At 41.6% G+C, this 288,358-nt stretch overlaps 5 protein-coding genes and 2 long non-coding RNA genes across 8 annotated transcripts in view; 4 read left to right on the forward strand and 3 right to left on the reverse strand.

The window, feature by feature from the left end:
* Positions 1-31,038, reverse strand: part of csmd2 (CUB and Sushi multiple domains 2) — a 277,838-nt gene extending 246,800 nt beyond the window's left edge. The window contains exons 1-2 of the mRNA XM_030063504.1: positions 30,255-31,038; positions 6,589-6,805 (exon numbers count right to left, since the gene is read on the reverse strand). Of these exons, the coding sequence (XP_029919364.1) occupies positions 6,589-6,805; positions 30,255-30,429 (392 nt within the window). The 5' untranslated portion in view covers positions 30,430-31,038. The remainder of the gene's footprint in view (positions 1-6,588; positions 6,806-30,254) is intronic.
* An 8,657-nt stretch (positions 31,039-39,695) lies between these two features.
* On the forward strand, positions 39,696-57,271 carry LOC115367368 (uncharacterized). Its single transcript, XR_003928903.1, has 3 exons — positions 39,696-39,814; positions 52,288-52,333; positions 57,155-57,271. It is a non-coding gene; the product is annotated as an uncharacterized LOC115367368 (long non-coding RNA).
* A 49,849-nt stretch (positions 57,272-107,120) lies between these two features.
* Positions 107,121-220,867, reverse strand: LOC115367259 (uncharacterized). The gene is made up of 4 exons (XR_003928898.1): positions 220,410-220,867; positions 217,085-217,161; positions 216,885-216,966; positions 107,121-109,520 (listed from the first exon to the last, which is right to left on the reverse strand). It is a non-coding gene; the product is annotated as an uncharacterized LOC115367259 (long non-coding RNA).
* Positions 220,868-244,954: 24,087 nt separating this feature from the next.
* Positions 244,955-250,817, forward strand: gjb9b (gap junction protein beta 9b). Its single transcript, XM_030064013.1, has 3 exons — positions 244,955-245,029; positions 248,966-249,472; positions 249,979-250,817. Exons 2-3 carry the CDS (start codon positions 249,083-249,085, stop codon positions 250,411-250,413), a joined length of 825 nt encoding a protein of 274 aa, XP_029919873.1. The 5' UTR covers positions 244,955-245,029; positions 248,966-249,082; the 3' UTR covers positions 250,414-250,817.
* A 1,256-nt stretch (positions 250,818-252,073) lies between these two features.
* pef1 (penta-EF-hand domain containing 1) lies at positions 252,074-258,754 on the forward strand. The gene is made up of 5 exons (XM_030064014.1): positions 252,074-252,164; positions 253,043-253,298; positions 255,586-255,741; positions 256,375-256,518; positions 257,403-258,754. Exons 1-5 carry the CDS (start codon positions 252,144-252,146, stop codon positions 257,630-257,632), a joined length of 807 nt encoding a protein of 268 aa, XP_029919874.1. The 5' UTR covers positions 252,074-252,143; the 3' UTR covers positions 257,633-258,754.
* A 4,208-nt stretch (positions 258,755-262,962) lies between these two features.
* Positions 262,963-265,289, forward strand: smim12 (small integral membrane protein 12). Of its 2 annotated transcripts, none has more exons than XM_030064439.1 (2): positions 262,963-263,037; positions 263,987-265,289. In XM_030064439.1, exon 2 carries the CDS (start codon positions 264,015-264,017, stop codon positions 264,288-264,290), a length of 276 nt encoding a protein of 91 aa, XP_029920299.1. In that variant the 5' UTR covers positions 262,963-263,037; positions 263,987-264,014; the 3' UTR covers positions 264,291-265,289. The 2 variants fall into 2 exon arrangements, with proteins under 2 accessions (XP_029920299.1, XP_029920298.1); XM_030064438.1 differs by lacking the exon at positions 262,963-263,037 and adding an exon at positions 263,102-263,123.
* Positions 265,290-272,179: 6,890 nt separating this feature from the next.
* Positions 272,180-276,798, reverse strand: gja4 (gap junction protein alpha 4). Its single transcript, XM_030062919.1, has 2 exons — positions 276,704-276,798; positions 272,180-274,327 (listed from the first exon to the last, which is right to left on the reverse strand). Exon 2 carries the CDS (start codon positions 274,316-274,318, stop codon positions 273,161-273,163), a length of 1,158 nt encoding a protein of 385 aa, XP_029918779.1. The 5' UTR covers positions 274,319-274,327; positions 276,704-276,798; the 3' UTR covers positions 272,180-273,160.
* Positions 276,799-288,358: the final 11,560 nt, after the last annotated feature.

Here is a 288,358-nt window from a genome sequence, read left to right on the forward strand (position 1 = left end):
TGCATGCTTAAATAACAGCATGTAGCACCAAAGCTCAAAGTTCTCATCACTTACTGAAGATGACCAATGGGATAGAGTCTCCAATATTTTGTGAATTCCCTTCACAGAATTGTGCCAAACTAGACACACAGAGGTGTTAACAATGTATAAGTGATCATCATTACATAAAGATTGTTTTTAATTTCTAGCCATTACTGAAGCAGCCCATGTATCCCAAGGAACAAACTTGATAGGATTGAGCATGGGGAAGTGTCGATAGCAACACACACAATGAGTGATACAGGATATAAATTCACAGCCATCTCGTTGATTATTTCTCTAATCTGGGTTTATAGGGCCTAATAATTCTGCTTCAGGGGTGAGCCGATGCCATAAATCTCAGCATCGTTTCACTTTTTCCCAGTGCGAGATGATGAAAAACAAACTATCACTCTTCCTCCTGTTTTTAGCAGTCTGCCGTTAAAGCTGGCGCTGATAAGTGGCAGTCTCTCCATTAACAGCTCAGGCTCAAAGGAACTATAAATCCAAGGTGTCTGTGTGTGTGTGTGTGTGTGTGTGTGTGTGTGTGTGTGTGTGTGTGTGTGTGTGTGTGTGTGTCTGCGTGTGCGTGTGTGTGTGTGCGTGTGTGTGTGTGTGTGTGTGTGTGTGTGTGTGTGTGTGTGTGTGTGTGTGTGCGTGTGCATGTGCATGTGTTTGGTTGTGTGTATGAATGCCTCTATGTGCATGCATGTAGCCCCCTGTGTGTTTGTGTTCATGCATCTGTGTATGTGTGTGTGGGTGTGTGAGAGCATGTGTGTGCACACTGATGAATAACAGACTCAATCACAACCACCATGTATAAATAAAATTGTAGAGGTGAAGCCATATTTCTAGCATTCATGTCCCTGACACTCACACTCTAACACATACACACACACACACACACACACACACACACACACACACACACAGTCACAGACTTCCTCTTCACCTCCTACTTTGAATGTCACAAGAGTTTACACATAGGCACGTGCGGCTCAGTATTAACAAAACAGGAACATGTGTACGAGCACACACACTCGGCACGTGAGAGCGACGTCGTCCATGTACCGAAGTCATTACCCAAAGTACGTGTTGTGAGAGATTGATGGCCAAGGCCTTCACTGGGAAAGACTTACAGCCATGGCGTCACCAGCTCTCATCCTGAATCACAGACAATGGTTCTTTACAAGCTTCACCCACTGAGTGACACAGTGTGCATCCACACTTAGGACGCGACACACACAAACACACCAAATGCTGGGAGAGGACGCAGGAGACACACATAATTCAAGTTTTCAGAGATCTATGCTCACACTTTAGCATATACCATTATAAGTATAGGATAGCAGGCAAGTGCTATCATTAGCTCCAAGGTGAGAAAATTTGTGCTTATAGTGGCTAAATGCTGAGTATGTGATATATATCTTTCTCTAGCAGTTTTGTGTAGAAGACTGGTCAAATGTGCAAGAAATATAACCAAAAATTTGATTAGAATTGGCATTGTATTATTGAACCGATTACATAACTTTATTGATACTTTGATTGTGGCAAAACAAGCATCTAATGGTTGGTACACAAAGTAATTAAAAAAATCATTGCAAGCCATCTCAGGCTAACATTAATATGAGCTAATTAGATTGTTTTTTAGCTAATTACAATTAGCTGTGTTGCTGTTCATTGCGTTATTGAATAACACTGGCAACGCCATCAACAATCTACCAGGTAACGCTCAACTACTGTATTATTTTTATATGAATCAAAATCTACAGTCACAAGGTTATTTTCAGAGCGGGGAGCTGTGAGATGATTTGTGAGGTGGAAGAAGAATAATGCACAAATGCTATTTTACCTTTTATGCTATTTTCATTTATTTCATGTTTTTGGCTTTTGTAAGCCCCCTGTGATAATTAATCAAAATAAACTGCTGAAAATTATTAATTGGATGAACTGTTCTGTACTCTGCACGAACAGCCTGTGAGGGGGGTCATAAGAAAGGACTGGTTTGTTTTAGGGGTCAATAAGCTCTGAAAAGAATGAGAAATTATGATTTAAAGCAAATTGAAGCCAATTTCCATGAAAAGCATAACCATTTCTGAAACAATATGACAAATATAGAAAGATGGATTTTTATTAGTAGTATGAGTAGTAGTAGTAGTATTATGTGTGTGTGCACATGTGCATAGGTGCATATGCATGTAATGTTATCATTTTATGTGAATATCAGTAAACCTTGATTTTGTTGACACTGAATCAGCTTGCTGAGATGGACTGCACACTAACCTAGTTCCTTCTTTGTAAGCACACAGGCTGTGCACACACAAGCCTTCTGTCTCTCTTTCTCACACACACAAGCTCACACTGTGACACCCTATCCTCACAGCTCTGAGAAGCGAGTGTGGTGTTAATGCCACTCCCAGCACCATGCTCCAGTGCTCCTTATTTAGGTCTTATCTAGCCCGCAGGCTGAAAATCTGTGCCTTCCACGCCTCCTACCCTCCCTCTCTTCCCCGCCCCTGCCAGACTGCCAGGCCTTAAGTCTCTCTCTGCTCCTCTGTTCCGTCACTCCATCACTTCCTTCACTGAGAGAGGAAAGCATATGGAGAGAGATGCCTTAACACACCTGAACAGGTTTCCTCTCTGTGTTCAAATGTGCACTCAGACTGGCAGTTACAAGGTAAAATGTGACTCTTTTACATCAATTAATTTGGAGTGACTGCAGAGTTCCAGTAATAAGTGCAAAGAAGAAGAAAGATAATTCAAAGTGAGTGAGCAGGTAGAGGCTCAGTGTCTTCAGTGTCTTGCTCGAGGGCACATTAGCTATTACTGCAATTAAAACTCGGACGTTTAGTTATGGGATGGCCTTTCTGACCAGGAGAACGTCAAATCACAGGACTTGGAATCCAGGACAGTAGGAAAGATTTAATCTATCTAGTCATTTTATTACATCTTGCAGTCGATTTATTTCATTCAAATTTATATTTTTAGTTGTTAACTATGATATGCTGTACCTAACATGAACTGCGAACTTTTATTTGTTTAATTATTTATTTATTATAGTTGATTTATGCTTTAAATTGCTTTTGCTATGCAAGTCAGTAGTTACAAAAGTTTGTTTTTTCTTTATTTTAATGTTAGATAAAATAAAAGAAAGCCTGACCTTGCTTGCATACATTCCTATGCTGAGCCCAGAGAATTTTTTTTTCTTTTTTTTACATTTATTAGTGCACATTTAGATGTCTGTCAAGCAGCTCTCAGTGTTTCCTTTTTCTTTTCTGTATTATTTATTTATTTTTTATTTTTTTTACACATCCTTATCAGTGGATATGACTCTGCATAACACTGCTGATGGACTGTGGATATGATATGTTTCTTAAAGCAGGTAAAACTAATTTTTAAAAGCAATTTGAGTCAACAAATCCATTTTCTGCTTGAGGTGCTGCACTCCAACTTCTTCCAATCCGAAGTAACTAGTAGCTTGTAAAATGAGACTTTCAAAGTAGTTTCCCCAAAACTGAGGGCCCCTGCGCGCTCCCGCAGGAAGACCTTCTCACCTCTACACCATCTCTGGAAGCTGCTGCTCAGCCCCTTTCGCAGCAATTAAGAAACAACCAGCAGCTTGTGTTTACCGACGAGGACATATCACTGTATACTATAAGTTCCTCCGTGTGAAAATTTAATTGTATTGTACTACAAGTGAGTTGAGCTGAGTTTTCTCTCTCCTTCCCAGATGTCAGTCGGAACTGGCAAGTTTAATGAAATGCGGCAGCAACAGACTGACTCATATGCATTTCCTAAGGAGTGAATCTGCCTCCTCCAGCTCACTGTGACTCATAAAGCAACTGCTGTAGGAGTAGACACACAAGCTCACCTGCAGTACACACACACACACACGCACACTCGCACAGTGACACATACTTAAGAACATATGCACACTTACCTACAGACAACATTTACATAGCCCAGCTGATTTCCAAGCAAACATTCACTTGATAGGAATGTTTACCTTGCCCTACTATGACAGTAATGCATAAATGAATGAATAAATAAACAACACAAAAAAAAGTTACTGGTTTCAAAGGCAAATCAAAGGTGATCACTTGAGTCACGTCGGCGGCAAAATAAGGGAAAATACTAAAATATTCATTTTCGATGACTATGTGAGATTAAAGGGAATATCCCCAAAGCTATACAACTTATATTATCGCTGAGAAGATTGATCAGATTCTGCAAATACTGCATAGGACACAAAATGAAGAACAGGCAGAAAAAGATAAGATATTAAAAAAAAAAAAAAAGGTGAGGAGGAAATGAGCAAAGTGAGAAAGAAATTGGAGGAAGAGGAGCGAGAGAGATGGAGAGAAAATTACTTTTGACATGAGTGGGAGATGAGAGCAAAGGGAGGGCTGAATTATCAAATGTGAATCTTTGTGTGTGTGTGTGTGTGTGTGTGCATAAAAAGGACAGTGTTTAAGTGTGTGTCGTGTACGTGGGCCCTCTTTGAGCATGTAAGTGTGAATGTATACATGAATGTTGTGTTGTTCCTTGAAGCAAGAGCTGGTTCTGGCTTATTACTACCATTTTCCTGCTGACTCCTGGATAAAGCTGGAAGACACACACTTTTACAAAACACCTCCTCCGAGAAGCAAGAATCTCTGGTCAAACACAAGCAGAAACAAACAGACAAAATCTACAGAGGCTCTGTGTTCACCACAAAAAAAAACAAAACTTGAACACCCTGCCACGACAACATCTTTATCTCACTCTCTCACTTTTTTTCTCTGATGTTTTCAGGCTCTACCCTTCACCTCGTTTTTGCGTTTCTTCTTCTGTCTCTCTGTCTTTTAATTCTCTTTCTCTCCCTCGCTTGTTATTTTCAAAGCATTTAGACACAGAGTGAGTGGAACGCTTCCCCCGTCCCGCTGGAGCATCAATATACAACAGCGCCCAGAGGTCCAAACAGGAGAAAGGGTGCGGAGAGCGGCACAACACCGATCCATAATGGATTTTCCTCTCTTTTGCATTCCCTTTCTGCAGGGAGATGCAGAGAGGGCACCACTGGCACAGAATAAGAGAAAACAGGCAGAGAGGGGGAGGAGGCAAGGCGAGAGCAAGCGATATCAACAGGGAGAGAGAGAGAGAGGCTGACAGAAGACTCAAAACAGTCTTGATAACAAAAGCCCCTAAGAATATTTATCTCATCTGTCCTCTGATGCTTGTGCACCATATGCATTTGCCAGGCCTCAAACAAGGGAGGCTTATTTCTTAAGCCAACAGCGAGGCAGCTTTGGTGTGACTAAATCTGATGAGGCAATTTTTAATGTTTCTAATGTAGCTATAACCCTTATAATGATACGAGATGGACTGCCATGATCTCTGCACACCACACTAAAAGGTTTAATATCCTGACATTCATAATTGCGTCAAACACTTTGAGGGACGTTGTCAATCTGTGACAATCCATGTTACAACACGTTTACAGTTTTGCACAGCTGAAAATTTGTAAGTTGAAGCGAAATTCATGAGGATGGAAAAAACAGCCTCCTTAAACGCTGCATACCAGACAGCCAATATCCCAGTTTGTGATGCTATCACACAGTGCTTTCTGAAGCTGTTCAATTGGCACTTGTATAGTACGGTAGACTGAGTTTGTTGACTGAGAGGATTGTTTGTTTGAGCTGTTACACCCAAGTGAGCTTCATTTCATTTTGCTAGCAGCTACAAAGCATAAAATGTGCCCACATTCCCAGTGAATGACCTTGGGTACAGTCACAGCGTTCACAAAGTCAAAAGTCTCTCGTGAAGATGCCACTGGTTACAGTTTGGGGCCTTTTCTAAGTCTTTTTATCTATGGAAGGGATAACCTATGTCATTCATTCATTTTCCAAACTGCTTATCCTCATAAGGGTTGCGGCGGGTGCTGGAGCCTATCCCAGCGCTCATTAGGCGGAAGGCGGGGGAATCACCCTGGACAGGTCGCCGGTCAATCACAGGGCAGACAGACAAGCACAGTCCCACCTAGGGGCAATTTAGTATGTCCAATTCACCTATCGCGCATGTCTTTGGACTATGGGAGGAAACCGGAGCTCCCGGTGGAAACCCATGCAGACACGGGGAGAACATGCAAACTTCACACAGAAAGGACCAGCCAGGAATTGAACCCAGGACTTTCTTGCTGTGAGGCGACAGTGCTAACCAGTGCACCAGCGTGCTGCCGGACCTTGTATCATCATAAACAAAATGTTCATATATAGGAAGAATGTATCTATCCATTTTCATGTGAACTTTTACGACATGATGAAGCTGAAAAGGTTGACCTCAAAAACGCTTCAACAGAGACACTGAGAGTACACTTTGTAAATGACCAAGACCTTGCATACCTCAGCAGTGATCCACCAGGAATCTGTGCAAGCACTTTGGGTTGTGAACAGGATCCACAGCCTCTAAGATCTTGCTCAGCTCATACAGAAATATGTCGATATTCAAGTCAAGTAAAACCTTGGACGTCACAACAACTGAAGTTATAAGGCACCAGTAACAGAAAACCAATAAGATGCAGGATTTTTTTACCGTGTCCGCAGGTTCCCAGGACTGGGCGGCCCATCATACACAGACAAGATGTCAAAATCCTCCTCCAGGGCGAAGCCTTGAAACACCAGCTGTATTCGGTTGTGTTCTGCTGCCACGATCACCCATGTACAGTTGGCATAGTTGGGGTACCCATAAGGATAGCCGGGGCTCTCTATCGTCCCATTGGGATTGTGTAGTGTGTAACTGCAGTTCTGAGCTGTAAAGAGGGAGAACGAGAAATGGGTGAGTATAAAAACAGCGTAAAAATTTTAAGGCATTAGGACAGGATGGTTCACAGAGTGTAGAAATTCAGACCCATTATACAGCATTAGACCTAGTAAAAGGGCACTCTTCTCTGTCCAAGTATGCAAATGCATACCAGTGGATGCACACACTACACACATGCACACACAGACACACATACGGTTATATGCACACCCACAGTCCAACAGTTTGCACCAAGGTCTGCAACATCCATTATCACCTACAGCGTGCAGCAGAAGTCATTAAACGAGCAGTGCTAAATGGCTCACCCTCTCAAAGCCTCCCCCACCTCCATTGTCACACACTTGTTCACTCACTGGCGCTTTCACCACATTAGTAATAAGCTCCCATGTTAACACATGAAATAGGAGTGGAGAAGAAAGGAAAAAGGGTGGTGGGACTACAGTAGGAGGAGAGGAGAGGAGAGGAGAGGAGAGGAGAGGAGAGGAATTTTTCCAAATCCTTGCCATTGGCTGCTCAGCACACAAACACACATGCACACAGACACACACTTGCTACCACATAACTTGCACTCCTCTTTTGTATTTTTGTCAGTAGCCACTTGTAAAGTACTGCACTCAATCTGAAATTTTAATAACTGTGCGTTGCTGTCCATTAGTACAAAGGATTGTGTGTCTGTGTGTGTATGTGTGTGTGCGTGTCTGTAGGGGAGGGGGTCCCAGACTAAATGACTTGTCTTGGGCTGATTGGAGGTCAGCCAGGACTTTTTAATCAATGGCAGAGATTGTTCCCTAAGTAATCTAAAATGTGGTGTGATTTGTGACTTCACTTCTATTTTGTGTAACAGGCTATTCTATGGAGGACATCTTTGAGTGGGTGTGCTTGTGTATTCATTGTTCATGTACACACAAGCATGTGTGTGTGTGTGTACTTCTGGCTGCCTGCATGGATATCTGCATGTCGTATCTGCGTGTTGCAACCCTGTTGCTAATGAAGCGCTCATCTGATTAAAGAAATCCACGGGTGGTGGCGGTGATGTCCTCTGATCCGCTGTCTCCCTCATCACACGCACAGCAAGGTTAATGTCAAAGTTAATTTTTTCCAAAGAACACCAGCTCCCCAGACAGATACACGTGAGCAGTCACCTGTCTGTCTGCCGCTGACAGATGATACTTGATCTGATGATAGACAGATCTGAAGCATGATCACATTTTGGGAATGCACGCACACCCACCCACACCCACCCACACACACACACACACACACACACACACACACACACACGCATGCAAAGCCAGCATGCATGTGGCATGATCTAAATACCCAAATTAATTTTCCTTTGCAAAAGCAACATAGCATTTGCGGAGCTGTGGTCACACAATAGAAGCTTGGAGAAAAATATCCTCATAGGGCGAGTAAATGAGAACGTCATGCAAGAGTACATGCTATTTATAAAAATGTGGTGCATTTTCCCTCTGTTTGCTTCCGCCTCAGACCTGAATTACAATGCAGACTGATTAAAATGCAATTAGGAGAGTATAATTGGAGGACATCTGTTATCAGCATAACCCACATTATTCAAAAACGTAAACAATGCAACACATGCAGTGTAGATATGACTTTTTTTGTATTCATTAACCACATCCATATAAACACATAAATACCAGAGATATATCAATGTATGGAACCAAGCTGTAATCGCTGTGGGCATTAAAACCAGGACATTAAAAAAAAAAAAAAAAGTTTGCAGCAAACACATTACAGGTTTGAAGCTTATAAAAGACTCTCTTGGAAAATCCTTCTAGGGAAATGTGTAATCTTTAGTGAAAGCTTTTGAGACATACTGATTGTATGCTGTGTGTGTTCCCTTACATGTATTACAATCCCGAAGCTAAAAACCCATCCAAATTTTAACTCCCACAAGGGCCTTGTGCCCACAAGCCAGTGGGGATTTACAGGTAATCAGGCACCCAACATGAAAGCAAGACAAGAAAAGGAAGCAGGGGGAAAAAATAAATAAATAAATAAATAATTCCTGAGGCAATATTCATTCCTATAGCTCACTCACTACCAAAATAAACATTTCATGAAGCTCCATTTTTGTTGTTGTTGTTTTTCAAGAAAGAACAAAGAGAAACAGAAAAAAAATGATATATGTAGCATGGACAGGATAATCCTTGATTAGCCAGGAGAGAGAACACTGCATTCATTTTCAGAGCAATAATGGAGCCTGAGTGTTTAAGAATATGGGGGGCGTGTGCCACATGAGGGTGTTTATGAGTGCTTACTTGCCGCTGGAAAAAAGACTAGCTGGCACAGTCACACTCACAAACACACATACACACACACACACACAAACGAGAGCCAATATTAGCTTTCTGTTCCAGGTAACACAGCAAAACGGAACTGTGATTGGGCAACGGGGGAAAATCAAGAGGGGAGATTGTGTCAGGGGAGAAAGAAGACAGGCTGGACGGTGGCATCACTAGCAGAAGGATAATAGCATCTCCAGCCACAGTGTATCCATCACGCCACTGTTGACTCCCCAGGGCCTGCCTTGTCGAAAACAAGCCTGGGCCTCTCCGCCATCACTTTTCAGCCCTTCACGTGCTCTTGACCTCCTCAAAAAGATGCTAATGTGTGCACACTTGAACCCCTGGCCACTTGAACTCACTCTGGTTAGTGCATAATATTGTATCCGGCGAGAGTTCAGCTCTCCGTTCGCTTTGGAGATGTATAAGTGCTGTCATGAATTCTTAGAAAAGACCAGGCAGTAATATGAATAAAATAGTGCAAAATGAGATCCGCTAAACACCTACATCCTCTATGCTGTATTGCAAAGAGATATGAGATGAGCAAATCTCATGCAGTTGATCATCAGTCCTCATCCTCACCAGTCCCTTTTTGGGTAATATGACAGGAGAGAGGAACGAGGTGGATCCAAGCGGGAACGTTCTCGATCTAATTTTTCATTAAAGCCTTTAGATGGGCCCAGCAAGTGTGCAGCCACCCCCTGTTTCCATCGGGTCAATACTAATATCCAGGTAAAACCTCCACATCCACCTCTCCTAGCTAATTTCCATAGACAGAGCCTAGTCAATAATCTCCTCATCATCCCCTTCATTACGGGCCTCTATCAGACAAACGCCAATCAATGGCTTACACAACAGCCGGATAGCAGAGCGTGATAGGGGTCAGGGTGGACTGTGAACCTCTTGTACATAGACAATGAGTTGGGGGAGGGGGATGTATTACACAGCACCACCAGGGAGGTTGAGGAAATTGAATTATGAAGTCAATGTCAGGTTTAAATTGAAATGCTAGAAGATATAAGTGATTCGGATACTGCACAGACAAATCTATAAAGTTAGGAGCCCAGATGATTAGTCTATAATCACCTTCATCAGGGCTACAAGTTAAACGCAAAGAAATACTGAAGGACACAAAAGTAGTGAGGTTTTTTTTTTTTATAACTGGGTAAAACTGTCAATCTGCTCCAAGCGGATGGAGCATGCCATATCTATTAAGACACTATATGCGAACAACCAGGCAGGCATGCAGGCGAGGTGTTTTATGGGTAAAATTAACTGAAGCACAAAAATCTATGACAGAGAGTAAGTCCACGGAGCCTGGCAGAGAGCTGCTGATTGCTATTTTCAAGTTCTAGCACCTGTGCCAAGCAACCAACTCTTAAATCGATAATGACACACACAATCTGGGATAAAAGAGTACGACAGTGCTTTTAGGAGGTTTTTTTTTTTGTTTTTTTTTTTTTTGAGGGAGGGTGGCAGCTGACAACATTTTATCCGTACTGAAAAATAGATGGTCAAAATCAAATGGGAGAAAAATGCATATCAAAGTTCACTTGAAAATCCCTTTCTGTGGGCATTAAGGGCCACTTTACAATATCATCAACTTTGATTTGCATTGTAGTGATGGGAAGGATTTTAACTAGGCGTTTTTGCTGTACCATGCTGTTGTTACACACAGGAAATAGAGATGCGGGGTGGAGTGGAGTTTGTGTGACTGGGCTTCTCACTGCTGCATGGACAAACTTTGCCCAGACAAACACAACTTCAATTTAAATTGCAGTGGAGATCCCAAGGTTTCCAAAGATACCAAATATGTCCTGCTGAATTACAGGGAAATGTATATAAAATGATGCACAAGACACCTAGCTATTTTCTGTTTGATGTACAGATGCAACCATAAAACAATCACATGAATATTTCATTCATTTTAAGTGTAATGCTAAAAAAAAGACTCATATTGGAGAAAAATGGATGTGTCATTTACAAAAAGTAAAAATATTAGCTTCATTTAACAAATGGAAACTATTCAAATGTTATAACTGTTATTCAAATACACATTTTTGCTAACATTGTTATATCATATTTACATTATAATTCTTGACTTTCTTTGAAAATATCTGTGACCGCCACCTGCTGCATCAACTGATGAGGAACAGCCAGCTGAGCTTCCTCAGGCGAGTGCAATGTGTCAATATGTTCCTGATGATGAATAATTGACTGAAAAAAACACCACAATATGCTGTGCCATGTTTAACTGTGTCAATATATTTGCTTTCGTGTGTTCTCCATTAAATGTGTAGGCCCAGAACCTTTTGAAGGAACTTCAGAAAAGCTATCCATATCGAACCACTGATTCCACAGGTTCCACCCTTACATTATTTTAAGGTATGTGCTGCATTAATGTAAAGGTTTTTAGCTATAAGCTGCAGGTAATAAGTAACACCCAGAATCTTATTTCCAAGGAGAGATGATGGGAGAAGTTGCCACCCACAACATCTTCAGCAGGACCTTAGTAAATATCAAAAGGATCAAAAGACGTTGGCTGACATATTCCAGAAAGATTTAGTTTTGTTTTTGCTGAAAACTTCTCTGGAAAACAAACTCATTTCACATATGAAGAACTGTCTGATGGGGAAAAATAGAAGTGAACACCTGAAAAATTTGGCATCATGGAGAAATTTCAAATAAAAGAAGATACAACCATAGGCAAACAAGAGCAGGCTCTCCTTGACGCAGAGCTGAGCTGGTGGAGAGCAGTGTTGACACAAGTAGTTGCTTTTGTACGGTCTCTCACAGAGTGAAATATGCCATTGAGAGGAAAGACTCCACTCTCCTTCAAATAGAAACTTTTTGAAAGGTTTTAGCACAGTTCGATCCGGTGATGAAAGACTACGTCCACAAGATTGAACCTCAAACATCACATTTCAAGTATTTGGGCAAAACCATTCAGAATGAGTTGACTAAATGCATCAGTGGAAAGATTCTTTCGGCAACTGTACAAGCAACAAAGAAATGCAAGTATGTTTCCCTCTTTTAAGACTGCACCCTGGACGTTAGCCACCCTGTACAGCTGTCAATACAGTGATTATAACTGTCACTGGAAGAAGATTTCCAAGTCAAAGAGCAGTTCATGGGATTCCTAGTGGCAGGAGTGCACTGGTGAAACTTTGTCCACCCTGATTTTGAGGAGGTTGAAGTATTTGCAGATTGCCTTTGATGACTGCAGTGGACAGTCTTACAACAACAGCTCAAATATGAGAGAGAAGAAAAAGGGAGTACAGGCCAGGCTACTGCAATTGAACCCAAGAGCATTCACTCAGTCTGGTACTTTGTGATGCTGCCAAAAGCTCCAGAGATGCTATATCATATTTTGGTATTGTGCAGAAGCTACACTGCCTGTTTTCTGCCTCTACAAAGAGATGGGCCATCCTCAAAAAACACGTCAAAGCAGAGTGAAATCTATAGCTAACAGCGATAGGTTTTCCACTCTTGAAGGTGTGGGAGACAAGTTTGACATGCCAGCAGAGGCACTTGCACACACCTTAAGCCATGGAGGGCAATCTTATTTGCCATCAAAGAGCATGACAATTCTTGAATTGTTGAAATTCATTCCTATAAAGCAGTGTATCGCTCTGTGGATCAGTGCAACTCTACCAGTAACAGTGGCTTCAACTGAGAGGAGTTTTCCGAAGTTAAAATTCATAAAAATATACCTGAGGTTAAACATGGCTCAAGAGCGACTCAGAGGCCTGGTTGTAATTAGCATTCATTCATGGATTTCATAAGCTGATGTCAGCTTTTCACCTTGCAGAAAGGCCAGAAGGGCTACACAGTAAACCCAAAGCAGTAGAGGTAACGTGTGATGATAGCGAGTGTAATGTAAATAGTTCCTGAGGCAAAGAGAATCTGTACTTTTTATTTATTTTGCATATTAGATTTTAATTATGAAACATATTTTTACTTGAAAGAAAATTTGCACATATCCTCTTAAAAGTTATTGTTTGGTATTGACAAAGTGAATTTTTTTAAAATTTATTTTACATATAATATTTTGATTTGTCTGTTAGCCAAATTGTTTATTTGATTTTTCATCAGCTCTTGTCCTTGCCTGTAATAAGTAAACATGCAGTACTTTACTGTGGGGCTGTCAATAAGTTTTGATTGTAAAATTTGATTTTTTTTTTTTTTTTTTTTTTTTTTTTTTTTTTTTAGCGGGTGGGGGCAGGGGAAGCTTGCCTGGAGCACTAAATGTGGTAGGTGGCTGGCGACATAGGATATGAAACTGAAATAAATAAATAAATAAGAATCACATCAATATATTGAGTACATGATTTATAGCTTACTTTACTCATATAGCATTCAGGATATTGTCCCTGGATCTCTTGCAAGATGGCACAAGGTGAGAAATCATCACAATTTAATGTGCAAAATAAAGCCAGCAGAAGAAGCAAGTGAGGATGAGGTAAACAGAGGTAAGTCCACTCCTTCTGTTTCTTTGACACACTGAGCCTTTGATTAAGTAGGTCCTCTGCTTGGGGCTTGGTTGAATTATTTAAGCCATAACTCGCCTCTCTCACAGTGCATTATGAAATTAGTTGCTGGGAGCCAGTGACCTGCTCTGAGGCCCCGCAGTGTAAATCTGCAGGGGAGAGCCCATCCTCTTGCTGACTCCACCACAACACGCCATAAAAGACCCCATACACAGCCTGCTGGCCCCGGTGTTTAAGCCTTGCTCTGGAAAGACCACTGCCAAACCCCCATTGAACGTAGAAGGTCCCATTTGAATAGCAGGTGGATAAAGAAGATTATTAAGGAATGGAAGCAAAACACAGGTTCTGTAATGAGGAGAAATTGTTGCCTTGTTCTGCTAGTTAGCCAATTCTGCGTGCGGCTTATGTTCAGCAGATTTATAGCATGTTTATGGGAACGATGTGGGTTGGCTTGTATTGGAATGTTAACTATGCTTGTAGCCGATGTCGGTAAATGTTCAATGAGCGGCTGTGTTGTCCACGGCTTACCCTGCTGTGCCAATGGCAGCATCCACTTGGCACTGGCCTTCTCCTGTATGAATACCGCCAAACGGGTGCACTGGGAAAGGTGTGACCTTGCTGGGACTGTGTTCCAGGGTCTAATTGTTTGTGTGTAGGTGTGTGCGTGCGTGTGCTTGTGTACAGCAGCTATTGTTTGCTCTGCCAGGACAGTTGTTCAGCGGCGGGCATACAGAACGGCGGCAGCATGCTGTGACACTGATGAATCGATGGTCGCTATGCTGTAGTCCAGAGGGACAGCAGCCCCTCAGAGTGGAGAGAGACAGACAGAAAGGTGGGGAGGTTGGAGGAGAGGAGGCACAGCAAGACACAGATAATAAGAGAGTGGGTGCACTGTCCGGATACAAGAAAACAAATAGATTTGGAACACGTAACGCGAGCAATATAAAAAGCAGAGGTGAGATGAGGGACAAACAGGTGGAATAAAAAATAGCAACAGAAAAAGACAGTCACAAACGAAAGTTAGAGGGTGTCGCGGGGTCAATGAGAGAGGTAAAGCGACAGCCTACGAGAGTAAATGAGTTGGAAAGACAGAGGGGAAGTGTAGGGGGAGAGATTTTTTTTTACCTATTTTCTGCCTCTCATTGCCCTTCCCTGCTGAGGTCACAGACACCCAGTGTGACATTCACAGCAAGAAGCGCTAAATCTGCACTGTTTGCGAATCCTAGAGGTCTGTTTGGAGGCATACTTCAGCGGTGTGTGCGCATGTGTGTGTCTGTGTGGCTATATGGATGTGTGACTGTCGTCTACACATCTATGTGTGTAATCCCCTCAGAGAAGCACATGCACTGGGACACCTTGACTGAGTCGGCTGTATACTGTCAGATCTCTGCATGCACAGTGCCACCACTGAGACCCTGTACACAATTACACTTGCTTTACAGTGGCTCTTAATGGGGAAAATTACATCTCCATGAACACAATCCCAACATGACATTCAAATAATACCACACAGCCGCCAACAATACTAGAAACACAGAAGAACAAATCTCTTCTCTTGAGTGCATCTTTCTCTTTCAATTTCTCAGACCCCCACTTCTTTCTGTTTTCTTAACCTTCAATCCAAGTTTACTTTTAGAACACTCTGTTCTTGTTCTCAAGAATAGAAGATGCCACACTGCTTCCTTTATGCATGATGAATCTCACTCAAGATGATTTGTCAAGGCACATTCTGTCTGCCTTGCTTATTTGGTTTCATTCATCTGAACCCTTTTATTTCTTTAGCTGCTTGGCAGGTGAGAGCGATGCCATTTGAACTCAGGCGTGCACCTACAAAAGCACTGCGGCTCTTACAAAACAAGGGTCTTTCAAGTGGGCTAAGGTGCATTTACCCAACATGGACCAACCACAGGATGTCTCTAGACACAGTCTTAAATTATGCTTGACTATTAGCATTTATCTCTGATCTTTTAGCTGCTCAGACCACTACACAGGATACAGAAATCCTCTTAGTCCCTGCAGTTTAGCACAGCATGACTTACCAGTGTAAGTCATCAGAATAAGCTTTGTTTGACTTTCCCTCACACCAAAATCTCCTGCTACCCCCAACTCCATGCCATCACAAAGTCATGAAGGTGTAGAGGAACTCTCTGCATAAAGTATTCAGCATTGAGACACTGCAGAGCCAACCATGTGATGTGCTCTGAGCTTAAAACATTCCTGCAAAAACAGCACCTCTGGTTTGTTTTTCTACTCAGGTAGTGACAGGTCTCCTTCGTTAGTTTAACTACACTGATAATATAAATGATATAGCTTCCTGAGCTGCGAACATCTGGGCTCTCGTGGGGGGGCTATAGCAGCCGCTGCATCTCTTGGAAACTTTGCCTTTTTGTTTGCTTTTTGAAGAATGAAGGATTTAGTTGTGTCCATCTCACCAGCACTTCTACGGTGGGCTATTTTATTAGCTAGTCGCAACAGTAAGCAAATTTGTTGTTGTTAGTAGAACAATACACAGGTGAGCACCGGTGCTAAGCTCTATCCTAATGTTATTGTTCTGAAGCTGTCTGAAGTGTGATGACAGCCTGCAGCATCTCCACCCTTTGCTAAATAACTGTTCTGCTTGATTTTCTCCTGATTTCCATCAGTGAGATGGGAGTGCGGCTACACAAGATGAGTCCAGTTGTAATAGGGAAGTGTGAACCGTAAATGAAACAGATGTAAAGTGCAACAGTGACTCTTTTTCTAGCATGTTTCAGACTGAAGAAGACAAATTGCAGGTGTATATGTCTCTGGCCCTGATTGTTTAACAATGATTGGAAACTAGCAAGATGTCAAGAAATTACAGAGGCGCAATTGCTGTAATTATGCAACCACAGGAATGGAAAGTTTAAGTAGAGACTGGAGCATGGAGCCATAGCATGCCTTTATGCCATTTTCCACATGCAGTACTTACAGACCGAAAAAATATCTGGTGCTTAAAGATATTAAAAATATGGAAGGGCTTCCCAGTGTATTTGCATGTGATGTAAAGCATGCAACTGTGTGTACACCTATGTACAACAGACTGGGGTAAACACATGCTAGCATCATGTAGGTAAAATGCACCGCTTATGACTGTTGCTCACTCTCAAGAGGAATGATAAAACCTTCATACATGAATGCAGTCATTGAGGGATTATATTTATACAAAATGGGGGTCCCGCTGAAGCAAACAGGGGATCATTTGGAACCAAATAAGCACCTCCCTGAGGGTTCCCTAAGTAACAAAGCTATCCACTGTCGCATGTAGCCTTCCCCATGAGAGTAAACTTCAAACAAACAGCAAGGTTTCTCTGTGTGTGTGTGTGTGTGTGTGTGTGCGCGTGTGTGTGCATGCACATTTGTGTGCCAGTAACTGCCTCCCCAGTGGGAAGATAAACCCTTCCGCCCCATAGATCCTCTCATCACCACTATTTGTCTCTCAATGTGTCAGCGTATATGCACGCCTTGACCGCATCATCTCCAAATTAACCTCAAGATGGCCACCATTAAAATGGAAATGGTTGAGCTCAGCGATCCTGCTTGCCTCCATACATTAGGCTAATGCCTGGACCAGGGCGACACAGTCTGCCATTACAGACAAGGCAAATGCAGTGGAAGGTATTAGCAACGGACCTGCCCACACTCAACCGCCCCCACGTGTTGTTTTCCGCTGGAGTGAATGGTAAATATTCCTCCAAGAGAAAGGGCAGAAAAATGCAGCTTCGGCGCACAAGATGCATAGAGAAAAGCACAAATCCAAAGCATGGAATTACTTCGTATGATCACACGAACTAAAGGACACGCCAATTGAACTGGCAAGCGCTGGGGGGTGTGCCCATCGTGTTTGTCAACCCTGACAGAAGAAAAATAGGGAGATTTTCACAAGTGGTGGACAGACATCTCAGAGGAGGGTTTGAGAAGGGCGGTACACACACAAACATCACACTTGCACACATTCATCAATATCAGCTTGCATGCACAATACAGGGAACACGTGCTTCCACAGCGTGCTGGCAGCCCCGACACGTTTCTACAAAAATAGACAGTGTCGCCCCAGCACTGGTCCTACAGAAAGCCATTCACATCCCAAGATCTGGCACTTCTATGTGCTGTTGAAGCTGCAAGGATCTGTTGACGCCCATGGCAACCCACAATTGATATACACGCACGCAAATGCAGTGTCACAGTAGCATCGCTTGGAGGTGTAAATGCGTGGGGTGAGAAAAACACCACCCACATGCGAAAATATAACCAAAGAGTATCAACTATCGATCAACACGCACACACACACAAAAACATGCATACCTAAATAAATGTACTTGCTTGCACTTGCCCTCTGTCTCTCTCTCTCTCTCACACACACACACACACCATGTCTGTTATTAGGGCTGGGGCTAAGCAGGCACAATGGAGCATGTGTTCTCTCAGACAGAGAGGAAGAGGAGGGGAGAGGAAGGCAGTTCCTTCCAGCTGGGTCATATTTAACCAACCGCATTATCAAGCCAGCCAAAAGGGCCTGTAACCTAACCACCCACCCCAATAAACCACCCACACACTCTCACACAGGCCTTTAGCCCACCACTCGACCTGCAGAGGCATCCTATCCACTGACTGAATGGAGAAGCCCAGACCCACTGCAGATTATTTTGTTTGTTTGTGCTTCATTATTTCATCATATTTACTCATTCCTTCCTCTTTTTTCAACACATTTCGATGGCCTTAACACCTTGGAGTTGGCGTCACTGCTCAGCCCCCCACACACCGAGGCTTCAAGCTGATCGATAGAATAAAGTCCATTCAGAGTCTCAGGCATGTAATAGTAAAGGTTCTTTCCTTTCCTTTCAGAGACCCCTGTCTTTGTGGGGGAGTTTATTCAGCAACGATACAAATGGACCACCCACACAACACACATTGTGAGGCTGGTTGCCTGCAGAGATGCGAGTGCTTGTCCACGTGTGTATGCATACCATGTGTGCATATGCAAGTTAATCAACCATGGGTTAAAGTGAAGGATAACAGTGGGAGAGAAATGGGGGTACTAAAAGAGAGAGAGGCAAATGTGGACTTCAAGGAGGCCCATTCACTGTTCCTAGAGTGGAGGCTTGTCGGAAGCTACATGTTGTTCCCATGACAACAAGAAAAAAGCAAATATGAAGACTAATCTCTCTTTTCAATTATTTATTATAGCTTGAGTCCTCCCCATCACATAATCACACACAAAGGTACGCACATAAATCCACTGGCACACGTCAACATTCAAAGGCGCACACACACAAATACACACTCACACACAATACACACTCACATGCCTCAGACAATTTCAGAGGCGTGTCTTTTGGTCTCCTCGGTGCCTTAGAGAAAAAGCACAGCTATGTGTGAAGGTAATGTGTTAAAGAGTGAAAGTCAATTATCACCTCATTTTCTTTCTCTCCACGACTGACAGCTAGGCTCTATGAGGCACTTTAGGCCCAGCCCATGATAGAGTGTTCATCTTTGTCACATCTTGTCGTATACCTCCACTCAAATCGCATCTTTTTCAGACACCAAATGTCTCTATATTACAACAATAACTTTCTGAATTGATAGCATCAGCAGGTTCATGTTTAATGTCATAATGGATGTGTTAATCATGTGAGATGACAAATATATTGATTTGTGTATGTGTGTGTGTATCCATGTTCATTTGTGAATAATGTATATTACAGTAAACCCCAGAGTGCGCTCTGATCCAAAGGTCAGGTCAGCACCGTCCCAACAGGACAATTCAATCTATCACTGAGAGACAGGCTATTGCAGATGAGCAGCAGATGATCAGTCAGCCAGACTTCTACCTGATACCTCCCCTTGTGTAATTTGACCTTTAGATTCAAGCCCCCTTGACACCACCCCCCTTCCCCCAAAGGCTGAAGTGTCAGTCTGAGGCCAGGATCACAATTAATGCATTTAATAACTTACTGTCAGATGGAGGTTCATTAATTTCAAATGACAGGATTCATTGCTGCCTCATCACTGCAGTGCAGATAATTAATGTTGCAGCAAATACTCTGGATTTTTTCCACATATGCATTGATAATGCATGTATAAGGTGCACTATGCAAAATTGCAGAGGGTCCCCTGAACTGAGGGTGTTTTGACCAAAAAAAAAAAGAAGCATGGGATAAGCACACGAATTGGCTTGGTGATAAGCACCATGTAGACTCAACTACCAAAGAAAATTTTCACTCCATTTTTTGCCTGTTGAATCTAAATGGTCCTCACTTCAGTCAACCCTCAGCAAGTTGGTATAGTGCACCTTTGTCCTTTTTTGCATACTTCCTGTTAAACTTGTGATTAAAACATTTCTGCAGCATTAAACTTACAAATAAAGTTATGTAATGTTACAAATGACAGCCAAGTCCTGTCATTTTCTTCTGTATAAGGTTAAGCCAAAAGATCCTTTGCAATGAAGAGGTAATTCAATACATTTACTCCCATTATGCCATTGAATAAGTCAGTAATTTTACTTTTAAGTACACTGCAGTATTACACTATTGTAGGGCCCTATAATTTCCGCGATCACGGAATCGCAGACGGAATCGTGGAATTAGCCAAATACAATGGAATCTACTTTTAACACTGAATATCGTGGAATTTGACATAATTTGAATGAAATGCTGTTTTTGTGTGGAATATAAACGTATGTCTGGGGAAAATTACATGGAGGAAAGCAGTCGTTTCACCTGCACCTGCACCACCAAGAAAAAACATTGCAACAACTGCACCGGCACCGTACGAGTCCAAAAGCAAAGAAACTTTCCAGGCTACAGCAGCGCACTGACATAGATTGTGTAACAAAGTGAAGAGTTGCCACTCCGCGCTATTTTCACTGGCTAACAGCAGCACACTGGCTTAGCTTGTCTATTCAGAGAAGCGGTATCACTTCGGCTTATTTTTCAATCTATGTTATCACAGGCATACTACTGCTCATTCATTGGTAGCTGAATTGTTAGGTCTGTTTGATAAGTAATTTACATTTTTAAAACAAATAATAATTTAACATATTGTTCAATCATTAATAACATACACCTTTTTATTGCTATAACAACGTAATTGTTAAATAAATAAATAAAGTGTTGTTTATTTGTTACCTCAATTTAAGGTAATTTCTATTTCATTTGTGTGCATTTTAGTCATTAACATTTAAAACACACTCTTTTTTGGTAGTAAAATAAGAGTAAAAGGTAAAAAACAGAATTTCCCAAAATTAAAACGCGGAATTTGACATAATTTGAATGAAATGCTGTTTTTGTGTGGAATATGAATGTATATCTGGGAAAAATTACATGGAGGGAAGCAAATCTGGATGGCACAACCCCTCCAGTCGTTTCACCTGCACCTGCACCACCAAGAAAAAACATTGCAACAACTGAATTTGGGAAAAAATAAAACGGACTTTATAGGGCCCTACTATTGCAGCTACATATTGTTCACATTAATTACAGAGTACAGATTTTGTAAGCATCAGAAACTGAATTGGTGTAAATAGGCATATTACTCTGGTTTTACATTCTTTGTGCATTTTATTTTGTAATGTGCAATTTCTTCAACTGGAGGGCACACCGCTAGCTCACCATGTACAATACATACCACATCAGACCAAGGTTAAGATGCTGCCGCCTGGGTTCAAATTCAGCCCACACCCTTTGCTGCATGTCACCCCCTCTCTCTGCCCTGTCTTCCCTGCCTCTCTTCACTGCGACTGTCTAATAACTGCTCAAAAAATAATCTTCACTTTCTTGAATTACGTGAATTGAGTTTGGCCACTTTCATCCTTTTAGAAATGTTTTCTTTCGAAAATTAAGAGCTACTTTTTACTTTTACAGAGGCAGATTTTTTTACACCAGTGCTTTTAATTCTGCTTGAATAAAATATCAACAAATTAACAGTGCTTGTACTTGAGTAAAGCATTAAAGCACTCTTTTCACTGTCAGTAAGGTGTTCCAGCCTTTCGGGAAATGCAGTAGACTATAATATGTGGGCTTAACACAAAATCACAATACATTCATGTACATACAAGTGCACCCACATACACATACAGCTGTATCATAATTGTTCGCAAGAAATCATATTTCTTTCTTCACTATGTCCTTAGGCCTTAAATCAATACAACTATAAGAAAACAAGACATACACAGACCACCTTTCTTCACACCATGACTACGCCTCTTTCCCTAAAAACCACTCCTGACAGATTGCCTGTACAGTGGAGAGAGAGAGAGAGAGAGAGAGAGAGAGAGAGAGAGAGAGAGAGAAGAGAGGGGGGGGGGGGGGGGGGGGGGGGGGGGGGGGGGGGGGTGATACAGACAAGGGAGAGGACAAGGACAAGGACAAGGTACCTCCTGCCTGGGATCTAATCTTCAATCTCTGGGATCAATGATATGTGATAAGAACAGTGTAAATCAGAAAGCTAAAGAAACCCTGACGGCACTTTCTGTCTATAAAAGATTGATAGGGCATCTACCTTGGTCTCAATTGGAAGGGATTTACAATCACAGGGGCAAATTCCCAGGTCTGATAGGAACAAGAAAAGAGGAATTTCATCTGGGTGTCAAGATTAGGACTTTTTTTCTGGTGATATATGTATGTATGTACACCTTATCTATCCAGGAAAGACTGACCACTTTACTGGGCAGTTGGTGACAGTAAGAGTGGATAAACTTAGCAGCTTCCAAGTATGAATAGATTGTAAAGTGTAAATGTGAACCTCATGTTTAGTCAGTGTTCCCTGGGTAAGTAAAAGTTAAAATAAAACAATAAAATGCCTTGATCAAGGGCACAGTGACTGTAATTATAAAGGGCTGTTATAGTTTTTCTCATTCATTCGCTAGATTTTCTTTGCTGATCTGGGTTTGACCTGGTGACCTTCCCATCTGAAACAACCACCCGTGTGTGTGTTCAAATCAGAGATTGGCAGAGTAAGCAAAAACAGCACGCAAGTAAATGTATGGGTATTTTATAGCAATAATGACTCAAGTAGAAATAAAAATATTCAGCAAAATAACAACTTCGGAGGGGAAAAAATATCACATAAAAGACTGGAGTAGTGAGTAACCTCATACAATCCCAGGGACGGACAGGGACTATAAATTGCACCGGGCCAATTAGCCAGCAGCCCCTCATACTAGTGGCCTCGCTATAGTGTTGATAAAATGCACTTGAGGCAAAAAGTACTCGAAATAAACTTCAGAAATGCATTGCAGAGATGTGCTTACTCATGACCATATAGGCAACAGAGATGAACTGGGACAAAAAGTCCCAGTGCAAGTTATCCACGGCTCCCCACCTCAGCACCATCACACTGCCCCTAACACCACCACCTGTCTGCCTCACAGCAAATGCTCACTAATGTACCAGCTTACTGAACCAAATAAGGCCCAGTGAGGCCTGCTATTTTTTAACATAAAGCAGACGAAAGACACGAATGAGCACTCCGTTTTCCCTAATGAACAATGTTGCATCATCATGTGCCTTCATACTTTAGATGAACAGCCCAGCCTGTGATCCAAAAATAAACAAATGAGTAACCCAACCAGCAGCAATCATGAATGGAGACATATTTTCATATTTAACTGGTTGATTTACTGAGCTCTTAATGCAAGGAATAAAAGTAGACAACATGTAAAAACGAATTGTTTGCAATACTTTGGCACTGTGACAGATTTGTTTACATTTGTAATGTCTACAAACAATGAAGTAAATAAAGCAATATTTCCATTTATTATTTATATGATAAAAACAATCACAGACTGGGTCAGTAGGCCTAATTATTATTTTTGCATTAAGAAGAAGAAAAAATAACTTCTTAACTTAAATGCTGCATTTAAATTATATTGCTCTCTTTTTCATGTCATTTTAGGTTGGTTTGTTTGTTTATTTGTTTTTTGTTTTTCAGCATTAACATTACCCATTTCTAAATAATATTAACAGATAATGTTTAGAATGGTATATTTTGTGACTTAAACCTAAATTTCTGGTGCTTGGCTAGCAGACGCGGTTTGCTGGACCAGCACTTCGTTCTCTTATTGAAATGTCTCACTTACTGTCGCTACCACTTGTGTTGCACTGACCTTTTGGCAGCTCGGGTCAGGTGGCTGAGGGGGGTCAACAGTGTAAACTGAACCTGTGTAGGGGCTGTCGCTCTGTAATCCTGTCCACAGCCTCTTCAACAGGCAAGCTGTGGCAGTAGAGGTCGGTCTGCATTCGGCTGCAGATGTCTCGAGAGTGGTTTTCCCCCTTCCTGTTCCATGTTTTCTCTTTTCATTTTGCTTGTTCATTATCTTTAGCTTTTTTTTTTTTTTTTGCAATGGCGTTGCTGACTGACTTGCCAATCTGGAGTCGCGCGGGTTGCCTGCTCGACCGCACTGACTGACCAAAAAAAAAAAAAAGAAAACTAATTACCGGTAGACTAAATAACTTCCGATGGCTAATCTGTTCCTGGAAAACGACGTTTGATTGTGAGGCCAGGGATGTTGAGCCTCATCCGAATCACTCGCCGCTGCTTCCGCCATCTAACTTTCTACTGACTGCTGGTGAAATAGAGCCAGGAGGGTGTGGCTACCTGACAACAGACAGAGCCAGAGCCGTCAGCCTCTTGGAATGTGCGCTGAATAAAAACACATAGATAAATAAATAATATAAAAGTAACGAGAATTGTGTAGTTTAATGTAAACGTAGAGAGAAAAGTATATATTTGTCTTTGTAAATGTACTGGAGGAAGTATGTCAGTAAGTAAAAGTATGCTGCAATACTGGCAAACTACTCGGAGAATTGATTCCAAAAGGTTACTCAAGTACATGTAACGCACTGCTACCCAGCTCTGGTTCAAATACCACATACTCCATGGTTCTGATGCGCGTTATTCAATGCCAACCAAGCGCTGGCTGATGGTGAATGACTGACCTATAATTCCATCCACCTAAAATGCAATTAAGTGTTTACGAAAGAAAAAAGCAAAGGAAGCAATTGTATTTCACTGAAAATTAATTGGATGCCCCTGATCGCCTCATTTAGGCCACTTGAATCAAGCAACTCTACAAATGTGCTTCAGGCTGTGACTTCATAAGGACTTGATGGTCCAGTCTGTCGCTGGATTTGTGCTGTTATGTGTGTGTATGTATGTGTGTGTGCACCTAAGTAAATATGTTTGTTTATTTATATACATATATAAATATATATACATATATATATATATATATATCTTCATGTGTGTTTTGCAGGCGTCAGTGAATCTTGAATAAGCACAGTTATGTATGAATCTCTGTGTGCCTCCATTTGTGTGTGAATGCGCTGGTGTATGTGTATTCGTGTGTGTGTGTGTGTGTGTGTGTGTGTGTGTCGGGTGTGTGGCTGTGATCAGCGTGACGAAGCCCAGTGACAGAGCTCTGGCCATCTGGAGACAGATGACAGTGTGAATCACCAGAGAGGAGGAAGGAATAAGGGGACGGGGGGTGGAAGGAGGACAGAAGGGGGGAAAGAAAGATAGAGGAAAAGAGAGAGGGAGAGAGAAGAGAGAAGCGGGGTGACATATCAGCCAGTGGGTGGGGGAATGAGTGAGCTCATAAGGACAAACCATTTGCATCATCTGAAAGCGTTGTGCAGGCAAACAAAACACACATCACACACACACACATACACACACACACACACACACACACACACTCACAAACACATACACCTTGCATCTCTCTGTGACCCTTTTTGAACAGGCTAATGACCTGCTTGTCAACACTTTACTCTAATCATTCTAGTGTGTATGGAAGTGGAAACTCTCTCTCTCTCACACACACACACACACACATACACATGCACAGACATGCACACAAGCTGACTTAACAGGCTGTTAGTTCTTGAAATAGGAGTCTGCTTGATGCCTGATAAGAAAATGAGCCTCCAAACAGATCATTTACTACAGAGAAGAAAATCACCCCAGCTCTGAAACAACATAGAAATAGACACAGGGCCCAGATTATCACACAGCTGGTGTGTCCTTATCGCCATTTCTGTCCCCACACTTTTTTCTCCCCTTGATGCCTCTCCTTATTTCCCATGTCACTCAAATTCACTGTCTACCACTCTGTCTCAAATACCATCGTAGTTCTATCATGTGTCTCTCATTTTTTTCATTCCCTCCTACCTCTCCATCCTGACCATAACTCTCCCACCCCTCGGCTCGTCCTCCCTCCCCTCCCTCTCTTAAGTAGGAAGAAGAGCGATGTTGCATGGAAGACTTATACATCTACTCTGCTTTCCACAAGATTCTCAGTTTTGAGCAAATGGATGATGTATTTTCCATTCCTCAGCCCCGAGTCCCTCCTCCGCCGCTCAACGGTGAATGTGGAGAGCAGATGGGAGATGCTAAGCAACAGAGCATGCAGATAGTGGAGAATTTGAGATTCAGAGTGGTGAGCAAACAGAGAGGGGAGGGAGGAGAGGTGAGAAACAAATGGGAAGTGAGAGGTCTATATGAGCATGAAGAGGAAACACAGGGAGTCAATGGAAATCCAAATATGTGTGTGGGTGCATGTTGGGGATGGGGTGGTGGGGGGGCTTGATAGGAGTTCAGGATTCAGCATTCCTGTCTTTGTAATGAAGTGGCTTCATAATACCACTATGGTCATTATTGAGAGCATCCTCAAGGCAGCTTTCAGTTTCCTGCTTAAAGGCCCCCTCCAGTAAATTCATTACCTCAGATGTTTTTTCAAAACCCTTCCTGAAACTTTTAATCTCAAAAATTGATGTATGATTATCTCACCAATGGCAGTGAGCTTTACATATGCAGCAGGTTAATCATGGCCTGAACTGGTTGTGCCAGCTGTCTGTAATTAGCTGTTAATCCCATTTTGCCAAAAATTTACTTGCAAGGTCTGTTTGAAATCATTGGATGGGGTGTGGTTACACATGTTGCACATGTGAAACTCATTCTGATTGACATTGTCATTGGTAGAGATAATCATACATCACTGAGCTGGAAGAGCTTTGAAGAGGCCTGAGATTGTGAAATCACTGTAGGGAGCTTCAACAAATAGGGAGTACAGTGTCTCAATTGAGTTCCAGGAGGTCGCAGTAAAAACAAGAAATATTTAACTTTTACTCCAATTTGTTCAAACTGGTCTCAATCAGGTAATGTGTAATAATGAATATACCAATTTAAGGTATCCTCTCATTACTATTAGTCTATTACTAGATATTATTATCCCCCACCTACAGTGTAGACAGTTATACAACTGAGTACAAAATTAACTGCACAAACCATCACTGTAGCAAAATCTTATCAAATGCAGTTGGGTCTAATTTCGGGGTCTGTGCTGGAGAACTCCTGCTCTATTATGAAGCCAGCGACTCTTGACACAGCATTAGCTGAGGCCGCTGGTTACGGGAGCTGTCAGTGGTGCTGAAACGACTCGGCTGCGGTCAAAGCTGCGACAGTCGCTGTCCGGGGTGCTGAAATGTCACTGCGGTATACCCTGCTCGAGGGCGCGTGGTGGAACTTTATATGAGGGGGAACTGAGCATGGCGATGGGTTCCAAAGTGTGTTTGAAATTTGGAGACATACGCATGTCACACTTATTGACATAGATGACCTCCAAACCGGCAAGGGTCATCGCCCCAATTATGTACAGGCTCTATGTTCAAGTGTTAAGAAACGCAATGGCTTGATATCGAAGCAATGCTTGGTGCATTATGTATATCGCTTGAAAACGCGCGCACGCACACACGGACGCACGCACTAAAGGAGCCCCATGACTAAGTGAGAAGAGCCAAACGTCCTGACTTAAAAAGATAAAAAGGAATGGGGCATCAAGTCTTCCAGTCCTCATAACGTTACTCCAAGTTGCATCATGAGCATTCTGACACCGCAGCTTACGGACATAAATAAAAGATGGCTTGATAAACGAGAGCGCGGTTGCGGTAAATTCAGACGATGAAGAGGACGACGAAACGTGATCCTGCGTGAAAGCGGACATACTGACTGACTGTCTCACGCACCACTGACGACTGGTGATCAGCTGGAGTCCTCTGGTTTTGTGTCGAATGTTACAGCAGAACCACGCACAAGATAGGAAAGAAACGTCATTTTCAATCTGACATCTCTTGCTCTTCTCTTCCTTGCTGGCCATCAGGTTCTTTCCTCTGTGCGATTAAATGAGTGGAGGTCGATTACCGCTTATTGAGCGCTGAGTCCACTGGGACTGCTGGTTTTGATTCCAGGGAGACAGCGTACTGCTCTCGACTCAATATCCCTTAGTCAGAAACCATTCACACATCTCTATCCCTGTTTTCCCCGTGGGAACGAGAATCAGGACAGGAGATGGGCTGAAAATTGTTACGAGTAAAACCAGTTGACAAATGAAGAGAGCCTTGGCCATCGAAAAATAAGCATCTTTCTTTTCTTATGATGATTATGCAAAACAGCCTACACAGCCTTGCGTTTGAAGTCCATACATTGCCATGCACTTGCATTATTAGACACTGCCGGTCATTGGATGGCAAGTCCTGTCTCGTTGTTGGTAGTATGAGGGAACCAGGATAATACAGTATGTGGGCAGTGAAGTGCTGTGAACCCCACGTCGCTCCTCTCCCCTCCTCTCCTCTCCTCTTAGCAGTAGTGTGAGGCTCTGGTGCCGCTCAATGGGAGGATGGGGCAACTGCTGGTGGCTGCAACACCGAGGGGACGCGCCAGGCCACCTCAACGCCAATGTAGGACTAAATACTTAGTGGTGTGAACGTATTTATTTGACATGGTGTACGGTAAACGTGATTGTGAAGGGTGAATCGATTCAGTCCGTCCTGGCCTACACTTAGTAAATGTGTGCAATAACTGCCCAAGTTAGAGTCACGCTTTACTGGCGCCAATGGGAGACTCAAATGGCACGAGATGGAGCAATAAAATTGGTCCCTGGACGCGAATGAAAAAAAAAAAAAAAAAAAAAAAAACTCCCTCGAATATCGCGGCAATGGGATTCTCTCCAAAAGGCAGGACATGGAGGTTTTTCTGTGTCAAAACGGCCTCATACATTGGGAAAATACAGTCAGCTTTGAAAACCTAAACCTCATCGATAAAGAAAACCCTGGCATGAATGTATTCTTGGCGGTGGATGACGTGAGTTTGGTGACTACGTGGAAGTGATAAGGCGGGGGTGTGCGGGGTAACGTTTCTGTAAAAAGCAGTGAAGTTGAAGTCATCGTCAGGATCAAACCACGGTTTATACAGCATGGTCTTCATGATACGACCTACAGTAAACTGGTGATGCTGAAAATGCGCCCATTTCCCACTCACTTGTGATTTTTATGCTGTCCAACCAAAGGTATGAGTGGGCGAACACAGAGCCATGACTCACTGTCAAATTCATATTGTGGCCGTGGCAGTATTCTTGGCTTTTGCTAAAAATAGTCCCCATTCTGTGGTGTGGAGCCAAGACAGTGATAAAACGGTTGGCGTTCTTGCCAAAGGACCTGCTCTGGATGGCACAAATCATTGCGGCTCTTCACCAAAAAGTCTATGCTCTAAATAATGCCATGAATGTCCATGGAAATCGAAAATCAAAGATCAATCACCGAGTCCATCTTTTCAGATATAGATTAAGTTGTAAAAACATGAAAATAAAAATAGTACTGATAATGATAATCTGTTGAATGTCCAGCTCAAGTTGCAACATTTGCATTTGCAATTAATCAGACAGAAAACCCAGTCAGTTAATTACCGCGCATGCAGGCGCGCACGCACACAGATCACACTCAAACACACTTGCACGCACACACACACACACACACACACACACACACACACACAGAGAGAGAGAGAGAGAGAGAGAGAGAGAGAGAGATGGGGGAGAAAGAAGAGAGAGGTGTTCACAAATACTGTTGAGAGATATGTGACAATTTAAAAATATTGTGTACAGAGGGAAACTGTAGAAGAGAACGATTAACAGAAAACAGAAGAGTGTTAGACAACAAACAGGTGAGAGATCGCACGCACATACAAAGGCTCTAGCCTTTTTGAACATAAAAGCATAACAGCTGAATATGGAGTTAAGCATAACAGCATAACAATCAGAGATCTCCTGACCATCTTAACTGATTTCCTTATGAGAGCAGCCTATGCCACAAATGACTTTTATGTCATTTTAATATCTGAGGAATCTCCCTTCTATGGCACAGGATTCAAAATATTGTATGTCTCCCTGCCACTTATTCAGTCCACCTTATTTCCTTAACAAAACACTACTGTCGTTTCATGAAACGCATCAACAGAACCAATGATCGACCGACGCTCAGCGGGTCCGACTTGCAATTCCTCAGGATCCGGTGTCGCCAAAATAGCCACCCAAACAACCCCCCTCCTCCTAATAATAACTTTGGGTGCTATATTGGCGACATTAGAGCAAGCTGTAGCATAATTTCGGGCTATGTGTGTGCATGCGTGTGTGCGTGTGTGTGTATGTGCGTGTGTGTGTGTATGTGTGTAGGCTATGTGTTGGATGCTGATTTGCATTCAGCCAGGGATCTGGAAGGGTGGAGGGTGTAGGGGGGGGTTAGCCTGCTGCATTTTGCATGTCTTTAGCTGTACAGAGGGGGGGACTTACCCTTTGCCGAGGCAGCCAGTAGCCCCATATATAAGAACAGCACCCGGCTCCAATGGTGCGCCTGTACTCCCGCCTTCATTAGCGCAAAAATTCGTATTCCGTCCCCTCTCCTGCATGCGCATTCCGGTCTCCTCGCAAGTCCCGTTGCTCCGTCCCGGTTTGAGGCGGTGGTCATGGCAGGGGTTTTTCTTTTTTCCGGCAGGCACGGTAGTTCTCAGATGGTCTGAAAAGGGAGATTCACTCGGTGTCGGCGCTGAGAAAAATCCCAATGCATCGAGGAGGCTCGGATCTCGCAGCTGGACTGAACCATGTCATGCGGGGACCGAGGGGTTCAACGAGTCTGTCTGTGAAGAAGATTTCACAGCTAAAGGGGAGAAAGGAGGGAAGGCAAACCAAAGGGGAGATGCAGTACAAGTGGTCACTCAACTACCCCACACGCATCAAAATTCACGCAAATCCCTCGTCCACTCCAGATATGTCATTGATATTACCAGAACACGTCAGAAACCTGGAGATCCCTCCTTCAGTTTATCCCGCAGCATTGATCTATCTTGCTCTTTTATTTACTTCCAAATAACAACAGCATTTGCCGTGCCGATAATCCACATTTAACTCGTCATTAAACCTATTAAAATTAACGAAGGACGATGGAGACCCAAATCGGTTATCCGGATCCAAGAAAAACGCGCTCGTTTCTGAAGTTCTCGACCAATGTTGTAGACAGAGATCTTGTTATTTTGAGAGAAATGATAGTGTGTATTCCCAGTATCGCAGCCCTGAACAACGTTGGCTACAGCATCGTCTCGGGTCTGTGCGACGCCAAGATTCAGACTGCAGACCTGCTCCTCTTACTCTGCGCCTCTCTCTCTCTCTCTCTCTCTCTCTCTCTCTCTCTCTCTCTCTCTCTCTCTCTCTCCCCCCTGTCGCTCATTTTCATTCTCTCTCTCTCCTCTCCAATGAGATATTCCCACATTTCAAAGACCGTTTTGACAATAGGCTACCAAACTTATTACATCCACAAGAGATAAAAATAAACTCATTATAATGACTCTAAATGAGTATGTTAGTTATAGGGCCAATATACGCCCTCTATATTAAATTGAAATCCTTATTACTCTAGAGCATTTTTCATTGATGACGATGGCTAATAATAATAATAATGATAATGATAATAATGATAATAATAGCCATGAAATCAGCTGTGGTAGTATTTGTTATGGTAAGACATAGGAGCATCCAACAGGGATAGGCCATTGGCTCCATCCATTAAGACCCATCACCGGACTGGACTGCAGTTTAACATAGGCGAGATGTCCACTTCTTGCTCACTGAACGTGAAATTGATGCGTAATAGGCCGGAACTCGCCCGTAAATTTGAATGTCATTTCCACTTTTGCTTATGGCCGGTAATTAGTTATCTAATATGCATCCTGTGTGGAAACAGTCGGGAAAAAAGAAACGCGCGCCTGATTAAAATGATAAACAATTTAACTACAATATTCAAGTGGTGTTTACAGAACACGACTGTTAGACACATGTCCGTCCTGATGTGAATTATGCAAAAACAAGACGCCACATAATGATTTATTTGTAGCCTATTGGTAGCCTAAATTATTGTTTAAAAAAAAAAAAAAAAAAAAAAAAAAAAAAAAGGTCATTTATAGCATATTCTGTAGAATCAATGCACATATTAATTGATTCATTGACTGTAAACTGATTTCTGGATGGACAACATAATTCTGAATTCTTATTGTATGGGAATGCCATCACCGGTTGCTATGGCTGCCTTCCAAGATTTCCTTTAAAAAAACACACACACACACACACACACACGCACAATTCAAGCAAAACATTTGGATGCTGTAAGAGGATTGACAAATGTATGGACTGAAAGGAAAATAATGTCTCAAGAGGATCCTTTCAGGCCACGACGGACTCCAAAGCCATCCTGGGATGCAGTGGCGCCCTTTCCACGCTGTATTTGGATTCATCCCAATGTCCCGGAGGACGACTTTGACCATATTTGCCAAAATATATGGAAGAAGGCAAGGACGGCCATGGGGATTTTGTGGTCGGACATATGTAGGGAGCGGTCCGCTGATGAGGCAGCGGGGCAGGAGGAGCGTGGCAGAGGTCACAGTTTTCTCGAGGGACCCTTGAGCAAACACTGTTGTCCTACCGCACCAGTCCACAGCCAAAAGGCTCGGTAAGGCTGTCCAACTAGTGTTAGCAATAGTTAGTTAGCCACAGACAATATGCACTCATGTAGCCTATGCACTGTATTGGACGGTATAATTCACTGCTACGTGTTGAATGATGTCTGTATATGCATATATGTTAACTACAGTCAACGAGAAGCTATGAACCCTGACAAGAAATCGCTATAACACTTAACGCTATAGCTATATGCTATAAATTAGCATAATCCTACTGGGACTCAAAGTGTGTCTATGCCCATAATAGTACTTTTAGAGTAACCTTGTTCTGTGGAAGAGTCGTTTTTCTTTTCTTTTCTTTCTTTCTGTCTTTCTTGCTTTCTCTTTCAAATTCCCCCCACCCTCAGGCTATCACTGACATTCCTAGAGGGACTGTATAAGCTACTAAATAGTGAGTTTAGACACTTAATGTTTTTCTTTTTCTTTTTTTTTTTAGTTACATCCTATGGCTCAAATATTCCTATGGAGGTTTATGGAAGCCTATTATTTTTGTCTAGGCGAATAATTACCTAACTATCAATAATGGACCGCTTGCTAGGCCTAATTAAATGGTATTTTTAATAACTTTTGGTATCACTACATTGCAGTTTCTATGTCACACTGTGCTGTTATATTCTATTTTATAGCGTTGTGGTCTCCTGATTTTCTTTCAGTCATAGGCATTTCTGCATAATTTTTGAGCTACAAGAGATTTTAAAGTTTTGGATTCATATTTATGTTTTGTTTTTGTTTTTTTATTTTATTACAATGTGTAATAGGTTAACAGAACGGAATGCAAGGTCACCCGTTTAAGGGCTGTAGGTAGGCGTAATGCATGCATGTTTATTTTCAAAAGGGTTACTGGGGAAATCAAACGGCCAAACTTTGCACCTGAGCAGAGCGGCTTCTTTAAGTTGGTGTAGCAGATAGATCAGGTGGACTGCTTATGGTCACAGACTCACGGTAACGGTAATGCGGCCATCTGCTCACCGGCCGCCAGCAGCGCGGTGGCGTCTCCGTTTTCAGGGCCATCAAGCGACCCGGGTCTCACCGGACCGTCTGTTCCGCATCGCGGCGTGACAGTCGACAAGCCGGTGACTAAAAAGTAGCCTCATTAAAAAGTCATGCATTGAAGCTGGTGCCGGGCCAGGAACAGACCACCGACCAAAAGACTCATTTTGCACGCAGAATGTTGTGTTGAGCTCCAAATGAAGGGGGAGGGGGAGATCCTGTCAAATGAAATGAAATATGAAATATGAATTGGCTGATGTGTAATGATGCAGATGATGGTAGCCTAATCAGGATGATGCAAGTAGATGATGATGGATTTAATCTACCATTTTGCCTTTTTTTTCTTGAAGGGGAAAGTTTTAGTAACAAGCATTTCACTGAAAGCTGTTTGAAGACAAGTAATTAGTGATCTTGTTATGATAATAGACAGGTAATCAGCATTTTTTTATGAGCTATTGCTACTTATTTTTCAAAATACATCCTGAAACAAGTGAAACTCCATGAAAACGAAATTGTCCCACTGCCTTATCAGATATTTCACAGGTTTAAAGAGTAAATTTTTTAAGTGAATATGAAATGGCATGAGCATGTAAAGCTTGCAGTGTGGTGATGACAATGATGAGGATGTGATTCATTCAAAAGAGGAGTGTGCTAACAATCCTCCGGCACACACACACACACTTACCCACACACAATCTTTGTCTCTCTGTTTAGGACTGAGGGGCAGCAGAATGAGACAGATCATTTGGGCCTGAGCTCACAGAGTGAGGAGGACAAGGAAATCTACTACACTGACCTCACTCTTCCTTGCCCTTATCTTGCACGCCACAGACATCTGCGCTGTGCCAAGCATGTAGAGACACTAAGCGCTGTGATGGAGACAGAGATGGAAAGAAATGAGGAAAATGCAGACAAAATAAAACTGGTAAGCATGATGCTATTCTATTCTACTATTATATTACATGTGTGATATGTCCTGCCTCTTCTTTCACATAACTCAGAATCCCAAAACCCTGTTAATTAAGTGACAGTTATATCTCCTCTAAATGTGAACCATTCATTCTCTCATGTAGGATAGGGATCTGGAGTTGACAAATATGTGCACTGAATATTATCTTAAGAAGATTCACATCCCAGAATCCAGCAGCAGCTTGAGGAACAAAGAGAGCTCTGGCCTGGTGCGACCCTTCACTGCAGGAAAACCCCTTGATCCTTTGCCCCTAGCAACCACACAGACACCCTGTCTCATACCTTGCCCAAATCGCAGGGAGAGTTCCACCGTCCCTCATCGCACCCACCCCAACTCTGAGGGCCGCGTCTTCCACCTGTTGAGCAAGAATGAATTCCCTCCTCTACCCTCTCACATGGTTTTCCGCCCATTTGACTGTGAGAGTGAGGATGAGCTGGACAGCATCTTGAACTGCCATTCCAACGATGAGGATGGTGATGATGATGATGACATTGCTTCCCTGCCTGGTGTGCGTAGTTTAGCCACTGACAGCAGTGATGATGACCTCTCCACTGATGATGGCTTGGCTGAGGAACATGCCTTTCGGGCATGTGTGCAGAGTGCGGCTTGCCATGTCAGTGAGGATGAACTGCTTGCAAAGAGTCCTGTCCATGAGCTAGACTCCTCCTGTCTGTCCCACACTGCCATCAACAAAATGTGCCAAATGCCAAACAGTAAGGCGGCCTTGACACTGCTTCCCAAGACTGTTCCTCTGGCCATCAAAAATGAAGTCCCCCCCTCTCTGCCCAAACAGATGCCTATCACTGCACCCTCTGTGCCCAGTAAGCCGCTCAATATTACTGTCACTGAGGCAGACATTCCAATCCCTGGACTAAGCTCTGACAGCAAGCAGGATTTTCTAGCTCTTAGCAGCGAGAAGGACTTTCCTCCAGTCGTTCCCAACAATACAGGCCTTCTCAATCTTCCCATGGCCGCGTCAGCCCCAGGGAAGAAGTGCACCCAGTGGGAGCACCTTCAGTGCAACCCACTTGTCACCCCCGCTGCTCCCTTGAAGCACAACACAACCGCCCCAACCCCTGCACAGGCTTCAGTCCAAGGCAAAGCACCAGTACCCCAGGCAACGTCAAAAGCAAAGGGTCCATCCCTAATTCCCTCTCCTTCGCCACCAAAGCAAGAGGCCTATGACCTTCTGGCTGACTTTCCAGCTCTCGAGCCCAAGAGAAAACCTCCCTCTTTGAGTTTATTTGCCAACAGGGCTCCCAGGGTCCAAGACACAGGCGGGGGAACAGGGCTTGCACACTCACTCAAGCAAAGCCAGCAGTGTGGGGTCTCACACCATAGAGGGATGGAGAACATTCCCCAGGAGGTTTTGTCTGTCTGTGCAGGAGATCAGAAGTCTGTGCATGCCCAGGCACCGCAAACATCCATCTGGGAAAACCGACTCAAAGCTTCCAAAATCAACCATGAGGTGCTGAAGGCCAACAACCAGCCACCTAGTGGAGGTAACAGATCTGCCCTTTGTCTGTAGTGTCTTTCTGTCTGTCCACCCCTGTCTGTACCACCCCTTTTAGGTTTAGACTTGCTCGTGATTTGTTGTCAATGCCTTCACTCAGCAATTATGTACAGGCTTGAATTTGTTGGCCACTACATATTCAATATTTATAACCAATAATACACAAGAGGGAGTGCTATAGCATGTGATATCAGCCAAATGTTGTAGATCAGCACTCAACACTGCGTGTAAAAGCCCAACCTCAAGTGTATTGTTGCTATAGTACAGTTTCATAATTAATTCATTTTTGATTTGTGTTATGATTAGCTGGGAAATAAATTCAGACAAGAGAAATAGCTCTGTCATCCTGTATATCAGTTGCTATAGTTCGATAGGTCAACTACCGCTTTATCTCAGCTTAATTAAAGGTATGAAAGGTAAACAAGGCATAGTGATACATACACAGAAATGTAGCCAAAGTGGCAATAATGGGAGATATTGGCACAGTGGAGTAACTGACATCTAGTAAGACTCAGGAATATTTAGATTTCATGTGAAAGAGCCTGTCTGAGGTCCAGGAAGGGACAGTGTGACACATAGAGGGCATACACACACACACACACACACACACACACACACACACACACACACGCACGCACACACACATGCACACACACACGCAGAAACACAAAATACAAATTCACCCACACGTGTCCCTGTCTGGGAATCTATTATTGATATTAATGACACCGTCACCCTCAACTAATTAAAAGCAGGAGTGAGGCAGCACCTGGCCTGGCCAGAACTGGGGTGGAGTCACACCCTCACACAGTCTGGCTAATTAATCACCAACACACGTATAGACAAACACACATGCACATGGGTACACTCTCTCTCTCTCTCTCTCTCTCACACACACACACACACACACACACACATGCACAGGTAGACACCTGCTGGCTCCCAGAACTACATTTTGAAATAGCCCAGCTTATAAACTTTTATTGTTTTTGTTCATTCATTTAATGATGTTTTTTTGTTTCTTCCATAAGCAGACGGCTTAAGCTTCACTATTTTGTTTTCTGCAAACTTGAGACCTATTCGATGATGCGACGGCACATCAATAGCAAAACAACCAAATCAAAACAGCATTATCAATCAGAGGATATGCTCTATGCCACTTGTAATCCCCACCAAGTCTACACACACACACACACACACACACACACACACACACACACACACACACACACACACACACACACACAACACACACACACACACACATACATATATGCACACATACACTAATAATCATGCATACACATGCACACACACAGACATACATACACACAGCTCCTCTCCATGTGGAGGTATTAGCACACTGTGACTCTGCATCTCCGTTGCAGAGAAGTACTTCCTCAGTTGGATGACTCAGTGGGAAAATGTTTTCATAATGAGGGGATTACTGTGCAATGGCAAAGTGAATTACACGGTGAGCCTTCCATACTGGCTGCTGGTGCAGAACAGAACAGTGGACACAGATATGAATTAAGTCAACAAAACCACAAGCGTGCGGTATAAAGTTTCATAGGAAAGGTACAAGTGTACAGTCCTGACAGTACCACCTACACACATTGCCATGGAGTCAGGTTGTAAGTGCATGAGTTCATCCGATTTTAATAATTCATCAGGATGCATCCATATGTAGCTTAGACATCATGGAATAATACAGTATAGTATTCTGCGTTTTTCCATCCTGTCTGATTCTGTGTTATTTCTTAACAAGTGTTCTATTGTAGTTGAAAGCAGCTCAATAAATGTGTTCATGTGATGCATACTGTATTGCTGGCCCCCTTCCAGTGGTTTGCAGCCAGTGCTGATATGATAGAATGTACTCTCTAATAGCATAGTCCTGTTGATTCAATAGCACTTTGTCGATCCCCTCGGGGGCTGCTGAAAATTTCTTTGCAGTGGAAAGGAAAACAGTTCCATTAAGCCTATACCTGCCACATCACACGTAACATGACACAAGCTAGACAATACAATATGCATGTGAAATGTGTATAGTGCTAATCCTTGCCCTCTTGCTCTGCATATTGCAGTTACAGGTGCAGATGGTGCTGGTGTAAGTGCCAGTACTTGGGCTAGTGCTGTCAAAGTGGGCATGAAGAGAGCAGCTGCCCCTCAGGAGAATGCCAGACCTTCTACCACAGAGCAGGTAGCTGCCATGACCAAAGCCCATGGTAAGTTTATACCTTGGCATCTTGGTTCCGCATGTGTGTGTGTGTGTAGTGGGGAGTGTTACGTTTCATGGTGGGCTACATGAAGAATTCATCATGATTATCACTGGTTGAATGCATTTATTTTGCAACTCTAGCTAAGTTGAAGGTTACTGCATGCCATTTTGCAGTCTACTGTATCCCACTGTACTTTAAAGGATGCTGCTTGGACCATTTTAAATATCATTACTATTGTTAAATTCATTCATTTGATACAACTGCCATAAACAAACCACCACCGTAGTTTGATGATTGGTACATGATTGGTAGCCTCTGTCTCACCCCATTCTCATAGTTTGTGGTGGTGGCACTAATTGTGACAAATTGTAATCTGTGACTTATTGATTTCTATTGGTAGCCAAGGAATGGCAATAAGTCTCAAGGCACAGCTTAATGTGGTTTATTATTGACATAAATAACAAATTGACATTTTACCAACAAAGATGAGCAAGCTTGCTAATGAGCGCAGAGATGCAGCGAAAATGTACAGTGAGGAAGTGATACAACTGTAATAGTAATAATGTTACTGTATCATTAGTTTTTTTTTTTTTTTTTTAAACAAAATAAGTGACAATGCTGGCCAGCCATTGATAGCACTATTTAGCAAATCAAAATGCTGGGAGGGGAGGTTTGTTTTGCTGTAAAGGGTGTTTTTGAAAGCCAGGAATCTCAGCACTTGGTGAAGTCATTGTTGAATCATTGGTATTGATCAGCAACTCTTATCAACCCCCAACACAGATATGTCATTGTCACTTTGTGCTATAGGACCATAAAAATCTTACTTATGGCACCCTCTTAAGTTCCCTCTTAAATCACAATGCTAGTGGCAACAATATACTTGGTGTTGTAGACTGTATAGTGTATACAGTACAGAGGTGAGTGTGGTGGTAGCCTTAAGTGAAATGATAACTCTTCCCTCTCATAAACAAAAACTACCTGATAAGTAGAGTTGTTCAGTGGCCAACAGAAGAAGATCAAGGTTTTATTGAGCAGTTCCCGAGTGTGAATGTCTCTCACTGTATGAATGTGAAACAGGGTGCTGCTAAACATAAGATAGATGACGGCTGCCCATGACCCGTGGCTAAAATCACTATTTACAAATCATTTAAAAACAAATTTTACAGTTATGACAAATATCTCAGTGTAAAGGTCACACAGGTAAGTAACTTGGGAATTTTTCTGACAATGAGTAAAGAGGGCTGGGGAATATTCATGGGCAACTGTAACTGAAATACTTTGTCAGAGCAGTGAAAATAGATTAAACTACACGAGATGTTATGAACTTTTCACTTTGGGAAGTTAACCTCTTTATTTATCAAACTTTGATGGGACGTTGACTTCATTCAGTCAGTTATATTCTTATTCCAAACTAGTTTGTAGAGCACTGTGTTAAGATGGCAAGTGCCATCTTATTTATTTATTTATTTATTTATTTATTAAATTTTTCTTCCTGTTCCTGTCCCACAGTCACAACTCCGGGTGCTAAGACTCCTCGCAGGGGAACCCCCTCCCATCAGGGCGTGAGATCGACGACAGCCGCTCGGCGTCGTGGCCCCCGACCTCAGAAAACACACTGCAACATTAAGCCTGGTTACACTCAGCAACTTCAGGTGAATATATTATTCTGAATTTAAAGTGATAGATAAATATATGATCCAGTCATCCAGCTAATGTTCAGCTTCACATTGTAGCGTTGGCCATCAACGTGTCACACAGCATTTCAAGAAGCCTTCCACTGTTTAACTAAATTCTCATTTGTATATCGCTGACATGTGCTCAATCAAACTTGAAAACCAGTAAACCTCCTGGCATTTCATTTGCGCTGATGTGGGAGTAAAAAATTGCCAGCTAATTCAGTACTGAAACACTCTACTGATCAACAGGGTCAGTTTGCACCTGCTAGGCATAAATAAGTTGGGTGTAGCTGCTAAATTAGGCTCAGCTACAGATTTTTTTTTTTTTTGATAAGTTTTTCACCTGTTGCAGCAACTGAAGGTAGAACTTTTCATGAGCAAGTCCAGTATGTTCATGCATGTTTAGGTGTTCTGTTGCAGCGATGGTTCTGCATGTTGGGTCTCAAGGTTATTGGTGTATGCAGCTACATGTTGCTTGGTAAACATATATGGCTGAGGCAATCAGTTGTTCACTATTAATACCGCTTGTATGGTGGCCAACATGTCAGTCCGCTGGTAATATTCATATTTATAAATGTATTTATAAATTTAAAAGTATTGACATAAAATGCATTTGACAGGAGAATCTTGAGCATGAAGAATTTCTTGAGTTTGGAAGAGCGTAAACTCTGTATTCTGAAACCTTACCACACACCTTTCTCTCTATTTGTTGTTTTCCACTCTCACATCTATGAAGACGTAGCAAACATTTTCATTAGAGAAGGCTTTGGGAGTTTACTCGGAGCCATCACTCTTGAGCGCTCTTCTCGTTCCACTGGGCAAGTAGATATGACAAATAAACGAACAGATTAAAAACTAGGCTTAGGAGGGAGTTTACAAATACTGGAATATTTTCTTTCCTCCATGTAAAAAAGGATCACATGCTTCAACATATCTCTTCCACTTTCAATCCCTCCCTGTCCTTCCTTTTCCATATGTGGCCCATTTAACTCTGGATTCCATTTTTTTATGTGTGGTGGTGACAGCAAGGCTTACTGCACTCTGGGAGGTTTGCCCTTCTGACCTCAGCACTTCCAATCCAGCAGGATAATTACTGAAGCTGGAATGCAAATTCCCCCTGGGTGGAAGTGGCAATATAGGGACCTCCTGATGTCCGTAAAGAAATGAGATGCATGGAGGTGAGAGTGAGAGAGGGTTGTGTGTGATGGTGGTGGCGGTGGGAGGGACTGTAAAATGTATGATGGTGATGAAGGGAGACATTATAAAAGTTTTATTTTTGGCAGTGGAACAGCTGATGCAAGGATGCAAGTAAATGTTTATAGAAAGTGTGAAAAAGTTATAAGTATCCCAGACACTGCTGCAATTTAAAACCATCCCCCCTTCTCTCTCTCTCTCTCTCTCTCTCTCTCTCTCTCTCTCTCTCTCCCTCTCCCTCTAAAACACACACACGCACACACTTTTATGTGTTCTTGTTCTGTTCGTCAGTGCTGGCCATAACCTGAATATTCTACCACTGAAGTTTTACAAGAATAAGAAAAAATGGAGAAAAAAGAGAATGATAGAAGAGATAAGGCAAGAGCTTTTTATCCAGTGCGCAGCAAAGTCTGGGATAAATTTGTTGCGTTGGCAATGACTTTGTCCGTTGGCTTCCCGAATGCCAGGGAGGTGGTACCAAAACCCCAGACATGCCTACTTTTTACACATTCGGAGTGTTTTTTTTTTTTTCTCCTCCCATGCCTGTATTCAGCCACTGCCTCAGCCTCCTTTCCTTTTTTTTAAGCATTGATTTAAACCTCCTCTCTGTCTTAGTAATCAAATCCAAGATATTAGATTTTGTCTCTAAGAGGGAGCAATTAAGTGAAATTCCTTTTATTGTGTTGGGGAGGCGGCATACCTTGGCTGGTGGTCTGATGCCACAGCATCCAAGCTAAAAACAGTGCAACAAATAGACAATTAAAAATGTTTCACTCCTGGCAGACAGAGAAAAAGAACCAAGCGGCCAAATAGCTTGGTTTAGCAGCGTGATCGATGCGCTGCTGCAAATTTGGAATGATCAGAAACGAAGCACTTTTGGAGGGATGTTAGGGGAGGAGGCTTGCATCTTTAAAGTGCCTACGTGCATCTGTATACATACATGCATGTGCATGTGCGTGTGTGTGTTTGTGGTCTGTGTCTGAGCACTTGAGCTAGTGCACAGTCCGTGAGTGGCAGAGACATGGTGGGCCAAAGTTTTCCCTCTTGCATTCTTCTCTCTCTTCCAGCTAATAAGCCCGTCTCTGAGCTGTTGCTAGGCTACATAGGTCTGTTGTTATTCTCTGGCAGTTGGCCTTTTTCTTCTTCAAGTCTCTGTATGTGTATGTGTGTGCATGTGTGTGATGTAGAGCGAGACAGAGAGGTAGAGAGAGAGACACACACACACACACAGAGAGAGAGAGAGAGACAAGGGAAAGGTGAAACGAATTTTATGAAAGCTAGAAAGACCAAGAAGTTACAGCAGCGCAATCTGCCAACCTCACTGTTAAAAACATGTTATCTTGCTTTTTTTGCCTTTGGCCAATGACGTGTTGATGAGCAGAGAGTGATCCTCTGACCCATATAGCCATATAGTTTTTAAGGTGTGTGTGTGTGTGTGTGTGTGTGTTTCATGGAGACCTAATTTGGCTGAAGGTGATCAGTCAGGAGGACTTGCTTAATTTATTACCCAGTCTTTTCTTTGTGTGTGTGGGTGTGTGTGGGTGTGTCTGTATGTGTGTGGGTGTGGGTGTGTCAGTGTGAGTGTGTGTGGGTGCGCGCATTAATGTTAGTGTGTGTTGTCATGCAGATGTTAAAGTTACATTTGAACATTGTGCGTGTGTGTCTTCAGTCAGCTGAAACACTCACAAAAGTAAGGAGATGGAAAAATCTTGTAACTAGGCAACAAAAAGAGGTTGTGTGTGTCATGATATCTGCACTCCAGGAAAATACTTCAAAGCCCCTAAGGATTCTCCTCCAGCTGACTTTTTTATGGGGGTGGAAAGGGAGCCACCACAGAAGAAACTTAATGATCCCTTGGAAATCAATAGATTGGTTTTGAGGTGGGCATGGGCTCTGCCAATCAATATGTTTGCTCATAATCAGGAAATCTGAGCTCTGTGTTTGTTTTCTGCAGACTCCATCTTAATCCCTCATTCCCCGGGAACTGATGAAAGATTTCATAAAACTATAGTTTGAGCTTCTGTGTTGTCTATAAAACATTTTTAATCGAAGAAAAAAATATATAAATAAAACCAGGAACCATACAACAGTTAAAGGAACAAAAGTAATTTTTTTTTTTTCTGTACCACAGCACAAAATGACCACAATATATGTGCGGGGGTTGAATAGGGTTGTTGATCAATACCAATGACTCAACAATTACTTTGCCAAGTGCTGTGAATTCTGGCTTTCAAATCTCACTTACCAGTCCGTACTCTGTTTTGGAACAAACTGCCTGCCCACCTACACTGGCATTTTCAGCAGCTCAACAATGGAGGATGGTGCTAAGAGGGAGAGCATGATGTCACAAGACATTTCATTCTTAATCATTCTCCCTCAGTGCCCACAGCTGATGTGCCCTTGAGCAAGGCATTTAACCCCCAGCCAGCTGCTCCTGTGGAGCTGCTCAGTGGCCAGCAGTGCAGACTGTGGTTGTACTTGGCAGCTGCTAGGTGTGAATGTGTAACGGGGCATTGCTCAGCACACTACCCCAAGTAAATAAAACTAAATAATAATAAATAAGCAGAGCTCCTCTGTTTTCCACTAAGATTTATCCATTGCTTCGGGTAGAAGACAGTTTTGTTCTGCAAAACTCAATTAAAAATTTAAAACAAATTAAAAGGGTGCTCTAAGCATCTGAATTTTCTTTATATTCTTCTTTTTGTTTCAATCAGAATTCTATACCATGCCAATATGACCAAGCCTTTACTAACTGGAAGAATGGCTTTATAGTTGCTAATTGGAGAACCCCAAAATGCTGAGAGGGTGTTGCTACATCAAACATTGAGTAAAGTTACTTTATATACAAAAAAAATAAAAAATAAAAAATGCAAAACTAGACCTACACATCATTCTACCGTCACGCAGCATGTAGGGCTACAGCATGTGACTGATGCTGTAAGCATTCATCAACCAAATTGTTACCAAATAGTTGCTGGTTGCAGAAATTCAGCATGAGCTATGGTAAGATAGCCAACATGCCCCTCCAGGATTTTCTGTTTTAACTTCTAATGTTTGACTTGTAAACTTATTTTGCAATAAAAGAAATCAAATGTTTAATTCATTCAGTTTACTAGTGGGAGGAAATAATTGTCTTTTGCTGAATGCACATGAATGCACCCCGCTGTGACATAGTAATATTGCATTGCTGCTGAAATGTCAGTTAGAAAATAACTCGTTACTGTTTAACACGGTAAGTCACTGATTATTTTTATTCTAATGCTGCTTGTGAACACTGATAAAACGTGATGCTATTAAGTGATCTTTGCATATTTTAACTATTTCAGCAGGGTTGTCAAAGTGCCTGTGTGTTTGTCTGTGTGTGTGTGTGTGTGTGTGTAACTTACTTTAATTTTACTGTATAAACGGGTCTATGACGGTGCGCTTAGTTTCCAAGGCAGATCTGTCTGCACTATATCATCGGCCATTTATATTAAAAATATGAAATTTGCCATTTGAATTGGCGCCCCCTAGCTCAAACGCCACACTGCACCTATGTCAGGAAAGATAAAGGTCTGACAAGTATAGTAGACTTGTACATAAATACCTCTTTGCATTTTATATAGACTTGAAACAAATTTCCTCCCGTTCTCAAGCTATTTTTTTATTTTATTTACAAGTTAGACATTTTGTTAAAAAATTAAAAAAAAAACAAAAAAAAAAAACAGTCACAACGGTGACAGTTCTTTTCAATTCCAGCGATTGAGATCAAACTGGCTGCCACTCTGACTGTCCTGCTATGCTGAGGTGAATGGAAAGTCTGTTCTCCTCCCATTCCATTTCTATGGAAGCAGCATGCATGGCTTTCTTTAAAGGCTTAAGAGTACCTGGGGCCCAGCAGACATCTGAACTCCCCTGGTTCTTTGCTCTGTTGCATGATATGTAGTGTTGGTGCTCTTTGCCAGATGTTTTAAATAGACTGATATTGGCTGAAACACGGTTGTATTTATCTCTCTGTAGTCTGACTTTGTTCTTTTTTTTCCTTCTTTTTTTTTCTTTTTGTGGTTGTCATCTTTGATTTTTGTTCTGTTTTTTAAATGTGATTTTTTGTATATATACACACACACATCTCTCTCTCTCTCTCTCTCTCTCTCTCTATACATATATATATATATATATGTGTATATATATATATATATATATATATATATGTGTATATATATATACATATATTTATATACATCACACGCAAGCTGAGCTGTAGTATTATTATTAAATCGCTTTTAATTATGGCTTCTTAGCAAGATGTTTCTGTTGGATCTCTGCTCTGTTTAGTTAGCTCATCTCCATTGTGAAAATGTGAGCTTATTATTATGTGAATTTCAGCCCTCTGTAAGGAGGAATGACATTTAATAATTGTGTAATATTACACTCATTCAGAACTGTCTTATTTCACCTAAGTCCAGTGAAATCTCAAAATATTTGAGGCAAGAAGTAGGTCATGCAGCTGCTGAATCTTGATTCATTTTAGATCTACATCAGCAAGTATAAACATTTGTTTGTGAGATTCAGGTGTTTGTACTTGTAGTGTGTCATGTTGGCCGGTCCATATTTGCATAAAGTAGAAGTCAGGTCTACAATATGCTCATTAGGGGAATTCAGTGTGATGCCTCTAAAAACTTGCTGTTTTGCATTTCATGGCTGCTTACATCAAAATTAATGACAAGGAAACGATGCACCTTGCTGGATTTCCCACACGGAAATCCAGATATAAGGTACAAAAGTTTAATTCTTGGGTAAGCCTGGGATGTGCAAGGCCTATTGGTGAGGCTTGTCTCTGACAATGGCCACTCATAGCCCTGTGAAGGTGCATGGTCTCCACAGGGACTGAAATAGCTGCTCTTCATGTCAGATTTATTTCTTTCCCTGCTTCCTCTCTCCTCTTATCCCAGTCCCACAGTGGAAGTGGGCGAGACACTTTGAGCACTAGTGAGGACCGTATGGAATCTTTTTCTGTCAGCCTCGAAGGTGCCTCACATGGAAGGTGCCTCAAGGAGTTTATGGTTAACAAGAAAAATCTGGAGGCATGAGACCCGTATTGGATCTTTGCTCCATGGAAGAGTACATTGTGTGTAGGGCTTACAGTCGAAAAGGTACTGAACTTGTGGCAAGAGTTGATCACATCAGTACCTCCGATGGGACATGTATTTCCGTGTTCTGATTCTTCCCCAACACAGTAAACACTATGCTTTGCCTGTGGGTTCAGAAGCTTCCCCTCCGTGCCACTCACCGTCTCTTCACACCTTGGCCAAATGTGTGGAGACAGCGGAAGAGCCACTGAGTTGCCACTGAAGTGGGCTGTGAGAATCCTGACATAGTAAGACGACTGGCTGTTTTCAGCAACCTCACACCTACAGTGCCGCTCACACAACACATTTGGTGCCTGGGTTTTGCCATAAACATTTGGAAGAGCACTCTGAAGGCCCCACTGTACTTGGCAAGAAGTAGAACGTCTTGCAAGGTGTCTTGCAGTGCAGAGGAAACATTCGTTCTTTTCAAGTCCTTTTGGTGTTTTGTGTTATATCTTTTTTTTTTTTTTTTTTTTTTTTTTTTTACTTGTTTGACCTCGCCCTGCCCACAACCAGCCCAAATTCTGTTGAATTTTCTTGTTCAGAGTTTCATTTTTATATATTATTCGGTTCTCAGTCTTGATTGATTGGCAAATCTGATTCGTTTTTTATTAGGGCTGAAGCAGCGCCTCAAGGGGAATAGCAAATAGAAAAGAAGTGGAATAACTTCCCAGTAACTATTCCTTATCCTCTCATTACAGAGGTGTGTTATCACCAGTTCTCACCAGTTTTAAAAGCAGTAAGCCAGCTGAGACTGTGCTTTACAGTGATTTTAGAACAGGTATAAGAGATGTTTGTTGGGCATGAAACAAAACAAAGGTTGTGTAATTTTATTTTAAAGGAAGCAGCATATAGAGTCAAAAGGTAATGGCTGCTTGGATTTATTTCCCAGCTAAAATCACTTCAGCTACTGTTTGTTCAAATCACTGCTATTTGAATAAACATTGGCAGTTCCATTTGGGAGTTTCTACTGGACACAAATACAGAAGTGATGATTTTCTGTTGTTTGCAGCCGGTTACATAAATGAACCAAACTGTCGCCATCGCTGCATAAAAATGGATCTTTGTAGTCGTGCATTATTCTGTATGAAATTGTTAAAGGGTTGTCTTGGTTCTGCTGCGACTCTCTGTGTATCTGTCAAAGCACAGAGGTTACATTTAATGGTGGCGGAGTGGTCTAAACATCCACCCCCAATAACAGTTTGATTTCTCTGGGCTCAGCTCAAACTCCAATTAAATCTATCTTTCCTATGAGGCTTTCTGCTGTACTAAAAAGCTTGGTTGAGGATGTAACAGTATTTTACTATGTAAGTATATATGTATTTTCAGGTGTAGATCTTTTGGTCTTGCTCTTCTGAGAATACCACTGCATTTTTTCCCATTAACCTTTGCTCCATCGTATTTTTGAGATATTAGACACAGAGAGCTCTTCACTTATTCATTCAGTTTGCCAAGGCAAAGCTGCCCAACCTGGTGAGACTTTTTTTTTTTTCGGAGGAATACCTCAGACCTGCTTTTCATTGGCACTTTCTTGGCTTTCAGACTAGTTTAACATTGATTCCTTCATTCTCACCCCCTCCAACTTTAAGCATATTTTTTCTGTCTTTTCCTCCGTTTTTTTTTTCTCTTTTCCTCTCTCGGTCCCTTGTTTATGTTCTTCTAAAGACTTCGTTTCATCTCCTCTTATTTCTTCCTCCAGCATTTTGTAGTCCAGGCAATTTTCGCAAACTGTCGTCGAGGATTCAGACTTTTCCGTTTTTCTTCCCAACAGGTGAGGCCACTAGTGACCTGAGTCACTCATGTCCCCCAAGTTTTAAGCCAATGCTAATCTGTCCCGCCAAACTTTCGTCCAACTTTAATTTGTGTAGGTGTCTGTGCAGCTGCGACACAGCTCTCTTGCCGAGTCTTCTTTTATTTCATGAAATTGTCAGCTTACATTACACACAAAACGCTGCTGTTGTGCGATTAATCTTCCTCAGCAGAGATTCGACGGTGTTCTGCGAGAATGATGCAAAATATAAGTCACAAGAGATTGGAATACGCTGCACACATGTGAATCAGAAGTGAAAATGATGTGTGCCTGCCCATCAGTAAGGGTTTGTGCATGTGTGCCTTTGTTTGCTGGGTTACAAGTGCATGTGTGTGTGTGTATGTACACATTTGTGTGTTAAAGCTTGACTTGTGCTATATAATTGAATATGGGGAAAAAAGAGGGTTTTATTTGTCCGGTGTCACATCTGATGGATGCCCCTCATAAGACAACCACAATCAGGGATCATTCCTCATCTTTCCTCCCACTCCTTACCCTTCCTCTCCATCATATTTTATTCCCTTACCCCTCCTCCCTCCCCCACTTCCTCTTTATTATTTTTTTCTCCCTCTATATTGGTAATGTTGGGACAGATAGCTTGTGGTGTCACAGACAATTTCATGCCGGCACATGTCGTGTCTGTTCTGGTCTAATTGTGAGGAAGGCAGGCTGGATTCGAAAACATGTCTTATGACCATTTCCCAGAAGGTGATGCAGAATGACTACACGATCGAAAGCACTGCTCTTCACCATCACATATACGTTACCTACTCCTAAGCGTCCGATGTGGTCACATAGGGTCCATTTTTCATCGTTCTTCGAGCTCTTGCTTTTCCAGTTGCCAGCAACGCTCGCAGTTGCACTTTGTGTTCGGGCAGGAGAAAAACACACCCAGTGTGGCCGTGGCCTCAAGTGAACTAATCTTCTAGTTTGCTTGTGTTGTCCCGTGCTTTCCAAAAGACTGCCCTCATTTTTGCATTTTTACTAATGCGTATCAGCGATGGTAAATTCAGCCATTTATTCACAGCAGTAAAAAATTCACCACTTTATCGTAATTAATGTCTCAGCCCAAATTGTGTGTGCATCTTTATATTAGTTTATTTCCCACAGAGTCCAGTGTGTGTGTGTGTGTGTGTGTGTGTGTGTGTGTGTGTGTGCGCAGCCTGTGGCTTCAAGGCGATGGCATGCTGATTCTGGACCCACGGTCATTTATATTCATAATTTGTAATCACCATGTGTTAAAAAGACTCAAAAGTTGATTGATAGTTGGTTTTGTCTTCATAAACCTCAAATTTTGTTTGCATGTGTGGGTTTGCAAGTGTGTCTGCATACTGACAGGGGAATATATTTCTTGCTGAATACTGTATAAGTTAAAACGAACTCTAAACCTGGCCTGGTTCACCTTGCATGGTGAACAGCAGTAGCCTGAGGGGCCCATTTCTCTGTTATCTTCAAACAGATAGTCTAATAGCTGCTCAAAGGACACCTGGCCTCACACGGTCTCCTTTTTTCCTCTCCTGTCTTTTCAGTGAGCGAGAAATATGTCTTGTTGTGGCGAAATGAGTAAAGATTTGACTGAGTCGATGAAGCTCACGATTAATATTTAACCAGGCTGTTTAAACTTACATGGCGCCATTGCCTAGTTGAACCAGAAGAGAGCAGGAGAAACAACAGAAAGGTAAATGAGTGGGGAAAAAAAAGAGGGATGAAAAGAACAGATCTTTCTGGAGATGCTTGCAGTTCTCCGGCTGCGAGACAGCCGCAGTTTCAAAACTCGTGAGGAAGAGGTTGAATTTTGCTTTCTAAAGCACTCTGGAGTCATTTAGCTTGATGCTGTACTCGTCACTATTCAATAAATAAAGCATATGTAGGGGATGGTGTCACGCAGTTCTTCATTGGATTAAAGGGTCCCTTTCATGTCATCACTTAGACAGAAAACAGGTGACAGTTATCTTCTTCATGTCTTGACATACTAAATGAGTAAACATGCACCCTGCCATGCATAGAGGTGCAAGGAGGATGGGCAAAACTCGCAAAAGCATGGAACCCTCATCTACCTCATCAGTCTCTACTACTGTATCTTTCATCTCCTCCTCGTCCTTCTCTCCCCGTTCCTAATAGGATGAACAAATGAAGGGGCAGGGGGAGGGGGTAAGAAAAGAGAAAGAATGGGCTGGGTGGCTTTATTCACTAGATTATTCCAAAACTTTCTCTGTGTTTATCTGATGCCAGGATTTGGTTCATCTCCAGCAGAGCAGCCGCAGTCTGCATTTTAAAAAGAGGGGTACCAAGTACCAATGCGGAACTACGTTGCTTGCCTAACATTTATTCACATTTATTCATTACCTAACCTTTATATTCGCTTTTTCTTTCATTTTCCCACCCCTGTTCTCCTCTGATGATCAGATGGGCTCCCAGTTCTACAGAGGCGTGGCCCCTAGAATGATGTGTCACCCTAACACCGGGCCTGCTAATGGCTCCCAGCAGCCCCGTCCTAACTTAATCAGGCACTGACCACTGAACACAAAAGACCTCATAAGTGATGTAATAAATTCTGATATAGCTGTGTCCTTACGGTTACATGGGCGATTTCTGGATGGGGAAAATGAAAAGGTTTTCACATGGTCTTTGTTAAACATAGGCAATTGAAAAAGAAAACATTTTAACTTAAGTATATCTGGGTTGTTTCTGTATGTAACTTTAAGTGTAAGCAGTTATTTAGCTAATGGCAAGCTAAACACTTTGGCCCAGATAACATACGGAGGCAGACTTTCTGAGTTAGCTGTACAGCGACATTGTAATCTTCTCCCAACTTAGCATTTCACCACACTCCAGCAGCCTTACAGCTCTTCTGTCATCATATTATTGCCACAATATTTGTTGGCTGGTTTGGACCGTGACTGAATCTGCTCTTGTTGAAAGACAGAAGGGTCAGAGTGCTGCAGGCGAGTGGGTGTTTGGCTTGCCTTTAGCAACCTGTTAGCAACCAGCAGCTTTAACTCGGAAAAAAAAAGCTTGAAAATGCTTACATAAATAGAATTGTCTTGTGACTATAAAGAGATACATACATATGAAGGTAAAAACAAAGTGTTTGAAGAGCCTGTGATAAACCGAGAATGTGACAGAGACAATGAAATGCCATTCTCATACAGAAATATTGAGAACTTTCTCCATTCATTCAAAAAACAAAATGAAAAGCAGTACTTTTTATATTCAGAATGATTCCTCCAAGGATAGATATGCACACACACCTGTGCCCAGATGCATAAAGCATCTTGCATCTTTAGATAAATATTTCCCATGTCAGTTTGCTCAGGTTGTACTATAATGTATTTATTAAATACATTAAATAGATAAGGTCTTATCATTAAGTGCACCTCAGAGCACTAAAGAATTCAGTTGTCTGTTGCATGAACGTCCTCAGTGATGGAAATAAGAAAAACTACTTAAGATAGCTTCGGCTTAGTCGCAAATACAAAGCATGCCTAGCCTTTTTTTTCCTTGAAGACGTATATCATAATGTACATTAATGGGAGCCTCTCTTTCACTGCGTTCCTACACTTATGCTTTTAGTGGGTGGTGAAAAAATCCACCATGGCTACCTAACATTTAATCCTGCAGCCTTGCCAAAAAACAGCAAGATTGTGGTATTTTTACAGTTGTGTTTCGCCATTAGCTCCACAGTTATCTGCTAGGATGGCTGGCCAGTGTTTACATTCTGAGACAGGTAAGTACAGCAACTATGCCATATTTCTGCTAACAAAAATAAAAAAAAAATGCATTTTACTTTTCCTCAGGAAATCACTTGAGATGGTTGTTCCACAAAAATATGACCTTAAGTGAAATCTGAAGCAGAAAAACTTAGATGCTTCATGCAGTCAGGCACAGGTGTTAAGTGTAAATGTAAAAGGTTTTATGAATTGGGTATAGGTTGAGTCACCGTTGTGTTAACTGGTGATCAGTAGTACATAGCAAAATGGACATTTATTTATTTTAAAATGTCATAGATTACTATTTTAGTGGCTGGGAGGCAAATAAGAAACTGAGGTTTGTTCTTGAACAGTAGCTTTCATGTCATGAAAAAATGAGCCAAAAGAATCAAATCTGTTTTCTATCATTAGGCAACTTGCCATGCGTATCCAAGCCTTATAACACATGTAGGGATTTGAAGGTACTTTCAGTGGCATCAAAGGAAGAGAACAAAAAACTTTTGTGAAATGAAATATTGCCACCTTCTTTCTTCATCCTTTTCATCAACAGTTTCTCGGTGACACTGTATTTTCTCCCAGTTGCTAATGTCATTTCTTCCCTCTCTGCTTCCTTTTGTGTGCCTCTAGTGAGCGTGAGTGGCGGGCGTTGCTAACAAGAAATCCACGGTAAACGGTAAGGGTTCCTAGCGGCATTGTTCTGTCGCAGCCTGGTCTGCATCAGAGACAAGGCAAGGTGAGAGGTGACTGCTGCAGTATTTTACGGTTCAGCACCGCCATTTTGGGAAGAGAGAAAGGAAGAAAGAAAATGAAAAGAGGGAGACATTTTTTATAGCCATTAGAACCTTTCTTTCCATTCTCACCCTCTTCATGTGCTTCTCTTGTCCACCACCTTTTCTTTATTTTGCTCACCTTGGTTCACCTCCCTTTTCATTCCGCACCACACGTTCCCAACACCTCCACACTCCTTTCACTTCAGTAGCACAATTTGTGTCTGTTTGTTGGCATGCATGCATATGGATTTGTCTGTCTGTGCATGTGCATATGTGTGGTGTGTATGCACGTTTCGCCTCTGATAACCTGCTAATGCACACAAAGGGTGCACTTCATGATTTGCAGCAACAGACCAATACGCTCGACCTTGCCGTTAAACAAATGCACATACAGTAGGCGAGGTTTAAATTAATAAAAAGGGGACCAATCTAGAAAGTTGACTTGATAATTAGATTTTCGATTGCCTGCATTTGTTTGAGAAAGCTCATTACTTTTGGAGCAAGAGATGGAGAAATGCAGTTTGTTTTTTCTGTCTGTGAGGGATAGAGCAAAAAAAAAAAAAAAAAAAAACGAGAGGGATTTTTTTTTTTTTTTTTTTTTTTTTACTATCAAAGTTACGGCATAAAAAGCATATCACTGCCAGTCCGACATTTTTCTGTCATCTGAACAGCATCCAAATATTATCCTAGCCTTGATATTTTTTTATTTGAATTTCATCGTTTGGACTTGGGTGAAGACACACACACACACACACTCACACACACACACACACACACACATACATATTTATGAGATCATGCTCTCTCCCTCGCTGTCACACACACAGAGAAACTTGCACACCCATACACAGACACCAATGACCCTCTCACAAACACATGCACACACCACTAATAACTTCACACACACACACACACACACACACACGCATGCATGCATGCACAAACACACCACCACCACAGCAGCAACAGTGGCAACAGTGCAATTTGGCATCAGTGAGGACTATCAATCAATAATCCAGCATCTTCTGACAGGGCCCAGATCTTCTTCCCCTTGCCCTCTAGTGTCTTAAATATTTAGACCGTTTGACATCAAATGCATGCATGAATATCAATGAGACATATCTCTGCTCCTTAATCGCGCATACACACACATTCATGCGCGCACACACACACACACCCAGAAAAGAGTGGGTACAAAAAGGAAACAACTCATCTCTGAAACCCTAGAGTAGAGCAGAGCCCTTTGTAGTCGTAGGTTGAGCTTCATTTTGGATTGCAAATGGGTACTGCAGAGACTGAGAGCGATCATCTGATTGTTACTTGAGACACCAGTCTCTCTCGTCTGACACAAAGAAGAAAAAGTATCCTTTTATGGTGGCTCCATATTGTACTTGAACATGTCAGACGGGCATGTCTGAAACCACAAATAAGCCAGCCCGATCACAATGTTCTGAGAGTTAACGTCTATATCCATCACTCCTCAGTTTCTCTTAGTCTGCTGCTCATTAAGCCCATCTTTTTTATTTTTTCTTCTTTTGGGGGGGCTGGATATGGAGCAAACATCCATCTAGTTGATATTTCTGATGTCACTGTGAAGCAGAGATCAGTGTGTGGCCCTCATGCACAGCGATGCAACAGTCTGTTGCTGTGGTCAAAATGTAACATCTGTCCCTACTAACTGACACTACAAAAATCTCTATCTTAACACTGCTATATTGAATGTTAAAATCTTTTTTTTTCTTTTTTTCTCAAAACAAGTGAAAAAAATCTGCCTGTGGGATGAGGTAATTGCACTTTCACTTGTTTCAGGGGTTTGTTCTGAGAACAAGTATAAATATGTTGAAGCAAGGCAGAATAAGGCACATCAGCCCACTAGGATCAAGAAAATGACACTTGATTCAAGAACATTTTGGTTATTAGTGTTGGAAACAAAAGGGGTTATCTCATTCCACTGGCAGATTTTGTCACTTCTTTGGGGAAAAACAAGATCATAAAACTGAAGATGAGACTGACTTTAATGACTTTATATGATGGAGATTGTTTTTCGGCGTATTTGAAACTTGCTCGCTTTCTTTACTTGAGTGCTGTGAGGGGAGACACAGCCATAACAATAGGTGTAACTCCATCCATAACCTTGTGCACAAGTCAGGCTACTTGTCAATTTAAGCTTTTAAGTCCATTGGCAAGGCACCAAAAGTATACTTTTCTTGAATAAAAGTTTATTAAATGTGTGAACTGCTCAGTTTTTAGAACAAATCTGTTCAGTTATATAATAGCGGCTTCTGCCACAGGATTGATGTTTGCATCTGGGCTGTATGATTACGTCATTACCACGGCCCTGCTGACAAACTGATGATCCAGAAATGCTACATCCACATGTTGTGGTCGCCTTCCTATGCACTGCAAAAAATCTTAATCTTAACAAGTAATTTGTCTCATATTCAGTATTAAAGTCTTGTTATTTCTTCAGACAAGTAAAAATCTGCCAGTGGGATGAGATAATCCCACTCGTTTCCCATGCAGTTTCACTTGTTTCAGGAATTTTCCTGAAATATGTTAAAACAGGACAGATTAAGGCAGATCAGCCCATTAGTATCAAGAAAACGCTTGATTTAAGAAAATTACCTCTTCCCGCTGGCATATTTCTGTTTGAAGAAAAACACTTGAACACTGATTATGAGACTAAATGTCTTGTTAAGATTGAGGTTTTTGCAGTGAAAGAGGAGACATACCTACAAAGCATCAAAAAATAACAAATATCATAGGCATGGTTAACAAGCAAAAATCACAAAGCTTAACCGTGACCTGACAAATGATGCTGAATTGCCTCAGAGTATACAATATAGGGAGGTGGTTTAAAGCCCAAACCGTTACTTGTTATGTTGTTCTGTTATTTTATTTTGTGTGTATTTACGTGCTAGCAGAAAATAACGTAGCCAAAGTCAGTACTGTATATGTTGTCATGGAGCTCTTGTGCTTATGAAAGTGTTTGTGTCAAAAATCGTTCAGACTGTAACGCACATACACATCCACACATTTTGAACCCACTGTTTCCCCTCAACAGGCAGTGTAAATAGTTCTGACACATCCACTCTAATACATTTCTAGCCATTTTGAACAGCTTCTCAGTTTGCAAAATTGTTTTTTTTTTACGTTAGGAGTCACTTACTGTCTCTCACATATTCCCGTATAGCACATTACAGTGTTTGTACAGTGCATCTCAGTGTATGTTCACAGAGTGACACACCATATAATCATACCTGCAGAAAATAGCAGCAGTCCAGGGAAAATGTCACCTTGCCAGCCCACTCACAGTCGGTTGTAGTTGGCGACTTGGATGCTCCAGACATCTCCAGCAACCCCAGACACTGAACTCTTTTATCTGGGGGTGATGCAGAGTTTAAACCAGGTAGTGAAGAGTCACCCTCGTAAAACATTGAGTAGTGCATTTTAGGAAACTGGTCCAGCCCTTTTAAGGACACATGCCCAAAGTAGACGTGCTCCATCACGTTAGATTCCTCCACACATATTGCCTTGGTGAAAGTTTTTGTTTGGGACACTTTATTGTTTGCACTGCTCAGAGTTAAACACTGAACTGGGCGTCCAAGTCCATAGCAAATGAGTCACAAAGCAAACTTGTCAACTGAATACACTGGAGCTGGTGCCTCTCAGTGGCAGCTGCTTGGTTTGATGCAATTACTTTTCACTCCTGCTTATACAGTAAGTGTTTGATGCAAATTTCAGCACTGCAAGAAAGTGCAGCATCCTTACTTTGGAGCATTTGCTTCAGGATGTAAACTGGAAAATTATCAGCTTGTCAGCGAGTCCAACAGACCTGTTTCACAGTAGTCTTTTTTTGACATTAAAGAGGTAAACACAGATGTTTCTAATAACATTAATTAAAGCTCCCTTTGATTTAAATGGAGCAGAGTCAAAGACGATTCAGGTGGAGGCAAGAGGTGGAACTCAGGTCAAAACGAATTAGAGGCAATGTCCACAACAAATTATCAGCTGCACATAGAAAACCATGTGAAAAGTTTTCTATGAGCCTAAGGTGCCTAAGGTGATGTTAGCTATTCATATTGTGGGCAGAAAATATAAACCGGCAAGGTTATATACATACTGTACTGTACCTCGGTATAGTAAAGGCCAATACATCTCTTTCATATGTGACACAGAGGGAAGTTTTTCACCAACTCTGCTAGGCCCATAACTTGTTGAAAAGCTCCCCCCACCCCCCAAAGACAAAAATGCCACTTTGTTGCTGAGGTCAGACGTATTTCAAATATGTTGCTTAAACAGATTGCTCTTGTGTACTTTTTGGCACTGCCTGTATTTGCCCTCATATTCTTGTCAAAATGCGCACTGTGAAAAGGGTCTATTTTTCTTCATTTTCTTTCTTCTCAACTGTGTGTTGGACCAGAATCTCTAAACAATGTCAGTTCACGAAGCAACTATTTTAATACATTCTTTTGCCTTGTGAAATAAGGATAAATGAAAAAAATAAAAATAAATATATAAAAAAAAAAATGAAAGAGACACAATTTACATGTGGATGCAGGGACATTATACTCGCAGAAGCCCCCACTCAGTGTTTGCATCATCTTAAAAAACAAAACAAAGCAGAAAAAAAAAAACACTTATGTCAAAGTGAAGGCATTTCTTGTGTATTGATCTCTCTCTCTTTCTCTCTCTCTCTCACTCTCTCTCCCCGTCTTTTTCAGGCCGGAGACGACCCATCCAAACACAGCCCTCCTCGACTGCAGCCGTTTGATGCATTGTGATAGTAATTTTCGTGTTTCTGCTGAGTATCCATTACCTTTCACTGTTTTATTTGTTAGCAGCCCAATAAATATTTGTTTCATACAGCTTAAGTTAACTTTTATTAGTGTACTGCTTTTCTTTTGGGACTAATCCACAATGAGATACATCAAATGAGGGAGAAGCAAGGGACACATCCAAGTCATTGCTTTAGCTCATTAGCGAGCATCTGTATGCTCTGCACACACAAGTTGGGTCCTCAATACAAAATGCAAACTGTATGCAGTTTCCAAATGAATTGAGTAATGCGTAGTAATAACAAAATCTCCTTCCGCTGTGGTGATAGTGAAATGGCGATTATTCAACAGTGTAGTGTCATTTTCGCCAGCGGACCTTCTCATACATAATGCATCCAAATCATTGCATTTTTCCTCCATTCTGGGCTACAATGTATATTTCATCAAGTGAGTGAAATATTAAGCACTCTTATGATTTGATATTCTCTTCCAAGGGAGGATTTCAGTTTATATGTTTTCTTTTTTTCTTCTTCATATCACTCCTGTATCCACTGAGACCCTGGATAGCTTTATCTGGTGTGTTTGTTTACCTGATGGGTGTTTGATTGGCTAATTCTGGGCTAATGATCAGTGAGGAAACCAATTCAAGAGATCAGTAAGGCTCAGAGGCCATTGATCCATAAAAGGGTCCAGCACTGCACGACAGTTTGGGCTTATTCCAGCTCATTCGGAAGAAATTAGAGAGGCTCCCACTGTATGCCTTCCCTTTCTCACCCCCAAGTGCCAAATGTCAACCATGTTATTCAGGTGAGAGAGCTTGATGAGTAATTAGCAAGAAAGGAAGGGGAATAAAGGGGAAAAAAAGAATGGACAAAGCGGGAGGGGGAGGGCAAGGGCACCCATTCAGAAACAGCTCTGCCTTCCTTCCTCTTTAACCTCAAGTGTCAATGAACAGACGTGATAATTCAGTGCTTTCACAGTATTTTTGGAAACACCAGCCTCCCGCCCGCACAGCTCATGGTAGATAATACCCTCTTCTGCTTTGTTGTTGCAAATGTGTCATACTGTAATTTACAGTGCTACTGATACATTCAAACAAAAAAAAGAAAAAGAAAACTATTTTCATCACTCTAGAGAAATGTCAAATGTTGTTTGTGCCTCAAAAAGGGATCTCTCAAAAGTCTCAGAAACTGTGGGGGCAAAGCTGACGTGTGTCAGGAACAACTTTGACAGTGATAAAGAATGCTCTTTCTCGCAGATGAGCTGGTGATGTCCCTTCCAGTGACTTTTCTTTTTATTTATGGTGTGGGTTTGACATGTCTCAAGCAAGCAATAAAATGTAGAATGACAGAGGAGCATTAAAAATGAAGGCAACAGTCATGTTGGGGCAAATCTTGTAAAATTATGTTACTCAGTGCTTGTATCGCAAGTTCTTTGCCTGTGCATTAATTTGTGTGCTGTCACATCATATCCCATAGACTGCAGATCAGCCAATCAGCATAATGCTTTAAGTGGCAGAACACAGCACAGAAATGCATCATCCCTCCAGGTTTTGTCAGGATTGAACCAGTGTCTGAGATAAATGTTCAAATTTCACATTTTGCCCTTTAATCATATCATCCTTGTCACGCCAGTTGGATGCTAAGATGCATCATCATTATGACTTTAGTCAAAATCAGACCAGTGGTGTCTGAGAGATATAAAATTTGATGGCCAGAAGGATGGAGCCCAACTTATTTGATAATTTGGGGACAATTAACCTTTTACATGAAAGTCAGTTTATTCAATTAATCGGCATATCTTCTCTACTTTGCATCAGCGAATGCGAGTGTGAGTGTATTTTGATACCTCAGTAGTGATGGATGTGGATTGCGGCATATTCAGCTCCCATACCCAGACCCTCCACTGCAGAGTATCAGGATGATCTGATGTGTAGGCCATGATATTTACGCCTGGTGCTATATTTCAGAGATTCATACATATTGTATGAGCAATTACATGCATTTTTTTTTCCCAATCTGGATTTCCAGAGGAAATCCATAACAGGTTTTGTCAGGATTAACTGTTAGGGTACATTTATGAAAATATTGCTCTACAAGTGTGACATATTCTTGTAAGCCCTCAGGTGTTTCTGATAGGATTACAGGGTTATTGGCACAGAACAAACATGCACGAGACCAGGAGCTGTACATCCTTTCAGTGTTGTTTCATGATTGTTTGAGGAGCCTGAAAATTGAGGAGCTTGAACAAGATTCCGACCTCACTTTACCATGCAGCCTTGGAAAAAGAACCAGTCCTCTAATTTCTGTCTTCACCCAGTTCTTGTTTTGTATATACAAAGTTTGGAGAACATCATTTTCTTTCCCTTCAATGCCACTTTTAAGTACTTTCTGCTGCAGTCCATTGTGTTATACAGAATGAAATGCTACAATAATACTATAATACCAGAAAACATTTTGGGAACATTTTGTATTGTCACATACATGTCAAAAGCACCTTTCACAACCAGTGCATAATTTCATATAATTAGCACATACTGGTAAAATGTGTTTTCAAGACAGAATTGTATAATCTATACAGTGTCAGAAAAAAAAGTTACACAAATCCACTGAGTCCCTGCTGAACAAAGGTCTGACATTTTCTGAGTGACCCCTTTGTGTCAGTTAGGTTTTAAACCAATCTCCATAATAAAATGTGCACTTTCTGAGTTAGCGCCTGGCAAATTGTCTTCCATCTTGGCAATATCCATTTCATTACAGTGACACTCATATTTGAATACCAACAAGACACAACACGGGTTGCCAGCGTGGCAGGTGTTCAAACTGATAATATTGGCCCAGGTGCAGCTAATTTGGATAACAACAAGAAACGGTGTAAGCGAGAGGATGGTTCACCCTCTTCTCCATTCGGAGCATTCCCACCGTAATGACAGAGGTGAATACGAATGGACACGCATAAATGAATTCTCAGTTACCCAAAATGGACACTGAAATTAACTTTTCCCATTTATGCTCCCTTAAAGGGCAAGAATCTATGTGTGTTGTTGTCACTAAAAATCTGTAGTACTTTCATTAGTTGTGTGTTGAAATGCCTGTGTCTGAAATGCCTGCAGCAGCAGCCATTAAAGACCAGCTGGTGGCTTGGAAGTTACCGGTCCTGCTGTGGCTATTTTTCACTGCAGTTGCATTGGATGATTGCTTTTTCCACTTTGCATTTTTCTACAACTGAGATCGCTGGAAAAAGTGTTTCTTAACCGGTAGATTAATTTCATGTTGCTTGGTCCCCTAATGAGTTACATCACCTCACAGCATTAGACTGTTTAAAGTAAGATTTGCTTGATTGTTGTTTCTCAATATAACTGGACTTTCACTGTTGAGTATGTGACATTACCATAGTTATGTCACACTCTCAACAGTTCAATTAAATTATCGGTATATCGTCTAAGTGTATCCCAGCAGTAATATTAACTGTTAAAGTAATGAGCTGCCATTGACACTATGGGATATTCAAGGTTTTTGCCATCTAGGGGATAGCTCATGACTACAACAGAGGACCTTTCGGCTATAGCATGGCCTCTTGCACCATCTCATCATCTCTCATCAGTGTATGCATGTATGTGGGTACTCTTTTATCTAAACAATGTCATTATCAAGTCGTGGTGAAAGCATTTCCCACACATACCAAGTGGTTCTCCAAAATTGGAAGGAGACAGTATCCCAACTGTGCTAGCAAGCAATATTTCTGGGAATAAAGCCTGACTCCATGCGCCTGTTGAGTCTCATGTACTGAGCTCAACCAGAGCCTCCACTGCTGCTTTTGCAGATGCCTGCAGTCATGGTTTGCCAGGCTATGTTTAGACCAAGATGGCACAGAATTTCACCCTGTGACCACAATGGTGGCCTATAGTTACAGACAGGGTGGGATTCATTCTGCAGTTCTGGTGACGGTGGAAGGCAACCTGTAATGATGGACCACAGTGAATCTTCAGTTTCTGAAAGTGCTGTATGTCCCAGGCCAAGCAGACCCCATGTTGAGAGGTGGGCAACTGGAGGATGAGTGTCGACTACACCTTGACATTGTTGGTCTCATATTGACCTGGTTCAGGAATGTGGATCTTTTCGCCTCAAGGCATAACACCCAACTGTTACGGTTCTCTCGGACGCCCCGGGACATGTTTACACATATGCTATAGCCAGAAAAGCTGCTGTATGCTCTTTTTCTCCACCGTCTCATTCTTCCGCTGTTGGTGAAAGTGAGAGAGGAGAGGCTGACAATCATCCCAGTTGCCCAGGATTGCACATTGTGGAAGCAGAGATGACTCAGCTGTTGGCAGCATTGCAACGGACAGTTCTCCAGTACTGGGGAGCAACGTTGCAAGCGAGTGGGGCAACAGGCCCAATCTGGGTCAGCCTTGCAAGGTTTGATTTCTGAGAAGGACAGGGATCCCAAAATGACTCATTGTGAACATTACACATCATGTAGTGCACGATGGCTGTGTCAGGCTCCATTTCCACTCTTTACAGTGGAATGTAAGGACTGTGTGGACAATGTTAGCTGACAGTGCAACAGTCAGACACACTTGTGATACAGCATGTTGTTGTACTATCAGTGTCATGGCAGGGCGTATAGTCATTGGGCTTCAGCCCCTAAGCCCATAGAGCCCCATCACAGGGTGAAGCTTCATGGAAGAGACAAACAGCACATGCTTATGAAAACTCTATTTCTATGATCACACGTAGAGCCGTCTAAAAGTTAGGATTCCCTGAGGAATTAATGGATGAGGACTGGATAGATTTGAGTTGGCTGAGTACATGTCTATAAATTTTAGTATGCTGAAATGTGCATATGAATGATTAAACCTGTAGAGCCCCATTAGGAGGCTCAACCTATAACTAGAGTTACCATATGTACATACACATTAAGTGCACATATTGAATTGCCAATGTTAGAGGTCCTTAATTTTCAATGGTAAAAAAATCAAAAGTAGGAGAATGTCACTGGGTGTTTTGTTTCATTTTATTTTGCAGAACCAAATGGATTCTATTGCACTCCCTGCACCCCCAATGCTTTTCATTTTTCAGTCTTATGGGGTAGTTGGAGAACAGCTGAAACTGGGGGTACCATCACCCTTTACCACTGTTTTGGGAGAACTAGTTCTGTATTTTCAGCCCCTCAGCAGCCCTGATTGCCGGGGCCGCTGACAGGGGGAAACACCAGGTCAGTTGCACAGGGCCAGTGTCAAAAGGGCCCTCTAACCTTTAAATAATCTGCTGGGGGGGGGGGACTTTGGAGATCATCATGTCCTGGGCACGAGCAAGACACATGGCAGCCTTGCTGACAATGCTTTGTTCTGTTACACACCAACAGTCACTGGGTGCATGCAGAAAAGAGCAGTCAGTGCAATGTAGTAAACAATAAGGCACATATTGGACTTTTTAGATCCATAGTGTAATTATTACACCGCAAAATCCTTGGATTATGCTGCCCACTGCACCGCTGCAGTGCTGCACTGCTGTTTGGGGGGATAAAACATCTTCAACTGCTCACTGCAATGACTTGTGTTTGGTGGTCAAGCAAAAATCAGTGGAGATACTCGGTAATTATATTTCCATTTTGGGATAAACCGTTCCGTTAACATGTCCATTTGTGGCCAGAGGTTCTCAGCAATTGACAACAATGGCCTCACACAGTTGATCACATTTTTGAATATATATTTTAGCCATCTGAGCAGTATGGGATAGACTTGGTAATAAAATTTCTTTTTGCTGCTTTTGACTTTAGATGACTCATTCGTTCCTGACAATTCTGCCCAGTTTTGTTTATAATATTGATTTAAACATCACATCAGCTAACCTATCCCTTTTTTTGTCATCATATCTGCTTTGCTCCAAAGCATCTAATACTAAATTGCATTTCCATTTAGCTGGCTGACAAGTGGCTAACAGAGAAAAACATTTTAAGTTAACTGATATGACCCTAATACAAATTCTGAAAAAAGTAAATAAAATAAGTAGATGTGTGGCTTGCTGATTTTGACAAATTAGTGTGCCTGCATGGTCACTAAATCCAGAGTCAAAGTCACCAAATTGTCAGCAGTGCTCAAAAGGAGATTTGTTACACAACTGCAAAACCAATATATTCATACATCCATCCCCCCTACACATCCATCTATCATTTTAAATGTCCATCTACATACTGTGCGTCCATTTTTTTCTCCATCATCCAATCCTGCCACCCAGTTGCTGATCTATCTGTGCAATCATCCATCCCCTGATCCATCCATCAGTCCATAATTTCTATATTGTGTTTATATAGGTGATTTGCAGTCGCTTTGTTCTCCATCATGTGCATCAGTCATATGCTGAGCCCCGCAGCGGTGGTTGTGATGGTGATGGTGGTGATGGTGATTGCACAGGAAGAAGATTCACAGCCTGGTCGCTCTGTGGCCTGCTATCAATAGGATGACTCACTGAGGGGAAGAGAGAGACAGAGATAGGGAGAAAGAGCAAATGAAATAAATATCAGAGTAAAAACAAAAGAAAGTGAAACATCAAAGAAGAAATCAAGTAAGAAACAAAGGGGGAAAAAAAAGAGAGAGAAGAGCCAGTTTGAGGTGATGTAAAGCAGTGCAGTAATATCACTGCAGTGAAGCACTCAGCCATGGCTGCTTGCTGGCAGTATGTGTGTCTTTGTCTCTGTGCGTGTGTTGAAATCTAGTGAAATATACTATAGAATACCTAATGAGGGCCGTGCCTTATAAAGCTTGGCATTTCATGGATTTGAAAGCACAGCACCAGCTCCCCACCATTCACATGAACTCTGATGACTTTCAAGAGTTTTTTCCACAGAAAAGGATGTAGCCAACAAGATGAAAGAGAAGAGCTCAGCATTTTAGTTGCACAGTGACTCTAGTGGCCTCTCTTCTCCCCCCCTTCACATCTCTTCAGCATGTGCATATGTGTGAGTGCGCATGCATTTTCTGTGCACGCATGTGTGTGTCACTATTTCTGGTGCACAGCCCCAGAGGCCTCATAAGAAGTGTGAGATGTGAAAGAACCTCTATTCATTATCCATCAGTGTCCTGCCTTGCAAACATGAGCAAGAGAGCGAAGGAGGGGCAAGGAGAAGGGGATGATGGGACTGGGGGAGGAAAGGGGAAGAGGGGAGCGGAGCGCAGAACATGAGAGTGTAGAAAGCATTCAATTAAGACATGAACTGCAGGGTTCATTAAGCATGAGCAGGCCAATGAAAATGACCATCCATCAAAGGAGAGTGCTGTGGCAGGACTGGAATGTATGGGCACACAAACACACACACAGACGCAGACACACAGCACTTTCAATTTTATGTTCTGACTTGATTTATTTAGCATGTATATGTAGGGAATCATCGCTGAGAAATACTAATCCTCGCATGTTTAAAACATGTAAAACTCAGCTGAACTGCTCTGATGTGCATCTTATTTCCGGCCTTTGAGATTCTGCAGCTGTGCTGTAAAAAAAATGTCAAGTGTCAAGTCGTGACAAACTGTTTAGTCTCATGTTCACACATTTTATTACAACAAAAATTGTCCCAGCAGGGTGAGATAAATTCACTTGTGACCTACTCAGTTTTTCCTGCTTCACATTCACACACAAAAATCACACTAGATTAAAGAAATTATGCATGGAAACAAGTTGGTCTGGACTGAGAGAAAAAGGAAAATGATGTCACCCCATCATTTCTCAATCGCTTTAACAAATACAATTCTTAAGATTAGGTCAAATTACTTGCTTAGATGGATACAACTGTAAAATATTATATTAATATTATAATCTGGGAATAAACAATAGGCTGTGATTTCTTAAAAGCGCAGAAAAAAGCAACATCAGCGGTGAAATGAGAATCTGCTTATGCATTTCTAACTGACTCACATAGTCAACTGCTACATCACCAGACATATGCGATGTATGCAGCATGTAGACATGTTGGCCTAGGGACATGCAATATGGAACATGATATACACTGGCAAAGACACACGCCATATCCTGTCAGACGAAAAAAGATGTTCCTGCGGGTATTTGACTCTGGAAAAAGTGTGATGTAGAGCATTTAAATGCGTGTGTGTGGGCGGGGACATGCATGTGGCAGATTCTGGCACTCCCGCCCGCTCATGTCAGTGGGCTTTGCATCACTTCGGTCTGCCTGGCTTTCTCAGCAACCAAGGGCACACCAGCTTACATCTGGGAGACCGCAGTCCTGTGATGAGCGCTCTGCCCTTTTGCAATCTTTTTTTATGCATTCAAAGCGTTGCTTTCCCTTTGGCACTATCTAGAATGCACATGGGGGCACATAGGATGCAAGCAGGTATGTTCTCTTGAGATACAAAGCGCAGTAAATGCCGAGCATGAATAGCTATACTGCTTTCTGAGGTAATCAGTTTCCATAATATGTGTGTCACATCTTTTAAAGGGCTGCAGGCTCTTTCTTCCCAGTGAGGAATCAAAAATCTATTTATACAAAAGCTGTTTGTATGTGACCTTGCCCTCACAACAACTCTGCTTTGCTCTCACTCTTTTCACTCTGCTCTACTGTATCTGAATACGCTCTGTGGGCTTACAGCTGGCTGCAAGTACCAGATATTTTCTCTTCAGCCGTGATGTGTCCCAGTTGGACAGTACATTTTTGTGAAGCGGGTTGAGTTGTGGGCGGTAAGAAGTGCAGGACACAAAAACTGTCTCCTCAGTGTAGTGAGGATGAAGTTTAAAGATGATGGCAAAGGAGGAAGTGGATGTCGTGGTCCCAGGTCAGAACATCAGTAAAATGCCAGAGATATTCACACATCACAACCATGAGGGAGCTTAAAAAAGATGTGGTATCTATAGATCCTTGTGTTATGAATTTCAGTTTGAGAGACTCTCAGGTCTCCGGCGATTGGTGCTTTCACGAGGTGGAAAGTGTTTGCAAATGCATGTGAATATAATGGTATGTTTATGAACACACATTTGCATATCCTTGCACATGGTATTTTGTGCTTCCATGTGCATGTGTGTATTTGTGTAAGAAACACAGCCCTGCAGTCGTTGGGAGAAGAGTGCATGTTTTTATAAACTATCATCCTGAGTGCTCTGAAAATAATTGAAATGAATGTGCTTCACCAGGAGCCCTTATTTGCCATTACTTCCCTAGGCCTAGTCAGGGATCATGTGGCTTTTAACAAATAAACAACCCCTCCATTTGCTTAGTCTGCTTAATAGACATAGCCACCGTGATGAAAAAATAAAAAATAAAAACAGTTTCTTTTTCTGGGGACAAACATCTTCAGGCTAAGCGTCAGATCTTGCAGAGGAATGCACTTTATAGATATCATACAGCATACAGAAATAGGTCCAGTGCAGCGGATGTAAGATATTAATAAAGTATTTCTCTACCTGATTTGGAGCAGGGAGAGAATGACTGCAGTGATATAGCATCCTTTTTTTATACCAACCACAGGGACAGGCAACCATGAGCCGTGGAGGAATATGCACATTTTAATTCCAGCTTAACACCACAGCAGATGATATTACTAATACAGTATCAGCCAGAGAGGGCAAATCACCCAATATAAACCTGAGGCCATGGTCCATGGTTGTCTATCCCTGCCTTACACTGGTTTATTGATTTAAAAAACGCCTCCATATCTCACCTACGAGAGAGTCCACCCACACTGCTATTCTAGCAACTGTCAAAATTCAGTCCTTGTAACACAAAAAAGTGGCAGTCCAGAAATGTAGTATTGATAATTTTGAACTACTCATTGAATAGGTTAGAATATTGATAATCATGTCAATAAAATAAAATTATAATCATAATAAATTGTAAACAACAGCCCGGTGGCTACCCAGTGTTTTCCATTAAGTCTGTGGTATTTACAATTTAATTGGCTGGCAGACCTAATGATAAAAGAGTGTAGTTTATCCACCAAATATGTCTAGAACCCAGGCAAAGCAATTAGTATTCTCTAAATGTCACGTCTTTGCATCTGACTCCATAATACACATTATTTATTCGTCAATCTGTGGTCCCACAAAAAGGCTGTTACACAATGAAGCCACACTTTCAGTACCTGTGCTCTACCGCAGCTTCTTGAATTGTACTGATATATCACTTCAAGCAAAAACCAACAATCCCAAATGTGTCTGTTTCCACAGACTAAATATTCCCACAGGGAGTCTGAAAAGTGCATAAGCATCATCTCTTCTTCTTCTTCTTTTTTTTTTTTTTTTTTAGCCTGGCAATTTTTTTATGCTCTTTCACCCAAAGAAAGGGGGATAACTAGAGCTAGGCAGAAAGCACAATGGTGGCAGCATTTCCCTAAAAGGCTCTGACATTATTGACAGAAAAGGAAGAGCTGTAAAATCGTTCATACATTATCTATTTGCGAAAGAAAAAAAAAACCCAACATCATTATTAATGGAAAAGTCAAACAAGTTTAAAGACTCTGTGAAGGATTTGCTCACATTTACTCAGGATTTACTCATGGAGGCATTGATGTGAAATTAGTTGTGATGGCACATTCCAGGGCTAAGGGAAAAGGCATAAATTATTAAAAAGGCAACTGTCATAATTACAAACATTAGCTCTGATCTGCTCAATGCATTTATTCGATCAACCTTGGGAGTTCTTGGCCTCAGTTCCCTGCAAATTAATTCTTGATAAACGGGGCATTATACATCAAAGTGGGCAGAGTGTGGAAATAATGAAAACTAAAAAATGCCTCTCAGGGACTATAGAGTTCAGCATAGGTGGTCGTTACATCCAAGTCATCTGACAATGATGTATTGACAGAAAACCCTAAATGTGTTACCTTTAAATGCTATTTTAGAGTCTATTATTAGCTCATTTATTGCAATTCCAACACTTGAAGGGGAGGTAAACAAGATCAGAGTGTCATGAGTTTAAATAACACTCCCAGTCATCCCAGAGGTAATTACATAGAGGTCAATGAGCAGAAGATGACCCAAAAAAATAAATGGGCTTCAGCAATCAATATGTCACGCTTATACACACACACTCACACTCACACACTCTCTTTCTCACGCAGACACACACACACTTGCACACATTGTCCCTGCCAGGGAATCAGTGGCTAATCTGTGTACTCCTCCGCTCTGCTCAAACAGAACACAAGGCCCAAATGACATTTTAATGGCCTTTCTCTCTTATTAGCACCACAGTCTTTGAACACAAAAAGAAAATGAAGCTTTCAACCTTTCCCTTTTCCGTGTCATCTTGTCTGACGTAATCAAGGCTCTCTGTTGATGCACCTGATATTATACATCTGGCCAAAAGATAATCTTCCCTGGCCGAATGTGGACTCAAAAACTCCCCAAAAGAAGGTTATCTAATGGCTGATGTTCTTGACTGAAATGTGCTTTGGCTCTCTCTCAAGCTAAGATACCAAACACAGTCCTTTGTGCCTGGCTGCTTTTAATGCTCCATGACATTTTTGCGATGCTGATGCTTTGGTACAGCAAAGAGGTGAAATCTGGGATGAGCCAAAAAATATATATATATATTCTGCTACTCGTTTTATTTTTGTTCTTTTTTCCCCCCACTTCAGTTTTCCAAGTGTTTTCATTTTTATCATTCCCTTATCTTTATTCCTTTTCTGGACTTTCTCAGTTTGCATTTACCTTCCATAATTTTCTCGCTTCTCCTGGGATCCACCAGCCAAACCTATATATGCCATTTATGCCTTACATACCTCTATATCACCGCTCCTCCTCACAGGATTTATACACTCTATATAAGGACAATAACAGTGCCATTCTTGCACACACACACACACACACACACACACTCACACACAGCTCTCTCGCCACTTGCTGTTCCAATACCCCACCACTAAGCCTTTGGTTCCCACTGTGCTTGGTATTAACTCAGAGAGAGTATGTCCGCTAAATATGATCAGAGACTTCAAGTCAGCTAAAGAATATCGAAAAGCCGCACTGCTTTAAAAAAGTTGAGTTCATAGAAAACAGTGCAGTATTAAAGGGTATTCTCTCTTTTGCTCTGGGTGCCCAATAAATAAATACATACAAAAATAAAAACGCTCAAACACTACTGAGATCGTGCAATTTTTGGTCTTATTGGGAATGACATTTTTCTTTCCTATTAATACATAAACAGCTTTTTTGTTCAGAATCTTTTAGAATTTTTATTTATTTATTTTTAACACAACAGTGACTCATACAGTATTAGGAGTTATTGAGGCTGGGGCTACAGGGTTGCATTATCTGCTTCCTATGTAGGAGGACAAGTTAAAAAAAAAAAAAAAAAAGAAAACAATATAATGAATGGGTAAAGGGCTGGGTGCAAATGATCAACGATCCACCAGATCTGTTGTACTTAACTGCACCCAATAAACCAATGAAATTGATTTGTTTAACCTTTCACCTATGATTCAACCTTTTACATGCTCCATATTGAAATAATTCTTTCAAGTCATGCACCCCCACTTAGGCCTTGTTCAGACTGCCAGCCCAAATCTGGTTTCTGGCATATCCAGATTGTGTTAAAAAACACATTGAATGGGATTTTTGCAAATTGGATCCAGACCACATCTGGAGGTGGTTTGAAATGCAATTTCATTTGTATTTCTACAGATGTGTCTCATCCCGGATGCTCTGACTGCTCAAATCATATTTCAAACTGTTTTTCACGTCACTTGCAATGCGACACACAGCAACAACGTCAAATCCAGAGTGATGGCAGTGCATCCGAGCGGGTGAGCAGAATCCATGCTGCTGCTAGCAGAGTGGTATGGAGGATAACACAGAGAACAACAGTCTGTGGATAGATGCTGAAATAAATTGTCTGCTGGAACTTTAGGGGGAGGCCTCTGTGCATTTCTCCTGTTTCCATGATGGAAAAAAAAAAAAATCACGTCATCAGCATATATAGTTACTCACACCTACATTGTTATAACAGCAACCCATGCAGATGGGCTGGTGATGTCTGGACACACAAATCTGATCTGATCACTTCCAAATAACAGACAGACAATAGCAGACAGTCTGCCATTGTCAGAGCAGATCTGATATGAGAAACAATTCTGATTTGCCTGCAGTCTGAACCAAGCCTTACTTTAAGTTGCACATCATCTTTCCTGACTTGGCTTTTAAAATGCACAAGGATGTTTGACTTTGGTACACCATTTTAGAATATGATGAGTTTTGTTACTATAATTAGGCAGTCACTGTTCTTTAAAATTTTTACATTTTAAGACCCTAATTTATAGTTTTAGTTATAATTCTTACAAAAATACAAAACTATACTGAACCTTGCTATGCCAAATAGTTTACTACTTTCTCTCATTACTGATAACTGCTACTGTAAAAAAATATATTTTCCCTCCACTTCAGTTATTGTTCCAGCTTCCAGCTCAGTCCAACTGTGTGCTGTGACACTTTTTATTCTCACATGACTCTGTCTTTCTTTTGCTTCTTCGCAGTCTCTCTACTTTTATTTCCAACCCCCAAAATTTCTGCTGAGTGGTCCTGTTTTGTGTGTGAAAATTATACCTTACCCACCTCGCTGAGTGCCAGTATAATCTGTAGCCTTCCGCAAACAAGACAGACAAGGAGAGTGATGGGAGACAGGAGGAAGAGGAGGGAGTGCAAACACAAAGAAGAGAAGTGCTCGGGATTACGAATGTCCTCTTGCGATCGTTTCATTTGCTCCTCAGACTCTGTTCCCATGTCACTGCCATGCCTGGTGTTGAAGACAGGCAGAAGCGCTTATTATCCTGGGAGGAATATTCTCACCTGCTCTGTCACCAGCAATCAGTGTGGAGAGAAGAGGGCCATAATCAAAGAGCTGCTTGACTGCGCAGAGCTTGTCCTCTAATGATTCAACCTGTTTCTGATGCTGAGATAGGTAGATAGGCTTGGCATTTTAATGGAGAAGTTTACCCCACCAGGCAGGAGTGAATGTCAGGGACTGTGAGTGTTTTTCAAAGGCTGCATCTGCACCCACAGCTGGGTCACAGGAATATTAAAATGGGCTATTAAATTACTGTGGGAAAAAAAAGCGCCTTCAATTAGTTTTGTACTGTGGTTACTTCTCATGGTGAATGAAGCTGCTGGTTGGAAGCTTTTATTCCATGCTGGCATGCTGTTTCCAACTCCCCACAATATTATGAAGCTGGGGAAAAAAGATGTCTGGTAATGTAGGAATAAAAAATGGCTTTTTTTAAGTTTTAAGCTGCATGTTACATTTGTGTTTGTGTGTGTGTGGGTAGGTAGGTGAGTGGGTGGGGGGTAGAGAGCTGCAAAACAGCAAACAACTGCACTGTCATGACTGCAGATTAAAAGGAAAACCATGCAATGTAATAATGCAACAAGTCCTCCAATCCAAACCACCACATAGGCTGTATGTTCCAACCCTCTAATACAACCAACAGGAGTGTTTCCAAAATTAGTAGTGCTGCGGCCCACAGGAACGTCCCTGAGGGCTCATTTATGCTTAACAATAAATGTGGATACACGTATGTACGGAGCCTTCTGTCCATATACTGCGTTCATTTCATCTATATTTGTGTACGTTTTCATAAAGCTTATGGACTGAATGGAGCAGCACCACCAGAAATCACAGGGGCAGTGTAGCCAATAATTCAAGTCAGACCAGTCTATGAGTGAGACACAAAGAAGAAACTTAATAAAATAATAATATTAGAGAAAGAGAATTCCCCGTCTTCATGTAATGATGTATTTAATGACCTCCACCATCACCGTCATGTTTGTTGCTGTCAGAAACTTTTGACTCTGAGCTGCCCTCAAGTGGATATATTGCTGGACATCCATGCCAACATAAAGGCGGCATGGGCAGTGACAGTTACAGTAAAGTGTACAGAAAAGGTTATTGTTAAGGTTAGGAAAGGTTTGTCATAATGGTCAGGGTTAAGGTTACAAAACATCTAATGTTCATCAACGTTCACAAATATTACCTAGTTAATGTTAGCTACCTAAAAAGCACACTGCTGTAGTTTGGATTTGAATTTGGGTTGGCAGAGTGAAAGGCATGTTGACTGACCCATAAACAACCCCACCAACCTTATTATGTAATCTCTGTCTCTCCCTACATCACAGCGTTGTTATTTACAGGGCCGCTAGAGGTTGCTTAAGTTTAAAATGTAACTGTAACTAACAACAATCTGCTGTACAAATGATTTATGGGGTTAGTTTTTGTTGTTTTTTGACAGTCTCTATTAATGTTTTATGACTGGTAAAGCAATATGCAATGACTATGCCATAATGTGACATGATGATGTGTTTTTTTTTTTTTTCTACCTATGAATAAACACCATATTATCTGTCAACAGAAGAGAGGATGCTTTCAAAAATGTATGGTAAATTTGATCGATCACAAAATTGCCCTTGTTATCAACAGTATTTTCAAGAGGCTCAGACCCTAGCTGTTGTCGATGCAATGAAGTTCTTCCCAAGCAAAAGCTCTCTGAAATATTGGTATACAAAGCTGGCAGTAAAAGAAACCTCGGGGCAAGGATCAGCTCAGCCAAATCCTCAGCTCAACCACTCCATAAAATATCTCCAATCAGTGGCAGTGGACTGTCCCTAGTGAGAAAGCATGCCACAGGAAAAAGTTAGCCAACGTCTCTGAATGATTTCGGTGTAATTCAAACAAGCTTAGCAAGCGATAGGCTAAATCCTCTGATATGACAATGGACTCCTGGCAGATAACTCACAAACAGCAGCGCAGGAGACAATCCCCATGCAGTTTATGAGGAGGCTCCTGGTTCTTTCTTTAGACGTGAAAATACAGAGGGTTAAGAAGTCGGAGAAAGAAAGTGAGGGAAGTAAAGGAAGTGGCAGCGAGTTGAGACGAGAAAGGGTGAGGGAGGCAGCGAGAGGACAGGCGAGAGGATTTGTAGGAGTGACAGAGTGTGAGGGGGAGGGACGGTGCAGGGCAAGGTGGATTAAAGGTGAATCAACCCTGCTTCATGATCTGGCAACGCACAGCCCTGTGTTGCTTGGTGGCTCTGCACAATAACATACATCTCGCCCGGCACAGTTGATTTTGGTTCTGTTGACTTTGGATTCAGACCTTGTGGAAAAGGTGTGGCAGCAATGGGTGTTTGCAAAAATACATAGCAAGAGACTGGATCCACCATGTGTCTATCACTGGCTAACTCGTGATGATTCCTTCTGTTTTAGTAAGGAAAACCCATATGTTTACATCCTGCTGTCTCAGTTTTCCAACTCAGTGCACTATAACTTCATATCATCGTCATCACCTAAGAAATTTGGTTTTGTGGTTTCTAATAACACTTTGGTTGGAGTGAGGCCAGATGATTTCATAAGTCAAAAAAAAAAAAAAAAAAAAAAGAACTCACAAAATCAGCTGGTTGTGCCAGGTTAGGTAATGCACATGAGAGAAAATAGCAGGCAAACTGAGCAGTATTTTATTTTCATTTCTGTTATTCAGGGAAACTTATTCTGATACTTTCATTTGTGAGTTAGCCTGCGTGTCCAGTGTGAGGATGGCTGGGATTTTTTTAATTGACTTATTTTATAATTGTACTTCATTACATTTTATAGTTCTATATACACATAAAGACCCTCAATCCTACACCCATACAGGCCTATAAATCTCAAGAAAAGTTAGATATGATGGCTTGGACCTTTGCTGGGGGAGAACTTTGAGTAACCGGACTTCCTAAAATTTTAATTGAATATCCCTGAACTAAGCAGTGTCAGCTGAAACTGTGGTCGAAACTACACAGCTGCCAAGTACAGGACTTTGCCTAAGGACATTCAGGAAGTATACTGTATCTGGATGCTTAAATTAGTGAAGGATGATGGCAGAAAACCACCTTCTGCCACGTAAACATTTTGTCTGAGACATCAGAGGAGCTCAGAGGGGAGCAGATGGGAAATGTTGTCTCATCTGGATATTTTCTTAATTTCATGGCCAACCCATTCCGAACCATGGACGAACAAAATCATTTCCAAAAGCACAGCTGTACCAGTTTGGTCTGCAAAAACCATTAGAAGTACATTATTATGTCTTAGAGTGTGAAGATGTATACCCTCAATCTATCTATCTATCTATCTATCTATCTATATTCTTATATTCATCATTCATGGAGGTGGATGATTGTATCAGAATTGTTAGATCCTTTAAAGGAGCAGAGTGCATCAAAACAGCAGCACTTACTCTTCTTGTGGTAGCAATTCCAGAAATTTTCCATCTGACAGCACATTAGCGCCACCCACTGCCATCAGCCACCTGCAAAAGAAAAATGCGTTTGTGGCAAAATGTGTTTTGGGTTGGTTTGTCCTGTCTGAGCCACTGTAGAAACATGTCACATGTCAAACCAGGACCCACACTTATTTTGATAAATAAAAGGCTTATTCTAACTTTATGAAGACACTCTGATTCTTCATTTCTACTTGTTCTACACTAATAAAAAAAAAAAAAAAAAAAAAAAAAAAACATGTTTATGAGCATTATATCCCAGTATTATATTCTGTCTTCAACTCAATTAAAACACTACATGCTGTTCCTTTAAATGGTATATTTCAAAGTGTACATTTTATTTACAGTTATTTTTTAATATGTATGGCTGCTCTTACTTTCTTACAATAATTTTATGGTCATAGGTTTTCTGCAGCCCCATAATTTCTCCATCTTGGCCTCTTTTTCAGTTTTGTGTTAGGCATTTGTGATTTACTAAGAAAACCTTGCCAGTGTAGAGATTACTCAGTGCTTACCACAACTGAATGCAGAACAATAGGAGTCTAGTTCGCATGCTAATAACGTTTACAGTATTGACTAAATGTGATTCAGTACCTTCTTTTAGGGGTCTGCGAAAATCGAAAGATAAAGATTGTGATGGAGATGAAGAAGAAGGATAAATATTTAGAGGGATGATAATGTATTAGTTGAAAAAAAAAAAGAAAAATACTTTTCTTTTGTGTTTTAAATACACAAGAGAAAAGTATTTTTCTTTTTTTTTCTTTTTTTCTTGAGTAACTGGTGGACCAGCAGGCTATAAAAATAAAAATACCTATTATTGCTGAAGCTCCCCATGAATGCTTTCTGTTTGATTCTCCATTTGTTTGATGAAAAAAAAAATAAAGAAAAAAAAAATCAAGAGTGCAGTACACCCTTTTGGTCATCAGGGGGCAGTGCTGAGCACTTGTGAAACACTACATGGTGGTTAATAGGGCGAAATGCTACAAAATGATTTCTACATTTGATTCCAAATATTTACAAGTTACTGCACTATTACTATCATTGTTACATTGCCCAGTATTTATTGTACAATGGAGGTATAATCTCATGTGAAATCAGTGGTTGCAAAATTATGGAAAATTATGGCGTGTTTCCACCAGCATTGAGGCTTTGTGGTGTTTACTGTTTGCATGGCTCCAGATTTCATTCATCTAAGCACACAGGAATATGCTCAGCCAGGTGTAAATATACAGAATCGGGAAGCAGGACTGGGACAGTTGTTTCCTAATACCATTACCAATACCAACAGCCAATTACCAACCTCTCAAATGGCTTGCATATTCAAAATACAAGTTATGATAGTGTGCCATATTAAATATTAGAGATGCATGATATTGGAGTTTTTGCCGATTTCTTATATACTGATATTTTCCAAGTCTCTTAGCCATACCGCTGCCGATACCGATACTGATATACACGCAAACTTTTTCCACCTAATTGCAGAGAACATCAAGTCTCTCTTGTAGTAACATTTTATTATGCCTGCTCTTATTGTGAAGGCTCACTGGCAGATTCAGACATTAAATATATTGCTTTTCAAAATACACACATTCCACTGGGCAAAATAAGAAAACTGCTACAACTTAAGTTATTTAAAACATGCCATATTTATTTTTATATAACATTTTCATTCAAACAAAACTGTAAAATTCATCTTGCTGAAAGAGGCTTGGATGATGCACTGCCTGCTAAAATCCTGACAACAGCCACAACCAGGGCTATTTTGACCTAATCTACATATTGCATGTTATATTGGCAGAAATATTTCATTATTATAAAATATCATGATGAACAAAACAGTTGCAGTATATTATGCATTTTATTAATACCATGGCTTTTTTTTTTTTTTTTTTTTAATTTTTAATAATATGATATTTAGGATTTTTAGAAAAATCTCGGAAGGGAAAACACAATGGTCACTAACTTGTTAATGTTTAAACACTGGTATAAAACACATACTTATTCATACAGTTACAACTGAAAAAATATGTAAGAACTAAGGCTGTCAAAGTTAATTCGCATCATGCTGCTAGCACCGTGCCACTGATGACTGATAATAGACAAAATGAATGAGAAGACAACCTGTGGCCCACTGGGTGGAAAGTTTTCTCTCAAGAAGCTTCCCGATGGATCCCAGACGCAATTGCTAAATGGACTGTAGAGCCATTAGTGTTGTTGAAGACAACAGGCTGAAAAACATCATACAGATTGCACTGGGAATCCATCATATAAACCCCTTGTAGAAGGATTGTTTCCAAAATATGCTATACAACAATGAAAGCATAAGCAAGCAAGAATTTAACATCTTTTAAAATTTGTGATTGATAATAATTAATCCAAGGCTACATTGTGATTAATGCGATTTTAAAAAATTAATCATTTGACAGGCCTAATACGTAGCATGGCTCGGAGTGAAGAGATTTAGCCACAGCTGCAGCAGGGGGAGACAAAGAGAAACCGGGAACAAGGACGAGTGGTGTTAAGTTTAGTAACCAGTAGTCAAAAAAGGATTAAAACAAAAAGCTCTTTGAACATATGTTTGCCAGCATAGGGCCGTTATTTTACCTGATGGATCCCAAACATACTTATCAAATAAGTAAAACATAAGAACGAAAAAAAAAAAAAAAAAAAACACAGTATGACAGCATGAACCTTGTGTCTTTTTCAAAGAAAAGTAGTTTAACTCACTAAACCTGCATCTGTCTGGGGTGTTTAACAAAGGAATGATCTGAAATAAGCAACAATGCATAGGATAACATTCTTGAATTGACTCTGGAAGAAGAGATTACATAAAACCTTGAAAACTGAGCTCTGCTCCACAAAGGCTTTTATTAATATGAATAAATAAACCAGGCACAAAAATGAATACAAATGCAGACAAAAAGGACCAACTGAGACAGCATTGTGACAGTCAGTTTCTTGCTATACGTGCTCATTCCTCAATCGATACTATACAATTATTTCAGTCAATACAGTAATAAAACCATTGGAATGACCCAGAGCTCAGCTGGAGGGTTGATCCTGCTTCCACTGCGCTGCAATTCCGACTTCCATTCCACTGATTGCACATATGTATTCTGAACAATGCATTTTGGCCCTGAAGTACACCCCCTCCTCATCCTCCACCACTAATCGATGAGGGACAGCTCTGCAATTGTTTAACCTGCCTGCTTCTCTCGGCTCCCCTTCTTCAGTGTGGAACAGGTGACACATCACATTAATAAATAAATAAGCAGGGGGAGTGGAGCTCTCATCACGGCGCCAATGATGAGACAATTATCTCATGGCAAACAATGCTCTGCCATCGCCAGCCGAGATCGATGGAATCAATAGGGCTTGGAGGGGAGATGGAAAGGGGAGGGATAGTGGGAGGGACTGGATGGTAGATGGAGGGGACAGAAAACAGAACAGATATATGAACGAGACAGAAACATGAGTGAGAGGAGGAAAGCAGATAGAAGGACACGGCTCAAATGCCTGCCTCTGGCTGCACTGGAAGCCCACAGTTCTTGGTGATCAAAGGCCTTGATTGTAGATCTAAACTCATAAACAGAACTGATAATCCATGCTTGTTAGCTAGATAACCCTATTATTGTGTTGTTATTTGCTAGAGATACAGCACAAATTAGAGTTTTTAGTCAACGGTTGCATGTTAACACTAACACTGGATGATTTGGGATGCAGTTCTTGCTAACACAGCATCCTGGCTGGCTGGCATGTTATCAGCCAAAAGCAACTCTTTTGGGTTAGCTCAGCTTTTCTCAAGCTTCAAAATGTGATGTTTCAGAGAAGAGGGTCGGGCTAATGATGCATTACACAAGGAACTTAGAAGGAAAGGACGTAATGCCACTGCGCAGTGGATGAACGTTTATCACAGCAGCCATTTTGAAATGAATTAGCAGGGTAAACACAGGTGTTACTAATGACATAAATTAGGATTTCACTCCATTTAGGTCTATAACAGAGCCAAGGCATGCTGGCTCACTGGAGAGACTCCATACTTAAGTTTAACCTCAGTGGCACTTAATGTAATTAGCACCACCAGTGTTTACCCTGCTATTTCATGTGGCCACTGTGAAAAGGGTCTATTGGTTATGTCTTGAAAATGAATAACAGGTGACTGGCCCTCTGTTTATTTGCCAGTTGAACAGGCTGTTATGCCAGCCAGATGTTGGAATTATTGGCAATTTGTTATATCGTTAACAAGCTCATATTTAATATATTAGTTTATATAAATAGACTTTTGGATGTGGCTGACGTTAACATTGTGTTGTTACCGTTAGCTAGCATGTTAGACCATGTGCAGCTTCTGATCAGATTTCTGCTGTTTTGTGACCAAAAACAAAGACCACTAATGGGCACACTAGATGATAAACCAACAATCTGCATTATGTAAAGTGTGTTTTTCATATAGTTAAATATCTGTCCTGTCAAAGTTAAAATGATGGATTATAGTGGGATGTTTTATGCCCCTTCCATTCACTTTAATACTGGCGGCACCAAAGTTGTGGCAACAATTTTGACGTTTGACATTGCTCGGTATTACGGAAATCTAAATTTGGAAACATCTAAGCATCTATCTATTATGCAGTCAGGCTTTTTCAGACACTTTTACTCACAGTGTCAGTCAGCTGACCTACATCCATGGAGCAACAATAATTTTTTAAGTATCTTTTTATGTGTTTAGTCAATGTTTGTGCACAACATTTGCACCTCAATGACAGGGCCAGGCATGGTTGCCGACAGATTAGTGACACAATAGTAAAGCCTTTACACATGTAGCACATAACACAGAAAGATTTACAACCAGCGGATGCGACAGAGAAAGAAATGCATGAGAGTGGGAGAAAGAAATACATTTAAAGACAGCGGGACACATAAAGACAGATTCTGCGATTGAAGGCTGAGAGAGTGACAAAGTAGGAAAGTGAGCGTGTCTGCTTAGCATTGTGTGCGCCATAATCCATAATCTTCTCTGTAGGTGTTGAGCGCCTATAGTCATAGACAGACATATAATCCAATTTGACGAAGGTGGAGGGATAGTTTAAACAGACAAGGTTTCTATTTGTTGTAAATGGCTTAAAACAGGGGAAAATGCACAGCAGCATTCCATAAGGGGTCAGCTTGTGTGTAAGCGGCATGGAGTGAATCTCTCTCCCTTTCTCCCTTATCCTTTAAGCCTAGGAACATGCAAATTTGGGATGAAAGGGGAAAAATGGAATGATGGTAATGTTGTCCTCATTTGCTATTAGTACAAGTGGATGTTCATGGGTGAACAAAGCTGTTTTTAATAGCCATTGGGTAAAGTAGTACACCTATTTAATAGTCATTTGGTAAAGTAGTACAACTATCAAAGTACATATTTAAATTATTTTTGGGGGGTGTGCATGTGTATGCTCAGATAAAATTCTCTAAGTACATAAATGCTAGCATCTTTTGAGGAGATGCCTGAGAGGGACTGAAAGTATTTTTACTTGAGGCTTGTATTCTCATCAAGAAAAAAGGCCTTAACTTGTTCTTACTTCCCATATAGTGGCCATCCTTGACTGATGCGAGCTCCAAACCCAAACTGATACAGAGTGAGTCATTGACAATGTTAATTTTACCAGCACCCGACTTGGAATTTAAATTTCGGAGACCTCATAGTTGTCAGCGTGCTATTTTGTTAATGTGATGTTGATAAAGGCTTAAATTGAGACTGCAGACTCGGCACTTGAGTTTGCCTTCTCAAAGTCAGCCTGATGAGCCGTGAGGACTTGTCATTGTAATGAGCGAGCCTCATTATGAACCAAATCACCCTGTTCTCTTAGGAATTCAGCATGAAGAGCACTCTTTTAGGTAATTAATCCAACACCCTGGTTTATAAATGCTGCCACTGCTATCGATACATGCACATTACCGGACAGGGTTCCAATTGCTCATTACTTCGGTCGAGGGTCAGGGATAAGGTTAAACAGCCAGCTCATTTTATGTTAGTATTCTTTTCAATAATAAAGACCATTTCAAACCTGAAGGAAGTTTTTCCTATTGAAATGTCTTCTATTTAATGCTACTCAGTGCAGTTTGTGACCACTCGTGATGCAATAGTGCACACTAGAAAACCCTGGTCCCTGTTTTGTTCACATAACATGTTCTTCCAGTATGCCATGAGCCCGGTGGAGACACATGACATACGCCAATGTAAGCAATGCAACGTCCAACATATACCAAAATAAGGCTTTGCAAATGTTTTTTGAGGAAGGAAATGCATTCACTGTGTTTATTCAGCTTCAAGGACACACACAATATGTTTTGATGAGAATTTTTGCATGTTAAGAAAACCAAGTGTGCTTACAAGCAAAATGGCATCCAAGTACTTACATGTGGGGAAAAAAAAAAAAAAAAAACAACAACAACCCTTCAGTTTCATAAGAAGATATCCTTGACAAAAAGAGGAACAAGGAACAATGATTGCTGAGAGAAAGCCACAAAAAACCAAAACATATGTCTCCCAGGAAGAATGCACCATATTTATTAAGTGTCAAGTGAGAGAATTGTCACTTTCCAAACATCCACTTTAACTTCTCCCATGGGAGACCAATTCAGAGTATCATTCAAGCTGTCTTGTTTTGTTTACTCCTCCAATGCTTGCCAGTTCAAGTGACAAAACAAGTGATATGCTGAAAAAGGAGAGCCCGAGAAAATCTCAGCTCTGGGAAAGCTGTCATCCAGAGCTCTGATGTGAAAGCAATGCAGGACAGAGGGGATTGTTACATGTTACAACAGAAGAAACGGCTAATCCCAGCACCAATGTTTTATGTGTCAGAGCGGCGGCCGCTTTGCCTCCACTTTAAATTTAATTATTAACGGAAGAGCATCTCTGACACTGTCATTTCAGACGTGAGGAGGAAAAGACAGACATAGAAGAAGGCGTAGAAAGAGGAAAAATAGGAAAACTAAGAAGATGTATTCTGAAGCCACAGCTTGGCAGTCGTGCAATCGCTTGCGTCTGATGATTCGTTTGTGTGCATGTGTGTGTGTGGTGATGGACACACACCAGAGTGTGTTTAGATGGGGGAGATGACTGTGCTTGATGTGGTGGCATCTCTGCACCTGTGCTACCATCTGTGCCCCTCCACCCCCCGTGACCGCCATGCCACCTGGCACACAACAAGTGGCGCACAGAAACCTTGATGAACACATCGCACTCTCCCGCCCTCTGCAAGAACGAAACAAAGACTTTGCTTTTTTGTTCTTCTTTAATGAGACACAGAGGCAAAAACTGAAACACCTTAAAAACTTAGCAACACACGCACACACATACACACTCCCACACACACGCACAAACACACACAAATAAATGCACAAATAAGCAGAACACCCACAGGCACAATAAATAACAGGACCTGAATATCTCAAAATTGTGAGAAAAAAAAAAAGTGTTGCCCACACACAGGTACACTCTAGATTTACCTTGAAAAAGTGAAAGAAATACACAAATAAATGAGTAAATAAATAAAGACAGAAAGAAAGGAAAAAAGAAATGTCATGGTTTATTTGAGGATATTCTCTCTAAAAGAGGTAAACCCCTACCTTGATTCAAAAACAGAAAAAGAAAGTATAATTAATGAGACATTCACACTGCATTTCCCCTCAAACACACAAACACACAAACACACACACACACACTGCTGCCACATTAGCATCTTGCAAACTCACAGACACACAGCTCCCTGACCCCTCCACCCGCCCCTCTCTTGCTGGCCGGTTCTCTTGCCACTAGCAGTGCTGTTGGCCTAGGCTATGTTCAGCCAACGTGCCGCGGTGTCTTCCATGAGTGTCCCGCAGAGCGCGGCACTCGAAGCTGGCAAGGCCGGCGCGCTCGGTGCACCGCTCGCGTCCACAGTAGCGGAGAGAGCAGCCAAGAGAAGGCTGCCACCCCCCGAGGGGCAAAATGTACCTCCTAAGTAGATCGCTCTGCGTTGTCACAACGTTTTCACAAAGCCCAGTGGGACGGGGCTGTGCGTTCCTTTCATCACGGACAAACACAAATGAGCTGTGTCAGGCTCGCTAATGCATGCTGGTGGCTCTGCAACTTCCACTGGCGGTCTGTATGTGGATGTGTGTGTGTGTGTGTGTGTGTGTGTGTGTGTACGTGGGCGCCTTGTGCAATTAGTGCAGGGCTACTTATATGCGAAGCCCCACACATGTCCATATGGCATATGTAGCGCTCACCTTCATGTACAGTGCCTACGCATGATGTGAGGTCATCCTTAGCGCCCCGTGTTCCCCCCGCTGTTTGTTTGCCGTGTGGTTCACAGTGTGGTCAGGGCTGGTCAAGGGCAGAGCTGGACACTAACTCAGCAGGTCAGCGGCTATAATTGCTACTGGTTATGGCTTAAGTGTCCCCCTGTTATCCTCTCGCACCGAGCGGGGACATTATAATGATGAGGGAGACGGGAAGGAGAGGGTGGACGATGGGATCGAGGAGGAGGAAAAGTCAGAGTGAAGTGAGGAGGCTGAAGTGAGAGAGAGGAGGAGGAGCGGGCAGGGAATACAAAAGAGTGCAAGGTTAATCATGGATGCACTGGGAGCTATAAGTCATCATACCAGAGTGAGAGCAGAGATGATGCTGATGATTAGTGTTGACAAATAAGGCTTTTGAAAGTAACTTTTTACATTACACTATGGCCATTAAAAGTAACTTTTCACATTGCAGCATTACCTGCTGAGAGTAGTTTTGTGTGAGGAACCCATTTGTGATGCATTGCACATACTGTTTATTTTTCTTTACTATTTCTTCACACTGTTGTCAGTGTATTGCATAACTGCTTGTGGCCTATAAGTAACTCCTGCAACCTTGTCCTTTTCACCCACAGTTTCAGAGCAGCTGAAATATTTCCATGTTAAGGCTGTCTTCATCTCTGCCATTAGAATTCGCTGGCTGAGCAAAACATCGGTGAAGTTCACAGAAAACCTACATGCAGAAACAACTGTTGGGGATTTTATTATATCCCTGAAGCGACAGGTCATGATATTATGGATTTATCCTTGCTGCCACTGTCTCCGCCACCACAGATCCTGGCTGTGAATGTGATAACTCAGTTACCTTTTATTTGGATCAATTCAAATTTGCTGTGCAAATTCACATTTCTTACAGAAAGAACCCTGATTTTGGTGACCCTGTGCCTTTCCTGCGGGGTCACCATTTGGCAAACTTTTCAGTTTGTGATTAATATAACTCCAATAGCTTTTAGTCAAATCTTTTCAAAACTGCTGTGTAGGCACATGGTCACAAGGTGTCACTGAGGATTCAGATAATTTCGGGTATGTACCCTACCATTGGCGCTTGTCTAGCTTTTATTTGTTTTTACATCAACCAAAAAAAAAACAGCATAAATAATAAAATAAGGTAACATCATGTTTATTGGCAGATACTTAGTTGGACGGAAGACCTAGAAACTGGAATGTCACAAATTGATTTATTGATTTTTTTTTTTCAGAGTTTACCCCCTGGCGCCTCCTAGAGGTGGCAGCTAAACATTGCAGTCTGTTCTAGTATGAAAAAGTAACAAAATAAATTCCTACTTGAATTAAACAACACATTGTTATGAATTACCACAAAAGATAATATAGCATATTTCTTTGTAACATGTTACCCCCGACTGTACAGATGATCTGAGAGATGACAGTAGTGATGACAATAACAGGGATGATAGGTGACCTGGTGGCCCGGTGGTCTGAGCTATTAGGAAAACACCGTGTCCCCAACTATTATGAACAACAGCATCAATTAAATGCTTGAAATGTAAAACATGAGGTTAAGATAGGTAGGAAAAGGATTTGGATGCTGGTAATTATGAAGGCTGATAATGAGGGCTATAAAGTGATGGAGACAGTAATAGAGATGGTGCATATTACAGGTTTACTCATGATACTAACAATGACTGCAATCATGAAGGCACAGTAGCTGTGATGCTTTTACTATTACCTTGGCAGCATTTTCTCCCTGAAGGGTTTGGATCTCCAGGCTTTAAGGTTTCCTGAGGTTAACACAAATCTCCTTGATCGAGTGCATTACTCTCCAGCAGCTTCACATTATACCACCTTTTATATTCTAATCTGTGGCCTCATTACAATATGAATGTGTTAAAATAAGCCATTGTGACTCTGCTGCGACGTCAATCTCTTCAATAGGTGCTAAAGAAACAGAAGCGGGGGGAGAGTGGAAGAAAGGCAGCAGGGGAGGAGGGGAGAAGTTACAGCAACAGCGCAGGGATAATTAGGGATAATGTCACGGCTTTGATGTCTTGTACCTGGGCCTGAGATGCCCCATCTAAAATGCACCAAAAATCCCCAAACACTGTGTTTATATATGCTATCTCAGCCATTATGTGTAATCGTATGGTAAACTATGCAAAATAAATTACATGTAATTTTGCCTGTGGACTTACAGCAAATGCCTGCAGTTTCTTGTCATAGCCTCCTCTTTTCATCTATTTCAATACACACTTTCCCTTGGTTTATCCTCCCCCCTTTCTATTCAAAAATATCCCTCCCTCCACTCGTGTTCTTTTCCCTCTCTCATTCCCTCTCTCTCTCTCTCTCTCCGCTTTTCCTCACTCTCTCAGATCGATGTGTATCTTTGAAGGCTCTCTCCTGGTAGGCGGTGAGACGTTAATCCCCCTGGCGTCTGGGTCTGATCGCTCCCACCGCACTGCGCCCACGACCCCTCAGCACATGCATGCATCCTACACACACCCGTACACACACACACACACACACACACACACACATTGACAAGTTACTCATTCTTCAAACTGACTTGTTTCACTTTCAAAATGTCTTTTTCCCATATTTATCCTTTTTGTGTACTTAAACCTAACCTAATTTCTGCTAATGTCCCTTATCTTTCTCTTTTCTTGTTGCTGATTACATTTTCATGGCCCTTAAAATACCTTAAAAGTACCTTTGAGTGAACTTAAAGTGAAATCGGAAGAAGGGACTATGAATCGGTGTGTGCCTGTTCGTTTGTTCATTCGTCTGTTCTTCTGTTCATCACACAGTGGTATAGCTTCCAAACAGACGCTTGGATTTCCAATATTTGGTGGGAAGATGGTTCATGGATCAAGGAAGTCTAGCTAGTGCTGTTTTGCATGCCCACTTCAATTTTTTGCAATTTCTTTTTCACAATGCAGTGAACATCCAGCCTCAGATTAACAGGATTAGTAACACAATACGCATCATATCTGTAACTGAACTTCATGTTCCCTAACAATACATGTTTTATTGTCCTTTTTTTTAAAATCCTGTCCTTTTACAGTTTCAGAAGTGTTCAGTCACAAACTGTTTTTGCCAGCTTTGCCTCTTTATTAAACTCGACTTTTTTTCCATGTAGCATTAAAAAGGTCTTAAAGACTTAAATTGGTTTTTCTGAAACCTGCAGATATCCTGTTTTTTGGAGTTGTTGAAACTGTTACAGTGATTTGCCAGTGCGAGCTTTTAATGAACCTGATGTTACGCTTGATGTTCAAACTGTAATGCAGGCACAAATCATCTTTTATTATGCTGTTATGTTACAGCAAAGCCAATTAAAGCAACACACTAGTACATCTGCATCAAAACAAACATTTTTCTGGGCTGTAAAGCCAGCATTATGCACCTTTTTCTGTCTTAAACCTGCAATTTCAGAGCCTATTATTGTGGAGACTTGCAGACATGTGATGCTATAAACCAATGCCAATGGACGAGCCATATCAATATTTTCAGCCCTTTATTTATCTGAACTTTATTGCCAAAATCTTGCCTTTCCTCTTTTCTTGCTTCCCCTACTGTTTAAAAAGAGCTCCATACCCCTCCCATTCCTGAAAATCCACAGTGATGTAATCCATCAAGTCAGGCAAGTGGTGTCACCAAGCCGACGGGGCCATGTTCTGAGTCAGAAATGAAACGTAACAAAATACAAATCAGTATAAGACTAGTAAAAGATGCAAGATGTATCGCTTTACTGGTTGGTTTTGCCTAGCCTTTAGCCTGCACACACAGAGCTTAGAAAAGTTTGTCCCACGCAGGCCTCCATACTGCCATGGTGCATGCTTTTGGATGGAGGGAGAGACAGGGGGGAGTGGCTTTGCGAAGAGTTTGCATACAAACGTGTTGCTGCTCTCAGTACCATCTAGTGGTCAGATGGAAACACACAGAGCGTGTTTAAGATTGAAAAATTATACTCAACAGATGACCCCCTCCCCACCCCCCACCCGGCATTTCAGGGGTGTCTAGGTGGGCTACTGTAACTCCAAATCAACGTCTAGTTAAATTTGCCCTGTTCTTTTTCCCACCACAACATGTCCTCAGCTTTCACCGTTAGCAGTCAGACCTTCAGTCTGATGTGGGGGACACCATCTGGTGGGACAGAATCACCATCATCATAGAACGTCCCTCAATCTGCAACCATTCTTTTTGCCGCCACCCCCCAACACCCCTGCCCCCCCCCCCCCCACACACACACTCACACACACAAACACAAACATACACACTCAGCGGAGGACGGTCAACCTTGGCGAGAGCAGCAGCATAAGGACGAGGAGGAACAAAACAGAGACAGCCAATCCAGCATCAGAACTGGTGCGGATCTAAATATAGAACAAACATCTCTGTTTACAATGACTTTAACTTTCACAAACAGGACACCCACCACTTTCAGGGATTGTGTGTGTGTGTGTGTACAGATAGAGGTAATGCATTACTTATTTGTGTGCCTGTGCATGTGTGTTTGAGACAAAGAGATGATGTATTACTTGGGTGGACATGGACAAAAGTGTGTAAGTGTGTGCATGTGCAAAGAGAAAGACAGAGGTGTAAAGTGATGGCTAATAGCACCATAGTGTCATTCAAAAGGAAACACAGCATGCCACAGATGATTTATGGTGCTTCATGTATGGAATGCATATGTATTAAAGGCAAAATCACATGCGACCGCATACATTTACAATGCCAATTTTATATGCCATGTCCAAGTCTTGTCTGAAGATATACATAAATTCGCCACTAAAGACCATTCTCCACGCTTCACCACCCACATACAGTGTTTTAATCTCTTTTTTTGATATTGAAGATTGTATTGGACCATTGAAGATTGTATCCAACACTTCTGACACACATACATGCACAGAAATGCGCAGGCAAAGATGAAAAGCAGTGGGTTTAAAATTATAATAGGCAGGTACAGAATCAGAGATATCGTCACACAGCTTGTGTAAGTCCATAACTAGGCCGTGCTTGACTCGGCTCCTTGGTGTGCACACGCGCACATACACACACACATGCATGCACACACACACACACAAATACAGACAGCCAGAGTGGGTAATTTCAGCAAACAAAAGAACTCAGCTCTGCATCGACTACTATCTTAATGCACTCTGACACAAATGAGCGGTTTTGACACAATGCCTTTCGATCACAATGTGTGTTTGCGTTAGTGCTGCCACTTCAATCAAAGCCCCTTTGTCTGAGTCTTGCCACTTTGGTAGCTTTTAGGGAAGCTCCATCATAGAACAGTGGGACAGGCAGAGTAATAGCTTGAGATCTTTGATGGATAAAGATCAGAGAAAAAGAATGACTGACTTTAAGTGCAAAAAAAATGTCCTAAAACTTTAACTAAACTCAGTGCACTGTCTGCACTGTGTCCACTGTATCTTCATTTGCAAACAGTCAAATGCATACACAAGTGCACAAACACACAGACACATACACAAGCATGCATAAACAAAAGCACACATACACATACACACAGGCTGTGTGGATGCTTGGCATCTGACAAACTGCTTACACACCTCTCTGAGTGCCAGTGCCTTGAGTCAAATTATCCAACACTTCTCATACAGGGAGCACTTATACAACTCTTTCCCCACAGGGGCTGCATTGAAGGTGTCCTTTTGCTAACAACAGTATCATGCACACACCCCTGCACATGCACGCTCATGCAGACACACACCTACGCACACACCGATGGAGTAATTAGAGACATTTTAATCACTGAACTCTACTCCTGTGGGGCAGAGCAGACAGAGAAGTGAGAGTGGGTAGAAGTAGAGGCCCTTGACTGATTTCAACCTTGGCTTAATGATCATTGTTTGAGCCTGATTACTTTGCTGCAACTACTGCAGATGCCACTTTCTCTCAGCGAGCAGAGAAAGAATTGAGAAATACTCTGGAATGGCTTGTTGCTGTGTGCAAAATGGATTTGAACAAAAAAAAACTCAGACTTTTTCCATTTTTCAACGCTCCATCACTGGGTTTGTCCTTACAAAAGCATACTGTGTGACTAAGCATTGTTCAAACCCACAGAATTTTATTTCAAATTTCAGTGCAGATCCCAAGGTTTCCCAAGATACCAAATATGTGAAAACAGAAATGACTAACATGGATCAAACTAGCAGTCTGGCTAGTTCACATGAGGTGAAAACATGGCTAGGGATACTGGGATCCCAAGCACTTTGATTTATATTTTAAAGGGGGGCCTGTCAGATTTTTATTTTAAACATGGCCAAAGTTTCAAATAATGAGGTAAACGTCTGGAAAAGTAAAACCCATGGGAAAAAGCTCAGGCCTCATGCTGCTCTGAACGCTAGGTTTCCAACTTTTTAATTTTTTTTTTTTTTTTTTTTTTTATAAAAGTTAAAGATGTTTTTAATTATACCACATTCATTTATTCATAAACAGTTTTGTGTTCTACCCATTACTGTAAATAATTTCTTGTCATGTAGTGTAAAAAGGGGTTATCATTAACAAAAGTAATTAACAGTAAAATGATGAATAATTTTCTTCATTTTGAGTATTTGATCAATTAATAATGATTATTTTAGACGTGTTAACTGTAGACAGTAGAGTGACAGTGTTTAAATCAGTTTTGCGATCTGTAACTATTTAATAAAATAAAGTAGAATCACAAAAGTGTTAAAAGTGTTCCTGGTCTCCTCTAATTGTTGTCAATTTCAAAAAACATTTCTTAACCTGCAAGGTTTGCTTTAAGTCTTTGACATGATGACAAACTTCCAAGACTTAATTAAGAGAAATGAAAAGAAAGAAATGGAACACTTTCTTTGACTAATAAAGCCTGTATATTGTTCGGAAAAAAAAAAATAAATAAATAAATAAAATAAAGAACTGCATTGCATTGTTTACCTCTTGTTACACGTGGGATTTTGCACTAAAATAGCTTAATCCACCTAAACCAACCTCCAGCTTTAAGTAACTTGCAGGTAATTCTGGATAGCAGTGTACAAACACAAATCAAGAGACGCTGTCCGGTTGGAGAAATAGGACAATTAATTGTGGTACTTTGTTCCACAATATTCAGGCATTGCTTTGAGGGAAAAAAAATATACTAAAAAAAAAAAAAGAGAGCAGAAAGACTCACACTGCACGCATCCTCTCTCACACTGAATACGGCTCGAACTTTTCACAGTTCCCTTATCGGAGGTGGCATGCAGTAGTATGAGAAACAACAGCGCTGGGTTCCAGGGATCATATCACCTGTGTTTTGTTCCACGTTGGTGGAGGTAAAGGAGGAGGAGGATGGGTAAACAAACCAGGCAGCATGTTTTAGATGGCTGGGCTGAGCTCCCTGAGAGGACAAGGCCTCTCCTTGACCCCCCCTGTGCCTTGCAGTTCAGTAGATTAGCCGGAGCACAACAGAGGCCAGTGCTATCGCCAGCTTGCAGCCTCCTCAGCCCCACTGGCCACACAAGATATGGCTCACGCACACACACACAAGTGCATACACACACACAGTGCCTACACACACACATACACACACACACACACACACACTTACGCGCACTACTTGTGGCTATGCATGAGCATAGCCCCACACACTCACACACACTCACACACAATGTGTTTGGCCCTGGTTCCTGTCACTGAGCCTGAAGGTTCATTAGTGACACTGAGGCCACTTCAATAGGAGCAGCACTTTCAGAGGAGCACACACACACACATACACACGCTGCTCAACACATTAAAGGGACACACTTTGCTGTTGCTAAATATAGGTCTGCACATCTTCATGTCTGTGTATGTGCCTTTGAGTTAACATGTGTACAAGCATAAAAGATTATATGTCTCTTGACCCCTTTCCATACTGAGTGCATGTGACTTCATGTAATACAACTCTTACATAGCATTAAAGGAGTACTTCATGCTGTAAAACTGGTGTCAGGATCAACAATGCAGTGCCTAATTACTTCAAGGTCAATTACAACAGTACTTGGCTTTGAAGTTTTGCAATAGAACATCAAAGGTGTTTTTTCTTCCTTTTTTCCCCTCACCTCAGGATTTCAAAGCAGCGAGATGCCGTAGAGTAATACAGCAAAAAGGGACGGATGTGAAAATGAGGGTAGGCATTCTGGTTACATGATTCCAATGCATGGATAGTGTGGGAGAGAAACAGAGATGGAAATGGAGAACATTTGTCATATTTCTTTTATGAGGCGTTGCATGAGGCTTCTCATCGCAGACAAAAGAAAAGTGCAGCATGTGTCAGTCCCATGGTTGCTGGCATATTTTCTCTCACTGTCTCTCTGCGTTTGCCTTTTTTCTGTTAGTTCCATGTATCCGCACACACAACATACCCCCCCCCCACCCAGACACCTGTACACCAGTCATCTTTCTCTCGCTGTTCCTCTGGCCACGTCTCCCTGCATTGTTCATCATCCCATCCAATCATCTGCTTTCCTACCTGTTCAGTTACACACCTGTTGCCTGTTACGTCAGGAGCCCAATAGTAGTCTCACCAGAAACAGTTCAGAAAGGAGATGGTTCATTAAGGTCGCTCCTGAATCTGTGTCACATCACTGTCCCGCTCCTTTGGGAAACTAGCAGCCACCCTGAGTCTATTTACCCCAATCGGAGAAGTGAATGTGACCACAGACTATAGCCAAATCTTTCGCCCCATAGCCACCGCAGTAAATATTGGACACATTCTCCACAAGCCACATATCCTCTGAACCTTCTGATCCTAAAATGGCATTTTTCAGACAAACAAATCAAGCGAAAATTAACTTTGTTCTCGATCTGTGTCTGTCTCAGCGACACACTGTTGTGAGATCTGGCAACACAGATATCTCCTCTCTCTGTTGGTGCTGAATCGCCTCTGGTTTCACTGCAGTGCTGCCAATGCCTCTTTCCAAGTGGATAAACAGAAATTTAAAGGGATTTATGCCTGAGACCATGAATTAATGGTTAAAACTGAAACAGAGGTTGCGTTTCTTTGCTTAATAACAGTATTATATTGATTTAATAGTTTTTGGAGGTGGAGAAGATTATTCCTGATGTGAACTTGGGTTGACATCAGATATTGAGCTAGGAGCTAAAAATGAGCAGCAAAATAAGGTGCACACATTCAGTTTGTACTGTTTGTATTGTTTTACATGGACAAACTGTCAGCCACTTTCCTTTTTTTTTTTTTTTTTTTTTTTGGTAGTGAGTCCTGAGCTGGAGCCCATTATCACTCTGCTATAGGGGAAAACAACTCTCTGGCTTGTGTACATGTCTTTAAACCAATCCCAGTCATTTTGGGCGGTGCTGAGCCTTCATGTTAACACACAGATAGCAGAAAGGGAGGAGATTTTCACCTAAAATATATGGCCAATGGCAGACTTATATCCACAGTCTACATCCTGTGAGTCAGGCCAGTCCAGCATTATTTGTACCAGCCAGTGTCCTTTGTTCTTTGTCTGACTGTTGACTCTGCTCACCCGAGCCGGTCCTGTATGTATTCTTGCCTTTTGCTCAGTCACTTGTTTATCTGTTTGCCGGTTTATTTCCTCGGTTTCCACTTTGTTGCCTGCCGGTCTCACCTGTACATCTGCAACTTCATCTGTTGTCTGCAAGTAAGACTTTCATTATATCACCCGCCTCTGCTCTCTGGATTTCCGCCTGCACCGCTGTGACAGTATGTCCTCATGTCGGCCATACATGATGCATAAAGAACATGTCATGCTCATCTACATCCCTCCCACATCAGCCCTTGAGAGCCATTTGTTCTACAGCCAAAATCAACAATGGTGTAGGATCTTTTAATTGTGAATCCTGCTGTGATCAAATATAATACTCTTGTTCTGTCTAATAATCATCGCTCTCTGCTTTTGTTCCTTATATTTGGCACTATTCAGGGAAGTCTTGCTATTGACTTTGAAAAGGACAAGCAGAACCTCACAATTTAGAATAATTTTGAATAACACCTCATTACTGAACCGTGTAAATTACAGTAATTTGGAATAAGAAATCATTACCAAAGAACTATTACAAGCCTGGATTTGTTGAAGTGTTTGACTTTGGACATTTCTGCAATTATTTAAGATTGTAATATAATTTGTCAAATTATTCGTTTAAGTGGCCATGCTCAGACTGATCTTTATTCAAACATGGTGCTAATTCTATGAGATTTTCTAGCTCAGCCTGTGCTGGGCCCAGCCACATTTTAGTAATGTATGCTGTGCACAAGCCTCCACAGTACTGCGAGTTTAGATAAAGACTGAGGCATGAGAAAACTCACATGGCCTTCATCTGAGGAAACACAGGGCTCCATGCTTGCATATTTAACTTAAATTTGAGTCCTGGTCGTGTGTGCACAGGGCCCAGAGGTAATGGCAACAGCGCTGACATTTGTGCACTTGTGACATTTCAACAGCTTGTTTCGAATGAGTTTATCTGCCAAGGCTCATGAAAAATGCTCACTTTATGTAAGTAAATTGCTAGTGGTGGAGCCACATGGAGCAAGTGCTTTAGTTTTTTCTCCCAAGAGGCTGCAAACAGAAATGACTGATGATGTGATTGTATGGTACATTTTTTTACTGCAGTGTATGACATGGATTAAAAAGAGACAACACAAATAAACATACAGATTTCTTTTTTTTTTTTTTGTCATTCCTTATACTGCACAGTGCCAATCTAAAATCAAAATGTCTTCAGTTCTATAAATGTTAGTGCATTGCTTTGCTAATTGGAGGGGAGTGGAGAAATGATGTTGAGTCATCTGCCAACACCTCTGTGGAACCTGTCTGTGCTACAGTAGGTTTTAAATGGGGTTGCTCCTCGTCATTTTTGTGTGGCCTCTAATGAAGTCTGAAGGCTGAAACTGTTCTGTTCGGGGGGGAAAAAAGAAAAAAATAATAACTCAAGAGGCATAAAGATTTGAGTGTGACCTCATTTAATACATTGTGATCTACTGCCTTGAATAACACACCACAAGTCAGTGCACAGTTGCCATAAGTAGATTTCACTCTTAAATGAATTGCAGTGCAGCTCCAAGAAGAAAATCTAGAGCATTTCACTTCTCTTTTGAGCAATGAGGGAATAATCCGACAGATCAGAGTTTAATATTATTATCTGCCTGGTTGTTTTTGCTGACATCTTTGTTTGCTGGCTGATCAGTGCTGCGCGGTGCTTCTGCTCTGCACTTCCCAGAGTCACCTGTCAATCAAACAGGCCGGTACTGTGATATCTTTTTAACTGGATTCTCTGCAGATGAAGTCTGAGGTTGTGTAGGGGATTGTAAACATGTCAAATGCTGGAAGATTTTATTATTTTTTTGGCCAAAAAAAGATCTCACAGATATTTGTGAGCTGAGTGTAGGTCCAATCTCATGCTGAAATATCAATCTGTGAAAGGGGTAACAAAACGGGTATTTACACATATGAAACTGTTGAATGGAGTGCTGTAATAGCTAATAGGGTTGGGCTGAATTATTGGTTTATATAGGGCTAATATTGGTTAACAATGTGTCCATCTGTATCTTCCTTCTCCCTTATGAAAGAGGTTATTCTCTCGATCTTTGTTTAAATGATTTTTAATATTGTTTGACAGTGTGTCTCTCATATTTTTAATCTGCATTTGCAATATTCTGTTTTTCCTTTCCTGTTGTAATTTTTCATACATACACAGTTTTCCTGCTTGCACTGTCATTTTCAAATTAGAGATATTGAATAGTAGCACAAACTGTCAGCTTTAGTTGGCATGAAAAAGCACTGGAATCAGTATTGGTCTTAAAAAAAAAAACAAAAACAAACAAACAAAAAAAACCTGCAGTGGTCTAAGCTGGCTACAGCAGTTGAAGTGGAAGGCAGATACAGGGGAGACATATGACAGACAATTTCTACAGTGACTACCACTGTCAGTTACAGCTCATTGCTGTAAAAGTGATACATACACACTCCATCCATCCCCTCTTCCATGCCAAGCCCGTCTCCACCTCCTAACTTCCCAACTTCCAGAATCCACTAATCACATAGCTGTTTACCCCCTCATTGGGCTGATGACAGTCAATGTCACTGCTCTGGGCGACTGTGTGTGTGTGTGTGTATGTGTGTGCATGTGTGAGTGCATGTGTATCTACGTGTGTGTGGGGGAGAGAAACAGACAGAGAGAGAGTATGATGAATCCATCTCCCTGCACCTCCCTGCATTAGCATTGCTAATGTGAGTAAGTGGTTTAGGAGTGGTGCCATGAGGAATAACAAGTCAATCTGGCCACCAGTGAAATGTGTAGGGGTGTAGTTAGATGGCTTCACACTCACACACACACACACACACACACACACACTACCCTGAATGTCAATGAAGAACTCCCAACAAGCCCCCGACTCCCTCATCAGGGGTCACAGAGAGAGAGTGAGGGAGAGTGCAAGCTGTGGGTGTTTCTGTGTTCATGTGCAAGTATGCATGCACATATGTACATACTGCACTGACAAGTTCTTGTGCCTGTGTGTGTATATGTGTATGTGTGTGCAAGATATAACAGTGTGTTCCAGTGCTGTTTTTGGTAGGCGGATGCTAAATAAACCTGGTGGGCTGTAGCATCCTTTTTAGGGAAGGGTACAGAGAGAGGAGACAACAGGGGAACCGGCAGTGCTGAGTTGACATCCCCCCTTCGCCCTTGAGGGGGAACTCAGTACTTCTGTCCCTACACCTTCACAACACGTCTCCTCAGCCCGTGCCATCTTACCCGGGGCTGAGCGGTGACACGGTCCCAAAAAGCGCAGATTGTCACAGCTCCTTTCTGACAGCCCGGGAGTTACTCGGCATCCATCACCCCTGACCCCCCCACTGGTACTGCAAAGCACCTTCCTGCACTGCGCCGGGGCAAGATGAATGAGCCCATGTCGCACACGCTATAGGGTGGCTGACAATCCCATGAGCCTCCGCACTTAGGCTGAGGAACTTCCATGGTCTAAAACTTCTGAAGTGATGTATGGGATCTAAATGGTGTGCGTGTGTGTGTGTTGTGTATGATGGTAAGTTGCAGCCATAAACCTTCTGTAGGCATATACTGCAAAAAAAAAAACCAAAAAACCAAAAACAAAAACAAGCCATTCAGTCCTAATTTCTTTTTTAAGGAGTGGAAAATGAGTTGTAAAAATCATTTGCTGTTGCTACTTATTTGTTTGCACCTAAGTAAAACATGTCCACACTTATTTTTTTTTTTAAAATATATTGCTTTTTGGGATTTTATGAGTTCTATCTACATTGCCCTGTTAAAGTGTAAAAAAGTCAGAATGGTAAACATTTAAATGTTTTATTTGATGAAGAGAAGTTAAACATTCTTGTTTTCCCTGGTCATTTCTATTGTAGATGCTGTTTTTTTAAAACTGATTTTATCATTTCTATCAGTGTGTAGGCCTATCCCACAACCTACAGTTCTACCAGTCCAGATTAGCAAGTGAATAGCAACCACATAGTAACATAAAATCAAATGTAATGTAATGTTTTTTATTTTTATTTTTAAAAACATGTTTTCTAAAACAAAAGTTCATTTGAATCACTTGATCAACTAGTATCAGGTATCAAAGTGGTACCAAACCATGTTGATTAGCAAGTGGGAGTATCTCATATCATTGGCAGACTTTTTTAACAGTGGATTTGAGACTAAAGGACCGTTGAGATTGAGATTTTTTGCAGTGTACAGTATTTGTTTATTTATTTATTTTTGCGTATTCTTTCATGTTGGGCAAGCTCCATAACCCAAATTTCACAAAAGCATAAAAAAAAAAAATCATCAAATCATGTTCTCTCTCTCCTCTTTTGGAGAATCGAAGGCTTTCATGAGGTAGCAGTGCAGCGTGCAGCATGATGTTCCACGATAAAGAGCGCTGATACGTGTGAACTGTCTGCGAGAAGAAAAAGCCTTTTGTGCACAGCGATCCCATGGGAGATGAAGTGCCATACAGCTCAATAGGTGTGTTCTATATATACATGCTGTCTAAATTGCAGAGCAGGCATGTTTCAACATTCATTCAAAATGAAATGGAAATTTGGGCCATGTTCAACTACATGATTATGGTAATGCCGAAGATAAAACATATAAAGGCAGTAAAAGCTTGTTCGGGTCTGACAGCTTCTCTCTGGTGAGAGCTATCCAAGTTGTAATCACCCCTCCATTCTCCCTAAGGAGAGAGAGAGAGAGAGAGAGAGAGAGAGAGAGAGAGAGATCGTGTGTGTGAGATTGAGAGAAAGAGGAGCGGCTGCCTTCACTTCTCAGAGGTAATGTTTAATGTTTCTTGACATGGTGCTCTCTCTGTCTCAGAGAGAAGAAAGTGGGTGAACTGCTCTTACCTTTTCAATTCTGTATGAACTATCACAGGTCAAAGAGGCTGGGTTCACACACTGCATACCTACACAAAGCCTGTCTCTCTTTATCAGGCCTTTTTCAGGATGGTATGGACCTGCACTGAAGCTGGATCTCAACTTATATGCCCGGCTACACCGTGTATCTTCACATTTACATGTCTCCTGCCATATACAGTACACTGACCTTCTCCCACCATGGAGAGTGTAAGTACATGTGATAGCCAGATATAGGCGGCATGGTTGTCAGACAGAGTCAGGGAGGTCACCGGTCTGCATGCATTATTTAACAGACAGGGGCGGAGAGGTGGACAGCAGGTCACGACCTCATGACAGAAGACCTGACGCTCCACCAAGCCGGGGCTCCGTGCCGCCGGTCGCCTTCCTCTGGGGGGAATCAGAAATGTCGGTGTTGCTGCAGGGAGTCGTTTACTTTTTATTTTTTTTCCTCTCTAAAAAGTAGCTTTTCTCATATTAAGAATAAAAGCATGGAGCTGTAGTCTTCAAGAGCCAAATCCAGCTGGAAGTGAAACTCTTTGATGCTCTAACAAAGTCACAATTAAGTTTATATTTAACCTTTTCAGCATCGTATGCATGAAATGAAGTAAAAGTTGTATTACTGCATAACTGAAATGGACCTATAAATCCTCACATTTTTTGTTTTAGATTTTCATCCATCATAACTGGTTTCATAATGCAAATAAGTTTTGATATTATCACAAATCAGGAAAATACAATAAAAGTTGTTCATTAATCAGTTTGCATGCGCTGCTGTGATGAATGCAAATATATTTTGCAATAAATCACATTGCTGTAAATGCTTTCCTTCTAAAACAGACCAAAAATTTTCTATCTTAAAAAAAAGCAGGCTTTTCAGAAATGAAGAATAAAACCATGGTGCGTTTGCCATGTTGCAATCATCTTCAAGAGCCAAATTCAGCTGGAATTGAAAGTCTTCACTCATCAGTATAAAAATAATTTGGTACATATTTGAGTTTTTACTCTTTTTTATAACCTTGTTTTATTCATCTGTTAGTTTGCAGGGGCTGCTTTGATACTGTGAGATACTATCAAATTCGTCTCATTATTATTTTTTTTAATCAAAGCACGTACACTGTATAATAAATCTATACACACATATAATGTGTCATGAGCTGTGTTTGCTAACATGACAGCATTCTCCATCGAACAAATGGAGGCAGCTCATTTGCTAAGCAGGTAGGAAACTGAGGTCACATTGAAATAAGCTGATAATTAATTAAGTCTGTAAGTCGTCTCAACGATTGTGCCTTAGGTCTGCACAGAATCCGTACTTGCTGAAATTACTGAATGTGCTTTTAATGGGATAAAAGGAGTCTATTGCCTCAGCGCACAGAAGCCCATGTAACTTCTCAGCTCAACTGAAGAAATGAGCAATATGCTGCAATTGGAGTTCTGAGGTTTCCAGTAGAAATATTAACCACATGGAAATGGAGGGGAAAGCCAGCTCTGTGCGGCTGCCAATGAATGACACATTGCCATATGACGGTAAAGAGAGAGAGAGAGATGAGATCACAAATCAAGGCAAAGTGCAAGTGTTACGGATGGATAAGATATAAAAGGGGGAGGAGAGGAGGCATAAGAGGGACAGAGGGCGGAACCACAAATGAAGACGTACGAGAAAAACTGGACAGTGGCAGCAATGCAAGACAGAAGTAGCAGGGGAGTGTAAAGAGGAGCTAACGTGGAGAGGGAAAGGAGTAGGGGAGAGAAAAAGAGAAAGCATGGAAGAGTTGAAAGGGAGAAAGGGTGGAGGATTTCTAGGGCCTCAGGGGTTGTTAGTTTTAATTGGGCCTCAGGCTGCGGGACATGCTGCGACAACATCAAAGGTCAGATATACATCAAGCACTGCTGGGAAATGTCGACCTACATGGGGAGGGGCCGCAGGGCAGAGGGAAACAGAGGAAGAAGGAGGGAGATAGAGGGAAAGTGAGAAAGGCCACCAATAGATTAATTTTAGAAGAAAAAGGAGGAACTGTTGAGATTTTTTAGATGCGTGGACGCTCTGCAGCGGGGAGATGAGGGTGACGTCGGCAAGTTTTGAAAGTCTACTACAAGGACTATCCGCGCAACCAAAAGTCTTCAAATTGACACAAAAGGAGGAAGTGTAACCTAAATACCACAGAGAAACTCCAGGGAAACGCTATCATGCCAGCTGCATTGTAATGACGGCTGAGCGTTCGGCCTCGGGCCATCATTAGAGCATGGTGAACAATGTGCAACACTCGATAAGACATCTCTGGTGATCCCCACCCGGGCGGAGACACTGAGTACATTAACCCATGTAACCAATCATATCATCGCCTTGGAAGTCATCAGTTCTTCCCAGTTATCAGGTTAAACTGCCGACTTGCACAACCAGCTAACCAGAAGTGATGACTTAAGAGACGACGCTGCGATTAATTAGTTGTCTTGTTCTGTATAGATTAAAGCCCCATTCATGTGGTGCTGGGTTTATCATATAATCCCAGCAGAAAGTGCACATGAGAGCCGTATCAAATCACAGTCAGATAAAACAGGATTCTAATGTTGCGCCTCAAGCCGCCCCCTTACCCCCTAACTCTTGATATTGAGTGACACTCAATTTTGAGCGCAGAGCCGATCAGATCCAGACTTTAGGCACACATGTAGCAGGAGACTGTCCATGTCAGTCTCATTCAAACCTACAGGAAACAATCTGTATGGTTTTAGCGAGGGGTGGCAGCTGGGATTTTGAGCACACTGCGGTGTGTAAGAGTGAGGTTTTTGAATATTTTTTGTGGTATTTGTTTTTGGTGTTGCACTTTTCAGATCGTCTCTGTGCACTCACAGCTGGCTGGACGTAAAGACTGGTGTTAATTATCGTCCAGCTCGGAGGGCGGCTTGTTTTGGGGAAAATTGGGCTGTAGCTCGTTGCCTGCCTTATTATGGTAGGAAAGAGTTGTTGTCTGTGTTTCAACAACATCCCGCATATGAGTCATTGATCCGGGAAGTTCAAATCTGTGAATATATTTCGAACTTTACCGAAATGCGCCACGGTAGAGCGTGCAGGAGGCAGGACACACACCCATTCGCTCGCTGTGCCTGCTCTGCACCTGTGCCTGCTTTATTCACACATGGGATCACCACCATGCTCCTCTGACTAACGCTGGTGTAACATGTCGTGTCCAGCGCATGTGTGAAAGAGGATCAAGTGAAACGGCAGCGAGGGACATTAGAGGGTGAAGGGTCCGAGCAGGAGGGCAGATAAATTGCGCCACCTTTGGGCCACAATTGGCTTCCAGTTCCTGTGGATATGACACGCCATCGCCAGCGATCATCTGTTGCATTTGCAGCATTTCAATTTCACCTGCTTCGAAATCCGCCGACATTAGAAAGAACTGGCAGTGATGTTCTCTACTCACTCCTGGCACTGTTTTGCAGCAAATCATTTTTTTTTTTTTTTTTTTTTTGTAAAGAGCTCATTTTCTTTTATCAAAGCCTTTGTCCCTGAAAATAAATAAATAAATACAGTTCAACAACAGAGGCAATATTAAAACAGCTACAAAAGAATGGTTTAGTTATAATTCAGCGAGTGGGTTTTAAAACTATTACAGGCTACACAGCTCAATAGCATAATCACTATAGGTTGTTGACACTAAAATACAGCAGCAACAAAACAAGGCTTACTCACATTTGGAATTTGATGATTCATCATCCACCATCTCTGTTGCAGAAAGGCTTTTTTCTTTTATTTTAAATTCAAAAACAAAATGCGAAATAGCCTGTGGGATTCATAACATGGCACTTTAGAAGTACAGCAGAGAGGAATTTCTAGTCACAATTTTAAATACAAGTACCAAAATGAAGGCATAAGCCCAAAGTATTGATTTCTTTCTTATTTATTGAGTAAAAAAATGTTTTCAAGTACTGTTTGATGAAAAAAATTCAGAAACAAGTGTTTTTGGCTGGAGTATTTGAATGAATATGGAATTTGGCCAACAATATGATGAGGTTAATCATATAATACTCACTTGTTTTGTGAGCCAAACAATTCTTGTTCAAACATAAAGAAAAAATCACTTTAAATATGTCTTTGTTTTGTTCTGAGTGGTGTGTGTTCCTGTGGGTAAACTCTATTCTGTTTTGAGGGCCCTTACTTGGTTTGGCCCAGTTGTGGCTTTTCAAAATAGATGCCCACAGCACATTTTATTTTTTTGTGGATGATAAGAAATTTCATCTGATAACGGCTCAGTTGGCCGTAGCTGAAATTTTAAAACATAAAGTCAAATGCAATACATTCAGAGCCCAGACGCTTTGCTCTGCGCTGTGATTGTTTTTGTGAACCAGTGAAAAAACTAACACTTGTTGGCTGAAGCTAACCTTGTTGTCCCCTCATACACTATCCTGCTCTCAAATTCAGACAGAGCCATTGTCTCAGTTGCACCACACAGCATTCTGCAGTATCTGTTTGTTAGTGTATAACCCCAAATCTCCACTAATCATAAATCATAAACCCGTCCGGGAATCAGCCTCGTCTGTGTTTCCTTCACGACCCCTGGACCTCTCCCTGCTGTGTTAACTAATTTAGTAATCCTATGGAGCTAAATAGTAGACAGCAACAGGGAGTGTGTATGTGTGTGTGTGTGTGTGTGTGTGCGTGTGTTTGCACATGCCCGTGTGTATGTCAGCAGGAGTAATGAAGCGGAGGATGAGACTGACATGAAGTCTATCAGAATGTGTCAGTTTGGGTTAATCCTGATGTAATCCTGTCTGTATACACCATGCATCAAAAACTCTCTCTCTCTCTCTCTCTCTCTCTCTCTCTCTCTCTCTCTCTCTCTCTCTCTCTCTCTCTCACACGCGCACACACACACACACACAGCAGACAGATTCACACTAAATGATACAAATATGAATGTGCCAAGCTGACATGCTCGTGAATACAGCTAAATGTGCACACACACACACACACACACACACACACACACACACACACACACACACACACACACACAGATCTTGCAAGTTTGACATCAGAGTAATTGAGGAGGCCATTGTCAATTAACACTGTTCCACTATCTGCCTGAGAGGAAGTAACCTTTTAGTAGTTTCATCATTACACCTGCAACAGAGTTAATCATGACTCCAGTACCATGCAAACTTTATTTTATTCTCTCAGGAAATGGGTATTTGAGGTGTTTTGCATAGTTGTTGGGGATATATAATGGTTCTGAAAACAACACCATCTGTGTCACTTCAAAAAAAAAAAAAAAAAATTAAGATACTTCATTACTGTCAGGTACCCATGACAAAATTGCTAATTAAAGGGGATTTTTATTTTTTCCTTTTATTGGCATAATACTGACCTAAGCCTCAGGCTTGACTCCATTCCAAAGCCCTGAATATAATTTAGTGGTTTTAAAATTCACATTAAAGCCAAAAAGAGGCTCCATGCAAACAGTGCTATGCCATACACCGCACGTTAACGACTGCTGCGCTCTGGGCCTCAGGCCATCAGCAGACCACAGTGAACACTGTGCCAGACACAGGATAACACACACCACACAGGTGGAGACAGTGAGGACATTCATGTGATTAACCAATCACATCATCATCCTGTGAGTCAGTTCTGGTTCACAAATGGCTTCTACTAAACCAACACAACCATGTAAGTGAAGTGATGCTGAGTTCACATCCTCATCAGAGCCTCTGGACAGTTTGGAAGTTCTGCATTTGCAAAGTTAGATGTAAGAAATCCAATTTCATCCATGCGCTTCGGAACATGGAAGCAGAAACCTAGTGTCTAGCTTGTTAAAGTAATAAATCATGACATTTAAATTGGTGTATAAACTGTGACAAGTATTTCACTTCTCTGATACAGGTGGAGTTCATGAAACCTTTTAAAACTGCTGTTCTGAACTCTTGAGAAACATGCTCTGGTGCACAGGAAGTGACGTTTTACACGTTTGCAGCAGCAACAACAGTTCTTTTCCAAATAAATAATGTAGAAGAAGAGCTGGATAGTTTGCCTGAGCAGTGATAGCTACCATGGCTGAACAGATGCAGAGGAGAGCGCCACCTACAGAAACTCAAACCTCATCAACAGAAAATTTAACCAAAAGATGACACAGTGCAGTGGACACCATTTGACTGACAGGTGACGTGTGGGAGATGCAGTGCAAAAACACCACAGCAATGAATGTTGAGCCCCAAAGATGACAAAATGAAAAACAAATAAATGAATTTAAAATAAATAAATAAATAAGGCAATACTGTGCATTACCACAGTTTACTGAACAAGTGAACTTTTTACAACAACAGAACTTTAACTTCCTTATATCGATGCATATTGCTTGATAAACAGAAAACATGATTATCTCAAGTGCTGTAAACTGTGCTGAAGTTTGATAGCCCAAAGGTATAGAGGAGTGAAGTGTCTCAGCCCTGACTGACTGACCTAAATTTACTTCTCGATGCCTCCCGGCATCATGATGATAGCACCAGGGGAAAAAAAAGACAGCAACCCATTTTATTTAGAGGGTTTTTTTCCTCTGCAGAGTGAAAGTGCCTGGAAAAGGGATATTTTATTTTTCAATAAGAACTTTTTTTTCACCTCTATATGGGAAGACACCAATGCAAATACACACACACACACACACACACACACACACGCACACGCACAGATGGCATGCAGGTTATTTACATTAATAGTGAAGAAGCAACACTTAATTAAAGCCAATATATGCCTAAGATACAATTTTCTCAAGGGAGCAGATCTCTAATATTTTACTGTCACTGTGTAAAATACTATGAACCCTGAAAATATGTAAGAATTTAACATAATCTTTACAGTATTATGTGTTATCGCTTTTCTTTCCAATGTTATGAATAAAATTACATCATGGCAGCCGTTTCACAACCAGTAAGAAAATATGAATATACTTATAACCTATTTATGTGAAGTAACTCCTAAAAATTAGAGAATTATTACTGCTACCATCTACAAAAAAAGAGCATTTTGGTGTGAAAAGCAATCTTTATAATTAAACAACGTATTCACTAAAATGTAGTCGGTAAACGAGTTTTATTCTCATTTTTCTCATTCTCAGTTCTAGGTTTGCAGGGTGACACCTTACTAGGGGTAGGCAAGCCACCACAACCCCTGATCTCTCTCTCTCTCTCTCTCTCACACACACACACACACACACACACACACACACATACACACAGAGTCAGTCTTTCTAAACTTAAAACACATTGTTTTCTGTCTATAATGAACACAAGTACTTCCTAAATATATTGTATGAGTTAGAATTATATACTTTTGTTTCCAGTGACTTTTGGGGAGTGAACACCACCCCACCACCCCCCAGCCCCGGGATTTCTGCCTATGCTGCCAAGAAGAAAAAGCACATACATATGGACTCATGATGAAAAGAAGGCTAAATATTACACACTGGTCAAATCAAATTGCAGAGTACAGTGCATACACAGGTAATATGAAGATGCAAGTCAGAATCGGACAGTAAAACAAGTGGGAAAAGAGAAAACATATCTGTGAGAGAAATAGAAGAGAGAGGTGTTGGATGTGAGAAAACTTCTTTAGGAGAATACTTTGCCTCTGTAACTCCAGGGCATGACCCCTAAATACATGGAGCTACAGCTGCAGTGTGTATACAGTGTGTGTGCATAAACTTGTGCAAAGCCTGACGTATATAAGCACACAAATTTGTGTGCATGTTGAATGCAGCACTCCAGTAAATCAACCTTAAACAAACAGAATTGCACAGATCTGGGAAGATGTGACAGTATCTAAAGTGGATAAGATGTAAGATCTCTAAAACTGCAAATGCTGATGCAAATGATATTATCAAGTTTGATGGTGTTTTTACATCAAAAGTGGGGAGCACTTCTCCACATGGTGCTGTTTTCCCTGGGGCAGGATGATATTCATATCCTTTTCCGCGTTGAGCAGGCGCAGAGAGGCCATAGGTCGGTGCAGGGATTTTCCCAGCAGGCACACAGATGAACACAGCAGTGAGCGAACTTTCATTGTGCATTACATGATAAATATGTAATGAAATATGATTTCATGTTGTGTATGAACTGATCTTACATCAAGTTGTTGTGAGCACTTAAGCTGGCAAGCTATGGTAGTTGAATCTTTTATTCGCCAGCAAACAAAAATGGCCTCTAGCTAGGATCGAGTCATCGAGCCCTACGAGCCCTCAGTGTTTTCAAACACCATAATGTTCAGTAATGTCAATAAAAAGTGTGTCTGAAGAAGAGTATCTTTGGAAGCAGCTAGACCATAAACATCATTTCAGATAATTTATTTACTGAATGCATGCAGTGAGATCATGCATTATATACTAGATATATCAATTAAGGGAACGTAAGCTTGAGAAACATGGAGCTGTTTAAAAAAAATAGCATTAAGTTTCAAAAAATTACACTGACGTACAGGATCCTGGGAGCAATTTGTGCCCCAAGAGGGTTGACCACCTCGGATCAGTTTCTAAATTAGACTACCAAGCTAAATAGTTTGCATGCCAAGTTATAATAAAATGTGTAATCATGCATTCTGCATTTAGTCTCTAGATATGTATGATTGGCTAGCTCTAACAGCTTAGCCATGTCCATATAACAGCTATCTAATAATGCAGTACATATGGCTGTGACTATGCAGACATACATTTGATGGAAAGTGCACCTGTCTGTCCTGCTGTTTAGGAATTCCTTTGGCATAATCCAGTGAAAATGCACCAACATGAATAGCTAAAAAAAAAAAAAAAAAAAAAAAAATCTAATTCCATTGACTAAGCAAATTTCAGTTGGGATAAAACCATTTGTTTTAACTTGGTGGTATGGCTCTACTCCTGTGAGGCTGCAGATCAAATCTGTGCCACCATGACACAGCTTGTATGAGCTTACAATCCCCCCTGGCAGAGCCGCGGAGATACATCCATTAAAAGATCATGACAATAAAACAAGACACAAAGAATCCACATACATAACCCACATAGAGGAATCTTAGATGTAACACAGAAGGAGGCCGGGGCGGGGGAGGAATTTTAAATCGCAGACTGTGGTGCAGCAGGCAGACTTGCAACGCTGAGGAGCAGTGGGCACCAAGTCTGTTTAAACGGACCACCCAGCTGATCAGTCAGGGCTGCGCTCGTGTCTGATTGCAGGGTCAGTGACAATGCGACTCAGTGACTGCTGTGCCTGCCACTGCAACTACTGCAATGCTCTGAAATGATGTCTGTTCCAAAAAGTTCAGCCTTTTTGTCATTTTGTTTGTCAGAGCCAACACAAATGCAGCAGAGACAAACATATCATCAAGACACCGACATTCTTTATTAAAAAAAAAAAAAAAAAAACAATTAAAAATGAATGTTGACCGACAGACACAACAGATCAGTGTGGCCATAGCCTCACTGTACGAAGTCCAGCACAGACATTATAGAACTGGCCGGGGGCCTCTGTGCTTTTTCTTTTTTCCATTGTCTGAACAGCTGATCAACATGCTGTGGCTGTATGCTCTGACTGCTTTATTTTTTTTAGGTGTATTAAGTTTTACAGATATTGGAGTTGTGCTAAATATAAATTCCTGGGATGATTTTTGCTCCTAGTCCGACCCTGCTCTGTAGGAACAGGCATTGCCAAGTGCACAATGGTGGCAATCAAATCATCCATCTGTGTGTGTGTGTGTGTGTGTGTGTGTGTGTGTGTGTGTGTGTGTGTGTGTGTGTGTGTGTGCATTTACGTGTGATATTAGCATGCAATCTTGCATACACATTGTTTACATGTACAATACATTGCATTGAGTAGGGAACCTATTTCCATCTTACCTGTTGACCTTTTCAGGTTTATTCACATGAGCTTTTTGCTAAGAAACAACAGGACCAAGTGAGAGTGTACCTTTAGCAGAAAATCAAATAAAAATGATCTGTGCAGTGTAAATTTAAATGTAGTATAAAATGTGTCTGGTGGTGGCTGGTCAACTGAGGGCCCCAGGGTACTGCCATACCAGTGCTTTTATTGAAACAAAAGGTTAATGTAGAATTTACAATACATTATTTCTGCAATAAAAATGCAGACAGATATTTTTCAAACATTTGCTGCTCTAGTCTGGCCACAGAACCATTCCGCTGAGTATGGGTGGTTTGAAATGGCTCCATTAGTTCACACTCTATGTGCATCCATGTGAACATGGTGCAAAAGAACTGAAAGAATAGCAGCTTGAGAGGAAATCTTCCCAAGGCATCTTAGACTTCCTTTTGCTAGATGACTGAACCCTGAACACTGCCAAACATTAGATGTAATAGTGAGTGAAAGATCAGCACGTGGCATCAGTCTGTCAGGGTGAAAAACACAGTCAGAGCTACTAGTGGCAAACACTAGAGCCACGTTTCCACTATGGTACCGGCTCAGCTCGACTCCACTTGCTTTTGGTACCAGATATTTCTCTGGATTTCATTTACCACTGCAGACAGTACTCCCTCGCTCAATCCTCGAACAATGGAGGATATTTCAATTTAGGATACCTCCTCAAAACGAGTAGCCCAGTGAATTTCTAAAAATTACTGCCACTATAGCATCTTGGCTATTTAAAAATGGCTGGTTTATGCAGCGTATCACACATCGCACAATGGTGACGCAGTGAGGCAGTGACACAGCTAGCGATCAATCTCTCTGACCAGTCAGTGGTCTGCAGTGTTTCCATGTCACCTTTTAGTGTTGGCTCAGCTCGTTTGGAAGGCAGAGGTGATATAAAAAAGCACCAGGTACTGCAGAGCTTTGGCCTGATGGAAAACCAAAAGAGTAGAGTAGAATCAAGTGGAGCCATACCATACGGTGGAAAAGTGGCCAGAATGATTGCAGACTTGATTTGTAGGCTAAATGTGCAGCAGTGCTGTGTTGTTCAGCCGAGCAGTGAGGTAGCCTCATTAGTAGGCCTGCAAAATGATACAACATAAAATTATGCTTAATAATTCCTCAAACTGCTTCACATTCGACTGCTGTCACATATTTGTAGTGGTTTTCTACTGCAATTGGCGCTGCCTCAGCTGGAGAGAATGGCCACCACTTTTACCCCGAGGCAATAACACCAAACTAACACAGAATTCCTGAGAGGTGCATCTTGAGTTTCCGTATAAAGCAGTGCTGTGTTATTGTTGTAATAAGCAATGGTTGTATCATATCGTTAGGAAATGTTCCTGTGGATTGAAATTTTTACGAGTGGTGTGCAATCGATTTAATTAAACCTAATCAATCAGAATTCCGCTGCATTTCACAACAAAGTTGGACTTTTAGAGAGTCATTTCTTTCTGTGAGGATTCTAGACTAACAAGAAAAGAGTTTCATTGCTTCCTTTTCACAGATCAGTCATCATTACGTGGTTCAGACAGTCCACTGCCTGATGACCTCAATCCCCAGACCTGGCATAAAGCCCAAATGATTTAAAAAAAAAAAAAAAGAGATAAGAGTCTATAGAGGAATAGGATATATTAAAAAGATACAGTTGTTTTTAAAAATGTCTTTCCTACAAAGGCTTGTGGGGTGTTTGGACTTCACCAGGGAGTGGTCACACACTGGCTCTTTCAGACTGTGATCTGCAGGTCTTCCTCCCTCTACCATCTTCCTCTCCACCAGGCTGACGTCCTGCGGGGTGGCAGTGGCCACTTTGCGATTGGAGGGCCTGGCCAGCACTGCCTGTGCCAGCTGGCTTGCGACGGTTGTGGAGCCTTCCAAATGCACTATGGGCCATCTGGGGACATGGGAACTAGTGCAACCAGTTTTACTTTGGGGGCTCCATGCAGCTAACCTTGCACAGCCAGCTGATCTCGCAAGTTAATTTTCGTTTGACTCGTGAAACCATCTGGCCACGCTCCCGCAGAAGTGTTACTGGAAGCCAAAAAAGTGGCCAAATCAATCAGTGTCCCTTGAGGTCCTTTGGGGCCCTTTGAGGTGTGGCTTAGGCGACGACAGTGAGAAGCTACACAGCACCGAACAACAACAACAGGATATCGATGTAGATTTTCCTTATAAAACTGCTAAGTATCTGGTACCAGCATGCTATTAAGCTAACAATATGTTTACCGATATGCTTGCTTGCTTTCCCCATCACAGTTGCTGTTTGTTTAGCTTGAGCGCTCTCATACTGCGTTATATGGGCTGTTTGTCTGATTGGACTTAGCTGGCAGACAGATACTGTAGATGATCCAATCACCTGCGATGTATTTTTGTCAATGCCCATTGCTACTGCCCCTTTTACAATAGATTTAAATCTTACAGAGCCCAGACACTGTTTGTGAAGTAAAGAATGGAAATGAAATCAGAGTACGGCTGTGCCAGGCTACCATGAAATCACCAGCAAAGGGGAGGATGGGTGTTCCAGTCTCCAGTGAAGCTGCAGCAGCCTGCAGAGGAAAAAGAGAGGAGGGGAAGATCTGAGCTGTAAAAACATATCTGGTGGTGATTATGATTTTATGTTGTACGGGTAGAGCAAAGAAAAGAGGAGCGAAGACCTGCATTGAAACATGTTGCGAGGATGAATCCACAGACGAGGACATTAATGTTATCATGTATCAGCTTAAAAGGCCAAGGAAGAGGAGGAGAGAAGCTTCAACTCCCCATCGAGGATTAGACCACAAATAGGGACAACGTTAATACTGTCATGCCTCGGTGCAAAAAGCAGAGGACAGCCGCACCACTAGGAGCTTGAAGTGATCCAACTGAAACTGAAGCCAAAATGCAGGAGCACTGAATCCCAATTTAAGAGGAAGATGAGGTAGAAAAAGATTTTTTTTTTCCTGACTTACTGTAACACTTTAGATCTTGATAGAATGTGAAGTCTTGAATCAGCGAGCCCTCACATTTATTTGATGTGTCATGCTGGTTCGCAGCTCCAACAAAAGACAGAATATGCACACAGATGCCCCAAACACTCACACACACAAGCATCCATGTACCCATACACCTACTCTCCCACCCACACACACACACACACACACACACAAAACCTTGGCTATGCTGGCCATCGTGGGGGGAGAGAATCTCAGTCGGCTGCTCCCAGAGCACCCGGCCTGTGTACTGTAGGTACAGAGAGGTAGCGGGCGAAATAAAGTCGAAGCCGGTCGCAGCTCAAACACAACCTCTCTGCCTCACAGTTTCTTTTAAGGTCGGATTTGGGGAAGATTTAGGACTTAGGGGGATTGCAGAGAGGGCAGTGAAAGAGCTCACTGTCCGCGGGGTTTGTTTGAAGAATGCTTTCTTCCAGGGACATCTGGCACTGGTCTGTTTTGGTTCACCGTTTTTATATTTTTCGCTTGTCTCCTCTCCCCTGCCTCCTTCACTGGTTTTCTCCCCCTCTCCCCTTGCTCTTTCCACTGACTTCTCCTGTCAAAAATGGTCCACAGGATTTCACTCTGCCCCTCTTTCTTACGTCACCCATGATCAGTGTTGTGCATGAACGTGTTCACTGTTCACTGAACGTGTTTTTGGTGAACGGCAAACATGCGTCCGGTTGCAACTAATGACCGTGAATGTGAGCGTTGTTAATTCTCGCGAGAGTTAACATTGCTCGTGCACTGTAGTATGGCACCAGAGGCTGACGAACAAATCTTTAGAGATTACAAGAGAAAATAATCTCACATTTTTGTTAAAATTGTGCTCACTGGGTCTGAAAAAATAAGTCACTGGGTCTGAAAAAAATATGACATATTGTTTAAGTGGTAAAACATGTACTCATTGTTTTTTCTTGGCTTTTAAAAGAAATGATTCTGTAGTGGGCCACGTGGGTGGTGGCAGTGATTGGGGGCTGGGGGAGGAGGTTCTACTGTTAAGAACACCTCAAAAAACAAAAAACAAAAAAAAAAAACAGCATAAATGAATGTGAGCAAATTCATTTTTGGGACTATGAACGTAGCTGAAAATTCAAGTATGAATGAGTTCATTTTAATCTGTGTGGACTGAACTTTGAGCAAGTTCTTCTCAAGTGTGAACTTGCACAGCACTGTCAATGATCGCCTTCCCTTTCCTCTGCTTTCTGCATATTACTCTGCTTTGCTCTTTTTTTTAATTTTCTGTCATTCCTTCCACAGCTCTCTGGTGCTTTCCTTTCTACTGATCCTCTTTCCCATTTCACCCATCACTCTTCATTGCTCATGTCTGTGGAAGGTCAGTTGATCTGGTCTGGGACTGTGGGAAATGTTTCAACTGATTGTGCATGACACACACACACACACACACACATTGGGTCCTTCACTTTATCAAGGGAGGAAGACAAACAACTGTGGATAGGGTGAGAGACAAGGTGGGGATGTTAAATGTGCTGCTCTAAATGTCTTCACACATCGCCTGTTAACTGATGCTGAATAAGGGCATCTGTCCTTCTCAGGAAATCCTGAGGTGTGTGTGTGTGTGTGTGTGTGTATACCTGTGTGCACACGCCACAGCGTGCACTAGTGGATCTCTCTCAGTGCATGTGTGACCTTTGAAGACTTGCTGTGTTTGCAGTCCTTTTCTTAGCATGCCACACAATCGACCGATTAATTAAGGGGTCAATTACTCAGTGTACTGCAGTAACAAAATATGTTTGATCTGAGTTAGAACAATAACTTGCACACACTGCGCTGCATTCAAGCAAGACGGTCAAACAACACAGTAAAATCTGAAGCATGGTAAATGTAACAAGTAAAATGCCTCTGTGCCTTATGGCCTCCATGCAAAAATTTATACAAAATGCCACAGAGAGGAGGTAAAACTAGATAGCGAGCTGTTTTAATATTTAGTCAGTAGCGGTAATGGCAACTGCAGCTTTTTGATTAGTAGGAATTCCAAGCCAACATATCCATAATGTAATTTTGACCAGTAATAATTCTAAGTAAAGATGTGTACAATTAATTTCTCACTAGTCAAAATACTGATTCTTGATAGCAACGATTAATTGTAGATATCTGTAACTAAATTACAACCAGTCAACTTTTACCATTGACTTCCATTCAAAATCCATGACAGATATTTACAATTCAATTTTTGACATGTTATAATTCCAAGTTGACATATCTGTAATGTAATTCTGACTAATTGCAATTCTGATTAATTATATCTACTTAATTCTCACTGGTCAAAATATGAATTATTCATATAATAATTCAATTCTAAGCAGTGGCTATGTTCACTGTAGATACCTAGGTGTCCTTATGACAGATATCAAATCTAAAATTCAATCCTGACTAGTCAAAATTAAATTACTGATATGTTGGTTTGAAATTGTAACTAGTAATAATATCTAGAATTGCATTTCCGATATAAATTGCATTTCAGAAATCTAAAACACAATTGTAACTAGTGAAAATTATATTTGCACCAGTAACAATTACATTTGAAATATCTACAACTCCCTTTATAACTGGCCAGAATTTAATTTTACATATCCAAGAAGGAATTTCCACTAGTCAAAATGTCCTGCTGATTAAATGTTAAAAGGGCTTTCCTTAGCAAGCGAATGGATATTAATATGCTAATTAGGCTACATATCTGAAATGCAGTTGTTGATACTGTATGTCTGACATACCTGAAATGGATATGCTAATTAGGCAAAATATACACAAATCTGTCAACATATTCAAAATGAATATGCTAATTAGGCTACATATCTAAAATACAATTGTTGATATATCAGACATATTCTAAATTAAATTGTTCAATTGATATCTGAAATTACATTTACATACGTGACAATCCTTTTTCGACATCTGGGAATTCAATATGTAATCGTTAGTCTTGCTACTGAAAAAGAAAATACTGATATCCATAATTAAGTTAAAGATACCTGTAAATTAGTTTTGACAAGTCAAAATGTAATGTCTGCATGTCAAAAGATATTTAACATGTCAAAAGTGTGTTACAGATATCTAAAATTTACATTTTGGCATGTAAAAATGTAATTTTGACACAAATAAATTACAAATATATTTAACATATTTTCCGCATGTTTTCAACATGTTAAATTTCTCTCTGTACTGCAACCAATCCATGTTGCCATTAAATTGTTTTGTATTTGTTGTAAATTGTATTTTGATATTTAATTAAAATCTATCAAATATAGCTCTCTTTAATTACACATATTCATTAACCCGTTCAAGCCTGCTGATCTCATCAGTGGGTTCTTCATTACAAACGTTTTGCTGCACAGCAGAGCTTTTTGAAGACCCACAGAGTTTTATTACTAAACTCTAGATACCAAAAGATACCAAAGATACCAGATATCCTGCTGAATTACAGGGAAATGTGTAGAAAATGATGCACAACACATCAATATATTATCTGTTATGTTATGCTGCAGCCATGTAACAACGGCAGCTTGGTTTTGAATATTTCACTTCCATTATTGTACAACATGGATAAAAAAAAAAAAAAAAAAAAAAAAAAAAAATCTAGCTCTGAGGCTACTTAAAGGGAAATTTGAAGAGTTAATTCCAAAACAATGATTTATCAATAATTTGTAAAGAGTAGCAATATCATAACTTGCTGTTTTCATGCAACAGTAATACTAATGGTAATAGCAGTCATTGTAGTAGCCGCTGTGGGGGATCAGCTGTTGTATAAAGCAGCAGTGCTAGTGGTAGTAAATATGGTGGTAACAGTTGTTGTTTTGTTGTCAAACTGCTGCAGTTCACTTCCTGTGTCCTCTATATGACATTGGGTGTTTGGCTGTAGAGAGGCAGAGAGGAGGAAGGAGGAGGAGGAGGAGGCAGGGGAGGTGAAACTAAAAAGAAAAAAAAAATGACAGAGGGGTCAGAGACAGGAAGAGAAAAAGAGATCTGAATGTAGAGAAAGAGAAGGAGGGTTAGGGATGAGCAAGGACAGAGAGAATACTGAGGGCTAGTGTGTGTGTGTGTGTGTGTGTGTGTGTGTGTGTGTGTGTTTGTAACTCAGTTTCTCTGTACATTAAAAGAGTTGGCTGGATTCAAGGTGACCTCTGTCACACATTTGGAGAAAGAGAGAGAGAAAGATATAGATGGATGGTTTCATGGCCTTTGCTGTACACTTTGCCTGCGGTCCTGGCCAAGTCATTTCCTGGTGCTACAGAGAGATGGGACGGAGGACGTGAGCGCTGGCCTGCCCGGGGGGAAACGGCACCATGTGGAGGACGGCAGAGAGAGCACATCAAATCCTCCCAGCCTTATCGTCTGTGACTCCCCATCATCCGCTCATCAATTGATTCTAAGATCTATACTTTTGTAGTTTATACACGTAGCAGAGTGCATATGCATGTGCACTGTACATTAATACACACATAGTATAAGCTACAGCACACACACACATGCACACGCTGCTATGACTGCTAGATATTGAAATTTAATCGAAAGAAAAACCTACTGAGGCCTGCACTGCTCACGACCAAGGAACTATTCTCCTGAGAACTCACATTTTGCACATTGCACATCTCTCTCTATCTCTCTATCTTCCTGTCCTCATTTCACCCTTTCTCTCCCTACAGTCCAACAATGGACATTCAAAACCTCATCACACAGACATTTTCCCCTCCCGTCCACCCCTCCATCCATCGCCAGGCACCAGATAACGATCCAGAGGTGCAGCGCTCGCCGGATTTCACGTCAGACATGGGTGAATTTTTTTTCCACCGTCCTTTTCTCTGCTATTCTCTCTCTATCTTGCTCTGCCCACACCTGTCTCTCCTCCCTGTGCCCTATCTCCCTTCAGTTTGCTCTACCCCTGCTCACTTCTCAATGCAAAGAAACAACCACAAAAGCAATTTCGCTCAGTATCAGCATCATACCTTAAATTCATCCGTGCCCTTTAACATCTGTGGCCGCGGACGGGCCTCGAAACGCAACAGGAAACGGACTGACCGCAAATCCACATGAGAGCATGAGGTGAATGGCTGAGAGAGGATGAAAGGGCCTGTAGTATCCAATGTGATTGCACAATATTATTCCCTCTTCACTCGACTTCTTCTCCTTCCTAACGCTCACTCTTGTTATACCATGCATTATTCATCTATCTCCAAAACTTCCTCTGAGGACCTAGGAGGAAGAAAAGAGGAAGAGAAGACGAGGAGGATTTGAGAGAATGAGAAACAAGTGCCCGGCGAGTATTTCAGCCCATCAGCTGGATTAAAGAAAGGGATTTAAACGATGCCGAAGTGGAGGTGGAGGGCGATCGGCTGTTTTTTTTTTTCTCTCTTTCATTTTAAATGTTTTTGACTCTTTGAGACTTGAGTAGCCTCAACAAAGGCTGGAGTCTCATGCTGTGGTGCATCTCTGGCCGCTTTGGCTAATACAGCAAGCAAGCACACACAGATAGATGATGGATGGATGGATGATTGGCAAACAAGCACACAGTTTTTATTATTTGATATGGCATGAAAAGAGTTCATATTCAACATATAAAACACATGCATTGACTAAAAACCCTTTCAGGTAGTGGTGTTGGGCTTAAGCCCCCTTAATTATCATGAGGAAACTGAACTACTCCTCTACTCACAAATCACAAAATTAAAACCTTCACCTTTATTATGTCGATAATTTGATCCTCTCCACACATTGGGATAATCACTGATTGACCTCACATGTGAGCACTAGAGGAGATGTGATATTTGAGTTTTAGGGGTTAAGAGGGCGGCAAGTAGGTCTAGACAGAAATCAAGTATAAAAAGTCACCATAAATTTATAACACAAATGTGATCCATAAAAAATATGTGTCTCATTAGCCGGCAGTGTGATAACTTCATGGTCCATACACTGAGAATGAATATCATACGCCTATACTGTAGGTTATCAACAGCATTATAGGAATTACTTTAACAGACTAATACACTTTGATAGACATCATTAGAAAAACATAGCTGGGCCAAATTCATCTTTCAACCCATGATGAATGATGAGCTTTTGGTTCATATTCAAACAAACCTATTTTGGACCAGCATCAAAAAAAATATTGGCGTTCCCGTTTCACAGAGTGATGCAGGTTCTGTAGCAGTGTTTCCACTTTCACATTAATATACACAGACTTTCAATACTGGTGCAGGCCGTCGTACCAACATCCATAAAACATCAGTGTTTGCGGGGCTAGATGGATAGATAGGAAGAAAGAGAAGAAAGAGGCGGAGAGAGACACAGAGGCTGAAGAAGGATGAGGAGAACAAAAGGGCAAAAGAGAGCGAGAGAGAGATGGTAAGAACAAAAGAAAGAGCAGGGTGCAGGGTATGCTTCCACATACAGCCTTAGTGGTGTAAAATGAGCGGATGAATGAGTGGATACAGCTGTGAGTTTTGCATGTGTTCCCGCTCTCCCTCAGCTTATGGTTTACACAGGCTTTTCTAATGCATCAGCGGCCACCGTCTGTCATAGCTTAGCCATGTGCTTGCCCTTAAATGTATGAAAATCTGCTCTCTTCAAGCGTAAAAATCAGCATTTACGGAGCGCACACAAGCAGACACAGCCACATACAAACACCATCGCCCGCGTTGCAACCATGCAGGGATGCACATCCACGCACGCACACACACACTTTGAAAGTCACATTGCGTTGGCTTGAACTGCCTTTTATGTAGATTGGGTACAAGCCTTCAGCCGATCAGAATCAAGCCTTGAATTTGATATGAGACTGAAGGGAGCAATGTCATTCCAGCTGCGCAGGAGCGCCTGTCAGCCCACACAGATGCCACTTCAACTAATGCCTCAACCACTTGACTTTCACTCCTGCCTCAGCATGGTAGGAACTCTGCATGGACCTAGCATGCGTGTGTGTGTTCTTGTTTTTCAAATGTCCTCACAAGTACTGAAAGATGAGGAAATCCTCCAGTGTGAGAAAATTGGGCAGATCTTGTAAGGACATATTTTTTGGGTTAGGATTAGATTTAAGATTAAGGTTTTAGATTTGGGTTAGGGTTAATGTCAGGTGTATAGTAATTACTATTAGAGCTACAGAATGAATCAAGTAAATAAAATCCTCACAAGTATAGTAAAACAAACATGCGTGTGTGTGTGTGTGTGTGTGTGTGTGGGTCGAAGGATGTGCCAAATATATGTATGTGTTCACCTTCCAGTGAGAGATGAGATTTGCTCCATGCTAAATTTCGTCCCACAGCAACAGATGTTGCAGGCATATGTGGTGGAGCACCACACACTCACACCTGCGCACACACACTCGCATGCACCCACAAACACATGGGGGCATGTAAAACCGCGCGATGACACGGCTTACACAGCAATATGCAGCTAACTCCTATGTAAGACCCTCTTTGATATTCTGCGCGTGAACGCCGGCTATAGTTAGCAAGCAGATCACATCTATTACCTTACTAATTCTCCAGCTTTGCCTTCGCATTATAAGAAGCATTTACTTTGAGGGAGAGTGAGAGAGAAAGTGGGGTGAGGGTAAGTAATCAAAACATGTTGGCAATGACTTAATGAGTGGCAATGACTTAATGAGTGAACCTAGCCATTGTAACACTGGCCTCAGATGGTAATTGGGTTAATGAAAGTGTTTTTCACTGCTTTGACTCCTGTCTAATGGCAGATTTTATGTTTCCTCCCATTTGCAACATCCATCACTGATACTCTGGGATCCACTGAGCTGCTCTTTCTTGACATCTGACTTGGTGTTCTTATCCATTTTCTCTCTTCCTTGCTAGTGTATATGAACAGACACACTCTTCCCAATATAATCCATAATTACCTACATGTGCACAACTGTATGCACACACACACATATACATATCCATTGCTCTCCATTGCTGTTGTGCACTGAAGTGTTTACTTGAGAAAAAATGCAGGTGCAGATTTACAGTATAATAAGCACTGGGTTACCGCTGACATAATTACTGTAGGTAGTCAGCAAAGTAGTCGCTGCCAAGGACAATAAATCCGCCACACACTATCAAATGATGATAAAGAGGTGTAGAGAAGAGTGGCATGAATGAGCAAAGTTTACTACTGCTCCTTTTGCAGCCCTTTCCCCCCTCACACTTCAGTTTGTGAGGTTTTACAAAACAAGAGCGAAACTTTTGTGAAAGCACACCAGGGGTCACTTTTAAGGGCACTTCTGGTGGAGTGGGCCGAGTCTGGGCTCTACCAAACAATTTCAACAAGTAGAAATGGAGAGGCAGACGGTGGTAAAAGCAGGGACAAAGAACCGGCGCATCATCCATGTTGAAAGGAATAAGAGTCTTGTTGAACTGAGCGCGGCTGCTGAGCTGGAAAACTCGAACACTGCACCTTTTTATTGACGGGAAAGACGGGGGTGAGGGGGGGACTTGCCAAAAAACCTGACAAATGTGAAAGAAGAAACAGCCATGAAGGGGAGAGTGAATGAAATCCAAATGAGGTAATGTCAGCCACAGTTCATCAGTATCTCAGAGGTTATATAAGTAAGTAGCCAGCCATGTAGGAGCACTGCAATGCTGGTCTGAAAGGAGTTTGCACAAAGCAGGCAAAAGGGGATGTTGGTATTATTGTGATGCGAAGCCTTGACACCCGCTGGCTCGCCTCAGTTGTGTGCATGATACATTCTGCATGATGAAACCTTGGAGAAAAAACTTTGGGAGCAAATGAAAATTTCATGGCCCAATGCCTCCACAGCAGGCCGGGTTAGCTCCTCTATTTCGAGTGCGTCCGCAACAATCCCTCCCCCCTTTGGAAAAAAAAAAAAAATCATGTTCTTTAGGAGGAAAAGGTTTGGTAACATTTTCTCTCTCCCTCTTTCTCTCACTCTCATTCCATCTCTTCAGCTCTCACACACTCACACACTCATCACAAAGCTATTCAAATGTATTAGAGTTCTGTTTCTCTCTCAGAAAGGCCTCAACTCTACTATCCATGGATACATTTCTAAAGCATACAAAGAAAAATAAAGTCTACTTTATTTTCAGTATCTGAATAGCTGTGTGAAACCAGTTGTGATACTCGAGACTGTTGAGGGAGCAGCGCAGTACTGTCTGTTTTTTTAAAGCGACATATTGTTGTTAAAAGCCACGACGATGTGTCATCACACTGGAACGGAGACAGACCATACAAAATCACAGACCGGCATAAAAGTCTGAGTGAGCTGACAGCAGGATGGTTAAAGAAAGACAGAGGCAAAGATAAAGAGGCAGAGAAGAAGGGGAGAAAGGAAGAAACAGAGAAATGGACATTTCAAGGAACAAGCGGAAAACGGGAGGGTTTCTGAGATGGGTGGGGAATTCTGTGAAAATGTCCTGAGAATTAGGAGAGAATGTATTTTACTGTAGGGGAGATTGGGGTAAGTTGAGCCAAAGGATAAGTTGAGCCACCCCCTGTTGCTAGGAAACGATAAAAAATATTGATCATGTGACCAAATATTTAGGAGGAAGGCATCATTTCATGGAGTCTGTGAAGGTAAGAACCACATGGGTAAAGTGGTTAGACATTTATTTCCAAAAAAACATTTTTTACTCTTAAAAGTGAATTTAGTCTATCATCAGGTTCATGAGAATTGTGTTAAGACCAAAACAGATCATTTTAAATTTGTTTTATACATCAATTGTGGTATCTATGAGCTACAACATGAGGTCATGAACCTAGCATAAAAGTGCACCATTTTACCTGTGGGGACTAAAAAAGTCAAAATGGTAGCTTTGGGGTAAGTTGAGCCATTTGGCCAGGGGTAAGTTGAGCCGGAGGCCTATACACTTAATAAGTGTATTTTGGCTGTATACGGCTCAACTTACCCCGCTTCTATGCTCAACTTACCCCATACACGTGGTAAGTTGTGCCACAAGACCACTTTTTTTGGACATACTATATTATGGAAACAGTTATGTTTACACTCATTCTGTTTGTTTGAAGAGATGCACAACAACCTGAAATATATGCAGATATGTTAGTTAGCGACAAAACTATGATTGCCTTGATGTAGTGATAAATATGAAAAATGGCTCATCTTACCCCAGTCTCCCCTACTAATGGAGCTAATTCTGAGGACACAGGTTTCCCTGGCAGGATACTATATGACTCATATCTCTACTCACATCTCTACAGCAATTACTTTCAAAAGTGTGTGTCAAAAATAAGACAGAAGTAGAAGAACAACAACACACACACACACACACACACACACACACACACACACACACACACACAGACACGGTACATGATCTGTTGGAATAAATTGTGCTCATGAATCATGATCATGAATTTCTAAAGTGTTGTGTTGAGCAGAAAAATAACAATAACTGCCTTTGTAGAATGTTCACTTAAACATTCTAAAATACCTTTAAAAAATGTGACATCATCATGTTGTTTTTTTGTTTGTTTGCTCCACTAAAGTGCTCCACTAATATGTTTGTATTGTGGAGTATGTATGAGCACATACAAACTAAAAATACACATCAAATGCCATCAAGAGCCAGAAGGAGACCTTTATAAAACACAAAATACATCCTCATTGGTCTCTAATGTTGTTTTGCTGCCAGTTGCAGAATGCAATCAGGTCTGTGAAATAAAAGAAAACAGGACTGAGAACATAATACAAAAGGACATACGTGAAATATATAAACAGCGATCAAACAGGCTACTGATTAACCCAATCAGTACCTTGCACATGCAAAGAGAAACTGCACCACTTGGCCGACCAGTGGTGTAACTTCATCACTCAGCCAGTGATGGACATTTGTGTTTGTAGGGCTAGCCCCACTGTTACGGTCCAGCCAAAAACATCAGTCAAAATGAACTATGGGAAATTGAATTCTTGAATTTTAGCTCTACTTTTAATTGGCTGTCTTAAATCTGTTTACACAGTGCAATCAGTTGAGTTGCGATGAAGTCAGGAATTTGTCCTTGACTTATCGACGGAGGCTGTCTGATTCCAAGCAATCTTTTGCTGTTATTGATTATATTGATCTGTAGCGCACCTCTTTTACCTTGCTGACCTGTTGAGAGTTTATTCTGAGCCTCCTGTCTGTGTCTGTAACTGCCTCTGTGCCAGAAAAGCGGCCAGCCAGCAGCAGCCATTAATAGCTGCAGAGTTCTTGCAGAAGTCATAGGAATCCTACAACGCCACAGTTTTGGCCGCCTCTCATTTTTATGCTCCTGTTCTTCTAATTAAAGAGAAGAGGAAAATAAAACAGACACGGAGAGACGAGACGAGGAGAGTCCAGACGAGACGATACAAGTGATGACAAAAGAAGACAAGAGCTGACAACAGAGGAGAAGAGCAGCGCACAAATTGAGAGAATGAGAGAGAGCAGAGACCCTGTCCGGTAGATAAACTCAATTCAGATCTCCTCGCAGTTTCTTGCAGTGCAAAAAAAGGAGCTAAATTCCTACAAGCGAGTCCAGCAAGGGACATCGGGGAGACAGACACACTGATCCGCTCAGCCTGAAAATGACCAGCAAGACAGGCCTGACAGAACCAGTGAAATATGATAGCTAAGACTCTATATGGGTCTAAATGTATGACTGACAGTCTAGAGAGAGTGAAATGTACAACAGTGAGTAACCTCTCTCTCTCTCTCTCTCTCTCTCTCTCTCTCTCTCTCTTCCTAACTTTACCACGCGCCACACAGTTTTCTCCCCCAGCCTTCCTAGTCTAGACATCCGGCTTTATTTATATAAACAGTTAATTAGTTTCAATATCTAATGGAGACCGACTAACAGTGAGTCAGCATTAAGTATATTATTAATGCTGATGTCGCAATAGATGTGAGTGTGTGCGTGTAAGTGAGAGAAAGGGACTCCACTTTATGTAGGACACAAGTAACACTTAACGAAAAGGTATATACACAACAAGTTTTCATAAGGAAGCTTACAAAGCAAATGGAAGCTAATGGGTTTTTCTAATAGATATACAAATTCAGTGCATTGAAATGACAGCAGTAACAGGTGGCTGAGCGACAGTAGTGAAAGATAGCGACGGATTGTTAAGATGTGTTTTAAAAGAAACACCTGACACATAAAACGTGATGGTAATAACACTCCATTTTCTTTTTACATGCCTGTGCCACTGCTAAACCATGTGCTAATGATAAAGGTATAGGGCTTGTCATACTTGAGCCTAGTTGTACTTTTTATCCTTAGATTGCAGAGCAGCAAACCAGCAAAATTCAACCACACCCTGACAGACGTGCCTTTAGTCAATTACTTGTCAGCTGTCAACTCTTAAAAATGTTGTCTCCCTCTCTTCTGTTGTACGGATGTCATTTTCAACACGGCGCCCGTTTCATGACCGACCTCCACCCCTTCACCACCTGTTGTGTGGATGTCTGGGTCTTCTCCAGTCAAACGCTCAGATCAGATGTTCCTTCTCATGAAGATGTCTCGCCATCGAGCTCTCCTTCCCTCACCACCACCTCCGGTGTCTAAGCTCCAAGAAGGAAAAATTCCTTCATATATTGAATCTCTTAATTAATGGAGTCTAAGCATCAAAGACTATTTCCCTCTATTCACAATAAACTGAATCTATTTCAAATTCCTCATGTTCACAATGACTTTAATCTTACTTCATTTTCTTTCATTCTCATTCTCTTTCATTTCTATTGTAAGTCTCTCCTGATTGAAATAATTTACTATAGTAACCAAGTAAGCGAAAATGCTGTTTTTATGACCATGGACACTAGTGCAACAGTGTGGCACGTGCAGTGCGGTTGTTAAAGGAGGAATAAATAATGAGCACATGTGGTAGAGGCTGGCGTCAATCACAGCTAATCAAATGAGCTCATCTAATTTAAAAAGAAGAGAGCTCCCCACCATGGTGCACTGACAGTTTCATAATAGATGACAAGAGTCCAGACAGGCTGGTAGACACCTTTCCCAAGAGGAAACTAATGTCCTTGTCCAAGACGTGCAGAGTTACAAGGTATGAATACACGGCACCTCAGAATGTAACACAAAGGGCAGATGATGCCACATTCTATATTCGGTGGATGTTTCTGGAGATATTGTGCCACTCATTCTTTCATAAAGTCACAAAGCTCCATAATAAACCTGCATACATGACTGTATACCAAAATACATAGTTTCCCAAAAGTAGCACTGCTGGAAAAAATACTGGGTTTCAATGGCGGCAAGTCCACTGATGTAGACTGGAGACAGTATTGTTCGAAAGTATCAACAAATTGATACCATACAATACTGATTCATCCTTTACCCTGTTAATGAAAGCTTATAGATTTGCTTTTTTATGATGCGATCTCTACTGTGTCTCCACTGTGCAGGCAATGATGTGTGTATATTTACAGAAGTCACGACAGTGGTTGTTTGGAATAAATATAAGACGGTAACAGTATGAAGCCACAGTGTGCACTGAGTGCCTTTATTGCTTCAATATGTTGGACTAGTGCCTAGACTGAGTGCAGATCATGGAGTCAACAAATGGTGTCTCTAAAAAAAAAAAAATCCTGTGGATTATCACTTTAAAATACTCTGGAAATCTCTCATGGAGCTATGTTAACTACTGTGTCCAATGCATCCCCAGGATGTCACCATCTGTGCTTCTGCATCCCTGATGCTGAGCGTGGCAACTGCACCGTATTAAACTTGGAAGCGATGCAGAATACTGAGTTATAGCCAGAAAGCACCATTAAGGAGTTTGTAGTGGTTGTGTGGTGCAAGATTTATCCAGGGAACACACAGTGGATGTGGTATGTACAATTGTGTGGCACTATGAGAATGCACACCACATCTCAAACTGTAGGCTGCATGTAGAATACACTCCTGCCAATTCAGATTACTATTCTGAATTTGTCAACCTAAAAAGGATGGCCCTCAAATGCTCTGCAAGCAGGAGACAGAGATTGGAAACACTAGCGTTGAGGAAATCAGTTACATTACTAGTTAAATTACTTTCCATTACTGTCCTGACACAAAAGACATAATCTAAGCAGCTCAACAGTATTAGCCTGGTTTTGCTTCCCAGTTACAGTCTAACCCTATTGCCGTTTCATTTAAACCATTAGTCTAATACCAAAATCTCTAACAGCTATGTGAAATGATGGATGCACATCTTAAATCAATCCCCTTTACTGAAAGAAGAAAAAAGAGGAGCTTCTGCACTGGCGGTTCTGGGGAGTGGCCAACAGGGGCCAGTGCCCCCGTAACACTGAGTCTGGACCCCGCTGTGGCCCCCCCCCCCTCCGAATGAAGATTATAAATTGTGAAGCGGCTTTCCCATAGCGCTTGGTTTGGGCCACGCTCTGCGCTGGGTACAGCACAGACTTGCGCAGAGCAGCGCGCACACGCGTGCAGAGTAGGGCGCGCATGCGCGGCATGCACGTATGTGGCGCTGGTTGCTACGCGACCGAAACACACGCTAGGAAGTAGTTTTCCGTTCTGGTGCACCTCTTCTTTGGCGGACAATATAGCAGCTTCAGATGAACCATGTAAAGAGGCAAATACATTCTTTAATTTATGAATTAGCTAAACTAATGCTTCTTAATAAATTATGTTATATGAACGAAGGCTGTATTTTTTTTCCTGCCTGTTAGCTGTTGTGTGTGTGATTTCACATGGAATTTTATAATAAATGTATGACTATACTGCATTGTCTTTGCAAGAATAGTGCGTATGTCATGATGTCAATCATCTAGATTTCTAAATATAAATGCAGACTGGTGCGCTCCGCAATCACATACACAATGAATGGCTGCGCTGGCCGAGGTGAAAGCCGCTTTAGAGCGTTGCACCGCTGGAAATGGGAGTCAGTTTTGTTGATCTACGGTGAAAACGGCGAGCTCGAAAAGTTACCAACCACCCGACGAGAGGCAAGATTTTAGAAGCAGGAGTTTGTACTAAGTGAGGAGTTTGTCTGTACTAAGGTTACACTGATAAAAAGGATGTCTCCATTGTTTCTGTCTCTTATACCTGTGTCTCAAATGTGATATTCTGAACCATTCAATTTGGTTACAATGGGTAATCACTAGTTTTATGGAAAAAAAAATCAGATATAATTTCGAATCTTTGTCTTTTTTGCCCCGGGCTGAATGTGCCCCTCTGACAAAACCCCTGGCCCCAGCCAGGCCCCTTCAGTAAAATTGGCCTAGAACCGCCACTGAGCTTCTGGCCACATCAGAACTAACACATGCCAGTAGTAAAGTTCAAAGTACTTTAACTATGTACATATAAAACATTACCTGCTCATATTAAACCAGAGGAAATTAAAAAACAATGAAGGGTGAGAAATGAAAAGGTGGTGTAATAAGTACTACAGTGGCTTATACAATTCTGGGAATAGTAACAAAAGTATCAAAAGTAATCACATTACGATCAAGTGTTGAGCATTAAAAAGCATCTATCGCGGGCATAAAAAAAATCAAAACTCTGTATGACACTGCAAGAATACTTATTTCACTAAATAGCATTATCATGTTGGTATGATATTACCAGAGTAGGGTCTGCCTTACTCACGGTAATGCCATATTACATAATTAAAGAGGGTTAGTGTGACAGTGGACAGGTCTATGTGCGTTTGCACTTTGCCAACTGAAACCATAAAGGTAGCACAAAATGCCAGCGCTCACACTTGAACTGTGCTGTCTGATTTGTATTGACACTGCCCTCTAGTTTGCTCCACTGCCCATTTTCACTCAAGCGATGTCATAGTCAGCCATGAAACTTTCGAACAGGCACACGCACAAAAAAAAAAAAAAAAAAAAAAAAAAAAAAAAAAGCTTATGCCCAACCTATTTTTCTCAGCTCAATCTGTTCTGGCACAAAACAAGAGCTGGTACCAAAACTGTGGACGTTAAAACTTGATGACTTCGGCAACAACCAGGGGCTCTTACAATAACGGTAATGTTTTCCATCACTGTCAGAAAAGACAACTCGCCACTTGCCCCACCCCCCACTTCAAAAAGACAAATATGTACTGTCATTGCATAAAAATAGCCTATGTCATAGTACAACCTGAGCAATGGAATGAATTTCCCACGACACAAGAGGTGTTTATCAGGGGCCATAATCACGTATTCTCTCGCCTCATAATGTGTGCTGCTTGTTTGCAACCTGTTATAATCTCGTCAAGCAATGCAGCTCCAGTGACAAATCATGTATATTTTTTCTCACAAGTACTGTAATTTCAACTACACTGAGCTAGGAAAGTGTTTTGTGCAACAGTGGAGTGATGTTTGTCTGTCTATTGCTAACAAAATGCTGTCCCTCATCTTATTTAGTGATGCCTGCTCACTCGAGTTACAGTCACTCAGTGTGTGTGTTGTAATATGAATGCATGATCTTTTTTTTCTCTTTTTTGTTCAGCAAATATTTTACTGAGCTAACAAAGCAGTATGTTATGATACTAAAAACAGCTAACCCACCAGAGCATGCCAGTATAGCTCAGTGTATTCTGTTCTTCTTGGCAATCCACTGGGTGAATGATGTATTTATCCTGATTATTTCAGGCTGCAGTGATTTAAATTGTAGCAGGAGTAATTGCTGCACACCTAGCTAGGCGCTGCGTGACTGGCATGTACACCATGTATTTGTTTGCCTTGCCTGAGAGCAGTTCGCTTATCGTGCACAAATTGTACCTGGTGACATGCAGAGAAGCAACACGTACAATGAACCAATTTTCAAGGCCACGGTCTGGCTAATATTTCATTATCAAAATTAATTTGAAAGTGACATATTGGAATATTAGTAGGGGCTTTAATTTTAAAGCCCCTACTAATATACTTTGTGTACTTTCGGGGCACTTGAAATTGAGTGGGTTTGGAAGTTTTGGTGGTAATGGCATTAACCTAACCCTTAGGGTTTAATTAATGATAAACCTGTGCTAAATTGATAAAGAAGAAGGAACTGTTTGGAAAACTTTGCTCGATGGAGGGAGGGGATTTTTACAAAGGCAACCAGCCACCGTGTCATTACAACACAAAAGCGAGAGTCTTGTTAAAGGTTTCCGCCTATGCCATGCCTCACTTCATGCTCCTTCACCCATCCTCCCAACGCCAACCTGCTGGGCTGGTAAATTCCCCTTTAATTATAATGCAAATACCATTAATAAGGTTAACGCACCACAATGTGTTGTTCCTGCAATCAAGGCATGGAATGGGACGAAGTGATCTCCAGGAATTGGGCTGGAGTTGCGGTTAAAAAATGTCACGGACTGTCGGACAGAGGAGGTGAAGGTGTGTGTGTCCCTCTCTTAGTGGTCATTGTCTACAATCTGCTGTAATGTGTTCTTTCTACAGATAAAGGTTAGTGAGCGACAGATATAGAGATAAAGAGAGAGAGGGAGGGAGGGAAGGAGGGCCGACAGAGAATTAGACAGATAAAGAGCAAGAGAAAGGGAGATTCTCCTTTATCATCGGTCTTGAGTCGTGGCTATAAAACCAATCCGGGCCCATCAGTATTAAAATATCGCCCGAAGGAAGGTTATGCTGATTTTCCTCTGTGCCCGTGCCACTGTGTGTATGAGTGTGTCCTTGTGTTTGAGGATACTGTAACGCTCAATCTAATACTGTTGACTTCTTCTTTTTTTTTTTTTTTTTTTTTCCCAGAAGATGAACACTCATCAGGCTCTTGAAGTGCCATAGGATGTCATTTTAACATAAGTTAAAATGTTTTGGTGCAGACGGAGGAGCGGCTCATAGGCTAGATGAAGAGCGCATGAGGGAAGGCGAGGAGAGGAGCGAAAGATTAAAGTGATGTTGCGGAACCGATTAAGGACCGTTTGATGACAGATATATGAGGAGTTCAAGTCGTAGAGGAATCCGGTGACGGGCTAAATGCTGTTTATAAGACCAGGGGCTCTTGTACGATTCAAAGAGCAACAATAGCAAAGCAAATTGCTGAGGCAGAGCACACGACTTCACAAGGTTGGCTTCACCTTCATGCAAGTTTAAGGAGGCATCAATGTTTAAATATGAATTTTATAGCAAGCGCTCGGCCCTAAATATAATGCAAAGCTTTGTCCGCCAAGCAAATGTTGCGTCAATCAAAGCTAACGTCGTCACGTTGGCAGAGTCTTTCCCTCCTTACCCTCCTCTCCGGTTGACATTTTTAACAGATTGATGCGTGTTGCAAGGTAATATCTTTTAATCGTGGGTCAAAAATACAACCCAGTGTGGATCTTTTTTTTTTTGGATATCCTTGTCATGATTGATAGATATCATAAAAATTAAAGGCTCAACTTTGAGGTCAGGAAGAGTGATTCGCTGTCAGCGTTTCTTTAGTAGTGAGAGGGGAGCCGCTGAGTCGTTTCTCTTTGGGGACAGTTGGAGGAGGAAGAGGAGGAGGAGGAGGGTGAAAGGATGGGAGGGATAAGGGGAGGATGAGAGAGGCGGCGGAGAACATCGGTTGTTATAGGAGGTTATTAGGTTTTAATCAATATGGTATGTGGCCAGAGGATGATTGGAAAACAAAGCTAATCTGAGAAGCAATACACCTTTCATTCGTCTCCCAGTCTCTAGTGTCTGACTCTTGCCACCTTTTTCATCCAATATATATCACAGCAGTTGTTGACCTCCTGTATGTAATAAACACACATGAAACAACAAACAAAAATGCGCACATACACAGACAAACATCGACAAAACACACCTACCCAATGGAAAATTTCTAGCAAACTTCACAAGTGACGTAAATTTGTGTCTTGTGGATTTTTTTGTAATAAACCTTAAGTACTTGAAATGCTACAGCACCTCCCACAGGGGGCCTCTTTGCAACACTGCACAGGATATGGGGTACAGCAAAAGTCTGGGGAGTCCCGCTCTGTGACAAGAGGGTGATGTTTGTCATTCCTCTGGACTCACCGGACTGCGATGCCCAATATACACTGCAGCGGTTTGCAACTGACTGTGACGCCCTCGAGATGAGGATCAGCATGGCCACCGTTTGAGGCCACACTCCTCTCCTGGAAAAATGTGGCTTGATCTATCCAGGTGATGGGTGAGCAGCCATCCAAAAAAGAGAGAGTTAAAGTATGTTGGAGTTTTATTGCACAGCTCTGGAATACTCAATTCTCGAGTCAAAAGCAGCGTTCTGCGGTCCAATATTTCTGAGTAACGGCCGCAGTTATGAATAACCGACTGTTTCCATGGATGGTCACTTCAACCGAGTTTGATGTATGTGTCTGTGCGGAAAGTCTCCTTCATTTACTATCGTTAATCAAACTTTCTAGGGATGCCCGCTGGAGCCAAAAAGTTAGAACAGGAAATTACAACATAAAGTGTTTGATTCATGGTTGGAGGCTGAACTATCACCAGAAAAGGAAAGAAATCCAGAAGAGAACAAAGATGACGATGATGACGATGAAGGTGGACCATGATGTGTTAATAGGCAAGCTAAAAGTTTCCAAACGTATCCAGTTATCCAACACTCAAAATAGGTCCAATATTAGCTGTTAGGGAAGCAAATAGAAATTACTGACTATGGATTTGTTTGACACCATTTAGCAGAGCCTTGACGGCCAATAAATTAATTTGAAACTTCATATTTTGTGCCCAATTATTGCTGTCTTTCACAAGTAGCTGCGTAATAAGTGGAATAAGGGATAATGTAAACCCCTTCAGAGCAATGAGAGACCCCTCCACTTTACTTTGGGGTTGTGATCACACAGTCAGGATTTTTTTTTTTTTTTTTTTTCCCAGTAACAACCAGTCATCCCTGTTTTGACACTGAACTTAAGAAGAATTGTGACTTTGACGATCAGTTAGTTGCATCACCTGAACTAATGGCGTTGTCATGGCGTTGTTCATTTTTCATTCATTTTTTTTTATTCCTTTCATGAAAATGCACAATAATGAAATTAGTACAAAAAAAATTCACAACACATATTTCAAATTGATGCTTTTCATGATTAGAAAGGAGCAGAGAGAAGAATATAATTCTTATTTTTTGTCTGCCCCTTACTTGAACACAAGGAATCCTAGATTGTCCGTCATCTCCAGTTACCTACCCTTTGCTCATCATTGACTGCACCCTTGATTACAACAACTTAAAGCAAAATAACCCATTAAGTAATAATTTACAATCTCAAAACAAATAAAGATGAACATCCAATTAAATTTCAGATGCACATTTCCTAGTTTGTCTCTCTTTATACATTTTTTAAACTGCACAATATCTGTACAACCCTTTAAGTCATTCTGTTGAGAGTTCCAAAGTTTTACATCGGCAACAGAAATACAAATTTGTTTTAAAGTGGTCCGAGTAACTTGATGCTTAAAATCAAATCTCCTTCTGTGATTTTCATCTTCTGAGGTAAACACAAAAAGTTGTCATGTCAAAGTAAAGTTCTCGATTTACCAGCAGGTGTTAGTTCCAAAAGACACATGTGGCCTTGAGCTCAGGAGAGTGACTGAAAGAACGACACTGAGGTTCTTCCTCTGGATGGTTGGCCTCAGCCTTTATGATGCTGTGCTTCCACACTTTAGAGGAGTCAGTCAGCTGGTGAGGATGGCCCCGGGCACCACCTTCGGGAGGTGCACCGGGCCTGACCCACTGGGAGGACACCTCAGAATTAGACCTATGACACGCCAGAGGGACTGTGGAGCACTTGGGGATCTGCTTTGAGGAGGTGGAGGAAGTTGCTGGGAAAACAAATATCTCGACTGCTCTGCATGCCTGGCTGCCGCACATGCCACACCATTCAACGCTGACATTATAGACATTTTCGAGTACATGGATGGCAGGCACAAAATACAAGTTGTGAGGCAATTATCATACAGTAGATCTGACAATCCAAAATCACTGGTTTGCAGTTGGTGAATATTTTCTGCGAAGAAAAATTCAAAGGAACAAGTTTAAGTGATAACACGTTGGATCTCAGATGATGCTGCTGATTTAATTTAACTCTCTCTTTCCATGTATCTCTCTCTCTTTCTCTCACACACACACACACACACACACACACACCAACATGCAAATAAACGCCTGCGTGTGCACCCACTCATGCACAGACCCAGCAAGCACTGCTGCTTGTGCAACAAATCAGTTTTTCTCCAGCCATCTTTTCATCAGCAGACCCGTAGATCACACAAGATGTATTTCTGCACAGCATGAAATGATATCGCATTGCACATGACACGAGAGGGATTTGTTGAATATATAATCCACCTCTGGTCACAAGGATCTTGTGTGCACGCGTATGCTTGTGTGTATGTGGGGGAGTGTGTGATGGAGCACAGAGGATTATTTCCAGCAACACCCTGCTTCAAATTCATATAATTCATATAATCATACCCATTCACACCTGGGAGCTGCCCTGCACAATCGGCCGCGGGTTAGGCTCTTTGCTCAAGGGCATTTCGACGGACAGTGCTGAGGGTGGGCACGGCATTACACATTCACTTTCCCCAGCTACATTTTCTCACATTTTTAGGGTAGAATAAGGGCATTTGGTTGCGTGTGCAAATTCAGCATGCGTGTGCTCTATGCAGGTGGAATACCACAGACTTGGAGCGCATTTAACGATCCATTGAGCCTCACAGTCTGCTTCCACATCACACCTTGATCTTTCCAGATTGTAATAGAGCCCAGGAGAGGAATGCTACAATAGAGCACAACTGAATATTTCATCACAGCAGATGGCCAAGACTATGTCAATGCCTTCATGATGGCCTATCCGTTTAACTGAAAAATGAAATATTTATTAAACAAACACGTTGCCTTTTTGTTTTTTGCTCTTTTCAAAGTTCTAGCTAATGAGTATGTGGTGAGAGAGCGAGTGCATTAGAGAGATAGACCAAGAGATTTAGCAACATGTTGAAAGCTTATTTTTCGATCCCCTTAAGTCTTTGAGGAGGAAATCAGTATAACACAATAATGATTGTTTATTCCCTTTTGTGAGTGAGGGGACACTAAATTATTTAATGCTGTCCTTGCACTCCCTGCTTTAGAGGTGCTAATGTAGTAATCCCAAGATTGGATGTTCAATTAGCTTATGCCTAAATCCTTGGAGGGATATATCCCATGGCTTGCATTGTTAAATCCTGAAAAGACAAAATGAATGACCAAATCAAATGAGTTAAAATTGGTTGGTGCAGCCTTATAACAATATGTAATCATTTCGATATACACATAATTAGATTTTAAGCATTTCTCTGATGTTCTCATAGCAGCACTACAATGGCTGAACAGGTAGAGAAAAGGAGTGTATAAAAGAAAGAAAGGACATTATTCACTGTGCAGCCTGTGAGGTCAAATTAATAAGTGTAGTAAACTCAGTTTATGCTTTAGCTGAACAGGTTATTACCACAGCCAGGTTGAAATTTGTAATTTATTGTATTGTTAATTAGTTCACATTTAATAGATTGGTTTGTATTATTGTAATTTGTGTTAGGATGTGGCTAATATTAACATTTTGTTGTTACAATTTATACTAGAGCTGGGCTTTATGTAAAGCTCTATGTAGACCAATAATAAAGACACACTGGACAAAAAAAAAAAAAAAAAAAAAAAAAAAAAAAACTTATGTAAAGTGTATTTTATGCTGTGGAATGTCCTATCAAAGTTTAAGTAACATGGGAACAGTGGGATTTCCTACATGTATGCCCGTCCCTTTGACTTCTCTATAAGTGGCATCAATACAAATTTGGAACACTATTGCTAAAATTTTAGGGCCTTTCTTTTAAATGTTGCTTACGTATGGTTCAGTGTCTTCCATTAGAGCAGGGCTGTCAAACTGGTGCCATGAAGGGCCAAGAGGCTGCAGGTTTTCATTCCAACTGAAACCTCCACCAGGTGATTTCACTGATTACCTCACCTTCAAGCAGAGAGGAGGAACCAATCAGTGAAATCACCTGGTGGAGTTTTTGGTTGGAATGAAAACCTGCAGCCTCTCGGCCCTCCATGGCACCAGTTTGACACCCCTGCATTAGAGCCATAACAAAAAAATATGTCATGTGAGGAGGTTGGTTGGACCCAAAAGGAGCGGGCTGCAGAGAAGAAAAACTATTTATTAACAGAAAAACTACAAAGTAACACAAGGAACTTATGGAGCACTAGGAGCAAACGTAAGGAAACACTGGAAGCACACATGGCAGCAAAGACAATGAACAGACAAGGAACTGAACAGAAGACAGGACTTAAATACACAAGAACTAATGAGATAACCAGACACACCTGGGGAAGGGGCTGGAGCACAAGACAGGAGAACACAGAGGAGAGGCCGAGGGAAACACTGGGAGGGATCAGGACAACCAGGGATAAATGACACAGACTCAGGGCAGGTGTGGAACTGGGACTAACCAGACACAGGTGAAACCACTGATTGGAGAGACAACTCACACTACACTGAAACACACAGGAAAAGAGAGAAACAAGAGACCAACCACAAGTAAAAAAAAACAAAACAAAAAAAAAAAAAAACACAAGAAATACAGAAGAAAAGAAAAAAGAAAAAATGTGTCTATTGTTGTAATCAAACTTTTGGATTGACACAGTCACCCAATACAACCCACCATACGGTTGACACTTTTGTCCAGAGCGCTTTACAGTGCCAGGAGGGAACACAGTTTTAGCCTGGATGCACCCATGGGGCAAATGAACCCCCAACACTGGGACTGGCAGTGCCATGCCATGTCTGATGAGCTGTCGAGGAACACTGACACACACACACACACACACACACACACACACACACCACAAAGTAGTCCTCTGTCTTTGTGTTTGGAGGAGACCCAATTCATTAGGATGATTGTCTGGGAAGCACCTTTGACCACAGATCATGAAGCGCATAATTGGCCCTAGATTTACTATGAGGAGGGAGAGAGGATGTTCTTGTCTGTGTGTATACGTTTGTGTGTGTGTCTGTGTGTGTGGGTGCTAGGGTGGGACAGTGTGACTCTGTCTGAGTCTTTACTGTAAGTATAAGCATATGTATGAGCACACTAGAGACTTAAATAGTGACTGGAAAAGGTTTTTAATGTGAGTACAGGTTTTTGGCCAGATACCTAAACACTGTGGATTTACAGTAAGAAGTAAGGCTCAGCATCTCTGCACTAAGTTAATACAAAGCTATGCAGTGCTTGGGTTACTTATCCGTCCATATACTTTTGAATTTTAATTGTGAAAGGTAGCTGTTTAATAACAACTTTCATTTCAGTGAGAAAAGGAAAAAAAAAATCAGAGACTCCACATTAATGACCTAACATGCTATGTCAGTGTTGGTGGACAAAGTGACTGATGACTCAGTGTGTTAATAAACAAAACCAAATTCGGGATTCCAGCCAGATACAAATTGTTAACACTTTTATGTATTACGTGAAAATTAATAATGCAGTTTCCTCATTGGCAGAGATTGATATATAATGCATTAGAGCTAGGCAGGATGTCAATGAATCATAAATAGCACTTTGAGGATCAGCATCAACAAGCGGGATCTGTCTGCCACTGTTTCGTCTGTCTCTTTTCTCGCTTTCTCATTCACAAAGGCACACATCTAATTTAGCATTTTTCCGTTTTTTTAAGGAAGGACGGGACAGCATGGAGCGAGAGAGAGAATGAAGGAGGAGAGAGACAAGTCGAACCAAGGCAGCGTTAGAGACAGAGAGACGAGTGCAGAAAAAAAAAAAAAAAACAAGTGAGAGTCACTGAGGAAAGAGAAAGACAGAGATGGAGACAGAGGAGGAGTTAATCAAACTGTATTAACAGTGCTGCAACGCTACACTACACCCGAGTGGGTGTCTCAGCGCCTTGATACATTTATGTTCTAATTATCTGCATCATTGAGGCTGATTAATTGATTGTGCTAATATGATACACATGGCACCAATTTAGCAAAGACACCAATCTGTGACTGCTTTTGTAGTCACCAGCATATTCCTTCACAATGTCAGATGCTGTGTTTATGTCTTCTGTTCAATGTCACAGTTTGACTCGAGTCAACTTGCGCTGTTTACGACTGCTGACAAGTGAGTGCCAATTTCATTCGGGCAATAAAATCATATATCTCCCAAGCACTTTTTTTTTTTTTTCAGGATGAGCAATGATAAGATTTGTAACTAATTACAGCGACAGGAATATTCATTAGAGGAGAAGGGAATTTAGTGATGTTTACTCATGTGTATGAAGTGATCTCCCCCGTTCGCTGCATTCATTCATTGTGAGGTTGGCAAACAACAGGTGACAGGAATTAAATGGCAGATGTTTGTAATTAATTGAAAGCACACTGGTTGGAAAATGTTCCCATCCTGCAAAAACCTCAGTGGAAAATGTATTTATTTATCATTATTATTTATTTATTTATTCATTCAGGGTATGGTGGGTAATATCACGTGTCAAGGTCAAGGGCAGAGCCACAAATGAACGACATAAACCAAGTCAAATTACAAAGAGTAGTTACAAAAATAACTGAAATAATAATATAACATGATACTAGCATTAGGTTATACACTTTCATAATTAGTTGCTTCATATAGTGTTTTAAGTAAAAAGTGTAAAAAATTATTTTAATGCTTTTGACTTTAATAAAAGTCATTGTGAAGTCATGATGCTCACCACAAAATAACAGTGCCAACAGCACAAGGCAAACCTTATTGAAGCTGGACCGCCACTGCTGCTCGAATCACTGAAACGTAACATTTTCTGCTCTGCTAGTTCATGTTCCTTGTGTGCGTGTTCATTTGTATGTGCACCAGCATGAAATTTCACAAGATCGAGCAAGGGCCAGAGGCGACATTTCCCAACTTCTGGTCTGATCACTTGTACTAACAGGTTTTCGGCAGTTCGGGTACCTCCTTGCAGGAAAGTAAAGCCCATCAACAGTTGTTGCATGTGGCACCGGTTCTCCTGGGAGAACCAGCAGCCTGCAGCCATTCAGTCTTCTATCGGCTCCCTGGTCTGGAGTTTTGTAGCTATGTATCAGTTTGGAGTGTGGTAACACTGTTTTTAACAAGTTGTAGTTTGGCTTGGTTCTGCCTTCAATGCCCTGCAATTAGCTACAGCTAGCCTCCATGCATTTAAACAACAGCTCAAGGTAGAAAACAGTAATATCACGGTAAATACAGCTGCTGAATAAGCTGTAAGTTCTGTCATCCATAACTGAATACATCCCTACACCTCTATAAATATAAGCAAACATGCACACCAGTTGGTTAAAATAAATGAAATCACAAATTAGTTTATGTGTTTCCAGTTAGCCAAAAACAGTTACGACAAGGTCCACCTGGATTTTCAAGGGATGCACGTTTCACCAGTGGGTGTCACTCATGGATGAAACACTTGCTATTCTTGACCAGTCCAGTAAACCAATCGAGTTTTGAAGTAAAGCATGCTGATTATTCTGGTAAAATCCAACCCAGACAGGGAGGGTTGGGATCGTACCTCTGTCTGACCTGAGTGCAACTCATTTTTATGCAAACCTTAAAGCAAACTAATTCTATTCAATGACATCCATCTAAATGGATGTAACGTCTGACTACGGGTGAGGGGGAATATGCATTCAGAATTTTTTCCACATTTCCTCTAACAGACTGTGGGTTGTGTCTGTGGAAACCCAGATTCAGCACATTACAGGAGGGTTCACTAACAAAGACCATGCCAATAAAGATATATATTGGAATATACTGGAACAGTTTATTGGATAATATGGATGGAGGAGAGCCAAGATGATGAAGGAGAAATGGATTGAGGGCCTGGAGGGAGGGATGAGGGATAAAGGAATGGTCGGTCTGGAGGTGAAGGTCAAGGGATGAAGGGATAAGTGAAAAAAATCAGGGTCGAGGGTGGATGGATGGAGGAGTATGACAATGCACCGGTGGCAGGAGGGAACCAGGAGAGTCGAGACTCTGAGTGGGGGAGCCGTCTTTTCACACAATCTGATTAGACTGAGCCCCCAGTGTAACGACTGGAACAATGACAGGCAAAGACTCAATGGCACAACTCAGAGGCGGGATAAAATTCAAAGTCTGTTTACTTGCAAAGGGTTTGGTATACAGGCATGCAGGCAGAAGGCAAAGGCGAGGAAAACATGCAGAGATCCAAACCACTAGGAGATTGCTGGTACGCTTGACTCAAAGGACAAAGATGAAGTGGCACTGAGATGGGCAAAACAGAGAGGCTGACTAACCCACTGACTAATGAGACTCAGATGAAACCAATCAGGGCGTGGCTCCACAATCACAGCGGTGGAAGCACACACAGGGGCAGGAAGTTAAGAGATCTGAAATGAGAGAGAAGGTGAGTATTTCAAAGGGCCAAAAATAAAACAATGAGTGTATGGGCGAACAAATGAAATAATAATGACATGACGTGGGATGAGAGAGACATCACACCCAGTTTTTCCTGGATTCAAACCACGGAGAAAGAAGGAAAAGGGGTGTTGGGGAGAAGGAATGTGAAATTCTGCCACAAAGGAGAAAGGAATGGATGAGGGGTGCCTAAATACTTTCTGCTCGGAAATGGGATGTGTTCAAGGCATGGCCTATGTTCCCAAGCCTTGTTTAAAAACTTAATTTGCACTCTGCATCCTGCATGCTTTAACTGCAAATCATTAACATAGATGTACCATATACCTGAGTTTCAGCCAAAGTGACCTTGGCTGGAAAGAATTATAGGAAGCATGTATATACGCATGAAGACAAACACACATACATGTACACACACACACACACACACACACACACAAATTACTACATTGCTACCTACTGAAGTAGCAGCTCCATATAACCAAGCAGCGGTCACCTGTGGAGAATGAACCACTTTGTGGGCAATCAACAACGCCATAAAACACAGTGTAGCACATGCACTGTAACACACTCCCAACCTTTACTGTCAGAGGCTCTGAGGGCAAAGCGGTGAAGGGCAAGTGGTTCACAGATTACCTCTAGTGGCCAACGAAACATGTTACAACAACCGAAAGCTATCTGTACTTGAGCACCAGAGCTGTCGAGACATCGCTGCTCCATACGGCCAAGATTGACGACGAACATGAAATATATATTCGAGGTGATTGTGCAGCCAGTAAAAAATGTGTTGTGAAAATGAAGCAAAATGCTTGTACAGCAGTTGTTTAGTCGCTGGATAGAGAGACGCTGAGTGCTGTGGACATGTGGTCATGCATGGAGGAGGGCCAATCTTGAGAGGCCCTGACACTGGGGAGTAAATCATTTAACCTGCGCAGACACACACACACTCACACAGTCAGAAGGAGAAAGAAAGAGAATGAGACAGTATGAAACTGCTGGAGGAGAGAGGATAGAAAAGTAAATACAGCTGGGGAGTTTTTCAAGTGTTTGGCGAGGGAGAAAATAAAAGATGAAAAGTATAAAAATAACCACGTTTCGTGAAACATCCAAATTCCAAATTGTAAGAAAAGCTTACTCAAAGTTTCATTCATGCATGCTTTAAAATACACGCACGCGTGTGAGTGTGCGTGCACGCTCGTGCACACACATCCCACCTGTGCTGTTCTGCGATGTTGAGTCGTGTTCCTGTCACTACCCTGGGACGGCCCTGAGACGATAAACGGAGTCATCGCTTCATTCACACTGTCTGACTTTCAATTTCACATATTCATACATCACTCTGCTCGTCTTCCAAGAGAATTAAAACACAGGAAGAGGAGGAGAGATCAAAACTGGCAAACAGCATGTCTCGCTTCACACAAACTCAAGTGGATCATGAAAAATAGATCCAAGAGTTGCTTTGAAGGAACCATTTTATACCATATTTCAACCCATTACAAAAACTACTATCACCTAAAAGGGTCCTGTTGAGATCTGTGCTATTGCTTCCTTCATCACTTCTTCTAAAGGATTCAGTGTGATAGTTTAAAGACCGCACACTTTTACCAGTACAAGGATTCAGTTTGTTGTGGCTACTTCACAGTGGAAAATATCCCTAAATATGAGCCTTGACAGCATTTAGAAAATCGTTATAACCTATGTTTTAACTTGGCAGCTATTTGTGTATGTATATCTGTCTGCGTGTGTCCAAATATAATAACAAATAATAGGGACCCCTGGTGTATCTGTATTTATCTCCATCTCTAGTGTAATTGCTGTACATGCAGAGCTTGACTAAGAATACAATCAGATGTGCCAGATGAGCAGCTTGCCTCAGTCGTCCGCTGCTGTGTAATTATGGGTAGGAGCAGTTCTGCGAGTGTGAGAGCATTAGCAGCACAATGCCACATCCTGAGGTAAACACATCAGACCTCAATCAGGTGATACATGCATGCCTTCAGGGCCACTTTCAAAGGGCCATTGGACCGATTTGCAGTGTGTGGTGTGACCGCACAGGTTGTCCTATACACTAGAAATAAGTGAAAGCCATTCTCTCTCTCAGCATATTTTACAGTATTGATATAACTATGTATAGGAATCGTGATACTGTGATACCTACACACACACACACACACACACACACAAATTGTAATAGTTGCAATGGAGCAAATTTTGTCAGAAGTGATGGAAGTTACAAGTGTCATCCTGGAGTAAAACATAAAAAATGGATACATCTGTGTGTATGTGTGTTTATGTAAGTTCTTCTTATGCATACGGTTTGTAAATGTGCACACATACATGCACATACAAATACAATTCTATTGCAAACACACAAATTACATTTACAAGGTACAAAACAGATCATGTAGTCAATAAAAAAAACAACAACAGTGTTTCTCACTGTTTTTACTAATCAAAATTAAAAGATATTATTTTGCCATGTGTAACACATATTTTTCCAAGTCAACTTATTTCTCTTGGCTGGCAGTTACAAATTTAGCTTCAAGAGTTGCAGTTTTATCATCCTGTCCAAGCACACAGTGTCATTTTTGTTCTTGGACATCTCTCTCACCCTCTCTCTTAAACACATACACACAAAATATAGACAAACACGTGGAAAAATATGAAAAATATGAAAAAGGATTTTTAACTAAAAAAGGCCATTAAATCACAATTACAATGGCAGGTGAGTCATTTCAGCAGCGGTATGTGTTAGCTTTAAAAAGAGTGTCTGACAATCAATGCTTCAAAGTAAGGCTGGACAGCTGACAGGGCTCAGAAGAGGACGAATAATCAGTTGGCAGCACAAAGAACAGGCTGGAAAATCATATCAGCATATGCCAAACATACCGACAGTACCAACAAAAAGGCCTATGTCAGTCTGTCCCCATCCCCAGACAGACACTTTTTTTTAAAAATGACATATTTTGTTTGGTCTGCTACTGGTCTAAAGAGTAAAGACAGTGGTTCAATTAAAAGGGAACAAAACAGGTGGTTTGATCGCCCCCTGAATGATCCTTTCTTCTGTTAACCCTTGGCAATTTGCATAAGCTGGTTTTCCAGCCAAATTACCTGGGTAAAGGATTACCAGGGTAACTTTTCCAAGGAACCAAAAGGTTCTCTCAGCCTGTTTCTGATTGCGTTTCTACTGCAGTCTAAAGACTCGTGAAGATTGGGCAATTTAATCTGATGTATGAGACAGCGACAGCTATTTTACCCGTCATTTTTTACACTCATGAGGCATCAGGCTATTGAAGCCGTTTTAACCCCCTTGTTGACAGATCACTGACACTTTTTGCAGTGTTGTTCTAATGCAAGCATCTCTGCTTTCTCCTAAGGCCCATGGGAGAAAAGCTGAGACCTCCATCTGTGTGTTTGCGCCTGAAAGATGTGATGAGTAAAATGAAACTGTAACCCTTCTTTCTTGATGTGCTCCAGCACGTTGGGCCATGGGTAAATAACAGGCTGCAGCTGTGTCAAAGTCTTTCTCTTATTAGTCCATTACAGCAGGACAGTACCCCCAACTTTCAGACTCAACTCAGACCTGTACTCTACCGCACGTTACTCTCTACCATCTGTAACTCTAACATGCCCCCCTGTAAAACGAAGACAGGTAGGAACTAAAATTACTTGGTCCTTGCACAAAAGATATAAATTGTAACTTAAATATATCACAAACATATGAAATAAATAATATTCAAAGTGCTGTAAATCATACTGAGACAATCATATTATAATCAACTTATTTCTGCAAAAGTCAAAACAATACTATAAAATTATTACCACTGTAACTCCTTGCAGCGGCATTAATTAATAAAGTAAACTTCAACTGAAAAATCCAAAAATACAATGTGCACAATAACCCAAGGTTACAAAGCTAAGAGTGTCTGCCTGCACAGTAACTATTGAGTGTTTGATGGTTACTAATTTGTGCTTCAGAAAGTAACAAAAATCAGGAAACAACATTTTATTTCACACATTTACCGGCTTTTTCATGCACAGCACTGCGGAGCTCTCTCTCTCTCTCTCTCTCTCTCTCTGGCTCGCCCCGGGTTCAGATCAATCGTTTTATCTATCTCTCTTTTTCTCTTGTCTTTTTTAAAAAATGACTCAGGAAGCCAACAGCAAAGCCTAACTTTACGTTTATTGTTATCTAACAAAGAGGAATGTCCTGAACCTGTCCTGAATCGATACTGGAGTACTACCTTGTTTTAATGAATAAAACGGTACACAAGTTGAAGCAGCTGCCTCTGTGTGTGTTTGACCAGTCAGAATACCCTTGAGTAGGGACTTTTTCTGGGATTAAAAAAATGTCCCCCGAACTACATTTTAACCCTGGTCTTCGCAGTCGAAATTCAGACTGTTCCTCAAAAGATTCCTACAGTTAAAATCCGGCTACAGTGCATCAGTGAAATTGTAAGAGGCACATAACCCAGACCTGGACGAAAAGTAACATGGTTTAATAAGATGTGTTTTTCATTGCTTTTCCTATATCTACATGGATTTATGTTTGGAGAAACCCAAGGAATTATTGGCAACTGCTAAACATTGTGGAGGATTTGTGTTAGTACACCCAACCTCTTCTGGGAGTCATTAGGTCAAATAACTGCCCTCATTATAACATCACGGCCGTATGAGGCATTTAACATGCCAGGTGCACTCTAAGTATTTGAAATTAACACATCTTAGAGTGATTTCAAATGTCAAATGGTTTTCCCAATGACCACATGTAAAAAGCATCATTTTTTTTAATGGAAAATTCTAGAGTGAAGAGCACAAGCGGATTTTTGCCTCCTTCAAAGAACTGGAGGCTTTCCTTCTTGAGGAAAAGAATATCCCATTGCACAAAATTCAGTATTTGTGTGACAGCACGTTGATCTGAAGGCAAAGGTTGGTCCCACTCCTTTTAAGGTACTTAATATTCATGTATTACTAAGTATTACCATTGTTCCTTGTCCCCAGGCACCCTCTTTTTATTTGCTTTTTTTGTGTGCAGCCCCTTGTATGTACTTACAGTGCTTCACCTCGCAACCTCATGCATTTATTCACTCTTGAAATGGAGGTAATTAGAGGTAAAAATCCACTCTTTGTTGTGAGTTACTTATGAATCGTAAGAGATCAATTTTCATCCTGTCACTCAGAATTTCAGTGGTTTGGAGAAACAGAGGGAGACAAAGACAGAAAAATAGCTTAAAAATAAGTGTAAAGATGTAAGATAATGCAGCCAGTACACAAAAGGCAAGCCATATATTTACTGAAGGATAACCTTAACATTTCAGATTGTATTTCTGACCATCCCTAGAAAGGTGTTTATCAGTAAATACAGCAGAGTCTGTCACAACCCTGGTTTGGACTTGACCCTGACTTTGCTTATTTCCTAGCATTTTGGTTTTCCATGCCCTGCTCTGTGTGTCCCTCGTGTCTCCCTGTAGGTCTTCCAAGCTTGTTGTCACCTGCTTTTCACCTGAATTGAGCAACACCAGACTTCAAAATCGCTCAAAACTTTTTACAGTGAACATGTGTTTCACAGCTCTGGAACAAGGCTACAGTTTTGTGCTTTCTTCCTGTTGCCTGCGTTCAGGTACCAAATGTCCTTCACCGTCCAATCTTGCTCACCTTGGTCTCCTGCATTTGGGCCCACCTGCTCTGCTACATGTAAGAAATGTCGCTGATTGTGTTAGTACTGACAAATTCACCACTGAAAATCAGGCCCCAACTGAACTATTTTGGAGCAGCTGAGCCATTCGCAAAGTTGCGTTGAAAATCACCTTCTCTGGCTTGTTGCCCTCATGTCCCTTTGAAAGCAAGCCCCCCGTGTCAGCATGGAACAAATCACAATCTGCAGCAGCACAGCTAATGGACTGAAGACTGAGCATTCTGAATCCAACAAGAACATTTATGGGTGTTTTTCAGCGCCTAAATTGCCCCGTATATTTCAGCCGCAGCTTGAGTTTAGCGATTTCTCAGTACTAACGCAATTATGGATAGGCGCCATGGCCGAGAAGTCATAAATACAGCCTAACATCAAAAATACCAAATCTGTCCTTTAAAGATGCATGGACCTGGCAGGGTGGAAAATGGAACATTGAAAATCTCTAATTTTACATATCAGATTAGGAAACCCTCCGACGAGGCTGTGGCAAAGGGATAGAGATATTACCAAGGACGTAGGGATTTTAGGGAGAAGACCTTTATACTGTAGATAAACTGCACTGCTATGTACTGTAGTATAAAGCAGGAGTGGAGGCAGACACCAACAGAAACAAATAATTTTCATCTCCATTTAATGTTTATAAAAATAGCATGGAAAATCACAGCAAGAGTCACTGGTTGCTATGATTTTACACCGTTTTTCTTGTTTCTCTAGATAGAAATGCAAAAGTTTTGCAGCACAGAGTTGTGACATTTCGTAACAACAACCTCCTGGGGTGCCTTATCTCTGGTCCATTTCAACATGTTTTTTTTTGTTTTTTGTTTTTTTTGTCTTTTGTTTTGTTGTTTTGTTTTTTGTTTTAGTAGAAAACAAGACTGCAAAGCTTCATATTTTACTTGCTGAATATTCCCCTCATGGGTAGTTTCACTGAATAATGCTCCACGACTGAGCTTCACAAGCCTCAGCCCCTATTAAACATATTTTTGTTCTTTGATGCTTTGCTGTGTAATGATGCCTTTTTTTTTTTTTTTTTAAGAGTGACATGTTTGAGTTAGATTAAGGATCTGTGCGGGTACAGATTGCAGTTGGTCAGAAGCTGCCTGTAAGAATGGTTTCGTGATGAGAATAATTTAATCAGTTTTTATTAAGCTTCAAGAATGAGCCGTTCCTCAAAGCATAAAGCTTTCTAGCCTTCAGTCCAGTCTCTACAAAGGCTTCACTTTCCTTTGTCACTCTGTAAGGGATGAATTGAAATGTTTGTGTGGCGTGAAGAACTGTTAGTGAATAACGGCTAGGGTGCTTGAACAAATGGCTGTACCATTGAACGCTGTAATCCAAGAGCCCAATCTTCTGAGCTTCAAACCGAACCTCCATCAGCGTTTTCAGTGGAGAATCACAGGTGACAGCTGTATGTGGCAACAGCATTGTTAGTATGTGTCAGGGAGTCCAGATACACATCAAAGTAAATAACTGCTGTTAGAGCCTCCAAAAGGTTATCCATTGATGTGGTTAAATCAATAGGCAGACTAAATTGCATGTGTCATGGTTGGACATCTTGGGGGGTAAGTGCCAGCTGTTTCACATTGAAAATGTTGGTTATTACTATTAAATTACTGCTACAAGAATAGGGCTTCTCACTGCACCTTCCTTTCACTTAGGCCCCCAGGGCTCCAAGGCAATTTCCGGCCAGAGGAAAAGGAGAACACCATTGAAAACACAGCGTAACAGACACAATAAAAGTACCACCCATTTATTTAAATCTGCCAGACGGTAATGCAGAATTATAACAGGTGAAGGTATAAAGAAAAGGCAAATAAAGAGCTGACTGATTGTTGGGCAGATTAACACACAATCAACTGCAGAGATGGACCATATACAAGAGGAGATCTTGTTCATCCAATTTAAAAAGCATCAAACATTTAAAATGAATAAATGAAAATAAATAAATCTGAAAACAACTCCCAAATGGATCCGCTTTTCTGATGGGATTCATTCATTACTATCTCTCTACTCAGGAAGAACAAATAGAATATAATTTGAAACAAATGGCCAATCACTCATTCCCTCACCCTCCTCCCGATTAGAAGATGAAATGGCTACTGTCTGCCCATAGATGATAAGATATTGATCAATTTCACACCTCTGTCACTCGGACTGCTGGACTGGCGAAGAAGGTCTGAATAGATAACGCTTAGGTCGGGATTATTATGACGGGCGATAACATTTTATTAACGTTTAATCTTTGCCTGTGTTGCAACTTTAATGGAAAACTTTACAAGGAGAGGAGCGAAATTGACAGGGGAAGTGCTAAACAGCGCGACAGAGAGAGAAAGAGAGTTTGTGTATCGGAACATATAGGCATGCGGCGGTGTTTAACATCCATGACAGCAACAGGAATATGAGCAGTGGGAGTGTTTCCCCTGTTTGCCAGCTCCCACCCTCCACTCAGCTCGTTAAAGGCAGCCCCATGTAAGCACCCTGCCAGCCTGTTAGGGGAGGGATAATGAAGTAATCCATAGACTCATTACTCAACCATCGCCCTTGGTGTGCACAGGCCGCCATGGACCACTTAGCTGGAGGTGTGCTTGTGTGTGTGTGTGTGTGTGTATGTGTGGCGAAAGGCAGCCAGAGGAGGCATTAGTTGTGAAGAGGGTTGGGAGAGGTCAGTATGGCACTCAGAGGCAGCATCCATGGGGTGTGTTGAGAAAAAGGTAGAACGGGGGCGAGAGGCAGGGAGCCTGGCTTGGTGCAAGAGGGGCTGCTGTGGTATAGTTTAGTTACAGCTGAAGGATAATTTGAACAGTTATTGATCCCCCTCTTATGGCTAGGGAGGAGATTTCTCTCTGCTGTTATAACCTGCTGGCCCAAGGGGGGAGGGCATGGGGGAGGATGGTGGGAGAGGATGGGAGGAAAGTTCATTGGGGTCTGGAAAAGAGGGGAGTAGGTCGGGAGGGAGGCGAGGAGGCGCAGGCAGGCTTTATGTCGCCATAAAGCTCAGTATTATCGCTCTGACCACCCGTCCAGAGACTGAACTTGTAAATAAGCAAGGCAGCACGTGTTACATTCCTAAGGGTGCTGATTTAAGACTATTTGTTTTGCCCGTCTATTTATTTTGCATGATGGCGCAATTTACAATAGGCATGCAGGGCGAGGCATGAGGGCTTGATACACCATCAAACACAACAGCATGACTCACGGCCGGACCCAAAGCCAATTCCCAGGTATTAGACTGCTTTAAGTTTTATGATCCCCTATCACCAAACCTAATATAATTACCCTGCAAGGGCACTCTGTCTTTCAGCCGTAGGGGGTGAAATGGGACGCTAGAAGAAAGGGGTTGGACGGAGTGATAGCGAGGCTGGGTGAATGAGTGGGTACTTGGGAGAGAGAGAGGACATATGAAGAGAGGGGATGCACATAATTTAGTGCAGGTTTTTTTATGCATGCCTTAGTCCCCTCCCACACACACACACACACACACACACACTCACACATACACATGCAAACCAAGCCTCTCAGATGATGTTAAGTGGTGGTCCACCATCATATGGGTGGTGACCTTACCCGTGTTGTTATTAATTGCCTTATTATTTTAATTAAGGGGTAACACCCCATGTGAAGTGGAATCGACAGAGCCGCCTAAGAAGGTATGTAATTAATAGAGTCCACTCTGAAGGTCAGCACAACGACAGGGATTGTGTTTGTGTGTGTGTGTGTGTGTGTGCATTTTGTGCAGCTCCTCTACTTTATCATCCTGCATGAGGTTGTATGAGACTAGTATGATTAGCTCCTGTCACACGAGCCATAAGTCATACCCTCCCTGACGCCTCAATCTTAGCACACTCCACCAAAATGCACGTGTCACTGTGGCCACAAGTGATATACGCCATCATTATGAATACAATAACCATCGTTAGGGTGTCCAAAACTGCATTATCTCCATCCCCCTGTTTTTCATGCTTGGATTTTTAAGACTTCTTGCTCCATAACCTCAATGTCAAGTGGTGATTTTTGATGTTTCTTTTTTCCTGTGCTCATCTTCTAGAGGTCAACCAGCAATTTCAGCAATTACTCCCTCACCCCTTTTGGCACTCTTTTATTCTGTCTGGGAGTTGGAGCGTCCCTCATCTCTCCATCTGTGTTCTTCATGGTTTCTGAGTTTCTTCCAGCCGCGTTTATCTACCTTGCAGCTTGAGGTTGACATGTGAGGGACACATGAAAAATTCATAGTGAGGAGAGACACTGTGATGGACGGGAGAGAGGGAGAGGAGCATGAGAGCATTGCCAGACGGAATGACAGAGAGAGACAGAGAGACAAGGTTAAAGTGTCAGCAAAAGGGTTGCGGAATGAGAAAACTGGAGATGGAGAAAATGTGCAGAAGACTTGGAGGATGATGAGTCAGACTGCATGGCAGAAGTGAATGCCATGGCAACGGTGTAAATAGTTAATGGCTGGCCGGCATTCTTCTTTTAAAAGGTTAATTACGTCTAATCTGTGTACAAGGAGCTGCGTTGGAGAAAGTGACATTAATAAGGCATGACAAGGCTGAGGAGCAGGTAGGGTAGCAATTTGGGGATTGGAGAGACGAGCAGACAGTGCCATCCACTCTGCCTGTACCAGCCAACTAATAGGACCAGATAAAGAAACTTATCAGTCATCAAAGGAGGAGGAGGGGGAGAGTGGAAGAAAGATGAAACAAGTAGGATGAACAGGTCTCCTTATTGCTCAAACTATTGCTGTTTTTACTTAATTGTATGAAAATACCATTTCAAATTTGGAGTATATCTGCTTAACGATCTGAGATAGATTTATGTGCAAAACAGGCATTTGTCTTTGAAATGTCTAACTCAATTCCCTGCCCCTATTCTGAAAAGACAGCCATCTGATAATGTGGTGTCCCTTTAGGGTAGAATACTGCTAGTAAGTGAAATCCAAGAAAAGAACGCTGAAAATAATCTCTAAGAAAATCAAAGCCACAGAACAGGAACAAAAGAAGTCTGTTCCTGTGCATCTGCACAGGAATGAAATTATTGTGTGCATTTCATAAGCATCGACTCCTTTCAGTGCTCATGCTGCAACTGCATGCACAAGAGCTTAACGTATTCCAGCAATGCATACATACGTTCATAACCAATAAGCACAACAAGACCTGGATCTGTCAGTGTCACTGAGTCAAGTCTCATGTGAGAGAAAACAACATCTGAGTCATCTGTTCCATGGTAAGGCTTTGTTTTAACTTTAGACAGTGAGTGGAAGTGATGGGTGGGAGACAAAAGCAGCGTGACTGCTCTCTGCAGAGACACTAATCCTTGTGATGGCATTATCATCCACACATCAGCCTGCTATACAGTAGGCAGGCAGGAGTGTAGGACGGGCTGCTCGCTGTGACAGCTGGGGTCTTTACGCTAGGGAGGGAGGAACAGCTCATTACCGGAGATGTTTCTCAATGTTTTGATGGGTAAATAGAAAAACAGCTATCAAAAGCCAATGCTGACAGCCACCGCATCGTCTCCCACTTAATCTGGGTACGCATGAATGAGAAAAGGATAATATCATCAGCATACTGTCATATCTTTTTTTTATAAAGGCAGTGGAAATATCAGCTGCCCTTTTTCAATCAGTGATTTGTGTATCAATGGGCAGTTGAGACGGCTGTCGATGGCTGTGCTTTGAACTGGAAGTTGGCGATAAGGATTATAATTAGGCTCTTGCTGTGAGCAACTGAATGAAGCTGCAGGTAAGGAGAGGCTGATAATGTCTTGCTCCTCTCTCTGCTCCTCTTCAAAGATTGAGATGAGAAATCAGCAGGTGTAAAAGTCAATGGCCTCCAACAAAACTTGTGGTGGATGGTTGCAGTCTGAGTGTGGCGCAGTGATTGTGTTTTATCGTCCAAGTGCCTCAGTCTTGATGCGTCGCTGTGTCATCAGCTGGCAACTCACCCTTTTACCTCTCACAGATGCTCTGGCAAATTCATTGCTCATCAATCCATCACACAGCTTTTTATTTGCCTTTTTATTTGGAGTGGGATTCAGGAGAGTGGAAGGTATTGTGCTTTTATTCTCTCTACCCCAGAGTGGCTCACTTTGAGAGGGAAGGACTGCATCCTATTCTGCCTGGACATCAGGATGAGAGAATAGGTCTATTACCACTGAGTGAATGACTCACTTGTCTTTAGTCAGTGCATTTCTGGAGATTCTTGAAAGAAACACAAAGATAGTCAGTGTACACTACTACTACTACTACTGCTACTACTACTGCTACTACTACCACTAATAATAATAATAATAATAATAATAATGATGATTGATTGATTGATTGATTGATTGATTGATTGATTGTGTGCTATCTTGTTTGTTTGCCAGCCAGGTACTGTAACTGCTAGACTTGGCAACTTGTTTCAAGAAAATTCATTTTTCTTGTACAGGCGCTGATAAAATGCTTCTGTTTATGAGGAACAATTCTAAGCACTGCCAGTTTATGAGTAACACTTTGCTATTCATGCCAATGGTAATTTAACCTTAAACACACAAAGCCTGAGAGAAATACAACAGCAAACAAAAGAGAGAGAAAACATAACCTCTATTGGTCTGGTTTGAAATTAATTAATTTGAACACTGACAGAGTCACACGAGTATTAATATACTTTGGTCAGTCAGTGTATTGCATGTGTTTGCACATGGATGCCTAGTTATAGTGTGGTGTGGGTGCAAAATTAGTGGCAGGCAAGGAGAGGTATGGTAGGAAAATTTTCATTTAATTAACACCTGCAAGTGCCATTTCCTGCAATATAGAGCCTTCAGTCATGACCAATAAAGCTGCGCTTTCACTATGAAACTCAACTACATTAAGGGGAGCAACACACTTAGAAATACACAACAGGTTTGAATAAATAAGCAACACCATCAAGCACATCATGTTTAATTAGGAAAGGAGTTTAAGAAACACGCACACCAAGGACAACCATTTACTACACACTGCTGTTAGAAACTGATCACAATTAGAGGATAATTAGCCTGATCAGACACCATCAATACAAAACATACATTATTAAACCATTAATCAAATCAATAACTAACAGCCATCAATGTCAGACAACCTTACCATACTTTAGCAATTACCTGTCTGTGACAAAATGCAAAAAATATACATATCAGCAGCTTGAATTAAAGTGAATCTAGCTGGACTTGCCTGAGGAAATACTACGCCAAACTATTCTTAAAGGGTTAAGAATATTTAACAAATAAACAATTCCCTATATGTCTGCAAAAACACAAATCTAGAAATGTGAGACAAAATGCATCAAATGTGTCTAAATATCACTATATTTTTTTTTTAATCTAAATTAGCTGAAATGTTTTAAAGCCAAGTTGTATGATCAAAAAGTGGTCAGAAGTGATCAAAATGCTGCCCTAAGTCCAAAGGCTCATTTATGCTCCCTTGATGTGGGAAAATAAATATGTCCATTTCAGATGGTGTGATACCGCTCCGTTTCGTCCATAACTGTAAGCTCTCTGAAAATGTGCACAAATATGGACAAAATTGCTTATTGCTTTAGGCTAATGTGTAGTGTATGGGCCATTGTTTCACGCTCAGGCTATTTTACTGCAGGCTATAAATATGGTGTACATTTCTATTTTGCTGTGTGTATGTATTGTACTGAGCTGCTGCATAACTATATTTCCTCTGGGATGAGTAAAGTATCTATCTATCTATCTATCTATTTAAATGTAAGTATGGACTGAAGGCTCCATACATATCCATATATGTATTTAACGTTCCATTACTCTGTTGCTCAGGTGCCTGTGTGTGTGTATGTGTGTGTATTGGTGCGTGCGCACAACTCACACACAGCACTTGTTTGCGGATGTGTGTTTTTAAGTTGGCAACAGTGTTTAGCCCAGACCTGGCCTGACACTATGCACTTTGTTCTTGGCTGAATGACAGAGACCCCATTTGCTGGATGCAAATTAGCCGCATTGTCAGCGCTCTTAATTCAACACAGCGCTTCTTCTCTTAAAAAGTGTGGCTTTTCACAAAAGTGTGTTAACTGTTAATAGATAGGTGGTTCTCCGTAAGATGAAGTCTGACCCCCCCTTTTCTGCGGAGAAGAATGAGTTACGTCTTTTGGAGTAGGTTACCCTCGGCGGATGCACATGCACTTTAGCTCACGCGCTGTAATGGGAACTGATGCGGCTGTAACTCACACTGAAACAGCAAGCTGCTAGATGTGAATGGCTAACACCTCATACATAATGATACAACTAATGTGTTTTTGACGGAGAAACTTAAATGAATAACTAAATAAATAAAGTCAAAATTTCATTAAATGAAAGAAGATAAACATGTAGGCCCCAGTCTCTTCTGTTGAGTAATCACATAACAAAATAAATGCAGTGATAATCACAAGTGTAAGTAGCCTGGAGTGCACAAGTGGGAAGTTTGAGTGAACTTAGAAAAAAGTTAAGCACAGCAGGATTCTGCAGATCTCAAGTGATTTGTTGCAAAAAATAAATCTTAGAGGCAGCACATAAATACAACAATCTTAGAAAGAAAAAAAAAAAAAAGACATAGCAATCTGCAAGGCAAATTTCTCCTCTAGAGAAGCAGCCCGTAATGCAGGGATATTGGATGCATTTTGTTCAAAGTGAAAAATGAAACACCTAAGACTAAAGAGATTTAGGGCTTAAGTCTTGGCCACTGTGTACGATCAGGCCAAACACTGTGCCCAGCGCAGCTCCGCAGAGTCTCCAGGGACAGCTTTTTCACTCGCCCAAACAACTTCAGCGAGAAGGATTTCGCTAATGGCTCCTCTGACGCCCTTTTACAAAGTGAATACAACACCCTCAAAATTTAGATAAAGGCTGGCCTGACCCAAACATAGCATAATGATTTTTTTTACCCTACATTATTCTTTCTTTTTTTCACTTGACCAGTTTACATAATAGCATCTAATTAACCTGGCTTTCAGTGACAGATTGGCTGATTTGTTTCAACAAATTTCCCCCCTGAATTCCATTACCATGTGAAGTTTGCAGGGCACTTCTTAATCAAAACTACAATATGACTGGAGTCACTTACCCAGCCAAAGTAGAGCATTCCTCATCACAAGGGCTTAATGACAGTGACTCCGGTCTTTTCCGCTATGATAGTCACAATCCTTGGGGAACAAGCCCCTGACAGGAACGCAATAAATGGGCCGACGTTTTTTCACCTCTCCCTTCCTGTAGTTAGAGACACTCCCACGTTAACAGCGAGTTTCTTCTTGATGCGACTGGCTTGACATATTTTTTATCACTTAGACATGTGAGAAGCAAAGTGAGATTATATATCTGTGCATCTGGAGTGATGCTCTCATGGATAGCTTCCTCTTTACAAGCATGCTCCCTTTGGTTTCACTGAAACAGATAATACTGCTTTAACATAACGAATATTTTGTAAATAATTTGTTGAGCCTGCAGCGCGTTGGTTAGCAGGGGAACTCAAAGACGAACAAATTCAATCCACATGTAGGCCTGATTTCACTGATGCACACTACATGGAAGTCTTTGGTTGCACTTTATTTGGACTGACTTTTAATATTCAATTTAGAATCAACTTTGCATCACTAGGATTTCCTAAATGAGACTCTGAAGCTACTTGAGTTCATATCAAACTGTCCCATGTAAATACTTAATTTATCAACAGGATTAGGTAAAGGGTTAGAAATATGTTTTGGCTTAGGGTTAGATTCATACTAAGTTGACAGGTTAATACATAGTTGAATATTAACAAGAGACAATCCAAAAATGTGAATCCAGGGTTAGTCTTTAATTCACTGCAGAGCATTTGGATTGTCGAACTGAACCATTTAACCTTATGTCAGCTTTGCAATGGGTGTCTCTCAATGGCAGTGGAAGGTAACAGAAACTATTTCACTATTTCACCTTCTATCCAATCACTGTATGATTTACGGCCTTTTCACACCTGGAAGTACAAACCAAGGCCTGAATCAGGTTCATATTTTTGTTACATTATGTACATTTTATCCGGTTAGTTTTGGTTTCACATTGCAAGCAAGCACACTAAAGACCTTCACATAACATACCTGCATCCTGCTGTCGCACCTACATGGGCTGTGTCTTTCTATACTTGACATTGAGTAGTTTGTAGACAGACGCACAGGTGACGTCAGCGTGTCAGTTCGGTGGGTATAACCTTCTTTTCTTTACTATTCTGTTCCTGAAAATGTTTCACAATAAAAGCTTCATAGGGAAGGAATGGATTGTGTCCACTGAAATGCTAGAGGGTTTTCATTTGAAAGATACAAGAAGACTTGAAATTGTAAGAAATAGCCTCGGCTGCATGTTGGAATTGGACTATTCTACAGTTTGTCATCATCAGGTGGAATTGCTCTCCCATACTCTCATCCCACCCCCACCACCCCCGCTCTCTCTCTCTCTCTGTCTCTCTCTCTCTCTCTCTCTCATCCTCTCTGAATATAACTGGGAAGTGTTGGCATTTTTTCCTCCTGACTTTTTGTAATGGTAAAAACTTGGTCCCCTCCTCTCCTCATGTGCTACTGTGGTGTATAGCTTCCTTTTTCCTGTTCTGACGATAGCCTGCCACACCTCCTGTAATTGGTCTGTAAGTCTGAGCCATCCAAAAAACGTTTTCACCACTTTTCACCACGGAGAAACAAATCGAACCATGGTTCAGTTTGATCTGGACCATGCTTTCAGTCCTCTTTTCGTCAGATCAAGGTTTGCCTGTTTGGTACAGGCCATTGTCTGGGGGAGGTTTCACATCTGTAATTTTGGTTCAGATCAAACTGAAACGTCTGAAAGTCCCAGACAAATGAGGTAGGCGTGAAAACCCTCTTAGGCTCAGGTACCTTTTTATGAGCACAATCTATAAATAAAATTAAATTAAAAATCACCCATCTAAATCGGCTGGACCCTCGGCATTTAGCACTTGTGTTAAACACTGAACTCTGCCCTCCTCATCTTGATCCAGTCAAATGTGTTTGTTTACTACCAACACGTGCGATCAGCTTTATGAACTGAACTTAAAAATGGTCCTGATACTAATGCTCTGGAACTGATTAGATGTTTATCACTGGCATGGAGCTATTGTAATGTCGGCCTCCTCAGCAAATAGTAACATTCATCAGCTCCTGTTGCCGGGTGGTAGGATTTCTTAGTATGCACACATGAGAGCGAGCCTCACAACACATCAGCCGAGCAGTTTCTCTCTGTTATTTCTCACTTTAGGGAGAGAGAGAAGGTGACATGACTAAAACCCTGCCTCGCTCCCCAATGAAGGCACTTGTCAACCATCTTCTGGGGCCTTGTCAGTATCCAAAAGGTTTTAATGGAACTGTGTTTTGGGATTTGCACATGTCGTCGGTCTTGTTCAAGAGCCGGAGAGTGGCAGGGGGAGATGGCGTGGGGGGGCTGGATGGGGGGGACCTCTTTGAGTGTCAAGCCTCTAAAAGAAGACATGGCGTCCACTGAGAGAATAGCTGGTTCAGCCCTCTTATCCTTTCGCAGCCGATGTTCACAGATGCAAACTCACATCGTCAGCTACTCTCCCCAAGGTGCTCTCTCCAAGCATCGTGGCGAGAGATAGGCCTGGGTGTTTGGTGATTGAACTGCCGAGTGTGTATTCTGACTTACAGATCTTCATTTAGGAGAAGGGAACAACTGCTGTGCTTGGGATGCGCTTAAATTTTTCATCTGTGCTTCCACCACCTTCTGTTTCTTCCAAGCTAAAGTTTGGCGAAGATGTTATTCATCGGTCTCAGATGTAGCATTCAGATCTAAGGTTAAGATACTCATCAGAATAATGTTTCCACTAGAAGGGGTTTCCAGCTGGTTATTGACATTTTTCATGATGAATGAAAATAATGACGGGTAGTGATTTTATTAAACTTTAAGGTCACATTCATTTATAAATGTTAAACAATTAAACGATGAATCTAGGCCGTTTTCCGTGTGAGTGGATTGCTTAAACAATAAAACATTTTGTTAAATCCCTGCTGATTTTGATGATTTAAACTTTTATGATGTAAGCTGACCACAGTTATAAGTATAGATAAGTCATTCAAGCTTTGGAGTGAAAACTTGTAGAGTGAAAGCGAAAAATGAAAACTTTAGTTGTCCTAGGGGCTTTTATTATGAAAGCCCATGTGTAATCCCATCTATTAATCCATTAATGCGACATCAAAAATTAAATACGCTTTTTTTTTTTTTTTAAATGACTGACTGTTCATGCATGAATGCGTTGTGAATGTTGACATGAGGATCTTATGAATGTGCAATGCAAAGCCCCTCAAGAAAGAAGCTGTTACCTGTGCAAAGATGATCAAAGTGCTGTCAGGGTATCGCCATGACACCCTGTCAATGCCTCCTGAAATCTTAATGAGGGGATTTAGCAACACATGAAAACAAAAGAGGCAGATCTATTTCCCACTGGGATTCAGGCTATCACAGATCTTTCTTTCCTCCTTGTTGCTGATGCATTTCTCTCACACTGTTCTCCCCATAGCTGCTGTGTTGCAGCCATCTGACCCTGTGATTGTTGCCTGTTCTACAAACTCATGAGAGCAAGCTGAGAGGCCCATTTCCCCGCATGACCCCGTAGCAGTTAGCACAAGGCGTTAGAGCATGCTGGCCTCTGTGGACGCTAATTGCAAAGCAATTACACCCCAGGAGTGTCCCATGTTGGCCATCTGATGTCTGCCCACAATGACTGTCACTACAGAGAATGCCTGTGGGTCACATTGTAAACAGCCAGCAAATTAAATGCAATTAACTCAGCGTGATTAGCATTGAATTATGCCGAAAATCTCAGGGGGTATGCTTGTGCTGATCTGTCATGACTCCTTATAGTGTATGGTTTGACAGATATGGGCTTTTGAAGGCTGATGATGATTATGATAGCCAACATTTTGTGCTGATATTTAATATCTTCAAATCTGACCACTGTCATGAAAAAATTATAACGATCAAGAATTTCCCTATGGGATTTTATTAGTTGTGTTTGGGACCCCTGCCATTTAGACCAGAATGTGACACAAAAACTCTCCTTTGAAATTCAAATGAATGGATTTTTTCTATGGCTAACAGCATAACTTACTCATTTATATATAGATGAAGAATTTATGTAAATTTTTAATCAAAATAGTTAATGAAAAATAGCAGCAAGTGGCAATGGGTGTGCTCCAAGCACAATACACACTCTATGACTAAATGTGAACTGAATGCGAAGAATTTCCATGGATGCCATTTTAAAGGATGGAACAGGACTATGTCTCAATGTCAGCCTTAGTTTTCGTGTGGGGAAAAAGTTTACAGTTTACTATCCACCAAAATATACCTTCAGTTGTGGAGACCCTATTTTTGAGCAAGTCCTAGCTGTGTCACATGCCTCTGAGGCAGGGCTGCCCCTTGGCCTCCTGGGAGCTGTAGGCAAGATTTCTTTTTGGGGGGCCCTCGACAAGACTGAACTGTCAGTTTCCTATAGAAGAAATATTCTGTCTGATTCTGCTGATTGCACTGAAATGCCCGTGCAGATGGACCAAAATATATATATATATATTTTTTTTTTTTTGCAACCACTTACAGCTCATGAGTTATGGACAAATTTGTAAATATGTTTTTTATAGCACCATCATTGGGCCAATTGGTTAATTTTTGTCGCCTGAGTAGTGGGTGAGTTTTCCAAACCTGTCGCAAGTCTGGTAGCTGTAATTCTTATCGTTTGGAGGGTCCAGATACTTTTAGTGGTAAGGAATGGAAGAAAGAACCAATCATTTGAGCAAACATAATAAAATTCTATATGAAGACAAAATGGATTGTATTTATTCATATAATTTGTACTGATTCTATAAAACCTGCTTTTTTTCTTCAGATAAGTCAAGCAAACAATCATACCAGGTCGGGTATGCCATAGGCAATATTGGCTTTTGAAGCAAAATGTTGGATTTTTGGATTAGAAGCACATATATGAAGCATTACATGCTACATTCCGTATTTTTTTTTTCTCTCACATAGTGGCATTTATTTCTTGATATGCAAACAGTCTCAAAGGTCATTTGTAAAGTTTTTTTTTTTATGTCAATTTTTTTTTTTTTTTTTTTTTTTTTATGTTAGTGGACATAAATGGCACTGATAGTCATCTGGCAAATAATATTTAATCAAATGTCAATATCAGTCCAGCAGTTAAAATGTTGTTCTAACCCCTTGCAGAAAGATCAAAGTTTGTTTTTTTTTTTTCCCAAATAATTGTTTTTTTCCTCTGGAGAAGTAGGCATATCGTTAGAGTAAAAATATGTCTCTTTTTTTCTTTTAATTCATTTTGTTCTCCATAAAAATAGGGCCACGGATAGATCATTTTCATTGGTGAGTCAAAAGGAGGGCACGTAGTTGCTACTGCAGTGCCAAGCCTCCTTCAAAATCATACTCTTTGCCCAACTTAATGTCCTAATACCTTCCACTTCATTGGAGCTACAGTACTACCACCGTGACGGCTCAGCTCGCTCACCCCGTGGAGAGAACCCCAACCATCCAGCCTCATCAACTCTATTTATCAGCGTGATCTCTTTTAAGTCAGCTCCCCATCCCGTCGCCCTACTTAAAGCCATGTCGTGTTAAGCACCCATAGGTCGTCTTGCTCATTCACCCTCGCCACATCACTGTGCTTGTTCTCTCATTATAGTGTGCAGGACATCAACTCTGTCCTCAGTGGCATTAATGTAGCCGGATACTTTGTCGACTGCATGAACATCTCCAATGAAGAAACTTCAGACGCATCATCGCCATGCATAACCCCATTTTACCAGCAGCACTACTTGGCTGCTATTGCTCTATAAGAAAAACCGGGTTAAAAAGAATTTGTTTTTATTTTCCTGCGAAAAGTCAGTTTTTGATGTAAATGTCAAAGCAGTGCCTTAAAACTTTCCCCATGCATAATTTGTGCTCATTCAAGGGTGGCTGACTATTATTTGGCAGTTGACTAATGTTTCTCAATGCTGTGTTCCTCACATTGTGATTTTTAATTCATTTGTCACCCATGTGACATGCTCTGTTTCTCCACTAACAATACCCTTTCCATTCTCCTTTCGTATTAGGCCCAGACATTCCTCAATGTATTCCACAATCCTGTATTACCCGATCCGCTTAATTGCTCTCCCAGGGGATTCCAGTCCTTGGAAGAACAGGGTTTTCTCCTCTTGTTAAACATGCTATTCCACATGGGGGAAAAAACACAACACTTTGTAGGAATCAGAAAAAGAATATCATTGATCCTGAAAAAAAAAAAAAAAAAAAATCCCATATTGAAAACAAAACACTGCCCCACATACAGTAATATACCCCTTTATGGAGTAAATAAGCAACATCACAGGTTCATCACCTGAGAAGATCTGCATTAGTGATGGTGTTAAAAATATCTGTTCACATTTGGATGCATTTGCTCATAGTGGTGTGTCCAGTTCAGATTGTTGGTTTCTATCTATAGGTTTGCTATTGTGAAGCACACAGTACAACCAGAAACCACTGCTGTTGACACAAAGAATATCCTTTACTCTGGCCCTCTAGCCTCATAGATGATGCACAACATGTTGTGCTATTGTATTCTTATTTGTCTTTTCAAACATGATGGCTAGGAACTGTGAACAAGGTAAATTCTTTCTTAAGGCCTATGGAACACATTGTGTTCAGATCACTAAAAAGGTCACTGAATGCCAAGGTCGGAGATAGCTAAGGCTGGGGGATGTATGAGAAAGCTTAGATGTCATATATTCAGTGGGCCTTTGTTTCTCCAGGCCTTTAATCATAAACTTTATAGACCGTGATGTACATGTTAACAATAAAACACAGGGCACAACAGCACAATAAAATATAAAGGTGATTTTCTAAAGGGCAATGGGTAATGCTACTACCCAAACTAACCCAAGCACAATTTTCACAAATCTGTGTGTTGTGTGTGTATGTGTTCAAGTGGCCCTCCTTTTGAGTTTGAGTGGTTACATTTTGGAGTTGCTGCATTTTCAAAACTCTTTTCTTTTTCCAGTTAGTTTTGAACTAACTCCAGTCGCTGCTGCAGAGCCGGACTCAGTCTTGATTGGCTCCCACACTAAAGAATGACTGAAACCCTCCCAATTAGGCCAGTTAATAGCATCTGATCTGGCAAAGCCACTGGAAAGTCTCCACTCAGCAGGTTTACCTCATTTAAATGAGAAGATCTGCTGTTGTCAGTCAGGGTCCAGTGCTGCGCCTGTGAGGACTTAAGTGCTCATTATTAGAAAAATACGTTTCTTGCTTGAGTTTTCAGATGAACGCTATTTCAGTCAGGACAACTTGCGTAAAAGAAATGTATTTATTTAATAATGAGGCATGACAACGGGTTTGACTTTGGCTGACTAGATCTGCTTTTATGTAAGCTGCTGCACACATTTAGTTTCATAGATTGCTGCTGCATTTACATATTTCATAGTGATAAAAGCAATCCCCCCTAGAACATAAAGCCAGATCTAAGCAGGTGGAGCTGGGGAGGAGGTGGGTTAAAGCGATTTTGAGACACATGAGAGGCAGCGGCAGGCCGGCCAGACAAGCAACCTGTCAAGATAAGCTGATGTGATATTCAAAGGGCTTTTAATTTAGGGCATGAGATGATGATTGGTTAACTATGAAAGCTACGCCAGTCAGGAACCAATCAGTTGATGGGACCTGGAGTATTTCCTGACTGAATGAGCTCTGCTCATTCAGTGCTGAATGATGAATCAGGAAAGTCTGAGCAGATTTTTCAAACTCAGCTTTCAAGTTATGATGCAATGATAACCCTTAGTTTTCTCAACAGTGCAGAAAAATACGGTTTATGATTTGATGATTGAAAACACTTCTAGTAAATACACCTTTAGTATATGTTTCATAACTAACATTTGTGTAAATGCAATGTTCAAATTAGCCTGTTAAGCTGCAGGGTACCCTGTCTTTAACCGTCTCTCTCTGCTGTGAATGTCTCCTGGTAGAGCAGAAATGCCCCAAAAATATTCTAATAGCACATAATGCAGTGTTTGGTAGGAACTGACTTGGAGGTCATGGACATCTGACATTTCTATCATCATGGCTCAATTAGTCTTTGAATTCTTCAATAAATAGCCTTTTAACTAAAACTACTGTACACTTATTTTCAAAACACAAAAAAATATCTAATGTGTAGTGGTGGTATACTTAAAGACAAATCCATTAAAACTGCATAACACAGGATCCTTTTAAAATTCACTGCATGAGCATCCTCTCATTACCAATTATGTACAATTTCACTGTGTGAGGAAATGGGCAACTTCAGGGAATTCATCCAACCAGCTCATTTATTAAGCGTTTCTGCCTAAATAATGTGGTGGCGCCTTGCTAGGATCTGCAGGCGAAAAGCGTTCAGAGAAGGGTCATACTCCTCTGCATTTGCTTCGGCTAATCACCCCACTCTGAGACTGACAGGTTAGATGGCTGAGGGCACGAGAGCGCACAGGTGTGCCAAACCAGAACCCCACTTCACCTTTTTACCGCCATCTTTATCCTTAACCCACCCCCCCCCCCCCCCCCCCCCCCCCCCGCTCTCTCCCACTCCCACATCACCCCAGCACTCTCTTTCCCCCTCCCCTGCTGATTTTACTCCTCGCTGCCACTTTCTGCAGATGACTAGCCTTGCTGCAGATGCCCCGGAGTGTCAAAGCCATGATCAGAAATTCAGATGACTCTCCCTCATAATGCACCATACTGAGGGGCTACTGTGCTGTAACACTGATATTGTGCTTGCTTTCTCTTCTCCTCAGTTCACTTTAACTGTGGAAGTGTTGTGTGAATAAATATATTTGTTTTCACTATGGCTCTCTTTTTTTTCTGACAGTCCACTTGACTTTTTCTCATTTTCCTCACACATGAGTCATAGAAACACAGAGCACGCAGTGGTCTAATATGAGCTCCTCCTCTCTACATTGCAGCTGCCTAACTCGAAAACAATGAAATATACAATTCAACTAAGCTCTAAGGTTAACTGGGTCTATCAAATTTCGAGCACAGCTGCTAGATTAACCAGGCTGACAATATTGGGAAAACGGCTTCCACCACCTTTCCTCAATACGAGAACAATGAATTATCTTCATAACAGCAGAATGATGACAAAAGAGAAATCAACAAGTGTGTACATGCGGGCTTGTGTGCATGAGGCTTAGTCTTCTGACACCACTTTAACAAAGGACTCTCCACCACGATATTACTCTTGGAAAAAAAAACAATGGCAGACAAACAAGCCAAATGCACAGTGCTTACCAAACAATGAATTATTGGATTTGTTCAGTTATTATTTAATAAGATAAGATTATCCTCAGTTTATCAAAAAAAATGCTTTTTAAAATTAGTATTGTGCTGGATCATTGCATAATTCCTGAGATATACATGGTGAGAAGGCAAAAAATTCAATTCATATCCAATTAACTACATTGTGGCATGTAAATAACTACTTATCTTATCTTCTTATAGAAGAGAAAAGTGTTTAATGAGGAGTTTGTAGCCTTCTGCAATTATCCAGGGAGACGTTTTAATGTTTCCAATGGTTCTAATTATTGATAGGTGTTAAATATTGACCCCAGTTTGAGTGGCGTAACTAATGGCTGCCAGCGTGTTTTGCAGATTTGTATTGTTTATTCAAATTGAAGATGCTGTGATTTTTTGGGGTCTTTTTTTCGAATTTATTTTGTAGCTTTACAATGAGAACTGGTTGTGGGCAGAGCTGGTGCAGCCTGACAACACAACCAAACATCAAACAGGCACTATGAGGACAGAAAGCTATGCAATTCTTTGGAGCGTCGTTGCTGAGTCTCACAACACGGGCCAAGAAACTCTGATACGAAATGTATCTCATTATTTTCCCTTCGCTGAGGAGCTCCGCGTTAACAGCCCAGTCTCAAATTTGTTTGCTTTCACCACATGCCCACTGGACAAAAACACATCGATCATAGAAAAAAGGCACCGGATAGGGCTCTGTTGTAACCGCTCTCACATTTACTCATTGTGTACTTTGCTGCAGGGAAGTTCATGGATCACGAAAAGTGTAACATCTTAATGCACCCCATAGCAGGCAGCGTGCTTGCTCTGAGAAGCTGCCTTGGAGGTATTCATGGGTGGTTGAAGTAGGCCCTGAGAGCAGGAACGTGACTTCACTACAGTAACACCAGCATGCACTAGGGGATGTGCTGGGGATGCAGTATAGCTGGCAGCTGATGGAAGATACCTTTTCACCACAGACCGAGTGGCAGTGAATTATTGAGATGGGGCACAAGGCCATTTTGTGAATGGAAAAAAAGAAAAAGAAAAAAAAAAAAAACACCACTTTTTCCATTTTGCATGTGGTCGATCACCAGAATACTTTTGAGGGCATTACAAGATGTCCTCAGAAGAACAGACAGTCTCACCATTGTGAAAAAGAAGTCAAATTATTAGCCAGCAAAGTCCTGTTCAAAGGGCAACTGCAGTCTTACAGCCAGACACGGACAAGATGAACAGCTCTGCTCGCACAGAGAAAGAAACATCACTGAAAGAGAGTGATGGGGAAAATACATGACTATTTGTCCTTTGGGCGAGTATGTGTGTGTGTGTGTGTGTGTGTGTGTGTGTGTGTTTTTAAATATGTTCCAGGGGGAGAATTGATGTATTTCACCACTTACAAAAATAACTCTGATTGGCCCGCTGGAGATGCTATCATTGAAAGTCATCATTTGATATCTTGAAAGGCCGTAATGCTACACCACCGGCCTGGTATTGATAAAACCTGGAGCGTATTGAGCCGGTGCTGCAAAACGTGGAGTGATCAGGCATCGTTTCAAAAATTGCACTGACTGGCACAGAGGCACTAAAAGTAAAGTTCAATACTTTAAACTCAGATGCGGCATCTCAGATACGCCTGGTCATGTTTTGAAGAAGCATGGAGGCCACACCTCCACAAAACATCATCAAAACACCTCCACCTCCTGCACTGTAAGTCTGAAAAAAAAACAAAAAAAAAAAAACATGACAGGCCTACTGTGGGCTTTAGAATCTAATGTATGACTAAATAAATAAATAACTGATGATGCATTTTGATGTATTCTGATGATAAAAAAATTGCAATGATGATCAAAATTTGAACGGGTAGATTTGGTATCTTTCACCCCTGCTGCATTGAGATGTTGACACGCACATGAACACAATGTTGTCACAGGTTTGAATTTTACAAGTCAGAGTTCAAGTGAACGCAGCATTAGCCAGGCCGACAGCAGAACGGTATCGTTGTACAGACCAGTGTAGTATCATAAAAAATGTTAGAGAGCAGCATTTGCAACCATTTGTGTGTGGGCAATTTCATTGTTTATGGTTTTTAAAGCAGAAATTGAGTGCCTTGTTGGACTGTGTTTACGGTTAACAAAAGGCTGCAGAGGAGCTGTACATTTCTCTTCACTACAACTAGTAGTGAGGTAGTACTGTGTATAATTATAAATTACAGGCATCAGCATTTTAGTGCAGCCAGGCCTGGAAAAAAAACAAACCTATCTTTTAAACTTTGAAGGACCATAATTGCTACACCACCACTGTATTTGATGAAAATTCTTGTTACGGATTTCTTGGATTGACTGGATTGGACTGGATTAAAAGAGAGTGGATGAAGAGAGAGAGCTGATGAGGAGGGTGATGATGAATGTGCCTGGTTAATGTTTAGTGAGTTGTGGACCATGTGACAACACAGATGAGTCTATCTTTTTTCCTCTGAAGCCGCTTCAGCCAGAACTACACTGAAAGCATTGATTTGTTGGTACATGCAATATCAGTCCTGGCCCTCAAAAGCTGATCGACTATTGAATGAGGAAAGGTTTGCAATATGCGGGTTTTCTACCGATCAATAGTATCCATCCTTTTAGTTTTGAATTGACTCGCTATCGACTGTATTAAGTTCAGCATTCATGTGTTTCTTCTCCATAACAAATATCAGCTTTTTGAATGTCATGGTAAAATGCCACTAGGTCAGTGAAAGTGCACTCTGCGCTGATATTGGCTCATGGAAAACTATTAAGTTGTTGTATGTGGCTTGATAGGTAAACAATTTCATTTGATTGTTTAAATGATTTTCTGATTTGACCACATTAAAAAAAAAAAGAAAAAAAAAGAGTGAGACACTTCCAACAGCTTACCACAAAACCACAGCAGCAGCCTCCCTATATCCTCAAATGACTCTGAGGAGCCGTAGATTATAATAATGGGTGTAGAGGAACAAATTGAGCTATGATGGGAATTGTCAGCGTATAGCACACAGTGTGGGAGGGAATCCTGGACTCAGAGATGGGGGTGAAGGGGCTGACATTTGAAAATGGGCTTGGAGGGAAGAGCCGTCGTCTCTCACCGCGGGGAGACTTTTGGACAGCCTTGGCTGCCGCGATGATCCTCATTTGTCCTTACCTACCAAATCACACACACACTCACACACACATATATATATATATGCACACACTCAGGAACACACACACATTTTACCACTGGACTGACATCAGTGCAGTATTTCTACAGAATTCCATCTTAGAGAGCGCATCAGTGTTAGCAGACCATAACATTAACCTTAGGCAGTGACTGGGAATTCTCCACTACGTTCCTTTCTGTTCTGTTCTATTCCGTTCTTTTCTGCTCTGTTCCATTCTATTCAGTTTTGTTTCATTCTGCTCTGTTCCATTCTATTTCATGCTGTTCTGTTCTGCTCTATCCTGGTCTGCTCCATTCTATTCTAGTCTTATCCATTCTGCTCTGTTCCAATCTGCTTCATTCTGCTCTGTTCCACTGTGTTCCATTCTACTCAGTTGTTTCATTCAGCTCTGTTCCATTCTATTCCATGCTGTTCTCTTCTGCTCTATTCTACTCTGTTCCAATCTGTTTCATTCTGCTCTGTTCCATTCTATTCCATTCAGTTCTGTTCTACTGCATTTTGTTCTGTCCAGTTCCGTTCTGCTCTATGCTGCGCTGTTCTGTTCTGTACCACTCCTGTCCTTTCCATTCTGTTCTGTTCTGGTCGGCTCTCTGCACACTGCGCACTCTCTCTCCCTTGCATCAGTGCATTGTCTTCCTGTGAGTCGCCTAGGTGTTCTACTTGGCTGGTTTGGAAAGGAACAGGAAGATAAGTGGAGAGGTGCAGCACTTTATTTCCATGGCGGGATCCTCTTTTTCCACTTGATTGGCCTTTCATCACCCAGCATGCGGCCCAGACAACGAGGCAACAGGAAACGGAAGCGAGGAGGGGAATGTATTGGGAGAGAGATGAAGTACAGACAAGGAATGAGGGGAGGAATGAGCCTTGACTATTTGGTGCTGTTTGATGAAACATCTCACAAGAGAAGGGAGAAAAAAAATATATAACGAAAAACTCACCATGTCCCACATCCACCCACATGCACGCACACACAGACACATATCTTTATTTGTAACATACACAAAGAAAAGCACATTCATGCACACAAGAATGTGTATCAGAAATCTACAGTGCCAGCAGCCCACACGAGCAGGAAAGCAGAGGAGAAAAACTGGCATTGTTTAGGGGTGTGTGAAAGAAAAAGTCTTGTAGAAACTCATTACCAATTGCCTGTCATCCTTTTCTTTTCATCTGTTCCCCAGAATGAGCCAAATCAGGGCGCCATATGAAACATTTTTTTTTTCTTTTTCTCTCTCTACTCTCTCTTGCTGTCTCTCCATTTATTCTACCTTGTCAGTTTGTGGAGACGGTGTGAAAATGAGGTTGCCGTAAATATAAATGTCATCTGAATCACGCAGGCAAACTTCCAAAGGTTTTCCGCGTCCTTTGATTCATAATGAGGCTGACTTAAGCAAAACAGACAATATCCTGTGATTTTATATTTGTTGTTACTTCTCGCTTCAAATAACTTCGCAATTTATGTCCTTTAGCTTAGCTTGTAAGCTACTGAGATACTTGGATATGGCAGGAAAATGCCAATATTACAAGCTGTGCTCCTCCTACGTGCCTCTGTCTGTCCAACTTTCTCTGTCACCAGAGTGAAGAGTGAAATAAAGATGCAGAAAGTTAGAAGGAGGAGGGCTTATTATGACTCCCACTGGAGGATGTTCAAAAGGGCTGCGCTCTGACACCCGATGAGCTGGGTGTGTTGCTTTCTGTTTTAATCTAGCCTAAAGATATATGTTTATCAAAGTGAATTTTCAGTATGTGTTTTCAAGGCGCTGCTGAGGCTTTCAGATCTCCCAGAATTCAAAGGCGCAGGCCAGAACACGAAATGATGAGCATATCACCAGCTCAGACTCACTGAGATGCAGCAACACAACGCAACAGCAAAACACTACAGCGAATGTGTGAATGTGCTGTACGTCTGTCTTTTTATGTGTAAGTCAGAGTGCAATAAATGGTGTAGGAGGAAAAAAAAAAAAAACGAAAGAAAAAGCGGCTGAGCAGTTGCATAGAAGGGAAAAAATACTGGTACAATGTTTCCTTCTTATTTCAAGATATTGCTGTTGTAGGAATGCTGGTAAAATTATACGTCAGAAAGTCGGAGTGTAGCTCTGAAAACACAGATATGACAAGCTGACACTCGAGATCCATTTTGTCTTTTGCCACTTTAGTCTTCTCTGTGATTTATTTAAATGATTGGTTTCAGCTTCAGTCGGGATTTCCTTTGAAGAAACAAACAATACTTATTTTCAAAAAAGTATTTGAGGCTATTATTTTGTATCTCGGCCTAGATAATTAGCCAAATCATTTCGCAAGTGGTTAAACAATACTACACTACACATGCTATTTGTGGAGTTCCCAGGTGGTTCCCTGCTTTGTTATGATTAATTCTTCTCTCTTGATTTCTGCCTATGATCTCTAATGAGATTCATGTCTCTTGTAGAGTTCAAAGGAGAGAAGATATGGAGTCATCAGGGGTCAAAACGCTTCATGAAAACATGCGAATCACATACGATATTGATGCGAAGTGTGCAGAATAATCCTGCAGCTCTGTTCCTGACACACACAATCCATTTCAGACCCGGAGAGGATGAGAGGAGAGAACAAAAATCAAATTTGCATTGAACAGATGTGAGATGTGTCTAATGTATGATGTGTGTGAACAATGATTACAGGAAGAATGGATTTCACACACACATCACACACATAATGTCATCGCTGATTAAGCTTTGCATGTTTACAATCTCAACTACACACCATTGCCTAGGTGTGATTTCCGTCCTATATCAGCATGTAATATCCTATTCTGGGTGTTTGATCATTTTTTATCAATGCACCACCAGTTTCTGGAACACTGTGGCTACTGAAAAAATACGTCACCAAAAGATAATCAACAATCATTTAACTTTAATTTTAATTTTATTTTGATGTCTTTTTTGGTACTAAGCAGCACTGACATCTTATTATTGACATTTTTTCTTGATAAACTTAAAGAGACTCTGTAATTGCGACTCTTTTTCCTTGTCTGTTCTGCACTGGTGGCTGTCACTGCTCATGCTAATTACCTAGTTCTTCTTTTTATTACAAGCAAACTGCTGCTGCGGCTGCCGGAATTATATATTTCATCATTTTCTGTGCATTAGGTTTTTTTTTTTTCCTTGGGGAAAAAAAAAATATCACTGGGTGTTTAAAACAAAAGGCTGAATCACTTTTGTGTTGTGTCAATCTGTGATAGATCATAGCATGAAAATGCCATGTATTATTAATTTAATATTTCAGACTGATATTTCTACATGATAGCTTTGATAAAATTCCAGGTTTTCCAGGAGAGGAGTTTTGTGTCTGACACCTCTCAGAATGGCAATGTTTTTGTTTGTGACTTGTTTGTTTTTTGCCACTAACATTAGAAAAACAGGGTTTGCTGGATTGGAGTGATGTGGGGACTTGTCAACATGTTGCTCCAGCCTCCTGACCCGTGGCTCCACAGACAACACAGATCAGAAATGAGCTGCCATAGCAACAGGAAACCGCCTTCTCCTCATGACGCCCTCAGGAGTATAGATAGAAATTATGTTCGGTTGGTAATTTGAGAGAAAAAAGGGGAGGGGGGGGCAGAGAGAGAGAGAGGGAGAGAGAGAGAGTTTAATGAGGATGTTTTAATTGGCACATTTGTTTGAGAAAAAGAATTTGAGAGTGCGAGTGAAAATGAATAAACCAAAACAATATTGCACATTCAAGGGATGGTAAGTAGAGAACAGGAGGGCAATAGAAAGAGGGAACCAGGTAGAAAGGCCAGGAGGAAGAAAGGATGGCACTATTGGAAAGCACAGAGGAGGGGATAAATGGCAGTTGTGCTTAGCAGCCTCTCCTCATGGGAGATGACAATGAATGCTACCTAATTATCTCTCACTTACCAAATCGATCTGAGCCAAAAACAACAGCAACCAACAAGAGATCTATTCCCACCACTCTGTGGAGCGTGAAGGAATCACACAACAAAACTGAAACCATCAGTGACCGTCGGTGAGAGTGAATGGTGGTGTGACTACTGGCAGCTCAGCGGTGATCAGTGTCTCATCCTCACATCTGCTAAACACTAATCTCGTGTGAAAAAAAACAAAAAAAAAAAACACGAAACCTGGAAGCACTCCCTGTTCCCGAGACTGAGAGAGCTAGAGAGCAGTAGCAAAACAAAACCGCAACCAATCCATTATCTTCTTGCAACTTTCTAAACAATCTACTTTCTTGCAAAGTCAAAATAATGTACTCTGAACTGTCTGAGGGATTCCTTAAGCCTATCTTTCACAAACATGTGGCACAATCAGGAACCCTGGTGTTATCAACTGCATTTCTGACAACAAAACCATCTACAAACAATCCCAGCATTGACTATATGTTGATTTATTCATACTTCCCTTCCTAAACATATGGCATTAATTATAAAAGGGACCAAAACATGTCACAAACATGGCTGGAGGCATGCATTAAAAGTCCTATTTTTTCCATCATGCAGCTCAGTGAGTCTTGGTGGTAAACCATACAGCTTTTCAACAACGGATGGATGAAAGATATGTCTGCCTCATAAAGCCCCAAGATGTTCTGTTGAAGTTAATCTAGTCTCTTCCATGTACCAAACATGTATCAAACATGAAGTGAGGTCTCTCCCCTAAGCTTTACAAAGAAGCCACAGTGAGATGCTGCAGATGCCTGCGTACAGTCTTTGATGTTTTATTCATTTTCTTGGTAGGCAGTAAATGTGTCTTTTATAGCTATGGAACAAGGATCCTGTGGCTAGGGGTGCAGTGACATGTGAAATGGAAAGGTAGAGTCAAGCAATGGTGGAGAGCCTTTTACACAACATGGTTGTTGTTTCTGTCATGTCCTCCCTCGCCACTTCCATGGAGCGGCCTCCATCTCCAGCTCTCCTCTTTGCATCAGCACATATAGCTATGATTGACACCAGGACCTGTGGAAACACGTCCGTCCATCAGACAGAAAAGAAAAGCATGCTGGAGCACGACTCGACTTGATGGACACTGATTGGCAGTGTAAAGTTAAGTTTAATTAATTTATGATGTTTGTCAAAAGTGCAGCATCCACTAACCTGCTGCACCAGATGGTTTGTTATACGGAACCATCTGAGAAACGGGTATTGGAAACTGTTTAGAAAAGGACAGGAAAAGGATTTAAAAGAAATACTTGGCAGGTGATTGAATGGACCATGTGTCTGTCATGGTCTATCACAGGCCAACTTCAACCGATCAAATCAACAAATCCTATAATGTAGCAGGAGAGCAATAAAGAGGAAACAAGCCGCAGTCAAATGAACTTTGACAGCTGGCAAGCAAGTCAGTGTAGCTACCAATGTAGTTAGCATGTTGTTAGACGATTCTTGCTGAATTTGTTAGGAAAATTTGCACATAAAAGGCGAGGCCAGCTTCTCGCTGTCTTTGCCCATACTGTAAACCACGGCTGCAGCCGCCAAGAGGATGCTGATTAGTCCAAACCACTGTAGTTCAGCCACAGTCGCATAACTTGAAGCCTGGCAAGACGGATTTTCACGTGATCGTGATCTTGCGCATCCGGCTCCCTTGCAAGATAGAGCATCTGCAGCATCAAAGGCAAAATGTCATTCCATAACCTTGTAACAATGTGGACAGTGTCACAGAGGCTGCCCTTCAGTGATGGGCGGGCTACCCAAAGGAGCGTAGCTGTTGATGGCTATGGTGACAGAACATATGCATAAGTTCTTTGCACTGTTTTGACAGCAAGAACCAGGGATTGCCTGATGTTCAGGGACCATGCACCATGCACGCAATCTGGATCATGGATGCAACAAATACTAAAGCAGAAAAAAACAAACATCTTTTATTTATCATTCTGAACTTCTTTATGTAGCCCAACCACCACAGACCTTGAGAGTTTTATTTGTCTTTGATCCCTTTCATACAAAATTGGCATCCAGGTGTAAATGCATCCAAGACACATTAAGATCCAGTCACCCACACCAAATGGAGGCGGTACGAGATTTCATGTTGCTTTTATTTCATGTTGTTTGGCCACATTAACAACTAAGTGTAAATGAGATGCATGTCCAGACCAGGCTACACACTGTTAATGAAAATAACCAGTAACAGATTCCACCAAAAACTGCATGCAAACCAAACAGGTAGCAACCGGCTCTCAGAGATTTTTTTTTTTTTTTTTTTTAAATCAAAATGGATTGTCAGGATACTGGCGAAAGGGGTACAAATGAGATGAGCCATTTGCTGTCAATTTACATGGACCTCGGTATTATGAAAAGAGGTGAAGAGGTGTGATAATTTGTGATTTTGGCAAAGGGAAGACAAACTGAATTCTGGCGTGCAGACCAGTGACACATTTTAATGCCAGATGTAATTATATTCCAGATACATCAGGTCTAGATGCAATCCAGGCATAAGGCACATGTTAATGTCAGGTCGAAATGGGGCCTCAGAATCATAAGCATCCAAACTGACTAGTCAGATCCCAGAGACTGTGGAGTCAGCAGCCTCTGAGGGAGAGGGCTGTGCTTCACCAAGAGACTTTCTGTCTGCCCACTCAGATGGCATTAAGCAGTAATTAGGACCACATTAACACATCTTAGTATTCATGGAGGAAAGGAAGGATGGTGAGAAAAAGAGGATAAATATAGATTGAGGAAAGCAAAGAAAAAAACATAGTCTTTAAGCAATGAAGGAGGCGGCGGAAACGAGACAGAGAGACTTGGAGTGATAGAATATCAGGGAAGGAAGAGACTGTTGATTGCACACTAGTGATGATGAAAAAACATATAGTATATGGTGTCTGAATGGTAACTTATTAATGACAGAGAAAGATGCTCTCCCATTGTTAGTCCCCTCTCTGAAGGGGGGGTCTACTTTGAACAGACTGATGGAGAGAGACACACCAGAAATGAAAAGAAACAGAGGGAGCAGAAAGGAAGAAAAACAAAAGGAGCGGGACATGGTGGGAGGTTATTTGGGCTTTCTTCCTGTGAATATGTACATGTGAAGGCATCTGAACTCATTACTTATACATGTGGGACTGTGCGCACATACTGTATATGCTTGCTTTGATATGTGTGTGCACAAGCGATTGTATGCGTATGCATTCCTACACTTTTATGTGTGCTTCCCACCACACCAAGAGACATCCTGGTACACTAGTGTGACTAATTATATGCTGAAACACTGTATTAGTTGCATGATTACCAACCTCCTCTATAGCTAATTACAAAGCCTGCTCTTGCCTGACCTCTGCCAGCATGATACATTACTCTACTACTCCATCTCCCACTCCTTCCTCCCCCTCCATATTCGCCCCCCTCTTTTTTCATCTTTTTAAAAGTTCACTTCAACTCTCTTTGAAAAGTGTGACCTTTTTACACCTTATCTTAACTGCCCATAAAGTATGCCCATAAAGTGTGCAAAGGAACATTTTACCCTGAAGTCAAAATCAGCATAACCCACTACCCCAGTTAATTAAATGAAATGTGCAATATGCTGTATGTTTGCTTCCGGACGACTTATAGGCCTGATGACTTTTAAGACGTATGCAGCATGCTAAGGACTGTCAAGGACATGCATAATGAATGAATGGTACCAGAACACATGTGATGTTGTCCCTAAAGGACAACATCACATGTGTTCTGTTGAGGGAGCCTCAAAGTCTTGTAATTTTCACAAAACTCAAATCGCACAGCATGCCGAGAACGTCAATGCCATTCTTCATTTATCCCTGAGTGAGAGCAAGGCATTGTCCTTCCTTTTAACCATCATACAAAATGAGCTTTTAAAAGTCTACCCAATTTTAATTTTATTTGTACAGCATGTTTGCCAATAGCATTTTGTTTTAGAACTTGGCAGAGGTAGTGGATAGGGGGGAGATAGATAAATAAATAAATGTGTTGGGTGGAAGAATTTCCTCAGATGGAAATCTTGGGTGGAAAAGATGCCAGCAGGGTAAGCAGAGTATCTGCCAAGGGTGTGTCTCCATATATTATACGAGCATCCTCGTTTGTCCTCCTGCCCTTCACCCGAACTGATTGGACATATCTAGATGGGTTTAAGTGCTCATATCCTGCCTAGCTGCAGCCATATTGATCCCACCTATCCAACTTATTTTGGATCAGTCAGTGCGGTGAGGTGCGGTGGGAGGGGGAACTCAAACAAAGGAGGACCCACGTATGGTTCTGCCAGAAGGACGGATGTGAGATTGGCCCCGGACTCCCCCCTCTCTGCTGTCTGTGTTATGCACACTGCTCCATAATTTCTGCTCTGATGCTTGGCTAATGTGATTTAGTGTGGATCAAAGTGCTACGTGGGCTAAAAGTGAAGGGAATTGCCCTTACGTATGGGTAATGGCCATTTGACCTGGACCCTTCTGAGAGAAGGAAAAGGGCCTCCATGATAAGTGGACACTTCTAGAGTTGGCACAGCACCAGGTAAGTATCATAGTGCTTAATGTGGCACACACAGTAGAGTCTGGCAGACTTCATTAGGCAAGCATGTTGTAACTCTACACATAGGAAAGGTACCACATGCTATCCTGTTGCAATATATTAGAAGAAAACAGGCCGTTTGACCCCAGTTCCAGAAGTGTATATCAAAGTAATGGCTGGTTATGTTGGAGCACCCTTATTTCACAAGTATACCCCATGATTGTGGATTAATGTCAGCATTCCCAGGTTCATGCAAATTATTCCAAGCTTAACCGCCATTATGTTTGATGCAGCAAGATCCAAGGTCTCCTGGGAAAGGTGTCCTTTGGAAAGAAATGTCTGAGAGGGAAAAAAGTGTCAATGAAAATTAACCTGATGAATAAATGAAACTCAAACCAATTAAATCAAGAGGGTGGCAGATAAAAGTGATTAAGTGAGACAAGGGCTTTTTTGAGAGTTAGAATTATTGGCATTTGCGGTCAAAGAAACGATGTTGTGGAGATAGAAAGACAGAGAGAAGGGGGGGGGGCAAGCCTCTTTAATGAGATCAGTCGTTTTAACCATTGAATCATGACTGCTTTTTCATGGGTGCTAATAAAATTGGCAGCCATTTAGAGGCAAGCACTTGTGTGAACACTGAGTGAGTTACAGCCATTCCTGTTTTCTACTTCCTGAGCTGCAAATGGATAAAAAAAAGGGGGGCCTGATCTTTTATTTACCACCTCTCTTTCTCCTTCTCTATCTTTTCCCCTTCCTCAAAGCTCTCTACCGCTCCATAGGATTAGTGGCTTTTGCCGCAGCCGCAGCTCTGTGTGATTTTATCATGGTAAGAAAGGGGAGATTTTTCTCTACTGGTTTCCACAGGTGTCAGATATAACAAGGTAAGAGGCGAGGAAAGAAAGAATAGAGGGCCACATGACGGAAAGTGAGTGAAAGAGAAACTGGAGATCCAAATGACATGGGGATCAGGAGAAGTGCCAATTGGGATGAAGTGGGAGAAAAAAAGGACCAAGCAGTTTACAGAGGACAGGCCAGAAATTGACTTAGTATGTGGGCACTAGTAACTTGAAAAATGCAATTAGTATGTGGTGTGTGTGTATGTGAGCGAGTTTATAAGACGGAGAGACAAGAGGAAGACAAAGAAGAGAAACGGAGAGAGAGAAATGGAAAATCCCTGCAGGTATGCAAAGCCACCAGGGAGCATCGCCTGGAGGAGAGAGGATAAAAGAGAAGGTGATTGACATTCACTTTAATCCCCAACTCACCACATGTCATCCAATTTCTACACCTGAAACACGGAAAAGAGCTATACAGGACCAGGCAGACAATGAAAGTGGACAGCAGGGAGTAGCAAAAGAAACCGAGACAACGAAAAGGAGAGAGAGAATGACAGAAACAGAGGAAGAGAGAGAGAAAGAGAGGGAGAAACTTAATTCCTTAGACTGTATGACATACACAGAGAAATTGCAGGAGACTAGAGAAACTTGAGACTATTTGGGATTTGAAGCAGCAGCACACAGGAGATGACACACATATGGAAAAAAAAAAAAAAAACGGTCTGCGGAATACAACAAAAGCTGCAGGAAAAAAAAACAAAAAAAACAACTGATGAGATGGGAAAGAAGTCACCGCTAAGGGAAAGGAAAACAAGACAAAGAACAGCAAAAGCCTGGTTTCAGTGGCGCTAATGTGAGCCCAGTCAGAAAACAACCACAGCAGTCCATCGTGCTCAGTAATTATCCCAGTGCTAATGATGCTAAAGCTATCTGAGGAACTCCATTGTGTTTAATTTAGCACATCAGAGAGCAAATACGAGGCGGCGACACACTGATGGATGCTGGAGATAAGCCACAAAGCAAAACAATGGAGTCTGACTGCAGCACACTAATGGCTCGTCCCGACTAAAATGATATTCCAGGTCAGAACTGAGACACAGCACGAGGCTTGTGTGCTGGTCAGAAAGCATCGCCTCCATCCCAGGTACACTCTGCACCTGCCCAATGTTTAATAGATAGCATATGTGTTGCACTTTGCAGTTTTCCAGAGTTCCACACCCTCCAAGTTCACTTAGTGTGTCGACACACAGTGTGCATGTGTATATGCCATGCAAGCAGTGGAGTGCTGTGGTAGCAAACAGCGCACTGTCACTAATGGCAGCCAGGCTTTGCCCATTAATGTTTTACCTTAACCTTTACCTTTATCTACAGTTCCACCTATGGCTCCATCATGAATCTTTCATACAGTGTGATGTGCTCTGCCTCCAACACTCTGTTTTTATATACACTCAGGAAAAGCCTTTTGCTTTATTTAAAGTCCATTTGGAACCATGTAAGAGGTGCGTACCTGACAACATGGCCAGACCCTTTGTACTGAGAGCAGGAAGTGCTCAAAGGTAAACACGGCGTATGAGTGAGATGTCAGACGGTTTAATTACGAACCCACCATCGTTTGCTTTCATGTGACATGTTTCTGCCGTCGCCAGATCAGGTGAAATTTAACCTTGGGGGACCTCGAAATTGATGTTCTTCCGGCTCAACGTGGGTTTACAATGCAAATACTGCTCCCCCTTTCTCTGTGTCTAGCTCTTTCAGTTGTGACCCTTATTGCAGATGCTTTTTCTCTAATTAAAAGACGAGAGAAGCTGCCAAGTGACTGTAGTGAAACTGCAGACCACTGAGCTTTCCAAAAGCAAGTCACGCACACGCACGCACGCACACACGCACGCACGCACACATCCAAACAGATTGCGCACGGACACCCACAGACAAATCTGCTTCGTGGAGATGTTGCCCCTGACAAATTGCTTCACCAGACGGGTCTGCATACCTTATATGTGTCTCCTATGGAGAAAACAGATAAGATTTGAGTTCACAACTTCGTCTTTACCTCGGGCGGTGTAGCCATGGTGAATTTTGCGCCGTTTTATCTAGTTAGCAAGCTAGATCTCACTGTAACCAACTCTAGAAAGCAAAAATAGACCGTAGACATAGACACAGAAGTCAATTCAAGTCAAAATCAATATGCCTCAGCTTACAAAAACAGATTATCAGGCCACAGTGAGTTGATCTCTTGACTTTCACTCAACTGAAAAATGCATACATCTCATCAGTATTAATAGTCTGTCAATATTTTTACATATTAACTTCTCTATGATAAAGACAGAAACCAGAAAACCAAACCTTAGATCTGTCACCTCCTTAGACAATGAATGGAAGAATGACCGTTGTGATGTTCACCAATGTGTACATAATTAGGTATAAACTTGACAAACATTAATAGTACATTATCTATCCTGAAATAATCTTCTGCTGTATCATCTCCACTGGTACCTTTTACTGTCTGTGTTGCGTAGATATTTCCCACTTAAATCCATGCTGTGGTTGTTTCAGACACAATGGAGTTTTGGATAAAATATTTTTCTTGTCTCTGGCAATGAGAAAGAGAAGCCTGATCCCACTTACACAGACTAAACATTACATTATTAAATGAAGCTGGGGTGTATTATTTTGATTAAAAAAATTCCAGAAACCTACTGATGGAATACACTTTGTTGTGCATCATTTCTCAAAATAGTGCACTATTTGAACAATTTCACACTTGTTTTGCCATTTGCAGTACACTCACAGTCAGGCTCTCACACTACAATAAACAACTCACACTGATTATTATGAAGATTAAATCCAAGAGAGGTGTAAGAGTGTGAGAAAGTGTGTTATGTAGGGAAAACTTCACTGTTAGTGCTTATATTGGTAACCGAAATTGCATAAATCCCCGTAAAAGGTCTGTTAATTTACAATAACAGGCACTGCAAATTGGAAGATACCAGCACTGCAAATTGTAAGGTACAGTAATACAGTTATTGTACGTATATTAGGCAACATGTAATTATGTCATTTTGATAAAAAGGGAAAGTGCTCTTGTGAGTCTCAAGATATATATGATTATGATAATGTGCTGAGCAGCCGTCTCAGTGAGAGCACGTATCGACGTCTGATAAAAGACTGGTCTAGCTAAGGGCTGAATTATTCAAAAGAACACACTGACAGAGGGAGAGAGAGAGAGAGAGAGAGAGAGAGAGAGAGAGAGAGAGAGAGAGAGAGGCAGACAGAAAGAGAGTTAACGAGAGGGGGAAAGAAAGTTCAGCAAAGCAGCATCTGAGTCATCAAAGGAACAGCAACTACCCCTTGTTTTTGTGTGAGCATGTGTGTGTGTGTGTGGGTGTGTGCAGTCATACACACATAAATGCACGGGTAACCCCATCCTTTATCATTCTTTGCATTCCTGGCTCGTTGAATTGAGCGAGCATGGCTCCCTGGACACTGATTTTTCAAAATCAAACAAAGAAATGGTCTCACTTCTTCAGTATCGCCCTATCGTGTCAACACTGCCGATGGCTCAGAGATTAAAGGACCCTCCAGACAGCCATTTTTCCACACTCTGGCTATTTTGGGGGACAAACTAATCCTTATAAATCTTATCAAGGATATGTGAGAAACCCAACCATATGTGCAGGAGATTAGTGTGGAGTTTTGGCCTTTTCTCGATTTCCTCACTCTAGATAACAGGGGTGTTGGACACACACATGCATGCAAACCCACGCGCATGCACGCGCGCAATCAATTTCCACATTTACCAGTGTTTTCTTTGAAACTTTGAAGTGCAATAACGATAAGAAAATCCCAATCAATCCAAAGCACAGAACTTGGCCTTTTGAGACAAAAGCACATTCCGATGCACATGAAAACACAGACACATTCAGGCGTGCACACACACACACACACACACACACACAAACATTTACATCCACACTACCACATAGCCTAGCTCCTCACTCCCAGTGCTCGGCTCGGCTGCCGTGGCTTGGCTGCCCTGCTTTCTCAGCTCACGACGTGTCTTCCCTCATTACCTCCCAATGCCAATAAAGAGAATCCAATCTACTGACGCCTTTTGAAGTATAGAAATGGAAAACTGAGCCTTGATACAAGGAGACAAAAGACGAGTGAGAAAATGGGGAGAGAGAAAGAGAGAGAGAGAGACAGAGAGAGAGAGAGAGAAAGTCAGAGGAGTGGTGAGCAAAAAAGAGGAGGAGAGCGTCGGGGAGAGATGTATAGACTGAGCCACGGACGGATTGAAAATGAGAGAGAGGAAAAAAGGGGGGAGAGCTGAGAAGTAGATTATGGGTGTTCTGATTTGATTCCTCTGGCAGATATAATGATGGTTAGTTTTCTATTCATCTTACTGGCTCTGTGGGAGTGCAGCAGGCAAATCGGGTATTAGGATCTGGCCAGTGGGCAATGAGGAGGGCTATTAAAGCATCATTATCATCTCCTGCCATTACGGAGCTGTTGCTCCGGAGGAATTACCTTGGTAATGAGACCAACCTGAAACTGCCTGCTCGCGGCAAGCCTGACGTACATTACGTGGGAACACAGTGACATGCACACACACCCACACACATTCTGACACACACGCAGTTTGAACTGATAGTGTTTTCCGTTTGATTCTCACCCACGCACTGTACTTTCACGAAGCACATTTGAGCTCACATGTATAGAGACTTGCGCAAACATTTTTAGAAAAACACGCAACAAATTTATTCTTGCAAGGTGTGTAGGTGTTCAATTAATCCTTCTGACAGTTGCTTGGTCGTCTCCTTGACATAGCCATGATCCCACCGGTTTCCTTTTATTTCATTTGCTCCCACTGTATTGCTCTGTATCTGTCAACACACTTCACTCTTTTTCACATGGTGAACTGTTCTCTGACTTTGACTCCAGTCTGCACTCTCTAGCTGGTGAGCTAATGGCACTCGTTAACATGCAATTACATGTTGGTTGAGCGTACTTTGTCTGATACAAGCAAAACTTTTATCCCTCTAGTTCTGTGTTTTTGGAAAGTGAGGGCAAATGGTTCAAGTATGGCATCATGCTAGCACTTTATAAAAAGAGCCTGATGTATTTACTTTGATTGCTTTGACTCGAGTGTTTCATGCCAAAACCGAAAAAGAAATGAAAATGCTTTGCTGTAACGAGTGAAATGAAAATCCTTTGCTGTAACAAAGTTATTGATCGTTTAGACCAGGGGCTCTCAAAGTTATGATGACTGAGGGCCAAGTTAGGGACCAACCACTGGATTGAGGGCCACTCAAGAAAAAATGGAGCACAAAATCATTCCAAAACAAATCTTTTCTTTAAAAGCCTGTTTTAGACTAAAAAGTCATGCCAATAGTGAAACGTGAAAAATGTAGGAGGAGGAGGAAAAAAAATCTCACTCGTCCATTTGTAGATGTTTTAATGACAAAGGTACATGTCTAGAGTTTATTCTTTGGAAATGCGTTGCAGTCGGTAATGTAAAATAAACACAATTTGTAGTTAAAGAGGAAAAACACATTTGTGAAAACTGACAGCTGGGCAGTTCAACCTTTTTTGTTCAAGCGTAGCTGTGCACTCTTTGCCTGTGAACTTGTGGTACATACTACTGATTTGTGTCATAATGGCGATTTATGTTAAACTCCTTGCGCACTGCATCCACCTGCTTGCAGATCAGGCACATCACTGTATCCAACGCATGAGGTACAACAGGATAAGCTGCTCCATTTCTCCTGAAACTTGCTTTTCTCCTCACTGACGCAACATTTTATGCGCAACGGCCCTGGCTCCTCTATCTTGCTGACCGGCTAGCATACCTGCAATGATGACGTAATCTGTCTTGCAGGTAGGCATCTCGCCAGTCATACACAACTCATGAGATGCCTAGTTGCCATGCAACCAGTCCTAACTTGTCAGCTTAGCCCAGGGGGTGAAGTTTTACTATTCTTAAAAGCAAAAGGTTGTATTGGAACCAGACCAAATATAACACATGCATTTCATCATCTTAAGTCATCGCGGGTCACCAAGAAATGTTTCTAAGGGCGGCCACTGTGCACATTCCATGCTCAGTTGAGTCTAAAGGGTCCTCATGTCAATCATTCCCCTGCAATTGTGTGCAGTGCTCCTTTATTAAAAGTAAAATTCATCACTGTACTGTTAAGTTGTTTTTTCTTATGTATTTTAGGACCTTTGCTTACATGACAGTAATCGTGATCATCCTAGTTTTTGATGAAATTAATACAGCAGGAAGCATCCTCCCTAGTATATAAAGCTACACCCTGGAAATCATGATATATTCACTGGAGGCAATAGTTTTGATATGCAGGCAATTCTGGAGTCTAAATTCAAGGATGTAGCATTTCTAACCATAAAGACAGTTGCTGGTCCTTGGACTTATTTAATGATCAACTTAACATATACTAGAGGGTCTACACACACACACACACACAGACACACACACTGTACCTTTCCAAGGGCAGAGCCCATTCCAGCTTTACGATGGACCTAAAGACACGCTGTGGGCAGTAAGGGCTTTGGCCAAAAAAACTTTATAGCATCATAAACACGGTTATACCCCATCTCACGAACATAAATACTCTTTGGAGAGTTACCAAGCGGATGGCTTCTAGTCTCAGAGGAAGGGTAAGGTAGTCCCATAAGACAATCAAGATATGAGATGCTTGATGTTACTGTAGTGATTTATTATAACTTGGATAAATCATGTCGCAAGATAGAAAAACTGTATTTTTGCATATGCATCTGTGGTTGGTATGATGTAAGCATCTTTGATATTTACATCTCGGCTTAAAATGGAATAGTTCATCTTTAATGTTCTTTGAGTGTAGTAATGCTTGTTTATGCAAATTCACCACATCTAGCACCACATCTACTAGTATCGCTCTGAATACTTAAGTTTCTAATGATTATATGACAGAGAAAAAAGAAAAAAAAAAAAACATTGCCCAGAACATATGGGTGGGCATGAGCTCTTACTTTGCTGAGGAAACTACATTTGTATGCACATTATTATTATACAGCCACATCCGTAGGAAAATGAAAGTACCACAAATGTAAAACGTTTGGATGGATAGCATTGTAAGGAGCCTGTCTTTTTCTTTCCCCACCTAGTGAAGCCTGACACTTCTTTTCTAATTACAGATGCTAGTTGTGATAACAGGGTGATGAGCACAAGTAAGTGACTGTCACACTGAGAGCTGAGAGGTAAAGTAAAGGACAGCACCTTGACTACTGGAAAATATATGGAAAGGATGAAAGCTTTAAAAAGCAACCCAAAGAAAAATACAACACCAATTACACACAAACACACACACACACATGTCCAGACAGCAGTGCATTACTATTAGGATAGACTTCTGCACTCATGAGATATCTGACTAGCAATAGGATCTAATATTTGCAGTGCAGGTCCTTGGTATAATGCATAAAATCTGCCATAGGACTCATTTGTGGAGATGTGCATGAGAAGCTGTGCCTAATGAAGAATGTACAGTCTGACCTGGATTTGAGTTGCTTTACATAAGCAATACTCTCTCTCTCTCCCTCTCTCCCTCGCTCTCCCTCAGACACACTCACACTTAGGCAGAGATTTACATATACAGAATGGGAAAAAAGGGGATTGAGAAAAGAGGAGAGCGAGAGAGGGGCGGAGGGAGGTTCAGACTGAGACAGAGATCACCAGGCCGTCAATGTGAAACCAGCCATTCAGTCTGAGAAGTGTCAAGTATGCTAATCCCAAAGGGGGGCAAAGGGACTAGGTGTGTGTGTGTGTGTCTGTGTTTTTATGTGTGCACCTGCGCAATTTGGTTTGCAGACGGGTGCAGACAGTGACCATGGGAGGATGCACGCGCGGTGTGTAGGAAAATCATGTCAGCATGTGAGGCCTGTGAGTCAAAGCATGAGTGCAATCTGTTATGTGGGCACACTTGCATGCATTGCCCCATGTGTTTGCATGCATCCAACAGATTGCGCGTCCTGAGGAGTGTGTTAGCATGTGTAAATAAGCTGATGAGGCTGCGCTGTGAGGGAAGGCGGCACAGTTAGGCGCAGCCATGCTTCATGACACAATGTGATTTGCGCTTGTGCTAAAGGTTAATAGATGTTGGTCCATGCTGAGCCACCATGGTGCAGGGTAAAAACCTTGTGCAACATCAGTCTAATCCACCGACACTTTCCTCAACTTTTCAAGAAATAATATTTTAAGTTTCTAAGCCCCTCACTCTGCAAAGGACTAGCTGAAATGCTACTGGTATGGCTCTAGTGAGGGAAATTGGATTTTTGTAGCGCTTAAAAATTCAAGTGAACATGACCAGCTTACATTTACACAAGCCCTCAAGAGTGTGGCTGGCCGAACCTTGCTAGGCTGAAAAAGGGATTCACCTGGCATCGCTGGTATTGGAGATATTACTATGAGCGGGCTGAATATCTTTTCTCTCTCGTTCGCTCTCTTTCTCTCTCATGCTATTTGTCGGTGGCCTTATCTCTGTCATGCCCTGCAGGAGTGGAGCAGGTGAGTTGTGATGCTCAAACATGAGAACACATCATGGAGCGCTCGGGTGTGCAGTGTTTGCTCTCTCTCCATTCTCTCGCTGTCTGTGTGCCTGCCAGCCATGCAGATAGCGGCCCCCCCGTGAAGGCAGGCAAAGCAAAAGGTTGTTTGTAACATAAGCACTGATCCGCGTTGTCACCATCCCATCCTCCCTCTCCCTCTGGCCCTCTTACCTCACTCTATGACTAGCTGCAGTTTCTTCTCTCTCCTCTCTTTCCTTTCCTCATCTCCTGCCTGCCAAGGCCACCGTTGCATCAGTAAAGCAGACCATAGTCGCCAGCACGTAAGGACAACAGAAAACTGGCATGACATCAAAAGTGTGGCTTAATTTGAACATTCTGAATGTGTTTTTGCCATCTCTTAGCTGAATCACAGAAGGGTCTATTGAAAGTCAGAGAATATTCCAAAATGTTAGAGGATGGCAACAGGTTTTGAGAATGACTTGCAGCTCCCTCAAAAGTCAGAACTCTGTGTCCTCTTGGTGTTACTATTGTTGACTTGTTGGCTTTATTTTTAAGGGAAGTGGATAACACTATTATCTAGAGGCAGCAAGCCTTTCACCCTTATCCGATAAAACTGAATAAAGTGTGTGCAAGTTCACCTCTTCACTTTTACCCCCTCTGACTTTTCACATTCACATTTGGGTGGATGGCAAATGCTGTACAAGATAAGGGAGCCTTTTTAGTCCACCAGGATGCTATCCATTTGCTAGTCCCTCTAGTTAGGGAAAGTGGGAACAGTGCCATCTAGTGAGAAGCATGATTTCCACATGATCTCAGCCATCTCTTGATCTCCTTGCACAAGTGCCTTTTACAATGTATCATTTTCAAAGGAACTGGCGAGTATTTTATCCTTTGTCGTATTCAGATCCTCAGTGAGTGGACAAAGGAAAAAAAAAAAAAGTGGGTTTTCAATCACTGGAGCTCAACCACATTAAGGCAGTGAAGGCGGCTTAGCAACAGCTGCCCTGAAGCAAAACCTCTCAGTGTGACTCGATGTAAACATAATGTTGACAATGTGTGTTTCTTGGTAATCTAATTGGCCCCTGACCCAGACTGCCCACTCCCTCCTCCTCATTAATACCCTCCAGTACCCACCAGGGCGGTTCATCCCGCAGGTCGCCTCCCTAACTAATACACCCCCAGTGACTTCATCATGACCCCTGACCCTGTGATTGATTGGTTGAGCTACCAAACATCCTACTGGGAGAGGTGGGTTCATTAATAAAACTGACAGGCAGCCAATCAGCATAGAGCGAGGGGTGGTGGGGGTGGGGGGTTATTACATGCTCTATCTGAACCTGAAAGAACCAAAAAAACACCTCAGCAGCAAGAACAAGACTCATTTTGTACTTACACAGTTTGCACTTACATAATTTAAAAGAAGAGAGCTGATGTAATTGATTCCTGCCAGACAAAAAAAAAAAAAAAATGTTCTTAGTGACCAAGTGGTGAATGGTATGAGGAAGGATGAGAAAAGAGAATGATGAGGGTAACCTCCTGGGTCAAGGATGGATATTTGTGGTCTGCCAGCCTGGGTGTGGATAATGACTAGTGAGGAGTCAAGAACCATTAACTTGCTCCCCCATTTGGCTAATTTAAGACCGCTATTTAGATTTTGTCTTTTGGGGCTACTTAAGATAATTTTCCCTTAATTGAAATGGACCGCGTCAAATTGGAAACTCATTACAATCTTCAAGAAATGATATCTCCTACCATACAAATGTATGACTATTGAGTCGTTCCGACAGAAGGACATGATACCTTGCTTCTTTTGAAATAAAAAGATGATTCATAATGTACACTAGTGAACACAGTCTGCTGAAAAATGAAATAAAGATCTATAATTATTTTCCTTTTCTGTCCAGTGACAGGATCGCTTGGAGTTGACACGATACGCCTGCCAGGATTTCTCAGTGCTGCTAAAAAACATTTTTTTTTGTAAATCCAACTGAAATGATCCTCATGAAATTCAGATATCTACCAAAAGATGATTATCAGAAAGATAAACTATGATGTATAGCAGTGCTGCATCCATTATGACTCAAGTATGTCTCAGAAATTTCAAAGGCTTCACATTCAGATAAGATGTGTATCTCAAGATATTTCAAATGAAAAATTGCCCTTTTAGGGATTTTTCCATGTGTCTCAATGTGGCTGTGCTCTGTTCGCTCATCTTTAACAGTTTGCATGTGGCGCAAGCCGAGCTAAATGATCAACCAAATCATTTCAAATCAACTGAAAATGCCATATCAAAGTATAAAGGCTTGAGCACTTAAAATGTGAAGTGTATTTCACCGGGCATGATTCTTACACGTCAAGTGTTCTGTGTGCTGTAATTGCACTGAGTTGTTGACTAGACGTTATTACCCACTTCCCTCTTGAGAGAGATTGAAAGCCTTGGTTTCCCATATAGCACACTGTGAAAAGAACCATTGCCAAGGATTACTGTCAGCAAGCGATAAAACAAGTGTATTATTCACTCTGTATATGTGAGTGTGTAAGCCTGCGCATAAGAGTTACTCTGTTTGTGTGTGTATACATGCGTGTGTGTGTGTGTGTGTGTGTGTGTGTGTTGGTGTAGCGAGTGCATAGTTGATGGAGCCTCTGCTTTCACCAAACTGGCCTCTGCTCACCACTCTAATGTCCAAGTCAAGCTGGCAGCAATGATATGAGTAATGCCTACTATCACAGAATAGCAGCGAGTTGCACAATTGGCTTGTCAAATGATAGCGACTTGACAAGTTCTCAGAGGAGGTCAACAACAGTCAATGTTGGGAGCACAAGCCTAAGTGTGGATGTACAGCACATAGCAAGAAACATGCTTGTCTGGTCATGGAAAAAACACTCCACTTGTCTTGATCTTGGTTGCTCTAGCCTGTGGCATGTTCTTAATGACTGCTGCTGATTATGAGACAAAAGAGAAGGTGACATAATTACGGTATATGCAGCTCTCTCTGGCACTGTTTAGCCATCTGTGGAAAATCACAATTACACCTTAGCACAGCCATATGCTGATGTGGCAGGAGGTGAAGGCTTGGTGCACACAGGGGCCATCCTACGATAATACAGGTGTGGGGGGGGGTTAAGAGGTAAGATGAGGACATTTGGAAGGAGCCGATCTCTGTGGTGCAATGGGATTTAGTTGCCGGCCTCACCAGCTACACCCTTCCCCTACCAGATGAGGCTGGCTGCATCGGCACAATGGTGTGACAATATTACAGGCAGAGAATGTGATTACCAGATCTTAATCGACTGTAATTCACCCGTCATCCCTGCCCTTAATATGCCGCCGCTGCAGTTCAGTGAACCCGGGCGTGGAACAACACCAGTCCCTCCGCTGACAACGTTTGATCCAGCCCATGGACATTGATGCTTCTTAATTATCGAGACAATAGGGTGGGGAGCGAGCAAATCTAATGGAGAAAATACTAGCCAGCCAGGTTAATTTGGGGTTCATTGAATTACTCTGTGAATTAGCGTGAAGTCGTAAATTACAGCGGCCTGGTAATGAAGAAATGGAAACTTTGAGAAAAGGAAACGTTCTGCAGCAACAGCAAAATACACCTCCTCCCAGGTAATTAAATAAAAGCACAACCCACAAATTAGAAAGCCTTTTGTATTCTAAAAGGAGAGGCTATTCTGCGGGCTATAAAAATGAGAATGACCTGCACATGGCCTGAAGGGAGGAGAGGGAAAGGACAGGTATCTGCTATATAAGAGTGAGAGAGGCAGAGACACAGAGAGAGAGAGAGACAGTGAGAGAGAAAGAGAGATCACATCTGCCACACTTACAGAGACAGAGTGTTAAGGGAAGAAAGGTGGCTAAATGGAGGACAGTGGTACAAATTTTATTGGGGGCATTTAAGATGAGAGGAAAGAGGTAGCAGAGACAGAGACAGCGATTAGGATTTATAGAATGCAGAAGGAAGTATGATAGCAGGGGGAGAAGTGGTGAGTAAAGGGTGAGACAAATTTCCCTGCACCCCAGCTCTCTCCGACACCCTTCAGTCCATCTCCTCGACCCATCCATCTTGGATGACAATAGTGTCCTGATTTGCATACGAAAAACGCTTTCCGATATGCGCCTTCCAAGTCATTGCAAGAGATTAGAAAATATTGACAATTATTGACAAAACCCAAAGGCACGGGCGAGACTCCATCTGCAATATTGCATCTACCATTTTGTTCTCTTATTTGTCCCTTTCTTCGTTCTTATGAGGGCACGTTATTGACTCGAATATCTGATTGCTATTGCAGTGGCTTATGAGCAGAGTTGGTAGGTGTGCAGTGTTGGCTTGGTGTGGAAGTGGCTGTTGAAAAGCTGCATTGTTATTGCTTGCATATGCACATTTCCCAATGACACAGACTTTAATTAAGATAATCATCACTCTTGCGTCCCACGTGGCCCTGTATTGGGGCCTATGCAGATTAGGACCTGGTCTATACAATTCCCTTGTGACCAGTTATTCTGCTTACAGGCAAACCTGGTGATTACAGTGATAAATACATGACATAAAAGACAGGATAGGGATAGAGTAGAGAGGCACACCAGAATTAAAGGACCAAGAAATAGAGTTGCTAAGATATTAAGGAGAATCATCAGTGTAGAAGTCATGCAGAGAGGCATGGGGAATTAATATCATTAATTGAATAAGACAGACACCGTAAGGCAAGTAAAAGTTATTAAAAATCATAAAATACGATATGCACCACAGGACAAAGGGTGGTGTCAGTATATGGAACGGACTTGGAGAATACATTTTCTTCTCTAATGAGGAAAGAGATAATAGAGAAAAGATCCAGTATTGTAAAAAAAAAAAAAAAAAAAAAAAAAAATTCAAGAGGTCAGCCCTATGGTTGAGCTTATGACTATAAATAGAAATGCCCAAGACCTGAATCATAAATTCCTTTAATGTCTCTTTCCCTGAGTTTGAAGTCCCTCTGAACTCTCTTGCCAGCTGTGAGGGCAAAGATCCTGTTTGGAGGCAGAGACTCTTCATAGTGCTACAACAGGGCAATCTCTACTTCCCAGGTAATTAAGTTCCTCATGTCCTGGATATTTGTTGTTGCTTGTAAATGACAATATTGTTATATCCTGCTGTAATTAATAGACAAGGAGATGATGAGGAGATGGAGGATGATGAGGATGTCTGGTGTGGTGACCTGCCGGTCACAGTCAGGAAATTTGCTCCCTGCCCCTCTCTCTCTCTCTCTCTCTCTCTCTCTCTCTCTCCCCTCCCCTTCTCACTCTCTCTGTCCTTCTCTTTTTGTATTCCTGTCTTGACTTCCTGATCATTTTCCAGTGGGCTGTTTGACAAGCTGCCAGTTCTAATGCCACCAGTGCAATGTCCCTTGTCAACTCCTATAAACTCTTATATCTATCAGAGCTGCCTCTTTGCAGAAAAAAAGCTTTCATTATCAAAGTGATTAAAAATGATCCTTAATTTTGGGGACGATCAAGGGTATGGGGAGTTTAGACAAAGGGGTAATGGGAAACACCAAGACAAGTTTCAGATCTTCATCACTTTATTCGATTATTCTCTCTTAACCTATCGCCCTGCTTGTTTCTGTTTCTGTTTCTGTCACTTGTCTAATTTTTAGGTTTCCTCTGTCCCTATCCCCTCTCAGTCCATCAGCATTCATCAGAAATGCTGCTACAGTAGCATGTAGTACACTGATCAATAGCTCATTCCGACCTCAACAAAATTTTTATACAGGTGCACTCCTCATCATATTCAGGATTTGGCAGCAATGACACAAAAAAAGTTCAGTCTCTATCTGACATCATAATTTTGCATTTACATGCATAATTGCATAATGCATAGATCCAGTAATCAATTGTAATTCCTTAATAGTTGGGATACTAAAAATAATTAAAATGCAAAATTAGATTTGGCAAAATTGTATTGATTATGCTCACTTCCATTATTGGATAGAATTCAGTATAGGGATGATGTAGTGATGTCATCTTTAAAACCTCCAACCAAGGTGAGATAAAATAGCAGGGGAAATAAATGTGATATAGAGCAGGGAATAAAAGTTCTGGTAAACGTGAAATACAGTTACCTTAAGCGCATAACTCTGCCATGCATCAAGAGTGCACACTATATACCTTAATTTAATCACCTAAGTTGTTTTGGGGATTTTGGATGGCAGAGGACGTAGTTAGTCTCTCTGCCAGTGGAGGCCACCTTGGTGTCACCCGGCTTGTCTCCCTCACTTTCTCACTCCTACACAGATAACACTGGCAGGGCTTCCACAGGCACTGTCTCAATTACATTTCCATGGTGTGTGTATGTGTGAGAGTGTGTGTGTGTGTGTGTGTGTGTGTGTGTGTGCGTGTGTGTGTTGAGAAGTGGGGGTTGAGGAAAGGAGATGTGCAGGGAGACACAAAGGTGAAGAAAGTGAGAGGGGTTCAAAATCAAAAGTGGCTGCAAAAGAGAGAAAGATGGGTGTTTCAGCAGCAGAGCGGAGCAGCATCACACCTTGGGAGAAGCTTAATTAGGACTATTATGGAGACACCACTTGGTGGCTCCAGGGTTGCGGGATCATTCCATTAGTCACCGAAACTGCAAGTTGATTAATGACAATCTGACAGGTGACGGGTGCTAAAATGAATACCAGGACAGGATGGGAAAGGAGGGGTTGTAGTGTCTCTGACACAGAGAAGATGTGGCAAGGTGGGAATCCGGCGCGAGGCAAAGAAAAAAATAATAATAACAACATTCAGATGGCCAAGGAAAATTGATCGGCTAGATAAATGGATGCAGCAGAGGACTTTTGGGGTGGGAGGTGGAGGGAGTTAGGAGGGGAAAAAAGATGGAGGACAGAGTGTTGTTGTTTACTTTCAGGGAGAGTTGGAGAGATGAGAGCACAGGACAAGATGGGAACAGGACGTGATGAATTCCTCTAAACAGCAGCACTGGACATCCGACAGAAAATGTGATGAGGCACAAAGGCGGTCCAGCGCATATCAAACAGATGATTTCAGCCTGAGTGATGTTGTCTTGGCATTATCGACTATAGCGAGACTGAATGATAATGCCAGTAGCCAAAGAGAAGGACAGGTTAAGAGGAAGTACTAGGACAAATCTATGGTTGTGTAGCTAATGCATACCAAATTATCTGTTCCACCTTCTACTTTCTCCTTCATCTGGCTTGATTCTCTATCTCCTTCTTTTTGTTTATCTCACCTGTGAGATACCAGTGCTAACCTTCAGTACTACACAGAATTAGTTTGCATTGCCTGGTAAAAGTGCTGTGACTTACTCACGAAGCCATTTCTTTTCTCTCCATGCGGCATATTAAACTTTGCATGTTGGTTGCTCCAAATAACAATGAGAGGCTACACATTGTTTTTTTTTTTTTTTTAAATGACACCCAGGAATCAGTTGCACCATGAACATTCATGGCCAGGCTGTGCTCCCTTTACAACAAATGATCCCAAAGAGACAAAGGAGGTAAAGGATCTGATGTTGATGAGTGCAGCTTTGAGTGCACCATTGCTGCTGCTGTTTAGAAGACAGTTTGTACCTCATGTCATATGGCTGGGTTGGCAAGGACCTCACAATACAATGTGAGTCACGATACATCGGTCATGATGTAATTTACACCACAATACATTGAAATCTACATAACACATGGGTAGCTAATACAATACACCGGACATTCAGTACAAATTGAATGAGAAACTGACTAAAAACTGTCCAGGGAAATCATGTTGGCTGAGTCAGTAATTTTTTTAAGTCCCTTCTTAAAACATACTTTTATCGGAGGGCTTTTTGAACTGTCTTTTATTGGTTTTTATACTCCAAAGCTGTAGTATCTAAATCTTCGATCCATCCCTTCTTGCAAGGTGAGAGTTGTAAAAATCCAAACCGGAACTGACTTAGGGAATATAAAATTCAATTACGAGGGCTGTGATGCTCTCCGTGGCCCCACTTTGTGATTTCAGTTAATAATATCAGTATATTTTTTATGTACAAATCTGACCAAATGCAGCTTTACACTTTCAGTATGTCCCATGACAACTGACAACTGACTGACTACAGAAAAATCATGCATCTTGTGCTGTTGGAGCATGTAGCACTATTTATGAAAAAAGGGCCCAAGATAATCCCTCTTTTGCTGTGGTTTTAAGCTCCATGCAGCAGGGATGGGAATGCTGTGAGGTTGATAATTTCTCTTTGTGCCTCAATGCTCTTCTTGTCAGGCTAAGTGGACTTCCATGTCACTCAAGTGGACTTCCTGTCCCTGGCGCTGCCTGGAACATAAGAGGAGCAAAATGATTTACCACACAAGACAGAGAAGGGGACTGAGAAATCCTGTGGAGGGAGTGGAAAGGGTTAGAGGATGGAGAGCAAGTGGTTGCAAGACCGAGATGGAAAAAAAAAGCAAAAAAAAAAAAACGTACAGGAGGAACAGGAGAGTGAGGGGGCATGGCATTGGGGGAAGAGAAGAGGAGCAGAAAATGAGGGAAAGTGCGACAGCTGAGATAGAGAACAGAGAGTAATCGTGCCGGAGAGAATTAGAGGGGTCCAGGCATAAGAAAAAGAAATGGTATAAAGAGAGAGAAAGAGAGGAGTGAGCGAGAGATGGGGAGAGCGCAGCCATATAACACTGCAGCCTGTCACAAAGCTGCTGTACCATTCTCACCGTAACAATAGCAGCAGATTGAGTTGGACAGGGTTCACAGGCCTGAATACTAGCCAGCCAGACAAAGCTATCGAGTGCCTCGCCTGTGTTATCCGGCCTGCTGCTGAATACCCCCCTTGTGCAGAGGCGAACAAGCTCAGGTTACAGCTCTCACTGATGGGCTTTACTCCATCAAACTCCTTCTCTATTTAGTATACTACAGCTAACCCAGACAGGGGGCTGCTGCTTGGCTCTGAGAGTCTGCTGACATCCACGGACTTCAGGGGAAGACGGACCATCAGTGGAAGGAAGAGTTTAGTGCCGTGAAATCGCCTAGACATTTGTCTCACAGCTGACCATAAAACTGGCTTCATGGTTTCATATGAAATTTAAGCAGTAACCAAGATCGTTTGGTCACATTGTATCATCCGCACCTCAGTGTGAGATACCATTACCGCTGCGACTTAGTTGTTTATTTTGTTTGTTTGTCCTTCAGCTGCATTGTCATTGACCCACGCCTTTGCTAATTATCTGATCCACAAAGGACGTCATAACAGCTAACTGCAGTACATGATCCCCATTATTTCTCCATGAGATGTCATGTTTATAATTGAAAGCATTATCTCATTGATCACAGCCACTATTGTGATCATTGTAATTACCACTGTGACGGCCATTTAGATGGTAATTTGAGCATTCCTTATCAAACTTCATGCTGTTCATCATGTTCCTAGTGTCTTATGGGACGGGCTATTGTTCATGGAGACAAACAAGAGTTTTTTGACATTATGAGTGACAATTTTGGCGCTGAGGCGTCTGGGAATCACAGTTAATGCGCGTCTTCAGTGCCGAGACTGCAAGGGGAACATTTTGGAGCAAGAGATTCATATCAGGTCGACCCAAGGCTTTCTCCAAGGCTCTCCTCCTTTCGGGCCCAGCTTCAGCCTTTCGAGTGATTTTTGTCATGGAGAATGTCCGATAAATATGGATGCCTTCTGGTCGAGGTCACAGTACAATTTCAGAAAAAGGAATGATGTCATTTATTTTATTTTATTTTATTTTTTATGGGGAAGATATTCAGCTGGTTTGCAAAGATTGAATCAGCAGCCATAGCCAAGATTTTTATTCTTTTTTTTTAGTCGTATAGGGTGGTTTATTTATTTATTTCTTCCACAGCTTGGTTATGTTACTGCATTGCGATGAAATCTGGCAGAAGAGCAGTTGAAAAAATAGGAAAATGTAAAGTGAGCTCCTATACTGCAGCTCACTTTACATAAATTTGGAATAAAATGTTTAATTTGTGCTAAACACATTAGGTAATTGTGCCTACAGTATACTGTAACCGTGAGACACAATATGAACCCGGACATATTGAAAGTCATATTGGGACATCTACTGTCCTCAGTAAGATTTTTAATTGGGATGATGGCAGAGCCTTGCAGAGGGGGAACAGGCATGGGGACATGCCAAGAAAGTTAAACACTGCAGATGACCTTGGACTTAGCACAGCCTTTATTTTTGACACTGATGGTACACTTCAGCCTTACACAGCCCTAAGTCTCAAGGCACACCATCTGATGTTAGTGTCATTGGCTGCATTGAAATTAACTGGTTTTGATTTTAAATTAAAAGCATCTTAAATTGTTCCAATAAACTGAGAGGCATAGCAGTCGTCAGAGCCTTGACACAAAATCAGACAGATTTCCCTTGTGATGTTTCAGCGGTACAGGAAGATGGGATGACATAAATTTGCACTCGTCTGCTCCGTCTGCATATTCTCTGATGAAGTGCGTGAGTATGCATTGTCCTAGTTTTGATTAAGAGCATACCTGCAGCACTTATGGCACTCAGTGGTGTGATTCTATCATCGGATGGCCGACAAACCACATGTCACTCTCTCCTACAAATGTCTTTTATGCAAGACTGCGCCCTACACACACACACAACCCTCCCCCCAACTCATTCTTTATGAGCAATCACTTGCATATGCACCCCCCTCTCACATGTACACACAAAAAAAACCCCGCATGCAGACGCACACAAATCTATACAGTCATTATGTACGGCTGATCCAGGGGCATTTTGCACAGAACTTGTCAAGAGGAACAGATGTCATTATCAGCCGAGATAAAGAATCATTGTTTTGACAGTTTCGCAAACAGCCGTGCCACGCCAAGTGTGGAAGACAAATGAGAACGCGTTGTTTTGTGATGATCTGAGCTGTAATTTTTGTGTATGTGCACGCACATGTTGCAGACTTTTGTTGTGCCGTCGTTATTTTTGTATAGTCGCCTGTAAGCCGTGCTAGTGCTGCCCTTCATGCGACTGGAAGCACGTCCTTGGCATCGATACACACTGAGGGGAAGAGGAAGAGAGGGAGAATGAAAGTTAGAGAAAAACAGAGAGAGAGATATGGTGGTAATCGGTTCAGCGGAGGTAAAGGCAATCTTTATTATCTGAAGCTTGCAGGGGAAAGTATTAGATTTATTCAAGAAGACACTGAGACTAAGAAGCATGATATACCTTACTAAAAAAGCAAAAGAACATACGCCAGACAAATGCAAACCACGCAATACTCAAAGTACATTAGCTAAACACATGTCAATCACTTTAATGGGATTGAGCAAGCTGCACTGAGAACATGACACAAGCCTACATACAGTCAGCTCGAGAATTATTGGCACTTGTCATGAAAATGAGCAAAAGTGTTGCGGTAAAACAGTAATGACACATACAATGAGTCATAGTTTGGGCTCAAACACTGTGAACCATATGCTTTTCTTTAAATACTGCCCCTGGAGAGGACAGCAGCACTGTGACTTGTGTAATGTCTGACAAAGTTGGGGGCAATTCTGGAGAGATTCTGGACCATTGTAGGAATGGCGGTCTTCCCCATTACATTCGGACCACAGGTTTTCAATAGGTTTGGCCTTGGGAAAGAGATGGCCATTGATAAACATCGATTTTGTGCTCCCACAACCATTTCTGTGTTGATTTTGACGTATGCTCAGGGTCATTGTCTTGTTGAAAGGTCTATCTATGGCCAAGTCTCCTGGCCAACCAGACCTGGGGCTAAATTATCCTGGTACTTAGGAGAATTAATTATGCCATTGATTTTAACAATGCACCAGTAGCAGTGAAACAGCCCCAAAACATCAGTGATGCACCACTGTATTTTCCTGTGGGTGTAAGATGCTCCTCCTTGAACATCTTTTGTCACCAAAGAGGCTGATAGTGTCCATGGACAAAACATTCAATTTCAGTCTCATCTGCCCACAAACCGTGATCCAATTCTAGCTCTAATGGTGCTTGGCAAAGTTAGGGCACTTCAATTTATGGATTGTTCTCATTAAGGGGTTTCTGTGGTGCGAGACTTCGCAAGACCTTGTTTGAACAGCTGATTCTGAAACTTGATAACCCCAAGATTCCACTAAACTGTGCAGCTCTGAGAAACCTGTGATCTCGTGGGTTCATCTTTGACTTCCTCACCATCTTGATCAGTGGGTGCATGCACATATGATCTATTCCTGGCAGATGTTCAGTTTCTGAAACTTTTTATTATTGCCCCTGCCTGTGCTTAGTGGGATTTCATCACAGATCCTATTTTGTCATTAAATATTCAGTTAGGCTATCATAGTGAAAAGTAATAGTACTAGTTTGCCAGCCCTTGGTATTTCTCCAGGGTCATGTGCTCGTTCTTCCTCATAACAGCTATAAATGTTTCTGCTAATCTTTTCCCAAAGAAAGGAGTCGTACTTTAGAACTCCATTATCATTTTTCCTGCCTTTTATCCAGCCATTGGTTTCCATTTATCCCACTGTGATATGAAAATCATCTTTGTGAGCCTTCAAACTTTCTTCACACCAGTATTCCATCACCATAATAAAGTCAGCCACATCCATTTTCCTAAAAGCAGCAGCACTGTTGTGTCTCGAAGACTTGAATTTGGGTGTGAAACGGTCCCTCCACCAGAAAATAGTCCCCAGAGAACATTTGCTTTACACAACCAGTTATAAGTTCAGTGATTTATGAATGTTGATGGCTATGTTAGCCACAGAAGCAAAACATGGTGGGTGTTTCAACCAAAAATTCAAATTTGAAAATTGAAAGATTATATGTTGTGAACCCCCTGTTTTATTTGCAAAATGGTTTGTTGTGATGTAAAATGTGGGTAAAATGTGGAACATTGGCGAAACATTCAAAATCACTGATATAGTCCATTTAGTGTGATGTTTGTCATGAGTAATTGCATGGTTTGAGAATTTATTGCCAAGCTGACATTGCTGAAAAAACAGCCAGTTCTCTCTTTTGTCTTTGCTTTCTGCATGTTAATGCATTTTTTAACCTTTTTTGGGTGCCGAGACCACGTAATTATAGAAAGTGAATGGAATCACAATAAGTACTTGGTGAAAGTTTATATCTTCAAGATTGCTTTTCTTTAGCCAAAAAACAGGCCAGTGTGATAAATGCCTTAGTAAGCCAGGCATTTGTGCCAAAAATTAAGATGCACTTAATCTTACTCAAACATTTAAAAATGGTGGAAGTCCAGTTTTATTTAATTCGGATATTAACACCCCAAACTAATTCCATGTCATCATTGGAGATTATTGATAAGTTAATGGCTCATTGATTGGCAGGCAGATAGCCAAACAGTCTGGACAATCAATCCCAGATGCCACATTTCCATTCAATTTGTTGTTACATGGAAAAATTAAAACCACCCATGCATTCAAATGATGTTTTACGAAGCCATTATTCACTTCCTGGGAATATACAAGGACATAATGGCAAACACGTACAGCATGTTTTCATCCTGCTGTGTGATTGCCATCATAAATGTACGCTAGATTGTCATGCCAAATCCCTGTATCTCTCCTGCTCTCCTCCCACACCATCTCATTCAGCTGCTACATGCTGTAATAAAGTTCTGATCAGGGAGCATGATATGAATTCATTACAGTGAATTCACTGTAGGCCAAAAGAGATTGAAAGAGGGGCATCTTTTTTTCTGGGTAATCAATCCGATTCCTATTTGCATTCACACAAAGGTGAGTACATATGAGGGTTGTATTACACAGACAGTGGCCTCCAAAGCACTGCTCTCAGGCCTCTCTGTGGCGCAAAAACTGTTTTTTTCCCTCTGATTTATTAGATGCTTACCTGTGCCATCTACCAATCATTAATGTTTCCTCTTTTCTCTTTAAATGGTATGCCATAATCTCAGGGTTAGGCTTTACAAGTGATAAAGCGTTGTGTTTTTGGCAGAAATATTCATATTGTATATCCCCATGGTATAGTTTTAATTTACCAGCAAGGGAACTGCAATGTGTAGCCACAATGTCTGGTCCAAGCCCTGTATTTCTAACTTAAATTTTTGACTTTTAGATTTTTAAAAGCTACATAGCCATGCATCACGTGGGAGGTTGCAGGGCTGGTTGAATATGTAGATCTACTTTGAACTCAGCATGCAAAACTATATTCAGTTACACTTTATTTGAACTACCTGGTTCAACTTGGTGCCAACTTTGTATCAATTGAGATTCAGAAGCCCGCTAACCACAAAAAATGCTTAGGTAAGCTCAGGAAAAGGTGATTGTTAAGGTTAGGGAAAGGTTTGTCATAAGGTTAAGGTTAGCCAGTGGTCACCTAAGGTTTGAGCTATGGTACTATATTCTGTAAATGCATGAGCATGGCACTAGACTGAATTAGTAATACGAGGCTTAACACATATCACTTCTGCTGTGCTCTAACGTGTTAATGTAAGTGCATGCACGTAGTGGTTACAGGTTACATGTAACATGAGCCCTGTAATTAACATTTTAAACCTCATCTCGTCTTTATTAAAATATGAGGCTATACTGTTTGCAAGTTATTTGAGGTAAACCAGACAGCAACATTTTTACAGAGTGTTATTGGAAAGGTGAGACATTGCTGAGTTATGTATTTCCTATTTTGTTTGAAAACAGCAGGCCTTTCCTATGTGGTTATTGTTTTTCGTCCATCCACATTCCGGGTATTGCTGCGAGCAGACTGACTGGTGAGTGGTGTCAACTCTCAAAGCTCTCTCTAAGTAAGACATTGGCAATATTTGTATACAAGATGAATGGACTGGAGAAACCGAGGAGCTGGCCAGGTGGTGGATGCAAAATGCAGAGCTCAGCAGTTTTGATGCAAATGGCCAACCAAAACCTCGTCTCCACAGGGAGGAACCAACATCCCCCCCAACTCCTCTGTTGCATTTTTTGTTGTTTGGTTGAAAAAGCAATTGTTAGAGACCCAGTTCAATATCTATTATTTTCACTGCACTTAAAATGCTTTAAATATGCTGACTAATAATCAGGTTAACAGCAGAGTGGTTTGGAGGCTTTCCCAAAGAGAAACTTAAAGGGACATGTCCAGTGCAGGGCTAAAGAGAAAAGGGACTCCAGAATAATGTTGTTTTTCTCCAGGCAAGGAAGTTCCATGGACGAATTTCTTTTCTGTGCTTTTCTGTTCTTTTCTTTCCTCCTCAGTCCTTAAAAGAATTACTTTCCTGTACATGCCTTTCTCTGCAAATAAAGCACATAATAAACCATGAAGACCTCACTTCTGTAAGGCATTGCTCTGACTTTTTTTTTTTGAAACTCTGCAACTTTGAAATGCATTTTCCACTTATAAGAAGCAAGTAATTGGTTCACACCCTGGACGCCGCAGCCTAGATAGATAACTGTGCGACGTATCATTCTGATACATTTCTATTGACAGATTTAACACACTAATTGATATGAGAAAGGTATTAAGGAACAGCCAGGGGCACAGCAGTACTGTGGTTCAGCAGGTTAAAGCACATATTATACCGTGTACTTGCTCAAATTTCAACTGCATTATGTGTCCTCCCCCTCTTCATCTTTTCCGTCTCTGCTATTTTCCTTATTTTCAGCTGCGTTATAGGTTGCCGCCGTCCTTGCATGTCAATCGAGTTTACAATCGAAAACTGCGCAGAGCTACGCTTCCAAGAAAGAAAACAACCCACTGAGTTCCATAAAACCCTGTGAACATTTCATTTCTATATGTTGACACTGTGACCCATTAGAAATATTTGAACTGGCACCCACTCAAATGGTGCAATTCTCCTGTCTGCAGTGCCTATAGCCCACTGGAATAAAACACATAGAGGAAGGAATGAAAAGAGCAGAAACCTAATCAATGTCCACACGTTCCACTGCTGATAGGGCTGAAATAACCGGCTCTGTGATTAAACCCTTGGACCCCCCCAAAAAACATTCTCACTGCACTTTTTGTAAGGCCAAAAGTCGGAGCTGGCATGACTCCAGCAAAAGTAAATCCAACACGTCTTGACTACAAATCTCTGCATAGTTGAGATCGTGCCCGTTAAGTGAGGGTTTTCTATCACTCTCCTTCAAACCCTCTTGTGATTCTCTTCACTATTACCTGTAACAAAGTCCATGGACATGTGTCTGACATTTCCCATACAAAGACAAAATAATAATAATAATAATAATAATGCAAATGGTAACTGAATCCCATACTCCCTAGCAGTTGTAGTCTATGTTGCAGGGGACTGATTGCCTGAGCAATGCTGTTTGTTAAACAGATCATGTTTGTGTTTGGAGCCAAGCAAACAAACTGCCATAAACAAGCTGAAACAGTGAGCCAGACCTTGCTCTTGCTTGTTTCTGCTATAAACCACACAAACAAACGCACACACACATACACACAAATACTCAGACACACACACACACACACACACGCACGCACGCATGCATGCAGACACGCACACACAGGCATCAGCCTCTTCTCCGGGGCTAAATAATGAAGAACGGAGGCACATCACTTAGGTGATTAATTATCCATGTCACCAGATGGGAGTATGAGCAAAAAAAGTCAGATTCACTTTTTTCTTTTTTTTTCTTTTTCTTTTTTTCTTTTTTTCTTTCTTTCTTTCTTTCTTTCTTTCTTTCTTTCTTTTTTTTTTTTTACCTAAATGATTTCAGAGTGAGGATTCGATTGGGGTAATGACAGCCATATGTTGATGGATGACCACAGGCTAGTATTAATCAGAAATACAGAGATGAGATGTGACCAGGACAGAGGTGTGTGTGTGTGTGTGTGTGTGTGTGTGTGTGTGTGTGTGTGTGTGTGTGTGTGTGTGTGTGCGTGTGTGTGTGTGCATGCTAATAGAATATACAGTAACAGAGGATGCGTGTATGTTATAGTTGAATTTAAAGCAAAACCAATTAAGAGAGGAGATCATTTGTAGATTTTATTTCCTGGGGTTTTATTAACTATACAACTATATTACAACTATAAACTACAAACAATTAAAGTGAGCAAAAAAAAAAAAAAAAAAAAAAAAAAATCACCATTCACTAGAGCTGAAATCAATTACTTGTTTTACTTGCCATCTGCCGCATTTAAGTTTTTATAAGTAAAGGGTGAATGGTGTGTAAGCGTTCCCTTTCATTAATGCATCACCAGTATTGGCAATTCTCGTCTCTTGTCTCTTGTTCAGGTCATTTTGTCCCAGATTACATGGTTAGGCATGTCAAACATCTATACCCTTGAGCCCTGTCATTTTTCTGTTTAAGCCAGTTCATGAATTTAACCAAAATTTAAAGCATCACTGGCGCAGGACTGCAGAACTCCTCTCAAGGTGCAGAGAGAGGGATTAACAGTCACTTCCTTGTGTGTATTTTTTGAGTGCAATGCAATGTTTTCCCTGCCCGACACAACACCTGTCATATTCTACACTGGGAGCAAATCATGAACTGGCTCATCTCCACTTTACAGAGTTGGAGGACTTTCAAGAGGACTCTTCTCCCAAGAAGCAGGTAGGATCGCTCTCCTCTTTTACAGTGTCTCTCTCCATTTTGCACCATCTCGCATCACTCTGCATCCATGAGACCACCCCACCCCACCCCTCCACCTCCATCACATCACATAGTGGAGGCGTAAAGAGGCTCTTGGGAAGTAGCTGACTGTGAACGATGGATCCGGTGTACAGCTCAAGAGGAAACCATGACCCTGTGTCCTAAGATGTGTATGAGGTGACATGTTTCCCATAAGTCCCTCCGGGCCACACTGGGCTCAAAGCATGATTGACCTCAACACACATACATGTACATGCCAAATGCACTCAGGCAATGCTGCTTTCAAAATGGATGAGAGAATGCAGTTTGCTCATATTTCATCATTAAGTATAGCATTTCAAAATATGCTCTGTGTAATTTAAGCTGCGTAATAACCACAATAACTGTAAAGCTAGTCTTGGACAAAAAAATCAATATGACCCTGAGGTAAGGCTTTTATTATTGTTATTTTTTATTTTAAAACTGATACTTAAACTGGAAGGTTAATCAAGTCCTTACTCTCAACATTCTTTGTTGTCTTTAAATTAATTTCTTCTGAAGATACCAATATTCAAGATTTATATATTTGACTAGCTTTTCCTGTAGAATTGTATTCTTGCAACAGTGGAAGAGCCTTGTGAACATGAGACACCAAAACGCTCCACTAAATGTCGCAATCATGACATTTTTCAGAGATGGCACGGTGGCCAACCCTACATCAATAAAAGGATCCAAAAAGAGAGAGAGAGAAAAAAAAAGTTTTCAGCTTCTTTATCTTTATGCAGCTGTGGTCAGGGAGGAACCTGCATCATTTGGGAGATGGATGGCTCTGATTGGATGATATTGGATATTTAATGGACCAATACTGGTCTAACATAAACCAATATCTTGGCATAACCTGAATGTGTAGATTTCCCATTTAAATGCATGCAAGCTTCCTTGTGCTTAAAAAAAAAAAAAAAAAAAAATCTGCTGTGGTCCAAAAATGAAAATTGAGAAGTTTTATGTATATGAGGAAGAAAATGGAATTCAGTCTGATGGCAGGCAGAGTGACCTCCTCACCTATTGATTCTATTATGTCTGAATGGTGGATCATCAGGGTGTGAAATGCACATTAATTTTGAAGGGTGTTATAGCAGCTCTGACAAACTTTTGACAGAGCTCACGCTTATTCAGCCTTGACAGAGGTTCACTTTTCAGATGATGCTAAGCTTATTGGAAAAATCTTCATCTTCACTGCATTTATTCACTCAAGACTTGATCTGTAAGGTGCTGTATGTAGGCTTGCCACATTCGCTAACCAAATGTGTGCATAATAGATATCAAGAATTTTCTAATGATATTTGTAAATTGAAAATCTGGATAACCAGCATTATAAAAAGATGCGGCCTAGCTTCCGGATACCTTTGTAGGTAAATCCACAGGTAATGGTAAACTAAATGGAAGACAACATTTATGAACAATTAACACAAATCATAAACTTTATACATTTAAACATATCTAACCAGTGTTTCCTTACTGGCAAAGTGAACAGTTCCTAATTCATAATGTTGTCACAGCCAATTTGCACTCCACATATTCTACTTGAAAGGTGGAGGTCTCCATGATTACCTATTTAATTATGGTCCCTATTACCTCTGATTATAATTACTTGCACATTAGCAGTGAAAGTGCCATGTGCTTGTGTGTTTGTGCCACATGAGTCAATCTGATATTTCTGCCCTAAATGTGACAAATGCTGCCTATATCATTCATGCCTTTAAGCTAGTTTTTTGGCGAACTTAATTTTGCACCAGTTGTAAACATGGTATTTGCTACAAATGTCAGCAGGCTCTGCAAGCAGGCACTAATCTCCTTTTAACACAAATTTCAAGTGTCTATGGTTTGTCTAAATAGATGTAGGCCCTCCATCACTGGTGCACTGTTGGCTTGGTGCATGTCAGGGGGATGCAAGTGATGAGTAGAGAGTAGGATTTGTACATTTTGGCCTGATGTTGGCACTAGAGAAAAAGTCTTGAAGTGACAAAAGTTGACATTTTTCATTCTCTGGGTGGCATGAACATGCTTCCAAATTTCATCCACCCCCAAACATTTTGAGATATCAAATTTTACACTTTGGCCTAAGGATGGCACTACAGGAAAGGTCATCAAACTCAAGCGTCTTTCTTTTATTGTGTGAACACACACCAAATATGAACTAATTAGATTTAGTGATAATCTTGGAGTAAAATGTTGAATGGATGGACATATGGATAGAGAGACAGCATATGGATAGAGACAAACTGAGAAGACTGTCCTATGGCCCCACCTGCCGTTGGGGCAAAAATTGAGATTAAAAGGTATACTATTAAGTCTGCACATATAAAGGCACTTGCTACATAAACAACATCCAACAACTGTTAGATTGTCTGATAGAAACACTTTAATTCTTCTTGAGTAGTGAGTTTTGAAAGGCAGAAATAATTGCACTTAAATAATTGAGTCATATATATTGATCAAGAGCCCTAAATCCCAACAGATATCTTAAGGTCATTTTGTGTATGAGAAAAAGATCTTAGGGTAAAATGTAATGAGAATTGCCAGTGGTGAGACTCACCGGCAACCTCCACTCTCAGCCATTCAAGGTTGGCAGCAAAGAGGTGGCGGCTCACCTTCATCTGCCGGCCTAGAAAGCAGTGATGATGGGTCCTCTGTGAGAGCTCACTGCACTCAACAGTCAGGCCTAATTGAGTGTGGGGCCCAAGAGAGACTGTTAACTCACCACTCATTACCATCCGTCTCTTGTTTTACACAATGATGACAGAGCACAGGCATGAGGATGGTTATAGGAATTTTACTGTATTTGAGGAGTAATATTCTTATTGTTACTAACATAACAACAATAAAAAAATTCATATTCTTAGACAGCTACCCACCATTCATGACTATATTCTTGTGATGGCACCTCTTTTTATTTTTTTGCCCTGTGCTGATTGTTACCATATAATGTGTAGAGCTGAGGAGGTAGACAGAGAAACATGCATGGCCAGCAAGATTGTCCTTCTGCTGGTCTGACATCTGAGTTTTTTTTTTTTTTTTTTTTTTTTTTGGTTTTGTTTTGTTTTATTTTCCATGAAATGCTTGAACAAGCTGGATCATCGCAAATAAATCTGCTGTTCTATCTCAAACAGGCTCTGCCTTCTTGTAGACCTCTAGTGGACTAAATCCGGACTAGCTCACTGCATGTATGTTGCTAGCCAATCAGGGGCCAACCCACTGTGATGGATTGTGCTTCACACAATATATAAGACATACCAAAGAAGCATACCAAACTTATGGCATCCTTTAGTGTTTATCGAGACAACTGCTTACTGAAAATGCAAAGATCTCCAGCAGAATGGAGTCTTCAGCAGAAGAAGAATGGGAGCACCCTGCATGCCCTCAGTTTGATCACTGAGATGGGCATGTAGACACTGCCTTACCTTGGGTGCCCGAAGCTGGATTGTCAAAAGGGGCATGTAGTCATAGCCACACTGCGTAATGTGCCGTGGGCGTCCCTGTCCCCAGAGACTGGCAGAAATGGAAATATCTCTGGCTGCCACAACAATAACCTCAAGCTTCACTTCACTGGCAGTGAGCCGGAGTCATCTTTTCTACAGCCACCCCAGAGTGACCACTTCCGAACTGGTTGGTGGCTCCCTGACATTACCACTGTCGTTACTCATGGATGTTGTGCCGCCAGGATTTAAGGCTCCTGACACTGAGGACTACATCTCCTCAGTGTCAGAAGTCTTCCTGGCATCTGGGAAACCACCAACTTTGGAAAGGAAGGACTTTCTGGCAGTGATAAGAATCGCAACAGAGCACGTTGGGCTCATGCCGCTCTTGCCAATTATACCCGACCTATTAGCTGGGTTCGTGAGAGGGTCCGGTTGCAGGCTGGTAGATTTCCTTAGAGTCTAGGGCTGCATGGAGCATTCCTACCCCAATGTGCTCCCTCTCAAAGAGGCCTTCACTGCCCTCCTCATTCCTATGTCTGCTGGTTGGTCAGCAACCAGGAAGCCACTGCCACCGCATGCTCAGGATGAAGATATACTGGAGTATCTGGATACAGTGGCCAATAGTGAGGAAGTGTTGGGTATTTCTGTGGCTTCTTTGCCGCTAAATGCCCCTCTCCCACACCTGATCAGGCTGATCTCTGGCATGTAGACTCAGCCAGATGAAAAACTTGATACAGGCAGATGTGACCACCACAGGGCTGGTGAGAGGAAACTGTGGGCCAGTATGGTATAGGATCAAGATACTGCTTGGGGAGAGACAAATGGGAGGTCTTCATCATCACCACCTTTAAGGAGTTCCATCGGCCATCTTTTTCACTGCAGACAGCCGATGGCAACAGATGTAAGACCAGAGCAGACATATGAGGCTCGGGAGGGCCATTGCTGCACTCTGCCTTACTGTCACTGCATTCCAACACAACTCAAGGGAGGGGCAGGAATGGCTCCAGCTCTGCAGGTGCCATACACGTAAAACTGCCCAGTAGTCAGTGCATTCCACTATATTCTGATATGCAAGCTCGGTGCCGAGGCACATCTTACAGGGACTGAGAGCATTGACCAATCAAGGGCAGGTCAATCAATACTCTGCTAGTGGAGTTTCAAACGAAAGATGAGTGCTTAAGGCAACAGAGCCCATTAGACGGTGAAGCCAATGTGAAATAAGACAAACTGACAGAAAGCACTCTTAGTGTATGATAGGTCCTCTGAAGAGGAAAGTCAGAATGAGTGTGATTGATTGAGTGGAAAAGTTTTTGCTGGAGCAAGCATCCACCCCATGAGGGAAAAGCAAGAACTCATAACATCCTGAGAAGCTACGGAGGACCTGCACCAGGCCAACAGCTGTGAAGAAGATGAAGATGAGGGGTAGATCTTCATCATTGAGGAGATGCTCAAATACACCAGCTAAGGGGGATGAAGAAATGAGACAACAGAGCATCAACAAATTCAAACTTGCAGTGACTATCACTTTAACACTTCTCTGATGGGAAAGAGAGTTTGAATGTGTCTGTATTGGGGGTATTTTTAGATCCACCACAAAAACCAAATTACGAGTCAAACATCAAAATCTTTTTTTGTGTGTGATTCAAATTATGGCTCAACTACAAGCTATTTTAACAGAGATTATGCATTCTCTTGTATGTAGATTGAATATGCATGAAAGGGTTAAATAAGAATAGCAGTATCTCACACACAAACAGCATATGAATGGATGGGAAAATGAAGCATCATTGTGTGCTCCGGGTGTTGTTACTGATGACCATTATGGTAACAATTCCCCATTAACTGTGGCATCCATTTCATTCATACTGTCTTGCAAAGAGGTAGAAGTGAATAGGCATCAGTGGGATAAGTAACCATTTTTCTTCTGAGAAGGATTTTGCAGGACACTGGCAATACCACATGTTGACATAAATCAGTTGAGAGGTAAATAAATAAATTGGTAGCTGCCAATCAGAGGTATATTTCGTGTCTCATTTTCAATCCATAATTTGTGGAAGCGAGAGTGAGCATGAGTATGTGTTTATTTTGGTTTTAAGTTAAGCAGCTGGGAGAATAGGTAAGTCTCTAAGGAAGGGATGGACTTGTTCTGTTGAATTTTCCTCTGACAGCCACAACAATACCAGCTTTCCCTTTTTCCCCTGTCACTTAGCAGACAAGTTGTTATGAAACCCACCTTCAAAAAACAGGACTATTGTATAGCTTGATCTCTGTTCTTTTCACGGACTCTTCTACTTTGTTACGTCATCGTCACATAGACACAAATAGGCTTTCATCAAAATGCAGTCACATGCGCAGGAAAAGCACCACACATGTCCCCTCCCCAGTTTGAAAAGTAAAAACTGTGTCACCATACTATATACTGTCTCTCAGTCCAAAACAACTTTCCTTTGATTCATTGCATATTCTGAGAAATGTATGAAGTTTCCAAACAATTTGCATTGATAGCTAACTTGACCATGTCTTCCAGGCTGTGATGGGTCCATCTGTATGGGGTCAGCTCAGTTGTATCCCAGTGCCTAAGTTCGATTAGGTGGCTCAGACATTAAAGAAAATTTTGCACTGTCATGCTAATCTCCTGTGAATAGCAATAGAGGGATGGAGTGCAAGAAAAGTGAGAGAGAAAAGGCGAGAAAGAGAGAGAGACCAGACAGAATTAAAGAGACAGGCCTGTGAAGTGCAGATCGTGTGTTGGATGAAGGCAGTAAGAAGCAGTGGATAGAGAATGCTGAGACTTATATATAGGGAATATATAAATACTTAGGGAAGAAAAAGAGATAAAATAAAGGTCTACTATGAGACTGGAGCAGGAGTAAAAATGTACTATATCTATTTTCATTACGTTTGTTGTTTGCTAATCCGGATTCATAGCTGGTTTCAGCTGCTGATAGAGTTTTTGTTTTAATTGTGATTCAAAGTCCCTCACCAGCCTCATAAAATGTCATTCGTTTCTGTTTATTTATTTATTTTTCCATTTTACTTTCACCTACATCAGCAAGTCAATTAACAAATTCTTATTTACTGCTCCGGTGTGATGGTTGTTATTGCACCGTTACTGGCCCAGGTGGATATACATAGTGAATCATGCACTGAAAAGGTCTTCATTTCCGTGCATGGCTGTGCATGGCCGCGCATGGCCATTGTGCTGAGTAAGATCTGAGCTAGACAAAAAGAGGCTGGATTTATTGGGACCTGCTGCATTAAAAGTAAATGAGGGAGTGAAATAATATAATACGTCCCTGGGTGGTGTGTATCTTATGTGGACGGACTCTATAGCCGTCACTGACATGAGGGACCTGCTTTCACACACTGACAAAGAGAGAGAGTTTCTAATTTCAGACTGATCCAGTTCACTGACTCTGCTGAGCATGACTTGAGATCTGTATCAAAGACATGAGGCAGATGCAAGTTTCAATTACAAATGATCAGGTGGAGAGCGGGTAATCTAGCCATCAAGTCTTATAGAATTAAAATTCAATGTCTGGGTTGCCCTGCTGGTGCAGTTGGCTAGGCACATGCCACTGTAGATCAGCAATCTAGAAACATTTGCCATGCCCTACCTATTGAGGAAGCTGCCCAGGCCAGACTGTAACTGTCAGGTCGGATCAGGTTGGATCATGACATAATTTTTAAGTATATGGTCCAGGTTTGCTAGGATTTTTAGAGTTGGGTTTCAAATGTCAGTGAACATTAACTGCCTCTACTTCACCCGTCAACTAGCTCAAATTATGAACAGTAGGAAAACAAAAAATAAAACAAAACAAAACAAAAAATTCAGCAACACTAGCTGGAAGAGAACTTCAGCTTTTATTATGCCAACATATTTTGGCACTTGGTCTTCTTTATGGTTGTTCACAGAATGAATACAAACCACCTCTTACAGCATATCCGTGTACTCTACTAGATGGCTAAATGCTTTTATTTAATTGTTCCATATGTTCTGTCCACAGCTTTTACTTTTGAAATGTACAGTCAGTGGCCCATCGAATACAATCCAATACAAATGTTTTGCCATAAAGTTGACTTTTATGAAGTCTATATTGCTCAGGTTTTCTTTTTGTCACAGTAATAAATTAGAAACACTTCTAAATATGATGCAGACCAGTCCAAAACCTCTGAAACCTACAACCTCAATAATAAACATAGAATTACATTTACACATTCTCCACAATGTCAACAAAAACTGAACATTGTAAATTTTCTTAAAAGGTAGAATTTATGGCAGAGCTGCTGCACTGAACTGCATTAAGTGGTACAGGTTGACCTAATAAAGTGGCCATTTATGTATGTGTCTTACACCTATTAGACAATTGACAGTTGACCACCTGTCTTATAGTAGCACATAATGTGTGGTTTGTATTCATTCTGTAAACAATGCTGAAGAATGCCATATTAAATTTAGATTTTCCATTCATCCTTCCATCCATTTTAGGTGGCAGAAACTATGTAGACTACAGTTAATGAGAAGTCACAAGATAAATTCCTGTAACGCAAATGCTGGCATTTATTGAGGCTGTGGCTGGTAGTGGACTGGTTCAGGTAGGATTTGGACAGACTTTTCTAAAGCTTTAGTTGGGGTCGAATTTGCCATTTTGTCCTGAGAGTTCTGTTTCTCAGACATGTTGGGTTAAAATATCAGGACCTATTCCAGCTTGACCAGGGAGTGCCAAGACTGCAGATTTTTGTTCCACCCAAAGATTTTACCAATTTTCCCTCCTTTGCTATTGAAGTGTTGCTACCCAATGAATACTGAAAGTTCGAATGTTCTCAGCTCTCTGTGGCACATGGTCTGATACCTCTGATGAAGAGGGACGTTCTTGGGTCAAATCTAGCCTTGAACCTTCATTGCGTTTTATCCCCTTCTCCTTGTCCCTCTTGTCTCTCATTACTCTCACTCTTGCAGTCACAGTGAAATAGAAATGCTATAAAGACAAACTTGAAAACATAAATCTTGGGTACACCGAGTCAACAAACTATTGCTGACCAAACAGGCCAGAGAGTGCTGTTTGAGCCGCTCCGCTCGCTTACCTGTTTCAGAAAACCTTTGAAAGCACTTGTTATGATCGTGCACCCCTCTAGGGAATGTACATAAGGGGTAAAGAAGCAAGTAACACTGTATAAGGCTTAGTCTAAACAACAAACACCATCAAAGCCCTCAAGCCCTCAAGATTTCCAAACTCCCCCACCACTTCCTCCGGCAGATATACGACCACAGTGTAACAGAGCAGGTCTCTTATATTAAGCGAGATGGAGAGAGCCCCAAGATGTACCCCCAGGGGGATTCTGGGTAAAGTAGTGCAGAGCTGGTATGAGTAATGAGGGTACCTGACTGGGGTCAATGTGGCATTTTCACGCCAAATGCACCCACCATTAGGCAGCGCCAGAGGGTCCCTTCAAGCCCCCCACACACTATTAACCCTCTCGCAGGGCCACTAGGCAGGGAAGAGGGGAATGGAGGGATTTAGTCCAGTGGAATACTTTTGTGTGTTTGTGAATGTGCATGTGTGTGTGTGTGTGTATCCATAAATATGCACACACAGATAAATGTGAGCATTTACCAGCTTCAGTGCATGCAGTGTGTGCAAGTGGATGTGCGGTTGTGTGTCCATGCCAGAGTAGGTGACCCTTCCTCTGGGATGTGCTCACACATGCAGTCAGATGAATGGAGCTGAGGGGCCAGAGTTGAGCTGCGACACTGGCAGCTGTCAGCACTGTGGTGTGTGTGATGCATGTGCTCATCTGTCACTCCTAGCACCTATCTGAGCAGTGTGAGGAATAGCAATCCACCATAACTCCAATTTTCCCCAAGGCCACTTGCATCATATTTGAGCTTTTTTTTTTTTTTTTTTTTTGTTTCTTGACTTCACGGTTTAATTCCACTTCCTTGTGTGGTCTGTTTCCTTCCTCTCTCTTCCCTGTTTGTATGTTTAAACAGATGAACAAGACTGGGTAACTATTGGTGGAATTGCTTCTTTGGCTTGCATCTTCTATCTGAGCAAAATGATCCAAATGTTTGCATACGAATGCCTGCACAAGCAAGAAAACATAAGCATGCAATTGCCAGATTAAATTGGAGAAATGTGTCAGTTCAAATTTAATACAGTGGCTACAAATATGCACTGCTGCAACATCAAAAAAAAAAAAAAAAAAAAATCTGGCTATGTTGTTGCTGATGCTGGTGATAAATATATTTATTTTATTTTATCTTTATTTATTTACATTTGAATATACACAGTTTCAAGGCTCATATATCTTGACAGCAGTGCAAAAACACTCATGGTTTAAGGCGCATAGACGCAAACGCACACACAAAAACACACTTACTTATATGTGCAAGTTTGCAACCTCCCTGAACACACAGCCTTAACACCACCACTGGTGCCAAAATGCCAACACACACAGCCAGTTTGTTAACCTGAGTAATAAGCCACAGCGGATGAGGCACAGCTGCAGAGTGAGGGACTGGGAGACACATGCATTGTATGTGTGTGTGTACTGTAGGAGAGACAGAGAGAGCAAGGAAGAGAGAGCATGTGTTTGTGTGAAAGAGTGAGATAAAACCCAGAGGATACAATAAAAGAAAAGAATGCTGACGAAGAGACCTCAAAGAACTCAGAATAACAAAATGAATTCCTTGCAGCCCAAAGTTGCTGATGCTCTGTGTACTTTACTCCTAGCCGATCTATACCCTTATGTCTCGATTAATAGGTGATTAAAATAGATCTGCATAATGTATGTGAAGCCATCTCAGTGGAGAAAGTTCCTCATGTAACATTCTGCTCCGCTGGAACTGCTGTAATCCTTTGCCCTTCAGATACCTGCAGTTTGTTCCACATGTATGAAATGGCTATCTGCCTTTGAGATAAGTGGAAGTGAAAACGCAGGGGGTGTGTAACCTGTCGTCCCTTCCTCACTTCCCCTAAGGCCCTGTGATCCACATTCTGCAGCAATCTCTGGTATCCCTTTATGGCTGTCCATTCTGTCTTCATGAATTACACCTCACATAATTCCCACCTTTGTTCACGCACGGCGATGCCAGCAGCCCTTGGTCTGATATGTGTATAAATCAAAGGGCAGTTTACCATTCAGATTAATGTTGCCAGATGTATGCTGTTGTTGCAGTCACGCTGTAAAGCATGGGCATAAGTATTCACTGCACTCGGTGTGCCAACAACCCATGCAAGGCCGATTGTGAGCCATGACAAGTGTGCATAAGCATGTTTTATATTACTAGCTTTATGACACACCATGTTTGCATCAATCAAGATGGACAGCGACATGTCCTTGAAGTCAGCTGTACTGTATGTTCTTTGTGGCATGCAAAGACAGCATCAGAGTACAATATATGCTTTGTTTCTGGGTGTATTTGCATGTCCTCAAATTTTAGGGCTCTAAGCGTATTCTGCCTTCAAGTGTATGTCAGAAGCTCATATTTCTAATGTACAACTTCATTGGTGTTCAAGTGCCTGGTTGGAAATATGATTAAAAATGGACACCATAAGAAACCTGTAGCATCGTTACAGAAAACAAACAATTAAATGATGCATTTTATACCAGCAACAGAATGAAACATCAGGTATTTACTCTTTATTCTTACTGCTGGTTTGTGTTGTCATAAAGTGTTGACATTTCGTAATTTGGCACTGGTAATAACGAGTTTGAGTGGGTGTTTGTGTGCTTTTTAACTGCTAAATACTTAATTCAATAACAACTCTTGAATGCAATGTTTGGATGAGCACTTGAAGGCACAAGTATGGGAGTTGCGATGCCAAATATCTGAGAAAAATAAATCCCTTGTTGTTGTGATGTTTTGCTTGTGATATCATTCTCTGTCCTCTGCGGAAAGTATTGTGCCATCTTCTGGATGGCACTGCAGCAAATGACAGAGAATTTCCTTACGGGTTGCATTTCGAGGGCTATGGAACAGCCACCCACACTGGTTGTGACTCATCCCACAAACCCATGTTTGCATAACTCAAAATAATTGCATAGCATATATCTCCAAAAATCTAGTTATGCCCAGCTCCCTTTTCCCTCACCCTAGCCTTTTTTCCCACAGTCAAAGACACAAACAAGAAAACCAATAAAGCACAGGGCTCTGAGAGACAATAACAACAGGGATACACATCATCAAATGTTATTAACAGTACCACGCCAGCTCCCTTTGAGGCGAGCAGGCTCACTAAGGACGGCCACCCAGCTGCCATTTATTTGCAGTGAGAAAGAGGTAACAAGGCATGCACCAAAGGCCAACTTTGTCTGTGGCCAGTATCCATTGATTCCTCTAGGATCTGGAGAAACTTGCACGCCTGCAGCTTAATTAACTGTATTCTCTGCTGACAAATGGTGTTTGTTTTTTATGAGAGTGCTGTATTCCTTTCTTGCTGCCTTTCCATGTGTTCTTGGTCTTTACTTCCAACTGACTTAATGGCAGGCAGAAGTGTGGTCGCCGTGATCCTCTCTGACCCGTCTCTTCATCGTCACTGGTTAATGGGACGTTGCCATTAGCAACACAAGCAACACATTTGCTCTGTACAGTGCAGAGAGAGAAAAAATAAGTTGCGGGCTGGCAGGGCAGAATGGGAGGTGGATGGTTTACTGCACTGTGCACTGTGCCATTGTGATCAAGTGTGGATATGAATTTTTCTCTTGTTTTAACAAGGTATGATGCTGGAGGCTGAGCAATAGTGTATATTTACATCCCAAAGGCAAAATATTGAATTGTACTGCAGGTCCAGGGTGGTTGAGCTCATTCCATGTGATTCTCCAGGCCTCTCAGTGTCTCTCCCTCTCTGTCTTTCGCTCTCTTGATGTGCTCTGAGGCAGCAAAACTCAGTGTTAATGCATCACTAGCACTTGTCAAGCCTGTTGGAATGGATTTTGAAAAGTATGTGAGAGGACACAGTGCTAGAGGAAATAAAGAACCCAAGGCCTACACTATGGCCTTATTGACAGACTGTACAAATCCCTCACAAATCTCTATCTTTTGCTCTTTCTGTGTCCGCCTGCTTCTCTCTCTCTCTCTCTATCTCTCTCTCTCTCTCTCTCTCTCTCTCTCTCTCTCTCTCTCTCTCTCTCTCTCTCTCTCTCTCAGCCTCCGCCACAAACACAAGTATATCTATCTATCTAGATATAGATATAGATAGATATTCACTAAACAACACATGAACATAAACTGTTTCCACAAACTCCTTAGTGAAGTTTAGCCAGACAGATAAACAAGTACTACCCAACAAGGTGGACAATGCAGTGGTAGACATGGAACAGAAAACGGCAGGGATGATAGCTGTAGCAATTCCCTGTGACAGCAGTTATCAGAAACAAGGACCATGAGAAACTGGGGCTGAAAAGGAGAAGATATGAAAAATGAGGGCGAAAGTGTCCCAGTGGTGATAGGAGCACCCTCACACTGCGAGGTTTGAAGGAAGACTTGAGGATGATACATGAACAATACCCATAAGAGTGAGAGGGAACTGCATAATATAAAGTAGATTAATAGATGAATCCCAGCAATATGGATACATTACAATATATTCTAATATCACTTTCCTTTTAATTTGAGAAAAAAAGTCTTCTCTCTCTTCTCTTCGTATTTGTTGACCTTGGGCACTTCATTTGGAATATTAAAATGGTCTTTCTTGATTTTATTTCGCCAACACCGCAAGTATGCTGTACTTAAAAGCCATAGTTCAGGTAATATTATTCTACATATATTCAAATATATGAGAGGGAGATGTTATTAAACAATGGTTGTACTTTTGTGGACATTGTGGGCCCTGATGATGCAGGAGCAAAATGATTGCTTTTGATATGAGAGTATCTGTGTGTGTGTGTGTGTGTGTGTGTGTGAGAGAGAGAGAGAGAGAGAGAGAGAGAGAGAGAGAGAGAGACAGAATGTAGATGAGTAGGTGATCTCTGTGTATGTGTGTGTGTGCGCGTGTGTTTCTTTTAAAGGTGTATTCCTCTCTTTCTCTCCCATTCTGTCTCTTTTTCTGTCTCTCACTGTGGCTGTGTGTCTCTCTGGTGGTATAGGGCATCAGTAAAGTGCTAATTAGATGCTGCAGTGGAGCATGGGACAGAGCGAGTGGACAATCAGCACGGTGAGAGATAATTTCACACTCTGTGCCCTGATAACTGTCTAACGGCTGCTGGAAGCACAGTGTGGCATTGCTCAGCACTCTGTCTCCCAGCTTGGCCAAACAGAAGCAGATGCAGGCAGGAGCGCAAGTGTTTGTGTTACTACGCTATACTAAGAATGTGCGCGACAGCTAATTTCACTCGCGGTTAAACAGAATTTTCCTATGCAAGTACATGACAGGTCTAAATTAAGAAAACACTCAGAAAACTGAGCATATTTCAATCTATAAGAACAATCGTGGTCAAGAAAAAAAAAGACAGTGTGGATATAAAAAACAATTGAAATGCTTTATCTAATATTTCAATAACCGAATCTTGCTGGAGATGGCATTTTTCTGTGCTTTTCTGTGCTGCTGTCATTCTTGGCAAGATGTGGCCACTAAGGCTGTGACTGGTCAGAAAAAAAAGCCCTCACTGAACCATAATCCTGTAGGTAGGCGTATCTTGTCTAGATATCTGATGGGATTCCTAATAACGCTGAGTGACCACCCGTTACAACCACAGTAACAATAAAAAAATCAAAAATACTTAAACCGACTAGTATTTGCATTCCGACTAGCAAGAGCAGATCCGTTTACTCATCTAGCCAACTAGTCACACACATCCCTAAACTACACACACACACACACACACACACACACACGCACACAGATAAAAAGGGAAAGCATGATGGGGGTGTGAAGCACAGGTTAGGAGCTCCAAACCCCACCAGCCCCAGAGCACTCCATACAGAAACAAGAGAACACAAGTTAGACCCACAACATTAGCGCGTTGTGTCAGCTTCAGTCAGTATTATTCACTTCTTGGGGGAAAGCTCTAAGTCAGATGCAAATACAGGAGAGCAGGGATGAAACAAAAACACATCATTTGAATCGAGAACCAAACAAAACAAAACAGCAGTGACAACCCGCGTCTACCAGGAAAATAGATTAAATTAACATGCGGCCAAACAGACACATAATATAACCTGATATGACCAAACTTTAGCGTTTACCTGTTCTGCCTGATTGTTGCGCAATACCCAAATGGAAGGCTGGAAGGATGAGTGGAAGTGGGGATCACTACAGAGCTGGGGTATTTCAGAACAGAGGGTAAAACACAGAACAAGTAGATCTCAACTTAAGCCACAATCAACACCTACCAGAGCAGTGCATGTAACAGCCACAATGTGCCAGACCAGGGGCCAGAGGGAGAACGTGCTGTACTGACTGCTGGTGTTTGTACAGCTTATATATTAAACCAAACCAATTGGCAACACAGAAATGGGGGGGTGGGGGGTGGGGGTGGGGGTTCAAGGCCCGTCTACCCCTACGGTAACCCAGGAGAGACATTTCACCACTGGCTAAATTTGTTATACTCTGACTGACTCATTCTCTCAACCCTAACCTTAACCTCAAACAACCAGACCAGTCATTTCGAATGTCTGGCCCGTTTACTGCAATTTAGTCACATTTTAGATTGCAACAGAGCATTTTGAATTTTTGGTTGAAATATCCTCCCTATCATTTTTGTGCTTCTGCAGATAACAAAGTTGTTTTTACTCACAAACCAACATGAAAAATCACTGGAATGGTTCTTTAACTACACTCTACGTAACAACCTTAAAGGATGACTTCTCTTATTTTCACCCTCAGATATATTTTCATATTTTTTGACATCATGAGGATTGATTGTGATCAAAATACCGTGACTTCCTTCACTGCAGAGCTTAACTTTTTTTTTGCTGGGGGCACACTGTCCACCACACATACTGTACAGGAGATTCACTTGTGAAAGCCATAATGCAAAGGAGGAGATATCAGATTCCTAAAAAAATAAAAATAAAAATCTCATACATCCAACTTTAATTATGGCTTGACATGAAAAGTTTTTTCCTGTTTATAGTTTGTCTTATTAGAACGGGAATATTATTGTGATGTGTTTTCCGCCTCTAATTGTTCTTGCATGTGTGACTAAAGTTGTTGTGATTGTTGGAAAGTCCTGATGTGTCATGAGAGCACTGCCTTTTTAAACAGATTTCTGCTCAGTGACATGATATGTGCAGACGGTGGCTCTGATGTTAAGGAGAATGTGGCAATGGTGTGTTCTGAGGTGAAAGTGCCTGCATTCACAAATAATGCTATCAGCTGGAGAGACAATACACTGCAGAATCCATGTGTACAGAGTGAATAGCAATACCAATATATGTTAGTATGGCGGTGCCACGTGAGCGGGAAGACGTGACGTTCTCCAACAAGGCTCTTACTGTTGGCTGTGTCCTGCCTAATGTCCCCTAGCATTCCTTAGACAACCAAGAAAGCAGCAGAAAAACAAAGGTGTTAACTAGCAACTATTTGGATGTGAGAACATCCGTGTGACTTGCATGTGCATAATACTGTCCTTAAGGTGCACTTTTAAGTTCTCAAGCACCAAATAACAGGGAAGTGCAGAATCACTGTACTGGGCTAGTCGTACATTTTTATTATGCTTATTAAGCACACTATTTTTTGTGAGAAAGTTGTCAAATATAGATACAAAAACATTTCTTTAGATCTTTTTTTTCAGGCTGTGAAGACAAAACTATCGGATATATTTTTGGAGACAATTAATCATCTGAATGGCTAATGGTGACTTGTTGGATATGAATACATCAGCTCAGTGCCTACAGCTATTAAATACAGTTTTCCAGTGAGGTAAAGTTTATGACCAATTGTAAAGTTTCAACTCATCACTTTACCTTTTATGCTATTGTTATTTATCAGTGCATGCCTTGACTCAGTCATTTGGCTAAATTCATCTACAAGGCTGTGTTGGGGAAGGTTCCATAAAATCTGTCTGTATTACTAGATATGCGGAGCTTGGTTTACACTGAGGTCCCAAGACTCTTTGTTACTCATTGCCCCCAATGTCTTCACTGTGCTAAGAAGACTACGCTGCTGTTGGAACCTGTCAATGATTTTAATGAGATGCTTGTTATCTCAGCTTTTCTCTCCTCTCAGAGCTATTTTCTGTCTATTTCTCTCTCCCCTTCCTGCACCACCATCTCCAGTCTTTGATTTTTAGCCCTTGCTCTCTATTTAATGATTTAGGTTTATGGGATGTATGTTTTAAGTGCTGTCTTGTCTTGCAGCTGTGCCTCTTGCTGCTGGTTGGGCCTGGCCAAGTCTGCCTTGAAAATAAGATTCTGAATCTCAGAGGAACTCCACCTGATTAAGTAACAGTGAGCTAAATAAATAAATACTAGCATGCTGAAAATAAGCAAAATTCTTTAGGTGGTGATCACACTGCAATTATGAGAGTGTAGGCAACAAGCAGCATTGTGCAGCACCACCGCTCAGTTTGTTTACTAGGTAACAAGTCATTTATCAACTTGAACTCTAGCCATGGCTGATATGTTGTAAGTCCTGCGTATTGATCCTCTTCTGTTCTGTACATCAAAATGTGGCACTGTTGTACCGCTGAAAGCACTTACCTGTCTCTAGAGTCTCTTGGCCTGAATCTGGCCGTGTATCTGATCAGCTGGATGTGGATGTGTCTTGACCACCAGCTTTAATCTGACATGAGAAGGAACGTCAACACAATTTTTAATATGTATTTTATTTGGCATCATCAATCTGACAGTAATTATGCAAGTGTAACAACAATCCTATCACAGCAGAAGACAGCACTCACATGTGGCGGAAGCTGTTGCTGTGTTACTTGGCTCTGCTGGTGATGGTGCTTCACTCCCTTCTCCAGCTGCTTGGCTACTGTAAAGACATTTTCAAGCGCATCTGTAAGTGCATCATATTTACTGTGCAGAAGTGCAAGAGATGTACATACATTGCTCGAATCCTACTGTGCAACTGTAGGCAGTCTAGTTTGAATAGATTAAATGTTCAGTCAGGTATTACCACATTACAAAGGAGCCTCAGTTTTGTTTAACTACATATTTTACTGTTAGCTCACTATAATACCATGGTGCTACTCTCTACTCTGACTCAGCTTCTATTACTGTCTGATGACAATAAAATAAGCAAATTTAGAGATAAAAAGTAATACCTCCAGTCTGCTTTTAGCTCCTCCTCTACTTTTTTCTTCAATACTGATTTATGAGGATTTACATTTAGTTGCCTAACATGGCCTCTTCCTCATTAATGACAACTTTTTTAAATCAGAGTTGAAACGCCTTTTTTACTTTGGTGGAATTGCACTCAGCTGCGCAAGGCAAGCCCACCATGTTTGCATTAAATGGGGCACCATGCCAATAAATTTTGACTTTATTCCTCCTTTGTCTCTCTCCTCTCCGGCGCCTCAGGCAACAGCCTAATTGGCCCACACCAGAGACAGCCCTGAAGTCCTGCCTTTTGACAATTTTGAGTCAGATCACACTGATGAGCATAGTGTTTCAGCCACGAGGTGAACCAAAGTCAGCTGCGTCGCAGAACAAACACACCGTTACCAGCTCCGAACACTGGCAAGGTGGGGCTGCTGCTTTTAAACCACAGCAAGCGATGGAAATTTCTCCACTGCTGTTTCCCCCACTGCTTGCCACTGTGATCACCACCGAAATCTAACCCTAACTCAGTTTGCCAACCTTTTTAGGCTGAAATAAATCTTGTTTTTTCTTGGTTTAATGTTGTTTGCCTTATGATGAGTGCTGACTGAAGGTCATAATTTACCCACTTTTTATTTACCACTATATCACCGCCTAATCCTTCTCTTAATTCTAGCCAAAAGTATCACCTAAACCCCCAACCCAACACATGATTTCCCTCTTACAGACAGATTTTATATATTTTAACATCCACATTTAAAAAGCAACAAGATCTTGCAAATAACACATAATAAGTGAATATGTGTTTTCACGTCAGCTGAAAATGATCAAATATATAAATAAATACATTAATAAGAGTGGTAATAAATAACAGGCACACACACACACACACACACACACACACACACACACTTCATTCAGATTCTTCATTTGCAACTTCAAAACTGACTAAATTCAAAACAAGTGTGCTGTGATTCACTTTTTGCTTGATTTTGCTAAAAATAATCTCCTTGCAACTGTGTAAGTCATTTTCTTTTCATCTGTGTAATCATAATAGCAGATTCCTGCTCATGTATGCGGTGAACTGGAACAAGGCGGCATTTAGTCAAAGCTTGTACAAGCAGACGAAAGGGCTTGACTCTTTGCTCAACAGGGGGTCTACACACACACACACACACACACACACACTGAGACACACACGGGAACCAAGATGTAGCAATACAAGGCCAGTCCAGATTTATTCATGCCATGCAAGCATTGTATCATGGCCCTCAGATAATACCAACCTTTGTAATGAGCATATGCAATAACCTTATTTGAAATTCCAAATAACACATCCTGTGCCTTCTATTTACTGGTATCATGAAAAGAGCTACATGTGTTTGGGCTCCACCAACGGCCATGACTGGAGCGAAGCCATGCTTTGAAGGCCTTGTTGCTGTTGTTATGTTTCCATTTTCATTACCGATGCTTTCACATGAATTTGTGAATCGAAGTCTTGTGTGTCCAAGGATGCAATTAAATGCATGTCAGAGGAATACAAAGTAGCAGTGGCACTACCATTCCTCAGGGTTTTCACTGCAAGCCGTAATAGTAAGCTGAGGGAAATTGTCAGTGAATGACTAGAAGAATTGTTACTTGGATACTTTTCACTGCTACATCAGGGAAATGTGGCGAGATCGATGCGGCGAAGGCAAGGAGGACATGAATGTGACATGAATGCATGTGGAGGTCAGTGCAGCCAAGGCTGAACAATAGTTTGACTTGGCCTGGCACCTGCTTGCTACAACATCAGAATAAAGAAAGAAAGAAAGAAATAACACAGTTTAATTACAAATAACAAAATGGATTTTTTTCTTTTCTCTTTTTTTTTTCTAAAAGCTACTCCTCCTCCTTGGTGTATTAATAGCAAAAAAGAGAGAGCCACAGACATTTTTTTTTTTTTTTTTGGTGTGTGTGAGCATGTGAGCGCTTGCATATGTGTGTGTGTGTGTGTGTGTGTGTGTGTGTTACAACTTTCTAACGCCAGAAAGTTGGCATAAAAGTGATCACTCTGTCTCCCTCAGCAGCATCAGCCAGGTAAGCAGGAGGGAGAAATAATGAAGAAAATTTTGAGGAGTTATTTTTTCTGATAGAGGTTTGGCCTGGTCAAGTGACTCTCGCTGGCTGTGTGGCCCTTTTGCGGTTTCCAAAATTACAGCTATGGCTGCTCTCCATTGCTTGACCCTCCCTAAGTCTTTCCCAAAATAATCATCTGATCCAGGAAAGGCCCGTGCACACACACGAACACACACTAAATGGTCCTCCTATCTAGCTCCCATGTGCAAGCGCACTGCAGATGTTAGCGATTAGCCTCTTAATGATGATAACCTGGATCTCTCTCCCTGTCTTTCTCCTCCTCAGTCTCCCTCTCTGGCTGGCGCTCTGTGAGACACACACTAACATCAAGCAGGTCCAGCCATCATGCAGTGTTGTTGCTAGGTCACGATATGTGATAGAGTCCCTCCGGCCAGGGGATTCAGCTAGAATTAGCTTTGTTCCCTGTTAGAGGACTGGCTATTTGAACATGTTGCAAGGCAATTAAACAGTTGTCTGACATTAGGGTGGCGGTGGTCAGGGATAACTGCGTCATCATGTGTCAGATGAGGACATGTTAGGCAAAATGTTGTTTTATTTCCATCCCATCTCCTTCCTCTTTCTTTCAGCTAGCTTCAATCATATATATATATATATATATATATATATTTTTTTTTTTTTTACCTAGCTTCTATGTGTATTCACTTGTGATTACAAAGGGAAGCAGAATGCGCTCTTCTCTTTAACACACTAAGTCATTCATTTTCAAAAAAGCTCTCAGAGATGTTGAATGAAATGCATTTCTCTGCTGTTATGTTACATTCAGATGCCATGTTACTGACTATGTAAAGGATGGTGAGCCTGGTTAGCTAAACACTGACTTACCATTGTTCCTGAGTACCACCAAGATGTTGGAGCTCCAAAAAGTCAAAAACTCGAGTAAAATAAAGTTTTAGGGGCTGTATCTTCTACAGTCACCTATTCCAGCAGGACTGGGTCCGCTGGGTGTTAGTTCCCCTTGCAGGGACATTGTCCTGACCCTGGTAAGACCAACCAGCAAAGTGAAAATATCCTGCTTGGTGGAGCTGAAATAGCTGCAGGTCTCAATATGTTGGCAAATATTTTCCTAGTTACCGCTGAGTTCCGAGTTCACTTCCACGACTGGTGCCATAAAGCGCCATAATAGGTTGAAGAATTCTGCTAGTTCTTGCCTCTTCTGACAAAATGTTAGACTTGTGAACTAATCCTCCATATGCCATGCTAATGAGCTAACAGCTCTTGTTGCTAGTGTGCTGTTTGTTGAGCCTAGCAGAGGATAACAGGTGCAGCTGAGGAGTCAATCAAAGGGGCGTGGGAGGAATACATTTTCCTCAACAATGTGCTGTTTCTTGTTTTGTCAACTGGAAGAGAGGAGGGCTTGAAAGACTAACATGTTGGCTATAAACATCAGCTGTCGTCCAACTTGTGTCTTGTGACAAAGACATATGGAATCATGTGAAATGTTGCTTATGAATATGCATCTCATGCTAAACACAGGAGTTACATTTCATATGATAATGCAGCCGCACAGTATGTTCTCGGGCTATTTTGAGTGAGTGAGTGATTGAGTGAATGAAGTTTATTATTATTGTGTCTTATCAATGTCCCATCCCATACAGGATTACAAGACACTAAAAATACAACCAGTTTAAATTTAAATTCCAGGTAGCTAGTATATATAGGCCAATGACACGGACACTACTGCAAAAAAATCACAGCAAATCAAATAAATGTTCTCTTCAAAAGCTTATCCCTTGCTTTTTCTAAGAAGCAAATAACTTTTTCTAAGAAGCAAATAACTCCTGATTGAAGTCACAAAAATCACAAAAATCCTCTGGTATTGCACAACAGCAACCAGTCTCAAGGTGTTTTCTCCTTGCCAGTTATTCCACAGGACTTTTGCTACCTTCCAAGGCTAAACATTATGATAAAGTCTGAATGTAAATTCCACAGGTTTTGAGGATGGATATGGTGGCTAAATAATAAGCCTGGATGGCAAACCACTAGATTTCCGCACTAGCCCGCTGCAATGCACACACACAGACTCACATGTGTACATACTGATACTCCTTCTTTTGCCCCTTCACTCCTTGTTGTAAAGCAGTTCAGTGTTTGAGTCTGTATGTATGTGTGTGTCTGTATGGGCACATGCACAGCCTATGTCAGTGCAAATCTGACATGTTTCATTGGGTTTCCACGCCATTTTGATTAGCCTGTCGCTGTTGTGTCTCACAGTTACACACATTTTCACACTCACACGCACGCACGCACATACACACACACACACACACACACACACACACACACACACACACACACACACACTCTCTCTCTCTTACACACATGCACACACATCACCTTGCATGACTGGCAGACCCCATGCCTGATCCCCGGGGCGCTGTGGCCCCTTTATTAGAAATGTATTCTGTCATTGCTTTTAATGTGAAAATGCAATAAAGTCATTTCACGCCATGTTGAGCAACTTTGCCACATTATTGTTAGGTCTCTGTGGCTTTGTGGGACGATACAACCCACATGCGCGCGCACACACACACACACACACACACACACACACACAAACAGCTGATCCCACTAATGTCATGCACCTCCTCCTCTTTGACAGGTGGAGGAATAGAAATGAACAGATGAATAGCTGTCTAAATCTCTCCATACATGAATGCTGCAGTGCAATCACCGGCGAGGGAATAACCACTGATTTGAGGCTCATATAACCTGGCACAACATGGACTTGACAGCGATGTCACAACATATGATGATAGCCAAGAAGAGCTCCACCGGCAAATGGCATGTCAGCAGCCTGTGGTGCCTCCGCTCAACAATGAACTCGACACATTTTGATCCTGCAGGAAAATCCGACCGCAGAGCAAGGTATTTGCGTGATTAAAATAACATGTTCCTCACTGTACCGTAGAGCCAGCAGACCGCTCACCCATTCAAGCGTGATCGAGGTAAATGCGATTTTATCGTCACGCCATATCTTGATAAACTCTTCTTGCCGCTGTTGCTGGACTATATTCAGACACTGAGGCTAATAATCGGCGAGCTCTGTTTTTCTGCCTCAAAGCTCCAGCATGAGGTTGTAATCAGGAAACAGCCCACAGAACGAGCAAACTTCTTCTTGCAAACTTTGCATAGCAGGTACTCTTGGGAGGGCGCTAAAAAGACACTGGTGGAACTTGATGAGTTATGCAAGCAAACTAGTCAGGGGAATGCTCATTATTGTTTTTTTTTTTGTGTGTGTGTGTGTGTGTGTGTGTGTGTGTGTGTGTGTTTGGTTTTCCATTCTTTTTTCTCCTGTTTATTTCTCAATGGCTAACTGTGTCTCATCTCTGGGCGATATTGCACTTCTCTCCATTGATATGCATATCTCGCTGGTTCAAAATGCTGTTCTACGCAGCGCCAGAGATGTCTTATAAGTGGGGTTTGGTGCGATTGATGTTCGATCCCCTTCTGTTCATCTGACTGCTTTGCGAAAAGCCATTTCCTTGTAAGGAGGTCTCAATGGCCTCTAAAGGAGAGGTAGTCATGCATGGAGGGTTGAAAATGTGGCATACTTTCAGTAAACCTTGTTTACAATGTAATTTGTTTACAGAGCAAGCTCGATGCTTTGTCTGAAGAGCTGTTGCTGGTGAATTGGTTTGTCTGGCTGACAGGCCCATTTTTGTTAATCAGAAATAGGGCTTGGACCACTTTGCTGATAGTTTGAGATAATGGCAGCCTGTTCCTTCCGTAAACAAAGCTCTCCCCATCCTCAGAAACTGAATTCTCCCTCGCGCCGTCCTTGCCATCTCTATTGGACTGTCTGTGTTTGTTTCTCACAGAGGACCAGGTCACAAGCTAAACAGGAGAAGGCAACACAACATATTGCTCTGCCTGCATACATGAATGCATATAAATCTTTTGTGTGTATTTATCGATGTATAAGTGTCTGCGATACACAAACATCTGCACTTAAGCGTGTCTTCATTGCGTGCCTGTATGTATGCGCCTGTGTCAGTATGTGTGTGTGTGTGTGCTGCAGTGCTGTGATGGTCCTGACCTAGAAAAGCACTGAGACACAGAGCTGAGGCTCTCAGCATGTTGACAGAAGGAGGGGGAATCCAAACACCAGCGGCGGGCTTCACTGAACCAGGCAGCACTCTCCCCCTGTCAGCGGTACCGTCTCTCCCGCTAAGCGAAGTGGTGCTGTGGAACGTCGCTGCTCCAGGATGAGGATAGCCATCAATCAAAAAGTTCACCGTAGCCCTCTGAGAAACAATTCTTGAATAATTCGGAGACTGTGCACATCATGCTTGGCTGACAAGTTTCGAATCAAAGACGATTCCCCTCCCTTTGCAGCAAATCAAGTGTAATTATACACTTTGCTCAGTTCATATAGTTTCAAGATGGAAAGCAGTATCACTCCACCACTGCCTATTAATTGCACTAGCGATCAGTCTACCATTGATTAACACAGTCTCCATGTGGTCAGACACCATATTGCACTAAGAAAGGAATTTCATAATTTAGGAACACAAATGGGTAAAGTTACTGGAAAAGAATTTGTAACACATTCATAACCCTTTACCACATAGCACTTGGTATTTTAAGTGCTATAATTGAGACTGTCACTTGCTGTAGCCCCCAGTAAAGGGGCAAGGGAGGTGAGGCAACAACCGAGGACATCTGTGATGTATCATGGCAACTGAAGCAGATGGAGGAGATGAGTGTCAAAGGAAGGCCATTCGTGGCTCCGCGATAGATTGGTCACACAAAAAGCCACGCACACACACACACACACACACACACACACACACACACACACACACACTCATAATGCACACTTGAGCACACATTATCCTATGACATCAATCAGCCAAGAAGCAAACACATTGTCTTTGCCATGAAAAGATCCTTAACTCCTCTAGACGAGTCAAATTAACTTTCATTAATTACAATCCAAGCATCCCACTGTGCAAAACAAAGACGAGTGGCAAGTCCCTCAAGCAGCCTGCTTGCACATTGTGCGTTGACTGATAAAGACCCCTGACTTACAATTCAGAAGGAGTAATCTGCAAAGCACGGGGCTCAGGTGGATGTTGTGTACGGAGGGGTACACGATGAGACATGGCAATCAGAACTAGCAGCATCCAACTGCAACCGCATGGCACTGGCTGTTCCACTCAAATTAATGTCAAGTGTTTCATGTGGCTAAGCCTCATGCGGAACTAAATTTAGATGAGGAGATATTAACTGTTGCTTTTCAAAGTAACCCTAAAGAGCAGAACAGGAAGAGCAGCTTGATGCACTGAGGACCAAGCATGAGAGCCTTCAAAAAGTGCTGCTTGTTGTTTGGGTTTTCAAATAACTGTAGTTGTACATGGAAATGCATCCATTTAGTAGATATTATAACAGATTTTCAAGTTGTATGTTGTTCAGTCCCATCGGGCATTTAAAAGTTTTCTTTTTCTTCTGCGATCAAACGGATGCTCTGTCTAACCAATTAACATCTTCCCCCTTGCAAGAAGGGATGAAAGATGGCATTTCGGTTATGTTTGGTTAGCGGCACAACAAGTGTGTTGATTTATTGCCTCACCCTCCTCAATTATGCGCCCTCTAACCTCACCGAACAGTGATACCACAAGCTGAGAAAATAAGCCAAACCCAGCACACGCAACTAAGAAACAACATTCTTTGATATGTCTGATAGACTTAGAAAACATAACATCACCCTCCACTCACACACACACACACACACACACACACACACAGAGAGAGAGAGAGAGAGAGAGAGAGAGAGAGAGAGAGAGAGAGAGAGAGAGAGACACACACACACAGTCACACACAATATATAATTGCATTGTGCATGAGAGTGCTTTACTGCAAGGTATGAATCATTCACCATTTCTCCAGAAAAACCTTCATAATGATTTTAATTAAGTTGGCCATTTCATAAAAACAGGCGCATATGATTTATACACTTTGAGAGAAGTGATGACAGTAATTAAATCCAGGGTCCTTTTCCTATTTCGTTGGTGTTTTTCATGTAATTGCTTAAACAGCGCCTGGTGGTGTGGGTGAAAATAAGATGAGGTTAAACTATAGCTTCTAATGCTGAGTGTGTGTATGTGTGTGTGTGTGTGTGTGTGTGTGTGCGCGCGGCCAGATAATTTGTTTTGTGGATTGTTTTTCCTCACCATTATAAATGTGATCATGGTGCTGAGAAGCATGATAACATATAATCCCAAGCAAAATCTTTTTTTTATATATATATTAAAAGCTCTATATTCGTCATTTTAAGGAGAACAAATCTTCACTAGTTTAATTTTCAGACATTAGTAAAATTACTCCAAACAAACGCGGTCATCATTTGAGAAGACTGACAGCCTCTTGCCGCCTGTAAAATTGCATCTTGCATTGTGTAAAAGCAGGGCAGATTTAGTGGGAAGCTCTCAGAGTTTCTTGCAAAAGTGGTTCGTGCTGGAATGAGTGAAAAACTAATGAAAAAAGGATACTTCTCATGTTTATTCTCTCTTCTGCAAGATGAAAAATGAAAGGAAAACAAACACAGAAAATACAATACTTTCAGCCCTCCTTGCAGTTGGAATTAATCAGCTTTATGGGAACTGTGGTCTTAATTTTGAGGAACACAAGCAGTACCAATACCTCTGCCCTGAGATAAAGGCTACCAATTATCTCACTCTAATTAATTTGCAGAAATTGTCACAATTAACATTACAATGATATTGTGATGTTCAAATAACTACATGTAACGTATGCACACAATTTGGGTGTGCAAGTGACTCCATTGTGTGAGCGTGTGAAGATATGTGTGTGTGTGTGTGTGTGTGTGTTTGTGTGCGCATTATAGGGAAATAGGATCTGCTGTGACACCAGGAGGCACCTTGCAATCACCGAGCAGCTCCGCTTTATAACTCCAGCATGCTGTATCTCCACCTCGGACGATTTATGGGCAGTCAGCCCCGGGCAGCAGGGGGCACTTGGAGGTAAAGTGTCATTGCTGGCTAACAGCTGTGCCCATATTTATCCAGCAGCAGCGATTTATGCGGAGGGGGCCTGTCACCAGATGTGACCTCAGGGGACGTTGCCTCAGCCGGGGCAGACAGTGAGGGGACGGCGTGGAAGGGGACGAGGCAGTGATGAAGGCGCAATGGCCAGTGTACTTTATGACGGGGGAAGAGGAGAGGACAGACAAGATGCGCATGCAGGAAATGTGTCACTTTGATGGTTTGTAAGGTGGGAGACGTGCAAGCCTGGTCTCTCACGCAATATCTGTCTCTTTCTCTGTCATTCTCAGAGGCACACACTGCAAACAAATATCTATCTTAACAAGTCATTTAGTCTCATAGTCAGCCTTAAAATCTTGCTTTCCTCCAAAGAAGTGAAAACAACAACAACAACAAAAAAAACTGTCAGTGGGATGATATAATCTTGCTGTGGGCTGGCGAGCTGTCCAGGCTGTTTCCCTGCCTTCCACCCTATGCATGCAGGGAAGGCTTCAGCCCTCTCATAAACAGCAGTGCTGGGGGTAACATGTTACAAAGTAATCACATTTCTTTTGTGTGTAATGCAGAAATGTGACATGTACTGTTCTTAAATGTTATTACTTGTGTTACAAGTAATAACAAGTTCTTCAATCATATGCATAATGGAAAGATAGAAAAAAACCCCATCAAACATGCCTCTCATGCATCTTTGTGCAACAATCATCTGACCTCTTGTGACTCTGGGTAGAGTTTGCACGGGAAATAGGACAAAAAAGGCAGAGTAGTCTACAGCAAAAGACCCCCAGACCAAGAGTGATGCTCAAATTGAATGCATGCCAACGCCAAACAAGCAGCCAAGCTTGATTTTCAACAGCTAAGAAAAGCAGAGATGAACAGGCTTGTAGCACCGCACATAGCAGAGGAACTATAGCTCGTCTCTTCAGTAAAATTATTAATTTTATGTTGTTAACTGGCAATTATGCGACAATGCATCTCAGGTGATCCACAGAGTTGAACCGAAGTTATTTGGACATGTTTGTAGATTCTCAAAGACATTTCACTTCTCACTCCAACAAAATCCTGAAGATCCAGGTCGTTGGTTCGTAACGTTCCCACTCAGGTTAAATACCTGGGACTGCCCACCAGTCTGCCAGAACTGAAAAAGCTTCTTGGATGAGAAGTGAAACATCTTTGAGAATCTACAAACAAGTCCAGGCGCCCTCAAGCGAGGTGGATTGGACATCTCAGGTAAAACTGCAGAGTAATGCAAACGTAACAAGAAGTGGAATATATTACTTTCCACACGGAGTGAATTATTGAAGCTATGCATTCATTTTTTTTTTTTTTTGAAAGAAACAAGTAATGTATAATAATATAATTTATAATAATAGTATAGAAAATGAATGGCTGAATGGATGAGATAATCACACTTGTTTCCGATGCAATTTAACTTGTTTCAGGGCGTCTTCTGGAAACAAGTATAATCATGTTAAAAGAGGGTGGAATGAGGCAGACCAGTGCACTAGCATCAAGACAATGACACTTCAGTCCGGAAATTTTTGGAAGCAAATTGTTTATGCAGCTACACAGAAAGGGCAGTGTAATAGCGATGCTCTGAGGCCATCTTATTCCAGGGTCAAAGACAGAGAAGGAGGCAGACAAACAGAAGAACAAAGAACAACATGAATGCTAAGGTAAAACAGATAACAGAGGTGCTGAATGAGGAGGAGACTCAAGAAAAGCAAGGGCGCGAGGAAAGACTACAGAGTCTGAAAGAATGTGAAAGTCAAAGCAAAAAAAGCGTAAAAGGCAGTGAGAGAGAGGAGGGAGGTAAAATCTATATGAGAGAGAGAGAGAGAGAGATGGAATGTGAGTCCTCTCTACTGCAATAAGCCTCCAGCGGTGAGGGTAAGAGGCAGAGAGGCCAGTATTCCTGACAGAGTCTTATCTCATCTTCAGCCTGGAATAAAACCCATTTTCCAGCCCCGAGACAATAAAGCACAAGGTTACTGATCCCCGCACCCGTGACACCACTATTTAGAGAGAGGCCTCGGCCTAACATAAAAATGCATAACACCATCACCGGGCTGAGAAGCGGTGTATGACACCAGGTGACAGGCCGGGCTCTGAGTGTGAGTGTGTTTGTGTGTTTTATGGTAATGCTACAGAGTTGTGTTAAACTTCAGCGTACGGATCAGAGATAAAGTCTAGTGGGGTGAGTAAAGAGGCTACACTTAGAGTGTGTGAACATTCCCGTTGCATTTTTGTTGTCGTGCTTAAGCACTGTGTGTGTACTTAATTGTATTCATTATAACCTTGAAAAACAGGCGAAAGAGTTTGAGTATCTGCCTTTTACCACTTCTGCATGTGCTTGCATACCTGTGGCATGCATATATGTCCACTTCCCTTGGGATTTTTTTCTTCCAATGCTGGCATGAATATAACGAGTGTCCTTTCATCAGCACTAAGTGGATAGCGCTGTGTGATGGGCATATCAGACAGCCTCAGGAAGAATGACATGCAAATCATATAATGTGATTCTCCTGTGTCGGAGTGGGTGACAAGTGTTTCCCGTCTGTCCACCCACCATCTCTCCATCCATCCCTCCGACAGCCTGCCACCCTAAGCTTCCCCTGAGGAGACGTTGAAGCGGAGATGATAAGAGGATGGAGGGATTGACAGGAGAGAGCAAGAAGAAAGGGATGAAGAGAGACGGAGGGAGGGATGGAGAAGAGAGAGGATGCCTCTGTGCATTGCTTGGAGCCGCGGAGATGCCCATGAGTCTTCGAGCTCCTTGTCTCATTCGCTCACAAAGCGCTGGAAAAGCAAGAGAAATGTCTGCTGTGACAGAGAAACAGACTCTGGCAAAGGGAGATGCAAACAGAGGGCGGCTCAGGCTAACATTAGCCCAAAGCTAGAGATTGTTTGATTGAACTTTTCGTCTTAAATCACACATACACACACATACACACAAACACACAAAGAGATATGAAGAAGAAGTAGCACACAACTGCTATTTTCTATTCTCCCACAGCCATGTTAATTAGGTCAATTAATCCAATGAACGTTTGCCATTATAAAGCAGTTGGTGACGCTCATATTGCATCAACAGCAGCGTCAGCCTAATTGGTAGTCTGTAGATGTTTCAGCTTGGCTCAGATCTGGGACCAGCTTAGGATCCTGCACAGCCTAACCTCACCCATCAGAGGGAGACATGCAAAACTGGCCAACGACCAGCAGCTATCTATTTGAGGGAGAGGCCTCTCTGGCTCTCTCATTTAAATGAAATAGCTGCACTGAGTCAGAGTCTGGCATTCGCAGATTCTTTAATTGCTTCAAACACTATAAAGTGGGAAAAAGGAGCTATTTGTCTGGAAAGTACGCTTATCTAATCTCTCTTGAACTATTTCAGTTGGAAATACTGCCTGGGGAAAGCCAAGAAAATTAGCACCTTTTATAACATATTGAGATGGAGCTTGGGCAAATTTCAAAAGGCGTTTGGGGATGATGTGATCATTTGAGGATTCCGAGCTGGAACTTCGTACTGCGCTGTTTAAGATGTTGAGATTCTTCCCCAACAGCTTAAGAACTAGATTACGGCGGGGGCACTTTAAATGACTACAAATTGTGCTGCAAATATAGACTTAATATGGTGGTAGCTCTTGAAACTAAAGATTTGCATAATGATTGCATACTTGAAAAAGAATGGACAAGCACACATATATATATCTATATATAGATATATAGATATATAAAATTATACACATATATATATATATATATATATATACATACACACACACACACACACACACACACACACACACACAGACACACACATACATACAGATAGACCTAACCTAACATCTGAACCTCAAAGCCAACTCTGTTGTACCTGATGCAAGACTCAGTATCGTGGTTAGGCCAGAAGCATGTTACACAATTAAATGTTACAGGATGTTTCATGTTTACCGAGCTATCAAATCCCATCTTTCAACAAAATGGTATGCACACTTTAGGATGAGGCAACCAAGTGAGTTTGCACATTACACGGCTGAACAAATGAGCCTGACTTCACAGAGTTGACAAGATGTCAAAGACTTGTGGGTCGTGCTTAACACTTTGCAAGACAGAAAGCAAAGTGGATCATTAGTGAAGACATTTGTGTGTTAGTGACCGATAAAGACAACAAAAATTATGCAACTGTTGTGGCTGCGATTTTTTTTGCACATGCATGCAGATGGAAAGAATGCATGACTTTGGGGTGTCTACGTGGTTTTGTCAGTCAGAGTTACAAAGCGAGCCGGAGGTGAGAAAGTTTCCAGTTGTAAAAGTTGCATCATACCCACTGTAGAGTAAACAGAGTGATGACACACATACCCTGCTGCTATCTAATTGGCCAGTGTGACAGACTGGCTCATTGCACCTTCTCACACTATAAGAGCAACAACAAAAAAATTCTAACATGTTGGAAAATGACCAGGACCTCCCAGACGGTCACAGACAGGAGATCGGGACATAATGTCTTGACCTTCTCACATTATGCGAGCAAATATATGCCATTTTTATTCCAATGCTGACAATTTGTCTGGGACAGTTTGGGACGCTTAAATCAGTTGTGCTATTGTGTGGTGTGTGCCTGGCTTTAGTCAAAGCATGTACCCTGTCGAAGCAGATTTACAGTTACACATGGTAACACTAGTTTTGTGATCAGAGGCACACACTCTATCAGGACACCTCAGAAAACTTGTGAGCACATGCTCAGCTAATCAAGATGAGCCCGTTTGACCCTACGGGTTAGTCCTCTATAAGGCAAGAGCGACTTCACTCCTCATCCACTAAGTCTTCTGCTATTTGTGGAGTGACAGCGTTGCTTGTTAGAGGCGTATCTATCTCTCACACAAGCTTTGCCCTCTAACAGGGTTAGAGGAGTCTGATTGCTTCTTCCCTCCTTCCCCCAGTGTCTGTGACACTAATAGTCTACATCACAAGTCTTATTGGCAATGAACCACCTTGCAATAAGTCAGTAAGACATGATCTGCCCTTCTCCCACCATCCAGGCAGAGATAGCAGGCAGACAAATGTTATTCTCATCAGTGTTTAATATGTGAGCCTCCAAGTACCGGCTGAGTAATGATTGGTCTTACTGGTGCATCGGCGACTCAAGAGTCCATCACCGTTGGGTGTCCTACTCACAGGTTGTGTCCCAGACTAAAGCACAAACTTGGAGCAACATCCAGACATGTCCAAGAGATACACATCAGATGAATGGGCAGGGCCATACAAATCCACACACAAATACCATTGAGCAAGGCTACACTTTGCACAGAATGTACTTGAATGTCAGTGGGAGGGTGTGACCACTCACTCATAGGCCTCTTATATGCTGTCACAAAGCCAGCAAGCAAGTGGTTGACAGTCTGACTTCATAGCACACAAACAACTGATACTTATTGTTACTGACATAACATGAATGCACAGTCACCTCTTTGTAAAGCTAATGCTCATGTCTGTTTCTTGTGCAACGAAATGACAAAGCAAAGCCTTTCTGGGACGGCTGATCGACAACAAGCTCGGTCGGTGGTGAACTTGCTCGTGAGCTTTTTTCTCGGTCAGGCCAGTCATTTGAATGCAGTGAAACTTCTCCCCATGACTCTTGAACAAATGCAAACCTAGTAAGAGAGCCCATTACCCTCAGCACTTGAACCTGCATGGCCAGTGGAGAGTGGGTTCGGAGTGAGACAGCAAACAAAACACTTTTCTCTTGTGCAGAGATGACAGAGTGGGCGCAAATAGCACCTGGACAGAGATAGACAACAGGTCAACAAGTCAACAGGGAAAATGACAAGAAAGCTCTGATCCCAACTGCTGGGATGTGATGGTTGGATGGTTATCACAGCAACTGATGGAAAATGAGAATAATTTTATTGTTGTATTGCTATATTACTGTTTACCATTCTGTATACCTCTATTTTCACTTTTTGTTGAACTTTTACTTGCCACACTTCTTTGTTTGTTTGCTAATAACTGAATTACAGCAGCAATGCACATTTTCGTCTCTTCCTCCTGCTGCTGCTGCACAAAGTGCTTGTGTCGCTTAAAAAAAAAAAAAAAAAAAAAAAAAAACAGCCACCAATTTTTTCTTTCCTCCATTACAGGGTCCATTTTGTCATTATTCCCAACAAAAAAAAGTGCTTGAATGCAAGACAACTCATATTTACAACCTCTGCACTCTGAAGTAGGAGCTTACGAGGAGTACTTGAAGGCAGCACTACCATGAGGCAATTTCCAGTGTGAAAAATAGCTATACTCAGCTAGCATTATTTGACAATGATGAAATGTGAGCTCTACATTTTCCTTCAGGTGTTTTGGAGCAGTTATATAAAAACTGAAAGAGGGTGATGAAGGCTTTAACTCCTTTCAAGGCATTAGAGGCTAAGCCCTGCAACTTGGTGTGCTCGTTTGGTACTGTACATGAGTGAACCCTTGTGCGAGTGTGTGCGTGTGTGTGCGTGTGTGTGCGTGTGTGTGTGTGTGTGTGTGTGTGCGTGTGTGTGCGTGTGTGTGTGTGCAGGTCCCTTATCAGATGCTGGCAGAGTGGAGAAGGGGAGGATCGATAGGGCTTTGGCCTGAAACAGGGAGACAGTACCTGGATCTCAGCCTACCTCCATCTTTCCTCTCATTGATCTTCATTACCTCCACAGACTACAGCCGGAGGAAGAGGGAGTCGGACGCAGTGGCCCTTACACACAGGACCACATACACACTCATAAACACACAGACATAATGCACACACAGCTGAACATATGCACATCAGCCACAGTCATACTCATCTTCCTGACTTTGTACGGACACAAAATGTGTTTAACTGAACTGAGAAAACACATACTCTCTGATTTAACTCCAAACCCTCAACATTACACCCAAATGAAAAATGAAGCTATTTCAATGTATGGATATGGCCTAAGTTACATTATGCAAAGGCTATAAACTGCGATTGTTAAAGGAAAAAAATCCCACAAAACGTTTTAATACTGTTTTGGCAATACCCCTTGCATTTCTTGTTGCATTTACAGAATTTGACAGCAGACAAAATTCCAACCATCTCATACCATCAACCAGCCTTCCAACCCCAATGTGGATTCAAATAAGATCACTTTGTTTGCTGGTGTGATTTCACAATACAAGAAGCCATAAGCATTTGTATTTTTATAGGCCATGTTGTGCTTTTACTGTCCAAACACACTTGAAATATACAGGCTGAAGTTAACACTGCTTACATAACATTGCATGCAATATCAGTCATGAATAGCCTTGGCAGTTTAAAATAACATACAGGGTCATTTTGACTTGCTGTTGCTACCAACATACCAAATAGTGCATATACTGTATTAGTGACAATCAATCTAGATTCATCAAGAGTTTTACTTCTATATATTGTGCTACAAATATGACCGTCTATCAAGAATGTAGGTATTAAATAATTTAATATTTTCATTTATTTTCGCCAGCTGTCCAGTAAAATGTCTTCGGACATGTCGTGTAATTTTGAGGTAGACTAAAACTGCAGACTCTATGAATCAGAATCAGAAATAGTTTATTGATGGCAGAGGGGAAACTGGGTCAAAATAGATAGATAGGTCAGACGTAGATGTAAACCCTGTATCTCCATCCTGAGTCTGTTTGCTCCACTACATCAAATCAAACGTGTGCCTCTCTCTTTGCCCCCAGTTCTCACTGACTATATTTGCAACACATGTTTTCTGACATGTTTCATTGTTTCTTCTTACATCTTTGCAAGTATACTTCCACCCCAAGTGTGTCAATTTAAGGACATGTGACGAGCCACAGATATGCCTGCTGCTGTTCCACACGCCAGTATAAGGCCATGGTCAACACCATGACAAGAAGCATGCGTCACTAATGTGTGCACCTGCATTTGGTAATTTTTCTGGGAGCAGGTGGGTGTAGCAAGAGACACAATGAAAGGACAGCAAGGAGATCGGCTTGGCTTGTTTACTTACCACCAAGCAATATTAGAGTGAGAAAGTCAAAGGTACATAATGCAGCTTGAACTTGCTAAGGGCTTTATTTGTTTCACTTGCAAGCTCATGCTATGTTCACATATTTTCTGTCCACACTTAATCTGCATTTCAGAGTTCAAAATTGTGAGACTGCTGGGTGCTTAGTGGCAGTAACTCCTACAACACTTTATCACATAGCTTCTTTTTAGTACTTTAATTTGAGCCCCAATCCACCATAAAACCTAGATGAGGTTAATCGACTACACTGGTCAAACGTGTAGGACTAATTAAAGCCATGTCAGTGAAACCTAATTTGAAGTAGTTCAGTTTAAAGGACTATCCTTTTTCTGACTCACCCAGATTCAACACGAAAACGAAACAGCACCAATACGAGTTGAACCAGTGGATTTCCAGATGTGAAAATGGTATTAAACATCTTGTCTCAGTCAGGTTAGTCGGAAAGGGGGGTATTTTTTTCCCTAAAATGTCAGAATATTCCTTTAAAAGGATGCTTCAGTGTAGGACTGTGATGCTGAGGATATAAGACATAATTCCCAGACTGCCCCAGACTGTTTATCAAAAGTCGTGTCTTGAGGCTGCTGCACTGACAGTGAATCGCTGACAAACTTTATGAACAAAATGACAGTGCACGGGGTGATTACGAGAAGATATGGGCACACTGCCTACCAATTAGCTCGACAACAAAATAAGTCTCATTTGGATGTAAAAAACTTGATTAGTCGTTTAAGGCTGGCTGTAATTGCTAATGGAGCAGCTCCAGGTTTTGTCTGTTTCAGGGCAAAGTAGCACAATTACTCAATTCGCCCTAGACAATGGGAATAATAAATAAGCAAACAAATGCTATTTCTGGGAGAGAAATTGGGTTAGATATCCATGTAATCCTTTACAGATTTTTAAGCACTTGCAATCTGTGATAAAATATAGTCATCAAACGCAAACAAGTGAGGGGAGCCTGTGAGGATGCCAGGTCTGGCTTGCGGATCACAGACTTTGTTTAGCCATTGTCAGAGTGCCTCCCTTCACCTTGCCTCCTAGAGTTCAAGGCATTTAGTGCACGGTGGGGAAAGTGACGCAAAGAGGAAAGGGAAAAGAGGCAGCGAGGGAGGAAGAGGGGGAGTAAATGAAAGGTGGTTTATTGAATAACCAAAGCTCTCAGGTGCCATTCGCCCCTTGTGACTAAAGTTAATTCAATTTTTCCGCTGTCCCATCAAGCTCTGTCTGGAAGTGGACAGCATCAAAGCCGAGCCGGAAAACAGCAAATGATTGTAACTCAATTGTTGCAGGGCCATCATTGATTGCTTGCCTGGAAAGAACTTGGAAGAGAGACAAGGCACTTATTTTCTCACTTTTGCGATCGATGTGTGTATATGTGCATGTTGGCGTCTGTTAGCATGAAGGAGGATGTGTGCTCAGAGACAGCCTCATTTTTCACTTCAGTCAAAAATCCAATGAATCGTCGAACTCAAAATAATAATACACTGTAACATACTGAGAAACAGGATAGCAAATCGGGGTCAATTTTAAAATGTAAATATTTTCACACAAAACTAATGCATAAAAGCAATGAGGATTTATTGTATGACATATATTGTATAAACAAAGCAATCTACAGTTAATTGCCTAAAAATTTAACTTACTTAGCTGCACTCCCTGACAAGACATTTTGAGGGCAATTCTCACCAGCATTAGTGTCTTATCACACACACACACACACACACACACATACATACACAACACTGCATGTGTGTGAAAGCTTCACATGCATCATGGTGTTGAGCTGTAATGCAGACAAATGGCCAACACTTTACAATTACAATTCACCAATTATCCTTAATTAACTTGTGATTAAGCATAACATATTAACAAGTGGTTAATTAGACTTGAGTTATGGTCAACGCATGTGATGATTACTGTGTTGAGTTGAGGGTTTAATAATGAATTAGTAACAGCTTCAATCATTACTTCATTACTTCACATGTACCTTAATTCATGAGCATGGCAGCAGCCTTAAATAAGAGCAACTGCAGTAAAGAGTGTGGTGTGTAGGCACAAGCCTGTAAGTAAAAATAAGAAACGCACAAAACATCCCGCACAGGTTGTTGTTGACTTTCTCTCTCAAATTCCCTAAATCTCTTGGCAGCTATTTGTGTGTGCGTGTGTGTTATTTACTCAGGATGCAACTTAGAAGGAAGATCAGTATGGTGAAAAATCTGCTTAAGTCAGTCATGCCTATTTTTAGGCTCTGTAGCTTGATAATTTTAGACTGATTTGGTGAATTGTGCATCTGAGCTCTCTCTTTCCTCATTGGACCTGTGGCAGTCTCTCCGTGGAGCCACATTAGAACCCGCTCATTGCCAAAAAGAAAACTGCGGAAGGCAAGGCTGACAAAGGATATCTTGACGGTGCCTTTTATTCACCGCAAACTTTTAGAGGTCATTTCTCGAGTAAGAATGACTTCTTGAATTGAATTTATGCTGAATCGTATGGGGCCAAAATTCACTCAAATTATAGCTGAGAGTCTGCACTTTGTCACTGTGTCATTTAAGCTCCACAGTAATAAGAGAACACAGCCAAAACATTCAAGAGAGTGCCGCTGTCCATACACTTAGGAAACTCACTGCATTTGCAATGTCAGATTTCTGAGTGATTCGAGGTGTCTAATTCAAGGTCCAGAGTCATATTAATATATTCATCATAATTATGCTTGTGCCATCCAGGCTAAGTTAACTGTTGCGGGGTTGTTTTTTTTTTTCCCCTGAGCTTTCTCTCTTTGGCTTCCTCCTCCTCATTACAGACAGTGAGGTCAGTTCCATGACTCAATGGTGACAAATCACCGACACTTGGGAATTAAAAAAAAAAATTAAAAAAAATGAATAAATAAAATGAAAATAAAAACCCCTAATTGGCTGAAATTAGTCATACATTGTCTCTTTAAAAACACAGCTCCTCACTTTCTACACATGAATGTTGATCATGGATGCAGTTTTTAGTTTTCTGCGTGGGCTGAACTTGAAAGCAATGTGTGAACATTTTCTCTTGTTCATCTCTTTACCTTCCCACAGTTTTATTTAGACCATCACCAAAAAACTCAAGCTCTGAATTATAAAAGACTGCACTTGCTCTCTCTCTCTCTCACACACACACACACACACACACACACACACACACACATATGCACATGCACACACACAGGCAAGAGTGCACAGTATATTCGCCTGACTCCATTGAACATGTCCTTCTAATCGCTATGGTTATTATATGGTTATTATAGATCCTTACCCAGATTGTCAGGAATTAACTCTGTGCATGTGTGTGTGTGTGTGTGTGTGTGTGTGTGTGTGTGTGTCACTGTGTCGCTGAGTGAGTACAGTACCTTTATGGATGTTAGAGAAAAGAACAGCCGCTACAATATAGAGGACAAAGCTCATCCAGCCTCATATGCTAATTTTCAACTGCAACAGATGCAAATTAACAAATAACCTACTTATTAATTATCCCTCTCTGCTCTGGAGTGTCACTGTATGCCATGTCTTACATTTAAAGAAGTTATTATTATTATTTTTTTTTTTTTTTACAGATTCCAAATAGATTTGCATTGTTCAGGAAATCCCAACATAAAGAGAGAAAGAAAGAAAATGTAGTGGAAATGGATTCCCAGGTTCAGCTAAAACGTGGGGTTCCAATATTGCGTTAAAAACAAATAATTGCATGAATTATAATAAAAAATATATATGTATATATATTTAAAATATCCAACCAGAAAGGCTATGTAGGCCCACATAGGTCTGTAAGTTTGTTACCAAAAAAAAAAAAAAAAAAAAAAAAAAAAAAAAATCACATAAAAGCACATCACACTCTTTTAACTTCTCCAACATCACATCCCATTTGCATCTCAGACATCACAAGATTCAAATCTTGGCAGGACATCAATAGGCATCTAACAAGGTCTGGGATGAGAGAGATGAATTAGTGGATGTTTGTGCAAAGATGGCAAAGTGGTCCTTCTTGCAGTGAAGTGGTCCACAGATAGGAGGAAAAAAAAAAAAAAAAACAGGGGGAGAGGCAGCCAGCTTGCAGAAGGAGATGCACTATAAGTACACCGGCATGGATGCAGTCGCATTATTGAGCTCCATCGCATGTTGTTTCTATGATTTATGAGCTTCCATCTCCAAAGTAAGATTAAGATCACTTATAAAATTAAGCGTATTAATTGTGTAATTCAATTTTAAAGACCAGAAATATCAATCATAAACATACTTCATACTACTATCAAAGAAGAAATGAATAGTTGAACAATTACACTGTCAACCCTTTGCCATTGCGCTATGAATATACAACAGTTGGAAATGACATTGTCATTGCTGAAAATTTTTAAAAAGCCAAATTTACTGCTCTAACACCCACAAAAAAACAATATGGTGTACTTTTATAACAGGCACTGCCAGACATGCACACAAAAGAAAGGCTTGCCCTCCAAAATAGCAAATACCGACCTACTCAAAGTGGCAATAAAAGACAATAACTGCCATGTGCCGCCTTCCAGGAGATTCCTCTTTCTTTAACGCACAGGCAAATGACTGCATTTACATTTGCAAAAATCGACTTGAACCCCGGTAAATGTAACCTCACCCCTCCCACACACACTTTAACACACACCAATTAATTTTGAATGGGCCCAGGCTTCAATCCAGCTCTGCCCACCTACATCAGCATCTGGTCCAGTGCTGGAGTCCACACTTGGACAGCAGTCCACACCTAACTGCATTCATGTTGCTCCAACAATGTGCAGAACCCTCCACAAGCATCCCACCACTCAAATCTGTTTCGATAAATCTGATCTGGTGCCCATCGTCATTGCTGTGTAGCCGGGCTTTGTTCAACCCCGTAGGACTTTATTTTAAATTTGAGTGGAGATCTCAAGGTTTCCAAAGATCCCAAACATGTCCAGCTGAATTGCAGGGAAATGTGTATAAAATGATGCACAAGACATCTAGATATTTCCTATTGGATGTAATGCTGCAGCCATAACACAATGACATCTCACCTTTAAATATTTCACTCAGTATATGTGTGATGTAGCTTCAAAGAAGTGCTGCAACCAACTGATACAGAATATGTATGAAAATATAGTTGAAAATACAGGAAAAATATGTTTTTCCCTACTCAGAAGCTACTTAAGGGTAAATCTGAAGGGTAATCATAGCTCAAGGGGTTAGCATGTCAGTCATAGTTTATTATTATCCCTGTGGTAGATCAGCTAGAGATATTACCTTTTCTAGAAAAAACATCCATATACTCTGCAGTATCTAGGACATGACTGCACCATGAAGCTTGAATACATTTTTAGTACAACTTTGATTAATTTATAGCATTTTCCACTATAAAGCCAACAGATTAAGTGGCATTGTTGGTTATGTATTGTTCGGCTCTTAGCATAAGTAAATCCACAAAAAACAAATAATGGGATTGTATGGCTTTGCTATGCTCCTCCCCTCCCCCCAGTCCTCCCTTACATCTACTACATGACAGTTTTGACAAACCTTTCATTTCACAGACAGTCATCCTGCGGAGCCACTGTAATGGAGACAGACACACACACACACACACACACACACACACACACACACACACTCACACACACACACACACACACACACACATAGAGTGAGAGAAGATGGTGACCTCCTTGAGGGGGCATCCTGACATCATCCACAGTGGCGGGGGAGACATGGTGCTGTCACAACACAACACACAGAGGGGAACGGGAGAGCGGGGGAGTGTGTGTGTGTGTGTGTGTGTGTGTGTGTGTGTGTGTGTCTGGTTCATCCCCAGCTCTAGCTGGGGATGGACCAGAGCTGGAGCACAGACTGTGACATTAATGGGATAGGTCTCGAGTAAAGGGGTGAGTGGTAGGAGGGGGTGTCCTGTGGGACTGTGAGGTGTGTGTGTGTGTGTGTGTGTGTGTGTGTGGGTGTGTGGGTTGATCGGTGAAGGCAGGGTGGGTTGCGGGTGGCATGATCAGAGACACAGGGCACAAGAACAGACAGGAATGTGCCAGCACCACATGGACATACACACGGTTGTTTGATCCACAGCAGTGCTTAATGTGGCACTCATAAACATCACTATATCATTTTCAAGTTTACTGAACTGAAATTAAAATAGCTTAGCCTGTTCACTGTGAAGAAATGTAAGTGTGATTCAATGATGTGCTGCAACCAGCAGATGCAGGATATGTGTGCAATATTATTATACAATATGGAAAAGAAATGTTTCCTCTAACTCTGAGGCTACTTAAGGACAAATTTCAGGGAAAATCAGAGTTCAAGGGGTTAATAGCCTTAATGTTTCTCCCGATTAAGACCATGCTTCATAAACCTCATTCCTTCCTGCAAACAGGAATCTGTGTTCCATCGGTCAAAGGTTCACCCTTTCCGCTTTGCTGAAAACAACAAACATCTCGGAGGAAACTTTTTATTGGCCTTTCACCCCTCCACCGCGCTTTAGCTGCCGTTTGCACCGAAAGAACCGAGCTCGCTCCGGTTTCCCTCTAAAGCACTGCAGCAGTTTTCCCATGCTGTCCGACCTGATGGTGCACAGTGTAAAATGCAGCGTTTTGAGGCTGCCATCTTCTTGGTGATGCTCTCGTTTGTTTACCGTTGCCGTGCTAATGTCTCAGAATGAATGTGCTAATGATTTATTTGTGTTAATAAACTGTTACACAGCTCCGGTTTTGCAGAGTTCATCAACAGGAGTGGGCTGATGATGTTTTAAATACTGCATCTGCTGCTCTAATTAGTACCGGAATGGTTTCTTTTTGGACAGTAAAATCAGAGTTGAGTGCCTGCTCTGCGGCTTCTCTTGGTGGTTGCCTCTTTCTCTTAAATAGATGATCAAATAGGTTGCTGTGTTTTGTTCGCAGAGGTGAGATCTGCTGATTCTTTGTCTACTCAACGTTTCTGCTCCCCCCCACCTGACAGAGGGAAATGGACTGAAATGATGGAGTATCAGCATTCTCTAGAGGCCAATGTGGGGCATAGCGCAGTCTGTTCAAAAAGGCATTCATCTTTCTCCTGTCCATTTCCTCCCAGAGCAGAGGAGAGTCTTGTGTTTTTTTTAGACAGTTCTGAACAGTATACAGTATGATGTTTATTTTCAAAAACAGGAAAAAGAAAGGTTGTATTAAAAACTTGCTTTGCACTGCCTGTTAAAGGGTTAAACGAGGTGAGGTTGCCATGCACATACGACAGCGGCGCACCCTAACTGAACCTAGTAATTACGCCAAACAGAGCGTCTTTGACAGTTGTGATCACAGTCACACCCCCTGACACCAATGTTTTTAAAGTTTTGCATTTTTCATTCGTTTTTCTTTTTATTCCGTTTTGACATTTTTATTTCACTTTAGTTTCAGTGAGTTTTAAAAGTGGGTTTGCCAGTTTAGTTCAGTTTAGTTCTCTTTTTGAAAATGTTTTTATATTAGTTTTTATTAGTTTGAGTGTTTTAGTTTTAGTCTTTTTTTGTAATATGGTGTATTTGTCAGGGGCGAGATTCAAAAGGTCAGAAGAAGTATTGTGTAATAAAACCTCAACAAAACATCATACCATTTTAATAATGTGTTCACTGAACAACCAAATAAATTGACAAAAAAAGACATTTTCTGTATAAGTTTAGTTTATTTTAGTTCGTTTCAGTGAGTTATATTTTTTTGTAAAGCCTTGTTTTTATTTTTATTTCAGTGAATGAAAATATAGCCTAGTCTTTGTTATTTTGTTAGTCTTGTACCCACCTAACAGCTTCTGACTCTGGTCCTTTTTTTAGCAGTCACCTTTGCAAAAAAGAAACTGATGTATGCTTCTTATCAAAGGAATGCTTTGCCCATTCTTCAGCCAAACCAGAGACTGTCCTGTTCCATTCTCTCGCCTGCGAAAGGACCAGTGTATTTTTTTTTTTTTTTAATAAACTTTAGACGAATATCATTTTCCATATTACAGAGCTCTTCTCTCTGTGTACATTTTAAACTTCTGTTTGGTTCATGAACTGCAGACCTTTGAGACTTCCAGTAGTGTGTGTTTGTTGATCTACTGATGTATCTGCGTAGCTACTTTTTTTCATTCATGAATAGTGAGAGGGTGTGTCACCAGGTTACCAGGAAACCTGAAAAAAAATAATACCCAAACAGGACAGACTCAGCTGAAGGACTCCCTCCCACCTGTGGAATGTAAACCACAGCATCAGATCGTAGATCATCTACCTGTAATTGCTCATTTAGATTCATTTTAGTGCACAAGCATTAAGCAGAAGGAGCTGATGTGATCCAGGGTCAGTGTAGGAAGTGTGTCTGTCCAATGCTCAGATGGACAGATGGACAGTAACAGACAATACAAAGAACACGGCAGGGTTTGATAGTGAGGTAATGAAGGGCTTTACTGTATGTTTGTGTGTTTGCTCTCGATTTGTTTGTTTGTATCTTTAGGTAGTTAATGAAGTCGAACACCATTCCATAGAAATAAGATCATCTGTACGCTCGGCAGCCTCATGTCTGATGACAGAGCTCGTCTGCCTGATCCAAGGTCAGGACTAACTCGAGACGAACAGGCCTGCTCTGTCTTCCAGATACTGTCAGCATGGCAAATTCTACTTATTCTCACAAGACAAGCTTAAAAACATATTTTTATGGGTTTTTACGGGCATCTTTTGAATTGTTTGCACACAGACTGCTATTTTACTTCATTTTATTTTATTGAATTCCTTATTTAGCTTAAGTCTTATTGAAATTAAAGCGACTTAGCCAAGAGGACAGCATAAAACAAGGATAATACATCATCAGTAACACAAGAACATCTTAAAGCATAAACTGCAGTTGATTTGTAACAGCCTTCACCTGATTGAAGACCTCTGATAATGACCAGAATACATCAAATTAAAATTAAACACAAATTCACTGTCAATACTGATAATTTCTAAGTCCTTTAAGAACTGAAACTTTTTTCCCCACTGCATCCTTGTGTAAGTACCCTGTGTGTTTGATTTTATACTGTATATGATAGATAGATAGATAGATAGATAGATAGATACTTTATTCATCCCGAAGGAAATTCACAGTTTTCAGCAGTATCCACAGAGTACAAGATTAAGTAAATCAAAAATAAAGAATAAGTAAATTAAAAATAAAGAATAAAAGATGACCCTCGAGATCTAAGATCTAAGTACCCAATGTGCAAAAAACAATGTGCAAAAAACCAATAAAACCAATAAAACCAGTGTGCATCGATGATGGTATATATGGTATTGTTTTTACACCTTTTTTAAACTGTGCCGTGTCACATAAACCCGGATAATCATTCCATAAGGTTTTTTATTATTATTATTATTTGTAGTAGTAGTAGTAGTGTTAACAGAAAGACTCTTGAAGTTCCTAAGTCAGTGCACTTGCAGGCTGGCATAGCACGTCAGGTACAGCATACTGAATACTTCACGTGTTTTTGCTAACTACTGTATTGTATTAATTTGAGGTGTGGACTTTTTTTTATATATCTATTAAACACTGTTATCTGTTCAGTTTTCTTTCACTTTTAATTCAAGACAATGGAGTTTATCTGCCTGTATTTATCTTGCCTGAGTTTCGTTTAGAGTCAGCTGGCCTTAAACCCATTAAAAATGGAGCTCCTGGAATTGTGACTGGAATTCCTATAGCTGGAATTTCCCCTCCTACATCTCTTAATGGCCAAAGTGCATGATAGGTCAGCAGCTCAGGAATACAAGCTGATGAAGCGGACATCTTGTAAGCGGGGTCTAAAGGGTATTAAACGCCTAAAAACCAGTTCAGGCCTGAGTGCACACACAGGCTCATGGGCTGCTTTTTCATTCAAATGTGCTGATTTGCATGGATCCATATCACAGCATCCCGGACCATTTTCATACAATATGCTGTGCAGATCTCCAGCCACTTAAATCATTTCTCCTAGTCCGCCTGCTGCTTAAATTCCTGTTTATGGTTTGTCTGTGTACCTCCCTGCTCATATTTCAATTCTGAATTCCCCCCCGTCTGCCACTCAGTGTATCTTTTTCCTTTCTCTGGCATTATCTCTCTGCTATCTCTCTTTTGCCTAAAAAAAAAAACACCTCAAGGCAAGTCTGCTCTTGTCCCAGCATTGCAAAACAAGTCCAGAGCTGAATTGTCAATAAGTGTGTGTGTGTGTGTGTGTGTGTGTGTGTGTGTGCATTTGCGTGTGATGCTCCACCCATCCACCCACTCCTGAGTCTGTGGCTATGGCAGCTCCACACCTCAAGCCCCACACCCCCTCCAAACATCCAGGTGAGGTCAGTCAGCGCCGGTGACAGGCCTCCGAGTCACTCGCTTTTGTGCCTTGCAGTTCCGGAAACATCCTCACTACATCCTTTTGCAGTGTCCAAGGTAAGATGCTGTATGTTTGTCTATTTTTTCTGAGAGTTATTATAGGAAACAAAGCTGTTTGAGTAAATGAACGGAATATAGGGGGCAATAGATGTTAAGGGGGGAAAATCGGTGGAACAAAAAGGGCTGGAATCATGTTCATTCTGTTCATTTTCACTGTAAAAGCAGGAAAATCATGTGTGTGTCAAACAAAGAGCCGAGCCCTGCTGCGCACAAAGGAGTGAGGCACTTGTAAAGACATATTATATAACTGATGGCCATGTGAACAAGGCTGGCTTGCGCTGTGTATTCCTCCGGCTGATGTGTTGTACTGTCTTGAAAAATGATTCGAGGGAAATACTGGAAGGTCAGATTGAAGGTAAGAGACAAGAGGTGCGTGGATGACAGAAAACGAGAGAAGAAGGAGAGATGGATTTTAAAAAAAAAAACAAAAAAAAACACACACATACACACACACACACACAGGGGAACTTCCATCTCACCTTGGTATTGTGATGTTCCAGCGGCTCTGACTCACACAGCATGGTGGTTAGAGAGGTATTCGTAGCTGGCTCAACCTGTAGAGCGAGTCGCAGTCAAGGATCTACCGCAGTGTCAGGGAAACTGGTTGTGTACACAGGTTCAGAGATGAAACTGTAGAATCAATGCTTTCCAGTGGAGAGGATGTTTTGCAAGTAAAAGGAGCTTTTTTCTTTCCAGCAGGAGGCTTTTTGACCTTGCGTTACCGACCGCATTGTGCATCGCCTGTTTCTGTGAAGCTGGGAATCTGCAAGGGCCTTGATTTCTGTAACGAGAAAAACCAACCGACCAGCTGATATCTGCCTTTGCTGAATATCAGATATTGGTGTATCCATGTCGCCCCCTCTTTTATCTGAAAGAGGTTACTCTCTAGTTCTTTTTTCTCATGATATTTAAACCCTAAACCTCTATTTTATTCCTCATCATGCATAGATATTCTGTATCTGCTGGTTGCAAACCCTCATTGAAGCTACACCACACATACACTGAGTGAAATATTCAAATCGCAAGACGCAATCGTTGTATGGCTGCAGAGTTACATCAAATATTTAGATGTCTTATGCATCATTTTATACACATTTCCCTGGAATTCAGTGGGATATGTTTGTGATCTTTTGAAACTTTGAGATCTTCACTAGAATTTAAAATAAAGGATTAAATAAATTAATATCGTTTGATAGTATATTTCTCATTTTTGTTTATTTTGCATTTGCAATATCCCCCTTAATTTTGTTTATTCAAACATATCAAAACTAGTAATTACTCTAGTAATAGTTTATTTTTTGCAAAGTAATTTTGAAATATGAAGATATTTAGTATGGATCGGTACAACATATCAGCTATTCGCAGATTGTGTTAAAAAAAAATCAAAAATTGGAAACAGTCCTGATATTAAAACAAAACGAAAACAAAAAATCACATATGAGTCAAACTCTTGTATGCAGGATAAAACCTGATTCATGCGTTGCAGCTGTATTCACAATGCACTCAGTAAGAATACTGTGACCAAATATCACAAAGCCTGAGGTTTCTCAGTTTGGAGAGCACAATGTGCATTTTCTGTGACAACAAAGAGCGAGACCCACACACACACACAAACACACACACACACACAAACACACAGTGCGGAGACAGATGAGGCTGGCTGCTGTCAACAGGGAAGGCAACGCTGCAGTCTAGACCAAACAGGAAAACAAACAGTAGTCCAGCTCACCTTCTCACTGAGGCAAGACACACAATTTGTCTCTGTTTTTTTTTTTTTTTCTACTTCTCCTTCTTTATCCACGCCATCACCCCAGGTTTGTGTGTGCACATGCATGTATATGAAACACACACACACACAGAGAGAGAGAGAGAGATAGGTTTCGGTGACAAATCACAGGCTGAACATATCTGTGTTCAAATCACTGATATCACCTGGTTTTATAAGTGCGATATGCATCCATACAAAAGGCTCACCAACAGTACCAGCCGAGTAAATTCATCATGCTTCATTAGCATTTCAAAACCAAAAAAGACACGCCTGAAAACTCAAAACAAGAAATATAGCTTCTAGCTTCTTGGCACAAAACAAAGCTGAGGAACAACATTGTCCTAAAGGCACAAGCTGAAACACATTTTACGACTGGTTGTATTATCCACATAGATGTTGTGCAGGTAACATTACCAGCCAGGGAATGTGTCTTTTTTGACTGCATCCAGTAACTCAAGGCTTTTTAAGCTCTGTTATTTGCCGGTATTAAATCTCGGGTGAGATAGAAAATAGGGACTGATTTGACAGTGCGTCCGTATTGATGCTGAAATGTTGAAGAGAGAGAAAAAAAAATGTCTCTGAATTCAAACGGCCCGGATTAGAGGAGACGGAATTGAAATGGAGCGCCGGACAGCGAGGCTGCTATCTAGTTTGTCCCCTGTCAGGCAGAAAGCGGCCCGTTCATCACCGAATGAGATGTAAATGTATAAAAAGGCATGCAAACACTAATCCATGAGCAGTCTTAACCTTTATGTAGCGCACACATGACCCAGCTCGTTATCTTTACATTCACATAAGATCCAATATGGGCATGGGAGATGTGTACCGTCTTCACTCAGCCTCTTTAAAGCCAGACACGCCTGACATTCTGGAGCTCCCATCCCAAACCAAGCCCGCGGGTCCCTATCGGATTTTCATTTTCAATAAATCTGTTTAAGCACACACACATGCATACACCAGAATACAAACACCCCCACTTTCCCAACCCTCCAAGCCCCACAGTGAGAGAGAAAGGAAAGGAGAAAGAGAAAGATACACATCCAGATAGCCACCACATAGGAAAACACTGTCAAGCGCACAGCAAACAAACTATGCAGGTGAGCCATAACAGTTCCACCTTTAAAGTCTACCCACGTTCAGACTATTGAATCCACAGGGTAATATTTTGACTAAAACTGCCTCTCTCTCTCTCTCTCTCTCTTGCGGAGCACAGTTCCCATGGCTCTGTCATTGCACGCTTAGCATTCATGAATCAAACGCCGTTCCTTAACCGTCCTTTGAAGAACAAAGAATGCAATTGGCATTTGGGATTACGGAGACGACAATGGCTGGCTGCTCAGGCTCACTGTTCAAATAGCCATGTAATAGAGTGAGAATATTGGTTTGTCTTTATTGAAAAGGGAGGCTCCGATGATGACTCATTCATTGATGTGTAATGAGTCAGTATTGAGAAGTAGCTCTGTGTAAATGCGAGTCAGCAATGGCTGGTGGAGGGGGGTTGGGGGGGTGGGCACAAACATGATAGTGAATACCCCTGTGAAAATGATGCCTGCTCGTCGTTAGCCCATATTCAATCGCTTTTTCAAGAACAAAAGTGCTTTTTGTTTGTTTAATTCTGGATGAAAATGGCAGAAATCTGTACCAGAGTCATTGTAATTTTATGTATTCTACTGTATATACACAAACTTTAACAGTGTTACCCAAAAAACAAAGTATTCTGATGACAGGTACTTATGAAAAATTGGAAGAAATCTTAATTTTTCATAATTTTAAGGAGAAAGTGACAAATTCAGACATTCAGCCATTTAAAAGGTGTCTTTTTTGAATGTGCCAGATGTTTTTTTTTTCTTGTATACATATCAGCCAGAGATACATTTTCTCAACTTTCTGTCTTTATTGTTTATTTTGACACCTTTATACCTCAACTGGGGCGAAGCAAAATTAAAGTAGATTCTATTTTTGAAATCTGTTGAATTACTCATAAACATTTAATTATAGTTTAATACATTTTTAAAGTCACATATCCAACTCTGACTCTACCTATAAAAGAATATTAAAAGTATATGAAAGGATGTGTAGCACTGGAATATGCAGAGCACTGTCTATTGTGTGTTTCAGCGTTTGCCTAAACTAATCTTTGTCTGATCTGCTTTATCATTGTTTAGGAATAGATAATCAGCAGCCGTCCCATCCTACCTTTTCCCTACATCCTGGTCTGGTGAGGAGCTCTCCCATCTTCCTCAGCCTCCTCTGTCCCCTCCTCCACCTCTGAGGCAGCAGCCATGAACTGGTCTGCACTGGAGGCCCTGCTCAGCGGGGTCAACAAATACTCCACCGTATTCGGCCGCGTCTGGCTCTCCATGGTCTTCGTTTTCCGGGTGATGGTGTTCGTGGTTGCGGCCCAGCGGGTGTGGGGGGACGAGAGCAAGGACTTTGTGTGCAACACGGCCCAGCCCGGCTGCAACAACGTCTGCTACGACCACATCTTCCCCATCTCCCACATCCGCCTGTGGGCCCTGCAGCTCATCTTCGTCACCTGCCCGTCTCTGATGGTGGTGGGCCATGTCAAGTACCGCGAGAAGAAGGACATGCAGTACACCGCCTCGCACAAGGGCGCCCACCTGTACGCCAACCCTGGGAAGAAACGTGGCGGGCTGTGGTGGACATACCTGGTGAGAACAAATCATATGGAAGCATGTTTCTGCCTTTGCATTGTGCTAAACATCAAGTAGTCACAGGTGCCTTTACCAAGTACTTCTCACATAGCTTCTCAAAAACAGATTGTGAAACTAGTTGCTGGATAGATGAACAGGTGAACATGTCTCCACATATGATGCAGGCTCCCCATTGGACAACCAGCAACAAGGTGTGCCATCACTCAAAGTGTCATCCAAACTTAAAATTAATGGAACAACAGTTTTGGCCTTAATAAATGTTGACCTTTTATTATGGCACCTTTATCAGGCTAATCAGTGAATTAGCGTTCCAACTTTAATTGAAATCAGACCAGCAGTGAGTGATGTATCGCCTGGAATATGACCATGAAACATCACAACACGGCCCGAACCATAGCACCCTCTTTCATCACCCAAGGCACAAAAAACTGAGTGAATGAATAAATAGGAAAAAATGTCTCTTTTAAAGCTGCTCAGTCTAATCCTTATTTATTTCTTTTTAGTTAAGTCTGATCTTCAAGGCAGGCTTCGACGCCGGCTTCCTCTACATCCTCTACCACGTCTACGAGGGTTACGACATGCCCCGCCTGTCCAAGTGCTCCCTGGAGCCCTGTCCCAACACCGTGGACTGCTACATCTCGCGTCCCACAGAGAAGAAGATCTTCACCCTCTTCATGGTGGTCTCCTCCGCCATCTGTATCTTAATGTGCATCTGCGAAATGATCTACCTCGTCTGCAAACGCTTCCAGAAGCTGCTGAGGAGGAAGAGGGAGGAAGAGAGGAGGGTGTTCGCCGAGAGTCACGAGCTGACGTCGTTGGCCGCGCCCAGGTCGGAGTTCAGGCCGACGTCGCCGGTCAGAGTGGACCCCACCAACACGGCCTCCATCCAGAACCTCAACAACATCAAGGCCGAGGAGGGGCCATCTGAGAAAAAATAATGCATGGCAAGCGGTCAAGTTGAAAGACTGAATGAAGTGACCTGGGTGCCACTGCCTGTTGGGTGATGATACTTTCAGCGGACTGCAGTTCATACAACACAGACAAGATACCCATCAGCTCACAGATTTCCATATGAACTTTTTTTGTAAATACATCTTGTTAAACTGACTGTCTGCAGGAACGCACAACTTAGCCATGCAAATAAACTTCAAATGAGGCGGATGACAGAGGAGGTGACAGGGATTGAAACTGTATTTTTGGAATCGGAGAGCGTGTGTTACTATCTGACAGCTAAATTCATGTTATTAAATTAGGCTCCTTGTAAGGATAACTTTGTGTAAAAGTTAACAAAATGTAGAAAGATGACTCCAGGTTGCCTACAGTGAATATACTGGGTATTTTCTTTGAAGATACACACTGCCCCCTAATGAATAAACAAGATAAAGCACAGCACTGCAGATAAGGGAGGCTTGCTATAGCCTAAATATTGTAGAGATAACTCTGCAGAAATTATACCAGGGTTTATTGTTTACAGATATGCAATATCAAGACATTATGTTCTTTACTTTTCAAAAGGGGTTTTGAATCTTTGTGCCATGTTTTTTCTTCATTATTCACAACTCTGACAGACAAAAATGAACAAATTCTGAACAATGATGCCAAAGAACGCTGACTAATTAGATTCTACTTTTTTTAGATGCTTGTGAATGAAATTGGACGTCGATCCAGGTTTCAAAGGGTTAAAGAAATGAAGTGAAATTCTACAATCAGAGCTTATTTTCAGAGTTTAGTTTGTTGTTTAACATGTTCTATTTATTTTTGTAATGTATAAAGCTGTTGCACTTTCAAAATATGCTGGTGCTTTGAGTCTTTCATTTGAATCCCATTTTGCACTTGCCGCTTACTGACCTCTTTTATTGTTTCTTTAGTCAAACAGTTGAGCTGAGCATATGGTATGTGCCACTAATATATCACCTGGTGAGCAAAAGTATGAAAGTCAAATATTTGTCAAAGTATGGCCGTCTATTCTGACCGTGAATGCAGAGAGTAAGACCTTTCAAAGAAGAGCTACAGTAATGTTCAACTTTAACAAAGGTACTACACACAGCATAAGAATAGCATACTATGAATGATGCGTGAGTATTATTATTATTATATCAGAGATAAAATGATACCCTTGAAACTCACTATTGACAGCCACTGACAAAGCAGTGAGAACTTGTAAGAATATTACAGGGTTATTATAGTGATATCATAGGAGGGGAAAAAAAACCTACTGTTAAGAATGATAAGGTAACGATAAACTCACTATTAAATACCATAAACAAATTCTAATGGATATAGAAATAGTATGAGATGAGATTATAGCCCAGTGGTCTCTCAGTAAAGGAGAGACAGAGAGAGGGTGGAGGAAAGCGACCCAAAAAATCACTTGTGAATGAGCAAACTAAAAATAGTTTGTAGACTAGCAGAACAAGACTGGTGAAAAGCCTGGACATGAGTTTTGCACTTTGTAATCTGATATCTTTAACATATGGTTTCGGGCAGTTTTCAGTATGACTCACTTGTTCCGCCGTCATCACCATTCAATTTTTTCCGTCCAATCAGAAGCGGCGGTTGTAGGTGCGGTTTTGACAGACAGGAAAATACACCAATAGGTTGCCAGAGTGGGCGGGGCTGTCGTCATCCGGAGGGATACGTTGTTGTAGGAAGTAAAAGACTGTTCAACATGAGTTTCCGTTACGGCCAGGTAATGAAAAGCTGAGTTTTGTGACTTAGTAATACTTAATAACAACTGAATTGTGTGTTTTAGTGTCTTGGTATAGCGGTAAACAGTGGTTTATCTCACGGTAAGAGACGCAGCAGGTCATTTGTCGGCTTTAAACAGTGGGCTCGTAAGCAGCAGGGCTGGTTCAGTCCGGCTAGCTACAGTTCATTCAGTATCAGTGGGGTGGGACACGCTGTTTTCAACTGCTGCTTTATCAGATTGCTATGAGTCCTATGGCAGTTTTACTGTTGTTTTTTTCTGTATTTGTTTATTCTGGAAGTCAGTGCATTTTTATTTCCCCTGGACAAAAATATAGAGATATATAGCTTATGCTGTAGGCACTTACATGCATATGGATAATATAGAGACTGAAAGCATGTAGGTGTTTATTTTTTCTGACTTTATCGTTTTTTAGGGGTGTTTATCTCCCATAGTAGAGGTGTAATAAACTTATATTTCTACTGGGAATAGCTAATAAGAATAATACAGTGTTGTGATGTTTGTGTCATATATTTACAGGACTACTATAGTGTTTTTTTTGTTTTGTTTGTTTTTTTTTTTTTGTTTAGGAACCATAGGCCATTAGTTGTGATGCCTATTGGTCACTTTACGGTACATATTTAATATGACTAAATCCCTGAAGCAAAGGTTTATTTTAATGACTTATTAAAATTATAGACAATCTATATGAAACCTTAGGTCTGCATGGTAAAATTGGCCCTTATTATCCAGGCTCCTTTTCTTAAATTCATGGGTTTTTAATTCCACAAGAGAGGCTCCATCCACTCTCACATAGTGTGTACATTTCCCCACATTTATTACAGTGTCTCAGTGAACTCTGCCCGTGTCTCTCACTGTAGGGCTATCCAGGAGGACCAGGAGCGGGCAACGTGCCACCCGGTGCTCCATATGGGGGTCGAGGGGGTCCATATGGGCCTCCCCCGTCAGCCCCATATGGAGGCGCAGCAGGTCCACCGGGAGGGCCTTACGGGGGATACGGAGCCCCAGGACATGGGGGACAGTATGGGCCTGGACCAGGTGGTGCTCCTGGAGGGCCCTACGGGGGTTATGGAGGACAACCTCAGGGAGGACATTTTGGATACCACGCTCCTGCAGGTGAAAACAGGCAGAGACTTGAGCTGCATAAGCATGTAAGCTGTGTTTGCTGGTAGGAATGTGAACTGTCTTTCCAGGCGGGCATCCTCTGAGCATGAGGAGACTGCAGATAGCCCCCTCCCCTCCCCATTTCTCTCTCTCACTGGTGGGATGATGGATAGAGGATGACTCACGTTCCCACTCTATTGCTCAGACAGTCGTGTAGAGACAGGGTTCAGTTTGTGCCCCTCAGCAGGATTACATTGCTGGAGTGATGACTCGGGTACTACTGAGTGAGGGCTAAAGAGAGCGAGCAAGAGATGGGCAAAGACTCCGTTGTGTGTGTATATGTGTGTGCGTGTTTACACTGTTTCCTGTAGTGGCTGAGTCACAACCTGATAGTCTATGTTGCTATCACTCCCCACAGGGACAGAATCCATCAGGGCCTGGCCTTAAGTGTCACCTATCCCTCTCTCCCCATTCATTTTTCTGACAGTCAGCCATCTCTCTGCTCCTCCTGTCATCCCACACTGGATTTGCTAATGTTCTCTCTCTCCTCCTCCATTTATGCAGCCGCACTTCCTACTATCTCAGTCTCTCACTGAGATGGCTTTTCCTCAACCTTTGACCTAGCTGCTACCTTATTTTCACAGGATTACCAGTGTGTCTTTATCACTGCTCTCCTTCCCTCTGGCTGTGCAAACTCTAGTGATGATGAACTAAGGTTAATAAAGTTACTTTTGAAATGCAATCTGTAACAGATGACTAATTGCCTTTTTAGCTGGAAGGAAAATCATTGTTACTCCAGTTGGTTCGGCTGCAGCACTTACTTAATGAATTATGTTATATTTATGATGAATTCAAAGAAGCACTATGCAAAATAGTCAAGTCAACTGAGATAAAAAAAAAATAGTTCACATAATTATAATCATGTGACCAACTCACTCAGATTATGTGCTTATTCCACGTTTGGTCGGTTGAGTCGAGAGGGTCCTTTGGAAGGGTCAGCCCTTGGAGATTTTGCATACTGTACCTTTAAGTGAATAGTGTTATTACTATCACCATATAAAGGCCTTTTCACACCAAGTATGTATTTTTAGTATGCATTTGTTTAATCCATCATCTGACAAAAAATGCTATGCACAGAAATCTTGAACTCTGAGTCTGATGCATTTTATTATTCTGTTTGTTGCGAAATTCGCAATACAAGGCAAAAAGAAAACATTGGTTCCATCCAATCCTGAGAAGGCATCAAGAGCAGCAAGGAGGTCCCAATTGTGCCAAGTGCGCATACACACCAGATCCTGGTCAGCAGCTGTCCTGGGATCTGTTTGTTTATCACACTTTTCTGCAGAGCTGATAGCCAGAGATCCCAGCAGATCCAGTTTTGTGTAATGGCTGAATTGCTTCATTGCCTAGTTTGTGCACGCAGTGTTTACACCTTGTTGACAGTCTATTAAATTGTTCCATCACTTTATTAACCTTGCTACAAAAAAACACAGAAAATTGAACCTGTTCTGAAAACTTTGATGGCGGATGAAAGTGTTGGAGTCGGTGTGTAAATGTGATGGACACAATGTGAGGTCGAATTTATTTTTAAACATGCAACAATTTTGGATGAAAAATACGGACTTGGTGTGCAAAAGCCTTAACTTGTGACGCTGGCAGTTTTAAAAGTCAGCACAGGCCAACATGTATTCATCTACTAATAATTAATGTCAAAAGTATTTAAAATTTAAAATGCACATCGTAGTATTAGCATTTGGTATAACTTCCATAAGACTGCCATAAGATAATAAGCTAAATTACAAATTTACGGGTTCTTCTGTTGCTAAAGGCAAGGCAAAAGTTTGAGTTAACTATAGATGTATTATTTCTTGTGATCAGCTTTTCTGGTTGAAAGACTGTCTGACAGTTTCGACTGTCAGACAGTGGAGTCATATTTCTTCATCTTTCAGTAAATTAATAATTGCGATTTGCATTGGAACGAGGCAGATGTGCCTCTGCTTCCTTCCCAACAATCCTCACTCTCATTTTCTTTCTCCTGTCACAGTTCTTTTTTTCTCACACTCTTTCAATTCTACTCATGTCCTGGAGCTTCAGTGACGTAATGACTGGGAACAAAATGTAAGGCAGAGGAAATAATAAAGAGGGTATTTTCAAGAAGTTGTTCCACAAAGATTAACAAGCAAAGGAAAGCAATGATGGAAACAAATAGCAAAACAGCATACTAGGAAAATAATCCTCCAGGGCAGGGTCTTAAAAGTCACTCTGAACTGGTCTTCCCACTTCTCTACTGTTTCCATAGGTAACATCCCCCCTGGTGTTAACCCAGAGGCATACCAGTGGTTCCAGAGTGTTGACACGGACCACAGCGGCTCCATCACCCTCAAGGAGCTGAGACAGGCGCTGGTCAACTCAAACTGGTCCGCCTTCAATGACGAGACATGCCTCATGATGATCAGTGAGTGTGACACTGGCAACCAAATGAAATTGACATAAGAGTGTGGCTGCTCATATGTATGGCTTGACGGTGCTTCCTGAGGCAGGATGGCACAACTGTGGTGACTTAATGGCTATAGGGAGGAAAGATGAGATGTTTTAGGAGTGGAGAGAGACAGGGCGAAAGGTTAAAAGAAAAATGGGCAAAAGGAAGATAGGCTGCGTTTCCATGTAGTCCGCTCCCAGTGAAGGAATGAAAGAGTATGAATATTAGTCCTATCAGTGACATAGGAAAGGTTCTTACAGAGCTGATTAGAAAGGACTTCAGTCAGCTAGGAGTCAATAAGCCTGGTGACAGACTAACCCGTGATGGCATTTCTTCCTTCTCCTTGTATGAGTGTCCTCACATTCCAGGCACATTCACCAGGCAGTGACTGAAACTATTCATGAAATGCCATCCTCTACCTTAATGAGAAACGTGTGACTTCAGCCTGTTACTTTTTGATAATGCAAACAGAAGACTCACAGTGGTTGATGATGTATTCATAATAACAATGTGAAAAAATCTCACATTTGTCCTTGTTTGAATGCTACCTAAAGAAAATTGTCTAAGACTGGCGTGATTGAACATGTCGTGCTGTGTATCTGCCCACAGACATGTTTGACAAAACGCGGTCAGGCCGTATGGACCTGTTTGGTTTCTCAGCCCTGTGGGACTTTATGCAGCAGTGGAGAGCGCTGTTCCAGCAGTATGACCGAGACCGCTCAGGCTGCATCAGTGGCCAAGAGCTACACCAAGGTACCCCTGTGTGTGTGTGTGTGTGTGTGTGTGTGTGTGTGTGTGTGTGTGTGTGTGTGTGTGTGTGTGTGTGTAGCATTTTAAAACATGTCTCTGTCATTAATTACGATAATGTTACTATAAACAAAATAACCCATAGTTTAGAAGATTGCCAGCCTCTTGAACACCACAGTGCTTTCCTTTGTGCTAACAGACCTTTTTCACAGCCGCTGTTTTGACATAAAATTGCAGGTAAACACGTGTAACGAAGTGTAGCTCACCTGGTAGAGTCTGTACCACTTGTGAAGGCTGAGTCCTTTAATCAATTGAAAGACCTAATTTCCCAAAAATGCCAGTGCTTCCTGTTGCACAAGCTGGGGCACATTCAAGCCGAAGCCATTTTGGGGTTGAATGATACATTGCCTACAGATGATGTGCATTGTTTTGCAACAGGCTTGGTTTGCTCCTCTTTGGCAGGTGCATTGGGGCTAACCTGAATTAGCAGCGATGTATGTAAAGCTACTGTATTTGAAATGGCAACAGCAAAGGGGTTCAATGCACAGCTGTCTCTGTTTAAATAAGTGCTGTACCCTGATTTTGCTTCATGTACTTGCCCCCCCCTGTGCTGCCTTAAGTCGCTCCAGTCGCTCCACTCTCTTCCTGTTTTGAACTGTAAAATAATCTTCCTTTCTTTTTTTTCTTCTAAAGCAATCCAGCAAATTTCCCAATCTGTCAGTCTTCTGGGAGTTTTCTATAAATATCATTATCATCATAGTCATTTTTCAAAGTTAAGAATGTGTTGTTTAATTTATTCATGTTAAAATGTTACACATCCTTTAGCAGATAACAGAAGTTACTTCAACTTTTTTTTTCCTCCATCCCTCTCCGACACCTATGGCCCACAGCCCTTGCCCAGATGGGCTACAACCTGAGTCCCCAGTTCACTGAAACATTGGTGGGACGCTTCAGTGTGCGAGGCGGGCGGCCTGGCATGCAGCTGGACCGATTCATCCAGGTGTGCACCCAGCTGCAGAGCATGACCCAGGCCTTCAGGGAGAGGGACACGGCCTTGGCGGGCAACATCCGCATGAGCTATGAGGATTTCCTTACCAGTGCCATCACCAGGCTCATGTGAGCCTCCAGCCACTGGCTGTCCCACCACACTGCTGAGTGGACAGGCTGATTCCATCTTCAGAGTGTGCTTGGCTTCTCAAGCTGTCCCATAAGTGCCCCCAGCTGCTGGTGTACTTGTATGCCAGTTTACATTATTCTAGGGCCTGTTGCTATAAAATAGATGAAGTCAAGCACCATGGACTTGATTGAAGCTGAGTGACTATTTATAAAGGAGGCTTTTCTGCATGTCTTATATTTCAGCAGGAAAGTGATTGCAGCTTCATAGCATCTGTCACCATATAGGTCACCCTGAACAGTTTTAATTTTACCACAGATGCCTGGTGGTGACTGTTAACCAGCTGCTTGTGATGGCACACACAACCACACTTCTCAGTTCTCGCTGATGCCATCTGGATTGGGCTTATTATTAGTTTAAATTATATCCAAGAAGGCACCTCATGTTTAATCAAGAGGCCGTTGACCATACAGCAGAGATGCCCTCATAACCATCAGGACTTAATCAGTGCAAAGACTTGACTTGTGAAGAAGAGAAAGAACATGAAGAAACTTGGAGAATCACTGGAGAGGATTTTCCTCTCCCAGAGTACTTGCATTTGATTGCAGTAGATTGACTATGCCTTGCGCTATTAACTATACATATCCTGTGAACTCATATGCAGCCTTAAGATTTCCCTGTGCCATTAAAACCTAATGTACCCTTTTGAATTTATGTATATCAGGGTTATACAGCATGTCCATAGGGTACTTACACGCAATGCTTGCACATTATAGCAAGATATGATGTGTCATTTAACCAAAAAGGGGCCACAAACTTCTAATACCAGCCTAAATTCCACTCTCACACTTAGTGAGGTTTTTATGTCTGTTGAGGAGCTGTACATATTTGAACAGATTGTATTAGATGATTGTCTTGATTAAAAACTTAAGCCTAATAATGATAAAATCCACGATTCAGCATTATGTTTGCCAGATTCATCTCAGTGAAATGGACGATTGTGGGGCCAACACATTTTATGTATTAGCAACTAATGCACTTTTCTGAAAGTATAGATTTTGACATCAATAACATGCCATCTGGTTGCTTGTACCAAAAACTAATAAATGCTTTACATGACAGAAATTACATTTTGGTGTATTCATATGTTTGACTCAAAAGCATGATTTTAAACTCCATACACACAAATGCTCATGCCAGTATTATTTTCTAAAGGATAAATAGTGATGAAACAGCAGGACAGGAATAAAAATACAGAACTTCATGCACAAACAAACGTATACCAATGCAAAAAAGTTCAATAAACCATTGCAATAATGTGTAGTGGTAGTAAACAGCCTCAGTTGAAGGCACATGTCTGAAAGTGTTGACTCAGATTCTGGCAGGAAGTTTAGTAACTGCCAGTCTAACAAGTCAGAGCAGTAACGGTGAGTTGTAAGAGGAAAAGCCAAAACCTCGTCATGATCTTTCACAGTCAGTTACTGCTCTTTGCTTTTGTGCAGCACACTGCCACCCCAAAACAGCATTATAGTCTCTCTTTCTCTCCGACATCTGGCCCTTATTTCCCTCACCATCTGCTACTCTGCTCAATCACAGTCTGTGTCGAGAGTCATGCTTCTCCTCATCCCAGTACAAATCAGAGCAAATCCATCGAATGCTTGTGCATCCTTCTGGGTCAAGTGCCACATCCCCCTCCTTCCCACTTTCCTTCATTCTTAATTTGAAATTGGAAAATTTAGCTCTCCCTGCACTTAAGGTCCGTACTAGTTATTTTGCATGTTTACCTTAATATCTAAAAAATGTTTCTACTTAATGTTTCTACTGATCTTTTCCAAAAGCAGGTGGTCGTATTTTAGAAATAATTTTTCCTGCCTTTTCTCCAGCCATTGGTTTCCATTCATTCCACTACGATATGAAAATGAACTTTCAGAGACTTCAAACTTTACTCACACCGGTTTTCCATCACCGTAATAAAGTCCTCCACATTAGTATTTTTACACAGCCAATTATCATTTCTGTGGTCTATCAGTGGTGAGGCCTTTGTTAGCCACAGAAGCAGAACTGTAAGGTGAGAGTTTCAACAAAAAATGTTAAAAATCAAGGTATTTTGATTATATGTTGTGAAATCGGTAAGTCCTCCCATGCCAGAGTTTATGATTAGTATTAATACAGGTCAACGAATCCACATGTAGTCTTTGGAGCCACTTTGATCAGAACTACTGCCCTCCTAAGATGTCCTGCACAACTTGGCTCATAGTGTACAGTCAGGGGGACAGAACACACACACACACACTAGGGCTGTGACAACGAACTTCGAAATTCGATATTAATTCGAACTGGAGGGAGGGATATAACGTTCGATTGCTGAAATTCACGTTCGAATGTGTGTGTGTGTGTGTGTGTGTCTTTGTTTACGTTGCGTAACGACGCAAATCAACGTTACGCGTGATCGTGCGCGGGATAAAAAAGTGTGGGCATGCATCAGTGCAGCGCGCACCTGTAGGAAGTTTACAGCATGGCTGAAAACAATGCAGCAGCAGAACCGGTCCCGGAGACTGAAATCACAGCTCCTGATCATCTCAAAAGTGATGTGTGGAAACTTTTTGGATTTCCGACAAAAAATGGAAAAATAACAGCTAAAGACCTCGTAATCTGCAAAGTATGCAAGGCTGCTTTGATTTTGATATTTATTTTAGTATTTGGCAGTGACAAAATAGCATTGTCTGGCAGCTTTGAAAAATGGTTGTATTGTCGCTGACCTGACCTGTTGCAATGGATACGTTTGGCTGCTTTATTAAACGTCATTGCTGTACTTTTTGTGGTCTGTTTTATATATTCTAGACATTCCTAAGAAATTTCATATTGAGTGAGAGTTGAAGTGCATTAGTTATCTTGCGTGCTTATTAAAATACGATCGTAAATACATCCAGATTATCATTATTAATGTTGTGCCTTTCAGAAGGAAAGCGCTTGTTAATATGGTTGAAACGCCCTCTGGCGGACAGACCGTAAATGACACCCATATTGTACATATCAATAGGCTAAACAATAGACTAAAATTGACCCTAAAAATTCGAACATAATTCGATATTTGACATTATAGGGCAATCGAAATTCGAAATTTATTTTGGAGGAAAGTCACAGCCCTAACACACACACACACACACCCCTTCCCCCTGCAACCCAGCCATGGCGGTGCACCTTCCCAAAGAGACAATTTACAAGGATTTACCCACATTTTGCATTGCAATAAACCATTTTGCGCATCATGCAGGCGTGCTTAAGATTTCAGCAATCAGTTTTATGCAAAATTAATATACAAAGGAAAAGTCAAATCAGCATCTACACTGTGCTGCATTACACCGTCCATTTGTCAAAGTAATATGTCAGCATGGAGAGCAACAGGCACAAAACAAAACTGTCTACATTGTGCATTTAGGAGCATTTAGCACATTTCTGCTTCATGTTTAACATGCACTATTGATTCAGCAGTGTTTTTTTATTTTCTGGCACCTCCATCAGCATCAGCGGTTGCCATAGCGACCCTTCATTAAATACACCTGAGACTTTTTGGGGAAAAAAAAAAAAAACAGGTCTTTGAGGTCCAACAGCTTACTCGATAATGAGATCACAACCAGCTGCTGGATCTCAAAACATGATGGGGTGGAATGAGGTGAGAATATCACTATGTTCACACGCAAACTCTGCATGGACAGGAAACCTTTCACTTTTTCCAGAAACGACCAACGTAATCCACCATGTCAACATATGCACCTAGGTAAGAACACTGAAGAGAAGCCTATATGCCCTTGAATATTTCCACCGCTGCATTAATAGACAATAAATCACAGGCTGCATTCCCATCAGTAGAGATCAGCTCTATGCCCTTCACACTGCCGGCTGTAGTTTTGTAGGAAACTTGGTGCTGGGAATTCAAATATAGGTAATATCAATCCTTCAGCTCTTTCTAAAAACACCACTACCCAGAACTTCCAGTGGCTTGGCAGAATATTTTTCAGTTGCCCCATATACTGTAGGTGATGCAGGCCACCTCCGCTCACAGTTCACTGAAATTTATAGCTTCTCTGCATCTCGTATAAGCAGTTAAAGAAAACAATCCCTAAAAGTGACTTTTATACCCATGTGTGCGTTTAAACTATAATAAAACTCAGCTGGTGCTCGAGGGGCTTGTCATCCGAGTGTTGGAGCTCATCACTCGTCAGCGTGTTATACAACACCGTGTGGCAGGTTGCTCTGTCACATTGTCGCCTTTGATGAGTTTTCCTCGAGGAGCAGGTTTTTATGCATGAATGCCATCAAGTGTTTGAGCACAAAAAAGGGGGATGTATTATTAAGGCTTCTGCTCAGTGTTTAGGCTCGCCTTGGAAAGGAGAACACATCCAGGTGTCTCGTGCTGAGTGAGTTAGGTGCACAGGAGCACAGCTGCCCACTAAACGCTCTTCAGGAATCTACAGACAAGACCAGCTCCCCTCAATTCAACTCCCCTCAGAGTCCCTGAGAAACTAACTTTCATCAGCAAATTATCAAGGATACAACTCTCTCTCTCTCTCTCTCTCTCTCTCTCTCTCTCTCTCTCTCTCTCTCTCCCTCTGAAATATTACTACTCTTATATTAGAAATCACTTTGAGCATATTGCTATCCTCATATGTAAATATAAGTTGTTTTTTATTTTAAATTGACAACAATGGATCACTATATTTCTCTTACCCCATAAAATAAATTCCAAATAGAATCAATACTGTTTATTAATAACTTTTTAAAGTTATCCTTATTGTCAATGCCTTGTTAAAGCTATGCAGTCCACAAACTGCAACAAATAATTTTTTTGTCTGCAGATTAACCTTTTTTATACACACTGATCTGAAAACATTTGAGCTTAAAGTTCAGATTTTTTTTAATTGGCATTATTAAATTATTTAGATATTTCAAATCACTCCAGATGTGTAGCAGACCCTAGTGTGTGTATGTGTGTGTGTCTTTCTTTCTTCTTGTTTTTGTGTTTTACTTTTTGTGTTTTTTCTTTCTTTCCTTTCGCTCCTTTTTTTTTTTTTTAAATTGGTTGTATTATTTATTTTTGTCTTATTTTTATACTTTGGTGTAGATGTACAGTAACTGAGTTATGTGTGTGAAATCATACATTTCATACACATTTTTATAACGTTTATAAAGTTTTTATTTTACAACTTGTGATGTATGTCCTCTTCCTCAGGCAGTGTATTAAGTAATGTGACCGCTAGGGGGTGCTGTAACACCAAAGAAAATGTACCCGGGATGCGTTGATTGGTTGGTTCTTGTGCCACAGCCAATAAAAATTAACCAGATAGCGGCCGTGCTGACGTAACACGGAAGTTACGTCAAACCAACTCATTGTCAATGTGCTAACGGTAAAGGTGAGTAAGTGCGGTTGAAATAGCATCATTATTTAACATATGACAAGAGGGACAAAAATCTTGGCGAGTCACAATGTGATAGTCAGGTTAGTGTTAGCCAGGTCCGGTGTTTCCAGCAGAATGCAGCCCTGTGAGCAAGCCTCCAGACAGCTAGGTTACCTGACATTGCTAGTTGACATTGCTAGTTAGCCTTTTTCCTAGTTCACAACACAGTCACGTTAACAGTCGGCAGCTAAAACAAAAACCACTGAGACTTTTATGCGTGACAGCATTCTGCCACAGAAGTACTGGCCAACTTGAGTCCCACCAAGTGTAAACTCACCTTTTAGATGCACTGTCACTCGTTTGTTGTACATTGGCGTCACTCTCTCGTGTGGGCATGCCAGGTGTCATTCAAATATTTGGCAGTTTAATCTTGCATTGCTTATCATCAAAGAAATACACCAGGTAGAATGTAATTAAAGGTATTTTGCTATGTGTCGTGAGCCAGTTTTCACATCGGCATACATCCAGTGTGCCGTCCAGTGCTTACAATAAAACTGTGACAATTAAATATTGCCTAACATGTGTCGATGTCGACATTAGCGTTCAAGTCGCTGCTTTAGCTACTATTAACCTGTTTGAGACAACAAGCGAGATTTTAGTATCTCTTGAATCTTTGCTGACAGGGGCTCTCGTGGATGCAGCCGTTTGTTTTGTAGTTCAGCAGACATGGTGTTGGGGCGAGAATGAACTGTAAGGAAGAACAAGCGGTGAGAAGGAGATCACAAGGACAGTTATGTCACTGTCTGCCTGCAGTGGCAGCTCTCCAAGTCTAGTGGGGTGGAGTCTGACATCTTAGGGAATATTGAATTTAGAATATAGTGTTTAATCTTAATGATAATCCCTCATTATCAGTTGTAATATTATTTTGGCCAACTCTGCCTATCTTTCATTGTCATTTCCACAGTGAAGCCCAGTCAGAGCGGTGTGCAGCCATGTGGCCTGTGGTTTGGACGGCCATGCGGACCTACGCCCCTTACGTCACCTTCCCTGTTGCCTTTGTGGTTGGGGCGGTGGGCTACCACCTGGAGTGGTTCATCAGGGGCACCCCCAAACCACGGGAAGAGGAGAAGAGCATCCTGGAACTGAGGGAGGAGAGGAAGCTGCAGGAACAATTGGGAAGGGACAGCACCCAGGTCCTCAGCCTGAAGGAGAAACTGGAATTCACGCCCAAAGCGGCACTGAACAGGAACCGATCTGAAAAGAGCTAACCAGTATGGGAGCGAGAGACTCACACCCTCCCCCTCACAGCCTGGAGCAGAGGTCCTAGCACTGAATTGTCTGATCCACCGCTTGGAGAGAATGCAGGGTGAGCCAGCGAGGCAAATCACCCAGTCTGCCCCTATACATCTGCCACATTTTGTCACTCCTGCGCTCCCTAAAGCATTGGCATGCCTGTGCAATCATCAGACACCTTTGGAAGCTCATTAGAAAAAGGAATACTTGCTTGTTGCAATATTGTAATAAGACTATGATTTATTGACCTGTCCTCCTCTATTTCACATGCTTGTTGCTGCAGTGATGAACAACTAATATCACTGTAATCAGATACACCGCACAGAGCCGTGTTGCTACATATGGAGTCTCTGACTGTCTTCCCCGGGGCATTCAAGCTTGTGAATCAGTATCAAAAGTTTAATGTGATTTGGCCGTCTGTTTGCCGTCAGCTTAGCTCACACAGCTAAAAAGAACTCTTCCTGATTTATTTAAGTCCAGGTGTGGCATTATGAGATGAATTTCATTGTGCTCTCGCTATCAAAACACTTAACTGTCATCTACTGCATGAAAAGAGGATTACTTCATGTAACGAGCCTGTCAGAAAGTGTCTTATTGTAATCTTTTCTGTATGGATAAGAAAGGTTTCCTGTTTGTGAACATAATAGAAAAGGAGGCGATAACGATGGCTTTAGTCTTTTTATCTAATTCCATGTAGGCTTTCTTTTATTATTTTCATGACAGCCTGTGACAAAATGAAACAAAAGTGTGGGAGATCTCTCAGGAAGTAAAAGCTGTCCAGCCCCACCACTTTACTTGACCTACTTTCATTTTAGAAAGTCTGGATGGATGGTTTGGTAACTGTGTTTAAATTACAGTGTGTGATTATACTGAACATGAAAATATGTTGAGTGTTTGTACTCTGAAAGTGCATGCCCTATTGAATTTTGAAAAGTGATGTTGCCATCTTCAATAAAGAATTGTCTTTGAGAGCACTGACTACTATTGACTGACTGTGGAATAGTAATCAAATTAAAACAAAGTTCCAGTTTTTTTGTTCAGTTATTTGTTTGCGCCTTTATGAGAAACAGTGTCACTGCCAAGGACAGGAATTAATATCACACACAAAGGAAGGAAGAACTGACTCCGCTTGCAGCCTCAAGCAGGAAATAAAGTTGAAGGAAAAAGGTGGACGAAGCAGTGCTAAATGTGTTTCTCAATGAGGGAAATCACCAACTCAATCTACTTTCAATTTCAGACCAGGTCACTTCCCAGAAATATGACCTGTGGTCATTTATGCCTTCCGTCTTCAGAATGGAGTGCACTGAGGGCAGTAGCTTTTGATTTGAGAGACTCAAATATGTTATTCCTGTGGGTGAAAACATAAATCTGCATTTGTTAACATCACAAGTTTGGACAAATCCTACATCAGAGAAACTGATAGTCTAATATGTGACAAACATACAGTCAGACATCACTCCTCTGATATTTTGTATGTACAGCCTTTCTATGCACACTGTCATCACCCTGAACCTAAATGTGATTCCCTACCTCAGTGGAGTCTTACAAGTGACAGTGCTGCAGACATGGGAAAATTTCATTACGCTTTTGTCAAAGTGACAGTATAAAAACATTACAAGCCTCAAATTCTACTATTTTGTTTTGTTTTCACTTTGTAAGGGTGGTGCCTGAACTCATGTTATCTGGCACATGATGGACAGATTTGTTCATTAGACCAACAGAGAGAGCACTTCTTAGCCCAGTTTTAGACATGGCTGCTTTTGGTTTATGATACTCCCAGTCTGGTAAGTGACATCATGACTAAAACATGATGCATATTTGGAAAAGTGACAAAGTGTTGGGAGAATGTACCAAACTTTTCCATGCTCCAGACCCCCAAGTTGACTTTCATGAAATTGCAGGCCCTAATGTGAAGTTATTTTTCTCTCGGGACCCTGATATGATATTGTGACAATTTGGAGTGAATTAAAGTGAAAATAAGCTGTTTTTCATTTTGTTGAGGACTTGGAGGATCCAGTTTTTAGCCCTTGTGTCAGCAAACATCCACCGAGCTGAAGTGGCCTTGAGCAAGAATCCCCAGCAACTTCAGGTATAGCATGCCTCTCTGATGCCTACCCTGACCTCTGACCTCCCTGTGGTGGTGGAACACTGTGATCACTAAAGTACATACATACATACAGATTTTAAGAAGTATTCATCGTGAATTCAAAATGCGACAGCTGTGCTGCTGCCACTGAAAAAAGCCACACAATGAGAAAACTTGATGAACTCTTGAATCAGACACAATGATCCACATGCACCCAGACAAAGCCACAACAATTACGATGTTGGCACTTTTACTCCAGTCCTGCAGCTATTCCTGTGCCTCATAGTGAAGCAGAGAGGTCCCGTTCTCCCATGCCTCAGGAGCACACTTAATAGATGATAACCTTTCCGGCGTGCCAGGATAAGTTCCGCTACGTTACCCTGCCAGCCAGCGAAATAGCAAGGATTACGCGGCCTGCATTTACATTGGCACCAGTGTGTTAAACGCTTTGCTATCGGCAGCCATCAGCTTGTCCCCCCGCCGCTCAAGTTTGCTATCAATGGAACAGCCTGCTCCATGCAGTAACCTGGGCTGTGCATGTTCGGAGTGGTAATCATTTCAAGCTGGTGGAAGTTTCCATTCGAGAGCAGCGCTACTGAGGATGGAGAGGCAGGCGTGTGTGAGCAAGACAGAGAGAATTCACAACAAAACGACTTTCAGTCTCACCATTGTTCACCTGTGAGGAAGAGTGGCGTTTCCAGGTGTGTAAGAGGGGGGTGTGTGTGTGTGTGATATCACCCCCGGGAGCAATCAGAGGACATGTCGACCCTCTTTTAACAATGGCCCGGCTCTTCGGGATTGGACAGCAGTGTGGGAACCTTGCTTTGTGGTCCCTGGGAAAGGAGAGGGGAATTAGGGAGGCGCTCCATTGTTCTTGGTGGATGATGGGGATAATGGGTGCGGGTGATGCTGGCTGTTTTTTGTACAGGCGGTCCAAACCAACATCCTGAGTGGAGAGGCCGGAGACGGTGTTCCCTCTGTTGTAGGAACAATGGAGCCGTCTGCCTTCTGGAAGGGCATTGCATCCCCTCTCAAACACACACAAACACACACACACACACAGAGACACACAGGATTCCAGGACTACAGGTATTGCGGTATGTTGTGCTCACAAAGTCAAGTAGCCTGCACACAGCAGCAGTGAAAGCACTTACAGGTATATTCTCACAGGGGTATTTACAGAATGAAGTATGGCCAAGTCATTAAATGTGACTGGGTAAGAGGCTTAAACTAAAAGCAGGTGGATGTGACTTAATCGTATCATCCACTGGGTTTCAGGTGTCAAAACTGGGTTTTAATAGAGTGTTGTAGTGTCCTGAGGATTATAACGATGGTTTCAGAGGTTTTTCCTTCCTGACAAGAAAGAGCTTGGGAATCACGCTCATACTTACAGATGCTAAATATCACTACAAAATATTGACTATCAGCAGCTTCAGTACAAAAATTGGTATTTATATGTATATTGGTTTTTGAAAACAAAACCATCCTCATGGTTGAGCTCAAATTCAGGTTGTTTTTCCCTCACAGAGCAGGAACAATTCAGATAATAGCGGCATAAATAATCTAAACTTTGTTTATTTGCCAAGTGTGCTGAATACCATGACAAGGTCTTAGTGCTTTCCTCTGTTACATTTGAATAAATTTGGCAAGACAACAAAAATATACAAAACAAACAAACAAAAAAAGCATACGCCTTATAAACAAACCCTAAACTATAAAACATACATACATATATATATATATATATATATATACATATATATATACATATATATGTATTTAAAAAAAAAAGTAAAAAAGTTAACACTGAAACTAAGAAGTATGGACATGCAAACCAAAAAAAACAAATGTCATTAACCAGTGACAAACTTCTCACCACCCCACTTATATTATAGTACTATAGGTGCTGAAATCTCCTTGTTCAGCATCAGTACACACAAGCTCACAAACCACACACACACACACACACACACACACACACACACACACACACACGCAGACACAATCTCTGTCTCCCATTAAGGGTACCCACCCACTTAATTGACTCCAGTCGCACAGTAGGCTCCTTAGCCATTTCCCTCATCCTTCACAGGCCTTTGATAGGGTGGCCATGATGTGAGGTCAGCGAAGCCCAGGGGAGGCGAACACAAACAATGCAACAATGCCCACTGCAGCCCCATTGTCAGGGTGAACAATCCTGAACGACCAGTCCCTGGGGAGAAACAATGCCGCAGCAGGAAACAGATATGGACCCACTTCCTATCCAAAGTCTAAATTTGGGAGCTGGTCGAGGAAATTTTTTATTGACTGAATAGGGAAAAGTGTGCCCAAATTAGGGACCAGTTGCTTGAAAGGGATGTTGTTATGGATACAGAGAAAGTTGTGTGTCAGTATTGTGCATACAATAAGGGAGATAAAGGGAATAGGCTCTCCCTCCTTCTCTCTCTCTATTTCTTTCTCTCTCTCTCTCTCTCTGACTCTCTCTCTTACATGCACACACACACACACACTGTCAAACAAACACTAAAAAATGATCTTTTCTGTCCATGATACATTACATCCAATTACATCCAAATAAAGGCATGTTGCATAACTTGCATGACCTCTCTCACATTTTGGCCTGCTATTTTAAGCCCCGCAGTCCCTTGCTTATGTGTGCGTGTGTGTGTGCGTGTGTGCGCGTGTGTGTGTGTGTGTGTGTGTGTGTGTGTGTGTGTGTGTGTGTGTGTGCATGCGTGCGTGTGTGTCTCTCCCTGTTCTGGGTGCTGCTTTGTGATATGCAGGGCTTTCAGCAGTGCAGCTGGCAGGAAGCGCACGAACACAGCACCCCACTCTGGAGTGGCCTGGCCTGGCTTGGCCTGGCCTGCATGCACTGGCACAAAGCTGGACCTCATAAGAGCCTCCAGAGCCTGGAGCCTGGCGCTGCTGTAAAACATTCCCTGAAGGAGGGATGTTTCTGGGCATGACAGCCTACCCTTGGTCCAAGACCTGCTTGAGCCTGGAGGCTGCTCGAACCAGTCAGACTTCACGCTGCGCTTTGAACTGCTTTACCATGTAAAAGCTGCAGTTGAGTGTGTGCATGTTGCGTGTGGGAAGTGTGGCTGTGCACTACACTGCAAAAACGTAAAATCTTACCAAGATTATTTGTCTTATTTCAAGTCAAAAATGTCTTATTTCTAGTCAAAATATCTCATTACACTTAAAATAAGACATGATCACCTCAGAAGTAACTTGTTTTTAGACAGTCTTCACTTGAAACAAGTGAAAATTCACTTGAAACAAGTGAAAATTTGCTTGTTTCATTGGCAAAATTTGCCAGTGGAAAAAGTGAAAATTCATTTGAAATAAGTGAAAAAATTTTGCCAATGAAACAAGCAAATTTTCACTTGCTTCAAGCAAATTTTCACTTGAAACAAGAGACAATTGTGTAAAAACAATTTACTTCTGAGGTGATCATGTCTTATTTTAAGTGTAATGAGATATTTTGACTAGTAATAAGACATTTTTGACTTGAAATAAGACAAATAATCTTGGTAAGATTTTGAGTTTTTGCAGTGTACAGTGTGTGCATTATTGTCTTTGTGTATGATCAGTCGCATGCTCCTTTAACTATGCCTCACGTAGAGTTGGGGAAATGCATCAGCAGTCAGTTCAACAATGTCAGGAAACACAGTCAGAATGGCAGCTGATTCCCAAAGGCTGTGTGTGTGTGACTGTTATGGGCAACCTATCACACAGAATGGCGTCTTCCCAACCGATGATTCCCATTCATTATATGTGCAATGTATACAAAAACATCCTAGCATCTCCATTGTCTCTGACAGGCTTTTATCTGAATAACAAACTGCACAGTGGCCGATTTGATTATCTTAAGAGTGAGAAATTCTCTAGACATAAATAATAAGTCATCAAACCAAAGAATAGGAGAGCATTTTATTAATGTCCCATTGTCCTGGCGGAGTTTGTCCTGGCACACAGAGCCAAAACATCGCTTTCATCTGTGCTGTTACGGAGATTGAGCTTGACTGAGGGCCTGCAATTTCTCTGCAAGGCGAGGCAGATATTGACTTTAGAGAATTGGATGGTGGAGCGGCACTTTAACTACGCTGTTGTTTTCATTGCAGAGTTGTGCGTTTGCCTCACTGAACAGGGGTGAGAGTTCACTCTGTGGAAGTCAAAAGGGAAAGAACAGAGCTGGGCGTAGGGCTTCTTTGGCTTGATGGGCTATAAGAAAGATGGATGCAAAAGGGACCTCCCCTGCTCCACTGCTGGCTCTGGTTGGCAGCGGAGGGCCGATATGGGCTGCCCCGTGCAATCTGTTCCATGACCCCAAGGCTTTGTGAAAACACACACCAACATACACATGTGCGCTTGCACGCAAGCGTACATACACAAAGCGCACACACCTGGACTGAGATAACAGACTGCAGGAGAATGCCAGCCAAGTTTTAGTGAACAGGCATTGAACTGGGCAGCTTCAGCATGCAGGCTCTGTTTAGATTATTCTCTGAACAATAGCTGCCAATTTATCCTTCAAACAGGGAGGAATTATGGTGAAAACTGGCCCATAACAAAAATACCTTCCATTTCAAGGACTAAAGATCAATCCTCCTTTTTTAAAGTCAAATAATTCTGACAAAATCATTCCAAAAAATGTTAGCAATTCTTTTGCTTTCCTCATTTCTCAGTCACTTGTTACTGTTTGCTTTGTCTTGCATACTTCAACCTTTTGTTTTATGAGAACCTGTCCCGCCTAAATTTCCCTTCAGCCCCCTTTCCTGCCTCAGATAACTGCTTATCATCATAGGGACAGTACTGTAAATTGCTGGAAATGTCATATAGCAGAGAACTGCAGCCACAATTCTCTGAGGACACATGGGCACACACACAGAGACACACACACACACACACACACACACATACACACACACACACACACACACACACACACACACACACACACACACACACACACACAGAGCCTGTATGAGCACCTTTGTTGAAGTTGGTGAGCTCTGGATTTTATCAATTGCCCTCCGCTAAAGCAGCGTTGACGTAGAGAACTCCCCTGAGAAAATAAAATACAACTACCATTAAGTGCTTTTCCACCTATTAACAACTTTTATTGGCTTATAAATGATGCCTTTCTTCTCCGTGCACAGCCAGAGACAAAGATCCGAAAACAGCTATTAAATCAAAGTTATTTCCCTGCATTTTCTTTTTCCTGAGGTTATGCTCACGATGCCGGAAGGCTCATCCACGTCGCCTCTGTTTTTCTGTTTCTTTCTGTCTCATAGGTCTTTCTGTTGAGTGATTCAGTGCCTCAGCATTGTGACAGTATTTAGATAGTGGGAAGTGTATGTCGGCACACAATAACAATATACACTGTACAGTATTACACCCACACACAATGGAATAGCCATATATTGAGTAAAGGAAGGCAACAAAAATATAGTGCACATAGTTTATCGAGTTTTATGGAATGGAATCTATATAATACATATGCTTTCCAATGGCATAAACCCCTGTATTTAAAAAAAAAAATAAAATCACAGATCACTTTCCCATTATATATTATACAGCATCTGAATGATGCTGTTCTTACACTGACTAGGTAAAATTAATGAATGTAGTTGTGCTGAGGGATAATTATATTTGAGTGTATATCACTGGAGTATGAAATAAAGAGAACTGACAATGCTATCATTCAAATATGGCAGACTGAACTTTATTATCCACAAAAATAATAATAAATATTAACAATGATATATATATATATTTTACAAAAACCTTTGTATCTACATTAAATACTATTTTCACATACATTTCCTGTCATCGCATCAGCACTCGTTCATCTCAGCTTTAGCTGTACCGTATTCAATCCATTTAATGTGCATTACATCTTTTGATGTCTCTCGCAGGCTCAAGGGGTTGGAGAGACTTTGAAAACTGGCTGTTTCTCTCTGTTTCTTCCCATTCCACCCCTGTGATCCTTCCTCTTCCCTTCTCTCCATAGCTTCAATTAAAATAGCATGGTTACTGGCAAGCATCAGTCCTTGACAATCACAAAATTCCATGGTTTGGCTCCCCTTTCCTTACCCCTGCTTCCCTTGCCCCTAACCCAAATTGGGTGACGGGTGACAGAAAAAAAAAAAAATGTTTGTGTGTGTACGTGTGTATGCATACACACATCTGCATGTACACAGCCATCATTCCCTTAGGAGCTGAGCAGGATCCAGAGCCCAGTACATTCCACTATCCACAGCTGAGAGATGGGACAGAGGGGCTTCAAGGGGCTCCAGGGGTTACAGTGTAGTCTTCAGGGGAACATGCTCAAATCCGGTTCTATCACATAGTCCCTTTCTCCCTCCCCTGGACTCCTCTGCACCACACTGTGTTTTTGTACTGTCACATTCAGTGCAAAAAGCCATTAAATGCAACCTGAAGGAATCTTGTGACTGTTATCTTCTCTCAGAGGAGTCTCATTTCTTGTGCCTAGTCTCTGTTTTTGCCTCGGGGAATGTTCTCAGAATGTTCCGATTTGAATAGGTCCATTTATCTGGTAAATCTCTGTTTGAATGTGTGCCTGCCTTTGAGGCATCCAGTTCACAGTGCAAAAGCTGTTCTTCATTTTTTTTTTCTCCCAATTTGAAGTCTCATTTTGCACTCCTGGAACTAAAGTGTCATATGAATGACAATGTTTCAAAAAAAGAAGCCCAAGCGGTTGTTGTTAAGAACACCATGTCACCCATGGCCTTGTCATACATAATGCTTCTGCCTTGAGTGTCCCTTATGGACACCCTTACCATGTTTTCCATTATGGTGTACATGTTTCTTGTGGTGGGCCCTGGGGGAATGTGTGGTCCTCCTACCTCCAATGCAGGTGAGATAACTGGGAAGCAGGTCGGTTGCAGCCTCTCCAGGCCCCCAGCTCACCTCAGTCCCTACATCCACATAGCTCTCACAGGGCTCAGGGTAGCCTCTATCCTCACCTTCCAAGGGGGAATGAATGTGCCCCCGCTCCTGGTATGATGGGACCATTTCCATTTGGAATGCTGAAGCCTCTGGGCTGGGGAATGCCTGCTCTGCTAAACGTAGGTTGGACTGGTGCTGGGTGTAGTAGCGCTTCTCCAGCCGGTGGGAGATGGCCAGCTGCAAGAGGTGGAGGAGCTCAATGAGGTTCAGCAGCAGGGAGACGGCAGCAATAGCCTGGGTGTAGATAGTGAAGATGGTCTTCTCGGTGGGTCGAGAGACAAAGCAGTCCACTGTATGAGGACAAGGATTCGCAACACACTCAAATTTCGGTGCAATGAAGAAGCCATCGTAGAGGAACCACAGCCCTACAATGAAGCTGGCTTCCAAGAGCACTTTTATCAAGATGCTGCATGCATATGCACACAGCAACCTGCCTTTCAGCTTTGGAGCCTCAGGCACAACCTTCCCAGTTTTTTGATCTTTACCTCCATCCTCCTTATCCTCCTCCTCCACCCTCTCCTCTGAATTCCCCTTCTTCACTTCATTATTGTCCCTATCTGTTGCGGTTTCCCCTCTCTTACTCCCGCCACCCTTGGCCGCCTGGCTGGTTTCCTCATTTTTTCTGTTGTCTTTCCCAGCCCTTATGGCCACATATCCGAAGTAGAAGATAGTTGGCGTGGAGACGAAGACAACTTGGAGGACAAAGTAGCGGAAGTGGGAGATAGGGAAGGCTTTGTCATAGCAGACGGTGGTGCAGCCGGGTTGCTGCGTGTTGCAGACGAAGTCGGCTTGCTCGTCGTCCCAGGCGGACTCGGCGGCTGTGCCCAGCACCAGCATGCGAAACAGGAAGAGAACGGTGAGCCAGACCCGGCCCACGCCTGTCGAATACTCCTGGCCCTCCTCCAGCAGGTGCTCCAGGAAGGACCAGTCAGCTCTGGACATCCTCTGCACCTAAGAGGTGAGCGGCGGTACATGGAGGGGATGGATGGAGTGGGAGAAAAATGAAGAGAGAATGACAGGAAATTTTAGGAACAATAGATGGCTGACTCACACAATGGTCATTTGTAAATCACTGCTATTTGCTGAGACAGACAAAGAAAGTCCACGGCATTTTCCTCTTAGTCATTAATTAGCACATCCAGAACTGCTACTGTGCAATAAGTAAACAAGCTTGGGCTCAGTACCCTGCTAAAAAAAAAAAAAAGGTAGTTGAACCATAGGACCTCCCAGTTACTGGCCATTCTCTCTAATAGGTTATCCTAATACTCCCAAGTGCCTGTTGTGCTAAATTCATAGCACACGGTGAATAGTATCACATGAGTGTAGCTTACATAAGGATAGGTCTTTTAGGGAAAACATCAATAAATCAGCACCTGGAGCTCATAGTTTACCCACCCTTTTATTTACCACTACATCACTAAGCAGACTATCTTAATCACTTACATCATTTAGTTTCTCTACAAGATGCCCTGAGGATTTTCATCATCCGTATCTGATGTGTAACTACTGGATCATTTCTTTAAGCAAATGACCTAAGTTTCTCCTCACCACTTCTGTAAAATGGTATTTTTGTTTTTTTTGTTTTTACAAGAGAACATGTGTATTTGGCTTTGCGTACAGCCACCTATTAGTTCTTCCATGAGCTCACACTGTCGTTAGGGTGGGCTTCAACTCCACGTCATCAAGATCTGAAAAAAAGTCCTCCAGTACTCTACAGTGAGCTGCAACTAAGAACACATGGTGCTAAAAACAAGCTCTTGTCATTAATGGCAATACTGTCCGGTCATTTTATCCACTACAGTAAACTCCGAGTGGGTGAGACCAGCAAGTGGCTAAGATTTTATGTTAATTATTACAAATGATTGTGTTTAATTATTTTATTTTATTTTGATTCCATTTAATTATTTTTTTCAATAGCTATCATTGAAATTGGATGATCTCATAAAAACTGTGCCATGAGGGGGTGATGGCGTGGGGTTCTTTGAGAGTTTTGGATGAATATTAATAGCACAGTGTTCTTTATAGCTCAGAGACCCTGAGAAAGAGATCCTGGGGTTCCAACATTTGCCATGCCGTAATGATGCACGCGCACACACACACACACACACACATACACATACACACACACACACACACACACACACACACACACACACATCTGCATAAACATCCTGTATGCGGGGCTTCAGCTGTAACTCTTGTCTGTAACTCTTGTCTGTTTGTTTTAGCTATTTATGTTTGTCTGTTATGTTTTCCCCACTGAGCCCCCCTCAACACACACACACACACACACACACACACACACACGCACACATGCACGCATGCACGCACGCACGCACGCACGCACACACACACACACACACACACACACACACATACACACACACACACACACACACACACACACACACACACACACACACACACATTCCCTGACAATATTCATCTTCATCATCATCCATTATCAAAAATCAAAATGACACACTGACAATCAGCTCTGTAAGAAATACTAAATGCTCTTAACCTCACAACATACACAGTGCAGTTGTATAAAAAAAGCTGCTACATAAATATCACAGCAAAAATTTAAAGCATCGCACAGGTATAGGAAAACGTGATAGGCTACCACAACAAACCTCAATAAATAAATAAATAAATAAATAAATAAATAAACCCTTTACTAATACAATGCAAAATTAAAAATATTAAGTATGATGGAGCCAATGTAACGTCGCTGGGCCACCACAGACAAACTGTAAGTCATAAAAGCATAAATGTCATAAATTTCGAAAAGGTCATTATGGGAAAATCACTAAGAACTATAAAGTCACTAAGGACACACATTAGTCATAAAGACGTATTAGTCATAAATTTCGAAAAGGTCACCATGTGAAAAGCCACTAAGTATTAAAAAAAAGTCGCTAAGGATACAATAAAGTCATTAAAAACTCGATAGACACAATATAATTCCATTAGAGGCATTATAAAGCATTACAGAAATGCCACTGGAGAAAAAAAAAAAAAAAAACAACTACAAACTGCAAAAAGCTCAACACTGAGCAGTATCGGTCAGGATTATTATAAAGGATCACAGGAGAAAAATTTACCATATAGTAGGCTATAACAAAGTCGTGATAAGCTATAAACCCCAATAAGAATATACTTGATGCCATCAAAAATGGAAAAAAGTATAGAATTAAGTGTAATAAAGTGGTTAAACTTACTATTATGTGCAAAAGTCTTTGGGGAATGTTATGTTAGAGTGATTAGTCAGCACAGAGACAGTCCTAATCCAACATGAATCCTAATTGGAGATGAGGTCTGTACCTGTCTCTGTCGTGAAGTGGCCTCTGTCTCCTGCCTGACGGGGTCTCAGCTCTCTGTGGTCACCGCCGGGCACTGGTGGTCTGCGTCCACTTGTGTTTGTCCTGTTTGAAAGGCAGCAATCGGAAAAAGTGGGAAGAACTTTCCCATGCCTTATATTATTGGCCCTCCCTCAGGAACTTAGTCCAGGAAAAGGGATGGAAAACCTCAAAATAGTTCTCGCTCGTTGCGCTCCTATAGGCTGCTCACTTTAAAGACCACCAGTCTGCGTCAGCTGCAAGGAAAACAGCGTATGGCTTCGCTTAAAAAACAGCTGATACAATCTTATTTGGAGAGTTACGGGGAGAAACACACTTGGGGAGAAATCTAGGTGTAACTGGGCAATTCATACTTTAAAAATCCATACTTTAATCCACTTTCAAAATCAGTCAGAGTGAGATAGTTTCAATGGTTTCATTTTCACTTTAATTTCAAAATAGTGTAAAATAACTCTTTCTACTTCTTCTAAATCTTTCTGCCATGCCAACTTAAATGCCCACTTGTTGTGAGCTTATTTGCGTGATAAGTAGGCCTAGATAAAGTCCGTGGACAGATTGTACTATTATTTTTAAGAAAAGTTAGACTTTCAAAATCAATAGACTTAATTAGTTTCTGAGCAGCATAATCCTACTTCAGACAATTTCGTATTGCTTTTCTCTCTCTCTCTCCCTCGATTTCTCTCTCTCTCTCTCTCTCTCTCTCTCTCTCTCTCTCTCTCTCTGTTGCTCTTCTTCTTCTTCTTCTTCTTCTTCTTCTTCTTCTTCTTCTTCTTCTTCTTAATACTAGTAATACCAGTAGTTGTAGTAGTAGTAGTAGTAGTATTTCAAAGAGCATACATTTCAGAGGGTAATAACAGTGGCTACTTTATCTAACGTCACGCAAGTAGATGTAATTTTCCATTATGCCACGCAATGGCGCCAGTCACCTAATTTCCAGGAAACGCATGACGCACCGAGAAATGAGTATCACATTGTTTGTGTCCCAACATCGATTTGTTACCCTACTTACTTTTCTATCACATGCATAACTTCAAGATATGGTCAAGACTTTAGTCTAGAGCTGCTGAGGCAAAATCATATGTAACACAGTCAGACTATCAGTTTAAAAAAAAAAAAAAAAAAAAAAAAGCATCTTCTATTATAGCCTAACATACAAATCATGTATGATAAAAACATGATGTTGACGTGCAGTTAGGCTAAACTGTGAATTGCAGGAATAGGGTGTGTGTGTGTGTGTGTGTGTGTGTGTGAGAGAGAGAGAGAGAGAGAGAGAGAGAGAGAGAGAGAGAGAACCTATAACCTCAAGAGGCTGCTGCTATTATTTTGGAATAGTTTACACATTCCCAGTCCACACACAGTTCTCAAGCTCTCAAGCGGACATATGAGTAAGGACAAGTCACCGGAAGACTAGATTTCATCTTCGGCATCAGTTTTGCAGGCCTAAGTCTCAGCCCCAGACTGCAAAATTTCATCCAACATTGGCACTATGGCACAAGCAAGCCTGCACATTACGTGTGCGTTACATCCACAGGCTTTCACGTCACCGTTACACATTTATTTTTGATAACATCTTGTGGCCAATTGTGCAGTTGATCAGTATTTAGTATTTTAGCCAAATAATGTGACTGCATAACACATGACTGCATATGTAGCCCTGGCTCAGTTATATACATCACAGTTCATTATGGTGTGCACAATCCACCTACCGATGACTACCTCCAGTCATTATTCCCTGACACCACACTGTCAAATTAAGGTCTTTGGTGAGAAGTCATCATCTTTGCAATTGGCTCTGATCAGAGCTGTGCCGTGAGATGTGTCAATATGCAGATTATATCAAGGGTAAGGCTTGTTCAATCTTCCTAGCTGTTGCACAGACTTAAGTTTTTTTTTTTTTTTTTTTTTTTTTTTATAAAGCCCAGTAAATTGACAGTGAATCATCCTGACAGATCTGCGTCTTTCTCTTTTCTTTGGTCATTACATTTGAAGATGAATGGCAAGCAGGGATGTGAGGACAGCCGGCAGTGAATAATGAAACTGTTCCTATTCTGAAGATGTGGTACGCCTTCCTGCGTTGGGTGTGCTCTCCCTCATAAGCACTGTTATCAAATGAAACTAATTGCCAGCCTCAACTTCAATCAATTCCTCCACACGGGACACATACTAATAGGCACCACTGTATTTTAGAAGAGATTTAGTCCTGTGTGGACATCACCGAACCCAATCACGCACATTTGCAGTGGGAATGGGAAACCAATCTAAAAATGAGAACATTGTGAAAATACGGACAGTCTGCCGAAGCTCTCCCAAAAGCAAACAGACATTTATTTATTTATTTTTTTTCTATTTCCATTTTTGTCTGGTAAATGGTCCGCTTTGCTGTATGATACATTCTACATGGCAAAAGCATAAGGGCAGGTCTGGCTCCATAGCTTATGATGAAAGAGGATCTGCCTCAACCAAATGACTTGATCTATTTACCTGACAGTCTAGTTCCTTTTGAAGAGGGAAAGACAAATCACTATCATTTTTTTTTTTTTTTTTGTATGATTTAGTAATACAGGGAGCATTGAATCACTCTTTCCTCCCTTTACAACCATGACATGTTTCCAGCCTCAACCAAAACATACCAACAGAAGGCATTTCTTTTTCTTTTTCTTTTCCTTTTCTTTCTTTTTTTTTTTTATATTTTTCTTTCATTTTTTGCTTAATCAGATTTACAGATAACAGTGGAATTCAGACACATATATAAAAGAAAAACATCCATCAACAACATGGGGAGAAGAAGTTATCAATCCCACATGGATTTGGCTGTTAGATATAGGTCAAGGGGAAACCCAGTAATAGAATAGCTGACATATTTGAGTCTATATGGTTGATATAAGGTGCCGATACCCCGTATCCCACGGTCAGTCTTTATACACAGGTAAAATATTCAAGTGATATTAAGTCCAGTAATATCTTATGCCAATCTGCAAGAGCCCAAGTCTTCTCACTGACCCATTGCAATATAATGTTAATTTTGGCTGCAAATGTAAGTATATTATACAACCAGTAGGGATTTCTACATGAAAATTCATGATTTAAAATAGAAGCATGACCATTACTTATGCTATTCACAAATGCTCAATTTAATTGATGATGATCTCAGCTCTCTGGCTTTCTCGTCCTTCAGCAGACATTATCTCTCATTATGGAGAATACAGTAATGTTGGGCTAATTGGCTTGATAGCCTTTGCTACTGGAGCCGACCAGCATATTACATGTCACATACAAAACTTACAAATGAGCACTGATTATACAACATACTTTATTATATATTTAAATGTATTTATGTGTTTTCCTATAGCCATAAATAGATTTTGCTGTCTCCCTCAGTCCCTGCAAACATATCAGTGAAGAATCTCAGGGGTTTTTGTCTCACTTGGTGTCATGGATTGCGTGTAAAGGGCTAAAACAAAAAACAAAGATCAAAAAAGGTTACATCTCGTGATATAGCAAATTATATGTCTGTGTGTGGGTTTGCATGGGAGTGCACATGTGCCACTGCACACATAGAGCAGGAATTTCCCTCCCATCTGTGTGGTGTGTAACAGTCAGTTTCCACCACAGAAAGCGGTATGTGCATTAGTGCAGCTTGCTTAGTAAAGATGTCAAAGCTACATGAGCTATGGGCTCCACAGCCTTGCATGTTGTTTGATGAAATATGCAAGACGTGCTGGCAGAGCTGTACAACTGCCGGAGTGACGGATATATATATATAGTGTGTGTACAAGCCGAGCAGGCCGATGGGAGAGAGGGGGATGTGATATCACACCACACCAACAGGGCTCGTGACATCACCAGTGTGCCGACAGAAACTAAACATAGCCATTCATTCAATGATTCTTCATCTCACACACTTTTTCTGTCCCCCTCCATACACACATGCGCGCGCACACACACACACACACACACACACACACACACCCCTCATTTACAAGGCAATACAGTGTCACTAGCACCTCTTAATTCTTGATTGTTTACTAGGATCCGCATGAGATTATGCATCAGCAGTGACGATTGTCCTGGGAACAGCAAACATTCATACCTATGGGCAATTTAGTTTCCAAACAACTTAACTCTCTTCTCTTCTCTTCTCTTCTCTTCTCTTCTCTTCTCTTCTCTTCTCTTCTCTTCCATTTCATACACTCACATGTCTGTATACTGTACCAGTCCAAATTCAACGTCTATAACCAATAAGAGCGTTGTCCAGTTCCCTTCTTTGGTCTACTTACCATGCATCTCCCAGCCTTGTTACGCCTGGGGATGGCTCCCTGACAGGCACTATTGATCCAAGCTATCTTGGAGGGACGCCATGAAAGCACACATTGGCAGCTGATGACAGCTTTATTAGAAAAGGAGGACAGAGCAGATCAGCAAGTTTCCCACATCAAAAAGCCCAAAGGGGGATGAACCATGGATGGAGCTTATCAGATCTGTTCATGGATCAGTTTAGTGGCTTTTTTGTGTGAAGGTGATCAATTTGTTTCGCCCAGTGGGGATAATGCCTTGCAACCACAGGTAAAGAGGACATTAGAGAATCCGGCCACTATTGGGTATATGATAATCAGCAGAGTTTCCATGAAATGTTAGTTTGGCCACAATGCTGAGTGAGAATTAGTTCATACCAATATCACTATTGTAAGAAAAAAAAAAAAAAAAAAAAAAAAAAAAAACACTGGACACTGGACACAGTAATTGGCCAGCTGTCTAGACTGTGTGTATTGCACTGTGTGGACAGATGTGTTTATACACTGTGTTGTGTGTATGGATGGAAATGTTTTAAATATTTCAAACTGTGAAATTCTGAGAGCAAGAGAGAGATTAGGATTTGTTTTTGCAATAGACTCTCATTTATTTTGGGAAAGACAGATCTCTATGCAAAATAGTTGCATTGCTGATACTTGGATAGACTGTGGGAGTATACAAGTGTGGCCATGGGTTTTTCAAAAAAAGCAGTTCAATGTTTTTTTTTTTCTGCTGTAGGGAGTTTTTTTTTTTTTTTCAATTTATTTTTTGACCATGACTATTTACGACTTTATTCTTGGTATCTACTAAAAAGACACTTGGTGGGAACAAATCAAAATTTCATACAACATAAAACTGTAACCACATACAGTGACTCATTGCAATTGAGGGGAGGTGGGGTCAGGGCCTCCTGGCATCTGGCCTTACAGTAGTTTGGATGAGTGCTAATGGAGACACACCTGCCACCAGGGTGTGAAGCAGGTGGCACAAGGCCAAGCTGTAAATGGTTCTGCCATGGTGATGAATGCGCCGCCGCATTCATCAGGGGTGAGGGAGCATGTTGTGCTGTGTTCACACCGCGGATATGACACCTTGACCCAATGAACCGATACATATTCATTAGGTTACCTTCCTTCAAAAGTGAACAAGAGAGAAACAGAAAACTAGCACAGCTCCATGTCACTGGCCTTGTTATGGAGAGAAAATATGAGCCATGACTTGATAGAGCCAAAGTTCATTTGATGGAGTCAGTTGAACAATTAGTGTAACAGATACCAAAACGCCTACCAAACATGATTTCCACTCCAAGTCAGCCTTGACAAACCTTCACTATTTCCTCGGACTTACAGTTTTATGAGATGGATAGGATTTTTGGATTTCCATTTCTGCTTCAGTCGACCCTGCAGAATACATTCCCCCAGGGAAAGGGTGAGGGTAAAAAAATGAGTGGTTTAGCAAAATATGGATCTCTCAGAGGCAATATTCTGTACAAATCGTTGGGATCATTAACAAGCTGCACTTTCCTGCTCATATTCAGATGGACAACTTAATTCACCCTTTTACAGGACAGCTTGAGTGATCTCTCAGGCTCATTTGCCTATAGCTTACATGTTAATGTATATAATGACCACAGAAATTGTTGTCTGTTGATTCCCCTTACACCCATAATGCTGCATAAGTAGTGAGACACAGGAAAGTCCTGTGGACTGAACCTTATAAAATCAACAAAAGCAGACTAGTTTACATTGTCTTCAATCCAGTGGGTGGCACGATGGTCTAGACAATGACTGATGAAGGTCAAATGGTGAACTTTCACAGAGAGCAGACCAGGTCTCAGCTCTGATCTCTTGCAGAGAGATCTTAAGGGTCAACTTACCCAGGTAAATATTGTCACACTGACAGAGGAAGTGCCTCTCGGGTCACTAGTGTTGTGTGAAAAGATAGAAATTGGTATTAGGGATCCAGTTGTGGGACGCAGAATAGACAGTGTGGGTGTCACATATTGCAGCTGTCACACTTTGATTTATGTTGACCCCAAACACTGTTGTTGAAACACATACTGAAAAGTACACTCCACTCACTCACTCACACACACACACACACACACACACACACACACACACACACACACACACACACACACACACACACACACACTATTCTCACAGGTGCCTCTAAAGCATGGCCTGTTGGTGTTGCTGACCATGGTGCTGAAACCAAAGCCTACCAGTACAGTTAAACTGCTCCCTTCCCCACATTGTGTCAGTGCGATGAATATATAGGCTTAAATAGTAATACAAAATAAAAGTTGCTTTGTTTGTGAGAACGTGTGTGAGTATGTGTATCTACAGTGTGTCTTTTGTGCATCTACAGTGTGTCTTTATTCCTTTGCCAAACCGTATGCAGGATGAATGTAGTTGCAAAGGCCCTTTCCTGTTGGAGCAGAAGACTGCACTAACTTCAGAGGATCCTCTGTCTCTGTGGGCGACGTGCCTCTGAATTCATTTACACATACAGCGTCTGAGAAATTAACAGGGAAGGCGTTGCTTAGCGTCTGTGAAAGTGACGCTCCCCATTAGCGACCGCGACAAAACACTTGGAGGCTCCTGCGTCCTTTTGGTTACACACACGCACATGCACACATATGCACTCACTCCAACACACACACACACACACACACACACACACACACACACACACACACACTTAAGCATATGCAGACACACGCACAAATGCATGCATATGCACGTGCGCATGCATACAAACTTTTTAGTTTCTGCAGTTGCGCTATGCAGCGGCACGGAAGCCTTTGCAAAAGCCAGAATTCGCCTATTTGTTGTTGCGGTATTGAACATGTATAGTGAGTATACCAAGAGCCGACATGTAAATATAAGTCAACAGTGGTTCATATTGTATGGGATGCCTCTTCAACAACGAAATGGAAAACATTACACGGGTCATTATTGTCAGGCACGCTACATAACCCTATATAGTTTTGTTTTCTCTTCAATCGTGCAATAAACACACGCAGTTATGCAATTCTAAAACTGAAAAATTCAAAAATAATTAGGCTAATATCCATTGCTTTGCACTCTCTCTCTCTCTCTCTCTCTCTCTCTCTCTCTCTCTCTCTCTCTCTATTTCTCTGCTTTGACCCATTTACAGTACAGTCTAAGTTAGACGTGATAGCGTATTCAGAATGGGCAATACGCTTAAAAAAAAAAAAAAACACTTTTAACTGAGACCATTGCTTCAAATTACCATAGTCTGCGCTTCAGTAAGCTTGGTCGCGCATGTATATGGCCTATATTTTATGCTGAGATTAAATTGGTTTCTGCACAGATGATCTTTTGTTGCAGTATTGAGCTGAACACCCTTCATAAAAAGGGACATTTTGTAAGACATTTTGGAAAAATACTGTCCAAATGTCACTGCCAAACACGCCACAGGGATATTACAAGAAAATTAGGTATGATTGAGTCTGTGTTCATAAAGTTAATGAAGTCTCTGTATGGAGAAGGCCAAACGTTAACTCCCTACAGTTACATCAAAATAATACTATAGTGTTATCACCATTGGAGAAGATAAAAAGACATTAAGATTAAAATTAGAAAAAAAAGAAAGCTACGGCAAGGTAACTTTGAAGGCACTAGACTACCTTTATATTACCACCGTGTTACACAGATTGCGTGCAGTTCCCAACTCAAATCAAACTGACTGTTATTATTCTAATTTATCAAACACAGTCTTGCACATCAACCCTGTCAATCATTCTTTTGAAAAAAAAAAAAAAAAAAAAAGGATGCGTCTCTGACTGAAAACTGTGTAATTTGTCTAATCACATGTGTAGCCGCGGCTGTCAGACCACCAAACTGACATCCACACTGAAAAAAAGAAAGAAAAAACTGACACAGGCTGCGTTCAAAGCTTAATTTTGTCATATTAAATGCGAAAAATATGCAAGTGGAGCTGAATTGGTGCCATTTGTTTCCACGGGGCAGCATTTCAGAAAATAATTGGGACAAACGAAATTGCATTGGAACAGGCGAATTTATCACAACCTAACAGTTCCAACACTAACACTGCTGTATTTATTTAAAGAAAATATGACGTCCCGGCTTCCTTTTACGTTAAACGACTTGCTAATGTACAGTTAGTCCTCTTTTCTTCTAGCTGTGTCGAGGTTTGACTCAGCCCCCCCTGGTTTCATGTGGCCCCTCCTAACCGAGCAGCTGTGAGGGGCCGCGGAGAATCCCGTGGACCAATCAGTTGCCGGTTTTACTTCTATGGGGAGTCCTGCCTGAACCTGAGAGAGAGAGAGAGAGAGAGAGAGAGAGAGAGAGAGAGAGAGAGAGAGAGAGAGATGATCGCAGGAGAAATGAGCGGAGCTGCCACCGGGTAAAGCACCGCTGGCTTTCACTGTCTGTCTCCATCCTCTGTCCTCCTCCATACAGCGATCGGAGCTGCGGAATAGGCGAACGTGTGTCTGTGTGTGTGTTGCGCGCGTGTATGTGTGTGTGTGTGTGTATGTGCTTTTTTTTTCTCCTCCGAACGAAGACAGCCTATGTAGAGTCTTCAGCGTCGTGAACACCTCGACTTCAAGGTAAGGAGACGCACAGAGAGGTTGACTGTGTGTGTATGCGTGTGTTGGGGAGGGGGATGAATGTTCTTTGAGAGCGCACTGTGTAAGTCGACAGAGTATGTGGCTTACATGCAGTTGGCCGTGGTGTTATCTCGGTCTGCTGGTGTTATATCCAGTCAAACAGTGAACGGAGGCGACTTGGTCGGTGTGCCGTCCGCGGGGTTCCAAGATATGTCAACTTGTCGTAAAAAAATGGTTAAGTTGCGCCATTTGCGAGCGCAGGCACCCCCTCCCCTACCCCAGCAGCGAATTGTGTCAGGCATGGGCTTGTAAGGAAATTCAAAATGCATCTACAAGGGAAAAAAAAACAACAAAAACAGCCTACAGATCTTGGAGAGCACCGACTTTCATTCGTGCGTAAATGTTCGCTGACCGCCAAGGCGCGCCTGTATGTGCAGCCCATGTAATGTTTGTGCACGTGTGTCCCGGAGAGGAATTCGCGCAGGCTGCACAAGTATCGCGTTTACACGGGGAAGCACGGGCTCACAAAGGCTTAATTAATCACACGAGAGCGGCGCACAACGAACAGGGCGCTTGGGACACCGAGGCACGATTCCTCCGGACCACCCCGGTTTAGGAATCCTCCAGAGATGGTGGTGATGGTGGTGGTGGCGGGGCTTGGGATGACTGGAAGACTTAGGGGTTTACGATTTATTATCCCATCTAGCTACAAGCAAGATTAAAGAGGACGGGCTAATTAGAGCGCAGCCGTGCCGTCTTCACACGCATTTGGCGCTCCTTTGAAAGATGGTTGCCGTACTCCCAGTTAACATCTGGCTTAAGCATGCAGTGTCTCAGTAACCGCCCCTTTTCATATCACAACCGCACAGCTAAGCCCTCTTCTTTTTCTTTTTTTTTTTTTCTTTTTTCTTTTTTTTTATCACCACGTCTTTATTGTAGACATACACAGCCTGGCTTGTGGCAACAGTGGCATTCTTTGGATTATTTGATTGCATTTTTTTTTTCTTCCTAGCGAGATCAGTCAATTAAATGCGGGGCAGATATGGATCAAGCGCAGAGGCAGCTCTAGCCCGCGCCAGGCAGCTTTATGGATTATGATGTATTGGTAGGTATATAAAAAGGCTGAGTACACCACGGCCCCCAGACGGCGATCATCAAAACGCAAGCACGAGTATAAACAAAAATCAATTAAATTTTACCCCCCCCCCTCCAAAAAAGACGCCCTCCTCCCCTGTGTTATCACTAGGCTACTATGCGCCTTTCAGTTTGGATCATAAACTGAGCTTAGGTGTGTTCAGAACGTGCACTACATCACTGCTGATGGAGTATCACTGGGCCAAACTGTGTGCTTTGGTCCATTGATTTTTCTTGCTGGATTGATTACTGTGCTGCATCCCTCTCAGTGTGTGTGTGTGTGTGTGTGTGTGTGTGTGTGTGTGTGTGTGTGTGTGTGTTGGGGGAGGTGAGGGTGCCTCAGAGGGGCTCAGGCGCAGGGCTTCAATGTCTTGGACAGAGCCGTCAGTTCAATTCAAAAACCCCAGCGTGGAAAAGCTCCTGTATCTTTTTTTTTTTTTTTTTTTTTTTTTTTTTTTTTTCATTTCCAGCCAAAACCGATTTATGAAGTAATTGTTCATGGACAAGGTGGAGCATCCACTGATGCGACATTGCAATAGGTCAGTGTAATAACATAGACCGCCACACTTGCAGGGAGCAGTGATTTTCAATGTTCTCCTCATGAGATTGCAGATACATCCCGGTGATTTTTTTGTGCACTCTTTGTTGTCCGTTTAAAATAGATCCAAATTGCAAGATCAAATTTGGACTTTCCTCCAGATAATGAGACACCCACATTCTGCTGGTTTGTTCTCTGAGTCCTCCCTGCGTGCACATCCAGCGCACAGGGCAGGTTTCCAATGGAGACGCGCTCAATCAACTGCACCGAGAAATGTAGGTTAATAAAAGAAGTCGTTTCTGCATTGACTCTGCCAGGAGATGTGGAAATGATGTGCTTTGCCACTGAGGAAACAGTGAGCGCTTTTCATAGAGCAGATTATACGGCAAGTTTTGTCCCCTAAATGATAGATCCGGCACTGAAACAAAAACATCCATTTAAAAAAGTCAGGAAGTCTTGTTTTGTCTGAAACTAAGCGCACAAAATAATGATCACCTGGCGGCAGGGAATAAGACAATTCCACTTCAAACAACTATTTGGGGTTTCTTCTCAAGTAGCCTACAATGATTTATTTTCTGTCGCTTGTTCAGTGATGTGCTTTATTCTGGCTCGTGTCTCAGGTAAAGCAAGTGGAATGTCAGCAGCACTGCAGATAATTTCACTTGCTCTCAGATAAAAAAAAAAAAAAGAAAGAAAAAAAGGCAGATATAATCAGACTAAGTAACTTCGGTTCGGTTGGGTGGATATTTTTTGCAGTGCACTTGGGAGAATTTGCTGCCAGAGCTCATTTCGGCGCGTCTACACGCGTTGCTCAAATCCTGTTAATTCTTTTCACCGTCACATAAAGAGCGCGGTAATGACGTTTCGTCCGATGGGTACATGATGATTAAGCGTCGTCTTGGCGTCTGTTTGAGGCTCCTGCGCACACCGTTTACTCGGAGGAGTGGGTTATGCAGGGAATGGGGAAAGGTGGCAGCAGGGGAAAGGGGAAGAGGAGGGGAGAGGAGGGAGGGAGGGAGGGTAGCGGGCACACAGGCTCTGTATCTCTATAATCT

This window comes from Myripristis murdjan, chromosome 11 (genome assembly GCF_902150065.1).
Source record: "Myripristis murdjan chromosome 11, fMyrMur1.1, whole genome shotgun sequence".
NCBI classification, from domain to species: Eukaryota; Metazoa; Chordata; class Actinopteri; order Holocentriformes; family Holocentridae; genus Myripristis; species Myripristis murdjan.

Excerpts from the sequence above, each read along its gene's own strand:
- gjb9b (XM_030064013.1), top strand. The coding sequence starts at position 249,083 with ATGAACTGGTCTGCACTGGAGGCCCTGCTCAGCGGGGTCAACAAATAC. Across the intron at positions 249,473-249,978 it reads GGCTGTGGTGGACATACCTG|TTAAGTCTGATCTTCAAGGC; the intron begins GTGAGAACAAAT and ends ATTTCTTTTTAG.
- smim12 (XM_030064439.1), top strand. The coding sequence starts at position 264,015 with ATGTGGCCTGTGGTTTGGACGGCCATGCGGACCTACGCCCCTTACGTC.
- pef1 (XM_030064014.1), top strand. The coding sequence starts at position 252,144 with ATGAGTTTCCGTTACGGCCAG. Across the intron at positions 253,299-255,585 it reads TGGATACCACGCTCCTGCAG|GTAACATCCCCCCTGGTGTT; the intron begins GTGAAAACAGGC and ends CTGTTTCCATAG. Across the intron at positions 255,742-256,374 it reads GACATGCCTCATGATGATCA|ACATGTTTGACAAAACGCGG; the intron begins GTGAGTGTGACA and ends ATCTGCCCACAG.
- gja4 (XM_030062919.1), bottom strand. The coding sequence starts at position 274,318 with ATGTCCAGAGCTGACTGGTCCTTCCTGGAGCACCTGCTGGAGGAGGGC.